The sequence below is a fragment of the Siphateles boraxobius genome, unplaced genomic scaffold (genome assembly GCF_051911475.1).
Source record: "Siphateles boraxobius isolate OS27281-9 unplaced genomic scaffold, OSU_SipBor_1 31, whole genome shotgun sequence".
Classification (NCBI taxonomy): domain Eukaryota; kingdom Metazoa; phylum Chordata; class Actinopteri; order Cypriniformes; family Leuciscidae; genus Siphateles; species Siphateles boraxobius.
The window spans coordinates 16,321,524-16,542,500 of NW_027508931.1; the positions used below are offsets into that span (position 1 = coordinate 16,321,524).

Genomic DNA, 220,977 nt, shown 5'->3' on the forward strand with positions numbered 1-220,977 from the left:
CTTGTATATTGAAACAAATCCTTCCCTCGTGGGTCAAAATTACCTGAAGCCCTAAAATTATACTTTTTATTTTGTCCAGAAAGCTTGTATCATTACATATTATTAATATATATATATTTTAATTTAATACAATTTGCAATTTTTTAGAGATTATTTTTTGTTATTATTTATTTTATATACTTTTAAATTACTATATGTTATCAATAAATTTTGTGCATAAACCTTTTAATTCAGCTCAAAATATCTTACATTGGGTGTCTTTGAAAAATATACAGTACATTACATGAGATTTCATGACTCTTGCCACTAGATGGCCATATAATCTTTATAGAGCAAATGATCCCCCTGGGTCCTAAAGTCAGTTTCAATTATTTCTTCAGTATACATTCAGGTTACTGTTTAGATATATATAAAAAAATTTGGTAAAGTTTAGCATGTTTAGTTTTAATTTTGAGGTTTTTTTTCTTTTATTTAGGTTTCCTATATATACTGAAGTGTCAGATATTGTAATAATTCAAGTTAGTAAGGTGTAGGCCTAGAGCAGGGGGAAATGTAAAACCTTAAAGAATATTTATTTGAAAATGCTGATTTTAATTCAGAATTATAAAAATGCTGTACAGCTTCAAAAATACTGTTATAATTTCACCATTTTCGCCATTTTTTTTTTTTTTAATTTCAACCACATAAACTCTAATCCAGTCAAAACATTTTTTGTGTGTATATTCCAAGTTTCAAGTGCGACAAAAGTCCTAAGGTCTTGGACCACTCCGATGAACACTCAGTTTAATTTTTTTATTATTATTATTCATTTTAGGTCAAAATTACCCGAGTAGAGGATGATGGGAGGGAGGTTCAGCCATAAATGAGTTTCTTAGACATGATTATTATGCATGATTGTGTAACATCCAATGCTTTTGATTGTATAGGATCTATGTCGCCAATAGTTATTATTCTTTATTGTTGTCCTACAGTGGTGTTAGAGTTTCCAGAACTGTTCGTCAGTATTTATTTTATCTATGTATACATCTATTTTACAGTCTAATATTTTTGCAAGTCTGCCAGAAGTAATTCAAACTGTGTTATGTTTTCATCCTGAGGATAAAGAATCTTTCGAATTGCGAATTTTACTAGCTTTACTATGGCCAAGACCTAGGTCATGAATATTAATGAACTCTTTTCGACGTTGGCGCATTCTTGGACTGTCCAATCAAAAAACTCAGTTATTATTTAAATAACCAGCTGACTGTTGCTCACGTACTAACGACGGCCAATAATTTACGCCCAGTGAGCGAACGTCCCGTTACGTAATTAATATTCATGAGCTAAGCCTTCACCGTAGTATGGTTCGTATAGCGGGGTTCGGTGTGTCCGGTCCGGGGCGCTGTTGGGCTGGTTTTACGGTTCGAGCCTGCTCTGTGGAGGCAGATTCTCTCTTTCATTACTTTCTCCCCTGATCCGCAGTGTTTGTTCAGTGTCTGCCCGACTGGACCTGCTTCATCATGGCCGTCTGAATTCAGATCTGAATCCCAGTCTGATCCCCTTTTCTTAATAATCAACCTCGATCGCTCTGGGGTATCATTTCTGTTGGATTTTACTTCATTTGTGCCAATGTTCAAACATGCAGCCTCCGCCAAGAAAGGTAAGAAACCAGCGTTAGAACAATGTGTGTGTATGTTTTTTTTAATGTGATTTGCAACATTGTTACATTATCCCGAAGTTGCAACTTTCTTTCCAGCCGCTGTTTGTTTTGAAACAATGTAACGTTATCTGTTTTTATTTGTAACGGAAACGATGTAACAAGAGTTTTCTCGACCAGTATTGTTTTTATTGTTGTTTTTGAAGCAGCAGCGATGGTAAATAATCCTGAAATCCAGAAGATATCTTTAGCAGAGATGATAGACGAGTGATTTAGGGGCTGATTTGATCTCAGATAACGGTTAAACCATGCAGCCACGAGATTCGTTTTTTTGTGTGTTTTTACTCGGATTGGAGTCACCATGCTTTTGTTAAATAGACGGATCAGTGATCAGTACTCTAACCCTAAAGTCTGACATTTGGTTACACATCTCGCTTAAATGTGTCTAAATGTCATTCACATCGTGGAAATATGAGTTTAAAAACATATGTCCAATAGAAAGATGTTTTTCTGTCTCTCTCAGAGGTGACAGCAGCAGCGGTGTTGGATTTCAAACTCATGTCCCACAGGCTGTATGGAGGAATGTGAAATTCCCTCGCAAAAAAACATCGTATTTCTATCATTCCACACACATTCGTGTATTTTAATCATCAAGGAATTACATCATAGCGTAAAATCCTTAAAGGTGACGTTTGACTTTTTGCAGTTGCTTTGCTTTGTCTTGTGAAGAGGAGAAAGGCAGATAGCATGTAGCACAGGTTTACACCACAAATAACCCAGTTATTTTCGCAAAATTCTGTTTTAAAATGAAAACATAATACAAAGATGTGTATGATAATCGTTTGCTTTGGTCGTTGTAACGCTAATAATGTTTGCTTTAATTTAAATGCTCGATAAATTACGTTTAGCTCTTTCTACAGATGCAGGAGACAGGATACCGTATGATTTGTATAAATGTGTGTGCTTCAGAATGATTAAAAGGTGCATTTTCTTAACAGACAGTAAATATGTTACCTAATATCTATTTTAAAGCAAACATCTATTTTTAAAGACACTCTGATCTGTGTCTGACATCAGTGTGGATATTTCCATAAATAACTGAATATCTTCTCCACTGTAATAAATGCCTGTAAAATATGCTGTTGCTTTTCTCTGACGCAAATGCTGCTGTTAGTGTTTCCTCCATCTCGGAGTAATCATCCTTCACCTGTACAGCTCAAAGTGTGGATGAGAGCCATGCAGCCGGCTGTCATACTGTGTGTTATGGTGCAGCCTGCAACATTGTGTCCTGCTGATGCTGCCAGGGTTGGATACCGAGGCGAGCTGTGTTATTTTCCATCCTCTTTGGCTTTAACCTTTAGGGAGTTGTTACAGAACCAATTATCTCCTCACCTGCCAAGTGAAGAACTTCTGTAGTAATTAACAGTTTCTCCCTAGATATTAGTCAACCTGTCCGGGCTCATTGGTCTGGTCCCGTTGGGTTTTTCTCGGCTGTGTAGTCGCATTTGGGTTGTGAACCTCAGGTAACCTTTATGTGTTTTATTTGAACACAACCTGATTAAACCCAGGACCATGACCATTTGTAGGGTGTTCCATGGACAGTTCTTAAAGGGATAGTTCACCTAAAAATGAAAATTCTGTCATTATTTACTCACCCTCCTGTCGTTCCAAACCCTTAAGACTTTTGTTAGTCTTTGAAACAAATGATGAGTGTTTATGTGAATAACAGACTAAATTTAATCTGTCCATCATATAAAGCGATCGTGTCTCTTCAGAAAATTTTGGACTAAACCGCTTAATTCATATGGGTTAGTTTTATGATCTCTTTATGAACTTTTTGAAGCGTAACTTAAAAAAAAAAGTGTTATGATCGGTTTAGGATTGTTTTGTCAGCCTAGTCATACCAGCACAAAGCTATTTATAGGTTTAATCAATGTTGAAGTGTTCTATATCATTTCATCCACAACTTTCAGTTCCAAATGTGAGCAGTTAAAAGTCTTAAACAAAACTACCACCTGCATCTTTTACTGTTGACCTCAAAGCTTTTATGTTTGCAAATTCCTTTAAATCTCTTTCCTGTAACTGGTGTAACACTACACTCTTGTAGTAAAAAATAAAGGTTCTTAATTGTCATCTATGGTTCCATGAAAAACCTTTAACATCGACGGAACCTTTCCATTGTTCTACAAAATGTTCTTTATAGTGGAAAAAAGGTTCTTCAGACTAGGAAAAAAATATTCTTTTAAGAACGGTTTACTAAAATGGAACCAACATTTTTTATTTTATGGCATCGCTGTGAAACTGTCCCTTTTAAAACCTTTGTTATTAAGAATGTAAAAAAAAAAAAATGTGCCAAAAAGTTATTTCCAGTCAATGAATTTTTGGACCAAATACTATGGTATGTGAATGTGGTACTTATTCAGTACCATGGTATACTGTTCTAAATGTGTGGTTTTGCTGATTACTTCTACTTCTCTGTTTTTGATTCTGTACTGAAGCAGATTTTATATAATCTTTTTGTGTAATAGTTTCAGATGTAAAAGTCTTCAAATATCATTCAATATGGAATCTTTGAATGTGTCATGCCAGGAAACCATTCCTGTCATGCTAACTAGCACATTTTCCCCATAATAAAAATACATAATTCATCTTTACTGTTTTGTTATAATCATTTTAATCTTATCCAGATTACATAACTTGGAAACATTTCAGACAGTTCAAAGCCTTGGAAGCATTTGAAACTTATGGTGATACATTTCTTCCAATATATCCATGTCTGTGGAAAAAATGCAAATATCGGTTTTTAATTTTGGTACAGTTTTTATTCAATTAAAAATTGTGTTTCAGTTGATGTAATAATGTGTACTTTTAATGTGTACGTTATGTTCATGCATTTGAAATAATTATTATTTTCAAACAGGTTTCCAGACTGGTCAGATTGTCCTGCCCACAAACTCACGCCATGTTTTGAGTTGCAGCATATCAAACTGGGACAGGAGAAAACATTTTAACATCCCAAAAATGACACGCTTCAGCTTTAATTACTCTCTTGTGACAGCAAGTGACATTATAGGTTTTTTATAAAGAATCAACCATAAAAATGTTCGAGTTTCATTGCAGGACTTGTTCTCTTGCTGTTTGGCAAGGTTGTGAATTTGCCGTTGTGGTTCATACAGCTGACTGGAGCTGGAAACACAATAATGAGCTCATGTGGGACTGTGTGTGTGTGTGTGTGTGTGTGTGTGTGTGCCTGTGCAACTGGCATGTGCCATCCTCGTCCTCGCCTCTAATGATGTCGTCTGCTCTTCAGGTAAAAGTGACACAGGAATTGAAGAACACGCATACGGAACAGCTCGGCCGCCTGCACCTTAAACACCAGACAGAATGTGATTTATTGGAAGATATGAGGTAAGCCATTAAATGAAAACAGTGCCTAAAACACGCATGCATCCATAAAGGTGAAACAAATAAAACAGAACGCAGAGAGCGAGAGAATTCCCCTTCTTTTGAAGACCACTGGGATTGCAGTACCGGGATGTGACGAAGGCATTTCCTTGTGACTTCCTGCTCGCAGGGCCAGTCGTTCCCACAGCTGGAAGTCATAACAGTGCTGCTCTTCTCTTTTTTTTTTTTTTTTTCTTTCTTCCCTGTTTTTTTTCTCTCTCCTTGTCTTCTCTTAAAATGGATTGAGGTCTGGTTCAGAACAGAGGGAGGGAGTTGTGTTAAAACCACTGCTTTTGGACATGGAATTTATGTGCGTGTTTTGCGTGTATGTGTTTGTACATGCTTATGGGTGTTTATGAAGATATTTGACAGTGGCACACCCTCACGAGGGAGCTGAGGATGAAAATTGCTGTGCAGTCAAAATCTGCAGGCTATTTTGGTGTGTGATGGAGTGAAAAGAAGTTTCTGTCCAAAAGCGACCGAGAGAGAGGATGAGGATAGGTCAAACTGCATATTTTTAACAAGTGATTTGTTGATGGATAGTTTGAAAAGTGTAATTTCTACTGCCACTAGTGGTAGGGTTAACTTTTCACTGTGTTAAACCATTTAGCCTTGTCTATGCTCACAATATTAGCCGCAATATATGACCTGATTGGCCTCCTGTACAATTTTTTTTTTTTTTTTTTTCGCATCTGATTCTTAATTTTAGAAGTCTTCTTTGTCATACTGTTTGGAGAAAGAACAAACTTTATTCCATGCAAGCAGCAGAGTCTTTGCATCTCTACACAGAACAGCTAGCAGCACACTTTAATAGCTTTACGCCTCATAGCTAAAGACCTTCAGCTTGTATTTCTGCTGTCCTCGACTACAGGCAGTATATAAGACAAAAAAGAAAATAGTGAGACATGAGTCAGCTAACCATTGGGAATCCTGCCAAATGTGCAGTTTCCTAGCTTTTGCTAGCGATGATGCCACTTTTAAAGGTGATGCTTGTTATTGTTTTTTATCTTAAAGTGCTTTGTTTAATGTGCAGGAACAACTCCAAGAATGCTATTGAAATATTGATCTGTTTGTTTGAGGTCTGTCATAATGGAAGTGAAGGTTGAAATGCATGGAAAATCTGTTTGGAAACTCTTAACTCTTAAATTTTGCAATATTGTCACTATTTGCACAGAAACTACACACTTTACCATGAATTTGATATGATACCATAGAATATGAGAGATGGAAATACGGTCTGTTGAGGATTTCATAATGTCTAAGATTATGTCTAACTTGCAATAGATTTTTGTCCCCTTAAAAATGTATAGAAAGATATCGTTTCAATGTTGATTTTTAGATGAATGCAGAGTGGACTACACTTTCATATAAAGCCTATTGAGTCCATGAAACCTATTTAGCCAAATCAGTCTAAAGGTACGGTCACAGTTACTGTGTTGCTCAGTGATTTTTCACGGTTGAAATCGAGTCAGTTCAATAGGAATCAGTGTATTTTCGGCTGAGGGATTTCCTCACACAGGTTTTGGATGGGGTTCAAGTTGGTTATGCAAATTTGCTGTTTGAACAAAAAAAATCGTCTTGGTTTGACTTCGGTGTGATCTGTGCCTCATGCATCACTACACTATTGATAATGGATTTTTTTGCCTGCTAAATTTTGCAGAATTATCTCTAATGTTTCCGCACCTTAACCAAGAAAGGGACTGGGGATGTGCAATTGATTTGTTCTTTCAATTTGTGCTGTTTGTGTGTCGTATAATGTAGACTAGCATGAGAAGATTATTACAGATGCCAAAGCTCATTGCTACATTAATTACATTACATTTCCATGGATTTAAAGTTGACTTTATGATCTTCTCCATTCTCAGTGTCAAAGACATTCATGGATTCAGACTTTCTCCTCTGTTCTTTGTTGCTCTGTCTGACTCTTGCTGACAAACCCATACACAAACATTCTCAAGGTGGTCTAGTGGGATAAATCAATGTCTCGGCCAGGAGTCAAAAAGCCCCATTGATTGAGCTTCTGAGTTTGATCTTCCCGTTTACCTATTGGCCCACTAATGCTCTGACCATAATAACTCAGACATGACGTGGGACGGCCGTATGAGCAGATATATTATAACTCTAGAACTACAGTACAGTCATGCTCACACTGTCTCAGATAAGGGTGAGTTCATAGTGTATTTTGGGAAGTGCTGCTGACTCTTACAGACTGGAACGCTGGTGTCGGTAGTAACTTCAAACATGAAGGTCTCTGCTGTAGTCTGTGTGTTTTTATTTCTCCTGTTGCTCACCAGTTTGCAAATGCGCAGACGTCGATCTGATCAATTGGCCAATTGAACATACTTGCAGCCGTTTACTTGTTAACTGTGTCGAGGGAACTTCCTGTTCATTTCTGCCATCAGGAATGGTTAGGAGTTGATGATAGGGGGTTGCATGGCTTATTTGTAAAGTCAAATTGGCTATTAGTAAAGTCAAAAAAGATATTCTGCTCTCTAGAAATGGCTCAGGTGAGTTACCTGAGTCGTATCTAGTGACTGGAATATCTTGAAGGTGGACTTTTTTTTAAACTTTTTTTTCAGTTAGCCTAGTAGCTGGTTTGATTTGCATTGAGAGATGATCGTATGGAAAGTACCCCATGCCAATCTTTAGGTATGGTGAAGGGTATGTGATGATGTGGGGCTATTTTATTCCAAAAGCCAAGGGAACTTTATCAGGATGCATAGTATCCTGGATCCATGAAACAACTGGCCTTTAAAAATTAAAATCTGCCTGCCTCTATGGGAATTTAACATAGGGGTTTCCTGACTTATGCACCCTGTATTTTAAGGAAGAACATTTATTTATTTACAATACATTATTCATTCACAAAGTAAATTGGTGTCCTTAAAGGTTGGATTTTTTCTCATTTTTTAATAAAGGCATTAAGATCAATTTCCAAAAGATTATTTTTTTATTCCTCTTTTTAGTCAACTTTAGCATAGGTGTGTTCACTTATGCTAAGCACTACAGATATTTAAATTTTTATTTTATTATCTAACTGCGCTCAGCTGTTCGTGTGTAAAAGAACACTCAGCGCATGAAACACCCAGTGCATACAGTTGGCTATATTTTTTTAATTAAATCACAATCCTTTGCGATCTCGTAACCGTGCTAAGCCATATCATGTTTTCAGGTTTTTTTTAAAACTTACTTGTAGCCACATGATTGAGGAATCATACATATCTGTAGTACAAAATACACATGGTGTAGGATGATATATTTGCACAGGGCAGCGTTTGATGGACCATATCTATATCAGAGATGCCCTGATACTGCAGACAGGAAGACATGGGAGGGAGTTACGCATGAGGGATTGTGGGAAATAATTGAGGAATACTGTGGGATATTAAAGACAGTTGTTGTTTCTGTAACTGACGGACAAAGCAGATTAAAGCAAAGGAGATGAGGGAGAAATAGTTGCTTCGCTATTGCTTTGTGTTGTTTGTTTACGAGAGACTCATAATGAGTTCCATCAAGACTCTTCTGGCTGGATCTGTTTCTTTTGGTTTCTTACACTTTCTGACTCTTTGTTTCATTGTGTACCCACTAGACAGTTTGATATATACTGTTTGTAAAAAAAAATTGAAATGATTACAGTTCAAATTGCGCAAATTGAAATTGCGCCCAATCGAAACGCGTCATTTTCGCAAAAACTCCCATATATTGCAAAAAAAGTTTTTATGCTCGCATGAGGTGGATTTTAGGCAATTCTAAAAAGAATTCTTTTCAGTAGGTGCGATTATTTTTGGAAGAAGACGAGACCGATTTCTTTATAAAACTCATAAAAGACACAAGAATTACGGAAATACTGGATTCTAACCAACAAAGAAATGCCACAATTTATCAAGACCAGATATGAGGGAGAAACACTTAAACACCTCCTATGTGCCGCTCCCAAGTATAAGGGGCTTTCCTTGCCATTAATCCTCGGATAACAAGCCTACGTCTTCTTCGATTAAAAATAATTGCTGGTGCGGTGGCTGCGATATATATATATATATATATATATATATATATATATATATATATATATATATATATTCCATGATTTTTCCATGAAAATTACGTTTTAGTTGCATAAAATCGGTTAATGTCGCGATAGGTTTTTATCGGCATTTAGAAAACATCGCAAAAGTTTTGCGCAAATCTGTAATGGAAAGCAGGCTAGTGTGCATATAATATTATAAAACAGATAGTTCTGAGACTAAATTCTGATTTCAATTGGAATCGTATTTAATATCTAATATTTATAATATATATATTAATGTGAATATCATTTTGTACTGTTGACAGAATCATCTTTTGGTTTGTGACCATCAAGTTTGGAATACAAAGAAGATAAACAAATTATATTAGTGTGAATTAAAGAGTTATTCACCCCAAAATGAATAAAATTGTCATTCCAAACCCGTTTGTTTATCTTTGAAACACAAATGAAGATCTCTTAAATGAAATCTCAGAGATTTCTGTCTCTCCATTGACAGTCCACGCAACTACCACTTTGTCGCTTCAAAAAGTTCATAAAGAGATCGTAAAACTAAATCCATTTCAATTGAGCGGTTTAGTCGAAATTTTCTGAAGAAACAAGATCACTTTATATGATGAACAGATTGAATTTAACATAATTATTGAATCAAACTTTTTTATAAAAAGTGGTAGTTGCGTAGCTGTCTATGGAGGGACAGAAATCTCTCAGATTTTATTAAAAATATCTTCATTTGTGTTTCAAAGATGAACAAATATCTTGAGACATGAGGGTGAGTAAATGATTGTGAACTATCTATTTTAAAGGTTTAATTCACTGGTTTATCTAAAAAAAGAAAACAACATTATTAAAATTAAAATACACACCATTTTTGCATTGAATTTCCAGCAAAAATAGCTACGTGATATCAAATTAGAATTTGGTTATCGTAGGCTGATGCTTTCCTCATGTTGGCAGTTTGAGTTATCCAGTGTGTTTTCTAAATAAGATCTGATCTGAGCATTAACACTATTGTCCAAATGTACAGAAATCACTCTCTATCATTTTTTATGAATGAGCTTTTTTTTTTACACACGCACGCACGCGCACACGCACTTGCACTCGCACTCGCACTCTCACTCCTTAATGCAATTGAGTCTTCCTGCCTCCTGAATCTCAAAAACTCCCTCCTGAATCCCTGTAACACAAAAGAAGATATTTTGAAGAATGTTTTAGTGTTTTTCTGTTCTTACAATGAAAGTCAATGAGGCTAACTATTGTTTTGGACCCCATTGACTCTGTATGGACAGAAAAAACAGGTGAAACCATGTTAACTTTTCGGGTGAACTATCCCTTTAAGTATTAATCCGAGGACAATGTCTGATATTTAGATTATGAGCAGTAATAACGAAATGCCTCTGAAAAATAAAAAAAATACTTTTCCTTAATAAACATAAACACAATAAACATAGTTAAATTTTAAAATGCATAAAGATATCATGCATAAAGATGAATTAAATTGATCAAAAATGACAGTAAAGATATTTATAATGTTACAAAAGTAAATTTCTATTATAAAAAATCAGTTATTTTAAACTTTGTATTTGTCAAAGAATCCTGAAAAAACTAATATCAAGGTTTCCACAAAAGCAAAACTGATTTCAACATTGATAAGTAGAAAAGTTTCTTGAGCAGCAAATCCGCATATTAGAATGATTTCTGAAGGATCATGTGACACTAAAGACACGAGTAATGATGCTGAAAATTCAGCTTTGTTTCAGAGGAATATTTTAAATTTTAAAACATTAAAATAGAAAATGGTTCCTTTAAATTGTAACAAGATTTCACAATAGGATTGTTTTTACCAAAGGAAAATGTTCCTCAAACAAAGCTATCAGAAGACTTATGTATATTAGGCTATATTACTTTTAGGCTGGTTTCATGATCTTTATTTAGGTAATTATGAGGGTTCAATTCCCTAAACATTTATGAGAAGTTGTAATAGTGATTTTGCAAGCACCACCAACTAACACCATGAATCTGTATTATAAAACTTTTCCCTGATGTCTTTTAGAGCAGTAGAACAATAGGAGCGAGAGAGGCCCAGACATGCCTTCTATCCTAGAGAGAGAGAGTGTGTGTGTGTGTGTGTGTGTTGTGTTGTGTTGTGTTGTGTTGTGTTGTGTTGTGTTGTGTTGTGTTGTGTTGTGTTGTGTTGTGTTGTGTTGTGTTGTGTTGTGTTGTGTTGTGTTGTGTTGTGTTGTGTGTGTTTGGTGGAAAAAAAGCAGATGACGTTGATCTGGGAAGAAAATGGCACAAATTCCTGGAGATTTCAGGCCGTGCCTTGAGGATGGAGGCATTAGAACACATGACACAAGTAAAAAGATTCGAATGAGAAAAGCGAGCCAGTTTGTGATATTATAGAGCGTGATGGGTGGTTTTCTGAATGGGATGAAGGAATTTGAGGAGGCATGTGAGAGCAGGCGGTGCTCATAAAGGAAGGAGGAGACCTGTAATGCTCGACTCCAGCAGCGTCCCACTGGAGTTCACATTCTCTCATGCTCACTTTAACACAGTCATGTTCTCCTACCCAAACGCACAGCATTCATAAGCAAATTCAACCGTGCACATTTATGAATTCTTAAAGAGAGCAAGCAAGCCAAATGTTTCAAAGTGGAACGCTTAACACACGCTCCAGAATGTCATGAAAACATGCAGGTCACATTTCACCATAAAATGAATGGAAATTTTTTTACAGGAGAGAATAAACCCTATTTTAGAATTTGATTTTGCATTAAGACAATTTAATTATTTCCCCCTGATTAAAATTTTCTGTAATGGATATACCTATTTATAAGAATTTATAAACTGTTTTGCATATTGCTTAAATTGTGTATCACTTTACACTGATATTAATGAGAATTGATTTTGCTTAATTGCCATGAAAATAATGTCACAATGTACACTACTGTTCAAAAGTGATAAAGACATTTTTGTGATGAACAAAACTTATAGCATAAGATATTTCTTTCAAAAATCTTACCAACCTCAAACTTTTGGATGTCCTCAATTGGCTTTTTTTTTCTTGACATTTTCCTAAGGAGGATGCCACATCAGACACACACACACACACACACACACACACACACACACACACACACACACACACACACACACACACACACACACACACACACACACACACTTGGCTGATTACATCGGTTTCACACCCAAACAATCACTAATTGGAAAAGCTGGAAGTGAAACACAAGGCCTTGACCTCTCCGACCTCTTCCTCTCCTCTCACCAATAGCTCAAACTCCTCCGACATTCCTAATTAGATCGAAAACTCTCCTCCTAATGCCCATCGATTATTTTATCTTTCGCTCTATCTCATCTCTGAGTCTCTCCTTCCTTTTGTCTTGTCCTGTTGTTGTGCTTTGTTTTTATTCCCTAGATTTAACTCTCCCACACTCTTGTTCTTGATGGTGTTTAAGTCAACGGCCTTTATTTCTATTTTTCATGCTCAGAGTTTGTGAATTAGATCAATAACAATATGTATTAAAGTTCAGTGTGTGTGTTGTTTTGTAGCAGTTGCTTTCTAGTGATCAGATGCACCATTTTCACCTGCTAGGTGAGAAAACATATAAAAAGTGTACAATATACTTGTTGTATAAAATACAAGAGGGATCCAAGTCATATCTAGAGACTTGGTTACAGGACTATTTGGCATGGAATTAGATGGTTATGATTTATTATTGTATTAGGTTGTAAAATTTCAAGCCCAGAAATGGTTAACTTATCTTTCTTGGAAAGAGAAACAGCGTCATTCAAGGTTTACTGACCTCTGGATTACTTTTATCTGTTTACAACTTTAAACACACACACACGTCACTGTCTCATCTGTGTTTATGAATGTTTTATTTCCTTTTAGGAAGTAATTATTCAGTTAGAATTTAGTGTACACAGATTTGTATGAACAACTCTCATCATGTAACCTATGCACAGCATCGCTAAAATTATATAAAAGTCATGCATAAAAATGTCTAGATATCATTGCAACATAATACTTGTCACGATTCCTGTCTTATGTTTTCCTTGTCCTGTGTGGACTTTTGTTTATTCCTGTTCGGTGCTATGTTTTGTAGTCCTTTGTAGTTTTTCTTGTTTATTAGTCTCTCCATGTGTTTCTAATTTGCCCTTGTTATCTTGTTTAGCTTGTTTGCCTGTGTATTTAAACCCCTGTGCCTCAGTTGTTGTTTGTCGGTCGTTGTTGCTGGTAGCTGTTCCGTGTTCCTGTCCTGAGTCCATTGGAGTACCTGTTCATTTTATTAAAGAGCTTGCATTTGGATTCTCTCTCCGCTTTTTCCTTCCTGCATCGTTACAATACCAACCCAAGTGTTGATTGGGATTGTTGGGACACACCTCTTAATTATTGAATTGAGGTGTGTCAATTAGACCCATTGCCACAGGTGTATATAATCAAACACCTAGCCATGCAGTCTGCATTTACAAATATTTGTGGGGATACTGGGGGGGAAAAGGGTTGTTCTGAAGAGCTCAGTGAATTCAAGCATGCTACTGTAATAGGATGCCACCTTTTCAATTAGTCAGCTCATGAAATTTCATCCCTGCTAGATATGCCAAGGCCAACTGTAAGTGCTAGTATTTGAATGTGGATGTATTTAAGAACAGCAGCAACTCAGCCTCGAAACAGAAAACCACGTAAAGTTACAAAGCGGGGTAAATGAGTGCTGAGGCGCATGGTGCGTAAAAGTCGCCAACGCTCTGCTGATTCCATAGCTGAAGAGTTTCTAAACTTTCACTGGCATTGATATCAGCACAAAAACTGTGTGGCGGGAGCTTCATGGAATGGGTTGTTCATGGAGTGTCAAATCGAGCTGTGTCTGATCACACCGCCACTGGACTCTAGAGCAGAAATGTGTTCTGTGGAGTGACGAATTACGCTTTTCACTCTGTCTGGCAGCCTGGTGGGCAAGTCTGGGTTCGGCAGATGCCAGGAGAGCATTACCTGCCTGAATTATTTTCGGCCAACTGTAAAGTTTGGACTGGTAGAGGCGGGATAATGGTATGAGGCTGTTTTTCACGGGTTGGGCTAGGCCCTATAATTCCAGTGAAGGGAATTGTTAATGTTTCAGCATACCAAGACATTTTGGACAATGCTGTTCTTCCAACTAGGAATGTGCCAAAATCTGAATACCTTATTTGTAAAGGCATGGATAATGGCTTCAAAATGAATAACAAATTGTACCGAATAATAGAAAAAACATTCGTCTGACACTGTTTGCTGGATAGCATAGCTCAATATTATACATAAAACTCTAAGATCACTACACAATAATGAATGTGTGAAGTGAATTAGTATAAACTCTATGATCTAAATGAGCGCCATTCAAATACTGCGTTGCCTTCTCTGTGCATCTCAGAAATCAGAGCTTGGCAAGAGTAATATCAACCAAATACTACATCATACACATTTTCTACTATTTGATATGTCCATTTCAATTATTTAAACTTTGTACTATATTATGTACGAATTAAATGAGCACAGCATGATCTCAAATCAAATGGCCGCATTGCTATCTCTGCGCGTCTTTCAAGAGTTATATAACTAAAGCTGGGCGCACACACTTCCAGATATTCAAGGCAATTTTGGACCAATTTCTCCCCTTCTGACAATCCAAGTCCCTATGATCTTGATAGATGTACAGATTATTTTTATCAGATTTTTCTGTGGTGTGAGGTGTGTTAAGAGTGACTGAATCTGCTCGGAAGAACGTCGGTGTGTAGCAGCGGCTTTACTAAACAAGAATAGCATTGTACAGTGAGGCATTTAAGATTATCATAAGTCATTACCTTTAAAAATAATTGTAATGAAAAATTTTCCTATCAATATATTTTTAAAATTCCTAGTAATCTATTAATCTGCATTTACATTGCATGTATCCATTTTGACATTCCATATTTTTATCACGTGCTACTATTACTGTCAATTACAATTTCGAGAGCAAAGCCTGCTTTTATACGAAGATGTCATTTCCAAAACTTTGCAGTGTGTAATTGGCCATTGGCCCCTTTATCAGCATGAAAAACAATACTTTAGTTCAAGGGATTATAGCTATATAGCCTGGAAAGGGCGAAAGAGCGTTCACTTTACAATCTCTAAAAAGCTGTTATTCATCTCAGTTTGTGGTTTCACAACCTATAAGATAAAAGACCTCAGCTGCATCTGTGTGCGTTTGTAGTTTTTTTGTTTTTTTTTTTGGAGATTCCTGCTTTTACAGCTTGACTCCAAGCATTCAAATTCCACAAGTCTGCCTTGTGTGTATCCACACTAAACAACCTCTGCTGAAAGTGCCATTCTGCCCACCAGTGTTCTGCTCGCAGTAAATGCAACACTTGTGTGTCTGAATGCTTCTTTTATAAGTCATCAACATTACAATCAACTTTTTTCCCCCTTTTCTGAAAGTGTTGCTGTGCAGTTTAGGTGTTCAAGTTGGTTGGTTAATACTTGGCATTAGGGATTTGTTGATATTGAGTAACAGCAACAGTGTTGCTTCCAAGAGGAATTGTTAAGATTGTTTTCAAGATATAATGATCAAATTAGCTCATAACATTCACCTTCTAATTGCAATCATTTATTTAATTATTTATCTGCTGTTCAATCCTGGAGGACTGAAAGGGGTTTCCAATGCTGGGTTTTTCCCAGCTGTAGACAGACGCTCCAACCTGCTTGTCCCAGATGAAGAACTGTCATCAGACATCCATGGCTCCTCAGGCTGAGATGCTGCTTTGTAATTAGCCACTCTGAGGTTTGCTGTAATTATTGACTTAGACTCGTATCTTAACCCATTTCCTCTTCCTGTGGATGTCTCCTCTTCCGTCCCCATTCTCTTTGTTTCTTATTATTTTTGTAAATGTATCAGAATGCTGTACTATATACCATTTTTGCAAAAGTGTTATGTAAATTTTCAAAAATGCAAATTAATCATGTGTAGACTAGAAGTCACTTTTTTTTTGATAGTCTCTTATGCTCACCAAGGCTGCATTTATTTGATGAAAATATACAGTAAAAACTGTAATATTGTGAAATATTATTGCAATTTAAAGTAACAGTTTTCTACTTGAATATATTTTAAAATGTTGAAAAAGCTGAATTCATTACTCCTGTCATCAGTCATGTGATCCTTCAAAAATCAATTTCTATTCATAGATAGAACAGCATTTATTTGAAGTAGAAATCTTTTGTTGCATTATAAATTAATTTACTGCCACTTTTGATCAATTTAATGCATCCTTGCTGAAAAAACAAAATCTCATTGACCCAAACCTTTGAACACTGGTGTACACCAGGTTTGGCAGCGTAGCTCACAGAGGAGACAAATTAGTAGACGTGACCTCAAGGCCAAATGACCTCTGACCCTTGCTATGCTGTTTCCTATGTAGGTCGGTCGTGGCAAAGAGTTTAACATCTGGAGTTCACATGCTCCACTGTCTGAATGCAGTAGTTTCTGGTGGATCGTACTTCCTGCCTAGTAGCAAGCAACCAGCTCTTACCCCACACACGGAGTCTGTTAATCCTTTGACACAAGATGCCGCCTTCTGTTACCACTCTGTAGTTTTGGATATCACCTTAGTATCCTGTGCAAAGTGTAGAAAAAGACAGTTATTAATAGTAAACATTAACATTCCATGTTCATACATTGCCAAAAACGTTTGTTTATCTATAAATGTTTGTATTTTTATGTTTATATATTTTGTGATTTATATTTATTTATAACTATATTAAAGGGGTCATGACATGATAAATCAAAATTTCCATGTAAGAGGTCTTTGTACGATTAAAACATCATGCAAGTTTCATAGCTTAAAACATCCTCCTCATTATAAACAGCCTTCATTTAATCAAGCTCCAAAAGCTATTTTTGCTGCATCTGTGACGTCACACGGGCAAATACATTTGCATTTGACCGCCTCCAGAGCAAGACATCGACGAATAGTTATACATCATCACACTAGAAGCACGCCCACTGGCATGCAGTTGCTTAGGGTTGGAAATTTGGCTACACTGAATGTGAGTGTCGCCAAAAGCAAATAGAAGCCATTATAATCACTGTCTACACACTGACTACACTGAATACAGTATACAGATGCACGTTCAGTTTCTGACATACTCTACGTGTTTGAGTCTGTTGACAACAGGACAAATGGAAGAGTGAAAGAACGTTCGCTTAGATGCGTCGTTTAAACAGCTTGTTTGGATCCCAGCGTTGGAAATAAGTGGATGGATTATTTGAATGTCCTCCCGGATCGCGTCCGAGGATTATATGTTTGTTCGGCATATTTTATATTGTAAACGAGGCACAGTGTAATAGAGAGTTCCATTTTTGATAAATGATGAAGCAGCCAACTGTATTGGATCTGACAGCGGCTGCATCACAAATGAAATTATTTCATTATGCATTGTCTGTGAATGATGGTTTTATATGGAAAATGTTTTCAAAACACATGCTTTTATGCAATAAAGAGTGGACGTTGATACCGTTTGTTTTTTTGTGGGGAAAACTTAATACTATAACTAAGTAAACCTCAAGGAATTAATTAAAATGATTTTAAAAAATCCATTTCATGACCTTTAATGCAAATATATGAACATATTATTTACAGTATATATTTTCTTTTGCATTCAAAGTCGTCTTGGAGTGTGTTGTGAAATTAAAGATGAAATGGAATGTTAATTGTAAATGAAAATAGCCAAAAGATATTCGTTTCAAAATTATTCACACCAAATGTGACAATTTTTTGTTGGAATCTAAGAAAAGTTCATCGTCCAGTCTAAAAGAGTCCAATATAATGCAGCTTTGTGACAAAAAATTATGCAGATTGGTGAATAGGCATTTAGTCAGACGATATGTATGTGGGGAGGATTATGATGAAGCAGTAAAAGATGAATTGGTTTTCTTTTTTTACAACAAAGGATGTTCTTGCAGCAGAAAGAGGATCTGTGGTAACACCTGCTCTTCACAGATGTGTGTGTGGTTGGTTGTGCGTATGTGTCTCTGTCTGTCACTGTGTGTGTATGCATTTTCATTTATAGATGCCACTTTTGGAGGTATCGACAGGCTAAATGCGTCTCCTTTTCTTATTATAAACACAAATACGATAAAATTTACAGTTAGCAGCGAGACGGCTCTCAGGCGCTTTTATTACAGAAAAATGGTACAGTTCATCAAAACGAACAAATGTCCTGGTAGTTTGGCATGTGTCCCTGCTGTTCAAGGAGTGAGGGAAAGTTCTGTGGCATGTAGAAGGTTGTTCCAGTGGAGGGGATCTGGCAGACATCAGGCCTGGCTGTGTCTCGCTGTACTGGACCTCAAGGTCACCCTGTGAAGGCTCTCACGAAACCAGTTTCACCCCAGGAGAAGTGTGATGGGGACTTTATGGCAATGCAATTAGCACCAGGTGCACGTCATCCCTATAAAGATAGATGATTTTCATTTTCACAGCCCTCCTCTTGACCACACACTCCTGGGGTGTCTATCGTTCTGTTCTCTAGTTCTCTATGCTATGAAATACATTGAAACACTTCATGCATTGAGCATAAAGTATAGTGCTGTTTTTAAAATATGTGTACTTTTGTTTTATTTCATCAAAACAGATGCACATGCAAAATGGCATTCCATGTATTAATAGGTATTTTGAAGCATTTTAGAGCATTCATTAGGGCTGGGTGAAAAGACCAAAAAAATAGCACAATATCATATCAGTCAATATGGATAATTTTCACGATATATGTCAAATCCTTAAGTTTAAAGGCAGATCTTTGCTCCAGAGTGACAGTTAATTGTGGTTTTATCATCAGACTTCTCTTTATCATCAGAACATGACAAACACTTGCCAAACAGGTGAACATTTCACAAATTAATATTAGCCTACATGTTTTGTCTCTTAGAAATGCACATTTAAACTGCAAGAAGAAAAAAGACATTTCCGCGTGTTTTGAGAATGTCAATGCTGTTTCATTTGGCTTTAAGCTGGTTTAAATCATGAGGCATATGATTTGTTTATAAGGGAGAACACTGCACCAAACTTAAACGCTTTTCACTGGATCTGACAGTGCTGTTTATTGGTCGTGTGATGCAGACAGCGAGTAAATGCATTTTCCCCTAAGCTCACGCTGCATTGTCTTTTTTGAGCCGAGCTGATAAATGATCCGTGTGGCGTGGTTCAGATGAGTAGCTCTGTTTCGTTACACTTTTGCCGCATTTGCCATTTAATGTTTCTCATACGCAACAGAAATAACAGCGCTTGTCAGTTAGGCAAATTGGTACTGGTGCCTGTGTGACGGTCTGCAACAAGTGTATGCAGCATTATTTGCATAGCGCATAACGATTATATCGAAGATTTAGCAAACTTTTGTTATCACTTTAAAGAGGAAAATTATATTCCAATAATTATCGTTTTATCGCCCAGCCCTAGCATGAGTAAATTAATGTAAATAAAGTCTCTTCGAACTCTAATTACAAACAGGATCTATTTTTTAAGACGAAAAATAAGGCTTCACATACTGTATGCACACTGGCTCTATTTCTCTGACAGCTTGTGGGACTTATGAAGACATTTCTGTTGTTCAGTGCAATCTGAAAATTTCTAGGAAGTGAATTTGTCAGTGTGCTGAAAGGATTTTGACACTGGGACAGGCCTAGAGATGATTGACTGCCTGGGCAGTGCATTCGCGAACAAGGAAGCTGATTGATAGACAGCCCATGGCTGCATCGCTATTCATATATATCTGTTGTGTAGTAAAACAAACTGTCGATTGGAAAGTACATACTTGTAAGTACATAGTAAGAGAATTTGGCAGTATTTAGAATGTCATAAAAATGTATCTTGCATGAATGCAACAAAATACCAGAAATTGTATTTCACTGAGGCACCTTTGGCATATTGTTTAAAATCTGACTTTATAAAAAATACTTAAAGGCTACACGTTAATATGTATATTAATATTAAAGTCCATTCCAAAGGGAGTTATTCTCTATATCATTAATCACTATCATTAATCACTGTTTCTGAACTCCCTAAAATGCCTCAATTGTATTTTTGAGGTTTCTTCCGGGAACAAACACGTCAAAATATCCTTCACAAATCCTGCCAATGGCATACGCAAAATAAAGAGTGCGAGGCCTGGTCGAGTTTCGTTAGTAGAGTGTGGAAACTCAGTTTCCCAAACATGGTGACCAATCACCAAACACACTGGTCCAGCTGACCAATCAGAGCAGCACATTGCCCTTTTCAGGAGGAGGGGCTTCATAGAGACAGTTTGTGGGATTTTTTTTATTTTTTATGTAAGCATTAAAAAGCTCCTAATATTCTAGGAGACTCCAAAAACAAAATTAAAAATTAAGACTTTGAAAAAGAACACAAAAGAAGGTGTTTTGAAGAATATTGGTAACCAAACAGTTGATGGACCCCATTGAGTTCCACAGTAATTTTTATATATATATATATATATATATATATATATATATACACTATGGAATTCAATGGGGCAGATCAACTATTCGGTTACCCATATTCTTCAAAATATTTTTCTTTTGTGTTCAGCAGAAGAAAGAATTTCATACAGGTTTGGAACAACTTAAGGGTGTGTAAATGATGACAGAATTTAAAGTTTTGGGTGAACAATTTAAATGCTGTGATATCAAAATTGGAATTTCGTTGGCATTGATATTGACTTTTTATATAGTGAATTGGGATGCAGTGCAGATGTGCAGTAGATACCGGTGTCTTTAAAGAAGCCTTTACAGCAGCCATGAACTAGGATGAATTGTGTGTTCTCTGGCCAGTAGGCTCTCGGAAAGTGAAAAGTGATGAGCAAGCATGTGTGACATACCACACAAAATCTCTTCCCCCTTAAACTATGGTGCTATGTAAGCATCTCACCCTGTTTTGATAGGACGCTGGGTCTGGGCCACAGAGGGGTCCTGTAGTTTGGTTTCCTTTGGAAGTATTTCTACGGGCAGGGGGGAGGTGCGGAAATTGCTGTCTTGCATAAAAGCAATGTCGCCGAGTCCACATACGCACACGCACTAATCCCATAAACACAAACCGGCCCCCATAGGATAAGACCCAACCCGCTGTGACATTCCTCCAACATTTTCAGGCACGCATGCAATGAAATTGAAATCATGGGATGGAATAATGGGAAAAGGAATTGGAGTTAGTAAAGCGAGGGAAAAAAACAGTAACTTGATGGGTTTTTTTTTGTCAGCTTGACTCAGACTGTACTCATATGTAATGCAGTGAAAGGACAATGGAAGTGAAGGGAGATGGATGCATTGCTCAAACCATCATCTGTCTGGATGCCTCCTTCCCTCTGGCTCGAAAACCAAAGCAGTCATACCAGGAAGAATGTTAAAAACACCATCTCCACAGGCAACTCGCAGTCTGATGTGTGAGAATGATGAATAACTCTTGCTGCTCAGAGATTTTTAGCTTCGAAAATCACAACTGGGATCCTTGTGACCTTACGTTATGATTTAAATTCAGCATGAAACCAACACTGACCCTGTTTACATTCTTTATGCGTATTCCTGGTCTGATTGTAAATGTTATTCTAAAAAAATTGGTCTAGGGTTTATTTGGAAATAATTTACAATAAATGTCACAAAAAAAAGTAACACGTTGAATTAAACATGAAATTTTGAAGTAGAAAGACTGAAATAGTCTGTTTGGTTTACAGCTTAGAAAAATCCTTCTCTCACAGTCTGTTCATTATTCTAAGAAAAAAAATGTTGCTAGCTTGAATCAATCTGTAATAACTTGCAAACAGCTTTATTTTTCAGGTGACGTCATCTAGGCCCTACATGTTTAACTTAATGCTAGTTAATATAATAAGCAATAATAGCAAAAGCCAAAGAGTGTTTCAGGAGGAGAGTAATCCTCCACAAATTCTGTTTTTCTTCATGCAAATAAAAACAATCACCTTTTGCAATAGAGTGCTGCAGTGATGACTTATTTTTGTAGGCCAAACATACATTAATATCACACTGGTTCCTTCTTCAAAAGTTTTCCTTTTAGGATTACCTTTTGAATTATTGCAGAAAATTATCTCTGTTCACGATTCTTACACATTTTGTTCATTTATGACAATATTATTCACAAATTAACTCCGTTTTTTTGATTTTGAGGCTAAATACAGTCAGCATATAACTGAACTACCCCACGGTTGCGTGACATCGTCACCACTTTGAGCTTTTGACAACTCTTTCAGTCTTTATTTAAAAACAGTTCCCCTGAAAGCTTGAGTTTGAATACTTTACAAGAGCGTGATTACAAACACAACCAGACTATTAAAGCAAATTTGTGAGTAGATGAGTTTACCTGTTTAGTATAATGTCTCCAACAACCTCTGTTGTTTCATTTAGCCACTTGTTAGCATCTGTTTTTTTAAAGACAAGTAAAAGCTTTTAAAAAAATCTCAAGACTACTGATGTATTTAATTTTGTAGAAAAAAAACTTGTGTTAGCTTGTTAACCACAGACCTTAGTCTATTTCAATCCTTTTACCCAAAAAAAAAACAATTTAAAAAATCCATTGATTTCAGGACAAGCGGAAGTGCTAAAAATGCGAACTTTTTGCCTACAAAAATACGTCATCAATGTAACACTCCATAGGCTTCAAATATGTAAGCTATATATATATATATATATATATATATATATATATGTATGTGTAATACTTATTCTATTCTGTTTGAAGATCTTCAATTGTCTGTTTTTCTTTTTAATTGCAGAACTTACAGCCAGAAAAAGGCCACTCTGGAGAGAGATTACGCGCAGGTGAGACTACGGTCTTTGTGTTCCTGTATGATGATGATGATGATGATGATGATGGTCAATGATGTTTGTGGGATTTTGTGCATCTTTTCGCCAAAGTCTAGAGTGTTGATTACAGCCCTGTTGCATTTATTGTTATCAAGCTACAGCCATTGCAAACGTTCAATGCTCTTTTGGGATCCAACAAAACAACAGAAAATCCTTCGCCAACCCTGGTTTATTGGTAAAATAGGACCACTGGAAATCTGGTTCTTCCAGCATATTATTAAGGCATCTCCAGTGTTTGATAAAACTCTTAATAATAGGACTGCACTCAGATTATTGATTTCAGCTCATTTCTGTGAACCATGGTTGAGTTAAGCAAACACCATGTCAGAAGTCTTATTTCCTAATGTTTCAAACTTCTGTCGCCTTTGAATGTTGGAAAGTACACACACAGTTTTTGTGCCAAGTAAGGCTTTGCATAGATGAGGTATGATTTCTGTAAGAAATGTTTTTTTTTAATGAATGCATCCTCAAGTCTTCCATTTGTTGGAGAAATGGAACCAATGAGCTTCTGTCTTGTAGTGTGCATTAAGCTATTTTCACACTGGTGTGAGAAAGTTACATAAACAACGCAAACTTTGATCAGAGCCGTCAGACTGAAACGGATTTTCAGAAATACGATTTGAATAGGATTTCAAACCACATATGAGTTCAAAATGGATTTGTAAAAAAAAATAGCTTTTGTGTGATTTAAAACTTTTTCTTTCTTTTTTTGCGTTTTACACTTGCTAAATATGAGCAGATTCCAATCAGATATGACCAAAAAAACAGATTTGGACTTGACTGTCTGAATGAGGCTTTTGGCTTTTAAATGATTTCTGGCGTTTTGTTGGATGCTGAATTGTGACCAAGCATATTATCTTGCAGTTTAATTTTAGTTGGTTTGTTCCTCAAACTGCATGATATAGTGGAGGTTTGCACACATGCATCATGTTCAAGCATGACAAAGATCAAAGATTTGTTCACAGATGATCAGCCCTTGAAATGATGACACGGTTAAGCTCTTATTAGGTTTTAAGGTCATTTCATATTTCACAAGCGCAGTTTTTACATTTATCATGCATTTTGACTTTAGACATGATTCTGGCAAATTTTATAGCCAAGATAATGATTTTGTTTTTTATTGCACCTGTAATATCATAGTGTTTGTCAAAAAGACATGCATTCTGGTCTCTCCTGGCACTGTTTAAAGTGTATTGCACTTAAAGCTGAAGCATTTCCAGAGTGTTTTATAGTTCAATGCAATGTTCTTTTTAAGTAAACTAAAATAGAATCTGGAAGAAACGTGTCTGGTCTTGGTCGACCTCTGAATGTCCTGCTGTTTGAAGTATGCTTAGAGTTTGCTTTATCTGTGTGCACTGCACAGGTGTTAAACTAGAATTACTTCCAAGATAAAACTAGATAGACAGGAGTCATTTTATGCAGCATTCACAGCATAAAAAAACAGGGATGACATTTGTCGGATGGCACGCAAATGCTACGTCAAAAGAGGTGAATGGATGCACGCTGATCCTGAGATTATATGCCACAGATTATTAACCGTTGGATTAGGAGCTCATATTTTGTGTGCTCATGCACATGGGCTTGTGCGTGTGTGTGTACGGTGGTCCTAAGTAATGTGTGTAAATGATCTTGGCTCAATTTTAAGAGTATTTGGGCACAACAACACTTAATGAGACAGTATTATAGTGCCAATGATGTGACAGCTGTATTTAGGGTTGTGCCGATAGACGATAGTATCGTGTATCGACGATAGCCTGAGATTTCGCAGATGGCAGATGCCTTTGACGATATCAATACGATATTGGCTCGTTTTACCATAAACATATTAAATTATTATTATTATTATTATTATAAAGCTAGTATTGTTATTAAATTAATATTAGGAACTACAATTAATTTGCCTTGCCTAAATTCATAACGACATCACTTGCCTAACACTTGCGACAACACCGACACACAGGACTCCTCTAAGAAAATGTTTTTAACACAGAATAAAAAACTAGGCCTACATCCCACATCAACATTGAATTGCAAGGTGATCCATTCACAAATTGTCAAGAGTGCTTGTTTTAACAGACGCTCGCATAGCCTACAGATCCAAGATGAAAACGGCATCGTTGTTCGTCGTCAGTACCCTATTTAGTTTCCATAGCACATTAACAAAAAGTTTAAAGACACTAATAACACTAAAAACAATACAATTACTAAATATTAATAATAATAATATCACTAAAATTATATATGCCAGTCTTTAGTTCACAAACACAGCACAACTCTGCCATCTGTGAAAATCAAAAGCAGCTTCAAACACTTGTTTAACAAGAAATATTCTTGTAATTTTTTTACTGTCAGCATATAGTCGCTATAGCCTACCGTAATATCCCATCGTCGACTCTGAGAGAACGCGGCGTTAATGCAGCGACAGCCGAAAGCTCAGTCAGTTTCTACTTTCACTTTGTTAATGAGCGCGTTTACAGGCACGTTCTTAACCCGATTATTCTGAATAAACTGACAATGCATGTGGGCATGTAAACGCATTAACCTGTTTTCCTTTATCGGAGTCAAGTCATAAGTTTAAGTATAAACCGATCGACTTAGCCAGATTTCTGCCCCTTATTCTGATTTCTCCCGGCATTAACACCCGCGTCCTTCGGGCTTATTGAAGTGCGCTTATGTGAAGTGCATCGAGACAGAGAGAGCACTGGTAGGAGGACATATATCTAAAACTCCGACTCTTTCTTGACCTTAGAAATTATTAAAACGTGTTTTCATCTCTTGCAGAAGTACAGTCAAAATTCTGCATCTGTAACTGCATGAGAGGATAATGTGTGTCCGTAAATTTCCTTCTGACATGTTGAAATACTATGAGTCAGATACAAAAATGATTAGGTTTCCCGGTATAGTGATTACCTCACTATACCGGGAAATAACCTTATCTAGCCTAGTAATAAACACTCCACCTTTGCTAGCAAAATAGAAAAATATTCTCGTATAAAATGAAGTAATAAAACAATCAAATTAATGAGTAAATAATCAAGTTAATAATCAAATAAGTAAGCCCCGCCCCATCACGATAATATCGTGTATCGCCGATGTCACAGGCTGACGATAGGACGATATGAAAATGGAGCATATCGCCCAACACTAAGCTGTATCAACCTGTAAGATTTCGCTTTAATGTTTATACTGCGGTAAATGTATTTGCATGGCCATCAAGTTCCAAATAAAAAGAGAAAATAATCAAATGAGAATATGTACACTGCAGTTAAGTATTTAATTCACTGGACACACATTATAATGCTATAAACGCAAATGGCACATGGTCATAATGAAGACGTGCGAACACACATGCCAGATGTATGACACATGGACGAGTATTTGGGCTTCATGACAAACAGTTTGGTAGATTAAGGTTGTAATTAAATTGGATCACTTTAAGGGTTTTATTTATTTCAAAACTGCTTTGTTTGATCAGACATGCACAAAAACAGCTCATCTGCTTGTGAGTGTTCTAAAAGATAAGGTTCATAGGGACTTGAACTTTGACCCCAAACTTTCAGAAAGGTTTGCTTAACCTTCTTTGTGTGACTTGGTGCTTTTCATAATGGACTTTCATAACTGAGCTTCTCATATAACATCAGTTTTTGTCTAGTTAATGATTTTGCAGGCAGGTTTTTGTGGTCTTGTAAATATTTAACTTGTATTGTATGCCTCAATAGTTTAATCGTTTCTGTTTTACTGAATGACATTTCCCATAATCCACTGACCTAATGACAAATCCGGAAAACATTTTTTTCTTCATCGCAATTCGAACAATATCCAAGCTGTATGATATGCAAAATTGCGTATAAATGTAGCATAGTGGTACCCAAAATCATAGTAGGCTACATTTAAAATAGTATGCCTCTCAATATGGATTTTCTTAACACCAGTAGGGGTATCAATTTACACAAAATCCCATTATTGATCCTCATTTAAATGAACGATCAATTAAATAATTAATTGTTAACCTTAATATTGCAAGATGCGTCTACTGCACCGGCCTTCAGCCACTCAAAACACCAGCTTCTTCAAGCACTTTTTTTTTTTACTCTAAATGATAGGCTAGTAGGATTGTATGTGATTTATGATCATTTGATAAAATGATTTTCGCCGTGGGATTGTGCGTTTTGCGCATAATTGTACTTATTCCCACAGATTTTGTGCTCGCACCCAAAATGCACACACATAAAGCCATATTGGGTTCATTTTCGCTGCTTATAGCGCCTAAACAGTCAAATACAGATAAAATAATGTCAAAATGTCAGTCTTGGCGAATATTTACATTTACATTTATTCATTTAGCTGACGCTTTTATCCAAAGCGACTTACAATTGCTATGTATGTCAGAGGTCGCACACCTCTGGAGCAACTAGGGGTTAAGTGTCTTGCTCAGGGACACATTGGTGTCTCACAGTGGATTCGAACCCGGGTCTCTCACACCAAAGGCATGCGTCTTATCCATTGCGACATCAACCCCCCATATATATATTCTCTTAAAAGCTGTCCATTATGTTTTAAATGAACATAAACAGTTTAGTAAGAAAACGCATGTGTAACAGTATAATGGATCCATGTGTCAGGTCTTAAAGTGGCAACAGCCTAATAGATATTCTATATTCTATAGGTTCTGTTGCCATGGTGATGCTGTCAGTCATATACCAAAACAAACTACAATCTGAAGTTTTCCTAAACTGATTAGGTTTGATAGGCTAATTAATTGCCTTTTTCTTTGAACAAACCAGTTTTCATTTCAAATGACTGAAAGTAAGCTTGAGGTTCAGGTTCATGAAGCGTTTCTCAAACTCAGTCCAGTCTTTTATCCTTTATCGCACTTGGCATGCTGGCCTACTCACGACTCACACATGAACTCGCCGCGCTTTGCAGCTGTCCACACAAATAAACATTGTTTTATTGCCCAGGCCTGCCGAACAGAGGAACACTTGTTTCTTAAAGAAGAGAGGGGAAAAGGGGGTGTGGCTTTCGAGCTGGAGTCAGTCTATCCTGTAGAGCTCAGCCAGCACTCGGATTGACTCGACCACCATCACGACTGTGATAAGACATTCAGCATCACCGCTGGGAGAGAAACGTCCACACTGTAGTCTAGAGAGACAGTGAGGAACCTCTGTGTCTGTGTTACCCTAACATTATATGCCTTTTCTTCTACCTGGAATTTTTAACATAAGAAATTCAGGTCAAATTACACATTACAATTCTTGCACAAAGTAAAAGTGTCAATGATGTCAATTTAGATTTGAGGTTGACCTTAAGAGGATTCAGGTCATATTTGACTTTCTACGTTTTGCATAAAGAAATTAAAGCCTTTTTTATTTAAAGATGGTTTGCAATGTGACATTTTCATGACAATTAAAAATTAAAATTATTCTTGGTAAAGCCTGGAATTCCTGTTACTACAAAAGTGTTTGCAATTGTGGCTGATGCAGTGCCACAAGGAGTTCTCATGCTTTTTAAAGGATTTTCTTTTTCATCTCTTTGTCGCTCAGTGGATCTGTGTAAGACATTTGTTGGTAAACAGTGCCTTTGTTCATCTAAATCAAAAAAACAAGAAGAAAGTTCGAGTCTTGTTTCAGGAGGAGTCTGTTTCTACGCCATATGTCATTTCTTATTGGAATGGTTTTGTAAGTGACATTCCCTGGAAAAAGTTTGGACATTTACCTCACAAATACCCGACATAACAAAATGAGAGAAATTACCTTTAATTTAATTCATAAGTTTTACCCAGAAAAGTGTTCTCTCAAAAGACTTAAGAATGATACTAATACCATAGACTGTAAAAAAATATGGACAAAGCGTCTGTGACGTCACCCATAGACTTTCTGAAGAACGGTTTTGAGGCCGTATATGGGGGGTACGGGCGGCGCCATCTTGGAAAATCTTTTCAGAAAGGATACAGAGGTGGTATGATGTGTTGTCAGATCATGGCCGAGACGTCAAATTTCAGGAATTCCACTCAGCCCAGCCCATTATCAGCTGTCAATCACGCTGTCAATCAAAGTTAACCACGTCCTTATTTGTCATACATTTTATATCTAAATACGATTTAAACTAACGAGTTAGAAAAAAATTCACCCCCCTCACAGTTGTCAGGCACTCGGAACCTATCGAAAAATACAATAAAAGTCCATGGGACCAACCTGTAAAAACATGAATTTATGCTGTGAAAACGGACATTTTAACATTAACATTATAACAAATTTCAATGTATTGCAGTTTTTCGCACTTCCGGGTAGGCTTCATTTTAAAGATGGTAATGTAATTAAAAAAAAAAAAATGTAATTTTTGGTTTTCACATTCACAAATGTACATTTTCTTAATGCAGTCCTTTTTTTAAGATTTAAACGTGAAATGAAAATGTATTTTGAATCTATTGAGTTCTCTAAAAGCTTAAAAGCTATAAGAACAGTGGCTGTGTTTAAGGACTCGGCATTAATGAAAGACTGAAGGAACTTAATCTGGACTGAATGACTCTGGAGTATAGTTGTATTATGTTATGACAATGATAATAATTGTTGTTAATGTTTTTGTGGGTTTTTTCCTGATGTTTTCTTCTACGAGAATTTAATAAAAAAAACTAAATTTTACATAAACCCTGCCTCCGGAACACGATTTATTATCGTGACAGAATATGCTAATCAATTACTAGAATATCGTTAACTCCACATAAACTCGCTACATAAATTCATCAACTAACCATTCAGAAATGATGTCTGCATGTTGTCACTTCATTTTTATGACTCCGGTTTGAACATAAAAGGCTAAAAGTTTTTGAAATTTTCAGTGCATGTCTCTGTGAGTGCAAGCTGTTGAAGCTCCGCCCTGAGTGCCGGGAGTAGCAGCTCATTGGCATTTAAAGGGACAGACACAAAAACAGTGCGTTTTTGCTCACCCTCAAAAAGTTAAAATTTTAACATGCTATATAAAAATATCTGTGGGGTATTTTTAGCTAAAACTTCACATACACAATCTGGGGACATCAGAGATTTAGTTTACATCTTGTGATAAGGGCATTATACCACCCCTTTAAATCTTAAAAGGACAAGCAGCGGACAATCAAACGGATTATTTTATTATGAATATAGGTCTGACCTGAAGGAAAATGCTATATCTACTGTAAATGCAGGTACACTCGCTTACTTGATCTCTCACAATATCAATTAGATCAAACGTGTTTAAGTTGTTAAGAGTGGTTGCTAGGGGTGTTGTGTAGTTATACATAGAACCGTTGGGTGAACCGGTCATAGTCGTGTTTTATCGTGAATAAAACACAGCTATTGACCAATCAGAATCAAGGATTGGAACTAAAGGCTGATTTATACTTCTGCGTCGGACCTACGGCGGAGCCTCTACTCTATACACTACGTGTTGGTTTTCATTTATACTTCTGCGTCGTTGTTCGCGTTGACGCGCAATTACACATGCAGAGGGAGCATGTGAAACCCGAGAGAGGGGTTCTAGCAGACCAATCACTGCGCTTGCGTCCGCGTAGAATTGACGCGTTGTTACATTTTTGGAGAGGTGCACGTCAGGGTACGCCGAAGGGTACGAGCGCTACGCACAGCCTACGACGTAGCTATGGCGTGAGTTCGACGCAGAAGTATAAATTGGGCCTAACCGTTTTATAAATATAGTGTAACTACTAATAAATTGGAATTCATTTATTGTTATTTAATTGTCTTTAAAAAAAAAGTCACAGTGCAACAAATCCTAATGGTCTTAGAAAAGGCATAGTATTTTCGTTTTCATTTTGCTTAGACAAATTATTCATATTTTAATATAAATTAACATATCATTATGACTTGACTTAATTTTTTATAGATTTTGTTTTATATAGTCGCCTTACGTTTTGTTTTAGCAGGAACCAAACAAAATGTTATTAGTGCTACATTTTCTCCTCTTCAGGTGTACTAAAGGTTGGAGCATTGCTTTGACCTTGTTTGACTCTTTGGGCAGGCAGGGAGAATAAATGGATATTGCTAGATCTTTTTCTACTGGAGCGTATCTGGATAGCGCATAACAGATGGAGAAACCTACTCTCTCTTCACTATTCTTTCTCTCTGTTCTTCGGCTCTAATGAGTTGCCCGTGTGCTGCTGGCTCCTGATGCGGAGAAAAGACAGGATGACAGGATGAAGGGCGAGAGATTGGAAAAGGAGTAAGTGCAGGGGGGGGTCGAGAGAGAGAGATAGACTTCACTCTGCCTGACATATTGCATGAACTCACAGCATGCAGCGCAATACATTAGACATGCCTGACACATATGCACACGTCTCCAAACACGTGCACATGAGCTCCGTACCTGATCTACAGCTGGAAAATGTTCTCATGTAACCTATATCATACTGATTAGTGGTGTTTAATAAGTCAAACATCACTATTACTTCTCATATTATGGGTTAGAGGTGTGTTCGGTCCATGTCTAGTTCAGTTTTACTTTGAGTTGTAGTGTAAAAATTTAATTAATAAATAAATAAAAAATAGTACTTTTTTAAATATATTCTTTTATTTTTTTTATAATATTCTTTTTTAATTATTTATTTATTTTTAAATAGTTATTTTGTAATCAGCCAAAATGTGCAGCCGAGACTTAGCACAGCAAACTTGGAACTTAAATAAATCGCATTTTAAGGAACAATGTTTTTTAACCTCAAATTGTGCAGTCCTACATTATCTTATTATGAGCATTTCAACACTGATATTTAATTGAAATCATAATAATCATTAAACAATCATATGATAATAATCATTTGGTCTTTTTCTAAAAACGGTCTTTTCGTGATGATGTCATTCAGGCTACACAGATTATTGGGTAATGCTAACATTCGGGTTCCGGAAGTAAAAATTCCTTTTCTCCGTAATGAAATTTTTTATTAACGATAATTGATATACCCTTAAAGACAACCTTACTGTAAGATACGAGGTTGTTAATCAATGGTATTTGATTCTATTGAAGCTGTCAGCCCGCATCATTTCTTATTCTTAAATGCGCTTATACGTATATATGCAAACAAGAAAAAAACATTTGTAAATTTTCCTAGTAGTTTTATTTTTCTCTATAATTTTTAAAGGGTTCACCCAATCACCCAAAAATGAAATCACTAATTTTACTCTCCCTCGTGTTTTTCCAAATCTGTAAGACTTTCCTTCATCTTCGGAACACAAATTAAGATATTTTTTAATAAAATCTGAGCCAGTTCTATCTCTCCATTGACAGCTACGCAACTACTACTTTAATGCTTTAAAAAGTTCATTGTTTCATTGAATTAAATGGTTTAGTCAAAATTTTCTGAAAATACACGATCACTTTATATGATGAACAGATCAAATTTAGGCTTTTCTTCACATAAACATTGATCAGCAAACATAAACAGAAACCTGTACTTGCTTGACCTGTGATTGCCAACCTCATTAGTTCTTGCGAAAGCTCAAATGTGCAGTGTGACACGAGAAAGAACCTCATTGGTTCTCGCAGGTCAAGCGAACATGCTTGAGCTTCCATTTAACTAACCCTTCAATTCAGTTATGCTGTTCGCAGTGCTTCATGGGAGTTATGTTCGGTTTTCGAATACTTCCGGAACCAGCGCTGTATAAAAAGTGAGCGTGCACTGTCGAACTCTATAGCCAAGTTGGTTAGCATTATTTAGTAACCTAGATGATGAATAATGCTAATCTATAATGAAAATGTGTCAATGTTACCCAATAGCCAAATAGTGTTGTCTTCTCTATATCTCCTTTTCCCCTTACTTTCTCCCACAGATTCACAGTTACATTATTTATAGGTCCCACCCATATATCTCCAGCCCTTTCCCACAGATTTGGTTGCGTTTGCACAACCTGTGGTGCCAATGTAATTAAATGGCTTCATTTGTGAGGACTTCCAGTGGGAATGTGAAATTCGGTCCATTTTTGGCATGTCCAGCAGGAGCAGACCAGGCTCTTGAACCTTTGGCATTTATAATATGTATATGCCCCCTGTGTGTAGGCAGAACTGGTAGCTAATTGTCAGTCACATGTAAGAGGAAGGTGGCAAAGAACTAAACTTTTGAGCATATCTTATCCCACACTGTTTGTAACCACCCTAGCAACATAACAATCCCAGCTCCACTAGCATGGTGGCAGTGAGCGTTGCATGAACAAACTCAATATTAGACTTGCTTAGGCACCAACCACAAATCATTGAGGGTTGAAAAAACGTATTGAGCGGTTTAGGAAGATTATTTGCTTGTGCATATGTAAATATTGAAGGTAAATACAGGATTATAGCTGTGTCTGCAGGCATCAGATCCCACAGAGTTGGTTTGTCTGAGTGTGTGAGGCGAGAGTGTGTTGTGTGTTGACCTGTGAGATGGGCTAACTGGAAAAACGTGCCTCTACATGCATTTTACTCCAAAAATGTAACTATTCATACAAATTACTGCGGTTTGGCTGTAAAACACCTAGTTTTATTCCTTTTCTTGCACATTGATTACAGATGCAGATATTTAAAGACTTATTTTGTTGCACAATACTATGACTAGGTTTGGGAATCAAAAATATATTCTGGAATTGGGGTCAGGAATCTGATACATAATTAATATATAATTAACATTTCAATTCCGCTTATCAATTCCTTTGTGCGAACTTTAATGTGCAAGAATGAGAACTCCATTTGGTACTCGCATGCTGAACAGAAAGCCACCTCTCATATTGTGTGCGAATACTGAATTGAGTTCTGTTACATCTTAAATACACACAAATTATGTTAAAATGTCCTCGTCAGCTTTGTCTTAAGTGAATGTAAACATATTGGATCCGTTCGTTACCTTTTAATGTGACCGCAGCATAACAAATCTGTTGTTGTCCTTAATGTTAATCAAACAACAAAAGACAAAGAGACTTTGTTTGTCTAAGACTATGCTGTTATATTTTTTTTATTTCAATTTCTGTACCTGAATATTGGACCTTCCTGAAAAACTTAAAACACTCTTTACTTTGTTGATTTATATTTATTGGTGCTATTTCTAATGTGTTTATTTGTTCTTATTTTATTGCTGACCGTTTAATTATCTTTAATGTTTGAAATTTATATTTGTTAGTCTAGTTGTTTTTGCTGTTGTATTTTTGTTAAAACTATAGGCAAAAGTTCCTCGTGTAAGTGTTCTTTAGGCTGCTGGTTTGTATTCATGGTATTCAGCTGCAGCAAAAGGTTTTGCAAAAATAAATGTTTAATTTCTTAATGTTTTTACTTTATTTTAATCGAAACTGGGAATCAATAAGAATCTGAAACATGACTCACGATAAAAGAGCTTTTTCAAACAAGATATAACTTTAACATTTCAGCACCAGAAAGCGTTGTGAAACATGCCAGTTACAATATACTATTTTGCAGAAATGCCACACGTTTTGAAAAAAAATATATAAATCACAATTGCAGTTTTTATCAGACCCAAATCTTGCAGCCCTACCTTATTTTATTCAGCAGCGTTATTTTAGTATCAGTGCTATACTATTATAGTTTTTATTAATATTTAGAAGTTTTTTAGTTTTTATACTTTTGTTCATTTCAATTTTAGTTTTAGTCATTTTTATACATGTATCTATGTTTATATCCGTTAGTTATTGTAGTACTTCAAATTAAACGGAACAAAAATGAAACAAAAACTAGAATGCTTTAAAAGCTCACTACACTCTCTCTCTCCCTTCCCACCATCCCTCTTTTCCCCACGGACGAATTGCGCTGTAATTAAAGGTTTTATTATTTCCCTCTTCGCTTTAATCTATAGTTATTCTCAGCATGATTGTGACACTCATCTGTCAGCTGTAATTATCGTGCCAATAATATCTCAGCGACACTCATCAGGCGCATCAGATGTGTCTTTATCTCCATGTTCTGCTAACCACGGTGAGATTGCGAGAAACCAGCCACAGCCATAAGGAAAAGCATCTTCGAGCAGCGCTGGAATGCACAGCCTCAGACAGCCTTTTTCATCCTCCTCACCAGCTGAGACACAATCGGCCTGACGTCCGCAGTGCAGCTCTCCCCCCCTTTCACGCGCGCGCTCCCCTTCCTGGGAAAGTCTCCGGGAAAGGTCTTGCATTTGCATAATCGTCTTTAGTGCCATTGTGGGCGGGTTCTCTGCGAGAGCGGCATCCGCCACTGGTCGGCTCGGCCACCTGTCCAGAACAAATCAAGCGACTCTTTGTGCAGCGGCCGGCCTCCTCCCTGCTCGCTCACACATCCACATGCTAATGAATAAATTGATTAAATATGACTTAGATGGACAAAAGAGAGCCATTAGACTGTTAATGAGAGCCCAAAGGATTTATTTGTTATTTGCGTGAGCATCACGATACATTGCAATATATTATCCGTTTTATTCAAGTAGGCTACATGTCATATCAATCGCATTCTTCTACTCTAAAACTCTCTAAAAAATGAGGTCATCTTTTATATATGTAGCCACAATTGCCAGTATCCTTACATTGACATTTATAAAAAAAAAAAAAAAAAGCTGTTATTTTTTATGAATTGAAGTCTTCTGCTGAAGAAAAGTCTCTTTCCGTTGCATTATGTGGTTGCTAGCTGGTTGTGAAATGTCCTTGTGAATTTTTTGTTTCTATATGGCTTAGGTCTACAGACTTTTTTTTTTCTGTCCATTTTTGTCATCCATCAGGTGAATATTTCAAGTCTAATTGCTTGGGGAAACTTATAGCATCTCTCTACTACAAGCTGCTCATTTTGAGGCTGTTCTTATTTTTTTTAGCCTGTGTTTATACAGCAGAACTTCATGAATATGAAGCATGGTGATAGAGAGAGTTACAGTCTGGCTCAGGGACAAACATATGTCAGAAGTCTGAAAACAGCCTGACAGCACATCCTTACAGGCCAGTGTTCACTGGAGACTGCACACGCGCTCACACGGAAAAGGTTTTAAAAACTGACGTGCTTGACAGGTACAGGCAGACCTGCAGATAGTACAGTGTGGAGCAGATTACAGTGTGCTGTTTGGTGCTATAACTGAAGGGTTCACTGTTTATACCGACAGTAATTAAACCGCTGGATGCTGTGCTGTTAGAACGAATGTATCTTGGGGATCATATGAGTATCCTGTCCCTGCACTCCCATTGAGATACTGCTTGTTAATATGTAAATTAATGCCCAAAAATTTATCACATAATTTAACTGAATCTACACTACTATTCAAAAAAAAAAAACTTATTAAATTAATACTTTTTTCAGAAAGGATGCATTAAATTGACAGTAATGCCATTTATAATGTTACCAAAGACTTATATTTCAAAAAAAAAAAAAACTTTTGAACTTTCTATTAATCAAAGAATCCTGAAAACAAATGTATCACAGCACAACTGTTTTCAATATTGGTATTAAATAATAATAATGTAATAATGTCTAATGCAGCAAATCAGCATTAGAATGATTTTGAGTTTTTTTCAGTTACTGTGAGTTTCTCTAATCGTCTTCGTGTATTGCGAATTTGCGAAATTTACAAATATCACTACCACGGTTGTTTGGACCATATGAACTACCATTCAAAGGTTTGGGGTCAGAAAAATATATTTTTTAAAATAATAAGTTTTACTCCGATGCATTAAATTGATCAAAAGTGACAATAAAGGCATTTGTAATGTTAGTATTCTGCAAAATAATGCTGTTCTTTTGATCTCTCTATTCATCATAGAATCCTAGAAAAAAAGTATCACAGTTTCCACAAAAATATAGAGCAGCACAACTGTTTTCAACATTGATTATAATAACAATTGTTTCTTGACCACAAAATCAGCATATTAGAATGATTTCTGAAGGATCATGTGACATTGAAGGCTGGAGTAATGATGCTGAAAATTCAGCTTTGCATCACAGGAATAAATTACTGTTTCAAATATATTCAAATAGAAAACGTTTCTTTTAAGTTGTAATAATATTTCACAATATTACTGTTTTACAGGTTTTTATTTTATTTTTTATTATCAAATAAATGCCGCCTTGGTGAACATAAGAGATTTGGCCCTAATTACTTCTCAGGGGAAGAGATCTTGTTAAAAATCCCCACAGTTTTGCTTTCACTGTCTTATCGGATAATGAGATATGAGTTTTATTTATTTTATTAATGCTCAGCTTTAGGAATGAGAATTATGGGAATGCAAAGTCATAAAGATACAGTAGCAAAAGCAGCCTCTTTAATTCTATGGGTCAGAAAAGTTAACAAAATTTTGGAATAGGATGTGTATTATTGGAATAGGATGTGTATCTGTAAATTGGCATTAAAAGGTTAGTTCAATCAAAAACGAAAATTATCCTGTAATTTGCTCGCCCTCAAGCCATCCCGTATATGACTTTCTTCTTTTAGCCGAACAAAATGTGAGTTGTATTAAAAAATAACTTGGCTCTTCCAAGTGTTATAATTTTTAGTGAATGGTACCCTAGACTTTGAAGCCCAAAAAAGTGCATCCATCCATCATAAAAGTAATCCATAAGGCTCCAGGGGGTTAATACAGGCCTTTTTTGGGCTTAAAAATCTAGGGTACCATTCACTCCCATCATGAATCTTGGAAGAGCCTGGATATTTTTAATATAACTCCCAATTGTGTTTTGGCTGAAAGAAGAAAGTCCAATATAAACCTGGGATGGCTTGAGAGTGAGTAAATTATGGGATCATTTTCATTTTTGGGTGAACTAACCATTTAGATGCATTTCTTTCACTGTCAAGTGTGACACGGCTTACAACAGCATCAACAGTTTTGCATAATCCTGCATAGCCCGGTCGACTCCAGCCGAACGCAACCGAGAGGCCAGTAAGGAGATGATGTCATGGTTTGGGGTGAAGTGAGTCCTGATGGGATCATCAATCACGGTTCAGGGAGGGACTGACAGAGAGCTAGATGGAAGGAAGGAAAGTGACTAGAGTGATAGAAGGAGATGGATAGAAAGACAGACCTCCTGTAGAGTGTGAGAAGACTGTGTGAACAAATACAAGGAATGGTGCAGTACCGTTTATCGGCATGCCCAGCTGAGCTGGTGTGTGTCTGCTTATGTTTGTGTATGTCTGGGCAGCAAAGCTGATAATAGCCCTTTTAAAATAGGCCGTAAAACCAATTAAGCTTCAGCGCAATGGAGCCAGACGCTCTTCCAGGTACAGAGTTACTGTTTTTGCTATTTAACATAGTTTTACATTTGCATCCCGACTCAAGCAACTGTCAAATGTGCATCTTTAAGAGATGAAAAACACATCATATTTTTAATATTGCAGCCCGCACTGCAAACTGCTGAGTCACACCACACAAACTACAACCCGTTAAAATGTGCAGAAACTAAGAAATGTATTCTATTAAGATATTTAATTTAGGTAAAAAGTGCAACAAAAAAAAAGATTTTACTTAAAGCTGCATTCTGTAATTTTTTTGGGTTAAAAATGATCCAAAATACATTTTGGAGCAAGTATATAACTGGCCAGTGTTCAAAACTATCTGCTTGGCTTAGCTCGATTCAAAACGGTAAGCCTGTAATAATGTTTTTAATTCCAGTGGTACTGGTGGATTTCCGCGGTAAATTCAAGCAGGTCTTTGCGTCATTGCATCACATCTGTACACATAAAGAAGGTGTCTCGGCTAGTAGGCAATATTGTGTGTGAGGATGTTGGAGGTGGAGATTTATAGCCTTTTCTCACAGCTAGCACTTGATATACTTAAACTTATCAATTTGGTGATGGATCCAGAAAGGTTCAAACGGCAATTACCAGTGACAACTGTAGATTCAACCGTTGTAAAATGCAAAAGTCTTCGTTTGGACTTCAGAGTGGCTACAGAAAAAAAGAGACTGCCCATGTGAAAACAAGGATAAATATCGGAAGGGGATTGAATGTAGTCACGCAATGCTGATGTTGTTAACATTAACAATTTGAGAACAATTTGCACGGTTTGACTTGATATAAGCGATCGTTAGATTTAATCAGCGCGATTTACTGCAATGCAATTCAATGCAAAGTGGATGTTATTTGCTTGTTCAGATGACATTTTCTGGTGAAAATTGTTATGTTGGTCATACTTCCAAAAAGGAGAATCTATTAAAAATGACAGTATCCACACCGTGCGATAACTGACAGCCGCACATTCTCCTCAAAACATTGGATTCATCCGCGCTGTGCCGTGACGAGGCACAACCCATGTAAAGTTGGTAATTCCGCGAATAACTGCAATTGCAGATTTCGAACCGAGATGGCGACAAAGAGGAAAAACTACTGACTGCAGCTTTAAATCAACTTAAGCATATTTTACTACTACTATGTTGAAATCTGGAGTCGAATTTCCAATCGCAATTTTAATTTTATCAGAAAAACACAATTACAAGTATGCAACAAGAGGTCTATGCGATCAAGCCTGAAATGTATTACTTGCCAATATTGAGTTACTGTTTTAATGCATGCATACTCAAACTTTCAGTGTTTAGCTGAAGTGTAAATGTGCTGGTTTGCCTCTGTTGGAGAAAGATGGGCGAGAATAGGGTTGTTCCCATAGAGAAGCTGGCAAAGGTGGTGGAGGGGATCAGACTCGGGGTGCATGTTTTGCTTTTGTTTTCTGGGGCAGGACGGGTTTGGAGCAGGTCATTCTAAGGCCAGATGTCTCTATCAGGTTCTTTCCCGTGCTTTGCCCAGCCTTGCTGTTTAGAGACTCTCTCCTTCCATGGGAATTTTCATTACGTAGTGCAACACAACACGTGTTTTCACCCCACCCGCTCTGTCCTACTGTATTAATCAGAATGACAAAGCGTAAAACGGCCACGATCGATTCTCACACTCCTTTGTGAGCGGTGCTGGCACACTTTAATAGTGTTTTAATGTACCATGTCTCCATTAAAACGCTGATAATGTGGCAGCGCCAGCCCCAAGGACAGATCGCTTCCAACAGGCTGGGTGTGATATTTATATGTGCGGGAGCTCGCTGGAGGCTTCGGCTTAACGTGTGTGGTCTCCCTGATGTTTGCATTTCGTGTTCATTTTGATCCCTTTAGAGTTTGTGTGGAGGGACTCGACATTTGTGACAAATCCTACCGCAATTTCAGTTCCTACCAGAAAACCATTGCTCTTTTAGTGTGCATCACTTTTTGGACTCCACCAGGTCCGTATCTCTCCAGAAGGGTCATTAAATCGTGGGCCAACAGGTCAGAGGTCACGGGGTGAAATGGGGACCAGAGGTTTGGTCAGTGTTGCACTGTCTCGGGAGGGTGAAAGCTATATAGACGAGATGAATTATGTTCCACCACCCCCTGGTGTCTACGGATTTCTTGCCCCTTTGCAGCTTTTGGACTTGTTAATTTGTGGTCATCTTTGCTGTTGGCAGCATTTTAGTATTGTTAGTAGTAGTATTATTAATTATTTTAGTGGATTTTTCGAAAAGTATTACATTTCAGTGACCCGAGCCATATCATGACTTGAGGATGCACTGTAAAAAATGTTTCTCATTCTCATGAAAATCAAAATTCATCAAATTCAACAAATTTTTTAAAGTCAGTTTAATGTAATTTAAGTTGAAAAGACTTAAACATCCAAGTTGATTGTACTTATAAATTTAAGGCAGCAACTTTTTTTTTTAACATTGTGGACACTTTTGACTTGGGCAAGTTAGAAACAAGCCTAGCAACTGCACAATACGCTAACAACCAATCAAAACACTTTTTCAACTGCATAGCAACACCCTGGCAACAACCCACAACATCATGGTGATTTTTGCATAAGTGTACACCACTTACAAGTCAGATTTATTTATATAGCACTTTCTACAAAACAGATTGTTTCAAAGCAGATTCACATTAATTTACAGCAAAATAATGGTGTTAATATTATAAAATTGATCAATGATCAACTTTGATTCAGCTGTAAAGCATCTAAACAGAAGAGCTGTCATTATTCAGCTTTATTTAGCTCTGTTGTTTTAATTCTGCTTCAATTCATTGTAAAATTCCAGTGTAAAATATAAAATATTATATATATATATATATATAGAGAGAGAGAGAGAGAGAGAGAGAGAGAGAGAGAGAGAGAGAAATTAATACTTTTATTCAGCAAGAATGCATCAAAAATGACAGTAAAGCCATTGATGATGATAATAATAAGTTATATTTCTTGAGCAGCAAACCAGTATATGAATGATTTCTGAATGATCATGTGACACTGACGACTGGAAGAATGATGCTGAAAATTCAGCTTTGTATCACTTTAATATATTACATTTTAAATATGTTAAAATAGAAAACGGTTAATTTAAATTACAAATGATATGATACTTTCCTCTCTAGACTTTCACTGTTCACCTTTATCCTAGTTCTCATTGACGAGACCCCTGACCACACTAATGACCTGTTGTCTGTATCTCTGTTGTTATCAACACAAGAGAGCAATAGGGAAAGCAGGAGAAAATGGCTCACCATCTCTATCATTTCATGAGGAACATGAGAGGAACATGCAGCATATGGCAAGCACGAAGCCCCGGGGTACAAATTACCATCTTACCCTAACCATTTTCCTTTCAGCAGCAATATAAAGCATATGTAGTGCATGAGAGGATAGTTTGGGATGTCAGGACACCATCCCATTAGGAGTGCTTTGAAGTGAATCAGCACACAGGGGAATTGTCTTGTTCGAGATTCAAAGCCTTGACATATTCAGACCTCTTATGTTTAATGTCTCTCTTTCTCTCTCTCTCTCTCTCTCTCTCTCTCTCTCTCTCTCTCTCTCTCTCTCTCTCTCTCTCTCTCTCTCTCTCTCTCTCTCTCTCTCTCTCTCTCTCTCTCTCTCTCTCTCTCTCTCTCTCTCTCTCTCTCTCATTACCTTTTATTTAGAAGTTGATGGACTCCGAAGTCTAGAGAATTTCTTTACCTTTTTTTGCTACCCTTTTTTTTAAAGAAATAAATACTTTTTTAATCAGCAAGGAATAATTGATCAAAAGTGACAGTAAAAACATTTATAATGTTACAAAGTATTCTATTTCAAATAATGCTTTCTAATTGTAAAAAAAAAAAAAAATCCTGGGCAAAAATATCAGGCAACACAACTGTTTTCAACATTGATGGTAATAATAATAAAGAAATGTTCCTTGAGCATCAAATCAGCATTTCTGAAGGATCATGTGACACTGAAGAATGGAGTAATGCTAAAAATTTAGCTTTGTAAAAACATCATCACGTTATGGTCATATCACCCAACCTTACACAGTTTTTAACTATAGAGTCATTCAATGTCTCACTTGGATGCTTCCCAGTTTTTTTTTTTTTTGTTTGTTTTTTATGGTTTATTAAATGGTTTCATTTTCAGGGAAATGAATCCTGAATGAGAGGTTGATAAACGGTGGATGTTGTAATTCATGGGTTGATGCTGTGCTTCAATGACTTGATTGTTTTATAGCCAAAACATTTTTTCTATATATCAGACAGTCATAGTGAGTCAAATTATTAAACACGGATATTCTTGCTTCACCATTTTGTTGTTTTACTCTGTCTCAGTCATTCGCTGCTGTTTTATTTGAGGTCTGTTGAGGTGATGTGTTGTGCAATAGAGACTACTGATGTCAACAGTTTTCACTGTTGTCTTCTGAAACATCATGTATATCAAATGCTTCTGCTCTGAACCAAAAGCGCTATGACTTGGTTTTTTTATGATGTTTTTTTTCTTTTTAATGTTTTTTCACTGTTATATATCTGTCAAAAATGTCTAGATAATATTTCACCCCAAAAGTTAAAAAAAGTTTTAAGTCTATTTTAGGTCTATTTTGCCTTTACAATTCATAATAAAATTTGAATAATATATATATATATATATATATATATATATATATATATATATATATATATATATATAAAAAATAATTTATACATAGTTATTTATTTTACTTCCTTTTAATTATGCTGATTTAAATTAAAAATATTTTATTGTTAAATGTATTGCATTCCATATGAAATATTTAAATACTAAACTATTTATACATTATGATATTTACTTCATTTATGCTGCTTTAAATGAAAAAAATATTATAATTTTATTGCTAAATAGTACTGTATTCTAGTAATGAGAATCTAATGAGAATCATCATTAATGCCGATCTCACAAGTAAACATCTAAGTGCGTTAGTGAGAATTTGGGGGGTAAGTTGTTCTTAATTGTCATGAAAATAATCGTTTCTTTATGCATAATGTATTTTGATTTTGTGGTGAAATGATTCTATGTTTTAGTTGTAAGCTGTGTTCTGGTGTTGTATGATATCACCAGTCTCTTATTAAGGTATAGTTAAGGTATAGAGGCCATGGATATTTTGGACAGCATCCTAGTTTGCATAAAGAGCGTTATATTGTCCAAACTGGTTCACTATTTAAAATAAACGGAACTTTATACAGTCCCAGAAGTCTGTCCAGTCGTTTAGAGTCAGTCAAACTTCACAAAGCACATAAATCATTCTCTTTCACGGCATTTAGCCGGGTGCCAAGCTGTGGCCCATCCCGCCCACTGGGCAGTGCCACGCCAGAGCCGGCTGAAAGCCCGTTCACCCCTCAGTCCCGAACCATGGAGAATTGAATGAACTCCCACTTTACTTAAAGATCGCAGAAACAGACCTGGATGATGCCAGAAAAGCTCACAGGGTGAAGCAGCCCTTTGGGTGCTTTATCAGAGCTCAAAGGCAGTTCAGTGCCCACTCAATGCCCCTATTGTGCCCCCTTTGAGAGGACAGTCCAGGTCGGGCCGGTTCTGGAAACTGACCTTACAATAGAGGAATGCACAAAGAAAAGCCTGTGCAGACTGAAGCCTGAAAACATTGGGCCAACGTTTGCTGTACAAACACACACACAACACCACAGACCTCCGGTAGAATGTGCCATCCCTGCCCAGACATCTCCTGTGATTATTTAGTCCTTTGTGATTTAAATTAAAAAAAAATTAAGTTTCCATTTCCTTTCTTTGTGATGTCATGCTTTTATTATGACTCATTTTTGACTCACTCTTTTCCCTGCATGGGTGTTTTTTGTCTCGATCTAACAGTCACGCCTTTTTGGATTCTCATGTTTCTCTCTCTATATATATATAAATATATAGATCTAATATTTGTATATATTTGTTTCAGCTTCATTTCAGTTAATGAACATGTTTTATTATTTTAGTTAACAATAATAACCCTGTGGCTGACGCAATGTTATTTATCCCTTTTATACCAGATTAAATTACATTTATTAGAAAGTGATAAAAAATGGAGAAAGAGTTTCAGTGAGATAAAAATTGAATGAAAGAGTCTTTAGTGCAAGAGAAACTGCTTAACAAGAGAATTTAAACTTGATCTTTTTCATTGTTTCTGTATATTTCTGTGAAACTTGCAGTCATGTTCTAGGTGATGCTTGCATTGCAAACATATTTAGGCCTAAATGCTTCAAAGAAATAATTGTGTTAGCGTTGGCCTTGTGTGCATTATTAAAAATGACTTGAAGGACCCATTTCCACTTTTTCCCACTTTCTCTTGTTGTTTAACAATTTCCCTGCCACTGGGCGGAAATTTCGGACTTTCCGTGATTTACTGTTATACGGTAGGGGCACTATTAAGCATCTTTTGAAAGAGTACAAAATCTCCTGCTCAAAACACATGCGAAGAAGATCCAGAAACAAGCGATATCATACACAATCATATGCATATATAAAAATCATCAACATTAAAGCTCCAGCTCCAACTTTTGTAAACAAATATTTGTTAAAACTGTCATTATATCCTGACAGTAGAATATGAGACAGATAATCTGTGAACAAATCAAGCTCCTCTGGCTCCTCCCAGTGGTCCTATTGCCATTTGCAGAAATACACCGCTCCCGGTCCGAAACAACCAATCAGAGCCAGGAGGAATGTCTTAGCAGTGTCAATTAGAGTTCTCAACGGGCCTGAAAATTACAACCAGACCCGGCCCGTGGCTTTTAAAGCCCGTACCCGATGTAACCCGACACATCAACATGAATTATCTGCCCGAACCCGGCCCGCGGCCCGACGCCGAATTTTTTTTCTTTTTTTCTCATACACGTATTATCATGACCAGCAGACGGGAATTCAAATCAACCTTTATTGTTCACGTCTTTTAACAATAGCCTACAAACAATACAAACAACTGAAACAAACTTTCAATATATAAATAGGCTAAATAGGCTACTAAATATGCCTCAAATAAAAATCTTCTGGACGACCCTGTTTTTCGTTGTTGTCATATTTCATCAGCACCTTGCATTTTGAGCATTGCACATAACCTGTAGAATTTCCATCAGAATCCAGCACCACTCCAAACACTTTCCAGACCTCTGATTTTCCCACTCCTATAGTAACAACGGTGAATTCACCTGCAGCAAGTTTACTTTTCACCAACTCCATCTTCTTCTCCAGGCTGAAGGCGTGCACGCAGCGGCGTCAGGTCTGCCCCCGTGATGCACGTTGCACGCAGCAGGCAGACATTCTTTACGGTGAACAGCAGCGATGATTAATACTTTTTTTTTTTCACTGAGCTGAAAAGATTAAGCCCGAGGTCTGACCCGACCCGAGTCATTTGCTTATATTTTCGACCCGAATCCGGCCCGAACCCGCAGGTCTCGTCGGGTTTGTCGGGCCGACACGGCCAGTTGAGAACTCTAGAGTCAATCACGCTCATGTACGCACTGATCACCCCTCTCTTGCACAGCGCAAGCGCGTACCGTCGTTCAAACTCAAGATTGCCGGTGTGCTGCAGCTGTGATAATGGCGGAGAAACAACCTAAACTGCCAATTTCTGGAGTGGCACCTGCTCATAAAACAAATAGGTAAAAGGAAAAAGACCGATGACGATAAACAAGCGAAAAAGAAAGAATTAGACAGATCCCATTGACTCAGTGTCAAAACTCTAGCAGCATAACATGTAGATAAAATGTCACGCACTGTGGTAAGCAACAATTGAAACCTGCTAATTCACTGGCTTGTCATGTTGCTGAAATAATGTACTAGCAAACCTTATCTAGCATTACATATCACTAGAATAATTACTTACATACTGTAACGTTAGTTACCATTATATTAACGTTATATTACTAGCTATTTATAACTTATAGAAAGAGTGCAACGTTATAAAGTTACATGGTCCTCAAATCATTATGTATTTTGCAATACAAGTTTGTAGTAAAAGTATGGGCAGGCCATAGTCAATGTAAAGCATATTGTTGATGTTTCATCCCTATTAGTGAATGTTCCATAACTGTTTATAATCCGCCGTCATCGGTGGCCCTGCTTACTTGCCTGCGCGTTCACGGCAGGCTCCGCTGTGGGGGAGGAGCTGTGGAGGGAGGGCTGTAGCGCAGCAGAGAGCAAGGGGGTTGGACCTGTAAGTTGTGATTCTTCAAATTTTCAGGCTAAGTCAACGTTTTCTCAAAACTCCCTACTGCAGCTTTAAACAGCATAATTCAAAACTGCCTAATGTAACTGAATAAAATATTGACCCAGGACGAGCTTCCGGACTGTGCAATCATTAGGGGTGTTAATTGACTTGAATTTCTCCATCTATGTTTTGATCATCGTTCTGAATCCCATCCAAATGTAGTCTTTGACAAAAACATGATTTTCTCAGCTTTTTGCAGAACATGTTGCTTTTTTTTATGAAACTTACCCACATTCAAGTGTTGATTAAAAAAAAAGAATGCATGAAGCTAGATAAAATGGCTTTTTTGTTTAAAAGCAGAGGGTCTGTTCCTCCTTTTGATATATTGCATATTCAGATACAATAAAATATTATGGGGGCCATGAAATTTTTGTGGAAATGTTCAAAAACACTGGTTGTGGATGGCAACTTTTTTTTTTTATGCTGGCGGGGAAAGAGTTAACGAGTTAGTTTCACTGGTTAGTTTAGCGACTGATGTCAAGAACATGAGAGCAGGAAGGAGATGTTTATCTCTCGTTCTTTCTCACTTTTTCGTTCTCTCACTTTGTTTGGTCTGTTGCGGATTTCCTGCCGTCGGGCCGACCGCTACAACTTATGCCTGCAAACAGGAAGTGACTGTGTGTGCAGTGGTGGGAGCTTCCTGTTACGACTGGCCTGTTTGCTGCCACACCTATGACCAATAATGGTCTTTTTGACACAGTGGCCGTATTCAATAGTGTTCACTTACAAAAAACGTCACTGTTAGGATTGCTCATACTTAGGCATTTGAACAAGCTTAGATGTGGTTAGTTGAGGAGAGGTGTGTGATCAGACGTTCGATTTTTAACTTGTCAATGTAAAAGTCTGATTTAACTAGGCTACTGTTTGTTGATCAATTTACTTGCACTACTGTTCAAAAGTTTACAGTAATTTTTTTTTTTTTTTAAAGAAGTTAGGCTAATTCTTTCATTTAGCAAAAAGCAGTGTTGGGTTCGAGTCCACCTTATTTGAGTCTGAGTAGAGTCCGATTCCAAAAAGGTCAGTCCAACTAAATATTACTGTAGCCTATGTCATTAAAGATAGGGTAGGTGATTTGTTCTAGAAACAGTTTTGTTATGCTGGTAAAAAGTCTCTTCACATCCTGATAGTATTCACTAAGTTAAGTGGTCTAAATGTATTTATATGTATACTGTATATCTTTTCTGTGGAAGGCATTTAATTAAAAATTGTATTGACTTGTTTTAACCACGTTTTTGGTTTCATCTCATCCCTTCTGAGCTAACTGTAAGTCACCATTTAATGGAAGTTATGACTTGACTTCTGTATTGTGTGACATACTGTACTGTATTTCTGAGTTAAACAGCTTTTTAAATGTGAAAAACTATAGAGCGGGACTTGACTGTATCCATCGATATAAATTCAACCGGTAACCTGGTTACTTTGGTGAATGCGGACAGCGTATTGGCATCTGAAAAGACGGATCCGTTTTCTCTACGTTTGCGGCTCTGTGTTTTGTGTGGGTTTTATATGACAGGTGGTTGGCTGTAGGCCTTGGTCAGGGAAGTTGCCATATTGAATTTTACATGGATGAAGATGAGGCTTTGACAGACCTAGAGTCCTTACAATAGTATGCAGTGTGTATAAAGGTCAATGATCAAAATAACTTTTTTGTAAATAACTGTTTTGTAGAGATGTTTTGTCAGCTGAGCCATTTGTAATGTATTTTTTAAAGGGGTGGTAAAGTATGATTACACTTTTCTAACTTTAGCTAGTGTGAAATGTTGCTGTTTGAGCATAAACAACATCTGCAAAGTTACAACGCTCAAAGTTCAAAGCAAAGGGAGATATTTGCTTTTAAAGAAAAGGACTACAACAAACGGCTGGTAGGGACTATACGACATTCCTCCCGGGTTTAGTGACATCAGCAACCCTAAAATGTACATAAACCCCGCTTCCGGGACACGCAGTCCATGTTGAGAAGAGGAAAAGTTGTTGTATAAGAGTGTATTTGTGAGTCAGCTAAAACTTTAGCATCCTTCTTTTCATATGCAATAGAAAGTCACCCTGTGTGCATCTCACAACAGTTCCTATACGAGCGATTTATAGATTAACATGACAGAATATCCTAATTGAAGATAGTTAACTCCACATCAGCAACATAAATTCATCAACTAACCATTCAGAGACGTCCTGTTGCATTCTTCTACATGTCGTCACTTCTTCTTGAGTCTCTATCTTTGTCTGACTCCGTTTTAACATTTAAGGCAGAACAGTTTCTGCCATTTTAGTGTGTCTGCGTGAGGTAATCGCTCTGCTAGCACAAGAGCTCTTGAAACCCCGCCCTCTGAGGAAGCTCATTTGCATTTAAAGGGCCAGGCACAAAACGGTGCGTTTTTGCAAACCCTCAAAATGTGACAACTTTAACATGCTATGTAAAAAAATATAAATAAATGGGGTATTTTGTGCTAAAACTTCACACACACACACTCTGGGGACATCAGAGATTTATTTTACATCTTGTGAAAATGCCATTTTACCACCCCTTTAACACTTTACATAATTGGCAGGTTATAGAATGGATCTATGTTTCCAAATGTATGAATATTTTGTTAATGCTCTGCCCTGTCTGCCTAAGCACAAGAGAAAAAGGAATAAATATTATTTTTCACACCGTGGACTCCAGGCTCAACATTAAGTTTTTACTAACCCCACCACATAAAAAAGAAAAACGGGAATTGTTTTTGTCGTTTTGGTGTGAACAACTGCTTCCAAGCGGTTAGATTTTTTTTTTTTTTTTCTGGTAGATCTAGTAATAAAATACTACAGAAATTTAACAAGTTATTCAGTCAAGAGCAGTAAGTGATTTTCTTTGTCTTTTGTTGTTTGATTAACAATAATGATAGACATCAGCAGGTAAGCTATATTAGGCTTCTGTCACTTTAAGACATGATAGACCGATCCAATATACACTGATTTTCCCCCCAACTGTTTGCTCTCACCTAAGACATAACTGACTGCGTTTACGTGAATACGCACCAATACAAAACATTTTGACATAATCTTTTGTGTGTATTTCCCCGTATAGAAACCTATTAGGACGTGAAAAGAGCACGCGCTTCGGGTATATGTGCCATCTCAGATGTTTACTGTGGGCAGAATTTTCCAAATTTATCGGAACATGAAGTTATAATCCAACCCAAGCCAATCTGAGAAAGCAGCGGGTGTTAAAAACACGCCATTATTTCACCACAGGGTGTCAGTGTTCGTCTAAACCACTTACCGCGATGCTGAAGTTTGAGAACAGATGAATAACATCAGTACGAACCACGAACATTTATTTATTTGGATTAAATATTCGATTCATTCGGTGTCCCTTTTCAATGTCAATCTTTTCACTATTTACATGTTATGCCCAAAATGCTATAATATTCAAAGTAGTTGACTGTCATTCTTCTCCTCTAAGCTGTGTGCGTTATTGATTAAATAGCCTGTCCTATTTAACATCGTTACAGGCACCTCGCGAGCATTCATTCATTCATTCAACTATTTTAAAAGACTGGAATAAACACCAGCGCACACAAGCAATACTTTTAATAGGCAATTTAATTTAGAAATGTAAACCCAACAGGTATGAAATGTCAGAAAGAGAAAAAAAACTGTTAATGAGAAGACGAGCATATAGGACTGCTGCAGCTTGGTGGATACATTTTACCCTATTTATTATTCAGAATGCAGCTGGAACGAAAATATATGTATTGGAACATTTCAGCAGGCTCGAGATAATTAATACAGAGATCATTATTCATTGTTTTAATCAATTGGCAGCCATAAAACATAGTGATAATCTACATTCACATGTATGTAGGTGCGCTGAACGCTCTAACCGGAAACTCCCGATATGTACTAACTAGAACGCGGAGGTAGTTGTGCAAGTAGTCCATTCAGTTCTCTTTTGCATCTTATTGCGCTTGAACAATTTAAAATCGCTTGAATGTTTAAACTGGCTAAACTTAAAAACACATGGAAATTATAGATTTTCATGATGACACGATGGAAATTAAGACACTCAACAACAGCCTGACGTTAGCCAACGGTCGACCATCGGCTTGGTGTGTCAGGGCCTTTACTAAAAATAAGCATATTACATTTCTGGAAATGTCTGAAATGTCAACTTCAGGTTTGTCTTAGTGAGTTTGGGCTGTCTTGTTTTTGCTTAGACGGTGTGTGTTGGGGAAGCCAATAATATTTTTGTTATTGTTTTTTTCATTTGGTGGCTCTAGAGTCCCAAAAATTACATGCTTTAGCTTTAACATTCATTTTCATTTCAAGTCAGAAAATAAATGATAAAAACAGGCAGGGTCATTAATTCAATTTTCCCATGTTCTGTTGTGACAGAATACGGCACAGCTTTGAGTTAGCTGGGCACAGAGCATGGATTCAAAGCAGTGGTCCACCTTATCTGGAACACAGCGATTGTTCCGGTTGCCATGACAACCACTCCACCTTCTGTTTATGGAGATGAAGTGGTGTGTTTACCTGTAATTTCCTGAGCTCGACAGCGGAAGTCTTGAATTGCTTTAATATACATGACTCAAACCTGTAGACTACCATTCATTTGGAAGCAACAATCACCTGAATCTGAACACCTCTCTCCTGGATCTACAGGGAGCAGTGTGTGGCCTCATGTCTTAACAGATGCTTTCTTACCAACAAACACTGAAGCAGACATAATGCATTAATGGCAACCAGAACAGTTTGCTGAAAAAGATTCATGCTTGCATCTTTAACTGTGCCATTAGCAAGCGTTCTTGTCAGGTTTCAGAGATTCAGGCCTTATTTGACAGGACGTTTCTGAATCTTTGTTGTTTTGTCCGATTTGCCTGATTGAATGTTTAGACTGGGTCATTTCATTTTTCTTCATGTTTACATTAGTGGCTCCTGTTTCTTTCATGTGGAATTCATATGGCTTTGCTTGGACTGTGTTTACTGGCAGACCGCTGCGGCTCAGTTCTGAAGAAACAGCAGTCGTGTTGTCGATATTCTGTCAGTCTTTCTGGTGCCGCACTTACCAGTCATTGTCCTTACCCTTTTACATTTTTGTGTGTGTGTGTGTGTGTGTGTTTTCTATTCTTATGTGTTTCTATTCTTATGAGTTTAAAATAGCTTTTTTATTTAAAATTATATTGATTTATTTAAAAAATTTATTTTCTAAATGCTAAAGGTTTTACTTTTAATTCATTATTTGTTTTTAAAAAACATGTTGTCATTTTTTGTTTTTTCTAGATATTTAATATACATTACCATATTTATCTAGTTGCTTAAAGGTTTGTTTATTTCTTTATTTAATGTGTATTGAATCAACCCCCCCCCCCCCCCCCCCCCCAAAACCCCAAAAACCTTATTCATTTATTTAGTATCCTTTTTTGTTTTCCAATAGTTTTTCTAAATTACTAAATCAACACAAGGCAGAGATAATATTGAATCATTTACAGTTATTTTTATTACACAGATGTAAATAGCAGCATTTATGGTAATGAAACAACATATATTTAACTAAACTCAATGAAGAATGTGGTCATTTTGAATGAGTCATTGAATCAGTTTTTGAATTGTTAGTTGTTCACAAATTAATCTAAATAAAATTTTAGTTTTTCGAAAGATTGCAAAACTTTGGCTTTATTGGCAAATAAAATCAAATAAAGATTTTTACTGATGCTCAAGTGTATTTCTCCAGCAAAATCATATGGAGTATATTGTTAATATTTAACATATCGCCCAAGCTTGTACACACTAAGACTTTTTTGTTTTAAGTTTTCTTTTCTCTTTGACCTTTTTATTCCGTCTTGTTTTCTTTGTAAGTGTGTGTGTGTGTGCGTGTCCAGCGTTGAAAAACATGTCCAGTGATTATTCTAATATGCCGAGGGAGTCATGCAGAGGAAGGAAAATAAAAGGCGTCAGCCCAGCTGATCTGTAATGTCCTGTTGAGGGGCTGAAAGAGGCCAGTCTGTGCCACACCGCCGCCCTCAGCCGAAAAGAAGAGCCCCTTTCTCCTGCCTCATTCCCTGCTGCTTACACAAACACATGCCATGCTCTCATCCGCTCGCACTGTAGATGCTGTGTTCACAGCGAGCGGCTTTGAGCGCCGTTGTTTGCTATCTGGGAATCGGGCAGGTGGGGATGGGCCGCTATGAAAGGCTAATCAGCCTCAAATAGGTGCATCTCTCCTTCTTCATTTACAATATGGCGGAAGAGGGCTGGGGCTTTATAGTGAAAATAGGAAATAGTAGGGCCGCCTTGTTCGTTTCACCATATGTCTGGTGGCGTTTGTAAACTGTAATTTTGAGCCTAGGCCTTTGACATTCCCAAAGGAGCCCGTACGCACTCCCCGTTCTTCATGCCAACAGCAAACATATGTCACAGTCGTTGGAATTTGGGTTGCTTTGTAACGTGTTGTGTGTTTGTGCTAGTGATAAATGGTGCTCGATGACAGGGTCATGAGAACACGCATATGGCCTGTTAATTGCTTTGTGTTCATGTTCGAAAACACAAAATATGCGAAGACAATGAGGTTGCATTCATATTCACATGCTTTTATAACTGCACACTACAGGCAAATAATTTTTTAATAGTAAAACCGTACGTAAGCATCCACATAGTTAAATGTCTTGTTCTTGTTTATATCTGCTTGTCTGTGCATTTTAAGAATTAACAAAACAATTAGCTTAAAATTCATGAATGCCTAACTTTTAGATTCCTTTTTTTAACTGCTATTGAAATTTAGTCAAATTTTTCAGCTGAATAAGTCTGTTGCGTAAGGGATTTTTACCCCGCCCAAAAAAATAATGCGTACATTTGGCATACCAATATACTATGATTTTGTATGCACTAATTTGTCTTTTGCGTACTATTTATATATAGCAATGGAATTGTGATGTAGCTTGAGAAACCAAATAAATTCAACCGTCTTATGTTGTTTTTTGTCGTTTTTTAATATATTTTTCAGGCACTGCAGAAGTTGGCAAGTCAATATTTAAAGAGGGACTGGCCTGGGATCAAACCAGATGATCAGAGGACGGACTACAGGTTAGTAAAAAAAAAACCTCCTCTTTCACACATTTATGGTTAAATCATAAGGATCTTGATGTTTAATGACTATCATTTTCCCTGCTGGGTGCTTTACATTGATAGTTTGTTTTTTGAGTGAAGTTTTAAAGTAATCTAGTGATTCATTTCAATGTAGAAAGTAGAAATGTCAATGTTTTTCTGACTACAATAGCACTGAATTAAAACATGAATTAAAGGGGACCTATTATGCCATTTTTGAGTAGAAACAAGCACACACATCCAAAGCATGTGCACAGAAAGCTGGGTGTCAGACGGCGCGTCCCGTGAGTATTAAAGATATCTTTAAAATTTATGTCTAAAAGACACAAAGTTCACATAAAAACAGTCGGTTATGTTTGTGAACGTGATAAGCAGGGAAAGAAATCGCATGTGCATATTAGATCTGTGTATTAAAGTGACGGCAGTGTAATATACAGTACCTACTGCTGTATATGCTGTTATATGAATCAAACAACAAAAGAAAAACAGAAAATCACTTACTGTTCTTGGTTGAATAACTTTATTAGCTTTAATAAGAATACAATTCTTAGTTGAATGCTGCTGTTAAATGATCTGGTGAGGAGATAAACATGGCGGACTGTGTACAGCCAAGTCATTTCACTCGGCCGCCATCTTTGAAACGCCTCTCGGGCATGCAAGTGCAGCAACTATCTTTTTGAATTGGGTAACATTAAATTCTCCAAAACTGTTTGCCAAGCTTACTATTAAATTTCATATTTGAAATCACCAATGAAATCTGGCAACAACGGTCTCAAAAAAAAAAAAAATTCTACACGCTTGAATCTTGACAGAAAACAATTTTTTTCAGGCTGGATTAAGTTCATGCGCAGTGGAATCACACGTCTGCCTGGCTCCGGAGCTTCTAACGGCAGCTGCGGTGACGCAACCAATCAGCGATTGGCTCTTATTTTGAAGGCGGGACTTATTTCGCCATATTGAGCGTTGCACTTTTGCCCATTTAAAACAATATGAGTGACGCATTTTGTGTAATTCTATAGTTTTGGTCCTCACTAAAGGGAGGGGCTAAGCTAATAGGGCAAATCCTGCCACCCGTCATGTGCAGGTCCTGTTTCAGTGTGATGTCACATTGTTGCACATTTCCGAATGGCTCATTTTGAGATGGTTTCAGATTTATGGGGAAAATAGCAAACGGAGTGGGTGGATTTTTACCACAATAGGGTGGTTGTGTACACACACTACATACACACATTTATGTTCAAAAACAATATTTTGCATAATAGGTCCCCTTTAAATTAAAAGGGTACCACACTACACTGACTATGGGCTCATAAGAAGGTAACCAATGTATCCACTCTGGTATTTTTAAAATGTATGCAAAGCTTTCCCTTATTTAATACAGACCTCTGTGATTTAATGCAACTTGTAGGATACTTTTAATTTGCCATGATTATATTCATTGATTATGACTGATCATGCGTGAAGTTAAACTCCCAGGTGCAACTGTTCAAATATTAGTCTGTTACTTTTGTTTGCATGAGTGTTGGTCCATAAATAGTGTTTATATTCAGTAAGCATGTTTTTCTTGCTGTAGGAATGTGTATGGAGTGTGGAGAGCTTATCTTGAAGGCACCGTGCAGGTGACCCAGTCTCGTCTCAACGTCTGCGAGAACTACAAGAACGAGGTTTCGGACCCCGCCAAAACCGTACGCCTCTACAAAGAACAGCAGCTGAAAAAGGTACCAACCTCAGTCCTCGGACCTGTGGCCTGATCGGTCATGTGCTGTAATTCTCTAACGTCTTTTCTCTCTGATCTCCCGCGGTGGCCGCCCACAGTGCATTGAGCAGCTGGGTCGGATCCAGGCGGAGCTCCAGGATTCAGTGAAGGATCTGGCTAAGTCCAAAAAGAAATACTTTGAGTTGGAGCAGATGGCCCAGGCTGTGCGGGAAAAGGCTGACATTGAGTCCAAGTAAGCGCGTCTGGTATTGCAGGTGCAAACGATCCCAGAGGTGCCCGGATCAGAAACACACACGTCACATGTGCTTGTCCCATTAATTGAGTTCCATTAATTAAAGAGTAACCACAAGGAGTGGACAATATTTTGGTTTAAACAATATACTGGTTGGAATTTGTATACATTTTAATGTGATTTTGCAAAATGCTGCATTGAAAATTTTTAAATGCATGATTAACCTTTACTTTAGACAATAAAGTAATAGGACTTTTAATTATTTTTATTAGAGCTTAAAGGTACAGTTCACCCAAAAAATGAAAACTCTGGCATCAATTACTCGTTTTCGTTTATTTTCGAAACTCAAATGGATATCTTTTGTGGGTGTAGATCTGAGACCTTTCTGTCCCTCCATTTAAAGTGCATTCCCCCAAAACGGTGAGACTTCAGAACGTTCATAAAGATAAGGTCAAATAAATCCATATGAATCGAGCAGTTTAATCCACAGGGAACATAAACAGAAGCTCAAAAGTGCGTAACAAGCGAGAATGAACCTTATTGGTTTTCATGCTTGAGCTTCCGTCACTTATTTAGAATGCTGTAAACAATGTTTATAAGTGAAACATATATGTTTTATAAGCTTAAATTAAATCTGTTCATCATATAAAGCGATCTTGTCTCTTCAGAAGACTTAAACTGCTCTATTCACATGTATTTTTTTTAACAATCTCTTGATGTATGTTTTGAACCATCAGAGTTTTGGTTGATTAAACTTTCAGTGGAGGGACAGAAATCTCTGATTTCATTAAAAATATTGTTTTTCAAAAAATTTGTGTTCCAAGGACGAATGAAAGTCTTATGGTTTTTGAATGACATGAGGGTGAGTAGTTTTTTTGGGGGTGAACTAACCCTTTAAATACTGATTTATGGATTTAGCAGACACATTTACATTCATTGTACGCTTTATCACATGCATTCCTTGGGAATCAAAACCATGGACTTGCCATTGCTAGTGCCGTGCTCTACTGTTTAAGCTACAGGGAATGTGGTATGCATAAAACTGTGCATATTTTGGAATTGGAATTTAAAAATGTATTGGGCCGAGCAGTTTTCCACCTTATTGAAGCTGTTCAGCTCAGAATCACAAACTTAAAATGTCCTCAGCATTAAAAGCGCCAAAGAATATAAAAGATGTGTCGCTGAGCTGATATGCCTTCATTAAATATGCATTTCTTTGGCTGATACTTAAGCCCCCAGTAGGGAATACCCCGCTCTGTTCAAAGCAATGTATTAGCCCGATGCAGAATTTGTTAAACACACTCAACCATCTCTCTTCATCTTCAAGGGCCATTTGTACCCACACTAAAATTGCCATTTCAAAGCCTTTGCCAAGACCGGATTAGACAGAGAGGCGAAAGACGAGTCCAGTGGCATGGAGTTGTGAGCTCTTAACTCAGTTCTTTTATTGATTTTGGCTATCGATGTTATCCTGCTTGTTTAGCATGGCTGGCAGTAAAGCTGAATTAGAATCAGTTATTGTTCTCAGCGGCAGAAGGAAGATGGGAGAGAATCTGTCGGGTTCCTTCATTTTCATGCAGACTTGAATGAAAGTGTATCAGATTCCAGAGCAACTCTGATTTCTAATGAATGGGGCTCTGTGATGTAGTTATCTTTTAATCCAGACATAAATGCTGAAATTTTGAGGTTTAGAATTTCTTTAAACAACTTTAAATGACTTTTCATAGATGGATAGTCCAATTTTGCCTGTCCTTTTATTTTTTTAACACTTGAATTTGAACATAGTTGGTTATAAAAACCTACAGTTTTTCATAATGTTATTCCAAACCCATGTAACTTTTTTTTTCTTTCGTAGAAGGCAAAAGTAGTAGTTTTAAAGCATGTCATTGGGCATCTTTACACCAGGTCACTTCATGAGTTTTCTCTGATCGGAGAGCTATCAGATCGTGAAAAGACCAGGTGTAAATGCCCTCCGAAACGCTTTCTAGACCGATTTAAATCCGATGACTCAAACCACTTCATGAGGGGGTTTAAGACACATTCCAAAAGAAACTGGACAAGTGTAAACGTATCTGCTTGTTGAAGCCACATATGCAAAGTTGACGACTCTCAAAATGGTAATAAAAAAAATGAGATGAGTAGCTGAGTAGGCCATCTCTTCAGAAAGCTGACACACAAACTGCTGCAAATTAAACTGAAAGTTTGGTGTCGCATCCTGAAGCTCAACACACTTCTTTTCATTATTAAAGGTAGTGAGAAATGATTTTACCAGTGCTAATGCCGCTCTCTCTGCTTCTGCCGCCTTGAAATTAGCTGATGATAAATAAAATGAAGCTCATTTCTGTTGCTTTCGTTGATGTGAATTTAGCGCGGGAATTGAAGATTAGATTTATGTTTGTTTTGGCAAACCACATTTACGTGGCCATCTGTAAATGGGACAGTTTTAACTAATCGGATAGCTATTCGATCAGTAAAAAAAAAAAAAAAAAATGCATGAAGTGACCAGGTGTAAACGGGCCATTAGAAGCTCTTTTCTATAACATGACCAAAAAACACCATAGTCCATACAATGTATGTGCTGTATTCGTAATCTTCTGAAGTCATACAATTGCTTTGTTTGAGGAACTGCCTTATTTTAATAAAATTAAATATAATTATATTATAAAATGTAAACATAATTTATTTGCTGAAAGTCTCACTTGTGCTTCCAAATTTTCAAGCTTGGCACATTAGGATGCCAAGTCCTACTGTTTGACGTCAGTGCCACTAAATGGCTTTGGTTTTAAATCTGAATATGCAGAAGCATGAATGAGAGCTACAGTGGAGGGCAGCGTTTTATTTATAGTATTTATTAATATTTTGAATTAGCTTTTATTTATATATTTTTAGTTTTCATTTTTAGTAATTTTGATATGTGCTTTTGTAGTTTTTATAGTTTTTTATTCATTTATATTTTACTAATTCATTTATACTTCAGTTTTAGTCATTATAATACTTCCACTTATTTATGTCAGTTAGTTGCCTAGGACGCAATTCTAATTTTGCTTAAGTTCAAGTTTTCTTTCTAATATTTTATTTTACTTCGGCTTTATTTTAATAAGCAATATGATAGTTTTAGTTTTTAAATTTTAGTTAGTAATAACAATGGTGGAGGGAAGGATTTTCAGCTCATATCAAATAAAATTTGGGTCTGTTTCTTATGCAGAGCCGTCATATCACTTCAGAAGATATAGAGTATAGTGCACATTCACAGCTTTATTGATGTTTTTATGATTTCCTTTTTACTTTATGGAGCTGTCATTGTATAGTAGAGAGCAGTTTGGACATTGTTCAAAATATTCCCTGTTGTGTTCTTCAGAAAAAAGTCAAATGGGTTTGGAATGACATGAGAGTGAATAAGTGATTCATTTTGGGGTGAACTGTATCTTTAAGATAAGAAGTTATCTCAGTGATGCTATAACCAGATTTTTGCCAGCTTTATAAAGCCTGTTCCTTCCTTTTACAGGTTGCTGGAGTGATCTATTCTAGTTTGATTTATTATGTCTGTTTCTTCCTCCGCACAAATCTGGGAAGGTTTTGATCCGGGGTTTCATTTCAAATGCTTGTTCCTTCCTCTGGGTCTGATACGTGTGTGCTTTATAATACCTGCTCTGTTTTTTCTCAGGTCAAAGCTTGGCCTGTTCCAATCCAGGATAAGTTTACAGAAGGCCAGTGTAAAGGTAAACACCAGTGTCAGTCCATTTTTTATTTTTTAAAGAAACATTTTGCTTCCGATTTAAAACCTGGTCTGCTCTTTACACCATGTTAGTGTGACAGGCCTTGTGTGTTTGGGGTCTTCTGTCAGACACATTTTGACTGTGTTGGAGTGTCATGAAAGGATAAATGAAACTAAAAATGAACATTTTGTCATATTTTACTGGATTCTTCTAAGAAAAAGTAAAAGTTCTTAGCTTTTCCATAAAATAAGTAGTAGAGGGTTATTTACACTGATGAGCCAAAACATTATGACCACTCACAGGTGAAGCAACAAATGTCAAATCATTTGCTAAAAAGGTCCCATGTCAAGATCTAAATATGATTAGTGAACAATCAGTTTTTTGTAGTCAGTGTGTTGGATGCAGCAAAAAGACTTCGGCAAGTCAAATTGTTATGGCCAAATGACAGGGTCAGAGTATCTCTGAAATGGCAAGGATTGTGGGTTGCTCCTGGTCAGCAGGGGTGGAAACCTACGGATAATTGTCACGAGGAGCGACAAACCACAAAACTGTGACGGGTTTGGGTGTCCAAGGCTCATTGATGCACAAGAGCAACGAAGGCTATCCCGTCTGGTCCGAACGTATGGTCTATTGTGGCAAAAGTCATTATTGATGGTTATGGGAGAAATGTATTACAACAATACACATTGCTGCATAAGGGGCTGCTTAGACGCTAACTGGTCAGGGTGCCAATGATGACCCTTGTTCACCGTTGAAAAAGCCTACAATGGGATCACAAGCATCAAAAATAGACTTTGGAGCAGTGGGAAATGGTCGTCTGGTCCAGTGAGTCCTGTTTGCCTTACATCATGTGGACAGCACACATTGTTCAGGAATGGTTTTAGGAACATGATTGAGAGATCAAGGTGTTGCCCTGGACTACAATTTCCCCAGATATCAATCTGGTTGAGCATCTGTGGGATGTGCTGGACCAATTCTGATCCATGGTGGCTCCACCTCACGACTTACAGGACTTGAACGATCTGCTGTTAACGTCTTGGTGCCAGAAACCACGGCACACCTTCAGAGGGTCTTGTAGAGTCCATGCCTCGGCAGGTCGGCGCTGTTTTGTGGCATGCTGATGACACTGATTGGTGGCAGAGATATTAGGCAGGTGGTCATAATACTTTGGCTCATTGGTGTACACTTTCCAAAAAGAACAAAAATGCACCATAAAAGTAGTCCATATAATTCATGCACTGTTTAAAGGCATAAATGGTTGTGGTTCAGGTCAAATAGTGTTGAATGACATGAGAATGTAAATGATTGTCATTTCTGGATGAACTTTCTCTTTAAATGGATGTTCCAGAGTCTTGCACTTCTTGAAGTTTTGGACCTTGTGTGTTTGTGTGTTTCAGTTGAAAGCAAAGAGGAGCGATTGTAATTCCAAAGCGACCCATGCGAGGAACGAATATCTTCTCACGCTGGCTGCGGCTAACGCACACCACGACCGCTACTACCAGACCGACCTGGTCAACTGCATCAAGGTGAGCACAGCAAAGTAGTGATATTTTAGTATTATTTATATGCTATTATAGTATTTATTATTATGTTCACGATTTTTATTTTTGCATTTTCAGTTCTAATTTTATTTTAATTTTTTTATCGTTTAGTTATGTGATTTTGCCATATTTATTAGTTGTTGTTTTTTTTGTTTTTTTCAATTTAGCTTTTTTCCTCAGTTGTTGTAATTTTAGTACTTGAACTTAAGTTTATTTCATTTTCTTAAATGTAAGTTTTTTTTTCTAACATATATATTTTATTTTATTTAAGTAAATGTTTATTAAAGCACTTAATGAATTCTTCAGTAAAAAGGAAATTTGCTTTGATTAAATCATCCTTTTGAGCTGGGACTACTTTTCTATGTGGATGAACATGTGGTTGTGCATTATTGGGTGGAGTTTGCTCCATGTAACTTAATTTGACTAAATATTAGAGTTTTGTTTTTCATGATTTCAGTGTTGTTGGTGGAGTATTGCAATATGTTTTACACGAGTCATGTCTGTTAGCATGAATCTAGTACAGTGGGTCAGACAGTGATGCAATCTATGTGCAGATCAAACTATGTACTTCCTGTGTAGATTTCCTCACAGGAAAAAGCTCCCTCACAGAGAGAAATATCTGCATGCTTTCTTTCCATGCCCAGTATTGCTCATTTATAACTGGACAAGAGCCATCTAGTCTTATGTCATTAAGTATTTTTACGTACATCCACATTTTTAAAAGTTGTAAAAACTATATTACCACCATTCTGGTGGCGTATTAAGACTGTTCATATTTTATAATATCTCCTCAGGTATTTATAATGAGCTAATTTGTGGTAGTTATCAGCCTTTTGTTGTGCATGTAAACACACTCACTGACTGGAGACAGTATTGTTGTTTCTCTCTTTTGCAGATGTTAAATGCATGTAATGCGTGATTACGCAATTGAATGTATGGTGTTTGTGGTCCAGCATTTCTGGTTGTGTGTGTAATAGACAGAAGTTGGCTAGAATATCGAAGCACGTCTGGTATGTGTTCTGTTCTGCTTCATGCTCTCAGGGTCACAGCACAGCGCTTCTACGATCATGGGACTTTAGCACAGCTTAGAGAACAAGAATGGAACTTTTATTCTATTATTCTATTCTAAATTAAAAGTCAACATGAAATCGCATTTGCAACCCATTTTATTTCCAAATGAAAACTGTATAATCCAGTCACAAACAATACTTGTGACCATTCTGAGCTGCAACTTCAAAGACTGCAGATGGAGAATATATATATTCACCCTTTATTTAAATATTATTATAAAAAATGTTAAAGATTTTTTAATCGTATTACATAGTTTTTCTTGGAGTCTTCAATTGTTTTATTTGTGATAATGCAAAGAAACATGCCAAATTGTGCAGACGTAATTTTTGGCCAGGCTAAGCCATACAAAGAAATTATGAACACATGCAAAAACAAGAGAGAATCAATGATATATTAATAGCTGGTTATGTTGTAGTCAATGTATTAGTGCTGTAGTCAAGACCACCTAAACTGAGACCAAAACCAGACCATATTCGTGAAAACAGCTCTCTTGCTCTTTTGATACTGCTTAGTTATATCATGTTATAATATTAAAAGCAAGAAGTACTTTTTTTGCAATCATATCTTGAATTCTGTTGGCATTTATATTCATTTTGGTGGTACTTTTACTAGTCACATTAATGATGATGTTAAAGGATTAGTTCACTTTTTAAAAAACTTTTGCTGATAATTTACTCACCCCCATGTCATCCAAGATGTCCATGTCTTTCTTTCTTCAGTCGAAAAGAAATTAAGGTTTTTGATGAACACATTCTAGGATTTTTCTCCCTATAATGGACTTCATGGGGTACCAAACGGTCCAAGGTCCAAATGACAGTTTCAGTGCAGCTTCAAATGGCTTTAAACGACACCAGACGATGCATAAGGGTCTTATCTTGTGAAACGATCGGTCATTTAAAAAAATAAATTTTAAAGTTTAAGTTTTATAAGCACAAATGCTCGCCTTGCTCTGTTCCGTGATGCATGTTCGTGAGTCTCCTGTTTGAACTCGTTCATCAAAATGAATTAATCTTTTTTCGAGTCATTTCGTTCATTCAGCGAAAAAATATTTGTTCATTTTGATGAACGAGTTCGAATAGGAGAGTCACGAACATGCACCAAGGAACAGAGCAAGGCGAGCATTTGTGCTTATAAAACTTAAACTTTAAAATTTATTTTTTTAAATGACCGATCGTTTCACAAGATAAGACCCTTATGCATCGTCTGGTGTCGTTTAAAGCCATTTGAAGCTGCACTGAAACTGTCATTTGGACCTTGGACTGTTTGGTACCCCATGAAGTCCATTATATGGAGAAAAATCCTAGAATGTGTTCATCAAAAACCTTAATTTCTTTTCGACTGAAGAAAAAAAGACATGGACATCTTGGATGACATGGGGGTGAGTAAATTATGAGCAAAAGTTTTTTAAAAAGTGAAGTAATCCTTTAACAAATAAATCAGACTATATATGTATGTATATGTATGTATATGTGTGTGTGTGTATTCCTTTATATTATTTTGGTCTACATTTTAATAAGACGTTAAATATATTTAGAATTTAATGAAAATAAAAATATTTAGGATTTATATACACCACTACATAAATGTAGACAGATGGTGTTGTCAAGACTTTTACAAGCAGGTGTTAACAGGGCTATGCTAACCAGCCAAACCTTGCCCCCTTAGTGACATCAGCTGAAAAGGAAATGGAAGTGGAGTATGTTATTAATTTTTTATGAAAGAGATTGTTTTCTCTTTCTTTCGGAATAATGTGCTCTGATGAATCGTGTGCTCAGAAACATGTATTTGGACTGTAAATGGGGACATTTTGATTTCATGTTGACCTTATCAAACCTCATGCACGGTCTGAGCCCGTATGCAAAGATATATTTTTATCCAATTATTCAGGGCTTGAAATATTACAAGTGTCCGCTCCTGATCTTGTGCGATCCGGTCAGTGGATGCATGTGCCAGTATAAATCTATGCTTCATCTCCACAGACTGACAGCAGCTCCAGTCATGGCCTTATTTAGTGATGCAAACTCTCTTGAATTCTTCAACATCCTTCTTAATCTTAGACCATTGGGAACAGATATCTCGGAGAATGTGCTGGCCAAGATGACCGCCACATCCCCAAAGATACACATCAACCTCTGGGCAAACATTTCTAAATCTGGCATCAGAGTATATGCTTGTTACATTAGAAATTAGGAGTTTTATGTTAAAAGTTTTAAAGACAAGTTCGAGTATCATTGTTTGTGTTCTGTATTTCAACTCAGAACACAGAACAACCAATGAGACAGTGATTTTAACATAAGGACACAAAGGGAAATGTCACACCATAATAAAAGTCTCTCTTATAAAATGTTTTTTGCAGCAACACATTTATTAATATTATTAATAAGACACATTTATTCTAAATATTATTAAATACATTATTTTATAATAAGGAAAAAATATTATTTTATCAATTAGTATGGTTTATTAGCTTAACTGTTGAATATTTACAGCTGCCAAGCAGCTTGCATTTGCATTTATTAATTTAACAGATGCTTTTATCCACCATTTGGCCAGCAGGTTTATTCTGGGATATTTTTTGGGAAAATGTGTTTAGTAGGATGTTACCTTTAGAATGTACATTTGTATTAATTAACTTTATTTTTAGGGCCCCATCACCAATGGTGTGAGGACCCTCTTAGAATTGCACATTTTATTATTTTTTATGGTTGGTTGGTTTGTTTATTCTTTTATTCCACCTTATTGGCATTAATCATCAATCTACTTGTACTTTTATCTTAAGCAACTTCACAGTTCACATGTTTGGATATTTCAACCATTTTGTTTATTGCCTCAGAAGTTTTATACCAGATTGATTTATCTATTGTATCATTCTCTCTCATTTCTGCTCGTGATCAGACGAGCATTATTCCACTCTGCATATTTCCACTTGACCACGTCTCGTACTGTACATCTCTATCAGCTTTGTCCTGTCACTGTGTTCAGAACCGAACTGATAGTCTCCTCCTGTTCTTACCGGAGGACATCATCTGTGTTCCACCCGCTTCATGTTTGACCCCGAGCGATATGAATGCAATCTGAGAGAATCTGGCTTAAATTATTGATAGATGGAGAGTCAGTGCTTCAGGCGCACCCGGCTGCCGAGAGAGCGGCTCAGTACAGCCCTTCTCATCATTTTCCATTGGCTGAGACATAACTTTGGTTATGGTCGACATACTGTAGCTCTATATCTATATCTTGATTGTTAACGAGAGTAGTCTCATCTCTCATATTTCCAGACATATTCTTTAATATATATTCCATTGCTTTAAGAGTAGATTTACGAAATGATAGTCTTCTGGTCTTTTCCCATCTTGCTTCTATTTGTTTTCTGCATTGTGCTTTTTTTAAGCTCTATGAACAGTATTTGTGGCATAATGTCAGTTACCACAGAAAATAATGTTGACTTGTCCCTTAGGGTTTATTTATTTATTTAAAAAGGAGAAATCACAATTATAGTAATGCACTTCCAATTAAGGTCTATGGGCCCTGCATTCAAGATAAATTTGTTGTTGAAATTTGTCCTTTTTGAGGTCAGAATTCACGACAATTCCCAACAATGTGCTGGAAATTCCTGTGAGATTTTGGTCCATATTGACATGATAGCATCACGCAGTTGCTGCAGATTCATGATTCGACTCTCCCCTTTCCAGCACATCCTAAAGGTGCTGTATTGGATTGAGGTCTGGTGACTGTGGAGGCCATTTGAGTATAGTCAACTCATTGTCATGTTCAAGAAACCAGTTTGAGATGATTTGAGCTGTTGCGTTTATCCTGCTGGAAGTAGCCATCAGAAGATGAGAACACTATGGTCATAAAGGGATGGATATGGTCAGCAACAAGACTCATGTATGCTGTGGTGTTTAAATTATGCTCAATTGACCCAAAATGTGTTAAGAAAATATCCCCCTCACCGTTACACCACCAGCAGCCTGAACCCTTGATGCAAGGCTGGATATATCCATGATTTCATGTTGTTTATTCCAAATTCTGACCCTACCATCTGAATGTTGCAGCAGAAATCGATACTCATCGGACCGGGCAACGGTTTTCCAGTTTTCTTTTGTCCAGTTTTGGTGAGCCTGTGCGAATTGTAGCCTCAGTTTCCTGTTCTTATCTGACAGGAGTGTCACCGGTGTGTTCTTCTGCTGCTGTAGTCCGTCTGCTTCAAGGGTGGACGTGTTGTGCGTTCAGTGATGCTCATCTGCAGAAAGTTATTTGTTTTAGCCTTTCTTATCAGCTCAAACTAGTCTGGCCATTCGTCTCTCACCTCTGTCATCAGCAAGGCATTTTTCGCCCACAAAACTGCCACTCGCTGGATATTTTCTCTTTTTCAGACCATTCTCTGTAAACCCTAGAGATGGTTCTGCATGAAAATCCCAGCAGATCATCAGTTTCTGAAATTCTTAGCATTATTCCCGCTCATTTGCAGGGTCTGGTTTTACACAGGTTCCTGTCACAATCCAGCACTGAGAGCACTGGGACACATTCACACTCACACTCTACAACAATTTGGCTTATCCAGTCCACCTAACCTGCATGTCTTTAGACTGTGGGGGAAACCGAAGCTGACACGGGGAGAACATGCAAACTCCACACAATAAAGCAATAAAGCGGGTGAATAATGTATATTATGATGTTATGATGAACTATATGCCTTTCTCCACTGATGTTCTGAGTTGTTCAAAGCGTTTCTGATGGTTGTTAGAAGGAAGCTGACTCTGAGATGGCGAACGGGAACATGGTTTGTGTAACATTAGCAACACATTAGCTGTTTGACGACATAGTCAAGCAAAAGACTAATCATATTAATTACTGTTATGGTACCATCGTTGTAAAGACTAAGAGTGCAGAGTTTACCTCAGTAAGTTGGCCGAGTGGATCTCTGAGCTGGTCTGAGTGAGTGGAGACGGGGCTAATTTGCATATCCAGTAGGTTTCACTTTTAGTCCTGATTTTGTCTTAAATGTTTAACAGCACAAAATCAGAAGAAAGAGAGAGGGGGGATTCTGCTTTCAGGATTGGTTGTGGGTTTTCCCCGCAGTGTTGTCATCGCTGTATTGTTTTGTACTTGTAAATGTGTGAGGAAAGAGGTGGTGAGATATGCGTGTTTTGCGTGTATTCTTAGCTCTTGTTCCTATTTTTGTGTGTGAACCCGCCGTCGTCTACACAAACACCATCAGTATTGTCACACTTCTGCTTTGTGTATGTATAGAAAGATGACATTTACTGAACTCTGAGAAAATGTGGCACATATCTACAAACAACACGCCTGCTGAGAGCTTAAAGGAGTAGCACACCCAAAAATGAAAATTCTGTCATCGTTTTTTCATCTCAGTGGAACCCAAAAGGAGACATTTAGGCAGAATGACTCTTTTAATATCATATTAATATCATATTATGTAAAATATCAGACAATATCATATTATGTCAAATATTATTGTTTTTCATTTATCTCTTGACCAATTACTCACTTGTTTCTATGGGTTTAAAACAACGTGAGGGTTATGACAGAATTTTCTTTGAAGTGAACTTAGCATGTAAATCACTATTTACACTCTATTCAAAAGTTTGGGGTCAGTAAGAGTTTTTGGAAAGAAAATAATGCTACTTTTCAGTAAGGATGCATTAAATTGATCAAAAGTGACAGTAAAGACAGTATAATGTTTCAAGATATTCTATTTTAAAGGGGTCGTGCTGAAAAGTGTAGATTATAGCATACTATTTAGATCTATGGCATATTTAGATCGTGGCATAAAAAGTTGCAGTGATGAGCATTACAGCTGATCACAGACATGTTGCGCGCATGAATGCAGTGATCTCGTCATAGTACCGGTAACTCGATTTCTGCACTCGCATGAATGCTTTCAATATAACTAACAGTGCAAACACGATGTAAATAAGAGAGTCGTTAACTTGATTGTAACGGGAGTTTTGTCGAGAGTCCAGAACTCAGTCACTGATAAACTTGCTCTGTTTGATTGACAGCTACAGCGATTGTAAAGAGAGCTTTCTTTGATGATTCTATATACATTTTAATCAGTTTAAATGACAGATAATTTTCATCCTACTAAGAGAAACAATGTGAAGTTGACCGTTTAGTCACTGTTTTGATTTACTGACACATAAACAGCAATAAACTATTTTACCATATCATCGTCGAGTCCATATCATAAAAGTCTGTTTGCAAAGCCTGTGCCGAAATTGTGACTGATTTACCAAAGAATCAACATTGAAATGTACCGAATAAAAATAAACAATTTTTAACTGAGACATTCACATTGTTGAAAATAAATAACCACATTCCTAGCATTAGGATATTTTGGAAGGTAATGTTATTTTTAGTCCTGTGATCCTCTTCTCTCCTCGTCATTTCTATAAAGCGCCAATGGGCGGAGCTACAGTGATAACGATGTAGAAGTAGGCGTTGATCATCTTCTGCAGATGAGTTCTTTTAAATCACATAATTCAAAGCGAGTCATTTTCAGACATTGGTTTCAATAAAATCTGTTTTTGGACTTACAAGGAATAGTCCAAACATTCTCATAGTATGATGACCTCATATGTCAAAAGCTCTCAATTTCTTAATTCATGACCCCTTTAAATAAATGCTGTTCTTTTGAACTTTCTAAATAATTCTGAAAATAACGTGACACTGAAGACTGGAGTAATGCTGCTGAAATTTCAGCTTTGACATCACCGGAATAAATTACATTTTCAAAATATATTACAGTAGAAAAAGGTTAATTTAAATTGTTGTAATATTTTTTAAAAAATATTTGTAAAGTGCGTGTGTGTGTGTGTTGGGTGGGACATTTATTCCCTGTAGGAGGCATTGGGGTGTAAAGTGAAGCATTTATAATGCAGCAGAAGTGTTTGTTCAGCTGATGCTTGTGTTTGCTTTGTCTTTTCCTGTGTTGTGTGTCTATGTGTGTGTGTGTGTGTGTGTGTGTCCGTCCTGGTGAGCTCGTAACCTCGGGCCACGTGAATTATAGTTTTTCACGCATAGAGCCACATTTGGGAATGTTTTTGGAGAATTTGGGAATGCGCTGTCATGACAAAACCAGGAAGCTTAAGATGTCCTGCACCTTTGAAAGGATAGGAAATGAATCATTTCACATTGAGCCAGTGTGGTGGGTGGAGGTGGACGGGACCCTATCAGAAGGAAGCACAGCCTCTCTCTCTCTCTCCATCTCTCTCATGCTTCCTGACAGCGCCGGTACCTGCCGTAACCCAGCGGACCCAGAATATCATTTCCAGCACACCCGCAGCAACAAATTTTTTTTTGTCGTACAAATCAAAGTCTGTTTTCGAAATGCATTCCATCCCTGTACTGCTGAACATGGAGGGACTGTGAGAGAGAGAGAGGGAGACGGAGGGGGAAAGCAGAGGTTTCGAGTTTTGTTTTTGCACGTTGAGGCCTTGGAATCTGAACTGACTAACCTTTCCCAGCAGCTGCTGCTGTTTGAACAATCTGCTTTGATCCAAGCGTCTCAGTCCAGAGAAAACAGGCGTCTGTTCTGAGCTTTGGCCACAAGGGGGCCGAGACAAGACAGACGTTTGTCCTATCTGTCTTTAATGCATATGTGGTTGTGTGCAAAATGCACCAGTTTCATCTATCTATCTGTCTGTCTGTCTGTCTGTCTTTTGTCACTTCTTTCTATCTGGTTTTGTCTACCGCTTTGTCTAAATTCATTTTTATCATTTTATTTGTCCGTCATTTTATCTATAATTCTTTCTATCATTATATTGTTTTCTATTTCGGTCATTCTTATTGATCTTTATTTCTGGCATTTTTCTGGCATTCGATCTGTCGTTCTTTCTATTTCATTCCATGTCATCCTTTTATCGTGGTGTTCTGTCGGTCTTCTATCATTTCATAATTTCATAATTTTATTATTTTATTCTGTCGGTTGTTCTCTTTCTATCATTCTTAATTCTTTTGTCATTCTTTCCATAGTTCTTTTTTTTCTTATTCCACTTCTATCATTCTTAGATCTCTATCTTTCTATCATTCCATCTGTTGTGCCTTTAATTATTTCTGCCTTTTTTTGTCATTTCTTTCTATTCGGTCTACCGTTCTCTCGGTTTGTTGTACTTTCTGTTGTTCATTCTATCATTCTGTCTGTCATTCTCATTTCTCTCTTTGGTACCTCCGACCCTTTCTGAAAACACGAGGAGATGTGTTATTCATTCAGTCCAAACACTGAGTGTGTGATCTGTCTCTCTCTGTCTGTGTGTATCTCTCTTTAGGGTCTGGAGGGGAACGTATACGACCATGTGAAGGATTATCTGATATCCTTTTGTCGGACCGAGTTGGAAGCGTTTCAAGCAATCCACAGCACCTTCCAGTTCCTCCTGGAGAAGTCCAGTCGAGTGAGTCACACATGTTCTCTCTCTCTCCTCTTACTTAGTTTCATCACTCTCTCAATTTCCCTCTCCATTCCCAGAAATAGATTCGCTCTGCCAGCTCCTCATTATCGGCTCCCCTATGAAGAAATCCCCTCACACACACATCATTCCTCCACTCTACTGACAAACACATCTGTCTGAGCACTATTTCACTTGCCAAGGGGGTCTAATTTTACATACCACTATTGTGACGTGTGTGTGCGCGAGAGAGAGAGTTACATGCTTCACATGCTCTTAAAGGGATAGTTCACGTAAAAATAATCTTTCTGTCATCATTTACTGAAGCTCATGTCGTTCCAAACCTGTGTGACTTACTTTCTTCTGCGGAACACAATATAAGATATTTTGTTGAACATTCGGGTCCGAACGACATTGAACCCCATTGACTTCAAATTCTTTTATGTTCCACAGAACAAAAGAAGGTCAGTTTTGGGTCAACATTTTACCTGTGAAATACTCTTGCATCGTGTTTGTTAAAGAGTTTTGTTTTTATGTCCAGGTGATGCAGGACTTCAACCAGCAGCTGTTCCTGCAGGAGAACCCCGTGTTTCACAAAGCACAAGACTTCCAGTTCCAGCCCAGCGACAGCGATACAGTGAGTTTCGTGCATGCAGGTTTATAAACTGCACCTCGACAGATCAAGAACTCCTATATTACAAGTTCATACGTTTGAGTCTTTAGAAATAAATATTTTTTTTCAGCAAGGATGCATTAAATTGATCAAAAGTGACAGTAAAGACATTTATAATTTTACGTTAGATTTCTATATCAAATAAATGTGTTGTTTTTTTACTTTCTATTCATGTAAGATTCACGTTTTCCACAGAAATATGAAGCGGTACAACTGTTTTGAACATTGATGATAATACGAAATATTTCTTGAGCAGCAAATCAGCATATTTGAATGATTTCTGAAGGATCATGTGACACTGAAGACTGGAGTACTGATGCAAAAAAAATAAAAGATTAAATTACATTTTAAAATATATTCAAATAGAAAACAGAAAATTGTTATTTTAAATTCTAATAATATTTCAAAATATTACCATTTTTACAGTATTTTTGATCAAATAAATGCAGCCTTGGTGAGCAGAAGAGACTTCTTTCATAAACATTAAAAATCTCACAAACCCCAAACCTTTGAACAGTAATGTGTACAGGAAAATTAGTTTTTCAGTCGTATAATCACTTTCATCACTGAATTTTATTCAGTTTAAACTATCTCATGGCAGGGAATCCACCTGTGTTTGTTTCATTATTAAGCAAGCCAACTCTCTCTCTCTTCCTGTCCTTCTCTTGGTTTTTATCTCTACTCCTATATGTAAAAGTTGAAATGGTCTTCAAACGTTTCAGATTTTATTCAGCGTTGACAGCATCGTCGACACATACCTCACAACCGCGCCGAAAAAGCTCACAAATTTCATCATCACCTTCTATTTTTAGCCTGGTTCATCTGAGAGTCTCTTGGAACAGAATTTCTTGTTCCTGTGATGATGAAGTAACATCCCGCTGATTAAACTCTCTTCTGTTTCTGCTCGAGCTTTAATCACGACTCATTTTGGGAACGTTCCTCTCGTTAAACTACAGTTCTGCTCGAGTGGGATTGATCTTTAGCCGTTTCGAACTCCTGGTAGCTTTTTTATTTCAACCATTAATTTACCTCTTTATCTCTCTGTATTCTTTTATCTATTTTAAATTTCAGTTTCAATTTTGAGTGCTTTAACTACACAACCAACTTTGACTGACTGACTCATAACTGACAATTTAACATGCTAATTTAGTACAGTGCCCACTGATCCATGCTGTAAATTTTCTAATAAAGAATGATCTTACTGCTCTTTAAGCTTGAAGGAACCTTCTAAATGGGAATCTTGCTTGTGCAAATCTGTGATCAATCCATCCCAGTCAAATAAATCTACACCAGACAGTCTTTTTTATTATTTTTTATTAAATGGCTTGACTTCTAAAACCACTTTTTAAAATTACTGTCTTGTCTGGCATAATGTTTGTGCTATTTTGGGGACTTTTCTGAGCAAATGTTGATTTGTGAATTTTCGTAAGTGATTTGCTTTTGTCATTATTATTTATGTAAAAATTTCATTTAAATTTTACAATCCTAGAAATTTCCACTATAATTTATGTACAAAATCTTTATTACATTACAGTATTAGAACTAAAACCTTTGCAATGATTGGTAACTGCAGTTTCTCTTTCTTATATACTTTTTTTAGATCCAGATTTCTGTACGGACCTTTTTTTCCCCTTTAACTGCTAGAATTATTGCGAACCGCAGTAAAATATTGATTAATTAACTATCAATAAGCTGAATCAATTAAATTAACAATTAATCAATCAGTGTTTAATAATTAAAATAACACCCCAGAACTAACTTTAAGATTGTATTACCAAAGCATCTGCTCTCTCTCTCTCTCTCTCTCTCTCTCTCTCTCTCTCTCTCTCTCTCTCTCTCTCTCTCTCTCTCTCTCTCTCTCTCTCTCTCTCTCTCCTTCTCTCTCCCTCTCTCTCTCTCCCTCCCTCTTTCCCTTACATCTTCTTATAGTTCAGTAGTTAAATAGATATCGTGTTTGTTAGCTTTTACATCTCTGAGCATCTCTCTCTGCTTTGCTGTTTCTAACCCTGTTGTAGTTTTCCTGTCCTCTAACAGTCTGTTTCTAACCCTCTCTTAACCCCACCGCGCACGCATGTGATGTGTGGTTTGTGTGTATGATGTGTGTGTGTGCGCCCCATCTTTTCCTCCTCTCTGGCTCAGACTCTGAGTTCGGTGCAGCAGTTGGTGGACATTGAGCCATCGGCGGTCAGTGTGATGAGAATGACTCTGGCGCAGGTACCACACAGTCTGTTGGACTTGATTTCCCATCATGCATCAGTGTCCTGCAGCTATCATCAACCAGTTGTTGTTGTTGCTTGCATGTTGTCATCAGCCTGTGCACCTGTGTGTTTGTTAAACTCACTGTGAGTGGACACATCTAAAGGGGAAATTTCATCATTGAAAACAAGATTTTCGCTATTTCTTTTAAAGGTCTATTAATTTGAGTGGGTGTGAAAAAACATTGTTGGCTCAACCAATGATTTTACTTAAGGGCAGGAATATCTGTTTGGCCAACCAATAGCAGATCGGAGGAGTGTTAAAAAAAAAAATTATATATATATATATATATATATATATATATATATATATATATATATATTTAGTTTTAAGGTTAGTGCTTTTCACTATTCAATATATGAATCTATGTTATTTATATAGTAATATCATGTGTTGGTTAATATTTAAAAACAAAACAAAATAATATATATATATATATATATATATATATATATATATATATATATATATATATATATATATATATATATATATATATATATATAAATGTTTCATATATGTGTTTCAAAGCAGCTTTTGCAGAAATTCATTGGTAATATGACTATTTTCTTATATACAGGGTTCCCACAGGTCCTTGAAATCCTTGAAAGTTTGTGAATCTGAAATATTTTTTTCAAGGCCCTGGAAAGTTTTTGAAAATAAACATTCATAGATGCAGGTCCTTGAAAGTGCTTGATTTTTTTTTTTTTTTTTTTTGCAATAAGTTTTCTGGAAAAAATGCCATTTTATTCCCTCCGGTCCGCTAATGTGTTATTTTGTCAACATTTCTTGGCTTGTGCATAATAGCTTGCTTGATTTACCTTAGTTAATACTTAGTTAAGAAATAGATTTAATTACCCGCTCCACCTCAGTGAACAACATAGATATATACCTATGAGTGAACAAAAAGGAGAAAGAGAAAAAGGCATGTAAACATTTGAAATGGACCGTTATTGTGACAGCAATATATGCTCCAATTTTAAAATATGTAGGCTATTATGCACAACATAAAAAATACACACCATGCATCTTTATTTTAACCTCAAGAGACTGCATTAACTTGTTAACGCTTATTTCCATTTTTTTTAAATTTACATCCTTTTGAGAAAATTCTAGAATATAATAATATTTCGAATATGGCATACACGTATGAGAATTAAATAATAATAATGAGAATTAAAAAATTAAATGATACATTATTTTATTAAATAAAATACAAATTTATTCGTATTATTCCAAGCATATGACATTTTATTTACAGCAGACAGTCATGTGACTGACCACGTGAGCAGCTCGTTCGTGTGTTCGTGGACTTACAAAACTCGCTCTTCCACCGTCTATAAATCGCCATCCGAATGCATGAGTTTTAGCACTGAGGTGCCATGCATAATACACATTTATTTTTACAGACGTCCGAATAGGGCTTGTACATTGTTTTCAATAAACAAAACATTTGTGATAATCTGTTCCCCAAATATTTTATGTAATGTTGAATTGCTTTGCTTGTTAAAGGCACACTGCGGGATTTCTGTTTTTATCAAATAGCGACCCCTAGAGTCGCTGTAGAGTACTTTTAAAGTTACTGTCGTAAATACCACTCTCGCAGAGCGTCTCTGCACTCACGGCCTATCATGGCCGTACAAAATTACCACTACTAAGTTAGTTTTATGAAAGTAGGAATCTGTCGCTTAAGTGAAAAGCATAAGATTTACACATTTAGGCTATGGGGTTCCATTTAGCTTTGGTTTGTAGCCTGTTAGCTTCAACTGCCCATAGTTAGCTTCTACTAAACAGCGAAAATAATGACAAAGACATATGACTGTATACTAGGAGCAAAGAGTTCACTTACCAGTCTAATAATAAAGTTGAGAGAAGAGAATCGGTTTTACATCCAGCTTCTTCTTTCAACCTGCACCAACGAGCAAACTCCTTTCCAAGATCGACTCTTGTTTTTCCTCAAGCACGATCCCTCTCGCGCTTTCTCTTTGTTGCCTCCGCAGACGCAGTTTTAAATTTTTTCCTTCGTCGAGCAGGCGGAAAAATAGTAGCAAAAGCCTTAGCACCATGAGTATATCAGAGCCTGTGGTCACGTGACGGTCGTAAAGCGAAACGTTCTCCAGGCATTCTCCAGGTCACATGACCTGGCCAAAGACGGTGCGCCTTCTCCAAACTTACATAGGCGGTATTTCAAGAGGGCAGCCCTGCTCGGAGCATTGATAGTGTCGAGCGCAATATATTGGCCTGAGGAATCATTTAAAATAACTCATATGCGTCAACTCTTTAGGTCACAAAGTCCGCGGATTGCCTTTAAGATAATGTAAACCCATGAGGCAAGAAAAACTTAAAAGCATATTCATATATCTTAAAAGTGCATTGTGTAATATTTAGGAGGATCTGTTGACAGAAATGCTATATCATATACATAACTATATTTTCAGAGGTGTATATAGACCTTACATAATGAACTGTTATGTTTTTATTACCATAGACTGAGCCGTTTCTATCTACACACACCGCGGGTCCTCTTACATTGAAATACCCATTTTGCGCCACCATGTTTCTACAGGAGCCCTAAACAGATAAACGTGTTTTGTCACTATGTTGTTCTTCATGCAAAGAAGCTGCTAAAGTCAGCGAATAAAACACTGACACAATGATGAACAAGTAATAATAACAAAAATAATATATAATTTTACTTAATAATTAAGTGAATAATCTCTTCATTTATCTTTGTCTCAGACAACCATAACTTCTGTTGGTTGCAATTCGCAATCTCGCCACTAGATGCCGCTAAACATTACACAGTGCATCTTTAAAACTTCTGGTTACATGAGCCTAAGCTCTTTTCAATAAAATCCATGCAAAAGTTAATGTACCTAATATTCTTCAGTTTTATGCAAAACAGAAATACGACAAATAGAATATCAGATCTCTGTCATATGGCCAAAAAAAAAAGCTTTTTGCATAGTAGTTTGACACAACTAACTGTAACAATGTATCTTACAAGGTAACACGATGTAACTTTGCTCTCACTTGAAATGTGTCCCTACATTAAGTCCTTGAATTTGAGGGTATTGGACCTGGAAAGTCCTTGAAAGGTCCTTGAATTTGAAGTTAACCAAGGTGTGGGAACCCTGTATATAACATTTATTTTAATTTAAATCACTGTTACTTGCCTCTTATTTATTTATTTATTTGTTTATTAGCAGGATAATAGTTTCAGTCAGTCCTTAGTTATTTAAATATGGGTAGACCTCAGGGAAAAATGCTACAAAAGTAGTTTTTACACTGTAACGCTGTATTTTGCTTGTCAAATCCTTAGATCGTCAACTGTTTGACACGTCAAATACTCTCAGACACCGTCAGATTGATCAACAGTGCAAAATTTTCCATCATACAGACATGCAGAAAGCGTCAAAGATGCACGCATTCCATCACGCTCTCCCAGACAGCATCTGTGTGTGAGTTTGAAGCAGAGGCACATGGGATTGATTAGGCCTTTGCGAGCGGTTCTGATCCAGATGGAGCCCCTGCAGACTGTCATGTTTCCCAGCAGACTCGGGCAACCCAGCATGCCTCAAACACGTACGCCACATCTGCTTAGGGTCACGGCGAGAGAAAAAACAGGAAGTATAAAAACAAAAACATCTCAACGGGAGAGTGATGTTTAGATGCATTTTTTTCTCCCCTTTTAAGAAACCCTTTTGTCAGCCGTGGCTAGTGTTGACATCAGATTGATGTAGCAGTGTCGAGTGAAGACGCTTGTGTTAAAGTCCTCTGATTGAATTTATATTGATCAGTGTGTTTCCGTCAAATATTCACAAATGCAATGGTGCATCGTCAGCAATACTGACAGATATGGTCAATAAACGCAAGTCATTCCTTATGATTCTAAACCAGCTGAGGCATAGCACACCATTGATGTTGTTTCTTATAGCAGGGGTAGAATATGACCGCTTTTTCAGAGATTGAGAAAGTTATTACATTTGATGAAAGATTATGAAGACAATTATAACGTGCACTACCATTCAAAAGTAAAATTATAAAATAAAAAAAACACCACGGCTGCATTTACTAAATCAAAATTACTGTGAAAACGGGAAATAATGTCATTTAAAAGAACAGTTTTCTATTTTAATATATTTTAAGTGAAATTTATTCATGTGATCTGAATTGAAGTATTAATCTTACTGACCAAACTTTTGAACAGTAGTGTACACGGATTCATTTTTGCAGTAAGCCCAGAAACTTGTATTAAATCCAAAAGATTCCTGGTGATTTTAAGACTCTTCACACTCTTATTGGATACGTCTGTCTAAATGCATCCTCGGGTTGTATTGTGTTCAGGTGTTTAAACTCGGAAATAAACAGATGCTTGCGAGAGACTGGCAATTAGTGGACGACAGCTGGCATGATGCTGTGATGGAATAATAGGCAGACTTGAGATTTGAGAAGACTTTGTAACTGTTATGTACTGTGCAACGCACATGTCCCATAATGAACCTCAACTCACCTCCTAAACAATCAATTATGTAGCATCTCATATCCTTAGATTGAAGAATCAAGCATCTTTTTCTTACGCTATCTTCAGACCTTACGTTTCTTCGCCGTCTTTTCCACTAGTCGCTTCAGGTTGGTTCATTTGGATTTAAGTTGATTGATGAATCCATTGTGCTTCAGATCTGATATCAGAGATGGTGAAAAGTCCTCAACACTGTTCCTGGATCTGTTCTTTCTGTTTGTAATTGTGAATGTAATGAGTTCACTGTTTTACCACTCTGATCTCAAACCTGTGATTCCGACAGGTGTGTGTGGCTGTGTTAACCGTGTGTGTGTGTGTGTGTGTGTGTGTGTGTTTCAGAGTCGACAGCTGGAATCGGAGACGGGAACCACCGAAGAACACAGTCTGAACAAAGAGGCGAGGAAATGGGCCACACGTGTGGCCCGCGAACACAAAAACATCATCCATTACAAACGGGTAAGAGGCGCTGGATGCACATTCATACTCGAAAACAACATCTATTACAAAGCTCGCGCACACACACTTGAACATCATCTGTAAGTGGCGAATCTTGTAAAAATCTATTACAAATTCTGTTGAGATGCAAACTAATAATTGAATTACAAATGACTGAGACAATGTCCATGTCACATGAATCCACGAAATTAAAATTAAACACTTAATCCTTAGATCTCTTATTATTTATTATGTTCATGACAATTCATTTTTTCATTTTAAGTGGCTTTATTATTATTATTAGATTTTAATGACTGCATATGCAGTATTTTTATCTACAGTAAAACATATTGCAATACTATAATAATATAATATTATATAATATTTTTTGTATTGCAAAATGTTTATGTTTAATTATCATGAAATAAAAGCAGGAGAACATATTCTGCCACACGTGATTCTGTTGAATGTTGTGATAGTATCTTGTCTGATTGTTAGATTAGTGGCAGGAAATGTGATCTGATGCCATGATTTTTTTGATTTTCTTCAAGTTGGTTTCTTGCCAATTGAATCTAGCTGATTAAGGGTAATTTGTTTTTATGGCAGGCTCTAGAGGAATGTGAGACACTCGGGACTCCGCCCACAGAACAGAGCCGGATCGAGCTGGAATTCCGAATAGAGGAGGCCAAGGAGAACATCCGCAAAGCAGAGGTGATGTGTGCCGCATGTCTGTCACCGTTCTCTCACTCACACTTGTGACATTCTGAAACACGTACGGCGTTTTATCTTCCGAGTAACACCAAAGGAGAAGGTTAGCAGGATGTTCATGCTACTTTTACACTACTGTAAGAGATCGTACATATCTTCGCACAAAGCTATCGTATCACTTCAGAAGACTTATAGTGCATGAGTTATATAGTTTATCATTGTTGGGGCTTGACGGCATCCGTCTCTGATCACTTGTCCTGTAAACGTGTATGTTTGCACAAAATAGTTTTGTGTTGTGCATTTGTTTGAGTAGCATTTCATTTGTATTTAGGAAAGGGCAGATCAGAGAAAAAACAAGGCAGAAGTACTTAGTAATAATGTCCCAAACGTCTCCCGCTCTGCTGCTGTAATGAATGCATTTCCCTTTCCAGACAGAGATGCACTCTCTCTCTCTCTCTCTCTCTCTCTCTCTCTCTCTCTCTCTCTCTCTCTCTCTCTCTCTCTCTCTCTCTCTCTCTCTCTCTCTCTCTCTCTCTCTCTCTCTCTCTCTCTCTCTCTCTCTCTCTCTCTCTCTCTCTCTCTCTCTATTGATCTGTTCAGAGACAGGCTGTCAGTCTCCCTGTCTGATCAATATGTCTTCTCCTCTAAGATGTCCTGCCATGTCCTTACACATGACTTCCAGCAGCCTTGGCGCCCTCTGCTGGCCCAGCCTGTGACCTCTCTTATATTTTAAAGCAATAGTTCATATGGCTCTAAAGTCAAATGACGACTTTATTTTTTGACGAAGAAATGTCTTTTCCATGCACTGTCAGCATACAATGACCTAGAGATGTCAAACTCAAAAACAGTCAATAAATGAACCACTAAATGCTCTAAGTCTTCAGAAGTCATATATTTATGCTTTCCAACATCGCTTTAAAGTCGAATGCACACGAGCATTCAAACTTGCCGTTGTATGATGCGTCACATCAGGTTTGTCATCATTGACATCAAACAAATTGGTCCTTCCATGTCTTATAACTTATACAATCCCACCAAATTTGATTATGCATAAGTGCAAATTCCTCATTAGTAAATGGGTGTGGAACAGTATGAGAGTGAGTAAATGATGACAGAATTTACATTTTTGCATGAGACTAACTCGTGACAGTAGGATTTGACCCGTTTGCTGAGGATTTAATAGACAATGTAGTAGATAAAACACCATCTTTGTTTTTCCTCTTGAATTCAGAGCAACTGACGCCAAATTATCATTAGCAGACCATTTAAATATTTAATAACCCCATTAAGAACTAATGGACAAGAACCAAAAACACAACAAGCAGAATAAGGAATGAAACAAATTTGAGTTTGTAAATAGTAAGCTTTTATTTGGCACCAGGCAATGTGCCAGAGGAGTCTGTGTTTGCTCATCAACAAATATTAAAAGTATAATTGCACTTTAATTATTCCCTTTGAAAATGTTTGTCCCTTCAGAATTACATGGAAATGAAAGACGTACATAAAATGTATACTCCGAAGCAGCTTCCAAATGCTGTTTGTCGTCTGTAAATTGAAACTGATGAGTCTTCAGAAAGTTAATTTGCATCTTTGCCTAATAATGAGAAAAGCTGAAGTGCAAGGACAGCTGTACGCTCCTCTGAGATCAGACGCCTCACCTGTCTAATGAGGACAACTACCCTAGATACTCACTTCTGAGAGCTCAACGGCCTGTGTTTGGATATCGAGCTTCAGTGACGGGACGCTCACACTCCCAGCAGTTTTTAATCTGTTTTCCTCTGTCTGACACTATCTTGCGGTTTTTTTAAATGCAGCTTTTTATGCTTTTCAAGGCGACTTTCTCACAACTACTGTTTGTGACAGCCAATAATCAAACTAACACCTTTTACATAATTTTGTAATTTTTTATTTTAATTTTAATTTTATTTTAATTTTTAATTTTAAAATAGTATTTACATTTCCAGTTTTAGTCATTTTAGTACTTCAACTTATTTTATTTCTGTCAGCTGCCAAAGCAACATTTCTCATTTTATTAAAATATACTGTTAAAAATGTTAATATGAATTAAAATTCAACTTTATTTCAATTAACAAAAAATATTGTTTTTTATAGTTTTAAATTTAGTTAACAATATCAACACTTGACTAGACTGAGCGACACTGGACAACTAGTTAGTTGTTCAGAAGTTGCTGCTTGAGCACCACAATATATGTAACTGTTGTATGAACAGAACAGTCTATTTATCTTTTTTAAATAGTTTTCAGTTTAATTTTATTTTACGTTTTAGTAACTTTCTATGTGCTTTAGTCATTTGTATTTTTTATATATATTTTTGTTTAGCTTAAATTTTATTTAACTTTTTTTTGTAATTTCAGCACTTAAACATTAGTTTAATTGTTTTATTTAGTTACCAAAGCGAAATTTCTGTTTTATTTTATTTTTTTCATTTTAAAAATGATTTTTAATAGTTAATTCATTTATAAGTTGCTGCTTGAATACTACAGTACAGTATATATGTAAGATTTTGTATAAACAGGACAAACTATCTATCATTATTTTAAATTAGCTTTTTTTATTATAATAAAACATATATATATTTAATAATTTTATGTGCTTTTGTCATTTTTATTATTTTTTAATATTCCTATTTAGCTTAATTTTTCTTTTCGTGTTGGTTTTAGTAATTTTAGTATTTCAACTTAGCAGCGTTTCTAATAAAACAAAAGTTTTAAGTTTTTCATCCAATATTTATGTTTAATGTTACATTTAATTTCAGTTAATCTTCAATTCATCCTTGACTGAACTAAACCCTACTGGACGACTAACTAACAAGTTGCTGCTTGAATATTACAGTGTATGTAAGCAGTCATATAAGCAGAACAATTTATATATATTTGACTCTGTCTTTTTCAGACGATAAAGCTGAAGGCAGAGGCGCGTTTAGACCTTCTGCGGCAGGTGGGCGTTTCTGTGGATACGTGGTTGAAGAGCGCCATGAACCAGGTGATGGAAGAGCTGGAGAATGAGCGCTGGGCGACGCTACCCACCCTCACTACCCATGACCTTTCTATCTCGGTGAGCACCCCGTTTATCAGAAATCAAAGTCCCTATGAAGTGGTTTGATATTCAGATATTCTCACCGGTGTAATCACTTCCAATTTAAAGTTAAGGAAGTTGTGGCTTTACAACATCCCTATTATGAATGACACCCCTGGTCATTCAGGCCAGCCCAGCGGTTTGTAGTTAGTTCGACCTCCCCGACCCGACCCTTCCTTATTCTGTCAACGTCATTGTATTCAGACCCTGCTAACTAAACAGTTTAGCCCATATGCCACGGCATCTCCATCAGTCAGAGAGAAATAATGTTGATCACAGCAGCAAAACCTCACCTACATTCCCCTGAACTCAACAGATACAGACACACAGACCCTTTACACATGTGTTTGTGTTATCATAGCAAGAGAGAGAACAAATCCTTTTGAGACGCTAGAGGATGTGACATGAGCACTTGGTAGAATAGTGTCGTTTATGCCAATTACACGGTCTAACGCACATTTGAACACACACCGTTTCATATTTTGGTGCACACTTTACATATATCGACATCCCCTACTTTAATTATTCACACACACTCATGCACATTTCAGTAGAAGATCTTCCTCCGAGATGGAGGAAGATCTTGCTGTGGTTTTTACAATGAATGGCACATAATTGTAGAAATATGGATGAGACAATGGTTGGAGAGACATATACATATATGTACATATACTGTGCAAACACACACACACACATATATGTATATATATATATATATATATATATATATATATATATATATATATATTATTCATGTACAAATATATTAAATATTTATATAATAAATGAATAAGGACACTCTTCCGCAAGCACAACTTATCCATAACCATAAACAAAGGCACTTATAATAGCTCCTATTATCCTTAAAAAATAATCTTGTTCTCACTTTTTCTGATTAAATCATGTGTTCAAGTTCCCCTGTAGTCAATCATTTCATCCCTTAAAATTCATCTTTAAGCGCCAAAATGAAACATTTAAATGTTTTATTTGTGCCTTCAAATAGCTTGAATGTAACTCTAATCCCTTGCTTCATTTAGTAATCACGGAGCCATGCATATGCTAATTAGCCCCACCTCCACTCACTCAAACCAGCTCAGAATACCTGATCAACTCTGTCAACTTCACTGTAGTAAATGCTCCACAATGGCAAGTGGAAACACTGGTTTAGATCACCCATACCTGTTTGAACCAGAAACTGATTCAGAAGAAGTGGAAGAGTGACATGGAACATATAACGGTAATAAATATGATTAGCCTTTGGCTTGACTACGTTATCAAACAGCTAATGTTACATAAACCCGTTCGCATCTCAGTCAGAGAGCTGCCTTCTAAATATCAGTATCCTTAGAAACGCTTTGAACAACTCAACGTCAGTGGAGAAAGGCATATAGTTCATCATAATATACATCATATACATAATTCACCCGCTATTGTGCTAAATGTACCTGATTTTTCATATCAAAAGAAAAAAAAATACCAGGATAACCTGGCTTCTCTTGAGACTCTCCTGGTTCTGAGAATAGTTAATGATATGCTAAACGCCTATGCTAATCTGAAGTGAAATTTGAGTAAAGTTTGAGAATACTGCGAGACTAACGTGTGAACATAGCTTATTGAGTAGTAGGCCTACTACAGTAAAGCACCAGTGTAGCGTGGTACATTAAGGGTGCTTTCACACCTGCCTCATTTAGTTCGGTTGAATCGCACTAGAGTTCGTTTTCCCCCTTGGTGCAGTTCGTTTGGGCATGTGTGAAAGCAGCAATCACACTCGGGTGCGCACCAAAAGCGGACCGAATAAGCGTACCGAGACCTCCTCGAAGAAGTGGTCTCGGTACGCTTTCAAGCGAACTCTGGAGCGGTTCGTTTGTGGCGAGAACTTGATCCGACCTTGAACAGACCCAACTGCCAAAGAACTGCGCATTTTTGGACTAAACCAGCTGCCGTAGTCAAACAAAATTATTATTTAGATTGTCAATAGCGCTCCCCTTAAGCCATTACCGACGTACCGCATTCTGCTCTAAAATCTCATCATAAACTCTGAAGTTGTCCGCACTGCACAGTGAATTTCTTATTTATATTGCATCTAGTCTTTGTTGTTTATGGGGGGATTTGTGAAAGGATGAAGCTCGTTCTGATTCTGAACATACATTGTGAGCGAATTCTCCGCATGTCTGCCGGATCTTCCTCTTTGTTTACGAGTTCTGTTGGAATTTTCCCGCACTCTAATTCTGACCAATTTAAGTGCAGTTGTGGAAATATGTTCAAGAAGACACATCTAGCCAACGAGGGATGTGGATTTTGTCACGTGACTGCATTTTGGTTCGTTTCATCAACCGATTCAGACCAGAGCAATCAGTGTGGTGTGAAAAGGAACCGAAACGCCTGAAAATTATACATAGTATAATTTTTCCCCCTTAGTCCGGACCAAATGAACCGAACTACAGGTGTTAAAGCACCCTAAGGTAATTGTAAAGATTGAGTGATTTTAGGTAAGAGAGTATAAATTTTAAAAATGTGCCAGGGTTTAGCCCACAGCGTAGGCAGATTGACATCTGACTGTGGTTTTATATTGGGCTGGCTGGGTGATAAACAATATCATAACGAGATTGTGATCAAATTTATGTTGATAATGACTATAAGCTCTGAACATTTTTACTTAATATGGATTACCCTACCAGGCACAGCAGAAATAAACGCAACAAGACCCAGTCTTTCTACGGGGAGCCGGTGAGGAAAACGAAAGTGAAATCAAACTGTTCATTTTGAAATATTACTAACAATATAAAAGTTATTTTTACATTATAAAAATCAGTTAAGATTTCACAGCAAACTTTAGGTGAACTGTAACGTGATCTAAGAAAAAAAAAAAGAAGTTCAAGACAAATATGAATGAATTCACAATTTACACAAAAAGGCTTTTATTTGCTAAAAAATTATAAACTATCAATCAGAGGAGGCATGTAGTAGATTGTGTGTAATAGATTTTGAAGGGGCATTCGGCAACTATTTCAGCTTAATAAAACCGTTTAGAAATCATTTGGATGGTTTAATAACCTGTTCTGGTGAGAATGGTGACTTTCCCCGCTCCCCCCAACGTTCCTAGGCGGAAAACCAACCTTGCCACATAAGGATTAACGTCCCGGTAAGTTGGAAATAGGAAATCTCATGAGAAGCGAGAACAAGTGAGAAACGCAAACTGCTTTACGGCAATTCGACATAAACACACACGCCGCCCTCAATGTGTATGATGTATTACCCACCTCGGTAGACATAGCTCCACACGATAAAGTTGGCCGGCTCCGATAATAACAAATGCACATGAGCAGCGGTAGAAAGGGGGAGGAGGGTGCCGCAAGTGAGTTTTTTTACGACATTGTTGTGAAATATACGCCTCACAGCTGTAGGGGGAGCTCGTTGAGAAAACATGCGACAACAAAAGTGAAAATCAGCGAAGAAATAGCTAGAGTTGCCGAATGCCCCTTTAATGCAAGGTTTTGATCATGCTGATAATTTAGAGGCCTTTAAATGTGCATATCAAATATGAGACAGTGGGCTATATAGGGTTAAGATAACAGTGACCACAATGTTTTCTCACACTCGAGCGCTTCAGTCTAATCTGTATTACTTCATCACAAGCTGTTTATGTCAGCCTTGGGCGTAGCCTATATGTCAGTCACCCCCCACCACATCACAAGTTACAGATTACAATGACCTCATCTGGGGCCGGTTTCACAAAGATAGACTTTGACTATGGCTTAGATATAGTAGATAGTCAGACTTCAGATAGACATCTAAATCAGACCGTTGCACAAAGCACTTAAGACTCTAACTATCGTAAGTAGGACTACACTGCAATGCATTCTGGGTAAACTAAGACACTTTTCAAAACAAAAAACATGGCGGATCGAGTAAGCGCATTCAACCGTTCAGTGCAGTTTACCCCAGCGGAAAATATGTGTTTGTTGGAGGAGTATAACATTTACAAGGACATTTTATTTAGGAAATTTAACGGAGAATGTAGTAACAAAAAGAAGTGTTTAATTTGGAAAAAGATTGATATGACAGTAAACAGCGTTAATCCAACCGTTGAGCGGAGCGTTAAAGACGTACAGAAAAGGTACAAAAACAAGGTACAAGATCCCAAAAAAGAAATATTCAGGAGAAAATATCCAAAAACGGGAGGAGGACCCCAAGAGAAACTTAAGGACACCACTGAAATGGTGATGATGACTATATATGTCGGACAGTCGCCTATGTTCTGGGGGATAAGCGGAGGACGGGAAAGTGGAGTGTGTGGCGTCAACATCGACGTTACCGGCGGGTCCCTAAAAACCCTTTCCCTTCTCATAGCTCTCTCCATAACGTCGTCAGCAAACCACAAATTATGAGCCATTTTCCCTTTTTCTTTTGGCTGTTTGTAATGTAACTGATTGCTACTGCTGGTTGCCAAGGCAACATAGAGTCTTAGCCCTAAGTTAGCCTGGGGGTAAGGTGTCTAATTTTTTTTTGTCTAGATTAAGTCAGTCTTTACTTTTGTGAAACAGTCTTACTTGCATTAGACTAGTCTATGAGCAAATTTTAGACTTGTCTAACACTATAGACCGGTCTAAAATAGCTTTGTGAAACCGCACCCATGATTCAGACTTCCACCGAAAGTTCTCTTGACCTTCACTGAAGGATCAGTTTTCAACTATTGTAACCAGTTAAAACAAGTAATGTGAGATACAGTGAAAAACTGAGGAGGTATGAGTGTCCAATGCCTGTGTCTTTTGTTGATTTTTCTGTTGCTACATTTTGTCTCTTGGGGAAAAATGGTCTCCTGATCCCCACAAAACCAATGAGATTGGTGGGCGGTAACTAGGTAGAGTCCACACTTCTGGGACGCTGGTCTTTTGAGCTGTATGTTCCATGCAGTTGTATGTTAAACCCACAAAGAAAGCCTCAGGCAAACTTTTTAAAGTTTATTAATGATATTGAATCAACAAGTGAGTCGTGGTGTTTGTCAGAGTAGTGACACGCCTTGTCATGTTTCTGTAGACCACAGTGGATTTGGACAGAGAGGAAGGAGAAGAATTAGAAGAGAACATGGAGACGTATGACGACAGCAGCTCAAGTCCTTCAGGAACACTGAGGAACTACCCGCTCACCTGCAAGGTGCTCTACTCGTACAAGGTAAATTCACACATTTAACTGGGGCTGACGAATGTTCTGAAAACTGCCGACCAGTCATTTTGTTCATTGAAATAAAGCTAAAATAAAATAAAAAATTTTAGATGGAAAAACTGAAACTTACTAAATCATAAAAATTTATGTATAATCAATATTTATAATGTATTAATATAATTGTATTTAACATAAAAATTGATAAATTGGTTTTAAATGGAGCTATTCTATAATAGCTCTTCCTTTTTTTTAAAAAACAATCTTGTTTCACATTTTGCATTTATTAAATTAAATATAGAATGCAAAAAGACCTTTATTTATTTAAAAACACATTTAACTGGGGCTTTGGAACAGTCTGAAATGTGTGTTATTTGTAGCTAAAACAAACTTTTTTAAATGGAAATAAAGCTGAAATAAAATGTAAATATAAGATAAAAAACCTAAACTTGTTTCCTATTTTCCTAAACTGAAAATAAGTTGAAGTACTAAAATAACTAAATCTGAAATAAAAGCTAATTAGAACTATTTCAAATAATAATAATAATATCAGTGACAGAAGCACATCACAAAATGACTAAAACTTAAAATAAAATGAAAGCCAAATATATCAAATTAAAAGTTAACAAATGCAAAATATTAATAAATAAATGGTATTTATAGTACTAAAATAACATGTAATAAACCTCATCAAAGTCACAGATATGACATTGTTTAAAATACCTATTTTGCGCATATCTGAAAATCCAACTTTGAAGAAATGTCAGTAACTCTGGCGTTAATTAAATTAGAATTGAATTTTATAATATTATGAGAAATTATAATATTATTAGAAATTATAATATTATTAGAAATGAATTTTATAATACTAACAACTAAAAGCTAGTCAATTTTCAAATATATTTCGAAGCATTAGCTTAGCAATAACATTAGTCAAAGATGGCATCTCTGTTGTTAACATCTTTTCACCTCAGGGAGTTTACTTGCTCAGCAGCTTGGCTCATGAATATTAATAATGTTATTTAGGATTCACATAACATGATGTCCTAACTGATCTGCAGAAAATGCTGACGTTGGTCAGTAATAGGGTTGCAGTTTACCACTTTCACATGTATTCCTTCGACGCAGCCAGTTCAGGCTGGCATTTTATAATGCATGCTGGAATTTTTTTCTTCATACTGCATCCAAACAAAATAAATATTTAAAAAATGCCCCTGCTCTTTACCGTCTTCCAGGATCCGTTCTCTTATTTGTAATGGTTGTGTCTGGGAAACTGCTCAAATGTCTGCTGGTTTTTGGAAAAATATTAACCCACAAAGTTGGCCTTGTATTGCTCAAGTCTTTTCACCGCTCTCTTTCTCCCAGGCCTCTCAACCCGATGAACTAACGATCGATGAGCATGAGATGTTGGAGGTTATAGAAGACGGGGACATGGAGGACTGGGTGAAGGTGAACCAATCATACCATTGTTTATTTTAGCAGTCTAACATAACCTGCTGAAGTTTATTTTTTGTCCCAAATCAATCAGATTGCAATTCTAGAAAATGTACCGAGGAAAATAATGTTTGTGCTTCAGAGCTCAAGACAAGATTTCCACAGAATTCCAACAACTGTTCTTCTGAAAGTTCTACACCAGCTTTTTGAATGACGAATCTTTGAATTTTGTGTAAATCTTTCTGTTGAGCTATGAGTGGGTGCTGATTCCAGTTTGATTATTACATTTTTTGGTTTAGTATATTTTTATAAATAATTGTATTCTTTTAGCTCTATATTTAAAGTCAATGAAACGAAACTAGCAACATCTTTTCTTAATATTGTGGCGTATATCAGAGTGTAACGGATTATCGAAAACATAAAATTACGTTTAAGAATTTATCAGACACTTTTATCCAAAGCGTCTTCAAAATGAGGAAAACAATAGAAGCAGTCAAACCAACAGTAGGGCAAGTCATGTGACAAGTCCCAGCTAGTCTAGTACAGAGCAAGGATTTTTTTTTTTATAAATAGAATAGAAAAAGAATAGTAAGTGTTAGTATTAATGGGTCAAGTGTTGATGAAAAAGATGCGTCTTCAGTCGTTTTTTGAAAAAACAATTTTTTTAGTGATTTTGTGCCTTTTTGGAATGGCACCACAATGCACCGTTCACTTGCAAAGCACAAGTTTCTGTAGGGCACATAAGTCTGAAGTAGTGACTGAGTTTAGGTATAGGGGTGCAGAGCCAGTGGTTGTTCTGTAGGCAAACATCAATGCCTTGAATTTGATGCAAGCTACTATTGGCAACCAGTGCAAACTGATGAAGAGAGGAGTGACGTGTGCTCCCTTCGGCTTATCAAAGGCCAGTCTTGCTGCGTCATTCTGGATCGGTTGCAGAGGTTTGACTGTGCATGATTGAGGACCAGCCAAGAAAGCATTACAATAGCCCAGTCCGGATAGAACAAGAGCTTGGACAATGTTGTTGGTTAAAAAAACGAATGCAAATTTGTAGTCAGTTGTGGAGGGACGGGTTTTGAGCATATGTCACCAGAGAAAAGTCTGACATCTTCACTGGGAGATCCAGTTATGACATTTTGAAGGTAAAAAATGTTTTAAACCTGCATGGATAAAATTGACCCTTCGCTAAGCCACGCCCGAAAACCGCCACTGGCCAATCGTGTCTAAGCAACCGTAACTAGGATCAGGAGGTCTGGCAAGCTTTCGAGCGAGGCAAACATGCTGAAGCGTTGTGCGTATGGATTGTGCAAATCTGATATCCGGTATCCTAAAAGTTTGGACGGGGGAGTGGAATTTTTTTCCATCCCGAAAATCTAAAAGCCAAGTGGAGAAATGATGTGCGTGGATACAGCAGTGTGGAGAACCCATTCACAACTAAATGTCGACAGGATTAACAAAAACACCTATTGCTTGGAAGTTGGGAATAATGACGGTTCTTTGTTCATAATGCATATATTTTAACGTAAAATAAGACTATTAAAGACAAGACGGAGGCTCACTGACATACTTTAAAATATATTTCAGCATTTTGTTAATCGACGACCTTCTACCCCTGACTGAGTAACTTTAACCCAATCCGATCGCGGCTCTCCCGGTGTTAGTGTTATTCCACAAAATGTATGGATAAACTGTTTGATTTATAATTATTAGATTATTTTCACATTTCACTTACTCTGCTGTGCACGAGCATAGCTGTTCCTCGATTTATGTGTTTCCCATTTGAATGGTCAGCGTATGAGACGGCTGCTACTTGTGCTGGGACTATAGGCTTTAGCTTCAATTTGTATGAAATTATTCGCTAATCGGTTGCATATTATGTCGTGGATGTATCCCTCGAATGCATACTGCAGTCCCTCTTGTCTTGCTCTCTCAGATATTTCACATGTTTGCCAAAAATTACTAATTATCTCATTGGGAATGTCTGACACCGGTGCATACACACTGTAATAGACGTGTCAGGCGCGAAAGCTTGACAGGCATAGCAACAGTAACTAGGGAGGGCGGGGCTTAGCTAAGGGTCAGTTGTTCATAATAAGGTCTATTCCATCCATTTAAATATAAATATAGGGTGAATTTTCATTTCATCCCATTTTTAACTGTTCCATATTTTCCACCCCAAAATCAGTCAAGAAAATGGGATTCAAGTCTACAGATTCATTTTGGCCCTGGTCATAAATGACTTAATGCTTAATGATGTAAATGTTGGTTCCAGGCGAGAAATAAGTCCGGCCATGTGGGCTATGTTCCAGAGAAGTACCTGCAGTTCCCCACGTCCAACAGCGTGCTAAGCATGCTCCAGTCCCTCGCTGCTCTGGACGCACGCTCACACTCCTCCAGCAACTCTACCGAGCCTGAGCTGGCATCAGGCAGCTTCAACGGAGACAGCAGCAGTGAGTCAAACACACACACACACACACACACACACACACACACACACACACACACACACACACACACACACACACACACACACACACACACACAGAGAGAGACAGATGAATGCTGATGATGTGAGTCACAATGCATCTAAATATTCATACTGGCCTTCATTAATAAAAATGTGTCAAAAGCACTATGAACTGACCATCAACACTGAACTGAACAATTACACTATTTTTTACTTAGAGCTGCTGTGCAGCCGAAGTGAACTCTTTGCATCATTTAATTATTTTCCTGTTATCACTGTAAAGCTGCTGTGAAACAACTTGTATTGTATAAAGCGCTTTATAAATAAAGGTGACTTGACTTGACCTTTTTTGTGGGGGGGGACGTGGGTAACATGTTTTGTTGTGTTTTTGGACATGGTCACCATGGTCTCACAATCATTGAGAACTTGGAAATATCAGGGGATTTTAAAATTTCAAGACTGAAAAGTCTAAAAATAGCCAACATACCCTACAGTTCAAACGTTTGGGGTCAGTAAGAAATAAATTCATTATTTTATTCATCAAGGATGCTGTCATCGGATGCTGTCATCAGATGTGACGGTAAAGACATTTAAAATATTACAAAAGATTTCAATTCCAAATAAAAGTTATCAAAGAATCATGAAATAATGTATCACTGTTTCCACAAAAATATCAAGCAGCAACTGTTTTCAACATCGATAATAATAAGAAGCTTATTGAGCAGCAAATCAGCATATTAGAATCATTTCTGAAGGGTCATGTGACACTGAAGACTGGAGTAATGATGCTGAAAATTCAGCTTTGCATCACAGGATTAAAACAGTTCTTTTATATTGTAATAATATTTCACAGTATTACGGTTGTTACTGTATTTTGTATCAAATAAATGCAGCCTTGGTGAGCAGAAGAGACTTCTTTCAAAAACATTACAAATCTTACCACTCAAAACTTTTGAACTTTTTTTAATGGATACAGTCCCTACCTAGTGAGCTTGTCCCTTTAAGATGTTTCCAACATATTTTTAAAAAAAGAGCTTGCTATCTTCTCACCTATTAATAACCCCTTTCTTTTCTTCTTTTTCTCTCCCAGTGAGTTTTGTGAAGGCCATGTACGACTACGAGGGTCAGACGGATGACGAGTTGTCATTCCCAGAGGGAGCCATCATCCGCATCCTCAACAAGGACAACCAGGAGGACGACGGCTTCTGGGAGGGAGAGTTTAACGGTCGAGTGGGCGTCTTTCCGTCAGTGCTGGTGGAGGACCTGACAGCCTCAGAAAACGGGGACACTCACTGGGGAACAGACACACAGGTAAGACATCCGTAACTCACTCTGACCAGTAAATGACCATGAGACTCTGTGTCCGCGCTTATTGTGTGTTTCTGTGTGTGTTTGATGTCCGAGTCCTGCCCTTGATTACAGGCGTGGACACTTCCTTCCTGTAATCAATGCCCTCCGGGGTCGTGCAGGATCAAAGCCTTTCTTATTATCCTAATCATGTGAATACAGTCATAATGAAACTATACTTGAATGTGGATAATATAGCATTATATAATTTATTACACGATTCTCTTGAATACTTTATTCTGAATAGTCAATCGCAGAATTTTGCTGTCAGATGTTTTTGTATAAGGATGTTAAGCTATTTCTCTAGTTGGTATGTCTAAGATAATCATAAATGTGTGTTCTTTGACAATTAAATACCTTTTTATGATTCTGAGTTTTATATAATCTAATAAAACGAGTACACTACCAGTCCATTCAAAAGACTGGCTCTGTAATTTTTTACGTTTTAAAAGAAGTCTCTTCTGCTCACCAAGGCTGCATTTATTTGATCAAAAATACAGTAAAAATGGCAATATTGTGAAATGTTATTACAGTTTAAAATAACTGTTTTCTATTGTAAAATGTTATTTATTTCTGTGATGCAAAGCTGAATTTTCAGCATCATTACTCTTATTATTCTTCATCGTCACATGATCCTTCAGAAATCATTCTAACCTGCTGATTTGCTTCTCAAGAAGCATTTCTTATTATCATCGATGTTAAAAACAGTTGTGCTACTTCTATTTATTTTTTGGAAACCATGATAAATTTTTTGATGAATAGAAAGTTCAGAAGAACAGCATTTATTTGTAAATAGAAATCTTTTGCAACATAATAAATGACTTTACTGTCACTTTTGATCAATTTAATTTCTCCTTGCCTAATAAAAGTATTAATTTAAAAAAAATTCTTACTCAAACTTTTGAATGGTAGTGTATATTAACAATATCTGACACTGAAAGGTTTGTATACGCTAGCTTAGCATGTAACATGTGTTGTCCTTCCCAGGTGTCCCCGTGCCAAAGGCTTCATTCATCACTTCCTCCTCTGCCGCTGTACGACCAGCCGCCCTGCAGTCCGTACACGAGCCCGGAGACCAGCAGCGCTCCCTCACTGCCCCGCTCACCGTCTGTCAACGGGGAACACAAACTGCCCATCCAGCAGAAAGCCACTGTTCATAGTAAGACACTAGTCGCCCCAGCTACTGTCGTCAGGAAGCCTCTTGTGTTACTCTCTACATTCATGTCTGTTAAGATTTTAATTTGAGAATGTTTTACATTTGGTTTAGATCACAATTCCAGCTTAAGTCCAGAGAGCCCAGGCTTCCCTCAGCTGCTGAGACTCACTCCTGATGGATCCGGACCTGGAAAACTCAGACCTGTATGTGAACCAATCTGTTCCTGGCTGTTTTTATGCGTGTTTTATGAACATCCTGCTCTAATGTCTCAATATTCAATTTTAAAACCTTTATGTGTAAGATTGTGCAGTTTCTTACATTTAGAAAAATAAAGTTTAAAAATACTAGATTGCTAAGTGATTGCTTAATTTGTTTTCAGATCACTAGAGCTTTAAAGTCCAGAGAAACGATACTCGGTTACTAACGTAACCTCGGTTCTCTCTAGAGAGGGAACGAGTATTGCGTAAGTTTAGCTTACGCTACGGGAAAGATTCATCTTCTCGAGATACTGAAGCCAAAAAATTATGGCCGGTTACGCAATACTCGTTCCCTCTCTAGAGAGAACCGAGGTTACGTTAGTAACCGAGTATCGTTCTCTTACGAGAGGTTCTCTCGTATTGCGTAAGTTTAGCTTCCACCATGAGACTCTAAACTTCCAGGGGAACCCCATAAGTGGAAAAATAAGGTGGCCAGCCACGCGGGCCATCACTTGTACATAAGCACACATAGGGAATACAGAGCAGCGCGCCGGTCTGTATAGGCACATGGCACATACCCTACTAGTGCAGCTCAATCAGGAGAGCTGAGTCACGTGAGAGTGATCTGAGCAGAATACACCTCTCATTCACACTGACAACAGTTTAGCCTGCAAAGCAGGAACTTCTAGGTTATAAAAACCTGACAAAGGTAGACGGGGAGCTCCAGCCCGCCGCTACACATATGTCATGGATAGAAATCCCACTGGACCATGCCCACCATGAGGCCACGCGTCTCGTGGAATGAGCCCTGATACCCAGAGGGCATTACAGACCGTTTGACGCGTAAGCAGCTGCTATAGCGTCCACTATACATCTGGACAGGCTCTGTTTCGAGGAGGCGAGACCCTTGGTGCGCCCACCAAACGAAACAAAAAGCTGTTCTGAACGCCTGAAGGAGGCGGAGCATCTTTTTACTAAGTACCATGAATGAAGGCCAGAACCACCTATACCAATACTGCTACTGATGTCTCTATTAAATAAAAAAAATTCTCAGTATCTAAGGATGAAATGAGTAATTATAGCCATTCAGCATTACAGTATAAATTAAATCCATAATTTTTAACATTTAATAGGCTTCAAAAATATAACAATTTTCAAATTTTAAGTGAACCTGTTATTATAAATGAAAATCATTTATATAGATTTCACAATATATATATAATTTATTTTGACCTACACATTTTATAAGCTAGCTGTTCTGTATTAATCTGGTTTATTTTGTTTCTTTAGGTTCGGGCGGCACCACCTCCCCCAAAGCAGCATGCTCGCAGACAGGTGGAGAAAACCGAAGAAGTGGAGATCACGCTGGTGTAGAGTTCGGCCCTAGTGGACTGACCACAGACCCCATCTGACCTCTGACCCCTCCCACTCCTTATGGAAGGGGCGGGGTGTGCGTTAACCTGCCCTATGAGCATCCTTAAACCCCGAGTGGGCGGAGAACAGCGTCTCAAAGACATCGCCACTCTTTTTCACAAAAACAAACACCTCTTTTGGCGTCACGGACTGTTTGGTGCCTTAAACCGCTTTCATGCCAAACTCTAATCCTTGTATTCGTAATTACTTTATTGTGCAACGAGAACTTGTTTAAAACTTGGTTTATCCACTCAATGCCAGTAAATGATTAGGTTTGCATCTAAAAACACAGAAAGGAATCAAATACAGGGGTTTAGCAGGTGCTAAAAGAGGCTTCACTTGCACATCCATCTCTTCAGCGAGCTTTTTTTTTTTTTGAAGAGCCGAACATGCAATACAAGGAATTATTGGAGGATACAGGAGGCCTGTGTTGTCGTGCAAAAGGGGTCAGCCACGAATAGTCCTACTATTTACGCATTTCATATGTAATAGCACAGTACATTACTGTCATCATAGGAATGTTATATTCACGTTAAACATCACAGATCATATGGACTTCAAAGAGAAAGGGAACTGTACATAAAAGGCTACAAGGAAAAAAATGCGGAAGAGGAGAATGAGAAGGACGAGGGTTAAAAAGAGAGGAAGGCTGGTTACTTTGCTCTTTTTTCCCCCATCGGTTTAGCTTGCTCTTCTGTCTTATGTTCATCTGAAAAAGTACTAACTACATAGCTATATCCTTTTTTCTCAACTTTTCATTATGAAGACCAGTGTTTGTATGCATTACTAATATTTAGTCCTCAAAAATCTGCGCGAGACCGATCTAAAGATGTCGTGGTGTCTCTGAGCGTGTTTCTGCAACGTCCGCCTCCGCATTACCGGTTATGTGTGCGTCTGTTCGGGCGGAACGTAATCATGGAAATATACAGATCAATATACAAGTATCAGTTAAAGTGCTTTTCCAGCCTAACGCATTTCTTATTCTCATGCCGTCGGCACTGTAGAGTTCTGGACGGAATGTGTTTTGTTTTTCTTTTATCGAGTGTCATGGCAGTATTTGAGATTGTGATGAATTTTCTTCAGATGTGATGGGATAGATTCCCTCCAACAAGCACAGAAAAGGTGGACGGGAAGATGGGTAATCATGGAGATGTTTTGTTTCAATTACTGCCGACGAAAGCAAACCTATTACAGTGTCCTAAGTGCATTTCCTCCGTACAAGGGGCAGCTATGTTTTTTTTTTTTTTTTTTACTTTTTGTTTTTGTTTTGGCAGTTGAAGAAACCTTTCATCTTAAATGAGGAATGCCTGTTATTTCGATTTATCATCATCATCATTATTATTATTTCACAGTATCTTCATTCATATCTTGGAATTTCAGTGCTTTGACCCCTGAAATTTATTATCTTTTTATAAATGTCTTTGCGTCCCAGCTGCCTCTTTTTGATGATAAAGCTGCCCAGCGTCGTGTTATTGATCCCGTGAGAGTGACTGATTGTAGTTTTCCCATAATGTTTGAAAGAGAACAGAGTTATTATGTTGATTCCATAATATAAACAGTGGAAAGAAATTTTAAAAAAAGATCCATTTTGTGAAATGGTACCATAGTTCTGTTGAGCAAGAACAGGGTCGTTACGAAAAGAACGTGTGTGTGAGAGTGAGACGTGGGAGGAAACAACGTTTGTTTAGTAGCCTTTTTTTATCAGAGAGGAAGATGTTTGAGTATCTTCCCTTTGTTTCTATTTTCCTCTGTCACAACCTATTTTCTTGTTGATCTCGTTGAGATCTTTTGAATGTTATCAAACTTGTTTTGAAGTTTACGGTTAGAGGTTAAAGCCCATTGTGTCAAAAATCGTTCTCACCTATGAAATGAACGCAAAATTTGTGATATTTTCATTTCCATTTTTTAAATTGCGCTCTTAGTTCTCTTGGCCAGATTCAACTCTTTGGAGCTTCTTCAATAGCATTAGCTGAATATTCTAGTTGTTTTTATTTCTAAAGTGATTTTATTTGCATTTATTAAAATTTGAAGGTGATTCCGAGCTGCTAAACAAAACAAAAACAGATGGAATAACAACAATTGACTGTTGCTGCAGTGACAATATCAGAGAACAGGTGAAAAATATTCTTTCTGCATATTAGCTGTAAAATTATTTGTATTTATTGTGTACAAATGTTAAATAAAAAATTGGGAAAAGTGCTCCTGCTTTGATGAATCTTTTTATTTCTTTCATTTATTATTTGTGTTTATTTCATGTTTGTTTTATGTTTATTTCGTAGAAAATAGTGAAATCACACAAATCAGATTTTTCATGTTATCTAATATTTAGACATGTCCCACATTGTAGTAAAAGGGGTTGCAAAAAAGCAAACATACAATAAATCAAAAATAACACAGCATATATTAAATTTAGTAAGTGGATGAAGAAAATTTGAACAAGGCTAATCACCTCCTTTCACCCTTTCTTTATGAATATGAGTTTTTGGTAACACTTTACAATAAGGTTTCATTTTAAGCTTTTTAATGCTATAGGTGTGTGAATGTTTTCACAAGTTGTTTAAAATCTAGAGTGTTTTTGTCAAGATGATATCAGACTAGTTTATCAAATCATGCTGCTTGTCTGTCAGTTCTCAAAAGAGTGGGCGGTTCTCCTAGAGTTCCATGTACATAACAGAGACATGTTTCCTGCTGGGAAATGAGATACCCGGCAAAACATGCAGTCACCCTCCTCGCCTCCATCCACAGGATAATGAGTGTGCAATTTTCACATATTTCTAGAAGAACAAAATGCTTCAGCATGTTAAGTTTAAACTGCCACATGGAATGAATAAGAAACTCTCACTCTGAAAAAAATGTAATGGCTTGTGTTCAAGTTTATTTGTGCTCCAACCCTGAAGGTATGTATCAGTTTTTATTAGTCAAATCTTAAATGTTTAGATAAATCTGCACTTGAATGAATCAATGTTTTAATTGCTGTAGTTAATAATTTACTTAGTTATTTTAAAAATGTTCTTGAAAGGAATAAAAGCAAGTTGTAACTACACCAAAGTACAACTATAATAATATTACTAATTTAATTAATAAATTGTGCAAATTGTGTTGCAGAATCTGTGGTTGAGAGGAGATTACTAAGGCAGAGAGTTTTTCCCAGACTAAGAGAATATTGCAGATGCACACATGGAGTTGAGTTCAGAGTGAGCAAACATTCGTCATTCTCTTTTCTGTCTTCTGTCAATTGGCCAGTTTGGTAACAATCTAATTCTAAAGAACATTATTGTTGTGTTGCTTTCCTTCCAGTTGACAGTAACAAATGATTTTTACCACAAGCTCAATTGTGTTTAAATCCATAAACATGAATAAATAATGTGTATTTCTTTCATTGGAACACTGAGTATTTACCAGCACTTACACTGTCTCACTAGTAGCTAAACATCATGTATTTTTAATTATGCAAATGACAAAAGACTGGCTGGAATCATATTGAACTTCTCTTGTTAATACTATTTCTATACTGCTCTTTAAAAGCATGTCAATAGACAATTTACTGTAAACACTGTGGCTAAGTTGTTTTGGCTAATTGTTCTGGATATAGGCTGCTAACACAAAGTCTTCTTCCAGTCATTTGGTAGATCATAAATTAATAACTGTCTATGGATCCAACCTCTCTGCAGGTTATTGACCCGTATGAAGCAGCGGATCCCCAAAACTGGCCTGGAGAAAAGGAACGACTGCAGATACTGGAGGACTGCAGAAAGAATTCTCTGGGCCCTTTCTTTGTGGTAACATACTTGTGGTTCAATACAGCATGATTTCAACATTTTTGTTTGTTTACTTTAAAAAAAAAAAAAGTAAGTTACCTGGTTGCCTCCAAAGGTTGAGTTCATTGAAATTAAAAATTGTATTGAGGTAATACAATGCCTTCATTGGTTTAATCAACAGAAACTCAAAATATTGTGTTATCTGAACAACATTAATTATCTAAGTTGATTTGACAAAAGAAAAATGTGATTTTTTTTTTTTTACAGTGTAGGCACCGTAGGCACACAATAAAGCATCTCTTTTTGTATTTAATGCAGAGTTCGTTAATGTATGGAAATGTACATTTTAGTTATTTGTGAGGTGGGAAATAAAATTTCTACCATCTCTGGAGAAAAAAAAATTTACCAAATGATCTTATTTTAGTTTGTGTTTCTCGTCTCAGGGGTTTGTGGGTGAACAATATGGAGATGCAAATTTACCTGAGCAGATAGAAGCCTCAGAGTTCCAGTGTGTTCTTCAGGGATGCCAACGCATGGGCCTCAGGACTGACATTCTGGAGAGATACTACCAGCGAGATGAGAACGCCATTCCTCCTTCGTTCTGTATGCTCAATCCAACAGGAAATTTTGATCAACCTGGTGTCCAGGCAAGTAATATTTTTGCACTATTGGTGCACAGCACCAGATCATTTAGCTGAACTCCTTAATCTTTTGACATCAGCAAGAGAATCCAAGTGAAGAGAACGGCAAGGTACTTTCAGAGGTGAGAAGAATCCTTCATGATGTTGTGAACCAGTGTATTCAGGAGGGGACTATGACACATGACAAAGCTCAGAAATATTACCAGTCAGGTAAGTCAGTGTCTGTTTAATTGCACATAACTACTACATAATCAAAAGTGTCTAATTTAAGTTTATTTTTAAACCAGCTCTTGAAAATGACATCCACTATGCCTACGAAAACCATTCCACTGAAGATATCCAAAGATGTATTTGCTATGTTCATAAAATAACTATCCCAATGAAACCAAATGGAGTGCCCCCAGAACAACAAAGCCAGTTGCACAGGCTGTCCCAGCTCCGAGATCACTTCCTGCCGAGTTTGATCGCCTCCCACAAAGCCCTGGTGTACTGCACCACCACAAAGTGCAATCGTTTTCAAGGTTACACTCCTGAGAAGAGGCTCAACTTTGCTGTTGGTCTGAGTGAGCAGCTGCATACTGATCTCAAGAGACTCATTGACCGTGCTGTCTCAAAGGAAAGGGCTGTTACAGTTGATGAATCTGGCCAGAAAAGCCTGTGCCACATCTTTTCCTCTCTTTACAGAATTGAACGGGCAGAAGTCGAACATGTTAAATCTTACCTAAGAGGGAAAAATACAATATTTCCTATCATACTCAACGGTGGACCATACTCAGGCAAAACAGTACTTCTGGCTCACTGTGCGAGTCAGGTATCTCTCAGAAAATGTTTTGTAACTTTTCAATTTGATAAATAAGCAATAATTTGAGATTGTATATGTTTAGTAATATACAGTAGTCAGCATTTGAAGTGGATAAAAAAAGTTCATCAAAGTTGTCCTAAGATGGGAATTGTTAAATTCATATATAACTTTGATGAAAGGTTTTGATCCACTTCAAATGTTGACTACTGTAGTATAAATATGACACTCATGAGGCCTTTTGTGTTTGCAGGCATCCGTATGGTTGAAGGACCTGGATCCTGAGATTATTGTGTACTTCATAGATGTCAACAACTCCCTGAGACAGCTTCTCAAAGATTTTTGTGAAAGGGTTGATTCAAGTAGTGCCTGTGTCAACAACATTTTTCAACTAAAAGATAACTTTAAAAGGCTCCTGACCTCAAGATCACCATCGAAGAATCCTCTGGTGCTCATCTTAGATGGTCTTGACCAACTGCCAAAGACAGATGTACAACTTGACTTGACATTCCTTCCCGAATCACTAGCTTCAAATGTAAAACTTCTCATTTCCATTACTGCAAACAGGCCTGCTATCCTTGCTACCCTGAAGATGTTTTACCCAGATTCAACCCTGTTCTATGAGTTGCAACCAGTAGAGAGTAAAAGATGCAGCCAGCTGCTGACAACACGTCTTCAGGAGTCCAACAGAAAGATCACCTCAGGCCAACAGATGTATGTGAATCAGGCTTTTAAAAAATGCTCTGTCCTGCTATACATGGAACTCCTTCATAGACAGGCAATCCACTGGAACTCAGAGTTTGAGATTACGGAGAACACTCTGGTCCAAGAGGTCCATAATAATATTGTTCTGATGTTTGATCATCTGGAGAGGAAGCATGGGAAAGCTTTAGTCTCCAAAGCTTTAAGCTACCTTACCATGGCCAGGAATGGCATAACCACAGTTGAGTTGACGGATGTTCTTTCTTGTGATGATGAAGTTCTAGCATGTTTTCTTCCACCAGGCGATGACGTACCACATATTTTGAGGGTCCCTGAAGTTTTTGTGGAAAGTCTTCTTTCAGACCTGAAGGGGTTTCTGGTGCTGAGGAACATTTTAGGTACCCAAACTCTTTTCTGGGTCAGCAGACAATTCCCCTTGGTCATATGTAAGAGGTACATGTGTTTAGAAGAAACATGTATGAAGATAAATCATGTGCTGTCCGATTATTTCAGTGGCATTTGGGCAAATGGCACAGCAAAGCCTTTGATCAACAAAGGCATGGAAATCCCAACCTCTTCAGATGTCCCACAGAATATTTACATTGACAGACAAGTACCAAGTCAACCTTGGATCTTTTCTCCTCCTTTCTATGTCTCTACTGCTGTGAGTCCATCAACAAGAACATATCCCAATTTGAGAAAACTCTACATACTCTCTTTCCATTTGTTGAAAAGTGGAAGAATTGAGGAACTTGGTAACCAAATGATTTCTCAAGAATACCTCCAGGCAATGCTGCAAGCATCACTGGCTGACGAACTCTTTCTGTGGCTCGAGAGGACATCTCAGTTGGTTTTTCCCAGGGAACTTCAGCTCCTCCACATCATCTTGAGATCTTCAGCATGTCTACTGAGGAACAAACCAGCTTATCTACCAACTGTACTGCAAGCCAAACTCCTTCCTTTTCTGAGTGTTTTTCCTACATTGGAGGAATGTGTTAATTCAGCAAGGTCTAAAGGTATGATCCCACAAAACGTGTATACTGTGTTGCCTCCGATTCCTTCTGTCCCTTATACCCACTGTACACTACAAGAGTCAACAGCTTCCCAGATCATGCAGTCAGCTGGAGCTCAAGGTGGTACTGTTGTGGTTGTACTGGAAAATGGTGCTGCTTGGGTTTGTAATGGAGGTATATTTGAAGGCTTCAAACTTACCAAATCCTCGAATCTGCAGTTCACAAGTGTCAGTAGTTCTGAAAACATATTCCTTTTCAGCACCCATTGTGGTAAACTTGTCTTGCTGGATGCAGGTGTTAATGCACAGCCTCAAGAAATTCAAACCCAACACAGAGAAAACAGGGAAAACGCCATTCTTGAGGGTGTCTTGGTGTCCGATGACAAAATATTTGTGTGGTGGAGAGGACAAAACATTGTTAGTGTATTTGTTGATAGCGAGGAACATACCCAACTGCACTGCGCTTATGAGATAACTTGTGTGTCATGTTCTGAGGACACAGATATCATTTTCTGTGGACAGAATGAAAGTTCTGTGACAATATTTGATTGGCCCAATGTCAAGCTTCTAGCCACCTTCACATGTCCAAAAGATATACCATTAATTGAGATTATTCACTCTGAGGGTGATGGGTTGATTACATGTGTAGATCAAGCAGGAAATGTATTTGCTTGGAATCTTGAGATTATAACAGAACCAGTTCTGATTGGTGAGAACCATTCCACAACCAAGGATAAGGTTTTAAACACAGACCACAACGGAGACAACATTCTCCTAATATGTAAAAAGCAACAAATACAACTTATTGACATGCATCAAATTAATGTTCTTGATCACTTCAATCCCCCGAGAGGAAAAACATTTAAGCAGGCCATAATGGATCATAATTCCCGATTCATCCTTGCTTTACTGTGCAATTGCCCATTTCTTCTAGTCTGGAATTGCTCATCCGGACATTGTGTGTTGAGTCTGGACACTGCTAACTGTCAAGCTAGTAAACTTCTGAAATGTGGAGCCACTCACTTGGCAGCAATTACAAGTGTAAGTGTTCTTATTTGGGACATGGATCTCATTACAGCTTCAGCATTGGGCCCAAAATCTGGAAAGAGGGTGAAGATGGTGGCTGTCGGATCTAATGGTGAAAGCTGTTACTCAGCAGATGGCTCAGAACTTGTGTGGAAGTGGGCAATATCAAGTGGCAAAGTAGAAGCCCGCTTCCTTCACCAAGGTTACGTGGAGTCTATGTCCGTCTCTGGAGATGGCAACTACCTTGTGAGTATTGCAACAGGAGACATATATGTCTGGGACACCAACAGTGGGGAAAATATTCACAGAATCTGTGGTAGTCAAGCATACAAGGTTTTAATAACTCCCAAGGGCAATTGTGGAGTTGCCCTGTCAGAGACGAGTACATCAAGGGTGTGGAAGTTGCAGAGTGGACACATGATTTGCAGTATTCATCATCTTCTCAGAAATGCTGCAATTTCACCAGAAAGCACCTTCCTTTTAGGTCTTAAAAGTGGGAATCTCTTGGCTGTCAGCCTCTGGTCTGGGAATGTTAGCAAATGCTTCTCGTGCTCCAACGGGTCAGATGTTGTTGCTTTCCATTCTCTGCATGGCCATCCAGATTATGTGATTGTTGTTTCAGCCTCAGGCACTGTGTACTCCTGGAGGTTAACAGAGGATACTATTTGTCATCAATTTAAGTTACCAGACTCTTCCTTGTGTCAACCTGAGATTTTTAGCCTATCATCTGATGGGGGGTATGCCATCCTTTCTATATCTGAATCCACTATAAACATCTTAGACTTCTCCAACAATAAACTCTGCTCTTTGAGAACCGAAGGACCAGTTCAGCAACCATATTTGACTGTAGGTGTTTCTGGTCAATATGTGGTCTATATATGTTTCTCCTCTCTGGTGTGCCACAATATATTCTGTGATCTCCATGAAAAACCGATGCTGGTAGTCGTACGTCTGACTGATGGGGAGACCGTAGGTAGGTTCTATTTGTGCAAGAATCCCTCTACTTTCACTGTGTCAGAGGATTTGTTTGTGTATGTAGGGTATGAGGACGGTTCTGTTGGGGTTTATGCTGTTATTGACACCAAGATGGGTAACAGGAAGGAGGATGGTCAAAGCCCAACACTTTTGTGTCCATTGGATGAGCAATTTATTTGGTCGCCTCTGGTCAATCCTAACCTTACTTGGGTTGAATTGCCACTGCAATTGTTTTAAATAGTTCCAGCGTGAACAATTCTGCTTTTGGCACTGAGATCCAAAAGGAATGTATATATGTAAAAATGTAGTTTTACAGTATGTCATATTGTTTTGACATGAAGATATATATTCACAATTTTCCAGAATGCCAAGACTGTGTTTGTGATATGTGATATACATGTTTATCATACAAAATATTATGTTAATTCATCTTACAAAAGTCAGGATTCAAGAAGAAATCAGGTGTGAAAATGTATACATATCCAGTTTTTAATAACAAAGGATTTAAGACTTACAGAGTATTAGAATATACCATTTTCTGTATTATATTTTCTTTTGACTTATCTATGATAAATAATTTGCATTGTTGATTGCTGCATAGCCATGATTTTGTTCACTTTGTATTAAAATGAATTTTGTCTAAAAGCTGGGAAATAGCTATATAAAAAGCTGTTTCATTTTATTAATGTTAATAATAATGTGACATTGTGGTTCAACTTACAAAAGACAATAAAAATAATAATAATAAAGAAAAAGTTAGGCCTACATTTATTTGTTATTTTGATGTGTTTTTATTGTAGTGAAGAGTGAAAAGAATGAAAAATATGTATCAAAAATAAAACACTATTTTACATTATTAAACAATATTTTATTAGTTTTGGGGTAATAGTGGTCTCTGATGTGTTTATATTTTGGGCATTCTCTCTCTCTCTCTCTCTCTCTCTCTCTCTCTCTCTTTCTCTTAAAAATTGTATTAAATAAATCATTACAACTGTTTGATCAGGAAAATAATACAAGTACTACAATTATATGTCGCAGGTCTAAATTCTGTACAATTTAAAAACAAAATGCGGTCATGACCATAGAGATTGTCGCGTGTAACGTTAGGACTACAGTTCCCATCATCACATCCATTCATACGGAAGTAATCCTTTGCCATAAGTGCACTTCCGCTCTATTGCCAATTCCTTTTCCTGTCTGCGGCCTCTGACAAGATGGCGGTGCAAATCTCGAAGAAGAGAAAGGTTGGTGCGAATTTCACCTCAAATATATGTAATTAAAGCACATCAGTGCGAAATAAGAGTTGTACATTATTACTATGCTACTAAATTATAATTAAAGAGGTTCAGATGAGGATTTTCAAAGGCTGTATATGTGGATTGAGCCGGATGATGTCGGCACTGAATCTGATGTGAAACATGGCAGATAAACGCAGCGCTGCGTCTAGTCTACTTTCGCATTTGTGCGGTTCTAACATGTATATTACAATACAGAAGTGACCTTTAAGCACTTTATATGTATCCGGAAGCTTTTGTTTGTGTGACTGCAAGAACTTGACACTTAATTCAGGTATGGACTAACTTCTATGTAGAGATAAATATATCAGCAGTTGTAGATGCAATTTTAATATTTCTATTTTTGAACCGCATACGGTTTGTCCTTTACCTTTTGTGTAACATTTGTCATGGGGTTTAATACTAAACAATGCAAGTAAAATGTAATTGTAAGATCATATAGCCTGAGACTGTCACTTGTCTGCAATTTTATTTCCGCTTTAGGATTGTGTTAATCATTTGAATGTTTGTCTATCAGTTCGTGTCAGATGGCATTTTCAAAGCTGAACTGAATGAGTTCCTGACCCGAGAGCTCGCCGAGGATGGGTACTCCGGTGTGGAGGTCCGTGTCACGCCAACAAGAACAGAAATTATCATCCTTGCCACCAGGTGTGGGCTATATCCACTTGTTTAGTTTAGTTCCATGACCACACGTGTTTAAAAGCATTGATTTAGTTTTAACTCGAGCACAAAGTGCAATGACTTCATCCGTTTGTCTTTTTAGGACCCAGAATGTTCTGGGAGAGAAAGGCCGCCGCATTCGTGAACTGACTGCTGTCGTTCAGAAACGATTTGGGTTCCCAGAGGGCAGTGTGGAGGTAAGTTTAGTGAAGTTATAAATGGGGTCCAAAACTAGTTTGGGATGGGTAGTTCTGATGTATTGGGGCTTGTTCCATTGTAGCTGTGCACTGAGAAGATCCTAGCACACTTGCTGACCGAAATTCCCTTCAGTGATGATACGATGACGAGTCAGAAAAGGGCCCGTTCTGTTTGAGGATTCTGGGTCAGGTTCACGTTCTGTGCGTCTGACTTCAGGTTCTCAATGCAGCGAGTCCAATCGCTTGAAGACATACGAGGCATTTGTCTGAGAAGGGTGGGTGGATGGAAAGCCGTTTTAATTGGATTAAAGATAATTTTTGCTTTCCATATCCTGTTTATTTTTCTATAGCACATTTGTTGTCCTCAGGGCCTGCAATGGTGTGCTGCGCTAAGTTATTAAAATGAGTGAATGCAGTACTATAACAGTACAGTACTGAGTAAAATTTGTAATTAACAAAATATTTTCCAAAAAATATTTCAAAAAAGTTTTAACTTCTCAAATATTTAGTGAATTATGGTGCTTTATTTTCTGAGAACCCCCCCAAAAATAGTTGAGTAGATCCAGTATTATATCAGTACAACGCTGAGTAACTTCATTGAAACTAAATATTTTAGACTTTTGACTAACTTCTCATTGTAAACTGAATCTTATTACAAGAAACATTTACATTTGAGGGTGGCAGAACCTCACAAAGATGAGCATGTTTGGGGTCCATGGCATCTGATTTAATCACTACAGCAATCAGGTAGATACGCAGTTGTAACAGACCTGTTTCATTGGTTAGTTTTTGACGTATTGGGTCTTGTTTCATTGTAGCTGTATGCTGAGAAGGTCGCCACCCGGGGTCTCTGCGCCATCGCTCAGGCAGAGTCTTTGCGCTACAAGCTGCTCGGAGGTCTGGCTGTCCGTAGGTAAGCGTTTACTTCCTAGCACGCCATGCACATTTACCTACTGAAATTCCCTTCAGTGATGATACGATGACGAGTCGGAAAAGGGCCCGTTCTGTTTGAGGATTCTGGGTCAGGTTCACGTTCTGTGCGTCTGACTTCAGGTCCTCAAAGCAGCGAGTCCAATCGCTTGAAGACATATGAGGCATTTGTCTGAGAAGGATGGATAGAAAGCAGGCCGTGTGTTTTAATTAGTCCAGATAATTTTTCCTTTTCATATCCATACTCTGTGTTTATATTTCCATATGTTTGTTGTCCTCAGGGCCTGTTACGGTGTGCTGCGCTTCATCATGGAGAGCGGGGCCAAGGGTTGTGAGGTGGTCGTCTCTGGTAAACTGAGAGGTCAGAGAGCCAAATCCATGAAGTTTGTGGACGGCTTGATGATCCACAGTGGAGACCCCGTTAACTACTACGTTGACACTGCTGTCCGCCACGTCCTGCTCCGACAGGGTGAGGAAGATGAATTGAACTCATGGCTCTCTTGAAGTTTTGTTTTTGCCTAATCTTTAGCAAGTAATTTTAATGGGAAGTTCAATTCCTAACACACCATGCACACTTGCTGACCGAAATTCCCTTCAGTGATGATACGATGACGAGTCGGAAAAGGGCCCGTTCTGTTTGAGGATTCTGGGTCAGGTTCACGTTCTGTGCGTCTGACTTCAGGTTCTCAAAGCAGCGAGTCCAATCGCTTGAAGACATACGAGGCATTTGTCTGAGAAGGGTGGATGGATGGAAAGCAGGCAGTGTGTTTTAATTGGACTCCGGATTATTTTCTTTCCATATCCTCTGTTTATTTCTATATCACGTTTGTTGTCCTCAGGGCTTGCAATGGTGTGCTGCGCTAAGTTATTAAAATAATTGAATGCAGTACTATAACAGTACAGTATGGAGTAAGAAAAATGCAATGTAACTAAAAGGAAACTAAATTTGATCCATGGAATGTTTCAAACAGATTCATGAGTATTACCTTCTCAAATCTTCAGCAAATTGTGGTGCATTTTTTTTTCTTTCTAGGGGACAGTGCAATTTAAAAATGTATAAATAAAATTTTAAAATGACGTAATTGATTCTAAATATTAGCAAATTTTTCTTGTAAATTGGGTCTTGATACAAGAAACATTAACATTTTAGGGTGGTAGAACCGCACAAGCATGAACATATTTGGGGTCCGTGAGATCTGATTTAATCACTACTGCGATCAGGTGATTGAGTAGTTGTAACAGACCCATTTCAATTAATCTATTGCATTGAGAGCTTGTGATCCAAACCAGCAAGTCTGAGCTGATGCACATCTGTTAAGTACTTGGACATTAATGTGCAAAGCTTTTACCATTTAAAACTGTTTGGCATATTGAGTAACTAATCATTGTTCCAAATGGAATCTCTGAACCGAATTATCTTCCCTTCAGTGATGTAATGAACCAGAATTGCATTGTTTTGTACGTTTTCAGAGCAGTGTGACGATTTAGAGGCGTTAGTCTGAGAAGGTTCTGAATGCTTTGAAGCTTATTGTAAAGATCAAATGGGTTGGTATTATACTAATCGTTCATCCAGTCACAATTTTCTGTCTTTCTAAATCTGTATGTTCATATAGGTGTGCTTGGAATCAAGGTGAAAATCATGCTTCCTTGGGATCCCAGTGGCAAGATCGGCCCCAAGAAGCCCCTGCCCGACCACGTCAGCATCGTGGAGCCCAAAGAGGAGGTCCTCCCCACCACCCCAGTGTCAGAACAGAAGGGGGCCGGGGCCAAGGCCGAGGCCCCAGTCATGCCACCGGGAACCCCAGTGCCCACTGCATAAAGGGGTAAGACCATAAAACCCCAGTATTGAGGTCAAATTACCTCAACATACCCTTCAGTGATGATTCGATGACGAGTCGGATTGAGGCCGCCCTCTGAGGATTCTGGGTCAAGCTCACGTTCTGTGCGTCTGACTTCAGGTCCTCAGAGAACGTGTGTCCTCTTAGATTGAAGATTTTGAGGCATTTGTCTGAGAAGGTTTTTTTTTCTTGTTTGACTAGTCTTTGAAATGTGGTGTGGGTTTTTTATTTTTCTAACAAGATGTTTCTGTCTCTTCCAGGTTGACTGATCATTGATGGAAGGCCTACACTTTTCTGTATAATAAAATGAAAGAATAAATGGGGAAATGTTGTCGGTTTTCATTTGATTTAAATGAGTGCTGTTTCAAAGCTGTTACGAATGTTTCCAGTACTTCTAGGTTTTAGTAGCTTTTTGTAATTACTCATAAGGCATGTTATCCATCAAAGGTGTATCATGCATGTTAGTGATGTGTTTTTTTTCTCTCTCTTTGCTGCATTTACTGTTTTTTTATACATGTGTGTTGCATATGGAGGTTTGCTGAATGTTTTTACCCTACTGGTATGCTCTTGTGTTAATCGCTATGTGCTTAACTTTATTTAATAACATGTTTAATTTTTTTAGATTAAACGCTACTGGTTTTTAGTTCCTGAAACTCGGGTTATGGCACAAAACATTTGGGGATTTTGAATTTGTAATCTGAATAGATGTGCTGTGAAGGTGTCAGATGACACCTTGTTACTTGGTATTCTAAAGTACTACAAATGCATCAAACAAAAAGCATGAACCGTGGTACTTTTGTTAGTGGACTAAATTATTTGAGAATTTTCTGGGGGGGATTTTTCTAAAGAGAAAAGTAGTTGCTTGTCGATTCATGAAGGCTGTCCGTGTGTGTCATGGGTGGATCTTATAAAGTTACACACGCACACCTGAGTCTCAGCTTGAGCTGTTGCTGACTGCTTGAACTCGAGCTTTAAGTGAAGACAATGAGTTTACCGGACTATAAATCTCCTGGAAAACAGTCCTCAGCACTTCTACAGTCGGTAAGACATTAACATTTGAAAACGACTAGTCGGGTAACATTTTCAGCGATCTATTTTATGTAACAGCTGTTAAGTGTTTCAGCTATGCTTTCGATCCACTGATGTGTAATTTTGTAAAATTCATTTAATTTTGATACGTCATAACGTTGTCTCTGTCTGAGTGCTATCAAAGTTCACGGTATATTTTCACAGCACTACCTGTACTCGCGAGTTGTGCGTAATTCGTACACGATACTCGGAGTGACGAGAAAGTAGTTATTTCCCAAGAGTATTGTATGCTTAAGGCGGAAGCTGGTAAAAGATTAAACAACGGCTGTCTTTTCGACTTTAATTTTGCATTTTATTTTGACTACAAAGTTTACTTAGTCTACCAAAAAACTTAGATTAATAAAACACCTTTTAAATTCCAAATACTGAGCATGTAACATTAATGGCAAGTTATATGCAGGTAAATCTGCTGCATCCTTCAATTTTTTTGACAGTATACTAAAATAGCCTACATGGCATAATTTTATATATTTATGACGTACTATCATGACATGACACTTTTAGCAATTATCTGAAATACCTTTACCATATAAATACCATGTTATGTCAATATGAAAATCTGCTATAGCCTAATTTTAATGTTTTTGCAATATTTAGGCACATTTTACAAATCTGATTAAAATTAATATTCTGAGGTTTCCCCCTTTTTTTCTAATGACCAATTATTCATGGAGGTTTATTGAAGTAGTGATGTCTTATTTTGATGCTTTGCTTGATTCCTCAACTTGCTCAATGTTAGTATTTAATTATGCCTTATTTCACCATAGAGAGGTTAGATAGTTAAAGACTGGTAAACATCTTTCAGGCTATTAAAAGTTTAAAACAAACTACTTTATAATTTGTTGACCTCATATCAAAGCAATATGACCTTATGTGCTTGTTTTCTCTGTCCACAGAAATCCCAAGTTGTGCAGCTGAATATCGGAGGTCATGTCTTCAGCACATCCCTGGGGACCATCCGGAAATTCCCAAACTCCACACTGGCAGACCTGTTTAACGGATCCACCAAACGGATGGACCCCGAGGGTCGTTACTTCGTAGACCGTGATGGGACTCATTTTGCACACATCCTTGAGTACCTCAGAACAGAGAAAGTTCCTACTGATCACCTGCAGGAAGTGCACGAGGAGGCGCTTTACTATGACATCAAACCTCTGGTCAAAGCCATTGAGGAGACGCCTCAGTTCTTTGGAGAGACGGTTGGAAGACAGCAGTTTTTGGCCCGTGTGCCGAATTACCGTGAAAACCTGGAGGTGATTGTACGGGTGGCCAGAGCGGAGGCCATCGCCTCACGCTACTCCAACATAATCGTGTGTGTTGTGAGGACAGAAGATGATTTAGCCAGATACAATGATGCTATTGACAGTCTCGGCACCCCAAAAGAGTCTGTGGTGAGCTTTGGTCCGTGGAAAGCTCCAGCATCAGTGGATGACCTGTTAGATTGCGTCAAAACGGACATAGAAGCCAAAGGATATAAAGTAAAGATACAAACACACCGCATAGACAAAGGGTTTCTCTTTAAGAGCTACAACTTCTTCTATAAATTGGTTTTCACCTGGTGGTAAAGAATGAGGCTCTACATTTTGCCTTTCATGACCTGGAAATAGGGGTACAAAATGAAGGAATGTTTAATGATTAACTTATCACACAAATCAGATTTATCAAACATCTGTTCCTTTAGCTGCAGACCCATATGACAGACAGCTGCTAATGATGTATAATGAAGATCTTATCTGTCAGTATCTGTTCAACCCTTGTTTAATATTGACTTAAGTCATGCTATCCTTGCCTTTGGCTGAAAATAGCTTCTGCATGGATGTCTCTTGTCACGTTTCACAGACAGGTCTTAGATTAAGCCAGGATTAGGTTAGGGTTGGGAAGTTTAAGTAGCGAAGTTAGAAAGTTGAATTAGTTAAATTAGGATTTAAAGTCCCCCTGTGGTCAAGTTTGACTCAAACTGAAAACATCTTTGATCACCAAAATGACATATTTAAACGTTTTTTCATTGGGGGAAAAAAATCCTCATGCGTAAAAATAGCTTGAATGTAAGTACACGCTTACCTCATTTAATATACGCAGTTCTATGAATATGCAAATTAGCCCCGCCTCCACTCACTCACACCAGCTCAGACGATCACACGTTGACCTGGGGTGCTTCTCATTTCTTATTTGTGCATCCTCGTTTCCTTTCCTCGCTTCCTTTCCTAGCGCCTCAGCTCCTCCCCCTGTAGGTTGTGAGGGAAGGACGCAAGGAAAGAAAGTGAGGACGGAGGAATCGAATGAAAGCTTTTTTTAAACATTGGAATACTTGATCACTCGAGCGTCACTTCATAGCGTCATCAGCAGCGCTCAAAGGATCTGCCCTTAATGTTGTTGAAGTTTGTTTATTTAAGAAATTCATTATGAATAATAATAAAGCAAGATACCATGTTGAAATATGTGAGATGTGTGGTTTATATAAACTGCAAGGGTAAAGAACAAATTCAAATTATTGTGACCGATGTGAAGGGGGAGGAGAATGTTTACGTGCGTCACGTTTAGTCAATAAAACACTTCCGCATAGGATACACCTGTGTATCCTCGCTCATGACTCCTCAAAGCCTCCTCGATCCTCGACTCCTCGCGGTGCAATTAGAGAATTGAGATGTCCTTCAAGATGGCTGTGCTTGATTGGTTTCAGGGTCATAGGATGGAGGACAGAGGAGCGAGGAGACGAGGAGGGATATTGAGAAGCACCCCTGGTTGGTTACAATATAGTTTGTGACGTCAGAAACACCAGCGATTTCAAACCGCGTTTTTGAGACTGTCTCTGGTTCACTGCAGTTTTAAGGAGAAAATACTCAGCAATGTTATTGACATATTAATATGCACATCGTTTATCTTAAAGCATATTAAAAACACCACATGGACATATAAACAACACTAAAAGCTGGTTTTGCACCACAGGGAGACTTTTATAAACGTGCCATAGAAAAAAATTACTGGTGAGCAGCTTGATAGAAAACAATAGCTCTGACATATTTTAAGATATACCAGTGTGTGTATGTGTGCAGAAATGCACTTAAAATAGAAATCTGGGTAAAACATACAACATACACTTCATGCAGTTTATTTTTAGTCTTGAGTGCAAGTGTTTGCCACATGATGCTGGTAAAAGGCTTTTCATCAGTGTTTGGTTTTAGGGAATGTTATTGGGCTGTTAATTTGTCCATATCTGCGAACTGCATTTTATAACTTTTAACATTTATGCATTTGCCTGATGCTTTTATCCAGAGTGACTTGCATTGCATTCAATGTATACCTTTTTAATCAGCTCATGCATTCCCAATGGATACTTTAAGAATGAACATTTTTCGTCCACAAAAGGTCCACTTGTCTTCATATACCAATATTACCTTAATTTGTGCTATGTATTTATAATATGTCTGTTTTAACTACTGTAGTTGTCTCATATCTGTTCCATGTTGTCACTGCCAAGACACTTGGGAGGAACCATTTCATCATTTAAAAAAGTGCAAAATAATATTAGGAAAGAGCAGAATGCCTGTTCTCCAGAATGCCAGAATTACCTCATGTGTGAAAAGTTGCGAAAGAAAAGCTGAAAGCTTTCAACGAGAAAGCGTTTCAAACGTTCATGAAAATTGTTGTTCACAGAGATGTTGTGCCATTTAAGTTTAAATGTGTATACTATAGCTGTTGTTTTAGTTCAAAATGTTTGAAAATAAATGTAATTACTTAAAATGTGTTATTTTGACTTATATATGTCTAATATTTACTGATTTCTATGCTAGCTAGTTAATTATTCTCTGTTGTTATTATAGCCTCTTATATGTTTAGTTACATGTTTTACTTTAAAAAAAAATAGGCCTAGGCCTATTTAAATCTTTAATCAGTCTCTAAATTAAGTTTTAATGCATAGTTCAAGAAAAAAATATAATGAATATGTAAATTGTTGTAATTTAACTTAATTAAAAATCAGAACTGGACGTTTCTGATATGGTGGCATTAAATGTATTATGCATGAGAAATTAAATGCATTCAAAGTAAGCCATCGATCCCAGAACTCCCCATATAGTCCTAGTGTGATTTTTGAAGACTTCCGTCCATGTGGCGTCGCTGTTTCACCGCAAGGTTCTGACGCCACTGAACCGTGCGTAAAAAGTTGCGAAAGAAAAGCTGAAAGCTTTCAACGAGAAAGCGTTTCAAACGTTCATGAAATTGTTGTTCACAGAGTTGATTGTGAACAGAATTGTTGTTGTTGACTATAAAGTGTGATTTTTGTAGACTTCCGTCCATGTGGCGTCGCTGTTTCACCGCAAGAACCTGACGCCACTGAACCGCGCGTGCGCGAAGAAGTGCAGGAGCGGATAAACACAGCTATGGCTGCTCATCTGAAAAAACGAGTTTATGAGGAATTCTCTAAAGTTTCTCAGGTGAACACGTAAATCATATATATTGATCATACACTATCATAAAATATGTGTTGGTTACAGAATATAATTATACATGAAGATATTAGAATAAACGCAAAGCATGTAGCCTTTAGCATTGGTGTGTATTCATTATTATTCTAATGACAACGGTATTTATTCATGTTATTTGGTTGTGATTGTTTTATTCAAATGTCAGCTGGAACACTATTTATACATTTTTATATGCACACATCTTTTTCTCGTCCCAATGTAACTTCCCACTTAACAGTTTCCTATAAATCTTTATTCTATTATTTGGTTTGTGTGTAATTGGTGATGCCGAAGATAATACATAATAAATGAATAACAGAATTAATGGGCAAATCCTCCATGGTTGTGTCTGAGAATATCAGGACTAAAATAATAAGTTATATAATTATTTTTCTCAGTTATTATATCAGGGCTTTTTTAAATGAGTTGGGTGACACTTGACAATAAGGTTTAATTTGTTAACAGTAGTTAATGTATCAACTAACATTAACTATCTATGAGAAATACAGATGTTACTGCATTTGTTGTTCTTCGTTAATGTTAGTTAATAAAAATACAGCTGTTCATGTTACTACAGAGGGCATTAATGTTAAAAAATGCTTTTGATTTTGAATAGAGTATATTAGCAAATGTTGAAAGTAACAAAGTTAATGTTAACTAATGTAGTAACTAATTGTATCTAATGAATATTGTACTGTGTTACCATGAATTATTACAAATGAGATAATGTTTTTGTCTTGTTGTTTTCGTCTTTTTGCAGCAGGTGTCTTTAGAGGAGGTTCCTACAAAGAAACTTCGACTGACCAAACCCAGTAAATCCGCCGCTCTTCACATTGACCTGTGTAAAGCCAGCAGCCCCACAGACGCTCTGCAGTACCTGCTGAGTTTTGCGCGAAAACCCGTGGAGGCCGAGAGTGTGGAGGGGGTCGTGCGCATTCTGCTCGAGCATTATTACAAGGTGTCAGAAACAGAAGCTACATGAAACATGCTGATACACATTCCTTGATACTCACATAAAATATATTTACGTCCCTCACTTTAAAAAAAAAAAAGATGCACTTGCACATTTCAGTTATATGTTTGGAAAAGTAAGATTATTTATTACTTTTAATAACTGTTTCTTTATATGTATATGCGGTGATGTGGTCTACAGGAGTCCGATAACTCAGTCAGGCTGAAGATCGCCTCTCTGCTGGGTTTATTATCAAAAACACACGGCTTCACTCCTGACTGCATAGTAGACGATGCTATTAACATTCTCAACAATGAAAGTAAGTATAAAATCATGAGGTTCTGTTAAAATTTTAATTTGACACTTAATATAAATATCTTGAGTGAATGAGTTGCACTTATATACACATATAAATAAATATAAGGATAAGCTGGGCAGCTAGTATTGTTAACTCAAACTAAAACTATTTTAAAAATTCTTTTAATTGAAATAAAGCTAAAATAAATATAAATGTTAGTTAAAAAATCTAAATTAGAACAAAAATTTAAAATGTTGCATTGATGATAAACTGAAATAAGTTTAAGTTGAAGCACTAAAATGATTAACTGAAAATGAATAGAACTGAAATTAAATGAAATGAAAAGTAAGTTAAAACTGAATAGCAATATTTAAAAAATAATAATAAAGTGACAAAAGCAGATTTTTTAGATGTTAACTAAAATTAACATTAAAACTAAATATATATATATAAAAAACTAATTCAAAATATGAAAGGCACTGGTGCTGGGGACAGAATTTTTGAAGCAGGAAAACATTTAATGAAAGTTAAAGCAGCTATTTCTGGCACATAAAAAATGCATTATTAAAAATACTGAAGTATATCATGTTTTTTGTGTTGATTAGGCCAGCAGAGAAAAAAAACTTTACTTTTAAATCTTGAATATAATGCAATGTGGTGTGAATATACTGTTCTAGTCAGCATAGATTAGTTTGTGTGGAAATGGGATTTTTCTAATAATTTCATCTGTGTTTTAGAGTCTCATCAGGTTCTGGCGCAGCTGCTGGATACGCTACTTATCATCGGTACTCAACTCCCAGACAAAACCGCTGTCATTCAGAGACTTATAGATGTGGCCTGCAAGGTGACTGCAATAACTAAGATTTCATCATTTCTTATAATACTGCAGTCATACTTTTTGGCAGTATCAATTATTCACACTGATTTCACTAGCTTTTATATTATTCTGATTCTGAATTGTTATTATTTGAAATATTTTATGTTCATGCCATATTTTTCCTCAGCATCTCTCAAGCACTTATTTTGGGGTGAGGAATAAGTGTCTCCAGCTCTTGGGCTGCCTGGGGACGGTTGATATGTCTCTCGGTAAAGAGACTGATGCGGGACCTGTAGCACAAACGTCACCCGTACGGGACGTACAAAGTTTGATCAGCGACTATTTTCAGGACCAGGACCCTCGAGTCCGCACCGCTGCCATCAAAGCCATGGTACATGAGCTCTGTAGAATAATGTGGTGTTAAAACTGCATTTATTGCCACTTTCTTTAAATGACTTGTTTTTCTTTCTCCCATCAGCTGCAGCTACATGAAAGAGAGATGACGATTCAACAGATTATTTATAACCAGGTCAAGACTAACAATAATAATCTTTGAAGTTTGGGGTTGGGAAGATTTTTGGTGTTTCTGAAATAAGTATCTTCTGCTCACCAAGGCTGCATTTATTTGATCAAAAAATACAGTAAGACTTATTATCATTTAAAATCAGAATTTTCTATAAGAATGTATTCAAAAAATATAATTTATTCCTGTGATGCAAAGCTGAATTTCCCAGTCTTCAGTGTCACATGATTCTTCAGAAATTCTTATTCTAAAATGCTGATTTGCTGCTCAAGAAATTTCTCATTATCATTGCTGAAAACAGTTATGCTGCGCTATATTTTTATGGAGAGCGTCATACATTTTTTCAGGATTCTTTATGAATAGAAAGTTCAAAAGAACAGCATTTAATTGAAATAGAAATATTTTGTAACATTATAAATCAATGTAATGCATCCTTGCTGAATAAAAGTATTAATTTCTTTCAAAAAAATCGTACTGGCCCCAAACCTTTGAACTACAGTGTATGTTTTAAATCTTTCGTTCTACTGAACATGAGATTACAAAAGTAATCTCCAATAACTAATTTATGGATGTCTCATTTCTCGGACAGGCCTGTAAGCTCTTGAGTGATGATTATGAGCAGGTTCGTTCAGCAGCGGTACAGATGGTTTGGGTTCTGAGCCAGCTTTATCCTGAGAGGTAGAGGTTATCCGTCCGTTTTTACGAGCTTTTCTGTGTTTTGGACAGCATTATATATGTTTACTTTTCTGTCATATTGTTTATTTAAAGCTGCAGTCCGTAACTTCAGGCACTCTAGCGGTTAATGAACAGAACTGCATGCGTTGAAGAAGAAAATTGTAGCCGGAGCCACTTCACTCTGTTTATGTCAATTCACGCAGGTACTGGGCTACTCCGCAGCGTTGCCGACCCGACCGGTCTAAAGTAGTCCCAATATAAGCACTTATTATAGGTGTACTGTAGTGATTCAGGATAGGACAAAAACACGGTTTGGAAAATGGATTCATGATGTACTCGCTCATTATATAATTCTTTTACATTTTTAACAAAAAACTTACGGACTGCAGCTTTAAGCATGCACTTTATTAAATTATATATATTTTTTTATTTATCCAAAAAGTATAGGGAGATGCAAACATTGCAAAATGTGTTGCTTAATCACATGACATCACACATATTTTCCACTTATAACAAATGGACATATTTTTATGGCGCGTTCAAGTCATCTCGTAAAGATCGTTGAACACACATGAACTCCACAACAAAGTCATAAATATGCTCGTGATTTTCTTTAAGCCCCGATCTTTAGGAGTTGCATGGCAGAATAACACAATACTTAAAGGGTTAGTTTACCCAAAAATGAAAATTATGTCATTAATGACTCACACTCATGTCGATCCAAGCCCGTAAGACCTCCGTTCATCTTCGGAACAGAAGTTTAAGATATTTTAGATTTAGTCCGAGAGTTTTCTGTCCCTCCATTGAAAATCTATGTGCCGTATACTATCCTTGTCCAGAAAGGCAATAAAGACATCATCAAAGTAGTCCATGTGACATCAGTGGGTTAGTTAGAATTTTTTGAAGCATCGAAAATACATTTTGTTCCAAAAATAACAAAAAAAACGACTTTATTCAGCATTGTATTCTCTTCCGGTTCTGTTGTCAATCCGCGTTCACGAGGCCAGTGACGCTGATGACGTAAGACGCTGCTGATGTGTGCGTCCGTGTATTCGGGTTCAAATAAATATGTCTGGTTAAAAAAAATGCAAGTCTTCCCCAGTGTCGAAATCCTTAGACAGGTTTGCAAAGATTGTTTTGTTTACAGCGTGCGTCTCCCTCAGACTGTAAACGAAGCTCGGGCGCACCAGATAACACGTCAGCTCGTCTTACGTCAGCGGACTCATGAATGCGGATTGACAACAGAACCGGAAGAGAATACAATGCTGAATAAAGTCGTCGTTTTTGTTATTTTTGGAACAAAATGTATTTTCGATGCTTCAAAAAATTCTAACTAACCCACTGATGTCACATGGACTACTTTGATGATGTCTTTATTGCCTTTCTGGACAAGGACAGTATACGGCACATAGATTTTCAATGGAGGGACAGAAAACTCTCGGACTAAATCTAAAATATCTTAAACTGTGTTACGAAGATGAACGGAGGTCTTACGGGCTTGGATCGACATGAGTGTGAGTCATTAATGACATAATTTTCATTTTTGGGTGAACTAACCCTTTAATGGTATTTAGCAGTGATATTGTCAGGCTTTTCTATTTACAGCAAAGTAAGCTAATTGCCTGCACAAAAAATGATGGCATAATGTAACGAATAAGGTTTGCATTGGCTTCATAAATTAATAAAAAACATAAAAAAGCTAAGCAAACCTGATGCATATTTCTTTGTTCTTCATTTCCTAGAACTAGTTTTAAAACCTTGCTGTATTTTTGTGTAATTAATTAAAAGAAAGTACTGCCATCTCCGAGGAAAGTGACCGCATCTGCCGTCGTAAACACGAACTTCCCAGGAGGACTTGAACGCACCAATATTCCCTTAGCAGAGAGATAACCTACACATTTCTTTTAAAAATAACCCAAGCTAAACTAACAAACAAACTAGTAACCAAAAACATTATTTTCCCAACATTCAGAAGATTCCCCTAGCCACCTAATAGTATTTGTTGCTAAACAATAATATAGGGTTACATACTCATACTACATATCCAAACTCTTCATTCTAGTGTAAAAAATGTTTAATCTTAAGCGTAGATGAATTTCTCCATCACAAATTATAGTGTGGCATGTCCATCCATTCTTTAATTGTAAGTAACACTGACAGCAGCCATCACTTTAATTTATAATTTCAATTGAAGAAATTCAAGAATGAAGTCTTTTAAGATGTATTTGAACACTGATCTGTCTTGTGCATTTACAGTATTGTTCCCATCCCCTCCTCCAATGAGGAGATCCGACTGGTGGACGACTCCTTCGGGAAGATCTGTCACATGGTCAGTGATGGCTCATGGGTAGTCAGAGTGCAAGCTGCAAAACTGCTGGTGAGTTATGAGTGTGATTGTAGCATATCTGCATAGCCACGTGATTAATTATCACTTTTCCATCTAACTGTTCCACTCTCTCTCTCAGGGCTCAATGCACCAAGTCAGCCCTCATTTTCTGGAGCAGACTTTGGACAAGAAGCTGATGTCAGATCTCAGGGTATTTACACACAATAAATGACGGGGAAAAAAATGCAAGAAACACTCAAGAAATATTTAAAAGATGGTGTTCTCATTGTATCTCAGAGGAAACGTACTGCTCATGAGCGAGCAAAAGAGCTGTACGCTTCTGGAGAGTTCTCGTCTGGACGGAGATGGGCCGACGACGCTCCCAAAGAGAAAGTCGACACTACCGGTGTAAACCTCATCGACTCTGGAGCCTGTGGGGCGTTTGTTCACGGCCTGGAAGACGAGATGTATGGTATGTATTACAAAACACAGCCATTATCTTTTGAGAACATTTTTAGCACTTTAACAAGATTTGTACCAGAGCCTGTTTATTAATTTGGTATTGTTCTTCACAGAGGTGCGTATCGCTGCGGTGGAGGCGCTCTGTTCTCTCGCCCAGTCATCATCCAGCTTTGCTGAAAAATGTCTTGACTTCCTGGTGGACATGTTTAATGATGAAATCGAGGAGGTGCGGCTTCAGTCCATCCATGTGTTACGGCAGATCTCGACTCACATCACCCTCAGAGAAGACCAGCTGGATACTGTCCTCGCAGTCCTGGAGGTGCTTAAAAAATAAGGAAAAATAAACCTGAAATCACAATATGGCTTAGTGCAATTATCAAATCAAAACAGCTGCGTTTGGATAATTTTATCAATTAAATAAATATATGCGCCGCATGTTTCAAGAGTGAAGCCCAGCGCTGTGTGTCAGTGTTTCGGAGTGGCTCGGCTCACAGAAAAATTAGTTTGGGTCGCTCATAACGTGCATTTGAGAATGCAACAAGCGGCAATAATCATCTCATGTAATGAGCAGCAAATATTTTTTGTGTTTTACATTGAAATATCATAATAGTAATGTTTCTTATTTAGTTTATTGTTTTTATTTAATAATATCAATAATAATCATTTATAATTTTATATAATGATTCTATAATAATAATTATTTTATAGTCATATTTTAATATAATCACACTTTTAGCCTATTGTGCAGCCCTTAAAACAACAACAACACAACAAATTTGTCACTTTTTTGTTTTGATCAGAAAAGTTGCAAAAAGTGCAGCCCTAATATCATGCCAATTAACTGACAATTCATTGCAGGACTCATCGCGGGACATTCGCGAGGCCCTGCATGAGTTGCTGTGTTACACTAACGTGTCCACTAAAGAGTGCATTCAGCTGGCCCTCCTGGAACTCCTGAAGAACCTCACCAAGTACCCAACCGACCGCAACTCAGTCTGGAAGTGAGTTCCAGTGGCTGTTCCTGTCTGTTCTTCACAGGCATTTGGTCCCATTCTCTGACTTCTTTATTTTTTTCCTCCTTTAATCCAGATGTTTGAAGTTTCTCGGTGCTCGACACCCAACCCTAGTCCTGCCGATCGTCCCTGAGCTGCTGAGCACACATCCGTATTTCGACACTCCAGAACCAGACATGGACGACCCTGCTTGTATCCTGCACATCTGACATGACAACGTCAATGCATATTACCTATGTATTTACATCTAGACTTTGGTTTTGTCAACAATGCCTTAAAAATACACATATGTAATTTGAATTGAAACCTAAAACATAGAAATGAATCTGAATCTGAATATTAAGGCACAAACGCATTTCCAGACAGCTGATTTCATGTGTTTATTTGCTGTTCACACTTTTCAAACATGTCAAATAATTGAACTAAGCTGGATAATTTCTGCTGCCTGTTCGTTCAGAGATGTTTCTGTTCGAATTTTCCTAAACTGGGTTTGTTCAGACATTGCTGTTTTAGTTCTGGTCTTCAACGCAGCCCAGACCTGTCCCACCATGCCAGCGCTGTTCTCAGATCACACGTTTCGGCACTACGCCTACCTGCGTGACAGCTTGTCCCACCTGGTACCACACCTCCGAGTGAGAAACCTGCCTGCAGCCTTTCCTTTTATTTAAATATAATATACACTACTGTTCACAAATTTGGGGTCAGTAAGATTAAAAAAAATATATATATACATATATTCATTCTGCAAAGATGCATTAAATTGATCAAAAAGGACAGTAAGGCAAGGCAAGGCAAGGCAAGTTTATTTATATAGCACATTTCATACACAATGGTAATTCAAAGTGCTTTACATAGAAGAAATTAAAATAATCAAAAGAAATCAGAATAATTAAAACAGTTTAGAATAAAAGATAAAATACAGAAATCAGAATAATTAAAACATAAAATAAAATACAGTGCAAACAGTCGGACGAACAGTGGCACAGTGCTCATTCAGTAAATGCACAGCTAAACAGATGTGTTTTGAGTCTGGATTTGAATGTGACTACTGTAGGAGCACATCTGATCTCTTCTGGAAGCTGGTTCCAGCTGCGGCTGGCATAGTAGCTAAAAGCAGACTCGCCATGCTTAGAGTGAACCCTTGCTATTTCTAGCCGATGTGATCCTAATGATCTGAGTGATCTGTTGGGTTTATATTCACTGAGCATATCTGCAATGTATTGAGGTCCTAGGCCATTTAATGATTTATATACCAGTAATAATACTTTAAAATCAATCCTAAATGTAACTGGCAGCCAGTGTAAAGACCTGAGGACTGGTGTGATGTGTTCATATTTTCTGGTTCTGCTCAGAATCCTAGCAGCAGCGTTCTGTATGAGCTGCAACTGTCTTATGGTCTTTTTGGGAAGGCCAGTGAGGAGTCCATTACAATAATCCACCCTACTGGTGATGAAAGCATGCACACGTTTTTCTAAGTCTTGACTGGAAACAAAGCATCTAATTCTTGCAATATTTTTCAGGTGATAATATGCTGATTTAGTTATTGCTTTGACATGACTACTGAAACTAAGGTCTGACTCTAGAGACACACCCAGATTCCTGACTTGATTTTTAGTTGTTTGACCCCTAGACTGAAGGTATGCGTTCACCTTGAGAACTTCATCTTTGTTTCCAAACGCAATGACTTCAGTTTTGTCTTTGTTTAACTGAAGAAAGTTTTGGCACATCCAATTGTTTACTTCATCAATGCATTGGCAAAGGGAGTCAATGGGGCTGTAATCGTTAGGCGATAGGGATAAGTAGAGCTGTGTGTCGTCTGCATAGCTATGGTAAGCGATTTGGTTCTTTCTCATTATTTGGCTCATTGGGAGCATGTACAGGTTGAATAGGAGTGGCGCAAGAATTGAGCCTTGAGGGACTCCGCATGTCATGGATGTCCACTCAGACTTATGGTCTCCTATACTCACATAATAACCTCTGCCTCCTAAGTATGACCTGAACCATTTTAGGACTATCCCAGAAAGCCCGACCCAGTTTTCCAGCCTGTCAAGAAGTATTTTGTGATCGACAGTGTCAAATGCAGCACTGAGGTCGAGTAGTACCAGCACTGATAATTTGCCTGTATCAGTATTTAAGCGAATATCATTTATTATCTTTATGAGCGTTGTCTCTGTACTGTGGTGCGGTCAGAAACCAGATTGAAAATGGTCAAAGTATCCATTCGAGCTTAAGAATTTGTTCAGCTGATTGAAGACAACTTTTTCAATGATCTTGCCTATGAAAGGAAGATTTGAGATCGGTCTATAGTTGTTTAATATGGTCTTATCCAGATTGCTCTTTTTCAGGAGGGGCTTGACAACAGCAGTTTTCAGGGAGGTCGGAAAACTCCCAGAGAGAAGTGAGGCATTTACCACTTCTAGGAGATCTGCTTCTAAGCTGTGTAACACATTTTTGAAAAAAGATGTGGGAAGTGCATCAAGGGCGCAGGTTGATGTTTTTAGTTGCTGTACGGTTTCTTCCAAAATTTTGCCATCAAATACTTCGAAATCAGACATAGTGGCTACTTTCTCGTCCTGTTGTCTGATCTGCCTGACACCAGCGCAACTCAAGGATGAGCTGATCACCTTTCTGATATTATTGATTTTCTCAGAGAAGAAAGAAGCAAACTCACTGCACTTTCTCACTGAGAGCATTTCACTGGGAATCTGGCTTGGGGGGTTTGTCAGTCTCTCTACAGTAGCAAAAAGAGTGCGCGTGTTGTTTATGTTGCTGTTTATAATATTCGGGAAAAAAGTCTGTCTAGCTTTGCTTAGTTCCTTATTGAAAGCATGGATGCTGTCTTTGTAGATGTTATAATGGACTACAAGTTTTGTCTTCCGCCACATGCGCTCTGCTTTTCTGCATTGTCTTTTCATATTTTGCACTGCTGTTGAGTTTCTCCAAGGTGCTTTTTGTCTGCCACTCTTCTTCCTGACTTTCACAGGAGCAATATCATCAATTACACTCTTAACTTTTGAGTTAAAAGAATCAAGGAGAAAATCAACAGAGTCAGCAGATATGCTTGGTGTTAAAGATATAGCCTTCATAAATAGTACACTAGTGTTCTCATTTAAGCATCTCTTCTTGACAGACACAGATCTAGCTTCAATGGCAGGAGAGATCAATATATCAAAGAAAATACAAAAATGATCAGACAGTGCTACATCCTTAATAACAATTGATGAAATGTTTAGACCCTTACTGATAAGTAAATCTAGAGTGTGTCCACGATTATGTGTGGCTCCATGTACATGCTGAGTCAGATCAAAAGTTTTTAAAACAGTTTTGATTTCTTTTGCCATATTGTTTTCTGCATTATCTATGTGAATGTTAAAATCTCCAGCAATGGCAAAGCAGTCAAACTCTGAGGAAATAGAACTTAACAGTTCTGTTAAGTTCTCAGCAAAAGCTGGAGAGTATTTTGGAGGCCTGTAAACAATGATAAGTAAAATGCGTGGAGCACCTTTTAACACAATACCCAGATATTCGAAAGACGGGTAATTCCCAAATGATATTAGCTTACATTGATAGACATCTTTATAAAGAGCAGCTAAACCTCCGCCTCTTCTGACAGCTCTGCAGACACTCATAAAAGTAAAGTTAGGAGGGGCTGTTTCATTGAGGACTGTTGCACTGCAACTTTCTTCTAGCCAAGTTTCATTTAGCAACATAAAATCCAGGTTGTATGTGGTTATTAAGTCATTGACTAAAAGTGATTTATTTTTAAGTGAGCGGATGTTTAAAAGTGCTAACTTAACAGTCTTACTTTTTGTCCCCACAGCAATCTTGGTATGTCGTGTAATAGGCACCAGATTAGATGGGTTTGCTGTACGGCTTTTGAAGGCCTTAGACTTTCTATCATGTAATTGAACAGCAATAGAAAAAGATACAGGCACACTGGGTTGTAGTACTGGGTTGTAAAAAAAACAGTGTTTGTACTGAAGCAGTAAAAACATTAATGGTGCAAAATATTTCAGTTTGAAATAAATGCTGTTCTTTTGAACTTTCTATTCATCAAGGAATCCTAAAAAAACTGAAGCAGCAAAAAACATATAAGCAGCACAGCTGTTTTCAACACTGATAATAATAAATGTTTCTTGAGCAGCAAATCTGCAAATTAGTATGATTTTTGAAGCATCATATGTGACACTGAAGACTGGAGTAATGATGTTGAAAATTCAGCTTTACCATCACAGGAATAAATTGCATTTTTAAATATATTAAAATACAAAACAGTTATTTAAAATTGTATTAATATTTCACAATATTACTCTATTTTTGATCAAATAAATGCAGCACTGGTGAGCATTAGAGACTTTAAAATTTTTTTACAAAATCTTACCGACCCCAATCTTTTGTGTATGCTATTTTAGTGCTGTAATTAAACCCTATTAAAACTCTTTAAATACTGTTTTGTCAATGTGTGATTCAACATTAATTTATTTTTTTATCTTCCATATCTTTGGTGTATGTTTTCTCTCTCAGTTGCCGGGCAGAAAGCAGACTGCTAGTCTAGAGGCGTCTGGTGTGGGTTCAGGCAGTCTGGATTCGGCACATAACTTCCTTCAGGACAGTCTCATTCGGGTCAGCGCCCTTCAGAACCTGGAAACACCTGGTGCTCAGGATCTGCTGGAGTTTACCATCAGGTTCAAACCTTTAATAAACTACACCTATATTGTTTTTAAGGGTCTCTATATAAGGTGTTTGTAAAGATGATTTTTATTTTCACATGCAGAGATCTGCAGAGGTTGGGGAAGCTGCAGACTGAGTTGGCCGGTTCTGCAGATTTCTGTGCCACATATTTGCGCTGCCAGCTACTGCTTACCAAGGTGAATACAAATATACTGCACTAATACTTTTATTCAACAAGGTTGCATTAAATTGATCGGTGGTCAGGACAGTAAAGACATTTATAACTACGAACTCTATTTCAAATAAATGCTGTTCTTTTGAAATTTCTGTTCATCAAAGAATTCTGAAAAAATGTATTACAGTTTCCACAAAAATATGAAGCAGCACAACTGTTTTTAACATTGTTGCTTGAGCATCAAATCAGCATATTTGTATGCTTTCTGGAGGATCATGTGACACTGAAGACTGGAGTAATGATGCTGAAAATTCACAGAAATAAATTAGTTTTTAAAATACATGAAAAAACTTTATTTTTGATCAAACTTTGACCAGATTTTTTATTTACTTAAGTTTTGAGCCTTGATGAGCATCACAGACTTCTTTCAAAAACATGAAAAAATCTAACTGAACCCAAACTTTTGTACTTTTCAACTGTATTGTATTGTTTTTTCTTTCAACCCAAGGCACTTCAGGAGAAGTTATGGACCATGGCTGTTCCGCTCTGTCTTAAACAGAACGCCAAAGTTTCAACAGCCGCTCGACAGGTACATCCTACCCTAGTTCATTTAATCCACAGCCGTCCCACCAAAATTTTGACTACTTATGCATCATTGTTGTCATTTTGTGATGTGTGACAGATCCTGGATGAGACCTATAAGCTGGAGTTCTTGTACAGTGGTCTAGAGACGCAGCAGATTGCCACAATTCACAATGTGCGACTGCAGGCGAAAGCGTTACAGCTCATCCTTACAGCACGATCCAAACGAGGGTCAGCACTTACTAATACACTTTTTTTTAAAGCAATAAAATTTCTGGGATTTAAAACTGATGATCTTTACTCCTCTGAATAACAGGGTTGATCGTGTTCTTGGCATTTGTGAGAAGTTCCTGCAGGATGTGGAGTCATTTCAAAGGTAAAAACACTTCATGTTAAAGGGATAGTTCACCCAAAAATGAAAATTCTGTCCATCAAATTGTATAGTTCACCCAAAAATGAAAATTTATTCACCATCAAATTGTTACAGGTTTGGAACAACCTGAGGGTGAGTAAATGATGACAGAATTTTCATTTTTCTGTGAACTATCCCTTTAAGGCAAGCAAACACTTTTGGCTGGATTTTGCTGTCACAGAAAGATTTTCAGTGTCTGTGACAAACCCCCGGATCACGGTTAAATTGATGCTCGTTGCGGTAGCCTATCCTTAAGTATGAGTAGACTTGTAGTCAAGACCGCCTAAACCGAGGCCAAGACACTACCAAGACCAGAGGGTATCGAGACCAAGACCAGACCGAGACCAAGACAGATCAAGTCGAGACCAAGACCGAGACTGGAGAGGAAAAAAATAGACTTGTGTACAGTGTTGGGAAAGTTCACTTTCTACATGAACTAGTTTAAAGTTCAGTTCACAAATTTTAAAATGAACTAGTTCAGTTCAGTTAATACTTTAAAATTTTGAACTAGTTCATTCATAGTTCTTTTTTTCCATATTTTGCTGCGAGCTGTTATTTTTCAAAATGATTGCCACAGCCCAAATAGAACTACAGAAAGCAGTTATTTTATCGGCGGGCAAAGTTGGAACAGAAATGTAAGATTTTTCCCATCCTCACCGACCTTGTCATAAAACTCGTTTAAATGATCATATGACGCTTCCTTGCTGCATTTTGTTTTGATCACGCATGAGGCGGTGCGACTCTGGTGGCTGGTGTTGCCAGATTGGGGTTTTTTTCCGCTACATATTAAGGCCTGTTTACGGTGTATTTTAGCCGGGTTTTCGACTGGAAGGCTCTATAGAAGGCTCTTCTCACAAATACAGTACGTTCTGTTCACATTCGCCCAAAATATGAACGCGTTCAGGCACAACACTGCTAGTAGCCTAGTCTCTATTCGTTCTGGTGAAATCACAAAACATAATGCACACAAACGTGTCCCTGCTTGATATACAACCACTGATGAACATAATAGGTTTTGATGAGAAAAGAAACCAGAAACGAGAAAGGCAAAAAAACGATACGAGTGCGGATCAGAACCCAGAACCTCTGACACGGTTGGCGAAAATTCTACCACTGGACCATTAAGATATACATTGTTCAAATAGGCGAAACGAGTCACACAAAAATTCAAATGCTGTTGCATTATCGAACGTTGTGTCGTCGTGGATATTGTAGTATTGTATTGCTAAATCCCCCGACCACTATGTCGGTCTGAGACAGCGAGACCTAGACAAGACCGAGAGGTCCGAGACCAAGACCAAGACCAAAGACCGTCAAGGCCGTGACAAGACCGAGACCACGTAAAAGTGGTCTCGAGACATACATCACTAAGTATGAGCAGGTTAGAGACTTATACATACAGGTTAGTATGTGCGCTGATATGACAAGACAACAACGACAAATGACAAGAAACCTCATTGTGTAGTGTGAGCACCACAGCAATTCAGCTAGTCTTACAGTCCTGTAGTGTGAGCTTGCGCTTACCTAAATTACTGTGTTATAAATGCATCAAATCTCTATCTATACGATGACTTGTGAAGAATCACTGAATATTCTTGTCTTTCCATTCTCAGGCTCTTCATGACAGAGTTGCCCCATTTCCAGGACAGTTTTGTTGAGAAACTCTTGGAGTTGATGCCCAGGCTGACGGCCTGCAAACCTCATGATCTGGTTAAAATCTTTCAGACCACACTGCGGCAAAGCAGATTCATCCATCTCAAACTACCTGAGCAGGTGCGCAGATTCAAGAGGATACAGGAAACAGCTTGTTTGTTCCCAAACGTGTGTTGAATTATCCCTTTTTTTCCGTTTATTTTGGTTTGTTCAGATCCACAGGGCGTCAGCAACAATTATCGAGCCGACAGGAGAATCAGACAACGCTTTGAGATTCACCTCTGGTCTGGTGGTGGCGTTAGATATAGACGCTACTCTTGAACATGTACAAGACCCACAGACAACAGTCAAAGTGCAGGTTAGATGCTTCAACCTCATTTCTTTTCAGTCAAATCACATATAAACGAAGAAAAACTGAAATGCACATTCATGTTTTTTTAGAACAATTTATTGAAGAAAAAGCTTTTCACCATCTAATCAATTCTCAATTGACGTACTTAAATCCCACCCTACGTATTCCCGTTGCTCAAACAATAGAGCATGGCGCTAGCAACGCCAATCTCACGGGTTTTTACTGATAAAAATGTTACCTGAATGCATTGCAAGAAACTTTGGATAAGAGCGTCTGCCCGTTGCATAGATGTCAATACTCTGCCATTGTTTCAGGCATAAAATGACTTTACTTTAAATCAGTTTAATTCAATTTGTGTACAATTCACACACATGAATCACTTTTTTTTCTCGTCCTCCCACAGGTGCTGTATCCAGATGGACAGTCTCACATAATCCACCCCAAACCTGGAGATTTCAGGACCCCAGGACCTGGACGTGTGCGACTGATCACGCAGGTTTATCTCTCTCATTCTGCCTGGACAGGTTGGTATCCTTTCTGAAATGTGTCTTTTTCTGCTGATAGTAACAGACACATGCACATCAAGACATCAGTTGTGTATTTTTGGTCAAGTATCATTATGCTGAAGCTATTCTTTGTGTTTAGTCCTTGTATAAAATAATGATGCAAACACAAAGACAAATCCTTCTCTGCTGGTAGCGAACACCATGAACCCTTCACAGTTCCACAGATATAAATAGAACTGCATCTAGTCCAACAAGGCAGCATATTGCTTGAGTTATTTTATCTGTGAGTGTGACCAGAAGAATACGGAGCACCTCAGCTGAGGCTAAATGCATTTCTGCTTTAGTCATATAGTGGTGAACAGAAATGGTCCCATTTGTCCCAAAAGATAAAGATAAAAATACACAATAGAATTTCTATGACTTACCAAAAAGAGTAAAACATTTTTGAGATTGATTAATGTCAAATTTTTAATCAATCTCTCAGCCGTTGGTATTAGAAACACTAAACAGAGAGGGGCTGCAACAGTCAATCTTTGTGGAAAAATTATGTTTTTTGAACATTCAACCATAAACCCTTTTTCTAATAGACCACAAAATCAAAACTCTGAAAAAGGGCATAAAAGGTCCTCTTCAACCATTTTCTGTGATTTGATAACAACGTATCAACACACAAAGTATAGTGTTATAAATGTACTTGAAACTATAAAAAATTAAAACAAACTTTTTGTGATGTTAATAATTGGAAAATAATTCAAAAGGTCCACTGTACACAACTCATCAGTGTATGTTATTCCAAAGTGAAAGTGTTATTTATGACCTTTGTTTTATGCTTACTAACAAATTGCAGAAAAACATTACAAATAAAGCGTTTTGTTATACTACACTAACAAAAGCACCTTGGATTACCATGTAAATACTGTAGGTTTTTAATGTCTGTGTATATATATATATATATATCATATTAATATCATCTGTTACCATCCCAGTCTTTTTTCAAGAGTACATTCACAGTGTAAAGTAGAATGTAGTCTGAAGTGCATCTCATGTCTGTGTGTGTTTTTACTCTCAGAGCCCTGTCAGATTGAAGTGCGGTTGCTTCTGGCCTACAGCACCAGCAGCTGTAAACTATATGTCTCTAAACCTGCGTGGAATGAGAGTATGGACGGTCTCCCCACCAGCGAGAGCTCAATTGAGGGCACAATCCACCTCAGCAATCCTGTTAAAGTCTTCATTATGCCCAAACCAGCTCGTCGCTGACCCGTGTGTGTGTGTGTGTGTGTGTGTGTGTGTGTGTGTGTGTGTGTGTGTGTGTGTGTGTGTGTGTGTGTGTGTGTGTGTGTGTGTGTGTGTGTGTGTGTGTGTGTGTGTGTGAGATAGAGAGAAATTAAGAGCCAACACAAAATCAAATGTTTTCACAATTATGTTTAATCTTAAATAAATCATTTTTGTTCATTTGTATCACTTGTGTGTGAGATAATGGGGTATTTTCATTTGATTATAAAGCAAATAACATTTTCACCAAAAGTAAGGATATTTCCTCCAGTAGCCCAGAGAGCAAATTATTAAGCATCTATTAAGAAGACAATGTTAATTTGAAGTGTAAGGCACTATTAACACTGCCTAAAATGAATTAGCTGGTTGTGTTAATGATGTCATCAGCAGGTGGAGTGGAAGACCCCGCCCACTTTAGCACCCTGTCCCGCCAGAGCGTTATATTCTTTAACAGCCTGCTCGGTCTGGAACACCCTGAAGTCGACACCCTGCTTCTTCACGTAATCTACGGTGGCGGGAGGCACCTGAAACATAAAAGATAAAAAGATTAGCTTATTTAAGGATTGAAATATTCAGATCATGGACAGTGCTGATCACCAAAATCACAATCCTACCTGTAGAGCTTCACTCATCCCTCTTCCTATGACCAGCGTCTGCACCCCTTTCCTCAGGACCTCCTCCAGATCAGCTGGCTGGACACCGGGATAATGCTGGCAGGAGCATAGATGTGCTTGGTTAGAAACATCTCTAATAAATAACATTTAAAGCAAACTGGTTGAAATACAAGATAATATTGATATATTGAACATTTTTGGTCACTACATAGCTCCCATATATCTATTTGTGTTATTTCATAGAATGCAATGAAATATCCTTGAATGAAATGCAAGTTGCTTTGGATAAAAGCATCTGTCAAATGCATAAATGTAAATAGTATAAAAGTGCAATGAATACTAAAACAGATTTTACAAAGCATACATTGCTGTTTTTATGAAAATATCAAATTTTAAGAAGATAATGTAATTCTGTCATGACAAAACTCGGGAGATTGGTATGGTAATAGAGATTGGCAATGTTAATGTTGTGGCGTAATGGATCTGCCAAGCTGCTGCTGCTGCAGAGCAAGTACCGTGACTTGCTACAGTGAATACCTTCACAGACATTGCTGTGAGCATATAAGACATAATGCTGCTGCTGCACATGTAACACATGATTTACCCCGTAGCAGATCTATACAGGTGGCGCTGGGGAAGGGGGAGGGTTCTGAAAGCACGCTGCAGACTGTTAACAGAAAACATTGCCAAGTAGTTGAATGTTTGAGCAGCAAGCTCATTGGCCGCTGATGCAACATCAACCAATCAGCTGTGCTACGATAAGTTAAAGCCCTATCTGCCTGAACCATTCATAGTTTCATGCCAGAACTATGTAATAAAGATGAGGGTGATTTTACAGTGTGATCTGGTGTTCAACTTACATCTGTGCCGGTTTCACGCCAGTCCCAGGCACGACTGCCACCCGGCCACACTTTACAGTCTTTATAGGATGCAGAGCAACCTTTGACCTTCATGTGGCCCCAGGATAAGGAAGCAATCTCTGGAGAAGACATGCTCAGCTTTCCTGTAACAGAGTGGAAGACAAATCAGATGCATTTATTAGTCTTTTTCTTTACTTTTTAAATTTGTATTATACTATATTATAATACCATGTTTTTTGAACAAGTACCAGGCTAGTTCCTCAAAGTGTCATGTAAAATCATTGGTACATCAAAATGTTAATCTTTCAGTACCATAGTATTACCATCTTTGTACAGGATGTCACTCTAATAAGCCCTAACTGCTTTTTTAAACACTTAATTAACTTAAAAAAACAATTTACAAAAGATAAACCTTAACCTACCCAGCTTAGCATTTGTACATGCATGAATGCATGTCATAAAACCTGCTTTCTCTAACGATTTTTTTATTCATGGCAACTAATCATTTTTATTACAAAAATAACTTTATACACTTACAACTCATGCACTATAAATGTTTTTCATTTATATAATCTTGCCTCGGCCTGCAACTCAATCTTGCTTGTGTTGTGCTTTTCTTCATGTGACGGCAGGCCACACCCACCACGTACGTTACTGGCCAGCGTCTAATCAGCGTACGCTTCAGCCCTTTACGCTGATTGGCTGCCGTTCAATGACGTAGCAAAAGCTGGAGTCAGTCAGTCAACGGCATGGTCCACATCCTCTCAGCAGCCACTAGGATTGGATAAATCGGATAATAAAGTAATAATTAATATTTGAATTGTATAATATAGTAAATGATTTAATTTAAAAGAATAAATAAAATAACCTTGTTATTTTATGTCAGAATGAATCAATATAATTTGTTCTTTTAAGTTTTATTACATTTAAATTTAATTTATTTAATTATTCATATATGAAAAAATATTTTAATAAACACAAGCACGACAGTTTATAATATAGTAGTGTCAGCGAAATAAGTGTGACATGTTAAAGCAGCACTTATTATATTAGCAGTATGTATAAATATGATTTTCTGTTCCATTTTTTTTCATTTACATTTAAATATTACATATTAATTTATATAACTATTCATTCCTGTCATGAATAAACACAACCACGAAACTCTTTCTATTAGCATAGTGTACGTGGAAAAAAGTGTGGCGTCATCTTCATCACAATAACAATAACACTTTATATATGTTATTGTGATGAAGATGATGACGACGATGATGGTGGCATTGTGGTGGTCCACACACACACACACACACACACACACACACACACACTAGATGCCCCTCTGGATGATGCTCTGGGTGGGTGTCGCGGTGTATTGTGGGCAGGTTTGGGTCTAAGCAGAGCATAGCTCGTCATCTCCAGGAAAGATGGCTGCTCCGGGCACCACAGCAGCTCTTCCTCCATCGCTCAGTCCCGGGTTTGCGGTGGTCTGCTCTTTTTTGGAGCGCTACGGGCCTGTTCTGGATCTGCCCGAGCTGACGTTCCCTCAGCTGGAGCGATACTTACAAGATACATCAGCGGGTGAGCTGCGGGAGAGGCTGGGTTTGTGTTTATTTGGACAGGCTCCTCATCTTTGCCCATCAGGGGTTTGATCACTTAAAGTTTGGCGTGTTGTACCTTCGTAGTCTTTGTTTGGAGGAGAATCGTGTCCCCGATGCTTCAGATGGACTGTGACGAAGTGTTTTTAAAGCAGTCATGTGTGGTTTTTCCACCCTTTCCCAGTGGAAAAATCACATTTAAAGATTGATCTCAGTGTATGATTGCCGTCAGAGTGACTATACGCATTGCTAAGGGTGTTATCATGCTGTTGGTGACCATTAAATACAGAGACACTTCAGTACAGTACGATAAATTGTTCTGATATACATTTACATTCAGATTATAAACAACGATGTGACTGGACCCGCACACTGCACATGCGCAGGCCGCTGTCAAACAACTTATGCTAACTGTAATAATAGAATCGCTGCACAGATTTGTTTACGTCTAGTCCACTTTAAATACTGTATTAATTGTGTACTCCTAGCTTTCTTATAACAATAGCTGAATGTGAGCTCCACAACACTAATGTTGTCATTTAGGAGAATTGCGTTTGTAAACGTCACTGCATAATTATGTTTTCGTTCTTACATTGCTCATAGCTGATTGGATAAATCGATGACATAGTAATGCGAGAGATGTGTTTTTAATGCATTTATTTTAAATTGTAAATAAAAGGTATACACCGTAATGAGCAAAATGAAAAGAAGTACAAGGGACAGGAAAACAGTTGCTATTATTATATAATATATATTTTTTGAAAGTTAGCGCAAGCATGGTTTTCATTTCTAAAAAAAAGAGGTTTTATGTTAATGTGAACTTTTAAATGCCAAAATAATTGAAATACTGCTCAAAATTAATCACACTTTTTTGTACAATTTAGTTCCTCGGCCATTGATTGAGCTCCATGTCAAACTACTGCGGAAGATTGGCAAAACAGTTACACCAGACAGATGGGAGAAGTATCTTGTAAAGGTAAGTGTTTTAGTTTTAAATCATATGCCGTAAAAATGGAAATATTCATGCAAATATGTCTGTTTGTTTAAATCATTATGATGCAGGTGTGCCAGGAATTTAACAGCACCTGGGCATGGGAAATGGAAAGAAAAAGCTACCTAGAAATGACAGTTGAGTGTAAGACAGGCATTTTAAAGGTCAGTATTTCCCAGGGTACTTATTTTCTTTACATCAATAATAGTTTGACTTGTTTTGATGGAGATATCACTTTATGAAGTTGTATTGCTTCTTATGTAACGTGTCATGAACATGTCCGGGTCATGTTTTACCCCAAAATAAAGTGTGTAAAGTGTGCCCTGAACATTTTTTTCACCTTTATTCTTTATTTCATTAACAGTACTTGTGTGAGTGCCAGTTTGATGACAATCTCAAGTTTAAGACATTAATCAACGAGGAAGACCCAGACAAGATGCGTCTACAACCCATCGGTAGAGACAAGGAAGGTCTTCTGTACTGGTTCCAGTTAGATCAAGAACAGAATATACGTGTTTATTCTGAAGAACAGGATGATTTAGATGGATCCTCCTGGAAATGCATTGCGAAGTAAGCAATTTGTGGGGAAAAGACCACCAGAATGGTTTATCAAAATAAGCAAAAGATACATTTCACATCAAGTATCAAGTTATGAGAACATAAAATCTTAAGTTAAAGAACACTAACAGCACATTCAAGCTCTACATTTGAACATTATGTGTTTCCTCAGAATTTTTTTTCTAGAAGTATAATAGTTATACCTCCTTTGATGAAGTTTATCAAGGAATAAGAAATGCATTTTACTTGAAACAGGAACAGGAATGATCTTGCAGACACACTAGAACAGCTTAAAGCCAAGATTGACCCACCCGTGACTGACCAAGAGACGCAAGGCTGTCCCACCAGCCCAAATATGGAGGCAGAAGGTGTTAAAGGTAAAACTCATTGGAAAATCATTCCCATTTATGGCTGTAAGCACCACAGACATTGAGAGGAACATGTCTCCTACAATATCCAGACTAGTTGTCAACTACTGTGGGGTTTACTGTATTGTTTTGTATTCAAGGTGAGGCTGAGGACTTGATAAACCATGTATCGGGGCAAGGGGACTTTACCAATACCACCCCCAATTCCAATGAAATATGGTTAATACCTAAAGACATTAAAAAAGAAACACCAATGGATCCTGTTAAACCAGAGCAAGAGGAGAAAGTTGCTGAAATTTCCAAGCCTAAATTGGTCATCGACAACAGGGTTAGTACGATCAAAACTCTTGTCAAAGAAGAACCAAAAGATTGTCCCAAACCATGGAATGCCATTTCTGTCGTCATGCCTCCTGCTTCCATCAAACACGAACCGGCAAAGAAATCCGAGATGCACGATGACAAGAAAGAGATGATGTTTGGGAATGTGGCTAGAACTGTAAAGAGCGACCAACAGGCTAAAATACCACTGAAGAAGAGGGAGTTGAAAAGGAGTGGAGGATATGATGTCAGTAATCACTACAGCAACGTCAATCACAGCAACAACAACCTTGACAGCAATGGCAGCATCAGCACAGGAGGCATCATCGTTCGCAATCCTGCCGTCTTGCCATTGAAGGAGCAGCAAATCAAAAGAGAATACCCAACTGTTGAGGAGAAAGGACCAGCGGCCATCCTCCCTGTCCCACAAAAGCTAATTGGGAAGCATTCACCTGTTGCTCTTTACCAAACGGTATCACAAGAACAATACGTAGGTGTTGGAGTTATCAAAGGTCCCATTGAGAGAAAGAGGCCTTTGAATGAAAACGATAATTCTTCAAATGGTCATCATGGGAATATCAATGTCTTGAAGACTGAAGTTGGAGGCAATGATAGCGTAAGACAGTCTGTACTTGTTGGGAAATCCATGGTTAAAGCAGACAATGGTCCTCATCCATGCTGTATCCTTGAGGATCTGGTGTCAAAAGATGCTTGCAATAAGAGCCCAGATGTGGAAGCAAAAGTATCAAACCTTGTTGAAGAGTCACCAATGATTGAAGAGATGCAAAAGACTTCAGTTGAGGAAAAGGTTGACAAAATTGACAATGAAGAAGAGGAAGTAGAACTCAAAAACAGCAAGACGGCAGCTTTGTCAGCCAGAGAAAAAACTGATGTTGAGGATGACAGCAGAGACAAACGTCTGAAAAGCCCAAGAAAGAGAAGGTCACAAAAGGCCAAATCCAAGCTCCAAGCAAAAGAAGACAGCCAAAACACTGAGCTCTTATCCAGAATTGGTGAGGTTTTGGTGAAGGATGCAGAAGACAGTGAAAAAGTTGGACACAACAATAACGAAGAGGTATCGTCGGAGCTTCAGAAGGAAGGGATTCGCCTAAAAATCAAGATCCCGCTTCATAGGCGAACGCCTGAACTCCCGCACAAGGACATCGAAGAGTTGGAAACCAGCAATCGGAGATCCCTACGGAGATCTGCCAGAATCTGCAAGCCCAGCCCAAAAGTGGCAGATTGTCGAGATAAGAAGCAAGATGGGAAACTTAAGGCCTCCTCAGAAGCACAGGATGAAGAGGAACGCATAGTAGACAAAGAGGTGAATGTGGATCCCAAGGAGATGCACAAAAAAGTGGACATGGAAGGACAGACTAAGTCTTTGAAGGTAGCCCAAAAGCTTTTTATATCCAATCCAACAAATTGTTCAGAAAGCTTTTATTTATGCAAATGTTGTTTTTTACTCTTTTAGGCCAAACGGCGAAACAGGCGTACTCGTTGGTCGAAAATTCGTACGAAAAATAGCAAATTCAAAGGAGCTCCAGATCGGGACGAGGAAGTGGGCGACGACAAAGCCGCAAACAATGAAGACACCAAATCAGAGAGAAAAGACCACAAGAGTGAGACTGAATCAGACCAATCCAACGAGATTCAACCTGAAGATGCTTGTAAACACTGTGGGCTCGCTAACCACCCAGAACTAGTGAGTTCTCTTTTCTTATATCAATTCAGACTACTACTTTAGAATTGAAAATAGATTACACTTTAATGTCCCAATAAGGAAATTTGACTATTGAATAATGTCACCTAGTTTTGTTAATGTTAACTAAAACGATTAAAAAATGTGAGCACTACTAAAACTTGAACTAGAATGAAAATGGAAACTGAAAATTAAAAAATAAAAGCTAAATCAAAATATAAAAAAATGCCATAATAATATGTAAATATTGCTAAAATAACATTGATTTTCACCTGTTTTATTGTCTGTATGGTTAAAAACTAGCCAAATTGCTTAAGCAAAAAATAAATAAAATAAAAGACAATACAGAATGTGCTTTAAGTATAAATGTTTTGTTCAACTTCAACACAGTACATATAGGGGTTTATTCAGACAGCATTACTGAACAAAAACAGTGTAAACAATATAAAGTGTAATTGATGCACAAATGGGTTTCTTAAATGATTTAAGCTAAAAGATGAGATTGTCTGTCAAATGGCAAAAGATTAGAAGAAACAAAGGTAGCACTTTATTGTACTGTCCTGTTCCCCATGTACATACAGTACTATGTATTTCTTATAGTAAATGCAATAACAGGGTAATAACTAGGTACTATCCCTGAACCAACCCCTTAACCTAACCTTAACCCATGTAGTTACCTTATATTACCTAGTACTTTCTTAGGCACTATTTATTATTTATTATTCTAATAGAACATAATTTCATGTTTTCTCTCTTGTGTATTTTTGTCCCAGATCCTTCTTTGTGACATGTGTGACAGTGGATATCACACGGCCTGTCTGAGACCTCCTCTAATGATCATTCCTGATGGAGAATGGTTCTGCCCTCCCTGCCAGCATGTAAGGGCTTAAATCCCTGTGTTAATGCCTTGTGTGTGTATGTGAGCTATATTAATCAAGTAAATATTCTTGTCATTTACAGAAGCTTCTCTGTCAGAGACTGGAAGAACAGCTTCTGAATCTGGACACTGCATTGAAGAAGAAAGAGAGAGCTGAACGAAGGTATAAATCCATTAACACACACATACACTCACCTCATTAACGGTCTCACCAGCTTATCATCATGGATGATAAATAGACTCGTGCGAGTCTGATTCTGAGATTTTTCTTGTTTTCTCTTTTTCAGACGTGAGCGATTAGTGTATGTGGGCATCAGCGTGGAGAACATTATACCCAATCCAGTAAGTATGCAGCCATTATTATATTATATTATATTATATTATATTATATTATATTATATTGCCATACTGTATTGCACCATATGCCATACTATAGTAAATTATGCTAAAGTATGCTATATCTAAATTAATATAAGATAAATTAATTATACAAATTAATAAGATGGGATTTAAATTGCCTTAATTACCTTTTATTTGATTTTAAATTTGCACTTCTTCATCATGGCAGGACGGTGATGAAGAAGATGCCATGACAGAGAAGAAAAAGGATGCCAAGAAAAGTAAGAATCTGGGGAGGCGATCGACTAGGATGAAGAAATCCATCAGTTATAGGTAATCAATATTTCTGGTTGCACTTTACAATAAGGTTCCATTTGTTAACATTAGTAAACTGCACTAGTTAACAAACTAACAATGAGAAATCATTCTAAAGCATTTTTTAATCTTAGTTGAAGGGGACCTATTATGTCATATGTTGTTTTGATTTTGTTTTCGGGGTTTACTAGAATAGGTTTTCATGCTTGAGTTTTCAAAAGTACATTGTTACACCTCTCTTCCAGTCTGTCAGTAATGCTCTGTATAGTTCCTGACTTTATGAAGCCCCTCCTTCTGAAAAGCACAATGTGCCTCGTCCCTTTATTTTGCGTATGCGTTGGGTGGGAATGATCTAAATGAGGAATATTGTGATGTGTTCATTCCAGGAAGAAACCTCAAGATTACAATCAAGGTGTTTCAGGGAGTTCAGAAACAGTGATTAGATTACAGATATAGAGAATAACTCCCCAAGTATATACTTTGTTCTTTTTTAACTTTTCAGACCTTTTTCAAGCTGAAACTGCAACATTTCACACTAAAGAAAGTTGAACATGTATAAAAGCATAATAGGACACCTTTAATAAATGTTTTACATTTATTAATACATTATTAAAATCAAAAGTTGTGTCTGTTAATACTATTTAAAGAACCTGAGCTAACATGAACAATGAATAGTTGTTTTTTTATTAACTAACTTTAACAAAAATTAAGAAATCTGTAACAAATGTATTGCCTGTTGTTAATTAATGCTAAGTTAATGCATTAACTAATGGGACCTTATTGTAAAGTTTTATCATATTTCTTGTAGAAATAGACTCTTAGACAAGATATAAGTCTAACTAATTCTTGATTTTCTTACTACTAACCACCAGATTCGATGATTTTGATGAAGCCATTGATGAAGCAATAGAGGAAGACCTTCAAGATTCAGAAGGAGGAGGTTGGTCATATGAGAAATTGTTTCATGCTTTATAATATGTGTGTCTTTGCATATTAAATTCACTGCTGGTGTTCTGCAGGTGCTGGTCACGCTAAACCTGTAGTGACTGTCACGAGTCAGCAGCGGAACACGGTGAGCCAAGAGAGTCGGCGGCTTGTGAAACCTCTCGCGCCACGAAAGAAGCGCCGGCGACTCAATGACCTGGACAGTGACAGTACGGTGGACGAGGAGGAGAGCGAGGACGAGTTTCAGCTTAGTGATAGGTGTGTGTTTAAAATAAACGAATACTATGGGTTCAAATTAGGGATTTTGGGGTTCAAATCTGGTGGATTTTGTACTAGTTCTTCAAAATATAATGGATATAGTTCCGATCTATGGGCGAATCTCACAAAAGCTGTCAAGAACTTGTCCTGGTCATATTTTACCCTAGAATCAAAAGAAAAAGACATTTATATTTTCCTTTTTTTTTATCGTGATAATTAAGCAAATTTCCCACCAAAATTCGAATTAGTTTAATGCTAAGTTGTTATTTATTTATACATCATGGTAGTGTTGCACTGCTTAATTTAAATCAATGTCACTTTTGTCATTGTGACTCATAACAGTATTTTGTGGTATAAACTAAAATGACTATTACATCTATTAAGGATCACCATGAGAATCACCGTGAGAAATAACAACAACAACAAAGCCATGAAAGAATTTGGACGGAAACATGCTTAATACCTAGGAAAATAATATATATATATTTTTTAAATCATATTTGTCCTAGAAATTGGGGTTAGATGGTTAGTTTAAATGTTTTTGAAAGAAGTTTCTTCTGCTCACCAAGGCTGCATTTATTTAATCAAAAATACAGTAGAACAGTAATATTTTGAATATTACAATTTAAAATAACCGTTTTCATTTGTAATATTCCTGTGATGCAAAGCTGAATTTTCAGCATCATTACTCCAGTCTTCAGCGTCACATGATCCTTCAGAAATCATTCTAATATACTGATTTGCTGCTTAAGAAACATTTCTCATCAATATCAATGTTGAAAACAGTTGTACTGCCTATGTTTTTATTTTCAGAAATTCATTAGATCGGCATTTATATCGATTTTCGTGCTATCTAGATTCTATATAGATCCATAAATCTATATAGATTTCTGCATAAAATTGGGCCAGAAGCAGGATTAATATATATATGTTTTTGTAATGCTAGCCTGGAGGAGGAGGAATTCGTGGTTTCGGGAGAGGGTGCGTCTGATGGTGATGCGGGCAGTGAATGGGGCAGTGGTGACAGTGGCGCTGAGAATCAACCGGCCTCCAGGAGAACAGGAAGAACAACGCTCACCCAGAGAAGCAGGAGGAGCAAACGCAGACCTCCCGCTCGACGAAGAGGCTCCTCAGAGGAAGACCTGTTAGACTCTGAGGAAGAGGAGGAGGAAGAGGAAATAGGTCTGTATGAGTTTTCATATCCAGTCTACTTCAAACAATAACATATTTACTCCATTTCAAAGCTGTTTCACATGTTCAGCTACTGTATCTTCCAAGGCAGAATCCTTAATTAACTTAAATTAAATCCACACTTTGAAATGGTCTTCGCAGCCAGCAACTTTTATATGACGGCATTATTTTGCTGCTTCTGTTTTTGGAGGTAGGCTGTCTAGGTAAGCAGTTCACTAGGTTTTGGTAGAGCCCTGTCAAATGATGTCTTTTACTTACAATTTTTCCTTATGTGTTCATTTGGCAGAAACAGAAGGCTCTAACGAGTTCAGCGACAGCGACGTGGACGTCAATAGAAGACGTCCGCGACGGAGTCAGAACTCTCAGGTCAACTATTACGAGACGTCAGAGTCTGAGGGATCACGGAAGGTGTCCGATCAGAAACACCCCACTCTTCCTCACCGTCGACGACTGTCCAGCTCCAACAGTGAAGGTGAGCACCATCACACTGTTAATATTAATGTCATCTCTCTCATATTCCTCACCTGTGATCCTTGGTGGTCAAAACAGGCCCACGACAATAAGCTTAACATTTTTTGAATGATATGAATGTACTATATTTTGTTTCAATAATATTTATTCTTGTATATTTAGTATTTTGAGGGGACTAGACAATATTCACCTCTAAATTACGCACCATTTATTCCTAAATAAAATAAAATATATATGGCTGTATATTCCCTAGTTATTAAAAAAATGTGACCTTGAAGATCAAAGGTGTGGTTTTTTTTAGACAATTTTATTTTTCCTTTGTGTGTGTACTTTTTTTGTTTTTAAAGATTCAAAACATAACATTTTTCGTTCTAAAATAACCAAAGGCCTTTTTTCCCCTAAAAGTACTAGTGCCTAAACCATAGTCGTTTATTTATGGCAAATTTTCAGCATCATTTTTTTTGCACAACAAGACAAAATGAAACCGAAAAAATGCATCTCTAAAGACCCTCCGTTTTGCGATTTGTATCTGTGAATCGCACCATTTTGCCAGATCATCGCACTAAATAATTACTGTTAGCTATACTGTTAATTTGCAACTAGAAATGTAAATTATTTGCGTCTCATCCTATATTTCTAGAGTCCACGCTTTCTAAAGACTTTGAGCCAAAGGAATCACTCAAGAGACCAGAAAGAGGACGGAAGTGCGAGTCGACTAGGGAAGACTCCAAACCCAGGCACAAACTAATAAAACGGACTCGGCAGAAAAGCTCCAGTGAAGATGAAGAGGAGGACAGAGGAGAGACAGAGGACTCTGAGGATGATGAACAGCCCCTCCGCAAAAGGTCGAACCGCATAGAAACAGACGAAGACGAGGAGGAGGAAGAGGAAAACACACGTGGAAATGTCAGGTGGAGGCACACTGCCAGAAACACTGCGGGCCCCCGAGGTCCCGGCCGGCACAACGGCTTGGTCCCGCTGAGGACCGCAGCTCAGGATGACGATGACGATGAGGACGAGGAAGAGTTCACTGGCGTCACGGACCTTGTTAACTTTGTTTTCGACAGTGAACAGTTGTCATGATGTGCTCTCTAGGTAAAATGCATTTATTTTCTCATAGCCTTTCGACTGAAAGTCACCTGTCACGGGAATGTCCCTCATCAGCCACCATAGTTTTTGGGTGTAGTGGACCAAAAATGAAGCTTCCAGAGGAATGCCGTATTTGTCCGTTTCAGATGTTTGAATCCACTCCGTACATCCGCATGTATCATCCTTCCCAGATTAGAACAGGGTCTCCTTAATACTACAGTAACCATTCCTCAGAGTAAAGCACTTTGTCATTAACGGCCAGTACAGTTTTGTTTGTATAAAGCGGCTTCTGTCGTCCTCCAGAGACACTGGATGGCGTGCATTTGAAGCTTACGTGTTCTGTTAGTTTTAGGCTGGAGTTTTAGAGGTTTACATTCTCTGTATTAATGTTTTATTCTTTGTTGTACATGAAAACGTTGTACATTAACCTTTGATGCCGAACTTTGCCTAAATGCTTTCATCCAATTAAAGGCTTAAAGGGATAGTTTACCCAAAAAAGATAATCCTGACATCATATGCTCGCCCTCTTGTCATTGCAAAACCACATGACTTTCTGCGGAGCACAAGAGGAGATTTTCACTTTTGTTGTATGGAAACGAGTAGCGCGAACCTCTGGGTGAGAATGATGGCAGAATTTTTTAATTTTGGGTGAAATTAAACTAGTTAGTAGACCAGCAAAAAAGGACGAAACACATTGGATGATGATCGTAATATTAAAGATCTGTCATTTCGATTAAATCTTTTTAATTTAAAAAGACTAATATACTCTCTTTACTAAAATAGCATTGTATGTAATATTAAAAACAATATTATTTAATTATTTTTAAAATGATGAAATTTCTGCACTTTGAAAGCTGAAATTTTAGGACGTTTATGGAGACGTTCAGTCACTTTTAAGTCCCTGTCTGAGCTTCATGTGTCAACTGTGAATGCACTTGTCGATCAAGCACCTTTGATGGTGCCGTTTTGAACCGCATTGTTCGACACAGCATTCTGGATCGCTCTTTCCATAGAGTTGTTTTTAAAGGTTTCTTTGACTCCAAACAGGTGTCTTTTATGCTGGATTGTTTGAATTAGAACACTATGGAAGTCATTCCAACACAAATCCACCCCATTACAGACTAAATCCAAAAACAACATCAACAAAAACCACAAGCACTAGAATAATTATGGTCTTTGCTTTCAGTTAAAGAATGTGTTTTTGAGCCTTGTACTACTGGAATTCGTTTTCCTTCTCAGTTTATTTTACTCTTACTTTACAGATGTACGTCTCCATATTTCAAAAAAAAAAAAAAAAAATTATTCACAAAACAAAAATAAACTTAATGTTGCTGTTAATGTCCCTGGCTTGAAATTTGTGTTTTTTAAGTACCTTCAATGGATTGAAGACACAAGCATTTACTTTTATGGCTAGTTGACCTATAACATGAACATTTCATTTTCAACATTAACATTTAGGTTAAAATGCATATGCATGTACTGTATAAGGGAAAGTACACAAATGTAGTCATGTGGGTGATATTGAGAGGACAAATATCCTGTGAGGTCAAGAATGATAGAATAATTAAACTTTATTGGTCAACTACCTATATGCAAACAATAAATACATATATTTAAATTATGCAACGGACAAAAATGATTATGAACCAAAATATGCAGATTATTACTGTTTGTGTTTGCTGTGCTGTATCTCCTCCGATCCTGAACTGGCGCTACGGTTTAGCTTTGCGGTATGAAACGCACGCGCTCTTTTCTTGCGTCATAAAGCGGCGCGAATGGTGCTGATGAATGGAAATAAATAACTGGTAGAATGGATTAGTGTCTTACAATGGGCGGTACTTAACGGCCCGGACGCCATCTGTGATTAGTCAGCTAAGTTGTGTCTAAATAATTAATACATTTCAATCCATATTAACGTTTCGGTGTTATCTTTCAAGTGCAACTCATACCGCTGCTGAAGTAGCAAACGAACAGCTGTATCACAAGGTAACGTTAGTTGTTACTTTTCTCCGCGTTTTTAGGAGTGGACCAATCAAAATCTGTTGTGATTACTGACTAATATATTTGGTTTAATAATTTTACAGCGATTGCACTTAAGAATATTCTTTTGTTCAATGTATAATTGTCTTTGTAATTAATATGTTTAAAATAATTATACTTATTATTGGACAAACATCTCCAATAAGACAAATACACGTACTTAGATGTGAATGCGAGTCAATGGAGAATGGAGTTTGTGAGCCACTAAGCGCCCCCTGCAGGATTAAACTACGTGTGTCCCACAGGAAACAGTTATTAGAGACTGTCGTCGCACGGTGGGAACTACAGAAGTGACGCATGACAGCCAATCTTTGAACTATAAAACCCATTTGAAAGTTTCTCGCCACGCAAACCGGTCGCATTTTACTTTTACATTAATGAAGTTAAAGGAGAAAGCTTTGTAACGCTTGAATGAGAGTTACTGTTGTTTTTGCAGTGCATAATTGTGACTGAGTAACGTTATTGTCTCACTAGAGCATCAGTGTTAACGTTAGGGCATTCAGCATCTTCAAGGTGTTTTAATTCATCAGAATGGTAGTGTTGAAGAGTTTACCTCCACCCAGCGAGGGCGTGCGGCTCCAGCAAGTCGAAACAACGGCGGTTCTGGACGGGAAAAGACTGGGATCTGGAACTCTGTTTGTGGCTGAGGCGTGAGTGTCTGTGCACGTTTTAACTAAAGCATAAGTGTTGTGTACACGTGGTATGCGTGTTCTACATCAGGTGACACCTGTGTACACATTTATTTACATTTATTTATTAATGCATAAACTCAAAGAATAAACATATGCTTAGCAAGGGTAGTAGACACTTTACGAAAAGTACAGTGATAGCATCAGTTGGTAATTCTATCTATCATTTTATTTATATTTAGCTATTTTATTTAGGATTTGATTATGCATTACCACGTTCTTTTGGACATTTACCACAGTAACGTTAAACTCATGATGTTTTTGGGACCTATGTTTACTAATTCAGCTGTTCTGTGTCCTTGCAGGCATCTGTCCTGGTTTGATGGTTCAGGGATGGGTTTCTGTCTTGAATACCCTTCCATCAGTCTGCACGCAATCTCACGAGATCTTAGCTCCTTTCCAGAAGAGCACCTGTATGTGATGGTCAATGCAAAACTGGACGGTGAGACATCATCTTCAAAATGGCACACAAAATAGAGATGCACTGGTATAGACGTTTTGGCCAGAGGTTATTTTCTGAGTACGAGTTCCTAAATTCTGACCGATCTTCATTGTGTCTTCCAGATGAAGGTGATTCAGAGCAGCAGGATAAAGCTCCAGATGATGCATTAGTGGATGATGAGGAGAGTGACAGCGACAGTGAAGACTCAGGAACCATCACAGAGATCCGCTTTGTGCCCAGTGATAAAGCCGCATGTGAGTGTGTGGAGCGAACACTTGTGGGTTCAGTGTGAGCCTCACTCCTGTAGCGAGTAACAGCGTGTGTTTGTGTGTGCAGTGGAGCCCATGTTCTCCGCCATGTGTGAATGTCAGGCCCTGCACCCGGACCCCGAGGACGCTGACACCGATGATGACGATTATGAGGGAGAGGAGTATGACGTAGAGGAGGCGGGTGAGTGTCATAGAGGTCCCCTGTTGTCCACGGCAATATTCAAAAGCCTCCCATATAGGAAAAGATATTTCTGCTATTAAAGATGTGGTCACACTTTAGATTAGGGTCCAATTCTCATTATTAACTATGATTTTGCCTCAATAACCTCCTAATGACTGCTTATCAATAGGTAGTTAGGTAGTTGTTAAGTCTAGGAATTGGGTAGTATTATATAGCATTAAGGTATGTTGAATATGGGCGTGCAGAATAAGGCATTAATATGTGTTAATTAATATTAATGTGCTTTATACGTCCTAATAAACAGCCAGTAATCCTAGTAATATGAATGTTAATAAGCAACTAATTGATAGTGAGAATTGAACCCTAAACTAATTTGATACCAAAGCTGCTGTGACTGATGACAAAAGCCAGTTTTTTTTTTGTGGCACAAACCAGGAGTTGCAGTTTATTAAAGTAAATGGAATAAACTACTTATAATTAAAGTAACTAAATTCCTTAATTCTAGAATAATAAAATAACATATTTATAAATAGATAAAATTCAAATAATTCAAATAACTCATTTTAAAATAATGATCTCTAATGGCAATTTCTCAGCATGTTTCTACATGATAAAATATTTTAGAGCTTGAAATAACTAGAAAAATGTATATTCATATAGAATGTATATTCATTATATTAAAGATTTTACCAATTACCGTGACTTTATTCAAAGTCTAGAAATACAAAATTTAAAAAAGTGTCCAGGGTTCCCAAGACCCCTTGTTTTTAAAAAAATTCTTTTGGATTTTTTTAATTTATTATTCATTTTAGAAATATGATGTCAGCTTACACCTGGATTTTTGGCTGATTTAGCTTCTTTTAAATAATTTTGAAGTTCGGTGTCTCTTCTGAAGCTTTCACACACATTGTTTCAATGCTTTTGTATTGTTCCTCTTACACGCTTTTCTCTTTAGAGCAAGAGCAGGGTCATGGAGACGTTCCCACGTTTTACACCTACGAGGAGGGCTTGTCTCACCTGACGTCAGAGGGTCAGGCCACACTGGACAGACTGGAGGGGATGCTGGCCCAGTCAGTCGCACAGCAGTACCACATGGCCGGAGTCAGAACCGACGAGCCGTCGACAGCATTTGAAGGTCTGTGTGTGTTGAAACTCATCATGCATATAATTTATTTCAGCCGTGATGTTTTATCTGTCCAAGAGAGGGCAGTTTTGTGTATTACCTCACAAAAATGTTGCAAAGTAACTGTAGTTTACAATAGACCTTATTGAAGGTTTTTTATATATATATATATATATATATATAATGAAAACATTGCATGTAAAACTGATATCTTGGTCATCGAAAACACAAATAAAAGAATGTAAGAAAGTTTGAGAGCTTCTCACACTGTTTGATGGACATCCCAGGTTAATTTACTTGATTGTAAATGTTATTTATGAAAAAAAAATCATAATGCACACGAGCAGCCACAAAATGTCAGGAACAGAGAAAAGTCATGCAACTTTATACCTCACATGATGCTAAAATAGTCACATTTAGTATGTTTTACATGCAGAAATGCATGAATGTTTTGTTCAGTAAATATTGTCTTGGTGTGTGTGTACATGTGATTTTTATTTCAGTCAGTCGAGGAAGAGTGTGAATTGAAGCATTCTTGGAGCCAGACGTGTTTGTTTAGCTGATGGGGGTGTGTCTGTAATGAGCAGGATTTCCTGAAGGCTAATGGATCAGTAATGTGTAAAGCCCAGCGGAGCAGTGCAGGGCAGGATGCTCCTAATTTAATATGGTGCTTGAACTTTTTTTTTCCCTGCGTTCAGATGGAATGGAAGTCGACTCGAGCTCAATCGCTGGACAGTTTGATGACGCCGATGTGGATCACTGGTAAATAAATATATAATATTGTCCAATTCCATTTCCAGTCCCGGCCAGTGTTGTTTTAGTATTGTATATGTGCTCTAATAATATTTATTAATATATTGGATTATCTTTTTTCAAGTTTTTAAGTTTTCGAAATTTTGTTCTTTTTGCCGCAAATTTTTAAAGTTTAGGTTACAATTACAGAAAAACATTTTTAATAGATTTAGTTTTAGCTAACAAAAAAAACTCAGGACCTGCCCAGAAAATTATAATTGTTCACAGTCAGAATTAGACTTTCCTTGAATTGTGTGTGCAAAAGATAATTAATCAGAAAATGTAAATTCTATCATTATTTGCACCTTTGTGTTATTCCAAACCCATATGATACTTATCATAATTCTTATCTTATAATGCTATTGGGTGGATCTGTGTTGAAACTCATGCCCGACTTGAATTTTTCAATCTGTTGACAGATGGACTGTGTCTCTGTACTGCCGATTAAAGCACTTCAGTGGGGCATGCTGGGATACTGGCAGAGCCCACCTCTGAAAGCTCTTATAGCATTTCTGTCTCTCCTCGCTTGAGTTTAATGGGCTGTTTTACACCACGGTTGTAAATTTACCCTCAGCCACAGCTTTGTGTAGATCCCACTAATGTATTTTGTAGGTTTCCCTGAAGACCATGTAGATGTGTTTGTTAGAGATTTCAATAAATACAGCTGTTTTTGTACCAAAGTCTCATTTATTTTCTCATATTTGGTGTTTTGTTTCTCTTTGAAATGTCTTCAAACAGGCATTTTTTTTTTATAATTGTTGTGCTAAAAATACTCATTTAGCTCATTTTGGGCTGTTCTCAGTTTGTACTAGTCAGATGTTTGAGACATTCCTGTCTAATCATTTCCTATGCGTTTCCTCACAGGAGATAAAATATTTTTTGGTGAATCAATCTTTTTGTCATTGAGATGACTGCCCATAAAGGCACAAAACATGATTAGTTGTTGAAATGATAAACATTTACAAATAACGAATAGTTGACTAGTAAAAAAGTAAAATAAAATAAGAAACACAACAAATGAAGACTAAATGTATAAACTTTACAGACTGTGGTTATGAGTTAATGTTTTCGTGAATGGTGTGTGAAGTGCTTGAAATGTCTAGTTAAACAATTTTTTTCACAACATTTGTAAATGTAAATGCAAAATATATGAATCAAACTTTAATACGATTTGTTAGCTTTTTATTTACATTAAATCTGTTAATCATGTATTCTTCAATGAGCTTATTTAAACATTAACAAGCATGTTGTCTCGTAGCTATTTGAATATGTATGATCTGTTAAGTATTATATAATGTTTGTTATTGATTTATTTATTTGTAACAGTTTTCATGCAAACATAAAACAGATCAAAGTCTCATAAAATGTTTACAAAAAGTATGTTATACATGAAATAAACAGAGGAAAAAAAGACCCCTGCACCTCAACCCGCACCAGATACAGTGAAAACTTTACACCTCAAAGCCATACTTAATCAAAAACGGAGTGAAATAGTGAAGTTATCCATATTATATGTGCCCAAACGTATTTCAACTCTTAAAGATACCTATTAAAGGAAGGGGGAATTTTTTTTAGAAGCATCAATTTAAGAAAAAGACGAATCCTTTCAAGCTTGAGGGGAAGCAACCATTTATGAAAGCTTGGTTGTAGAGTGGCCTTTTAGCCACCCACCATACCAAACATAAGAGACAGTTGCTGAGAATGTGTCAATGTATACTTCTAAATGCTAACTCAAATTCCTGACTGATATCTTTTCCAAAAATAACATACTTTAAAAATACTTAAAATGTGTTTGTTTTTTTGAGGAATGACGAACCCTAAATAAGTGAAGTGATCCTCTGTTATTCTGAAGGGATAGTGTCACGGTGTCTGGTTTGTGTTTCCCTGGGTATCCACCAGAGGTCCTCTTCCACCACGGTGTCCTTCACTCAGACTACATTTCCCATCATCCTGTTTGTCACTCATTGATTATTGCACACAGCTGTTTCACGTCACCTTGTTAGTATCTGTGTATATATACCCTGTTTGTTTCTGTGATTGTCGTCGAGTCCTTGTTTTATGTCAATCACACTTTGGAGAGCTGTTCCTGTTTTTGGACTGCTTTGTATGGATTTTGAACCTTGCCTGGATTTTGGATTGCCCCAATAAAACCACGGCACTTGGATCCAAACCTTTTGTGTGAGCGTCGTGACAGATAGTCCTCAGAAACTGAGTATCCAAACCTTCACCCAATTAACAGAATAACCAGAAAAAGAGCCAATAACCTCAAGTGATTCCGTTAATGATTGTAAGTCACTTGGGATAAATGCGTCTGCTAAATGATTAAATCTAAATGCTAATGCTCAGATAATGACTTCTCTTTTCTTTGCTTGTGCTGATTTCCTTTCACTGTATTTGTGGACTTCATATAGCCAAACAGTCTCAGAAATTTTTGAAGTACCCACATTCATTATCTACAAAAGCCATCAATTCGAACCTCTGCAAGAATATAACAACCCCTATTATGAGTTGATGTCAAATACATGGTGTGCCTTCCGAGGTCTCAGAATCCTCAACACTGGTTTTCAACATTTTCTTTGCAACTGTTATGACTGACCTGCCCTTCTTCGAAACCTCAGTTCCTTTACACCTTTATCTGTCTTTCTTTTCCACGGTCTACTCTAGACATTCCGGTAAATTATTAAAAAGAAACTGTTCTTGTATGTAAGGGGATGGTTGTAAAACTTTTTTAAAGATGTGTTACAACCTACCCCACCCGTCAGCCAGTGTTTAGCTATCCATATTAGCATATTGGTTTGAAATTAGCAAGTTGAAAATGCATCACATTTTACCTGAGAAACTGGTGGTTACAACTTGTTACAACCGTACCTGGTCTCCAGAGGTGGAAAGAGTAATAAAATATTCTACTCAAGTAAAAGTACTACTACTTCAATGAAATTTTACTTAAGTACAAGTAAAAGTACCGGTCTAAAAATCTACTCAAGTAAAAGTAAAAAGTAGCTCATTTTCAATTGACTCAGAGTAAAAGTTACTGAGTTACTTTTTTAACAGCGGGGGTGGGGTGGGGGACCCTCCCGTGTAGGGTTGTAATGGTACGAGATTTTCACAGTATGGTAACGTCTCAGAAAATATCACGGTTTACAGTATTAATCAATTGTTAAATAAATAAACTGTATTATTAAATTATGGGTATTATTATTATTATTATTATCATCAGTTAAAATGACAGTTAAATTAATGAAAACAGGATTTTTTTTTGGTTGAACAAATGCTTTTATTATAACAAACTTGAAATAATTAGTTTGTTTATTAAAATTTCAATAAAACATGTCTAATCAATTAAATTTGATAATTAATAATGAATTAGATTAACAATTTATTTTTAACATAAATAATTTATTAAAATGTTTAAGAATAATATTGTCCTAAGAAATGTATTTTATTCAGAAAATTAATGTTTCTTTTTATTAGGGGTGTAACGATATTCAAACCAAACCGAAGAACCGCGATACAGAACCCACGATTCGAATCGCGATACTCTCATGGCGTAACGAACACGCCCGACCTGCAAGCTACCCCGGCCCCGCCCAGCCCGGCTCATTAATTGGACCTGGAATCAGTGTTGCCAAGTCCGCTTATTATAAGCGACTTTGGGCTTGTTTTTCTGTAAAGGCGCTTACAAATATTGGTAGTCGCGGGTCGCGTTTTTTTTGGGCTTGTTTCTAAAGTGTAGTTGCTTATTTGGGCTTGTTCTCAGCTCGTTGTCAAGCAGATATTTTCTATATGTTATTTAAACGTAGGAGTTTGTCTTGCCTGTTCCCTCTGTCTCTCCCCTTTCCCTATACACAGAGTTTTTTCCCACCCACATCCTGCTTCTAATTGGCTCTGACCCAGATGGCAATGAGTACTAGCCAATCAGAGGCAGAGCAGGGCAATCGTTTTTTTTTTCTGGTTAGGAAAACGTCAGTGAGTGACGTTTAAATGAAAATACGTGCGAGTCACGACCGTCGCGACTGATGGTGACTGGACTGTAGGAGAGTTTTTATATATAAATTATATTTTAGATTTTATAGTTATAGATATTATAGTTTAATATTGTTTAACCCTTTAACTGTCACTCCCCCTTTTTTCGCATAGACATGAAAATCACTATTCAAACTTAAATGGTTGTAATTCAAGAATGCTTTGGAATATAGACCTATGGTTGGTCTTGTTTTAAAGAAGACATTTGCCAGATTAATGTTGAAGTGAAGTATTATGAAGTTATGAAAGTGAAACAGAAAAAAAGTTATACAAGTTTGAGTTTATGAAAATGAACAATGTAAAAATATAATTATTTATATTTTATATAAAATATATATATTACAAAATATATTTTACTCTAAAAGTGCCAGAAAATGTAAGCCAAAAATCTGAAGAAGTTGTGTTCCAAATTTTAGGTTGATATCTCAAAAAATGAGCTTTCAGTAAGATTTTATTTGGCCGCAGTACCAACATTTTTCACTAGATGGACAGCCAAGCTTCATTACAGAAGAAAAACAAACTACCGTGTGCACAGTTTTACAAAACTAGGCACAGTTTACCAATCTGTCCACATGGATGTACATTGACAATCTGTACCCACAGTTTAAAACTATCTGTCACCACGGATTGTAACAGTAGCGGCAGCGCGGAGTAAACGCGAGTAAACGCGATCATCTCTTCCTCAGTTACAGAATAAACATGAATGGACACCTGAAGTTATGTTGAAAAATACAGTATACTTACTGAAAGGCATCATAACTCGTGTAATCGCTCAATCAGTGTTTCATCAGCGCAAAGACGTCAATAAAACTGCATAGCTTGTCACTAGCATTATATTTACCTCAGCAGGCTAGTGATTAAGTGTCCACAACTTGTTGGTTCCTAGAGAAATTAACTCTTGCACTAAATAAATGCACAATATTATCCTATATATTATCATGAAAATGACAGCAACTGTGTAAATTATTATATTTCAATAACAAATTAGAGTAAAGTTAATGCAAAAACTGCCTTATGTTCAGTTTACATGTTTTCATACAATGTGTTGGGTGTTGATTATTATATCTAAAAAATAAATAGCATCTAAATGTAGGCTCTGTTGTTAACCTTTAATGTTATAGTAATGTGCGGCTCCCTATACAGCATTAGCAGATTTTTAATCCTTGCAAAACGTTTAATTGTAATTGAATTCATTTAAAGACAAAGACACCATTTTTTCATTAAACCACTGTTTAATTTTTTTTTTAGCTTTCTAAACCGAACCGAACCGAGACGTCAAAACCGTGGGAAAACCGAACCGTCAGTTTTGTGTATCGTTACACCCCTAGTTTTTATGATTTAATCCAAATATATTATCAAAAACGGTGGTAATCAAATGCAAATTTAAACTTGTGTCCTTTTATTTTTTGGGGAAGCGCTGCAAAAACAGATTTACTAAATTAAACCACGGACAAAAAAAATATTCCTTTAAATAATGTTCAAAAAAATGTATTATTATTGTTGTTATTATTATTATTTTGAGAAGTTGGCTACGTTCTACTGTATGCCTACAATAGTATTTCTGTCATAATTTCTCCTAGTAAAACCGAACTTTTATTTTGACGGGTTGTGAAGACCTGTTAAAAGTGTGTTTTTGACAATGGATTTTCTCAAATAAAATTTTGAAAATGCTCATTAGGCGTTCTCTCAGAGCAGCTCGGGAAATGTTCATGTATTCATATCCTCAAAGTGTTTGTGAGACGCTGAAAACACCATGAACGTCACGAGTACTTCAGTATGTAGTAGACAAACGCAGCTCAGCAGAACAAATAGGGTTATATATTTACTTGCAGTATTTTTGCTCTTAGCTTAAATATCCACAGACCATGTCGCGATTGGATTTATTGCACAAGTCTACTTTCCATGTATTCATCCATCCATTATTTTGCATGTTTTACGTGACATCTGCATTAAGTGAATTCCATTTTCATGACTGGATTCCGGGATTCCCTTTGCATCACGTAAATCGGGACATACCTTTATCTGCAGGAGGGATTGTGTCCTATATCCTCTTTTTGCAGCCACTTTGCGTCCACATTTTTTGCAAATTGGATATCTATCCTCGAGGACAACCACGCTTTTTTCTACTTTTCATACTGGCCATAATTCGCTTGGCGCTTAGCTTGCAGCTTCAGCTGGGCGTCACCTTTTTTGCGGGTTTGTTCTCCCGCCCTTCAATCAATTCAGTAGTTTCCGGAGTGTGTGATTCCCCCCCCCCCCTGTATTATTATTTTTTACTCAGTAACGGATATGATTTCAAATGTAGCGAAGTACAATACTTCAAAGAAAACGTACTTAAGTAAAAGTACAGATTTTAAAAACTACTTTAAAAAGTAGAAGTACACAAAAAACTACTCAAGTAACGCGAGTAAATGTAATTCGTTACTTTCCACCTCTGCTGGTCTCCTATCTTAAAAGCATATCTATCTATTGTTGTCTAAATGAACTCCGGATTTATTCTAAGTAAGAATGATGCTTTACACACACCAACTGAACCTTCCTACTCATTTAACAACCAATAGTTCTGAATTAAGCAACAAAAACTTCTATGCTTTATGTCGCCCTTTTACACCTTTGTTGCCATTGGCTTGGCTTGCTTAGTTGGGGACATTAAATGTAATATTTAATTAAATATTAAACAATAAGAACTGAACTGGATGATGATATCACGGTTTACCCCAGAGCAGCTATATGTATATATAAATTAACCAAATTAGTAACTTAAAAAAAAAAAGAAACGTGATGCTATTTTCTTCTGGAAACAAAGTTTTTTTTGTAATATCTGTAAAGCTGCTTTGAAACAATCTGTATTGTAAAAAACGCTATATAAATGAATGTGACTTGACTCTATTCCTTAATCTCTCCCTGTTCTTGTACTATTCTAAACAATGTCTGAAACTTTGTATCACCTGCAGTTCTTGCGTTTATGGCCCTTTATGATGAATCGCTTGTTGTATTCCTCATTTGTAAGTGGCTTTGTATAAAAGTGTCTACTAAATGAATCGATGTATATGTCTGTAATTAAAGCACCTCTAACAATGCACCACAACTAAACAAATATACCTGCTAAATATACAGAGTGATTCTAATTATAGACTTCATTAGTGTATTTCACAAAGAGTGATTTGCATGTATAACGAGTATATTCCGTTCTGTTTTGGTTTTGCTTTTCACACTGTTTGCTCTGTTCTCTGTGTTCATAATTACTTCATAGTTACTCATTCACTCTCTTGTTGCTGGTTAATAATTGATTATTAGATTCTGTTCATCAGTTCATCTATAGATCCCTTTGTTTGTTCTTTGTATGTATTTATAGTCCTGTGTTTCAGTCCATTGTTGTCAGTTCTCGTTAACGTTTAAGTCTGATTAAGTATTTCTCCAATCATTTTTATTAATGTTTAATTTATATAGCGCCTCTCCCAAGCTCAAGGACACTTCACAATAACAGTAAGGAACAAACAGTCAGTTCAAACTTAATAAATGGACAGTAGACCTTTGCCCAGTCCAAGACATGAGCGATTGCAGTTTTACAGTATATTGCATTCCATTTGAATACAAACAAATATGAATTATATGATCAATAAGTTATGACATGTTTTTACATTGCTTTAACTCATTAAAATAAGTTAAGCCATTTTGAACTTTTTTTTTTTAGAAGTTTTACAAGATTCAACTCATTTTAGGTCAGTTTGATGTAATTTAGGTTGAAATTACTTAAACATCCAAGTTGTATTGAACTTAAAAATATAAGGCAGCAACTTATTTTTACGTATTCCTGTGTTTTGAGTAATTTTGGATTATGAAATAAAGACTATTTGAGTATTCTCCTTTGTCGTGTGATTTGACCAGCCTTCAATGTGAAAGTAAGTTTCCAGTACTCAAATGTTTAGATTAAAGCTGGAATTTGACAGCACATTAAAGTCCATCATTTCAACAATTTTTCATGAGTGAGCGTCTTATGCAACCAACATCTCACAATATTTCACTTTATTTGCTTGTCTTTTATTGCTTTGGCAGCTTAGTAAAACAAAATGCCATATCACTTTGTTCAACAAATCAGAGTTAAATAACCACAGATCCATGTGATTTTAAGAAAAGTAATAAAAAAAACAGACTAATAAATAGGTTTTAGTTCTGCTTCATTTAATTTCTTGTAACACAGAAGTGTGTTATGCCATATTTTACATTCTGCATTTGCTTGTACATGGCACTCTATCTGGTCTGGTTCACCCTTCTTATTTTACCCAGGATAATCCAAAGGCACTGCAAAACTGTGTTTAAGATTACTAATACTAGAACATTTACCTATTACTAGGTAAGAATCATCGCTAGCAGAACAAAACACAAAATAGTATCCCAACAGCACTAGAATACTTTGTGTGTCTTATTCCAGGAATGTTCATTTGTTAAGATAACAGTTTGTAATGGTCACCAATGCTTCTCGGCACACTGTGTGCTGTAAACCTGCAGCTATGTGTCATTACATAATCAATGTGCTTCATGAATTTGCATGTTATCATTAAAAAAAAAGACACTTAAGATATTTTGAAAACAATGTCAGTAAAACTCTTCTAAAAATGAAACCATTAAGGTCCATCCAGTTTCATTATTACTTTAAGATGAGCTGGAAAATTAGTGTCCTGTATATTCACAGTATATAACTACATATGGATGAGTAATTACTATTGATATTTTATAAAACTGTCTTAATTAATCTTTTTCTTCTTGAGTCCTTTAGAGTTCAAGTGCTTTGGAATTGTGCTTTTCCCTGAAATGGCAGGGATCACTTTGTCAAAAAGAAGCAGAGAGCCTGCCATACCTGTAATTCAGAAAGAGTTGAAAACCAGCATGAACCACTGAATATACTGGTGGAACACAGAGAACTGAAAATGTCTTGCTGTTATTAACAAATGTACTATATGAACGAACATCCATGGGCTGTGTGTATCTGAGATGCGTGTTGTAGGTTTGGTTTGTGAGTATATAAACATTTAGAACAGTATTCTCAAACCTTCATGCTGCAGTTTTAGTTTTTCACGAGTATCATGCTGTGTTATTATTCTGGACCTAAAGACATTTTGGTCACACTTTACAATAATGTGAAATAGTTAACATTAGTTATTGTATTAACTAACAATTAGCAATACATTTATTACAGTATTTTTAAATCTTTGTTAATGTTAGTTAATAAAAATACAGCTGTTCATTGTTCATGTTAGGTTATAGTGCATTAACTAATGTAAACAAATACAACCTTTGATTTTAATAATGTATTAGTAAATGTTGAAATTAATATTAACTAAGATGAATAAATGCTGAAGAAGTATTGTTCATTCTTAGTTCATGTTAACTAAGGTAGTTAACTAATGAACCTTATTGTAAAGTGTTACACATTTTATTGTTTTGTCTTATTACTTGTGAAGTGTTTGACATGATACACCTTTTTTCTACCAAATACTTACTATCAGTAGATCACACAACAGTCTCAAAAGGATTTTTAAAAATGTTTTATGGATCTGGCCTTTAAAGGTAAAGTATGTCATGTTGTAATCATGCTCACCTAATATTGGTCCCATCCAGTACACAAAACCGTACTCTGCAAAAGTGTTTCCAGGACAGGGGAACTGTATTGAGAATGCCAGTGCTGGATTGAACACAGCTCCGGTGAAACTTCCACCTTTACAAAACACAGTAGCATCCTGAACACAGTTGTACTGCAATTAACAGCATATGCATGTTACTGAAATATCAATAGACAAGATCTGCATGCTTTAAAGAACAGACAGACAGACAGACAGACAGACAGACAGATAGATAGATAGATAGATAGATAGATAGATAGATAGATAGATAGATAGATAGATAGATTACTTTGATTTGACAATAAAAACGCTTGCACTGGTCATACAGTACTGTGGTGGTCCTGAATAATTATTATATTTGAGTCATGGTACAACCGCGAAATTTTGGATTAGTGCACACACCCGCATAGACTAAAGTTGTGATGACAGCAGCTATTACATGAACCCGATATTTCTCCTCCACTTTGTCCAGGTTGGACGCCGCAGAGTGCATCACAAACGCGCAGCTCAGCTCCACCGCGGCGGCCTGCAGCAAAGGGGCATTAATGGGGCTGTTCGTGCATTTAAAGTCCATCAGTGTGTGCAGTTCATGCAGGTCTGAGAGCGCAAGTGACCACAGGGGAGGCATCACTAGCCGTGCCACCACAGCCGCGATCAGCTGGCATGACATCTGTGCCAATGCGCGTCTGCGCGTGAGAGTCCCGCGGTAGAGCTGCTCCAGAGAGCCGGTTGGGTTACAGATCGCACCGTGAAAAGAAAGCACGTGGATCACCGTGATGAGGTACGTGAGGGTCAGTCCGATCTGCGGCTCCAGTCTGCCCACCTCCGCGAGCAGCGTTAACTCGTGCGTGCACGCGCACAACTGAAAAGTGGAAATAAACTCCAGCACATAGGTGATCCAGTTACGATTTGGGAATAGATATGAAACTGTCCTTCTCGCCACCTCGCTAAAAACTACAATTCCCACCAATAAGGACAGAGATATGGTGAGATTGTCCATCTCTGCCAGCTCCGTCCGACCACACTACGAATAATCCAGCAAAACTCTAACGTTAATCCTGTCAGGCAACTTTAGTAGAGCGGTTCCGCTTTTGCGCCATTTACCCCGCCTACTACAATTCAATCTGTGCAGCTACTATGGCAAAATACTTGACTCATGAATATTAAATAGTTGCTTTCGGGAGTGCTCAAGCACGTAACCTTATTCCTATTCATGATCCAACCTCTAACAGCGATTCATATTTCGTCACCTGAATACCGCCCACGTCTGTCCTTCAGCCAATCAGGTAGGAGAATGTCTTGTTACGTAAAAATATGCATGATACAATCCTCTACCGTAGTAGGATTTATAAAGAACCAGATGTTACCAGAATAAACATTTATCTGCAAGATAAATAAATCTGACCAGAAATGAACAAATATAGATTCCCCAAATCACTGCATGCCCTTTTAATCGAACAGAATATTATACTGTTGAGAAGGGCAGTTTTAACTTAAGCTTCTTTATAATATAATATAATATAATAGGCTATAATATAGGCAGGTTGAGTTTAAGAGTGAGGAGGTGCTCTGAGGTGTGCAGTGGAGTAACCACCGTATGATCAGTGGTGCAATAGCGTGTGTAAATAAAGTCCAACTGAGTTGTGAGTAATATAATCAGTGCTTAAAGTGGGGAAAAGGTGCCAGTACCCCCGGGGGAGGTTTGTTGGAGGGACGTAGTTTTGGTTTGAACATTGAAATGTGAACCGTTTAACAGGGTCCCACCCATGCTCCCTCCTGAGGTTTATTTATTTGTTTGTTTTTGCAAAAGGGCCTTTTGTGGTATCATCTACACATGCAAAGTTGGCCAAAGTGCCATGGGAAGTCAAACTATCTTTTTCTTATACTGAAAATGTTAAGTTCCTGCATCTCTTGGAATATATGAATGCCAGGTTTGTCTTGATAATAATGACAGATATAGAACAAATTTTACATGGGGGAAAACCAATTGTTTTGGTCTACAATTTATTAATTTAAGAAGGTCCATACTTTAAAGCTCTTGATTCTAACTTGTCCTTGGCCTTATGAAAAAGTATAGCATAGGCTAGTTCTTGTAGGCTAATTGTCACAATAATTTGTTACAATAAGGATGTAGTTACAGCCCAATTCGACATAGAAAAATGCTACCTATCAGATTGTGCTCCAGCATTATATTCATGTTGTTTGAGTCTTTATTAACGTCCATATCTTCAATAAACTTCTTGTTTATTGAACTGTTGAATGAAATCAATAAGCTATCACATTTGCAAGTGTGCTGATATTTGGGAAAACAGCACTCTATGGCCTGTTCTAAATGAGCTCATACAAGGACATTTTTGACCCATATCTTGAATTTTGTATTTAGTTTTTTATTTATTTTAGTGGCATTTATGCCCCAGCCCCCATTCATTTTTGTGATTGCGGGGAGCAAGGCTCTTTTTTGAGCGCAAGTGGTGGCCCCTTCTGTTGTGAGGCCTGTTTTCAGGTGAAACATAGTCTTGTGTCGGCAGATGGTCTGGACTCTATCGCAGCTTTTCTTGTCCAAGGACAGCCCAAGAGGACGTTTGACTGACATGTAATGCAAACAATTACAGTTCGTTTTGTTCCCGGGTCAGGTTTAGGGGCGTGAAAATATAATGTCGATATCGCTACAATAACAGCGTGCATCTAATAAATGATTAATTCATGAACGTCGAAGGTTAATGCAACAATGGAGCTTCACATACTATTGAAAATCCAGCGTTTAGTTGATCCTGGTAAGCGCTCATTGTCAAGTTGTAAACACGACGGTGTTCTTCTTCCACGGGGGGTTTTGGCGTCATGGCATTAGTCTCCAGGCGGAATGTTAAAGAACGCCACATGCACCGGAAATCCTGTAGAATCCTGTAGTTTCCCGGAAATCCTGTAGAATTCAACCAATCAGATCGCGACTTCGAAACTCCTGAAGTGTTTCCAGAAAAGTGTGCCATATGCATCAGACGTTCAGCCAACAGTCTGTGGGCGTGACGTCTGAGGCTGAGACTAGGTGAAACATAGCAAAGGCTGGTCAAGCCCTTAATATAATATAATGTACGTAAAATATACGTATAATAATATAATATAATATACGAGTAATATCACATGAGTAGCAGTGCGGTATGGCTGTATATCAGCATGGCTGTGATTCGGACGTGGCTTCTAGTGTGATATTGATTTTATACAACAGTTCGACGGCACATATGAGTAAATAAATAAGAAACAACAATGGAGTGTCTTTAAAACCGCTCTTTTGTGCAAAACTACTTCCTTCCGCCATGAATTCAAATCTCAAGTTGACAGTTTGACAGTGGACCCAAGCTTGCGTTACTAATTCGAAAACGTCACTTTAGAACTAGTAACGAAGGAACGTTGAGTCGCTTGACTGAAGCTTATATTTTATAAAACAATATCCAATCCTTGATTCTGATTCTTGACCGCTTCACCCAACGGTTCTATGCATCACTACCGATCACTACTCAACACCCCTAGCAACCACTCTTAGCAACGTAAACATGTTTGTCCTCATTGATATATTTGGTTCGTTCAAGTCATCTTGTAAAGATCGTATTTACGAGTTGAACGCACATGAACACCACTACAATGTCGTATATACTAGTGAGAAGCTCTGGATTTTCTATAAACCCCGATCTTTACAAGTTGGGGGGCGTGTCAGTGAGAAACATGGCGGAATACCACAATTTGACCCTTCGCAGGGAGTTTGATTGACAGGCGATCTGACCAATCATAATCTGCCATCCGCCAAATCCGCCTTTTTTGTCCGACAAAGCAGTCAGGAGAGGTAGTAGATTAACGTTGGAGGATTACTGATGTATTTCCATGGTTAAAACAACATTCCTTCTTATGTTCATTCATGTTTATTTGATGCTATAAATTAACTAGAAGGAAGAGATGATCGGTTCACGAGCAACTTTAACTGAGGCTCTACAGCGATCTGTCAGACTCATTAAAGAGCCACAAAACGGTATTTATTGTTTACATTTCTTTTTAAAAAATGACCAAATTTGAAAGTTGAGACTTTGTTTCATATCAAAAGTAACCTGGTCTGTCCTGTCTGTCAGCGCGTTGTCAGTGTCCTCTCTGCTCCGCGATGTATTTTTCACTGCGTGAGAACATGGAGGGGCGTGAGAGCAGCGTGGCTTGTGTTGTGATCTTTTTCTCCCAAAGTGTTTGAAAACTCAGAAGCGAAGACCAGGAGACTCGGGTTTGTATCTTAAGAAGGTTTCTTTATTGAGAACACGAGTTGTACGTCGCTGTAGTCTTCCAAGCTCGTCGCGAGTCTAACTAAGGGAAACGTTCCCTTGCAATTTATACACATTTAGGGGCAGGGTTTAACATTGTGATGAACAAAGCATGTAAATGATGTATACCGGTTTAGGAACCTGCCCTATACATGGAGTGTTACCAATTCCAATCCAATCAGCATAACTATTCAAACAGTGAGACTACCAAAGGTTCAGTAATCTGCTTACAATACAGAGAAAAAGGAATAGCAGGTTCAATAGAGAGCAGTAGTCTGACAGATACAGAAAACAGGATTTGCCGGACTATCTTGCTGGAAAACTGTTTCACAGCAAATATGATCACCATCATAACCTTAAATGCTAAATTCAGTATACAAAACTGTCTCAGTTTATATACTATTGTATTGGAACCTCAATTAAACATTTAATAAATTTGTAACACTACACTTTTCGGACATAGCAACAGTAACAAAAGGGGGCGGGTCTTTGCGAACGGTCAAATAAAGGTATAGTAGGGGTTCCGCGAAAAAAATCGGCAGCAGGAAGTAGCTGCCATTGATAGCCAGAAGCCATGCCAAATAAGGAGGGATCTTCGTGGCAGCCAATCAGTATCGTCCAACGTAGCAGCAACCAATCACATGTAACTGGAAGTCATCACATGTAACTGGAAGTCAAAATGAACAAATCTTTTTTGTTCATTTTGATGAACGAGTTCAAACAGGAGAGTCACCTACGTGCATCACAGAACAGAGCAAGGCGAGCATTTGTGCTTATAAAACTTAAACTTTTTTATTTATTTTTGAAATGACCGATAGTTTCGCAAGATAAGACCCTTATGCATCGTGTGGTGTCGTTTAAAGCCATTTGAAGCTGCACTGAAACTGTCATTTGGACATTTGTCCGTTTGGTACCCAGTGAAGTCCATTACATGGAGAAATGTTTTCTTCAAAAACCTTAATTTCTTTTCGACTGAAGAAAGAAAGACATGGACATCTTGGATGACATGGGGGTAAGTAAATTGTCAGCAAAAGTTTTTTAAAAAGTGAACTAATCTTTTAAGTACTGCAAATGTAAAACTGAACTTAAATGAGGGCAACATATGATTTTAAATTAGGGGTGTGCCATTTCATACCGTCCACGATAATACCGGTATACATTTTTACATGATAAAAAAGTGTCATTTCGCGATATCTATGATATAGCGACGCGATGACGTATGGCGCATTTACGTTCCCTAGCACGCACAACAACAACACCTGTCTGAGCGCGAGAGCAGCCTGTCAGCCTCCGATGACGATTTAGCAATTTCACAAACAGCTTGAGTGTTCAGCGGGGCTGCCGACGCGCGTCTTCTCTCGCGCGCGTTTAGGAGTCGGGACATGACTGAATGGTCTCTTGCACAATCGGGCCATCAGGGCATCGTAACTGAAGTTTATAATTTTCAAGTCTTCTTAATTCTTATCAGTTTAAACATTCAAGCGGTTTTAAACTATCCAAGCTACTCGCGTACTCTCTGAGAGAGTTGCACTGCGTGCATACATAGAGTACCTAGGCTACAGCTCGTGAGAAACTAAAGTTATTTTTCGCGGATTATATCGCTTTAATGGGGGGGAAAACGCAAAATTGTGTAAAACTTCCGGTCTTGGTAAGTATACTCATAAACACAGTCGGTTATGTATAAAACGCATGTGACAGTGTGACAGACAGTATAATGAAAACAGCAATGGATCCGTGCACTAGCTGTAAAAGTGACAGCAGCCATAGGCTATGCGTCTGTCATTAATGTTGTCGTCAAAACAACAAAAGATAGCTTTAATTGTAATGAATGAGAATTATTAGCCTATGTATTTAATTTAATCAGGAAACAGAACTAAAAGACTATGTGTTATTTTACATTTGATTACTTTATTATGTTTCTGTAGTATTTCTGAATACTGGTGTTAGACCTACACACATTTCAAATTTAATTCAAAGATTGAAATCAAGCTTCCTTGTGTTGTGTAAACTCTTACAAAATTACCACATTGTAAAAACGCAATGAGTGAGCAAACATTTAGGCGAGATAAACATAATAAGAACATTTTCAACAACAACAAAAAAATGTCTATATCGTCATAAATATCATTATCGCAAATATTCTTGAAATATCGTGATAGAATTGAGGCTATATCGCCCACCCCTAGTCGTTGCTCTGCCATTGAAGAGTTAATGAGACCAAGGAGCTCTGGGACAAGATCAAGGCTTCTCAGTTTCTCTTTTTCCTGTTTTTGGTTACGTTGATGAAAGCGGTCATACAATGAAAGTCTATCTGACATTCATGTGATAGGATGCGGTTTGTCAAGTGCTTCAGTGGCTTCATTACCTTGACTCTGGACCCGTCCACCTTCAGTCATGGTTTTAACCCAGGGTAAATGGACAACAAGCTCCTTAGCTGAGGCCTTGGCCACATTTTCAGCTGTGGCCTCACACAGTCTGCCATCAAAAGGCCTGAAAAATGCCTGTCGAGTTCTATTGTTAGCATGTCGTGCAACACGTCCAGCTACATCTGAAATGTAGATAGTCGGTGGAGTTTTTAAAATTCAGAAGAGCGTCAACGTGGTCCCTCGCTGACTCTTGCCACCAAAGAGGTGAACAAACGTAAACGGGCAGCCAACATGGAGAACACCACCTGAAAAAAAGAATAGACAAAAGCTAAAAGATTTCTTCTAACAAACTCAATTGAAAAACTGTACATGGTTGCCATACCTCCAGTCTTCTGTAGTTTGATGAACATTTTGGGGTAAATGTCTTTGTATAGAAGTAGCTCCTCCAAGCGATTAATGATATCTGAGGCAGAGCCAGCAACAGATACTCCAAGTTGTGCACATGCTGCCAGCAGCTCACTTTTGGAAGGCTTGAAAAAGAAATGAAACTATTTAGTTTTTTGCTTCAAAATAAAATGTGTGTTTATAAGTAATAATTATGGCATAGTAATACCTTTTTGGATTCAAGCAATTTTAGTACTGTGTCCTCAACAGCATGCGAGTCCACAGGAGGTGACTTGTCACTTAGACGATCTGAAAACCCTTTGAGGATCTCTGTTTTTGTTAAAACTTTTCCAGCTCTGCAGGAGGATCCAAGCCAAGGGGCAAAAGATGAGTAGGACAGTTCACTGGAGAAAGGGTTTCTCTCCTTTGTTTCTATGTGTGATGTAGAGGGAAAGGACAAATTATCTATCTTAGCAATTATGTAGTATTTAAATGACAATCCATGTGATCACATAAATCAATGTTTGTTAGTTTAGTTCTTACCATTACTGAAACCAACACAAATTAATTCCTTTTCCAATGATGACCATCTCTCATCAACATCAACTCTAAGGTCACTTGGTTGTACATTCTGAGTACATGGTCTCTTCAGGAGATTGACTAGTGGCAAAATTATGTCATAAATTCGCTACACCAATCATAAATAACTGTTATTTATATATTATTATTACACTGTAATTTCTATAAATAGCTTACCAGGTAAATCAAATGCCACCTTCCAATTACCATCAGCAATTAGGATAGGTGGTTCATGGCCACAGCGAATACAGGAAAAGTCATAGCTATATCTTTTGATTGCCCAGAAATGAAAAATTGCTTTCCTCAGGGTGTTGTGGTGAATTGTAACTTGAACAAGGTCCTCCGTCGTTGACAGAAATTGCCCAATGGCCGTGTTTGTCTTAAAAGTGTGGTAATTAAAAAAATATACCTTAAAATACATACATTAAAATTAATTTGACATGCTGTTCATATGGATTACAAATAACTTTTTTTTTCCCAGAGATAGTTGGTCATTGCAACTAATTGGTGCTTCTTTAGTCCTTCACCTTCAACACCAAGTTCAATCTCTTCATTTTCAGAGGGGTCCCCTGACAAGTTACTGTCTGCTCTGGAAGACTCAATTAATAAATCTTCTCTTTCTTGGAAGAGCCACCACATTGCCATATAGATATGGACGAATCGATACTGTTTCTTTGTGCTTTTACAAAGGCAATACCAGTCCCCCAACAATTTGTCAAAGGACATTCTTGTCCGCCCAAAGAGGCACCATCTTTCTTTCTTTCCTGAATAAATGGAAAAGTAAACAAATCGGCCTGAATATCCATGTTTCTCAAAGAAAATAGGAAAAACAGAGCAGATTCCCTCTGATGAGGCTAAACTGTTAAGTTCAGTGCACTTCGTCATTCTGGTGGTGGACATCAGTCCTTTTTCCTGCATCGTCTTCAAAGTTTCTTCTCTAACAGGCTCAGGAGGAATGTATGGTGGAGCAGAAGAAACTCTGATTAAATGCTCACACGCTGCACCAGGCTTTCCACTAAATTTAGCCAGAGTCATGAACTCCCGGCACTCTGCTACTTCACAGGCAATGACTTGAGAGGTGGTGCTTTTCTGCATATGTATTGGGACTCTTTGGCCTCTACTATTTTTGGCTGTGATGAAGACACCTTGCTGCACATCAACACAGTAAACAGGATCGGTTTTTGCATGAAACTCATTTTCATGTCTATGAAGACTCCCTGCTGTAGTAAAAGAGGATGAGCAGTGGCAACACATAAAGCTCTGCTGACCAACAGGAGCACTCGCTGCATTTTCATTTTTCTTTGGCTCACCTAAAAATGTAAATAAATAATAGTGGCAATTTCAGAATTAGCGAGTGAGTTTGATTAGTATGTCATATGTTGTTATGTACCAGGCTTAATTAATAGCTATGGACCATGTTATGTACACATACTGTAGACCAAGACTAAATGCCATTGAAATGAAATTAAATGAAATGCTATTGAAATGACTGAAACATTAAGTGTCGTTGACTTGAAATATCAACAGAAAATTATAACTATGCAAATATAAAATTAACAAATTCATACTTTTCTTTTGCAGGTCTTTGAATGGTGTTACCATGCAACCTGCAAAACAAGTATATTAAGTCAGGGACAACAGTAATTTTAATAGGTTATATGTTTGGCAATAGCATGATTAATAATCATGTAATATAATAATTAATTCCTACCATGTTTCTGCAGATGATCTTCAAATGCATTTCGCCTTTGTAATATCCTGTCACACTTAAAGCAATGCCAGTGACTTCTTTTTAATTTGTCAATTTTGTCACAAAAGCATGGTACAGTGAACAGAACTGTTAGGAAGCACATAAAGAAAATAGTAGTGTATAATGAAACTAATGGTTTAGTGAATAAAATATGTTACAAAACCAATATATGCTCACCAAAATCACCATCTTTAAAGTGCACAGCATATTGAAAATGCTTTTTTTCCAGGTGCTCTTCTGACCCAACCACAGCCTGTCTGCATAGCTGGCAATTGTTTCCTTCATTGGCCTTAATTAAACTAATACGGTCTTCGAATGTTTGAAGACCTTAAGGGACAAAAATATATTATATACAATACAATACGCACCTAATATACAATTGCGTTAATCTATTCATATTTTATCATATAATACTATATAATAACAATTTTATAGGCCTAAGTTAATAGTTTATAAATTGTAGTGGTATGCGAATATAACATTTTACGATATGACAGAGTAGGCCTATATGCTTTTATACTAGAGCTATAACACTACATATTAACGTTATACATATATAATAATCAATGAAATCTACATCATTCTAAGTTATTTATATTTAAGGGTATTCGTTTTTCGGGAATTTTTACCTCGATGTTTTACACTACATTGACTAAAGTTAACGTAGCCTAATCATCTAACGTTATCCATCCTCGACGAAGAAACCGCTTGACTTACCGTTCATGTTTGACCGAAAGTAGTAAACCGTTCATTATCTGTAGTTTACTTATATCGACATCAGACTCTGATTAGCCAACTCGTTTTTTTGTCGCTACCTTCTTACTGTACTTGCTAGTTGCTACTCATACAAACGACAAATATGTCACCGGGTCGGGGGAGGAGTGGACGCCAGATGACCGGCCGTCCCAGCCCCCGACTCACGTACCACCGCGAGGAGCCAACACCCCAGAGGACACAGAGGCAAAGTAATGTAGAAAAACACAGAATCTTTATTGAATAAATTAAGTAAAAACAACCTCAAGCCAACTTGAGGAAGGTGAGGTTTCAGCCGTATAACTGGTCCTTCTCAGGACTCTGGCAGGCAAGGAACAGGTAAGAATTATCAGCGGAACTGCTTCTCTCGGATTCACAGCAGAACTGTCTCTCTCTTCCCAGGATTCGGCTAGACGGAGAGGAGTACGGAATCAGCACAGAGTTGGCTCTTTTCTCGGGGCACAGGCAGGCAGAGAACCGGTAAGAGTTATCAGCGAAACTGTTTCTCTCGGATTCACAGCAGAACTGTCTCTCTTCACAGGATTCGGGTGGACGGAGAGGAATACGGAATCAGCCACAGGACTGGCTCTCTTCTCGGGGCTCAGACAGGTAGAGGACAGGTAAGAATTACCCGCAGAACTGTTTCTCTCGGATTCACAGCAGAACTGTCTTTCTCTTCACAGGGCTCAGACAGAGAGAAGATGAGGTTTCCACAGCAAAGCTAGTTCCATTCACAGGGCTCAGACAGAGGGAAGATGAGGATTCCCCAGTGAAGCTGGTTCTACTCACAAGGCTCCGGCAGACAGAGAGAGAGAAGATGAGGATTCCACAGCAAAGCTATCTCCATTCACAGGGCTCAGACAGAGAGAAGATGAGGTTTCCACAGCAAAGCTAGTTCCATTCACAGGGATCGGACAGAGAGAAGATGAGGATTCCACAGTGAAGCTGGTTCTACTCACAAGGCTCCGGCAGACAGAGAGAGAAGATGAGGATTCCACAGCAAAGCTAGCTCCATTCACAGGGCTCAGACAGAGAGAAGATGAGGATTCCACAGCAAAGCTAGTTCCATTCACAGGGCTCAGACAGAGAGAAGATGAGGATTCCACAGCAAAGCTAGTTCCATTCACAGGGCTCAGACAGAGAGAAGATGAGGTTTCCACAGCAAAGCTAGTTCCATTCACAGGGCTCAGACAGAAAGAAGATGAGGATTCCACAGTGAAGCTGGTTCTACTCACAAGGCTCCGGCAGACAGAGAGAGAAGATGAGGATTCCACAGCAAAGCTAGCTCCATTCACAGGGCTCAGACAGAGAGAAGATGAGGATTCCACAGCAAAGCTAGCTCCATTCACAGGGCTCAGACAGAGAGAAGATGAGGATTCCACAGCAAAGCTAGTTCCATTCACAGGGCTCAGACAGAGAGAAGATGAGGACTCCACAGCAAAGCTAGTTCCATTCACAGGGCTCAGACAGAGAGAAGATGAGGTTTCCACAGTGAAGCTGGTTCTACTCACAAGGCTCCGGCAGACAGAGAGAGAAGATGAGGATTCCACAGCAAAGCTAACACTTCACTCTGCCCCGTAACGATTAAAGAGGAGAAAAGGAGAATTTCACCACTAGATGACTTCTTCCAACGGTCTCCATCCAATGAGTCGCGGACGATGTCTCCACAGCCAGGACCGCTTCCCCAATGTCACTGCATTACACCTCCACTCGTGCTCAACTGCAACTCGCACAAATCTGCACACGTGTTTACATTAATGAACAACACTGCAAAGTCTCGTCACTCACAAACTAGGGCGGAGACAGGGGGTCTGGTCCACTGCACCTCTCACAATCTCTTGGACTTTTTCCAATGGAGCGTGGGACATTCAACTTCCTCCAAAAAGACAAAATTACACTTCATGCAGCCTCATCACATCCTCCAAACAGATTTCTCATATCACAGTCCAAACATCAACAGCACTTATCTTCTCATCACGTCCTCCACCAGATTTCTCATTTCTCACTCCAAACATCAACAGCACTTATCTCTTATCCGCCACAGTTCTCCTCTCCACATCTCCAGATTCACCCGAATATCTCCCGCCGCTATTCCTCTCTCCTTTTCTCCCTTCGTTGAAGATGAAATGTCCTTTTATCCTTCCCAACTGACAACGCGTCCCAATCGCGATCGCAATCATCCTCTCCCGCACCTGTTTTGTATCAACTAATCATCCTCCGTCTCTACTCGGAGTTTTCCGGAACTGGAGTCTTCCGGGTCCCACACCGGAAATCCCTCCCCTCGGAAACCCGGCCGTGATTAAAAGGTTCCGCCTGCCTTTGTCACCCCGGTGACAAATACACCACCCGTAGTCCGTAGATGTTCCTCAACTGTCGCAAGTTTTAGTTTATTTTGCGCTGGCCAGTGTGGACACTGACACCTACTGGCGTGCATGCAGCATCATGCAAAATTAAAGGTTACAGTTGAGTAGCCTAACGGATGCGACTGTTCATGCGCTATTCGTAGTAACGTCTGATTTATTCGTTGTGTTTCCTAGGATGGGCAGTTTGCGTGATCAACAACACTGGCATTACATTTTTTAACATTCAGTGGCTTATATGCCACTCATAGGCTAATGATGTGTCACAAACTGACATGTTTGAGGAAAAAAACAAACTTTAAAACGTTTAATTTATTTAAAAAACATCACTAAAATAGGCAATTTATATAGGCGTTTGTTTCACAATTACGTCAGTATAGCTGCTCAGGTCAGCTCATTTGTCAGTCACTACTGTCACAAGACGGCAAACAGTTCCGCGACAGTGTCAGTGTGTCGCGATAATGTCTGTGTCATGTCACTATCCACTGGCACATGCCAATAATGTCAGTGACACATGTCACTATCCACTGGCACATGCCAATGGAGACCGGATATGCCAATACGCATAGTGACATGTGCCATTGGCATCTGCGCGTCAGATGCCCATGTCATTTAATGTTAATACCGCCTCTCCAAATGCATCGCCAGCTCCTATGGTTTCATCTAGTGGAGAGCTGATTCAACAGAAAATGGTTGTAGACCCTGTGGGTGTTGTAACTTGCGCTATGACTAAAAATGTTGAGCATTTGGGGGCTCAAGGAAAAGAGGTAAATGCGTTCGGTACTTTTTTACCTATACCTGATTTGTCTCCTTTGCCTTTTCCTCTGTTTGCAGATGAGCTGAGTAAAGAACAACACTCGGATTCCTCATTGGTTGAGCTGATTACCTCTGTACTTCGTGACAGTGATCTACCAGATATGGCTAGAGGCTATTTTGTACAAGATGGTTTGTTGCTGAGGAAATGGAGTCCTCATGGTGAGAATTTTGTGGGGGATCCTATTGTTCAGGTAGTTTTTCCCACAAAATTTCGGCATGCTGTGTTGGAAGTCGCACACGAAAAGTCAGGTCATTCTGGGGTGCGTAAGACCAATGATCGTGTTTTGCAATATTTTTTTTGGCCACGTTTAAAACGCGATGTTTCAGCATACATAAAATCATGTCACGTTTGTCAGGTAACTAGTAAGCCAAATCAGAAACAGAAACCGGCTCTGTTACATCCGATTTCTGCTAATTGTGATCCCTTTGAACACATTATTGTGGATTGCGTGGGTCCTCTGCCATGTTCAAAGTCGGGAAGCAAATACTTGCTTACTGTCATGTGTCTGGCCACACGTTTCCCTTCGGCCTATCCGTTGCATACAATTACATCACGATCAATTGTAAGAGCTTTGTCACAATTTATGTCACTGTTCGGCATTCCTAAAATCATTCAGAGTGATCAGGGTACTAACCTTACCTCTTATCTCTTCCAACAAGTTCTAAAACAGCTAAAAATTAAGCATAATCTTGCTAGTGTGTATCATCCACAAAGCCAAGGAGCATTAGAGAGATTTCATCAAACTTTGAAGTCTCTCCTTCATGCTTTTTGTGTACAGTTGGATAGAGATTGGGAGGAGGGTTTGCCCTGGTTACTACTGGCTGCACGTGAGGTTGTGCAAGAAAGCACTGGATTTAGTCCTAACGATTTAGTTTTTGGTCACAAAGTTCGTGGGCTTTTGGCTGTGTTACAAAATGAGGTCAGAGTTTCTGACTCGCCGAAAAATTTGTTGTCGTACCTCTATGGATTTAGACAGAGGTTGATTCAGGATAGATCACTGGCCAGAAATAAACTTGAAAAACAACAGGAAGGCATGAAACGGTTGTATGACCGCAAAGTGGAACGTCGTATTTTTGAGCCAGGAGACCAGGTTCTTGTGTCACGTCTTTTATTTTTTTCTCCTTTCGAAGCGAAATTTGAAGGCCCGTATTGTCATGAGGGTAATGGGTGAACCGAAGTGCAGACAGTATGTAACACTCTCAACATTAATTTATTGACAAAAACAGGGAAAACAAAACCCACGAGGGGGCAAAACAAGACTGGAACAGGAATCACTTAACTAGGCTTGAGACTTGACAAATAACTAGATGAAAAACAAAACAGCAAACATAGAATCAGGATTTCTCTCTGGACAATACACTTGACAAATACTCACAGGGACTCTCACAAAGTTTCACATGCAGATTAGAATCACAATGAACCAGCACAGGACAGCAAACACAAGGGGATAATAAAGGGAACACTAATGACAAAGACAGGTGAAGCTGACTAGACAAGGACAGGTGAAACTGACTAGACAATAATGACGAGACGAGGATAACAAGGGGGCGGGGTGACGTGACAACACAAGCACATGGCTCAAAACACAAGACCATGTGCTTGCACACAAAACATGATTCTGTCATGATCCTGCCTCAAGACTAGAGAAAATCAAGGACACGAGGGCAGAATCATGACAGAACCCCCACCTTAAGGAGCGGCTACCAGACGCTCCTCAAGGGGACATCAAACATGGGACATGGCAGACTGAGACATCGACACAAACCAACAAAACATGACAAATAACAGTAATGGCAAACACGAAACCAGAACAACCGGGTTAGGATGAAACATTAAAAATAACAAACAAGGAAGAGGTGGTGGAGGAAAAACAGAGTTCATGGGGGGTGGTCCAGGGTGAATGGGTGTGCTGGGGGTCTTAGGTCCACGGGATGAGGACGGGAAACGAGGAATCCGGGCTGGCTTGGAGGGGGACACACGAGGGGGGGACTTGGACAAAACAGTACGGGGTTTAGTGGCGACAGGGGAAACAGTCCGGGGACTAGTGGCGACAGGGACAAACGGGGAAACAGTCCGGGGACTAGTGGAGACAGGGGGTACACCGAGAGGTAGAACAGGAATCCGGACGGGGGAAACAGTAGAAGGCATAACAGGACTCATGACAGGGGAAATAGGTGACCGTGGAGGTGACACTGGGACTGAGCTCAAAGAAGATGGCTGGGATCCCATGCTCCACATCTCCGAATCTGGTATGGCACTCTCGGCAGCTGACTGGGGTACAGCGCTCTCTTCAACAGTGGGCATAAGACTGGGGGACACAACAGGACTGGACGGAACTTCTAGGATCTTTGCAAGACTAGACAAATAATCAGAAAGGGTCTTAGCCGCAATGAAAACCGGCATCTCCTGACGAGCAGAAACAGCCCGCAGAACCTCCTTAGCAGCTAGATCGGCCACAACCTTCTCATCAGTTACTGGGATGGGCTCTGTGGCTGGAGCGGGCTCTGTGACTGCAGCGGGCTCTGTGACTGCAGCGGGCTCTGTGACTGCAGCGGGCTCTGTGACTGCAGCGGGCTCTGTGACTGCAGCGGGCTCTGTGACTGCAGCGGGCTCTGTGACTGCAGCGGGCGAAGAACGGAAGGCTCCCCTCTTCCTCCTCTTTCTCCTAGGCCGCGAAGCAGAGACCATCGCCGGAGCTGAGACGGGTTGGGGAAGCTCAGCGGAAAACACCGCAGGTACAGCAGACTCTGCGGAGGAGGACTCTGACGCCGACTCCCACGACAGCCGTCTTCCTCGTTTTCCACAAAGACTGAAGGGGGTAGATGAAGTGCCAGGAGTCGTGAGGGAGCCAGCCTGGTCCCCAAGCGTCGCGACGCCTATAACACGACCCTCCGGGATCACTGACAGCTTGGGTGATGGTGACGACAAGGTGGAACCCCGCGACTCCCTCCGTGACAAACAATCCACCATCTCACCAAACGGGCAGCAGACCAGCTTCTCCCGTTCAGCCAGGGGTGGAGGAGCGTTGAGACCCGCAATGAGGTAGCGGTTGAGGAGGATATCAGGTAGGAAAAGCCTCCTCTCGTTTGCAACCTGGGCGTACTCCCTCAGGGACCGGTCTCCCTGGGGAGGAATTGGCAGCTTGCCATTACTTGCATCAGAAATAGTCCTCCGCCACCATTGTGCAAGGTCATCCGGGTTATGCTCAACAAAAGAGGACATACTGTCTGCTGGGTTCTTTGTAGGCTGGTTCATTCTGTCATGAGGGTAATGGGTGAACCGAAGTGCAGACAGTATGTAACACTCTCAACATTAATTTATTGACAAAAACAGGGAAAACAAAACCCACGAGGGGGCAAAACAAGACTGGAACAGGAATCACTTAACTAGGCTTGAGACTTGACAAATAACTAGATGAAAAACAAAACAGCAAACATAGAATCAGGATTTCTCTCTGGACAATACACTTGACAAATACTCACAGGGACTCTCACAAAGTTTCACATGCAGATTAGAATCACAATGAACCAGCACAGGACAGCAAACACAAGGGGATAATAAAGGGAACACTAATGACAAAGACAGGTGAAGCTGACTAGACAAGGACAGGTGAAACTGACTAGACAATAATGACGAGACGAGGATAACAAGGGGGCGGGGTGACGTGACAACACAAGCACATGGCTCAAAACACAAGACCATGTGCTTGCACACAAAACATGATTCTGTCATGATCCTGCCTCAAGACTAGAGAAAATCAAGGACACGAGGGCAGAATCATGACACGTATGTCGTAAAATGTAAACTGAGTGACGAAAATTATTAGGTTGCAACTCCGCATCAGAGAAAGTCAACCCAGTTATACCACGTGAACTTACTGAAACCATACTATGAGAAGTCTAGTGCAGAGGTCAACCCTGTTCGTTCTGCTCTCTTTGCTGTATCAGATGTTAAGGGTGGCCTTTGTTAAGGGTTGTTAAGGGTGGCCGGGCAAAGGGAGAGTGAGGGTAAAGAACCAGATGATGGTATTTGATGTGGAAGTTTAAATAATTCTGAGTCTCTGGAAAACTTAAAAGTTACTCTTGCCCATTTGTCTCCTTTGCAGATAGCAGAGTTGAGTACACTTTTGCAGAGTTTCCCTGAGTTATTTGGAGATTCGCCGTCTCGAACAGACTGGGCTAAGCACGATATTGATGTGGGTAATGCTTCCCCTATCAAACATCGTTATTATCGTGTGTCACCAGAAAAACGAGAGTTGATGGAAGCAGAAATTAAGTATATGCAGGAAAATTAGATTGCTGTTCCTTCAGGTTCAGAATGGGCATCTCCTTGTCTGTTAGTCGGAAAACCTGATGGGTCCGTAAGGTTTTGTACAGATTTTCGAAAAAGTCAATACTGTGACTAGACCTGATTGTTTTCCGCTCCCTCGGGTGGAAGACTGCGTTGACCAGGTAGGTTCGGCTAAGTATGTGACTAAACTTGACTTGCTAAGAGGTTACTGGCAAGTGCCTTTGACTCGGCGAGCTCAAGAAATCTCCTCATTTGTCACTCCATCAGGTCTTTATTCTAACAAAGTCATGAGTTTTGGACTGCGAAATGCGCCTGCCACCTTTCAACGTCTGATGAACCGTGTGGTATCAGGCCTTGACGGTTGTGCTGTGTATTTGGACGATCTTGTTGTGTTCAGTGACAGTTGGGACTTGCATTTAAAGCGTCTGCATGCGGTTTTAAGGCGTCTGTCGGAAGCCAGCTTGACTGTGAACTTGGCAAAGTGTAACTTTGCTCAGGCCACTGTGACATACCTTGGTAAAGTGGTCGGAAATGGTGAAGTCCAACCGTTAAATGCAAAAATCCAAGCTGTTCAAGAGTATCCTGCGCCTACTACCAAAAAAGAGCTTATGCGCTTTTTGGGTTTAGTGGGTTACTACCGTTTTTTTGTCGTAACTTTTCATCAGTTGTCGCACCACTTACCGATCTTTTAAAAGGCAAGACAAAGTTCATATGGTCTTCAAATTGTGTGGTAGCTTTTGAAAATGTTAAATCTCTATTGTGATCATCTTCTGTCCTTGCTGCTCCTTGCTTTGAAAGGTCATTCTCTTTGCAGGTTGATGCGAGTCAGGTTGGAGCTGGAGCTGTTCTCCAACAGGCTGATGAGCAGGGGGTGGTTCGGCCTGTCAGTTTCTTTTCGCGCAAGTTTAATTCATACCAACTGAATTATTCTATGGTGGAAAAAGAGGCTTTGGCTTTGATTTGGGAATTACAGCATTTTGACATCTATTTTGGATCAAGTCAACCCGTTGTCATTTATACCGACCATAACCCACTGACGTTTTTGAATTCTCTTCACTGTCCGAACCAAAGGCTCATACGTTGGTCCTTGTTTCTCCAGGCCTATTGCCTTGACATTCGGGACATCCGAGGGTCTGAAAATGTTGTGGCAGATGCACTGTCACGTGCCCTATGAAGGATGTTTAATGTGTAGTGTAACTTGTTTGTTTGTTTTGTTTTGTTTTGCCCTGGCTGCTGTCCTTAGCCTCTTGGAAGTTATGGGGCTTACTTTTTGGCTCAATTGTCTTGTCTATTTGCAGGGATTCTTGACAGACCCCTGTTTTAAGGGGAGGAGTGTGACGACCTGTGTCTTTAATGGGGTTTTCCCCAGTATTGGATGTATTACTCCGCCCTCCTACCTGATTGCATCGCTGACACCTGTTGCGAACTTCCCTTTTCCCCTTTTAAAAGAAGCAAGACGGATGGCAGATGTGCGCGGCCTATTTGATATTCGTTTGGTTATGTTTCTTTTGCATGCATCACGACACTACAGCACATTACATTTCCACACACTCACCTAGCATGACACTACTGATATCTGACTGCTACATTACATACACTACATTACATTGCTACATTGGACTCTGGCCTTATCGACGACCAATGCAAGTTACGTCTTGCGAGTAATGCGGTACCAAGTCCTGAGGACTTTTCTATCCATTCAGAGGTAGGCTATGTGTGTGTCTAAAATGTAACCCTGGTCATTTTACTTGCCTTATGTTAAATAAGCGGTCATTATGAACATTTTAGATATTTCGATAATATATCAATTGTATGCTTAATGCGGGAGACTTGTGAATGTGTAGTGTTGACGTGGGGGCCGGGCGACACCGTGTGGTGCCTGTGTGTGTGTGTGTGTACGTGCTTGCGTGCAGGCAGGCGAGCCTGCGAAATTATTCGGGGTCAGAGAGAGAAGCGGTAGGATGTGTTTTTGGACAAACGACTGAAAACTCTGAAATTATTGTTCATTATTGATCGTACATTGTACAGAGGTCAAAATTATTGTTCAAATACGATAATTATCGTACATCTGGCAACACTGCTGGCTGATGACAGTTCCCCCTCTCCCCTGTCCTGCCACACCCACTCCCTCCCTTCTTCTCACAGCCATCCACGCCCATTTAAGTTGCATTTTTCAAAAATATTGTGAGCTAGACTTGAGCTGAAAGAGGGGGGTTTCATGACCCTTTAAACTCTAGTTCTAGAAATTGAAGAACAAAGAATTGTGCATCAGGTGTGCTTTGCTTTTTAATGTTTTTTAATTAATCTAAACCACTGCAAATTTTATCGTTACATATTATATTGTTGTTATATTATAGTGCCATCATATTCTGTGCAGGTATTAATTGCCTGTGCAGTCACGAGACTACCATGGATACCTGGCGGGCAACAAATGCTGACAAAATGGCGACAAACAGTGGCCAGCCAGGGGAATTGCAGCCTTGCAAATTTCCAATACTACAATCAATCATATAGTGAGGCTATTTTGTTTCCATAGCACATTAACAAAACGTTTAATGACACTAATAACAATAAAAACAATACAATTACTAAATATTAATAATATCACTAAAATTATATAGGCCTAAAAACAGCAGCTTCAAAAACTTTTTTAAAAAGAAATATTCTTCTATTTTTTTAAAATGTCGTTAATGTAGGTCCACAAGAAAAATATTAAGCCACTAAATTAAGATAGTCGCTATACTGTTATATCCATCGTCATCTCTGAGAGAATGCGGCGTTAATGCAGCGACAGATGCTGAAAGCTCAGTCCGTTTCTACTTTCAATTTCGGGGAATGAGCGCGTTTACATGCACGTTCTTAACCCGATTATGCTGTATAATAGTGCATTCAATCGCACAACAACTATCTGGCATGTCGTTTACACATCAAAGCACCAACTTTTGTATATTAAAACCGGCGACGTCCTGGCAAGATCCTTGATTAACGTTAGTTTACTGGGTTTCGTTGCTTGGACGTTCTTACCCCCCAGTCAGTACTTGTGACGTCACGTGCAAAGTATGAATTGGCATACTTCGCTGTAAATAGAAAAGCCTGACAATATCACTGCTACTTCTCGAGAAGGGGTTCAGCGAAAAATCGGCAGCAGGAAGTAACTTACCTTGCCAATAAAACCCGATAAAACCAGACATCAGCTGCCGCTAATAACTGGAAGTCGAAATTTTTTTAATACTTATTTAAATAAAATACTTATATTAGTAATTATTTTATATTATTTGATTAAAAAAGGTTTATCAAATATAAATCAAGTTAAGAAGATCATAGACCTAATACAAAAAAATAATTAAGCTACACTAGAAATTATGAATTCGTACGTGTATAAATATAATTTATTAATGAGTGTACATGTTTGTTAAATAATGAAATATATACATACACAAAGAAATGCCTATGTAATCATATTGCATATTTGTTAAATATACATATAAACATTCATTAAACTTAAATAATTAAAGTCCTGTCTAAAAGAAATAATTAACATTGTCTCATGATGACCTTTATTTAGACAGACACAAGGGGCAGCTGAAGTTGGCCTGGATGGCAGACTGAGTCTCTTCACTACATGTGAGATTGATAGAAATCTTTTCTTAGTTTGTGCATTTAACCTTATAACTATCTTGCATAAACGTTGATCTAATCACTGTGAATTGTTACAGATAGAGGCACTGACTCAAGATTTCAAATTCCTGAACGCGTCAAGGAAAAGAAGAAAGAATTAATCTCGGGTGAAGGACTACACTTTAACACATCACTTTTCCCCATCTTAAAGGAAAACAAGGTATCATCGCAAATATTTAGATTTGGTTTAGCACAAATTGATTTTCAATAACAAAATCATGCCATGTTGGAAATGTCATCATAATAATTGTGTTATCATTCTACATGCCATTATTTCCCTGTAGGACAAGCTTTCTGAATTGTACTGCACTGTACAAAATCATACTTCAGTCCTTGTGCAAGTTGACAACTGTACAGCAACAGTTAAAGACCTACAGTCACTATATCCAGCACAATCCATTTTACCTGAATCAGAAGACATCCTACCCAACCAACCATGGCTGACTGATGAAGTATGTACTGTGTTTTTTGGGTTAGATGGGTATTAATGTAATCATGGTTTATGAGGACACTTCCTGTGTCCTGTGACTTTCTTTTTTTTATTCTAAAAATGCAGGAAGTTTTCTGTGATGAGTAGGTTTAGGGGTACGGTTAATGTAGGGGGAAAGAATATACATTTTGTAAAGTATAAAAACAATTAGTATGAAACATTAACACGTATTTATGTGTATTCAATATTATCATATTTAATAGCTGATTAAACTTGCTGACAAAATAAAGAGAGCAGTGGATGCAGATGAGGATCTTGAAAACCTGAACTACTTATTTGATGTTATGATTCCAGAAGTATGTGGTAATTATCTTAATGATTGAGGTTGATTTGTGATATTTGTTGTTTGATGAAAAACTACTTTTTTCTTCTTCTTTTTAAGGTGACCATACTTCTTCTACAAAGATTGGAGAAGATTTGCCGCTATGCGGTTGAAGTTGTTATGGCCTCTTGCATAGTTACGTTAGAATAATTTGAAGTATGCTAATGCATCAACTGCATTTATTAAAAGGGGGGGAAAAAGCCATTACTTTAACTTACATATTTGTCGAGTCTCTTTTCTGTCTCTGCTTACTGAAAAAGGTGTATGCATTTTAAAAGCTACCATTGACTAAACATTGGGGATTAGTCTACAATAACAACAAATTCATTTAATATATATTCCTTCTGGATATGCCCACATGTTTTGTTCAAATATTTGACTTGCTGTATCCACATTATAATAGATATCCAGTTTAATATAGGATGTATATTAAAGATGTATACTACTCTGCATTGTGAAAAGCCAGTGTCAAGGTCAAGGTTCATAATTAATTTAACAATGGTATGTGTCACTTTACAATGGTTTGGGGCATTTTATCTCATACTAGTTTACAATTATTTGAAATACCTGATTGTTAAGTGTCAACTTGTGGTGCACAAACAACATACTCCTGCTTGTAAGTACCACTTTAATAAGAACATTTTACTAAAATAGCTAAATAGTTTCTACTGTATATTCTTGTATAGTTACAAATGACACAGCTGAACTGTCGGTCCTATATGCAAATAGAGATAAATATGTTATCATAACAACTGTATACAATATGTAGGTAAATACATTGTCTAAATGATAAAAAAGAACCATAGTAAATAGATGAAAAGCATCGTATTATTAATCAAATGTTCTGCCGTTCATCACACCATACATAACAGATAGCAGCATGTGTCATTAGAGGTGTCACGTCATACAGCAACATGTTCCGCAACAATGTCAGTGGCACATGACGCAGTCGTCTGGTGCATGTGGTTTTCATTGGCATGTGTCAGTGGATAATGGCTTGTGCCAATAAAACTTGTGACATGTGTCAGTGGATAATGTCATGTGCCAATAAACCTTGTAACGTGTCAGTGGATAGTGGCAAGTGCCAATAAGTGACATGTTGATGGATTGCTTCATGTGCCAATGACATTGTAGCGGTACATGTCGCCGTATGTTATGACCTTATCACACACCAGTAGCGTAGCCGCTGTCAACCGGAGAATTATGTAGATGTGATGATATGACATCTACAGAAAGAATGCATGTTCAGATTTATAAAAAATGGTTTATTTCTTATTACATAATTCCTTAAATGTATTTGTAAAATATTAAAGCCAGATGAGTATAAGCAAAAACAAAGTAATCAGAGTCTGTCTGATATCAATATAAATAATTAGTAAATAATTTACTTACATAAATTATAGCTCAATAATATTAATATATTATATAAATTATCCACTAATTATTAATATCGACATCAGACTCTGATTACTCGTTTTTTTTTATTTAATTTTTGCTACTGTCTTACTGTACTTGCTACTCAAACAAATGACAAATACACCACCCGTAGATGTTCCTCAACTGTCACCACGTTACTTTGATAAAAAAAAAACTTTAAAACGTTTAATTTATTTAAAAACCATCACTAAAATAGGCAATTTAGGCGTTTGTTTCACAATTACGTCAGTATAGCTGCTCAGGTCAGCTCATTTGTCAGTCACTACTGTCACAAGACGGCAAACAGTTCCGCGACAGTGTCAGTGTGTCGCGATAATGTCTGTGTCATGTCACTATCCACTGGCACATGCCAATAATGTCAGTGACATGTCACTATCCACTGGCACATGCCAATAATGTCAGTGACATGTCACTATCCACTGGCACAAGCCAATAATGTCAGTGACATGTCACTATCCACTGGCACAAGCCAATAATGTCAGTGACATGTCACTATCCACTGGCACAAGCCAATAATGTCAGTGACATGTCACTATCCACTGGCACAAGCCAATAATGTCAGTGACATGTCACTATCCACTGGCACAAGCCAATAATGTCAGTGACATGTCACTATCCACTGGCACATGCCAATAATGTCAGTGACATGTCACTATCCACTGGCACAAGCCAATAATGTCAGTGACATGTCACTATCCACTGGCACATGCCAATAATACCAGTGACACATGTCACTATCCACTGGCACAAGCCAATAATGTCAGTGACACATGTCACTATCCACTGGCACAAGCCAATAATGTCAGTGACACATGTCACTATCCACTGGCACAAGCCAATAATGTCAGTGACATGTCACTATCCACTGGCACAAGCCAATAATGTCAGTGACATGTCACTATCCACTGGCACAAGCCAATAATGTCAGTGACACATGTCACTATCCACTGGCACAAGCCAATAATGTCAGTGACATGTCACTATCCACTGGCACAAGCCAATAATGTCAGTGACATGTCACTATCCACTGGCACAAGCCAATAATGTCAGTGACATGTCACTATCCACTGGCACATGCCAATAATACCAGTGACACATGTCACTATCCACTGGCACATGCCAATAATGTCAGTGACATGTCACTATCCACTGGCACATGCCAATAATGTCAGTGACATGTCACTATCCACTGGCACATGCCAATAATGTCAGTGACATGTCACTATCCACTGGCACATGCCAATAATGTCAGTGACATGTCACTATCCACTGGCACATGCCAATAATGTCAGTGACAGGTCACTATCCACTGGCACATGCCAATAATACCAGTGACACATGTCACTATCCACTGGCACATGCCAATAATACCAGTGACATGTCACTATCCACTGGCACATGCCAATAATGTCAGTGACAGGTCACTATCCACTGGCACATGCCAATAATGTCAGTGACAGGTCACTATCCACTGGCACATGCCAATAATACCAGTGACACATGTCACTATCCACTGGCACATGCCAATAATGTCAGTGACATGTCACTATCCACTGGCACATGCCAATAATGTCAGTGACATGTCACTATCCACTGGCACATGCCAATAATGTCAGTGACATGTCACTATCCACTGGCACATGCCAATAATGTCAGTGACATGTCACTATCCACTGGCACATGCCAATAATGTCAGTGACATGTCACTATCCACTGGCACATGCCAATAATGTCAGTGACATGTCACTATCCACTGGCACATGCCAATAATGTCAGTGACATGTCACTATCCACTGGCACATGCCAATAATGTCAGTGACAGGTCACTATCCACTGGCACATGCCAATAATGTCAGTGACATGTCACTATCCACTGGCACATGCCAATGGAGACCGGATGTGCCAATACGCATAGTGACATGTGCCATTGGCATCTGCGCGTCAGATGCCCATGTCACTTAATGTTAAAACTGCTACTGTGCATTTGCCCACACCCGGTCTCCTGCTAATTTATTTCCCAAGATAAGATGAACACCCTCGATCGGTAAAGCAGGACACAATCCCACTACTACTTCACCAGTCACTAAATCAGAGTGAAGATTGACTTCATGAATAGGAACTGTTAACGTATTTAAGCCCATTCCTCGAACCAAAACACTATCACCCGTTTCAGATTGCGCTGAAAACGGCAAAATGGATTCCAAAATGAAAGAATCCATAGCTCCCGTATCACGCAGAATTCTAACCGGAACTTCAACTCCATCCGACAATGACACTCGGCCATCTGTAATAAAACGAGCATAAGTGGACAAATAATCATTAGACAGTTGCATTTCATTAGTCTCAGCATCACTCTAGGGCTGCAACTAACGATTATTTTGATAATCGATTAATCGGACGATTATTTTTTCGATTAATCGATTAATCGGATAGAAATTAAATTAGATTTTTTTTTTATTATAACTAAATAAAACCGTAAATCAGGGTATTTATGTGTAAAAGTGTACTTTAAAAAGTGCAAAAGCCACACATTGAGTTTTACTAATATCAATATTTGCATTGTTTTTAATGATAATTGCTGATGGCAAGTTGACAAACATGATTATTGTTAAAAAAAATGATATCCAACATATTATGTTTTAACACAATTTTTGTTAAAACAAATTTAAAACTAAAAACATCTAAAATATATAAAATTCATTTAATTCTTATTTAAAATTAATTATATATAAGGAATATAAGGATAAAGAATATAATATATATTATATATAATATATAAAAGAATAATATAAGGATAAATTGATTAAATAAATATAGAAAGACTGAAAATAATTGTGTGAATGTAGAGCCGCAGTAGATCGCGTTTGAAAAACAATTAAAACTTAGTAGACAAATGCTATAAAAAGAGAACGGAATGGAGGTAACGTTACCCAGCAAGCTAACAGGCTTGAGTAAAGGACAGGAGAAATTATGCATTAGTGCACAAGCATTCGCTGAAAACCACTGAGTACAGTGACTAAAAAACAATATTTTACTGCTGCTGTTATTAACTGCCTTTGTATTTAATGCTTCACTTTGTAAACACTGTTTTAATTTAACCTATTTCTGCGGTAGCGCTATTTTAATCCATCACTTACGTTGCGAGCGAACTGATTGCACAACCTGATGCTCGAGACAAAATACAGACATCCCGGAAGTCCCGGGAGTCTCCCGCATATTGATTGCGGCCCTATGATTGCGGCTCCCTGATGCCCGCGAATTAGTTCAAACTCCCGCGCATGCGAGACAGAAGAGACTGCTCCAAACCGTGTAGCGCGCGCGCTCGGCAGAGCGCCTGAGGGAGAGAGACCTTGCGTGTGTGTGCGTACCAGTAAACGCTCCCCGTGACGTAAGCAGACCAACTAATCGATAATGACATTCGTTGACAACGATTTTCATAATCGATTATAATCGATTTTATCGATTAGTTGTTGCAGCCCTACATCACTCAAATTAAAAGAATTTGCAACTGCAGCAGGCTTAAACTTATTCACATCAGTACGTTTATTTTTATCCTTAATTATAGGGCAGTCCCCTTTCCAATGCCCTTTTCACCGACAGTAGTTACACGTTTTAGACGGATCAAACTTCCCCAAAGAAATGCGACCACTCTGTGAAGCATCTGTAAAGCGATTTGCGCTCACTTCACGTGCTCTCCAATCAATAGCAACCTTTTTGTGAGTGAGCACAAAATCATCCGCCAACGACGCTGCCTACTCCGGAGACTGAACTTTATGCTCACTGATATACGTCGCAATTTGATCAGAAACGGAAACTTTAAACTGTTCAACAATGATCAATTCAAGCAAATCCTCAAATGTTCTAGCATTAAGCGAAGCACACCAACGTGCTAACATGTCGTCTTAAATCCCGCACAAACTCCAAATGAGTCTGTCCCTGAATCTTTTTACACGACCTAAAGCGTTGTGAATAGGCCGCGCACATCTGCCATCCGTCTTGCTTCTCTTAAAAGGGGAAAAGGGAAGTTCGCAACAGGTGTCAGCGATGCAATCAGGTAGGAGGGCGGAGTAATACATCCAATACTGGGGAAAAACCCATTAAAGACACAGGTCGTCACACAGATGCTAAAATTGTCTTCAATGGTGTTTAACACACATACCTCTGTTAAAATCTCAGAAAATTTGGTTTAGGGTTTCATGACCCTTTAAGAACGTTGCTGTATTTTTGTGAAATTAATTAAAAGAATGTAGGCCGCCATCTTACTCCGACGAAAGTGACTTGAATGCACCTGCTGTCGTAAACACGACTTCCCACCTCGTAAATACGAACTTGCAGAAGGACTTACCATAGACTGTAAAAGACTTGAACGCACCGTTGAAGCTTAGAGTATTTTGCGAAATTTAGTGTAACGTTAACTTACCTGCATTTACAGTAGATATTTCCTTCAGGTCAGTCCTATATTCATAATAAAAACTCAGTTTGAACGTCCGCAGCGATATCTTGTCCTCTTAACGGGGTTTCCCGTGCCCTAAAAGAATAATCATTTGTCAGTTCAATTGCGTTGCGTCTTGCTCATTTTCTTCGTTCACAACTAGTTCGGTCCTTTCAATATAAAAGTCTTCTCTAGAGTAGACTGACTGGCTCATAAAAACTGTCTTTGCCGCCATGTAATGGCGAAATAATGTAAGTTAACTTTGTGATACTTGTCAGGGACTATTTTAAGCGGAAGGAAGGCTTTTAGTCATTTTACTTCACGAAAGTGTATTCAATTGATACATATTTTGGGGGGATTTAATATTTGTATTGTGTGGTAACCGTTTTATAAAAGCAATAAGCTTCTCGAGGCTAGTGCTGTATCATGAATAAATTACGGATGAAGGAGTTGCAGGCAACGTACATCTAGAGTGTATTGTGTTATTATGAGAGAGAGAGATCGACTAAACGAGTGTATTACCTGCATCTGAAATAGCATTAATTCTTCAGGTCGATGTCCATATTATTATATCCAAAAAATCAGTTTGAATGTCCGCTGAGGAAAGGGATATGTCGTTTTTGTACTTCCCATTAAAAAGTTTTAAAACGTCCTTGTTCTGACTCACTTATATAGACAGTCTTTGCCGCCATCTAATGGCGTATGTAACTTTCACTGAAGTCCATAACCTTTCTCACTCAATACCAAATACGACGTATTATTTATATAATATTTATTGAACAACAATATTTAAATTAACAACAATAGCCATTATAAAAGACAATAGGAAATAAACACAAGTAAACAATTCAGTCAAACAGATTGTAAAATAGGCACTATGATTTTATATTAGCCACATATTTGAGGTTTAAATAACTACACAAAAAACTCTTAAAATTACATTTAGCGACACAATAACAGTAGTATTTTTGAAAATGCAATGACAATCTGCGAAATAACTGTTTAAAAAAAACATGTATAAAATATAATGTATAATATAACATAATGTAAAATACATGTTCAAATATAGTATAATATAATAGATTTTATTACATTTAAATAGATTTTTTTTAAAGTCCCAAACTAATGTGTGACTAATAATAAAATATGAACCCATGGCTCTCCAGAGTGATGCTGAACATGTTTTTGAGTCTATGAGACCTGATGATCAGGGGCAAAAATGAAAAGGTTTGTATGGGCCGGATGAGAGACTTTATGGGTATATGGGACTTTATGGGTATTATTAAGCTATATGGGTTTTGTTTGTTATTTGTGCCTTAAAAATATTGCAATAAATTAAAACAGTTAAATACACAAAATAATACAGACATATGAAGAACCAAACCAACCAGTTTTCATGAAGCATTATCATTTTGGTATTAGGTACTTTGATTATAATAGCTAATACATTTAAATAGTTAATTTGGCTATTTTGATGAGTTTATGTGTATGATATTGGATACATTATCCATAATAATAATAAAAACCTATTTATTAAACATACGGTTCATTGAGTTCACCGTGTTTTGACTCGTAGCCTGTTAACGGTTTATTACCTGCAGAGGGCGCTGACAAACTTAATAATGGGGTTTCGAATGACATCATTGGAGATGAACCTAGTAATTTTATCAGATAAATGCAAAGCCAACAACAAATTATTTTTCTACGTGTACAAGCCAGAATTAACTCATATCCTAGCTTGACATTTAATACTTTGTATAAACTAGTGCACACCACATTTAGACATCCCATAATGCTATCTATCTATCTATCTATCTATCTATCTATCTATCTATCTATCTATCTGTATGTATGTATGTAGGCCACATCTTTTCTATTTCTTATCCAAATATCTCGGTTTGTAGCATGAGATCAGCTCATCCTCAGCACACATGTGGTGTGTTTAATATTGCATGTTCCTCCTTCACTGGTGCAGGTGACGCGTCTCGTGAGCGCAGCGCTGCGTGGGGAACTAATGACCACTGGGATCGCGCGTGGGCGGCGCTTCACGCAGCAGGTTTGTGTGTGTCTCTACAGCAGTGAGGCAGACAGCAAAGACAGACGGGAGAAGACTGGAGCAAATGAGCGCGGGGAGACACTGAATGCGTGACAGAGCGAGGGAGAGTCTGCTCGGGGAAAATCGCATTCGCGTCTTTGGACAGAGGTGAGTGCCGGCTGCTCTTTACTGCTGTCACGCGTGTCGCGTTCACCGGGATCTTGCGTGACGCGGAGACGCGCTGGCTTGCGTGGGGCGCGTGTCTAGAGAACAGACTGAGAAAGCGCTGCTTATTAATTTCAGACAGCACACGGATGTGGCTTTATCGGCAGGAATTGCTTGGATTATAGTGATTCTTCTCCTCGTTTATGTGGTTTTAGATCAAATAACACCGTCTGATCTCTGCTTTAGTTACATGTGCCTCCAGCAGCAGAAGGTATGCTTGCCTTATATTCAATCTAACAACATCCAAATATATGCATGTTGTATAATAATAATAATTATAACAATATTTGTGTGATATTTATTTCTCAACATATTATTTTATAAACAATTACAATATAATTGTTGAATAAAACAGTAATAAATAAATCTGAATATATAAATGCATCAACATTATATATATTTAATATAACTAAAAAGTGCTATTAATAAAGTCTGTATGTTTATCAATGTGTATTTTGTGTTTGTTTGTTTTTGCATATAATACAATATGTAATAATAAAAAAATAGCTATTAAATGTAATTAAATATAAATTCAACATGTACATAATAATGAATTGTAAATATACATATTACACAATTATTGTTAAAGTCATTATTTCAATGCAGTTATTGTGTGTTCTCATTTATAGGTTACTTTATGCATTTTATGTAAAACACTATATTGTTGGCTCTTTGATGAATTTCTTATGTTTCTCTATTGTAAGTCGCTTAATAAATATACATGTAAAAATAAGGGCCTAGTTGTCCAACGGTCTGAATATGCTCATTCACTGTTTACACTGTTGGGCGTGTAAGCAGCTCATGACACTGTTCAGAGGCTGGACAAATCAGAAGTCCATCGTCCAAAAATACTACAAGATTGCTGATGGAATGTATATTATAATTTGGAAAAGATTCTATAAAGATTTTCTTAAAATCCAAGAATATGAAAGGATTCAGCTCTACTGGATGAACCAAAATTAGGAATCTCAGGTTCACAAGTGGGATTCTTATTCGATCCCTTGGAACCTTTCCAAATTATGATTTAAATACCATTAGCATTCCTTCAGGATTTTTAAAAAGCCATGAACCTTGTCAGTGATCGAACTACATTGGGTTAGTTTGTTTGGCTTCCTTTGTCATTGGATAAAAATAAAATATATATACAGGCTGTTAAAATGCTGAAGCTTTTACAAGTGTGTTTATTTAAAAGCATAAATTCAGAATGAAATCTTTAGGGTTATTTGTGTGGTTTTATTGCAGTGTTGTTTCAGTATGGATCTGTTTATGTGTAAGATAAGAGCAATGGTTCAGCTCACTTTGGACTGAATGGGGTCACATGTATCAGCAAAATCCTTAAACCAGTTAAGTCAAGCGTGTGTTTCTTCCGGGATATTACACCAAGGTCTGATATCTGTAAAAGGCCTGTTGAAGCTCTCCTATGTATGCGCTTTAAAGGTAACTAGGAAGTGGCAAACAGCACAAGTCCATCATTCCAATGTTTCACTTCTGAACCAATATGTGAACCAACCAATTGCTTTTTGCAGTCTCGCTTCTAGTTTGTGGAGCACAGGGTTTTCATTATCATAACGTTGTCGTCATTGTTTAATGAGTACTTTTAGCAGTGAGACGGCATCATTGTGTTGCGTGTTTTGAGTGAGTTGAAATGCTCATCCAGTCTAATTTTGTCTTGGTGTGATGTAAGCATTTTTGCGTGTGGAACTCCGATTGTGTGAAAGCGCATGCATGAAGTACCAGCGTCTGCAGATCTGTAGATCGTATCAAACCGATCCATTTATTGGGGTCGGGGAGCTGTCAGTGTGAAGTGGGGGTCGCTGATTCAGAATTAAGCACACCCTTGGGCCACACGTCACCATATGGTTTCAGTAACACCCTGTTTATCATCCCAAAACATGGGACGAAAAACACCCCAACCACCCTCACAGATGTGCGTTTGGCCTAGAAGCACTGCTGTGACTTCATACTCATTATTATGTGAGTGTTTCTGACTGTACTTTTTGATCTTTTTGATACCAGATTTGCAAAGCATTTTACAGTTAGTTAAAGAACAAATGATGAGCAAGAGATTTCTATAATCAGTAAATGTGTATTTCTGTCTTTGGTTTTTAGTGCACTTAATGCATCTCTCTGGGAAACTTGCATTTTATGGTGGAAGGATGATGTGGAAATTTTTCGTTGCAATCAGTTTCATAGCAACTAAGGTCAAATAACACACTTGTGGGGTTGTGGATAAAATTTGTGCAATTTGGATTTAACTATGAGATTTATATACCAAATCAGAATCTACAGTGCCTAGCATAAGTGAGCACACCAATGCTAAAGTTGACTAAAAAGAGGAATAAAAAATCATCTTTTGGAAATTGATCTTAGTGACTTAATTTAAAAAATGAGGAAAAATCCAACCTTTAAGGACACCAATTTTCTTTGTGAATGAATAATGTATCGTAAATAAATAAATGTTCTTCCTTAAAATACAGGTTGCGTAAGTCAGGACACCCCTATGTTAAATTCCCATAGAGGCAGGCAGATTTTTATTTTTAAAGGCCAGTTGTTTCATGGATCCAGGATAATATGCATCCTGATAAAGTTCCCTTGGCCGTTGGAATTAAAAAAGCCCCACATTATCACATTCCCTTCACCATACCTAGAGATTGGCATGGTTTTATTTCAGTTAGGCTAAAAGCTGGTTTGATTTGTATTGAGAGATGATCTTATCGAAAGTGCCCCATGCCAATCTCTACTTTCTAATTTTATTTTAAATTAAGGCATTAAGATAAATTTCCAAAAGATGAATTTTTATTCCTCTTTTTAGTCAACTTTAGCATGGGTGTGTTCACTTATGCTAGGCACTTTATGCACGCATGCACAGAAAGTTTCTCTATTTTAAAGTGCAGTATGTAATTTCTACACCACGTCCAAAAACAAACTTGATTTTATATTGTAGATTTCAGCAGAAAATATAAATGCAGCTTATCAGTGCAAAATTCGTCACCATTATGCTATGGTATTATGGATGGTTGTGAAAATCGAAAGCTAATACCTTCAAATTGCTATAAATGTTTTTAATACGTCTTTTTATTATTTAGGATGTACACTATCTTTCAAAAGTTTGGGGTCGGTACGGTATTTGAACGGTTTTGAAAATCCTTTATGGAGCCGTTTACACAACACTGTTTTAAACTTAAAACGGAAACGGAAAGTTTTTCCGTTCATTTACACGACAACAGTGTTTTGGGGGCCTGAAAACGCAAAATTTGAAAACGGGTTTCAAAGTGCACGTTTTTGAAACCAATACAATTGTTGTTTTGATCATGATGTAAACTTGAAAAACGCAAATTTTTGAAAACGGTGACGTCCTGCGCATGTGTATTACGTGTTTAGTCTATAGACATGTATTGATTCTTTACAAAGTGACATCGCCAACTACAGGCCTGGCAGCATAATACAGCGTTTTTAGTCCTTTTTGCAAATCTGTGTGAGGTAGGCTAATCGATTTGACAATGTTATCGTCTGTGCGCAAAAAAAACTAAAGGAAAAACTTTTCCGTTTTTAGTACATCATTGTCAAGTAAAGGTACCCTTATGCTCACCAAGGCTGCATATATTTGATCAAATTGAAGTAAAAACTGTAATATTGTGAAATACAACAATTTAACGTAAATATTTTCTTTTTGAGAATACGTATTTTAAAGGCCCGCAGCATTATTCAATGTGTTGATGTAATTTCCACTTAAACAGGAAGACAGGGCGTGACATTGAGCAGCTCCTCCCCTTTTTAAAATAGCCAATAGCGTTTCCTTTATATCACAATTTGCCCAGAGCTTTTGAGCTCGGTAAAGCCGCATTTGTCAGCTTATGACAGCCATAAATCTATAGATTCCCCTTTAAGATTTAATATGAAACTGTTACTAAAGCAAAACAATGAATGTAATCGTGCTGAGGATGTGTAGTTTAAAAAAGTGTGTAATTTATGTTGGTGCATAGCAATGGTGTTATCTCTTCTACTTGTCAGTGCTGTTTCGAATGCCAAGTCTGTCTAACCGTTTCTCCTCCTAACTAGAGGCCAACTACAGGCCTGGCAGCATAATACAGCGTTTTTAGTCCTTTTTATTATTTAGGATACACTATCTTTAAAAAGTTTGGGGTCGGTACGGTATTTTAATGTTAAAAAAACTGATAATTCCATATTGCTTTAAAATTTAGAATTCAAATGGGTCCGATTCATTTTGTGGTCTGTGCCGACTTGTGGATATGATGACTCCGCCCTGTGCTATCGTGAAACCAGACTTCATTCTCCCCATTGTGTAGCATATTTACACTGTCTGAATCGTTCCCTATCCCCTATAGTGCACTATATGCCAATCACCATATAGAAAATATAAATTGTATAAACAAGGGACCAATTTCAGTCTCAGCTGAGTCAGCTTTATAATGTAGTGGGTGGGATGCTTTAGATTCTAGAGAGCATTTGATTGGACAGAAAATCTGATGAGATGCTGGAGTGCAGAGTGATGTCATCTAAATTGTTGATCCATATTGGCGGAAGTGAGAGACATAAACTTTGAATGCTTATATCTCCTAAATGCGAATTTTGTGAGTTTTTCAAAGCGTTTCTGATGATTGTTGGAACGCAGCCGCCTGACTCTGAGATGGCCAACGGGAACATGGTTTGTGTAACATTAGCTACACATTATATAAGCTGTTTGATAACATAGTCAGGCAAAAGACTAAATATATCTATTACTGTTATGTGTCCGACGTTGTAGAGAGTGATACTATTTTGCAGCGTTTACCTCAATGAGTTGGCCGAGTGGATCTCTGAGCTGGTCTGAGTGAGTGGAGGCGGGGCTAATTTGCATATTCCTGGTTCCGCACATACTAAATGAAGCAAGGGTGTAGAGTTCTTGCTGAATAAAATAATTTATTTCTCTTTTTTTTAAAGAGTCTTTCTGAGCTTACATGTGGTGATCTTTTTTAATTTGTTTGCAGAAAAACAATGGAAGAAACAAGTTAGAGTAAAAATAAGGAGGTTCTACTGATGGAAGTAGAAGCATGTGGGAATATTATTTTTATCTATACTGTTACTAACAAAAGCAAGAATGCAGATTGTGTTAGCCAGTTACAGCGGCGGACAATGTAGCTACTCTGTACCATTGCAGAGAAGGGAATAAAAAGGGTTTAAACTTAAGCTCACATCCATAAAAAAAAGAAGCATTGCACAGGAAGAGTGTAGGAGTCAGTAGTGGCCTCGGTCCTTTAGTGTCACTGGTCAGATGCCTGTTTACCATGGTGATTTTCATGTGACTGCTTAAAAGTGTCATATAATCAGTAGAAAGATTTCCCTTGATCTTTTGAAATAGTTCATTGTATTCTGATTATGAAACTAAGCTGAAATAATGTCTCGCTCCACCCACATTTAAAGATAAACAATGCCAACGTGGTGTAACGAAACAATTCTGCACTGACATCCATGTTGCTCCCATTATGTAGTTTGTGTATTCAAATTAAGATGGACTTTGCTCAGGAGGTGTATAACAAGAGCTGGATGCCGCATTCAGGATTTTATGACATAATTTACTTCTGCAAGTACAGTCCCTGCGTACCTTTTGAAGGTTCAGTGAGTTTGTAGCATGCGTGCAGGTTTTGAATTTGCGTTCCTGTGGCCCATTTTTCCCCTGCCTTTTTTATTGTTATGCAATGCCTGTCACTGTACGTTATCATCTCAGCACAAGTCCCCCGAATGAGTTCAGAAGAAATGAGAAATGGGATCTCTGTCCGCTTTTCCTCTTCCAACCCCCTTTATTTAACCCGCATCCAACTCGTCCTCACCCTTTGTCCCGCTCAGCTTGTACTGTATGGCACGTTGGTTTTGAATTGTCATACTCGGGACAGTAAGAAACCACATAGAACACCCTAACTGTGTTTAAAACACCTTAGCAACTGCATAGCGACATGCTAGAAACTACTTAAAAAACCTTAGCAACTGGATAGCAATGCTCGCAGCGCTCTAGCATTCATCCCACGCCCCTTATATGACAGTGTGATTGACAAAAATCTTAAATTTTTTATATGGTTGATATCTAAATAGTTACTGTATAACATGCTGCATTCATGTCATGAGCTTTACCTTGTTGAAAAAAATGTGCATATGTTATTCCACCTTCATCCTCTCTTGTGTTGTATCTGTATATGTTAATGCTTCTCATGTTGATCTCATGTGATCTGTCAAATTGGATGGCATCACACCGCACTTGATTCTGATTGGTCAATCGTGCCATCCAGCGGTATGTTATTCCCCCATAACAACCGGTAAAAACTGATAACAGGCTCATCCGGGTAACTGAAGTCAGCAGCGATTTACGCTTGCTAGGAAAATTTTTTCCTCATGAAAGTTTTGCAGTTGGTGAGCTATAAAATTACATTTTATTATACATTTTTTTTAAACTCAAATCAACATTTTGTGTACAGTTATTTAATTATGTCATTCAGTTACGCGGAGTCGATCTCTTGTTTCACACAAACGCAGCTGCTAACAAACAGATAAAAAACAGGTATGATTTTAAAATGGTTTCATCTCAAATCCGTATCCCTTAAAGGACATTTCCGGCCAAAAATGAACCTACGGCTAAATAACACATGGGTACCGATTCGACCTGGGGATCTCTGGGATGCGTTTTCATGATAATCGAATGTACCCAGTTTTAACGTTAGTTTTAGTTTAACCACAGATCGAACGCCGTGACCTGAATTGTGACTATCGACCAGGACGTAGCACGGCGTTCGTGGTTCGACTGGTCGATACTGTTTTCTAAAGATGGCTCCTGCTTGTATACGTGAAGTGAACTGTCTTTATAAAGTATCTTCTTATTAAACTGTCTGTACACTTACAAAGTCCTCAATCCTTCGGTTTGCAGGTAGGGACCCTCGTTTATGCTACCGTGTTAGTGTGGGGCTATTTTGAGCCTTGTTTGTGGTATTAACTAGCGATTTTTATTTTTTACTTATTCGTTGCCCTATATACTAGCGTTATAAGCTAATCTGTGGTTAAACTAAAACTATCGTTAAAACTGGGTACATTCGATTTTCATGAAAACGCATCCCAGAGAATGGTCGACTCCATACCCATGTGTTATTTAGCCCTAGGTTCATTTTTGGCCGGAATCGTCCTTTAAGTGTTCGTCTAATTTGAACTTGCCACTTGCTAGCAACTGCTTTTTCTTCGGAAGCTTTGCATTTAGAGAGCTAATAAAACATTTCAATTTCTAATTATTTACTTATGTGGCAAGTAGCCGTGTAATAAGTAAGTAACCTCTGCTTCTCGTCGGGGTCTTGATAACCCTGTCAAGGTTTATTCTGTGATAACAACCGTCTGGATGTACATTATCCCTTACATAAAACTGTTTTTTATTTGTGGTTTGCTATTGGTGGATCTCATGTGAGTGACTGGTTGTCCTGCCCTCACGCCAGTAAACACATCATCAGAGAAGAGAGAGATGTCGCTGCAAGAGGGAGGGGAAGTTATTTTGTTTAAAGATTATGAGGGCACATGAATTTAAAAAATAAAATAATGATATGCATCTGATATTATAATCATTTATAATAAATGCTGCAATATTCCCCCAAAAATAGGAATTTACATTTTTATTTTCATGGTGTATTGGCAGATTCTATTATGCTTATTTTAGCCAAATTCCCATGCACATATTTACTAGAGCTGCACAATTAATCTTTCAAAAAAATCACAATCTCGATTCAAACACCTATGCGAAAAACCTGATATAGTTTACCATAAATTTTCTGGCCATGAAAATAGCCACAGAAGCTGGCATGACTAAAACAAACAAACAAACACCCAAAGCGATCATATTCCAAAATGACAACGATTATCCTGTGTCTGTTGACAATATCACAGCGGAACATTGGCGCTGATTTTGAGTCAGAGAGAGCAGATCATGTATGAAACCGCTTCACAGACAGTCTTTTCAATCACACAGTATCGTAATATCTGTGTAACAAATATTCATATTATCTCACAAGTACTGGGATAGAAGTTTATAGCTTCGATATGAACACTTATGTTTACTGAAGCGATCAAAACGAAGCAAATCACTTTTTGAAAGCAACTTGACGCTTCAAATAATGATTGCATCAAATATATCGTTACACCAGTAGGTGGTGACAACAAGTGACTGTTCAAAATTTTTTCATTGAATCATCAAGATATTCGTTCAAAAACACTGATTCATCCTATTCGATACAATCGTTATTTGAAGCGTCAAGTTGCTTTCAAAAAGTGATTTGCTTCGTTTTGATCGTAAAGTCAAGTATCAAGTGAAGTATTTATTAGTGAGTCATTGAATCATTCATTAATTCAAGTTAATTAAACATTTTAAATAGACTGTAGCAATTAACATTTTGTCAGTTCCTCTAGTAAATTACATATTTTGTTCAGTTGTTCAGAATCGTGAATCTCAATTTATCCAGAATCATCCCGCTTTATACTGCAATATTCCATAAGAAAATAAGATTAGGCATTTTTTATTTTATGGTGACTTTAAAAGCTATAGCTTATTTTAGCCAAATTTTCATGCACCTTAACTATATAGTGTGTCAAATCAATCAGAGGTCTTGTTAGGATGCTGCCTTAGAAGGTAACGGCCTGTGTGGGGAGTAGATAGCAAGAATGAACTAGTGACTCATACTTTTACACCTGTTTCACACCGCATAATGTCATCATCACAGAGCTGCTTTGTGTATCAGTCATTGTTTGGAATGGAAAATACCTGGATGAGAGTCTCATGAGTCTGATTCACTCTTGACCTCTCAAGCAGCGGTTGACAGAGACAGGAAGTTCATAAACGTCTCGAGTTCCTCTAAACTGTCTCTGTGTTGAGTTCTAATTCACAGTATGACCTTATGAGTCCCATGCCTCTTGTTTCTTATTTTAAAGATGACTGTATTCTGTCATCACTCATATTCCAGCAGAATCCTTTATATATGAACTTCATTTTCACACCCCCACAATATAAACCATAAAACAAACTCCACCCATTCTATGTGCTCTGATATGACTGAGAACTATAAGAGTCCACATGCATAATTCATCGAGGAACATTCAGCATAATGGGCCCACACAGTTTATTGAAGTTTGGTTGATTTTCATAAGCTAACATCATGTTTAGATAAAATGTGATTTTAATTTGATTCTAAAATGCATAAGTAAGGAGGATTCCTCATAACAATGAGAACCAGAATGTTTTAAAATCCCATGAACTGGTTTGGCATATTAAGTTGTGGCATAATTACACTATAAATTACAAAATAAATGTGATAATGATAATGATCATCACAGAAATGATGATTTTCAGCATCATTACTCCAGTCTTCAGTGTCACATGATCCTTCAGAAGTCATTCTAATATGCTGATTTGCTGTTTAATATGTTTGTGTAAAAAAAAAAAGTATCATGAAACCATGATACTTTTTTTAAAATGGCCAATAAAAACCTTTAATGTACATCACAGCTTAGGTGGAAAGAAATTTACGACTTGTGGCTTAAATGAATGCAATGAGGATGCTTTTAAAATTAATAATCATAAAATCAGTTGATGGTTCGGAAGGGAAACAATTATTTTTTATTATTTAATTTCAAGTATTTAGTATTTTTATTGCGTATTTGATTTAAGTGTTAATTACTCTGTATATTCTGCAAAAAGCATATTAGATGACCTAAGAGATATGTTAAATAAGGACTGAGGGCCTCAAAACGTTTGTTTGGAGGATATTTAAAGATATGGACGTCCTGTTTCAGGACTGTAGCACTTTGGAGCGTCTGGTTAAGTAGAATGACAGATGAAGCTGTGTTGCGTGTAAAAAAGGGACCGAGGATTTGTCAGATCTCGTGATTAGACTTAAGATGCTGCTTAAAGCTGCAATTATAAAGCATGAGTGAATGAATAGCTAGAATTGATCAGGAAGACTTCCTTGTTTATTTACATATCAGATGATTGAGCAGGAAACAAGAGCGTCTTTCTGTAATTCATGCGCATCTGTGATGTTTAATATACTCAATGTCACGTTGTCTTGTTTTCAAATAAAAATATATACTTCCTTAGAAACTAAACTGGGATTGTTTCTTAAATATAAGTGTATTTTGCTTTGTGGCATTGGCAGATATTTAAGTTAAATTCTCTTATTTTTTATTATCATTATTATTTTTATTTTTTTTTACTGGAAAAAAAAAGATACTCGTGGATTGGAGAAAGTGTGGTAATGAAACTTTTTTTTGTAAAAGTAACTTGTGCATAAGTGGACTTCAAGGAAAGAATAAATGCTATAAATGTGTGAAATAGAGCCCCTTTGAAAAGTGAACTCAAAGGCAGAAGACAGAGAAGTATGTGTGTGCTCCGCTGGAGCGTTTCACTCCCAGCATGCCGTGCAGGCGTGCATTATTCAGCGCGTTGTCATGGCGATGGGCACCTCTGAGTGTTGGGCTTCATGAGGGAGGAGCTGGACAGCTGGTGGATGGAGACAGCTGCGTCACGGATTCTCCTCATTTCCAGTGTGTGTGAGGGGTGGGATAGCAAATATTGTCAGATTTAGCAGATTTCTTACTTTGGACAATTTTTTAAAGGTACAGCTTTTTACCTTACTTTATGAAATATGCTAAATCTGACCAAACTTGCTTTTGGAAACTTCTAATGACATCCACAAGTGGAGGAAAAATAAAGTTATACTTGGGAATATCAGTTGCGAGTTCTTAATTGATTAGGATTATTTGTAAATATATATATTAACAATCATGATTAATCACGATTATTCGATTTGACCGCTCTAAAAAATTGATAAAAAAAACCCTAAACACTATATGGTATAGCCTAACAGTTGTGATTTATTTGTTTATTTATTATTAATAAATAAACACTGAAAATATTATTCAGCAGTGGTTATTTGTTATTTATTATTTAAATGATTTATTTATAAAAGCAATATGTGTATGGTATATCCATTGTGATTTTGTTATTTATTTATTTATTTATTTAATAAACAAATATGTACTGAAAATAACTTAATTCTTTTATTTATTAAAGCAATAATATGCCTTTTTATTATTATCAATAATATGACAATTATGGCATTTACATATAAAGTTGGTTACTTAGGTAGAATATCTCCCATTTTCATTTTATATAGAATAACTTTTATGTCACACCATATGACAATTTCAGGCACGAATGCAACAAATTGGTGAATAAATCTAATTTCCAATACAAAATCTAAAAGACCACATATATTTTTGGAGTCAGTACAACACAACTAAATATTTTAAGTAAATGATGTTTTATTTTAAATATTCTTTTATTAAGCCTTGAATTTAAAATCACTGCTGCTGCGGTGATTGTTTATGCCTTTTAATGCATTTAAATTCACAATATTTTCATAATCTCTTAATCTTCGCCAGAGAAGTGAATCGACTCGCATGTTGCGTGTGATTATCTGTCACACTTTCAGTTGCTTGTGCTCTAGAGTTAATCAAACCCTGAGTTGACAGAGAATGGTTATAAAGAGCGTTGTGAGCCCGCTGAACCTCATCTAAACCAGGATAGATTTGTATGGTTTGGCATATTTTAACCTAATTCGAAACTCAGAGTTCAGCTAGTTTCTCCCAAAGGAGTTTTCCTTCCACTTTCTTTCTTTTATTTATTTATTTCTCTCTTTCTTTCAGAATGTAACATCACACCCGGGGTTCTCTGCTCTGTTCTGAAATTATAGTTTGGCTCAAATGTTCATTATTGTTGGTCTTTAAGCAGGTAAACGGTTAAGTGTTCTGCTTTATTGCTGTTATTGTTGAACAAGTTCCCTTATTTTACCAAATCCAATGCAAGTTCATGTTAGGTTTAGCTGCCAAACAGGTGTGTATCTGGGGCTGGAGATGTTTTGGGACTGACGTGCTGTTCTCAAACTATGATTGCTTGGAAATGTGTTTCACCGTGCCAGAGCAGACACTATGCCCTCGCTGTACACGTTCATCGTTCTTCACTCAGACGGCCATCAATCACCCAGCATTCCCTGCATTCTGCACCGTACTCGTACTCTCATGCTTATCCACTTAAAAGTGATGGAGCCTGCCCAGTGCATTGTGGGATAGCCTGTCTGGAGTACTTTATCTGCTTTTCCCCTTGATCTCTGCTCAAGAGTGCTGTAAAATAGTCCATCTGCAGACCTCAGAGGCTGTTTTTACACTCGGTTCGATCGCTCGGTCCGAACCAGAGTACAAGCCATACTTCATCCTAGAAGTCAATGCACCGGTTATACTCTTGGCTTGTTGCAGGTATGTAATAAAAGTGGTTTCTGTTTTTTAGTGTAGCTAGTTTTGATCTGAAATGCAGATTAATGTGAAATAACCAGTTTATCACCAGTTTATCTTAACATTTCACACCAGTCAAGTGATCCATTAAATAAAAAATAAAAAATTTCCTGCTGGAAACCCAACACATTTTCTAACCTGTTTTCGTCATGATTGTATTTCACTGTTTCTCCTATGTACAAACAGGTCTGGTTGACAGCTTTATTTCTATTACATATACAATATATATCAATATAATAATTATTATGTAATAATAATAATATATAGCGATGTTATTTGTGTATATATATATATATATATATATATATATACACAGACACACATTTTTAAATGACATTTTAAATGCTCTGATGTTAAGCTGTTTTAAGAAACTGTTAAAAATATAAATTTTTAAATAGCCTATACTGATTAGTTTGACTTTTACTGATTAGTTTGACTGATTAGATCCACCTATATAGATGTATATTTAATGTGATGTTAATTGTTGTGGAACTACTTCATCACAGTTTTGAAAAGGGTCCAATAACCTTGTGCATCTCTGAGCAACATAGAGCTGCAACTGTGTGTATGTTTTTTTTTCTCTAGAATGAATCCATATTTTTAAGCAAATATTTTTAGTGAATAATTCAACTAACTCATGAAGAAAGCCACATGTTTTTGTTCCCGAGTTTAATTCATCAGTGTTTTTTAATGAATCGGTTGAATGAATAAATCAGTGACTCACTCATTAAGGCAGTCATTTGTCGCCACATACTGGCATGTCAATGTTTCCTGCAGAAAGAGTCACTGAAAATCTCCAACACTAATGCTCCAGTATAAAATACGAATATTTGCCTATTTTAATCTATGAAAAATCATTGTAAATCGCTCCCCTCAAACATGCCCCACAGTTGGACACAAAACAATTGGGCTTTCTTTCTCTTTCTTTGGTCTCTTTCTCTGGTTTCAGCACTATATACCTGATACCTATGAGCCTTCTGTTATAGCAGCAGAGGTGAATGAGGTTGGTGGGGGTGGTTTGATGAATAATAGAAAAGATCTATTACTCCACATGCTATGCATTGTTCTCATTTCACTCCTAAAATCTCTCCCAAGCTCCCAAACACACCAGAAAGTTCATAGACAGGAGAGAGAGTTTGTTCTATATACATGTTTTTTGTTTTCTCAAATATTGATTTATTTACTTTCTTAATTATTGATTTATTTTCTAAAATATTGATTTATTTACTTTCTTAATTATTTATTTATTTTCTAAAATATTGATTTATTTTTATTTTCTTAAAAATTGATTTATTTATATTTTTATAACTTATAATTAATTTTTCATATTTAAATATTTATAGAATTAAGTAAAAATTAAATTATTAGAGGTGTTTGCAAAGGAAAATATTACTAATACTTTTGCTCATAAGTGAGGAGAGGTGTGATCAGACTTTCAGATATTCACCTGTTGGATATATATATATATATATATATATATATATATATATATATATGTGTATATATGAATGTATGTTCTCCAGGTTGTCATCCTGGCAACCACCGAAAATATTTTAGTATCATGCCGGTGATGTTTCTGGGTGGATTCACCTCTTGCATTTCTATAAAAAAAAAATCTAGTTTTGATTCCAAAGGAATCCAAGGGTGGGTCAGGGAATGTTTTGCACATGATGTCATGAGATTACAGTACTTTGACGGGCCCTTAGAGAGAAAACAGAGAGTTTTAGTTGGCTTTGAGTAAAAAGTTGAGCGCAAGGCAGTCTGGGATACATGCAGCATAACTACAGCAATGGGACTTAAATCGAGCTGATGTGTCTCCCTTAAGCACTAGTAAAATGATCATCATTTTGCTGTCTTTGGAATAAGAAGCCATAAAAGCCATTGTGTGTTTTGTATATGTGCATGAGCTGCAGTCATTTTTGTGATCCGGTATTGCCTACGTTGAGAGGACTAAATGTTCCCAAAAGAATAGTAAAACCTGGAATCACCTGCATAGTAGTGGGAACTTAACAGTTCCTATGAGATAATTTCTTAATAAACATAATATATAATGTCTTACTTATAATATAAAATGTTAAAAGGTTTGTGTACTGGTAGGTTTAAGGTATGGTAAGGAAAATACCATTAGCCCAGTATAAAACAATGGAAGTCAATGGAAAGTCCACACTAACATGTGTATAGTGTCGCTGCATTATAGAGATTTCCTGACATCAGCGGTAGTTGTGATTTATTTTACCACTGTGCTGCTCACTTTAGTTTATGTTGGGTACGAACATTAAGCGATATTACACCCAATCTGCTCCGTCGGCACTGGAGCCAAACCTCCTGCTCTGCTGACATTACTGTCTGAGAGATCGAGAGAGATTTATTTAAGAGGAGGAATGGCAGGAAAATCAAATGCCTGTATTGCACGTGACCGATACAGTCATTTCTGGCTTTGTGTTTATTAATGTTATTGCTCATCGATATTATGAATAGTACAAGACAATGAGGTTAAAGAGAGAGGAGGTTGTGATCATGCGTACTCTGTGTATTGACCTATAATTCGTAGGCTTCAGGGTGCCGCTATATATATATATATGCGAGGTATTATTGAAATCACTTTTGAATGTTTGCTCTCTTTTCACTTTGGGTTTAGAATTCACGATCTCATGTAGGCTTACTCTGTGTATACGGAGCGGCGTTACTGACCACACATTTTACAAGATAAGATATTTGTCAGTGATGCTATATAAATATATATAAAATTGTGTGGTGTAAAGGTCTGAAATAGTTTGGACGTGATATAAGTGTATATGTAAATAAATAAAATTATTATTATTCAATACGATATAAAAACTGACTAATATTACTAAATTATAGCTTAATTATAACATTTCACTGTGAAATAAAAAAAAATGCGTTCCCAAATGCACAATTTGATAATCACTATTTCAGTTTTAATTTGATAAATCGTGAGGTCTTTCTCAAAGGTAGGTTAGGCATTTTTTTTAATAAACACTTTTTTGTTACACTGGATGAAACTCTTTTTAAATACTAATAGCAAACAATAATGGAAGTGGTCTAAATATTAACAGATTTACAAAAAAAAATAAAGAAATGTTCATCCAATCATTGCCTTCGGCCTGAATATAATGATACGATGTCCTACCTGCATGCCAAAATAATAAGCTTATGCTGTGTTCACATCATTACATAACAGTAATTACAAGATGGCATCCTGTGAAGTTCTTCTCGGAGCTGTTCATGTCCTCATGCCTTTCTCTGGTAACACTTTCAACGCTAAAAACTTATCTAGTCAGGTGGTACAAGAGCTGTAAGTTTTTTACAGTCATTATTATTGTAATGTTATGTGCTTTGAGTTAGTGTTGTCATGATACAAGAATTTCTAACTTCGATACGATACCTTGAAAAATATCGATATTCGATACCATTTTCGATACCACAGAGAAAAAAACTGCCACAATATTAAGGGGGTCTTTTTTTTATTATTTAAAGCTAAATATGACAAGTCTAGAACATGACAATGAGGTATATTTTACATGAACAAAAATGTCCTGAGTTTTATCTGTTAATATTCTTTCATTGGACCAGTGCTAACATGATCCGTTTTGTTTTTATTATCTACTGTTATCAAATATTAAAATATACTGTAACAAATGCATTGTTCCTTGGTCATAAATGCTGGTTAATACATTAACTTAATTTGATGAACAGATTTAAACGCAAACGTGCGTGCATCACACGCGGAAACAATGCTCACTGGATCGGCATGAAGTCAAGTCACCTTTATTTATATATGGCTTTTAACAATAAAGATTGTGTCAAAGCACTTAACAGTATCAAATTGGAGGATAGAGTGTCAGTAATGTATAATAATAAGATTAAACATTCAATTTTCACTTAAAGGCATTTCATTATTGAATTCAGAGATGCCATTGTCTAGCTCAGTTTAGTTTAATTAGTATCTGTGTAATCAAATTGATGATAATCATTAATGAAGGCAAATTGCAGAATTAAATAATAATTTTTGAATACAGTTAAATAGACACAAGTTATTTTACATTTGACCACAGTTACAATATTTACTTGTCTATGATTCCTCAGTAAGATTGTTAACTTTAAGAATTACGGTGAAAAAACGAGACAACACAGGCTCATATCAACAACAATACTAGGCCATCTTGGTTAATGTTTCAGAAAAGTTAAAATGAGAAGAGTTACAGTGTTTCTTTTAGGATTTTTTTAGCAGTGGGGGCAGGTCTGTCCAAACAACAAACCCCCCTGATACTGAGCATATATGTTGCTAAATGGTATCTCTCGCCATCTTTCCATTCACTTTTGCTATTTAACCAGAGCGAATGAGACGTGCGCGTGTGGTGTTTGAATTAGTGACCGCTCGGCTAGTATCGATACTTCGGGAAGTTAATATTGGTACCGTTCAGATATTTCAGTATCGATATTTATCGAAACATCGATATTTTTGACAACACTACTTTGAGTCATGAGGTAATAACGCCGTCTCTCGTGACACTTTGCAGACTCTAGCTGTTCGCTCATGTGTTTTGAAGGAGGTGTGGCTTTGGAGATGCTTTGAAGGGAGGGTGGGATCTTATGCTTTCATAGCTAGCTTGCTATTGCTAACCTCTCTGAAATTACCTATCCTTCCTTTAAGTGTATTAATATTGCTGTGAACTGCATAAACCAAACAATATGCAAAACTTTTTTATAAAGAATTTTAGATCACAATCCACCATGTGACTGACAACCACACGGCTCCAATCCGTCCCCGACGGCTGGATTTGAACCAGATAAACGCATCATTACCAAAAATAACACGGGAAACAGGAAGTACACACTTTCAGGGGAGCCATAAAACTTCAATTTATGTCCCATCATTTGTCCAGCAACCAGAAGGGCCGCATCCCTGATGCTTGGAGGGACGGCAGAGCTCAAACGCACCGGCATAATCTATGAGACACGTCTCAGCGTGAAGCTCCAGTCTAGATCTATGTGCGTCGCTCATTCAGAGGGGCATTATTAATGAGACCCCCATGTGAAATGTTAGTTTAAGGAACATACGCCATCTTGCTTGCCGAGTCCTTTGGGAGATGAGAAAGAGAGACAATAGCATCTATTTTTTGGGGGTGGAAGGGAGGGTCTCTACGGGACTCTAAACTCAAGGGGGAAGGGATTATATCCAGGTTTGCTGCACAGGACAAGAGAGCGGATCTGAGATGGCACATTCTGGAGTTTGAGTAACAGAATGGCCCGTAAGAAACTCTAAAGACAGTGTCTGTGAGGTCGATTTTATTGATCTGCTTCTGGCTCAAGGTTTTTCCTTAGCTCGGTACTGCTGAGTGCTGTAAGATGGGCTCTGGATCTCTGATCAATACTGTGACTCATGGGTAATTTTTCCTTGTCAGACTACAGCGAGACTCAGGATAAAGGGAATCAAAACTTAGCATGTCTATGTTTAACCGTACGATCACTCTTTATGACCAATGCACATAAAAACGGAATCAGCTTAGTTGTTTTCAAATGCATGAATTGAAATGTGAGATTTTTAAAGCAGCTAAAAGCATCTGATGGAACATTTATACAAAGTGTTTGCTGGATTTGACAGCAAGTTACACTGGCATTTAAGAATGTGAGAGATGATATCACAAAATCGTAAAACACAAAATAATCCATCCGCCTCACAGGTGTGGCATATCAAGATGCTGATTAGACAGCATGATTATTGCTCAGGTGTGCCTTAGGCTGGCAACAGTAAAAGGCCAATAAACAATAAAAGGCTGGCAACAATAAAAATGGGGGCAAAAACAAAAGTGTTGCGTTTATAATTTTGTTCAGTATAGTTCTTTTTTTCTTTTAAACAATTCTTAAAATGCAGAAAGTTTTGCGTTATGGTTAGGTTGTACTATTTACAGAGACATTACTTTTGGGAGATACAAGGGTCTGTGGCTCTACCATTGGAGAAAGCGTAATGGCTAACTTGGATCACATGTGCCTTGATAACCAATCACATTACAGCCTTGATGTCATTGAATTTCATTCAGAGTTTTGTGACAGTCAATCACTGTTTGTAGATTCTATAGAAATACATTTAAATTTATTTATATTTATTATAAATAGAAATAAATAAATGAAGGAGATGTACAGTAAACTGAATCATACCTGTTGCGACGCTCAATTGTCTGTGACTTCTCTTATAAAACAGCATTTTGTTCAGTGTAAACTCTAAAAATAGATAAATCCAGAACTAATGTTTAAGTGCAAACATGTTGAAGATAAGCCAATGGGCTCTTGATTCATTAAATGTTAAGCTATTTCCTCACAAAAGCGAAGCCTCTATTGGTAGCCATGAAAAAAATTGCCTAGCCTCCTTCCCTGCGTACCGCAGCATAAGCAGATGTTACACTTTTTTTGGCTAAGGTTGCAGGCTTGCCTTCAAGTGGCTTTGGTGTTTATAATTAGCTTTTTTTCGAAACAGTAGACATTTAAGGAAAGTAAACTTGTTTGTGCGTGAGAGAGACAAACTTGATGAAGTCTCCCTCCATCCTCCATGAGGTTTTGCCATGCTACCAGTACAAAATGATGGTCTGGACAGTTCACTTGTGTTAATTTGTGTGTTTGCATGTTATGCTCAAGTTTATCCAACACTAATCCAAGAATCCAAGAGCTAAGCCAATTTGAACCAGTCTGACAAATGTTGAGTTTGAGTATTGTTATGGTCACTGATGAAATCTTGTGTTGTAGGTCGTCATTTAATTCTCTGTCTGTTGATTTCTGTGTAAATTGGCCAAGTTTCTTCAGTGCCATCTGCTCTAGTTGGGCTGTGGCCGTGGCAGCATCACGACTCCAGATATTGGATGGTCTCTGTAGTTCCACTACACACACGCTTAACTAGCTTTGTTCTATTAACATTAACCCGAAACTTTTATTTTGTTTGAATAACAAACAACATTATTTACTTAATTTAGAAGTTGTTTTCAGATTATGCACATCCCCAGATGTCCCCAAAGACAGGTTTTGTCAAATTTAGCCCACTTAGGCCAAGTAAGTCCCATAAATATGGCTAATCAAACCACACACACACATATGTATATCTAGTAAATATCTAGTTTTTGTACCATGGTAATCATTTAAGTACCCTGAGGTATAATGTAAATATAGTGGATCATTAAATCAGTATTAACATCTGATTCAAATATCGTATTACATATTTACTTTACGTTATACTGTAAGTTACATTATACTATTTGCAGGCATAATAATGTGGTGCTTTTTCTCTCACAGGTTTATATACCATTTGCACAATCTAGATGTTATCTTTTTAAAAAGAAAATGCCTTTTGTTTTTATTTTTATTTATTTGACAACAGATATTTTCATGAATATATTTTGGAATTTATTTACACAAATCATCCTATTTAAAACTTTAACCAACTCTTTTAAATTGTGTGTCTTTGTGATGTTAAGGTCCAGCTTTACTTCTCAGGAAGGGCTTAAAAATTATCACAAATATTGATGCTCGGAGGTGCAACACGTGATTTTAAGAACCAGGATGTAAACTAATGAACAAGATAATGTGTGTGAATTCAGTTATCATTTGTTTTGTGGATTAAATGTGAATATTTGTTGTGTGGATTCTTCAGGTCAGGAGTTAATAATAATAATAATAATAATAATGATAAATGTTTTCAGAATGTTCATAATGTGTTGTTTTCCTGATAAGAATTACCAGTCTTGACTTCAAATATGTGAGTTCAATATTCCTTCGTGTCTTGGGAAAATTATTGAGGAGCTGTGCTTTTTTAATATATGATAATATAAACACTAAAAGTGTCTGCCTGCACCCCACCCTGTGTAGATCATTTGCATGTACATAAAGTTGCCACACTGTTTTTCCGTCTGTAACACAGACCGCTGGCACTGTTGTGATCATCTCTCTTAGTTTGTATAGATGCCAGGCTATGCACACACAGACACACACATGCATTGCTCATTCTCACATCATCCGTCTTTGAACATCAGAATATGTAAGTATTTTGTCGTGTGTGTGTGTGTGTGTGTGTGCGCGCGCTCGTGCAAGGCGCGTACGAGGCGGCCTGCTACCCAGTTTAACCCTGGAAGAGCGCATCCTCCTGGGGAGATGTGAGCGCGTGTTGTTTTTTTAAAGTTGGATCTCCAGGGAACGACAATGTTAGAGGTTTGACGCCACTGAACGCAGAGTTTGATCACCCATGTGATATATTCTGTGCATGATGGCCTGTCATAGAGTTTTCAGAAAGTTATGAATATTCAACTGTTCCAATCTCACATAGTTTAAGTTTTGAGTTGGAATGGTAAATGCATTGATTAGTACCACAGTCTTTAAAGGCATCATGAACGCATTAGCACACATTGAAAATAAATATTTATCAGGAAATAATGTATATCTTGCTCTTTCCAAGAGGACTTGAATACTTTTAATACATTCTAATACATCAGCATAAAAGTCATTTTAGACATTTTCACATTTTGATAAAAGACTGTGAAAGAAAAAACTTATTAAATTATTTTATTCCCTTCACAATAATGTTTAGTGATGAATCGTGCATATTATGACCAGGGACATTCATAAGGAAAGCAAAAATGATTTTATGTTGACTCACCTCTGTCGAGAGTCGAATGGATCGTCGAGAGACTCTGATGTGCAGTCAGGTCTCAGTGGTCTTGTTATGAAACGGATCCGTCATGTCTGTGAGACCGTCACTGTGTCATAAAGTGTTTGGACATCATACAGAAGTTCAAACGAGGACTAACAGAAAGACTAGTGTAAATGTATCCTCTGGAGGAGAGAGAGAGACAGGTTCATTTCATATGCAATGTTTTCACTGGAAGAGAGCTGCAAAAAAAGCAGTCAGCCTCGGACTGAACGTCTATACACCTTGCATATTCATTAAAATTATAAATGCATATTGGTCACAGATATTACATTGTCATGCACAAAATACAGATATAGTTGATGCATTTAGTTTTTTGAGAACTAACTACAGAATATTTTTGCAAGATTAGTGCCATGATTTTTGTATGAGGCTTTGTTTTCTGAAATATGTCTATGCAATGTTCTTTAACATGTGTGTACTGACAGACATTATGGTTACAAACTCTACACACATTCTATTATTTTCTTATTTTTTTTCAGTCATTTAAAAAAAAATCTTTTTTGTTAATTAAAATAAAGCTGAAACAAAATTTAAACATTAGATAAAAACCTAAACTTGAAACACTAAAATTACAGAAAAAGGAAATAAAATTGAAATATTACCCCCCACGCACAATTCTTTTTGGACAAAAGCACATTGAAGTGACTAAAACTTGAACTAAAATTAAAGTGAAAACTGAAAATATAAAAATAAAAGCTAATTCAAAATATGATTTTGTGATGTATTTCTGACTTGTGAATATTTTAAGATGCTTTCAATGCAATTTTACTTGTAAGGAAGAGACATCTTGTGTATATTCACATTCTCTCACGTGTCTCTGTTTAGTATAATTTTCTTAACACCAGCTTGAACACGAGATTAAACCGCATGTGTGCCAGTTCTGTCTCTGCATGGCTTCACAAAGGTAATGAAAATCTGTTTCTGGCCATGGTCTCATAAAGGCTGTTTCACGCAGCCTGAGGCAAATTAACCACATGTCAGAGAAATGACTCCAGGAAACATTTACTAAAACCTGTCCGGTGACTTGAAGGAATGCCACAACAGTGATTAACATGTGCGAGGAGTAATCAGAAACCCCGCTTATATCCTGTCCAGAATTCAATTTTTCTTACACGTACAAACTCGCCTGCTTAACAAGACAATCCATAAATTCACATAATTCCTACATTTATAGCAATGCCTATTTAAATAGCTGAAGAAGCCTCTGTGCTTCCGTCACGCCTCGCTCTGTTACACCTCTAGAGAGATCCGAGCTATTCTTATCCTGATGAATGATGTGTCATTGTTCATCTCACATGTGCTAAGAAAACCCCATCTGATCTCTGTCAGGAGTCAGGACCTCCGCATGCATTGTCATTTTAGTATTAGTTATATAGTTTTATTATTAAAGAGAACCTATTATGCCTTGATTTAGTTTTTGGGGTCTACTAGACACCTACATTAACACCTTATTTTTCACATATTTGACATTGTTGCAGCACCTCTTTTTCCAGTCTGTCTGTAACGCTCTGTTTAGTTCATGTCTCTAGGAAGCCCCTCCTTCTGAAAAGTGCAATGTGCTCTGATTGGTCAGCTGGACCAGTGTGTTGTGATTGGTCAACCACTTCGAGCATGTTTGGGAAATGTCTCGGCCCTTACCATAACCATTACATTTTAATACATTTTTAGTTGTAGTTAACAATAACGACACTGTCCACATGGTATTCTGGCTGGGTAACATTCCAATTTATTTGTTGAGACACATTGCTAATTGAGTCTTAGTTGTTAATCACTGTAGTGATTCAGGATAAGACAAAAACGAGGTTTGGAAAATGTACTCGCTCATTTTATAATTTTTGTAAATTTTGAAAATAAAACTTATGGACTGCAGCTTTAAGGCTGAAGCAGGTGGGATTTGTGCATCAGCTTCATTTATCCTGTTTCCAGTCAGTATTTCAATTGAAATCAATGATATTTTGAGTGAATGTTTTTTTAAAATCAGAACCCATTGACTGTAGCTAAAGACATGGAATTTGAAGTAATTCTTTGATGTTTGAAGGAAAACCAGGGGAGCTGAATGCAGCAGGTGAGGATGAAGAAGTGAAATACTGTGAGCAATCAGTAATGGTACCTGACAAACACATGACTAAGCACAGGCCGAACCACATGTTCGATGTCTCGCCAGTACGTCACGCCTCCCCTAAAGCAGCACAGGAAAATCATCAGGTGTTATCATGTCATTTAAGTGTGGACGACCGAATAGTCTCAGTTACGCACTTGAACATCTTCCTCTTACAGTATGTGTTTGGGATCTTTCTATGGTGGTTTTCATGCCTCAGAACATGGTTCTTGTTTTTGCATGTTCTCTTTGAGACAATGAAGGGGAACACTCAAGTTCAACTGTGAATGAAGCCCTTTGTTTACTTGAATGAAATGCACCTGAGGTTTGTTAGATGCTTGTGTGTGTGTGTGTAACAGCACTGAGGTTAATTTAATTACCAGAGACCAGACCAAAGTCCCTGAGACTTACTCACTTCCTCATTCCTGCTGTTCACTGGTCTTTGTCTTTAAAACTAGTGCACTTGTGTTTTTTTGATTGCAAATAGTGACTTTATGTGGATCTACATCTCGTAATGGCAACTTTGTTTCTCATAATTGCTACTTAAAATCAGTGACTTTATTTGTTATTTTCAACGGTTGTTCAGATCATTTTTTTTCTGTATTCATATATTATTGTTATTAGGGGTTCAAGCACGAAGTGATAAAAAACTATTGTAATTGTTAGGATTTTTACAATTGTAAAAAAAACTATTGTAGAATTGTTAAGGTGGGGTTTGTTCGGTTTTGTTGCCTTGGGGGGGGGGATTGTTCGGTTTATTGACAGGGGTCTTACATGCGCTTCATGAGGCACACACGCATATTTGCACACACACGCAAGGTCTCTCGCTCTCTCCCTCTCTGCCGTGCGCGTGCTACACGCTACACGGAATCTAGAGCTCGCGATCTCTAGATTCCGGGAGATTTGAACTAATGTGCGGGCATCAGGGAGCCGCTATCAATATGCAGGAGACTCCCGGAACATGAGGACATTGGCGTATCTCAAAAAACATGGCTGCCATCGGCCAATGAAGTTTGAGCACCTATTAGGCAAGGTTAACGGAGTCCGATTGGAACGAAACTCAGTTGGCATGTTCGACTCATGGCCCTAGAGGTCTGTAAGAATTTTTAAAGAAATCGGCCACTAGTTGACGCTAACGATTTTTTACAGATCTTTAATCACGTGCTGTTGCACACATCCACACAGTATGCATATCATTTGATAGATCTCCTCATACTGAACAACTTTGCCTCTAGAACCACTGCTGTCAATCACATCATTCATTAAATACTTTTGCGAACTAGTCCCTGTTTTTTTGCCCGATCGGAACCAAACAAGGACAATTCTATGGACTCTCTAGATCAAAAATGATAAAAAAAAAAAAGTTGAAATTTTGCATTTGTATCGCTATAAATGGGTAATTTAGGAAATGGGCGTGGCTAAATGCAGTCGAAAGCCTATAAAACCTAAACAAAAACTTAGAACTTCACAGAAATTGGTGGGCATATGTGACACAACATGGTAAACTAGCATGCAAAATTTTTGGAGATTGGACCATATGTGGCGCTATAACTGTTAAAAAGCTTTAAAAACCATATTATTTCCTATGGTAAATTGCCTTTATTGGCTGTAAATGGTCTTTTCAATCTATTTTGTCAGTGGCTAAATGCTTGCTAAATAAAACTTAATGCCATTTTATGCATGTGTGCTTAAAGGCTTTATCTATGTAATTGTTTAATGTATTTGTATGTATGTATTTTTGGCATTTTTGCCTTTATTGCGATAGGACAGTATAGAATAGACAGGAAGCGAAATGGGAGCGAGAGGGGGACAGGATCGTGAAAGGTCCATGAGCCGGGACTCGAACTCGGGTCTAGTGGTGCAACGGTTCAAATAGATCACGGTTCGGTTTGTATCACTGTTTTAGGGTCACGGTCACGGTTTTGGTATGGTTCGGTATGTGCTATGTTCAGGGGAAAAAAGACTACTGTCAAATAAAATTAAGAAAATAAGAACAAATAATCTAACCACAAGCAAAAGCACAAATAAATACAATAGAGCAAATATACTAATAAAATAAACTATGCTTTTCAGGTTGGTCTAACATTAGTTTTTCTGGTACAGAAATTGAATTGGCAAAGCTTAAATGAGTTTAGATTTAAACACCTATAGTAACGTGTGCAGTTCAGGTCTCGCCTGCGCTTGCGCGATGTCAACTCCTGGGTGGTGATGACGGCGTAAATGACTGGTCATGTTCGAGCATTTGGCACTCCCATTGTACAGAATTTACAAAGAGTAACCGCTTTGTTCACGTTTTTTTGATTATCGCTGTTGTAATGTATTACTTGGGAAGGCAGCAAGTGAATTTATCGACAGTGGAACTGTCTGTTTTACGATCTGTTTTTGAGATCAACCGCGGTGCAAGGGCATCCCGAACAATGTGAGGAGAACGGTACGGTTCGATTTTTTACCGAGAACCGTTACAACGAAACATATTTATGGTATTTGTCGGGATGCTGCCCACGAGGCTACAAGCTCCAACATGTATTTAGTTATCTATTTTTTTAAATTTCATTATCCAATCACTCTTACTCTCAGATTTGTTTGTATTTAACTATTTATTTACCAATTGATTTATCTATTTTTTATTTTATTTATGTATTTAGTTATCAAATTATTTTATTATTAATTTCATCATCCTATTGCTCTGTCTTTCCAGTTTGTTTGTTTATTTAGTTATTTATTATTTTTAAATCATTGTAATTTTTAAATTGATGTGTGCAAGTGTTTTTAAGACATTTGACTTTAAGACTAAACAAGACCAGAGAGAGAGAGAGAGAGAGAGAGAGAGAGAGAGAGAGAGAGAGAGAGAGAGAGAGAGAGAGAGAGAGAGAGAGAGAGAGAGAGAGAGAGAGAGAGAGAGAGAGATAAAAGAGACCACAGTGATGACAGGCCTCTGCTAAATGTTACAGTGCTGTCTGAAATTTGAGTCCACATGGGCGTTGTTAGTCTGTGTGTGTGTGTGTGTGTGTGTGTGTGTTTTGTGGGTCAGGTCTATTGTGAGGACTAAATGTCTCCACAAGGATAGTTCAACCTGGAATCAGCTAGGCCAGTCAACAATCTCCAAGTGGAAAATGGCTGAATAAACACATAAATAATGTTTTCACAAAAATATAAAAATTCAAAAACATTTGTGTGAGGGTTAGATTTATGGTTAGGCTATATAAAATATAATTAGCTCAGCTATAAACAATAAAGGTCAATTGAAAGTCCCCCACCATGATAGAAAAGCAAACGTGAAAGTGTAAAGGGTTTCACACGTCCACATGGACCCTGTGCTCAAACAACAGACCTTGTCTGTCTCAAACAGTCATTCACCAGCTGTGTGTGCACGCGTTGTGTTTCTGTGACTTTAACACACCCGTGTTGTTTTTGATAGTGTTTTTTTTTGCCCTGCTGCCTTTTCAATGTTTGTTTGCTTGTGGCTAAAGTGTGTTTACAGGTAATACAGTTTCCCATTGGTATTGTCTGTGTGTTTTTCTCAATCTCTGCTATCATGTTACACCATTCATGTTGAGTCAGTCAAAGATCAAACTCATAGTTTTTCTTGTTCACCTGTGACATCACATCAGGGAAGGCACAGCCTTTTAAAGCCAGCACACACACACACAGTCTCTCTCACACACCCTCTCAGCGTCCAGTGGGATCTGGAGGTGCTTTTTTTATGGGAATACTGGTTTGATTGCTTGTCGGTATGCCGAGAGGTTTTTGGTAAGGTGAAATTTTACAGACTATTCAGTTTCGGCTTTTTTTGATTGTTGTTAACTAACGGTTGGTAGACTTATATTTGGTCATTTTGAGTAAATGTGCAAAAGCAATGTTCATTCTGTAAAAAAAATCTTTAAAAAATGTCATAAAATTGTATTGTGTGTGTGTATATTAGCATTGTGCTCTCTAGATATCTCTGTTGGCATTGATTAACACATGTCATATTACTACTACTGCTGGCAGTGTGTATGTGTTTTAGATAAATATTGTTTGTTTTGTCAATGTCCAGCTCGGTTTGTGCATTTTTAAAAAGCACAAATATTCCATGTAGTCTCTGTATAAGCATATGAAAGTAAAACCTATACATGATAATAATAGTTTTAAATGGAGAATAACATGTCAAGCCGCAGGACAAGTCAGCTTCCCAAAAGCATGTCATGTTAACCAGCCACAAACCAAAAATAATGCTGTCTGTCCAATATTACATAACTGGTTTGAGTCGAGGTGTCAGGACTGATGTCAGATTCACTGCAACGAGTTATGTGGTTTTTTTTTAAAGAAAAGATGGTTTGCTCCTTTCAGAAAAGATTCAAAAACTCTGTAACACTTTAGTTTGGGGAACACATTCACTATTAACTAAGAGTTTTTCCTCAATAAACTACTAATTACTACTTATTGATATTTAGTAAGATAGTAGTTTTGCATACATTTAGGTGTGGGGTAAGATTAAGGGATCAAGAATATGGTCATGTAGAATAAGGCATTAATATGTGCTTTATAAGTACTAATAAACAACCAATATGCTAGTAATATGCAAGCTAATAAGCAACCAGCCTAGTTAATGTTGAATAGGGTTCACTAATCTAAAGTGTTACCGAAAACTCAATTACATTCATTTATGCTTTAGTTTGTTGTGTTTTATTAGGGACGAATTACTATTAATATTACTCATATTAGGGTTAGTGATTTGAATAAACACACACACACACACACATACATTATATGGATACACACACACATTTTTGAAACAAGTCTCTTAGGCTCACTAAGGCTGTGTTTATTTGATTAGAATACAGTAATATTGTGAAATATCATTTCAATTAAAAATAACAACTAAACCATTTTTTTTCTATTCGAATACATTTGAACATATAAGGATTTTCAGCATCCTTACTCCAGTCTTCAGTGTCACATGATCCTTCAGAAATCATTCTAATATACTGATTTGCTGCTCAAGAAATATTTCTTATTATTATAAATGTTGAAATCAGTTGAACTGCTTCCTACTTTTGTGGAACAGTGATGCTTCAGTGGGTGTTTCCCTCCTTTCTTAGCTTGTTTTTTTCCCCTGCTGTGTCCTAGTTTCATCTAAATACTATTAAAAGAAGATTGGTGGTAATTTGGTAAATTTAATTATGACTTAAGTTTCATTCCAGCCATTCTGCTGTTGATTTACTTAAGCCCCTCCCCTTTTCACTAACTCTAGCTCTAAATGGTTGTTTCAGATTTTGCCACGCCCACAGCTGAAGATGTCAGACAATGGGGAAGTAGAAGACAAGCCGCCAGCTCCGCCCATGAGAAACACCAGCACAATGATTGGCTCGTCCAGTAAAGACTCAGGCCCTCTGAATCACGGCTCCAAACCTCTGCCGCCCAACCCAGAGGACAAGAGGAGAAAAGAAGGCTTCATCCGATCCATACTCACCGGAGGAGGAGACAAGAGTGAGTGACAGTTATTGCCACTAGCTAGTATTGTTTTCTACAAGGAAACAAATCATCTTCCTCAACAGGCCTTTTGGCAGCTCAGAAAAATAAGTATTTAAATAAGGAATTTCTATTGGCAATCATTCAGGGTTAGCTTCAGGGTCAAAGGTCACGATGAGCACAAGCAGTTTATTAGACATCATTTTAGCAAACAGCAACTTTATGGCCATAAACCTTTGACCTTTGATGTTTCTTTTATTTAGAATAATGAACAGTTCTGTTGGATAATTTCTCCTTAATTTGGGACATCAGATTTTCACACTTTCTCAATTGATAGCATGCGTCCACTCGTGTCTCTGTGTCAAGCGTTCGTCTCACTCCTGCACTCCTGCGTCCTGAGCGGCTCGTGTTTCAGAAAGCCTGTTTTGTGTTAATTACCAGCCCGTTAACACATCATTAATATTAAAGACCCTGCCTGGCTTCAGCATCGAGCAGATGAGGATGAGATCCAACCGATGTTTAATAGGCATTAGCAGCATCCGCTCAGATCCGACACACACAGGAACTGGAGCAGAACACAATAGCTACGCTGAGACTGTGCCAGACCGTGTTTATATTGTAATATTGTCTTTATGAAAATCAGCACTGATCCAAAAAACGAATGAGGCTAAAACGACAGACTAGTTTTAAATATTTACTGAAAGGAGATTTCTTAAAAACTAAGGGTTGATGTGAATCCTTTAGAGAATATTCCAGAAGTATCAATAAATAAATAAATGTACAATAAGAACGAAATGTGCGTCAAGTTCAAGGGTTACTCTTTTGGCGTAAATCAATGTGTACGGCCGCATCGATTATTATTATAAATCGCCAGGCAGGGTCTTTAATACAGTAATATTGATGTGTTAACGGGCTGGTAATTAACACAAAACAGGCTTCCTGAAACACAAGGCGCTCAGGGCGCAGGAGTGCAAGAGTGAGTCGAAAGCTTGACACAGATGCGTAAAAATAAAGTTTTAAATATGAATGTTTTTCTTACACGAACGCATCGCTTCACTTCAGATTTCGGATTCAGCCCATGGCATAAATATATAAAAACATCCTCACTGTTTTTTAGTTTCTTCACATGTGTGGATATTATGAACATTCAGAATTCAACAACTGAGATGTAAACTGAACAAATTTCACAGATGTTTGATAAACAAAAATGGATTAATGAGTCCCTGGATAAAGGGGGGGGGGGTCAATATCAAAAGTAGCAGTCAGTATCTGTTGTGGCCATCAGCTGCTTTAAGTACTACAGTGCATCCCATCCTCATGGACTGAGACAGATCTGTCAGCTGGTGTAAGATGTTACTTCACTCTTCCACAATAACACCTACAATTTACCGAGCATATCTGAGGGGACATATGGTTACACGTGGTTTGGCACTGCAAGGACGATGAGCCATTCTTCCTGTTCTTACTTTTTCCAATAAAGATCCGTAAAGATTATTTAGATTTTAAATATAGTATCCTTGCTGAGTATATAATTAAAGTAAAAAAAAATATGTATTTATGTGTACAAGGTCTAATTAAGATGGGTTGTATTTTTACAGTAGATAATTGGAATCATCTACATTCAAATATCCATGAACTGTTTTTCTCTGTGTCTCCACCCTTATCTTCGTCCCTCAGCCAACAAGAAGAAGGAGCGTCCAGAGATCTCTCTACCGTCGGACTTTGAGCACACCATCCATGTTGGCTTTGACGCAGTCACTGGAGAGTTCACTGTAAGTGTGAGCAAAAAATCTTTTTCAACACAATGCTCACATGGTCTGTAGAAGAAAAAAATTCTATACATGCCATTTTTACACATGCATATATTTCTGCATAATTACACAATCTGTTTGTGACTCCACATTTAATTGCATATCTGGATAGTTTGAGATGAAATAGTTTTCATCCAAACACTTTGAAGAAAATGTTTACTTTTTATTGACTATAAAGATTAAATGATCCATGTTTCAGTGGTAAATTAAGTCCAATTCTAGCTAAATATAAAAGTAAAATTCATTAAGAACTTATCTTAACTAAAATCTGAACAAACTCAACCTGATTCTAAATAGAAAATGCGAAAGCAAGCAAGAAAAAAGGATAAATGGAAAGAAAAAGCACTGAAGATAGATTCGACCGGTTTGACACTGCAGTTCTCAAATAGAGAGAATAAACTCACAGCATTAACCTCTGGGTCCAGGTCTATCTTCCTCTTTACGATTGGTTTATTATGTTTGATAAGATATTAAATGAGCTGTGTTCTTTGTCTGAACCATAAATCAGCTATACATTTCCCCAGTCTTCAACAGAGAGGAGTTCAGTGTACCTAATGAGTGTTAATGAGAGCCGGTGGGTCAGAACCACGTTGCCTCACCAACAGAGACGTTTAAATTACTTCAGTCCATTATACCTTAAACTGACGCCGGTGGTCAGATAACATGCAGCGTGCCTTCACCACTAACACACTCATTCTGATCAGAACACAGCTGTACTTGGACCATATTTATCTGTCTGTCTTATTTACCTTTGCTTTTGCCACAAGTGTGCTTCTGAAAGCCTCATTGTCACTCTAATAATGATTGATTAACAGGGTTTAGACAGTTTTCAGTACTGTTTTTTGTGGCTCTCTATGTAGGGCATGCCTGAGCAGTGGGCACGGTTACTCCAGACGTCCAACATCACCAAACTGGAGCAGAAGAAGAATCCTCAGGCGGTTCTAGACGTGCTTAAATTCTACGACTCTAAAGAAACGAACAACAGCCAGAAATACATGAGCTTTACGGGTGTGACACTTCATATATTACAATAGCAGTGTAGATGTATGAACATATATAATATGAATAGAGTATGAATGAATATAATATGTGCATATATATATGTGTGTGTGTGTGTATATGTTCATTGTAAAAAAATACAATGAATATATCCTATATGTATTCCTAGGTGTAGTTTTTTATAAATATGTGTACTTTGTATTTAAAAAGAATAAAATTTCATATTTATTTATTTATTTATCAAATATCTTGTCAATGGATAATCACATTTGATCTCTTTTTAGTCTTTTTGATAGATTTTTTTGTTTGTAATGCTGGGCTTCATTCATGACAGATGAGCAGACCGAAGAATGAATTGATTTGTAAATCTTTCATAAAACCATTCTTAATTCAATTAAGTGTCACAATTTCCATAATGTGTTTTGTTGTGTCAAATAAATATAATAATTTTATGATATAATACAATGGCTTTAAATCAGCCGTCAGCCACCGAATCC

The 220,977-nt window shown here is 37.6% G+C and overlaps 10 protein-coding genes and 4 non-coding genes across 22 annotated transcripts in view; 12 read left to right on the top strand and 2 right to left on the bottom strand.

Annotated features, from left to right (window-relative positions):
- The first annotated feature begins 1,386 nt into the window (after positions 1-1,386).
- Positions 1,387-97,283, top strand: fchsd2 (FCH and double SH3 domains 2). Its single transcript, XM_077193904.1, has 20 exons — positions 1,387-1,639; positions 4,947-5,044; positions 22,903-22,948; positions 53,441-53,520; positions 55,115-55,259; positions 55,357-55,490; positions 59,155-59,209; positions 60,604-60,732; positions 70,107-70,229; positions 70,765-70,860; positions 78,014-78,130; positions 78,716-78,820; positions 81,731-81,892; positions 86,951-87,085; positions 88,439-88,522; positions 90,777-90,954; positions 92,062-92,282; positions 93,306-93,477; positions 93,586-93,677; positions 94,962-97,283. The coding sequence occupies exons 1-20, from the start codon at positions 1,619-1,621 to the stop codon at positions 95,043-95,045; spliced, it is 2,277 nt and encodes a 758-aa protein (XP_077050019.1). The 5' UTR covers positions 1,387-1,618; the 3' UTR covers positions 95,046-97,283.
- Positions 97,284-97,778: 495 nt separating this feature from the next.
- Positions 97,779-104,752, top strand: LOC143696969 (NACHT and WD repeat domain-containing protein 2). 2 transcript variants are annotated; one of them, XM_077193905.1, is made up of 7 exons: positions 97,779-97,981; positions 98,190-98,278; positions 98,756-98,863; positions 99,286-99,489; positions 99,564-99,693; positions 99,771-100,294; positions 100,536-104,752. In XM_077193905.1, the coding sequence occupies exons 1-7, from the start codon at positions 97,942-97,944 to the stop codon at positions 104,232-104,234; spliced, it is 4,794 nt and encodes a 1,597-aa protein (XP_077050020.1). In that variant the 5' UTR covers positions 97,779-97,941; the 3' UTR covers positions 104,235-104,752. The 2 variants fall into 2 exon arrangements, with proteins under 2 accessions (XP_077050020.1, XP_077050021.1); XM_077193906.1 differs by having other exon boundaries at positions 97,782-97,981; positions 99,286-99,493; positions 99,568-99,693.
- A 388-nt stretch (positions 104,753-105,140) lies between these two features.
- On the top strand, positions 105,141-109,244 carry rps3 (ribosomal protein S3). The gene is made up of 7 exons (XM_077193911.1): positions 105,141-105,241; positions 105,810-105,940; positions 106,056-106,149; positions 106,968-107,062; positions 107,361-107,548; positions 108,693-108,902; positions 109,178-109,244. Exons 1-6 carry the CDS (start codon positions 105,212-105,214, stop codon positions 108,896-108,898), a joined length of 744 nt encoding a protein of 247 aa, XP_077050026.1. The 5' UTR covers positions 105,141-105,211; the 3' UTR covers positions 108,899-108,902; positions 109,178-109,244.
- On the top strand, positions 106,277-106,424 carry LOC143697164 (small nucleolar RNA SNORD15). Its single transcript, XR_013186204.1, has one exon. It is a non-coding gene; the product is annotated as a small nucleolar RNA SNORD15 (small nucleolar RNA).
- Positions 107,113-107,260, top strand: LOC143697163 (small nucleolar RNA SNORD15). The gene has a single exon (XR_013186203.1). It is a non-coding gene; the product is annotated as a small nucleolar RNA SNORD15 (small nucleolar RNA).
- LOC143697165 (small nucleolar RNA SNORD15) lies at positions 107,672-107,819 on the top strand. Its single transcript, XR_013186205.1, has one exon. It is a non-coding gene; the product is annotated as a small nucleolar RNA SNORD15 (small nucleolar RNA).
- Positions 108,951-109,096, top strand: LOC143697162 (small nucleolar RNA SNORD15). The gene has a single exon (XR_013186202.1). It is a non-coding gene; the product is annotated as a small nucleolar RNA SNORD15 (small nucleolar RNA).
- Positions 109,245-109,804: 560 nt separating the features above from the next.
- On the top strand, positions 109,805-113,747 carry kctd14 (potassium channel tetramerization domain containing 14). The gene is made up of 2 exons (XM_077193912.1): positions 109,805-109,958; positions 110,903-113,747. The coding sequence occupies exons 1-2, from the start codon at positions 109,902-109,904 to the stop codon at positions 111,569-111,571; spliced, it is 726 nt and encodes a 241-aa protein (XP_077050027.1). The 5' UTR covers positions 109,805-109,901; the 3' UTR covers positions 111,572-113,747.
- Positions 113,748-114,130: 383 nt separating this feature from the next.
- Positions 114,131-131,344, top strand: ints4 (integrator complex subunit 4). 3 transcript variants are annotated; one of them, XM_077193913.1, is made up of 24 exons: positions 114,131-114,167; positions 114,363-114,439; positions 115,230-115,427; positions 115,623-115,740; positions 116,457-116,563; positions 116,724-116,927; positions 117,015-117,065; positions 117,649-117,737; positions 119,991-120,111; positions 120,200-120,271; positions 120,358-120,532; positions 120,636-120,841; positions 121,381-121,523; positions 121,612-121,727; positions 122,034-122,167; positions 126,060-126,220; positions 126,310-126,403; positions 126,890-126,970; positions 127,064-127,194; positions 127,280-127,339; positions 128,989-129,148; positions 129,243-129,386; positions 129,784-129,904; positions 130,956-131,344. In XM_077193913.1, coding segments are annotated over exons 1-24 (2,952 nt in total). In that variant the 5' UTR covers positions 114,131-114,166; the 3' UTR covers positions 131,144-131,344. The 3 variants fall into 3 exon arrangements, with proteins under 3 accessions (XP_077050028.1, XP_077050029.1, XP_077050030.1); XM_077193914.1 differs by having other exon boundaries at positions 115,233-115,427; XM_077193915.1 differs by lacking the exon at positions 114,131-114,167 and having other exon boundaries at positions 114,347-114,439.
- On the bottom strand, positions 131,294-133,318 carry aamdc (adipogenesis associated, Mth938 domain containing). 3 transcript variants are annotated; one of them, XM_077193919.1, is made up of 4 exons: positions 133,211-133,318; positions 132,633-132,775; positions 131,773-131,868; positions 131,294-131,682 (listed from the first exon to the last, which is right to left on the bottom strand). In XM_077193919.1, the coding sequence occupies exons 2-4, from the start codon at positions 132,762-132,764 to the stop codon at positions 131,542-131,544; spliced, it is 369 nt and encodes a 122-aa protein (XP_077050034.1). In that variant the 5' UTR covers positions 132,765-132,775; positions 133,211-133,318; the 3' UTR covers positions 131,294-131,541. The 3 variants fall into 3 exon arrangements, with proteins under 3 accessions (XP_077050034.1, XP_077050032.1, XP_077050031.1); XM_077193917.1 differs by having other exon boundaries at positions 133,170-133,269; XM_077193916.1 differs by having other exon boundaries at positions 133,055-133,240.
- A 561-nt stretch (positions 133,319-133,879) lies between these two features.
- On the top strand, positions 133,880-144,991 carry rsf1a (remodeling and spacing factor 1a). Of its 2 annotated transcripts, none has more exons than XM_077193908.1 (16): positions 133,880-134,210; positions 135,112-135,203; positions 135,290-135,382; positions 135,583-135,788; positions 136,032-136,153; positions 136,285-137,852; positions 137,937-138,167; positions 138,938-139,042; positions 139,125-139,204; positions 139,329-139,383; positions 139,610-139,713; positions 140,568-140,635; positions 140,715-140,898; positions 141,845-142,080; positions 142,376-142,561; positions 143,201-144,991. In XM_077193908.1, the coding sequence occupies exons 1-16, from the start codon at positions 134,057-134,059 to the stop codon at positions 143,641-143,643; spliced, it is 3,927 nt and encodes a 1,308-aa protein (XP_077050023.1). In that variant the 5' UTR covers positions 133,880-134,056; the 3' UTR covers positions 143,644-144,991. The 2 variants fall into 2 exon arrangements, with proteins under 2 accessions (XP_077050023.1, XP_077050024.1); XM_077193909.1 differs by having other exon boundaries at positions 142,382-142,561.
- A 939-nt stretch (positions 144,992-145,930) lies between these two features.
- clns1a (chloride channel, nucleotide-sensitive, 1A) lies at positions 145,931-149,860 on the top strand. Its single transcript, XM_077193910.1, has 7 exons — positions 145,931-146,339; positions 146,684-146,820; positions 146,943-147,074; positions 147,157-147,270; positions 148,226-148,405; positions 149,092-149,155; positions 149,605-149,860. Coding segments are annotated over exons 1-7 (747 nt in total). The 5' UTR covers positions 145,931-146,220; the 3' UTR covers positions 149,606-149,860.
- Positions 149,861-157,369: 7,509 nt separating this feature from the next.
- On the bottom strand, positions 157,370-160,013 carry aqp11 (aquaporin 11). The gene is made up of 3 exons (XM_077193920.1): positions 159,232-160,013; positions 158,808-158,924; positions 157,370-158,066 (listed from the first exon to the last, which is right to left on the bottom strand). Exons 1-3 carry the CDS (start codon positions 159,827-159,829, stop codon positions 157,954-157,956), a joined length of 828 nt encoding a protein of 275 aa, XP_077050035.1. The 5' UTR covers positions 159,830-160,013; the 3' UTR covers positions 157,370-157,953.
- A 28,774-nt stretch (positions 160,014-188,787) lies between these two features.
- pak1 (p21 protein (Cdc42/Rac)-activated kinase 1) overlaps positions 188,788-220,977 on the top strand; it is a 52,351-nt gene continuing 20,161 nt past the window's right edge. Inside the window, exons 1-4 of one of the 3 annotated variants that reach the window (XM_077193922.1) lie at positions 188,788-188,985; positions 217,472-217,688; positions 219,348-219,442; positions 220,342-220,489. In XM_077193922.1, the coding sequence (XP_077050037.1) occupies positions 217,496-217,688; positions 219,348-219,442; positions 220,342-220,489 (436 nt within the window). In that variant the 5' untranslated portion in view covers positions 188,788-188,985; positions 217,472-217,495. Of the gene's footprint in view, positions 189,254-215,877; positions 215,970-217,471; positions 217,689-219,347; positions 219,443-220,341; positions 220,490-220,977 lie in introns of those variants that run through there. The other 2 variants (XM_077193921.1, XM_077193923.1) reach the window with 2 other exon arrangements.

Bases quoted from the DNA above. Each gene is read 5' to 3' on its own strand.
- fchsd2 (XM_077193904.1), top strand. From the start codon at position 1,619: ATGCAGCCTCCGCCAAGAAAG. The intron at 53,521-55,114 runs GTTAGTAAAAAA...TTCTTGCTGTAG, and splicing joins GATCAGAGGACGGACTACAG to GAATGTGTATGGAGTGTGGA. The intron at 78,821-81,730 runs GTGATGTGTGCC...TGTCTTTTTCAG, and splicing joins AGAACATCCGCAAAGCAGAG to ACGATAAAGCTGAAGGCAGA.
- LOC143696969 (XM_077193905.1), top strand. From the start codon at position 97,942: ATGGCTTGTGTTCAAGTTTATTTGTGCTCCAACCCTGAAG. The intron at 97,982-98,189 runs GTATGTATCAGT...ATTGTGTTGCAG, and splicing joins TTTGTGCTCCAACCCTGAAG to AATCTGTGGTTGAGAGGAGA. The intron at 99,490-99,563 runs GCAAGTAATATT...TTTTGACATCAG, and splicing joins TTGATCAACCTGGTGTCCAG to CAAGAGAATCCAAGTGAAGA.
- rps3 (XM_077193911.1), top strand. From the start codon at position 105,212: ATGGCGGTGCAAATCTCGAAGAAGAGAAAG. The intron at 105,941-106,055 runs GTGTGGGCTATA...TTGTCTTTTTAG, and splicing joins ATTATCATCCTTGCCACCAG to GACCCAGAATGTTCTGGGAG. The intron at 107,063-107,360 runs GTAAGCGTTTAC...TGTTGTCCTCAG, and splicing joins GGAGGTCTGGCTGTCCGTAG to GGCCTGTTACGGTGTGCTGC.
- kctd14 (XM_077193912.1), top strand. From the start codon at position 109,902: ATGAGTTTACCGGACTATAAATCTCCTGGAAAACAGTCCTCAGCACTT. The intron at 109,959-110,902 runs GTAAGACATTAA...CTCTGTCCACAG, and splicing joins CCTCAGCACTTCTACAGTCG to AAATCCCAAGTTGTGCAGCT.
- ints4 (XM_077193913.1), top strand. The intron at 117,738-119,990 runs GTAGAGGTTATC...GTGCATTTACAG, and splicing joins AGCCAGCTTTATCCTGAGAG to TATTGTTCCCATCCCCTCCT. The intron at 127,195-127,279 runs GTCAGCACTTAC...TCTGAATAACAG, and splicing joins ACAGCACGATCCAAACGAGG to GGTTGATCGTGTTCTTGGCA.
- aamdc (XM_077193916.1), bottom strand. From the start codon at position 133,091: ATGACATGCATTCATGCATGTACAAATGCTAAGCTGG. The intron at 132,776-133,054 runs GTAGGTTAAGGT...ACTCTGTTACAG, and splicing joins ATGTACAAATGCTAAGCTGG to GAAAGCTGAGCATGTCTTCT. The intron at 131,683-131,772 runs GTAGGATTGTGA...TTTATGTTTCAG, and splicing joins GGATGAGTGAAGCTCTACAG to GTGCCTCCCGCCACCGTAGA.
- rsf1a (XM_077193908.1), top strand. From the start codon at position 134,057: ATGGCTGCTCCGGGCACCACAGCAGCTCTTCCTCCATCGCTCAGTCCC. The intron at 136,154-136,284 runs GTAAAACTCATT...TTTGTATTCAAG, and splicing joins GGAGGCAGAAGGTGTTAAAG to GTGAGGCTGAGGACTTGATA. The intron at 140,636-140,714 runs GTTGGTCATATG...GGTGTTCTGCAG, and splicing joins TCAAGATTCAGAAGGAGGAG to GTGCTGGTCACGCTAAACCT.
- clns1a (XM_077193910.1), top strand. From the start codon at position 146,221: ATGGTAGTGTTGAAGAGTTTACCTCCACCCAGCGAGGGCGTGCGGCTC. The intron at 146,821-146,942 runs GTGAGACATCAT...TGTGTCTTCCAG, and splicing joins GGTCAATGCAAAACTGGACG to ATGAAGGTGATTCAGAGCAG. The intron at 147,271-148,225 runs GTGAGTGTCATA...TTTTCTCTTTAG, and splicing joins GTATGACGTAGAGGAGGCGG to AGCAAGAGCAGGGTCATGGA.
- aqp11 (XM_077193920.1), bottom strand. From the start codon at position 159,829: ATGGACAATCTCACCATATCTCTGTCCTTATTGGTGGGAATTGTAGTT. The intron at 158,925-159,231 runs GTGTGTGCACTA...TGTTTTGTAAAG, and splicing joins CACAACTTTAGTCTATGCGG to GTGGAAGTTTCACCGGAGCT. The intron at 158,067-158,807 runs GTGAGCATGATT...TCTGAATTACAG, and splicing joins CTGGATGGGACCAATATTAG to GTATGGCAGGCTCTCTGCTT.